At 43.5% G+C, this 288,358-nt stretch overlaps 8 protein-coding genes across 11 annotated transcripts; 4 read left to right on the top strand and 4 right to left on the bottom strand.

Annotated features, from left to right (window-relative positions):
- Positions 1-2,348: 2,348 nt before the first annotated feature.
- On the top strand, positions 2,349-19,230 carry LOC139211873 (matrilin-2-like). Its single transcript, XM_070842295.1, has 18 exons — positions 2,349-2,684; positions 3,611-3,766; positions 5,153-5,818; positions 7,755-7,874; positions 8,432-8,563; positions 9,393-9,525; positions 9,766-9,893; positions 11,370-11,489; positions 11,816-11,935; positions 12,498-12,617; positions 13,612-13,731; positions 14,063-14,193; positions 14,501-14,633; positions 14,930-15,049; positions 15,384-15,509; positions 15,755-15,874; positions 17,649-17,750; positions 18,038-19,230. Exons 1-18 carry the CDS (start codon positions 2,363-2,365, stop codon positions 18,088-18,090), a joined length of 2,922 nt encoding a protein of 973 aa, XP_070698396.1. The 5' UTR covers positions 2,349-2,362; the 3' UTR covers positions 18,091-19,230.
- A 500-nt stretch (positions 19,231-19,730) lies between these two features.
- wdr35 (WD repeat domain 35) lies at positions 19,731-33,943 on the top strand. 2 transcript variants are annotated; one of them, XM_070842666.1, is made up of 28 exons: positions 19,731-20,040; positions 20,149-20,266; positions 21,157-21,228; positions 21,345-21,437; positions 21,523-21,651; positions 21,825-21,958; positions 22,222-22,387; positions 22,498-22,643; positions 22,946-23,071; positions 23,780-23,965; positions 24,245-24,280; positions 24,387-24,447; positions 25,310-25,454; positions 25,892-25,961; positions 26,498-26,551; positions 26,655-26,764; positions 26,907-27,126; positions 27,223-27,303; positions 27,558-27,694; positions 28,446-28,649; positions 28,814-28,960; positions 29,464-29,596; positions 29,729-29,839; positions 30,595-30,759; positions 31,083-31,223; positions 31,367-31,523; positions 32,574-32,814; positions 33,441-33,943. In XM_070842666.1, exons 1-28 carry the CDS (start codon positions 20,017-20,019, stop codon positions 33,589-33,591), a joined length of 3,558 nt encoding a protein of 1,185 aa, XP_070698767.1. In that variant the 5' UTR covers positions 19,731-20,016; the 3' UTR covers positions 33,592-33,943. The 2 variants fall into 2 exon arrangements, with proteins under 2 accessions (XP_070698767.1, XP_070698768.1); XM_070842667.1 differs by lacking the exon at positions 24,245-24,280.
- A 2,410-nt stretch (positions 33,944-36,353) lies between these two features.
- LOC139211899 (delayed-rectifier potassium channel regulatory subunit KCNS3-like) lies at positions 36,354-37,655 on the top strand. The gene has a single exon (XM_070842320.1). It carries the CDS (start codon positions 36,354-36,356, stop codon positions 37,653-37,655), a length of 1,302 nt encoding a protein of 433 aa, XP_070698421.1.
- Positions 37,656-44,615: 6,960 nt separating this feature from the next.
- Positions 44,616-45,890, bottom strand: LOC139211907 (interferon alpha-inducible protein 27-like protein 2A). Its single transcript, XM_070842327.1, has 4 exons — positions 45,779-45,890; positions 45,584-45,613; positions 45,119-45,280; positions 44,616-44,807 (listed from the first exon to the last, which is right to left on the bottom strand). Exons 1-4 carry the CDS (start codon positions 45,786-45,788, stop codon positions 44,722-44,724), a joined length of 288 nt encoding a protein of 95 aa, XP_070698428.1. The 5' UTR covers positions 45,789-45,890; the 3' UTR covers positions 44,616-44,721.
- Positions 45,891-46,424: 534 nt separating this feature from the next.
- Positions 46,425-47,805, bottom strand: LOC139211905 (interferon alpha-inducible protein 27-like protein 2A). The gene is made up of 4 exons (XM_070842326.1): positions 47,712-47,805; positions 47,582-47,611; positions 47,206-47,367; positions 46,425-46,971 (listed from the first exon to the last, which is right to left on the bottom strand). The coding sequence occupies exons 1-4, from the start codon at positions 47,719-47,721 to the stop codon at positions 46,877-46,879; spliced, it is 297 nt and encodes a 98-aa protein (XP_070698427.1). The 5' UTR covers positions 47,722-47,805; the 3' UTR covers positions 46,425-46,876.
- Positions 47,806-47,969: 164 nt separating this feature from the next.
- LOC139211908 (galectin-8-like) lies at positions 47,970-52,409 on the top strand. Its single transcript, XM_070842328.1, has 8 exons — positions 47,970-48,068; positions 48,323-48,411; positions 49,142-49,387; positions 49,426-49,546; positions 49,815-49,841; positions 50,657-50,745; positions 50,827-50,992; positions 51,120-52,409. The coding sequence occupies exons 1-8, from the start codon at positions 48,003-48,005 to the stop codon at positions 51,267-51,269; spliced, it is 954 nt and encodes a 317-aa protein (XP_070698429.1). The 5' UTR covers positions 47,970-48,002; the 3' UTR covers positions 51,270-52,409.
- A 722-nt stretch (positions 52,410-53,131) lies between these two features.
- On the bottom strand, positions 53,132-99,140 carry LOC139211800 (palmitoyltransferase ZDHHC14-like). 3 transcript variants are annotated; one of them, XM_070842196.1, is made up of 11 exons: positions 98,677-99,140; positions 97,748-98,042; positions 84,568-84,728; positions 69,058-69,210; positions 65,865-66,002; positions 64,858-64,906; positions 62,592-62,694; positions 62,308-62,417; positions 60,240-60,345; positions 55,033-55,055; positions 54,059-54,257 (listed from the first exon to the last, which is right to left on the bottom strand). In XM_070842196.1, exons 2-11 carry the CDS (start codon positions 97,987-97,989, stop codon positions 54,206-54,208), a joined length of 1,137 nt encoding a protein of 378 aa, XP_070698297.1. In that variant the 5' UTR covers positions 97,990-98,042; positions 98,677-99,140; the 3' UTR covers positions 54,059-54,205. The 3 variants fall into 3 exon arrangements, with proteins under 3 accessions (XP_070698295.1, XP_070698296.1, XP_070698297.1); XM_070842194.1 differs by lacking the exon at positions 55,033-55,055 and having other exon boundaries at positions 53,132-54,302; XM_070842195.1 differs by lacking the exon at positions 55,033-55,055 and having other exon boundaries at positions 53,132-54,257.
- Positions 99,141-104,579: 5,439 nt separating this feature from the next.
- Positions 104,580-269,437, bottom strand: LOC139211642 (AT-rich interactive domain-containing protein 1B-like). Its single transcript, XM_070841957.1, has 22 exons — positions 268,184-269,437; positions 245,819-246,022; positions 226,731-226,922; positions 211,359-211,466; positions 154,539-154,839; positions 142,813-142,899; positions 139,694-139,873; positions 131,899-132,220; positions 130,689-130,871; positions 124,136-124,272; positions 122,304-122,407; positions 119,457-119,651; positions 118,511-118,726; positions 117,325-117,547; positions 112,700-112,841; positions 111,979-112,148; positions 110,997-111,129; positions 110,636-110,755; positions 110,414-110,489; positions 108,439-109,174; positions 107,995-108,125; positions 104,580-107,656 (listed from the first exon to the last, which is right to left on the bottom strand). The coding sequence occupies exons 1-22, from the start codon at positions 269,435-269,437 to the stop codon at positions 105,845-105,847; spliced, it is 7,026 nt and encodes a 2,341-aa protein (XP_070698058.1). The 3' UTR covers positions 104,580-105,844.
- Positions 269,438-288,358: the final 18,921 nt, after the last annotated feature.

Raw genomic sequence — 288,358 nt, 5'->3', positions numbered from 1 at the left:
TACAGCATCTTGTCCCAATACAGCAGTGTGACAGTAACGTTAGGCAATATTCGCAAATGAATGTAAAAAAGACAAATTAAACCTGAACATCAAACTTCATATACTCATTGATCACACATCAGAGACTTTACATTTTTAAACTTTTAGGATGTGAACTTTTTAAATGCATTATGTGATGATATAATCATGAATCAGCAGTTTCAAATTATAACTGTTTCAACATTTTAAGGGACTATTCCTTTATTGCTACTGTCTTGAAACACAGTGTAAACGACATAATTATTGTGCTTTATAACTTTAACAGTAGCAGAGTAGAAACACCCCCCCCCCCCCATCCTACTTAGGGACTGTGCAGTAATATGTCAGGGGTGGAGGTGGGCTCAGAAGAGTGGGACAGGCAAATGTATTTGTGTAGCACCCTTTCAACAGAAAGGGAATTCAGAGTGCTTTCCATAAAGACGTGCAACAAGATGTAAAAGAAAGTCAAGGCAATGCAAAAAGACTCTTAAATAGGATCATAAATGACTAAAACACAGTAAAATAGAAAATCAAAATAAGACTACGCACCTTTGTACTTTTTTTTGCAGAAAAGTTCAATATCATTATGATATAATCAGCAAAATAGTGTGTTTTTATCGTCATTATCATCAGCTATCTTTGTTACAATACTCTGTACGTACATGTGATGATATTCTCATATATCCTTATAGTTTTCATACAGGAGGGAAACAGTTAAGTTGCATGCAGACATAGTCAACTTGCGTTTTCTTTCCAGTGGAAAACTCTCCATCTGCACGTGGAACACAATCATGGCAGCGCTGCTTGCCTGCTTTTGTTAACTCCTGATCTGGTTTACATGTTTTAGAGCAGTCGCAATCAGTAACCAAACCAGAGTCAGCACAACGTGATATTCATTCCTTATTTATTGGAAATAAATATACGATGAAAGTTTGATCTTACTGCCTCATTGCACATTTTTAGAACATAATCTGGGATTTTTTTTTCATCTGGCCAGTCGACTGTCTTGATGTCCATCAGAAGCAGAACAGATGTATTTATGTTTTGTTTTATGCATTTGTTCCTCTCTCTACAGCATGAACTGGTTTTGGGACAACAGCTTCCCTGTAACTTCCCCTTGTGGGACATCAGACCGAATCATTTGCATTGTCTGATGTTCTGACTGGAACTCTGTGCAAAGCGCCCACCGTCACTCACACATCTTCAAAACATAGTTTGGCATAAGAACAACAAGGTCATTTGAATTATTTACATTACACACTATCGATTATCAGTCTTCATGATCTCCTGTCGTCAGACAAAGCAGGTGTCTGTATGTAACTCCTCCTTCATTCAGGTCAGTGACCCCAAAAACACAAACACTGTGACATACAGTCCATGAGAGGGCAGCATGCTACATATAGTCTATGATCACTGAGTATATTGTGCCTAGGGATATTTTATAGATTAATTTTTGCAAATTAATATATAAGTGGAACCTTAAGTTTGGATTTTTTTTTGTAACCAGGTCAAGAACTATGTGTTTTTGCTTATTATGCCAGCAGAGGTCAACCCTAATAAAGCTACTAAAACTGCTTTTTAATCCCTTCAGCTTCTGAAAAGGCCCTAAATGTCTTCTCAGGAATTTTTCTCAGGAAAAATGATTGTTGCCAAGAGTAGAAGTACAGAGATCTTGGACTTCTGTAACCTTTAAAACACGCCATTAAAATACTCCGTTATGAGTAGACGCCCTGTGTTCATCATTTTACGTATAAGTTTTAGCTGCAAAATGTTTTTTAAAGTATGAAAAGTAAAAGTTTCAATGAGGTCACAGATTGACCCCTGTCAGGATGTTGTGTCTTATTAATGGATCTTCATCAGTGATCTATTAAGACGTCAGCAGCTAATTAGAGCTACTTTGGTACTTTTTATTTAAACACAATTCACCATGTTTTATAGGTAATTACATTTTTTGAAAGAATAAATAATTGATAGCATAAAATGGAAATTCTCAAGTCAAATGCAACAGCTCCATGTTCCCACTGATCATAGCCTTCCATGGACTCCTGGCAGCCATAGAGTAGCAGTAACAGTGTTGTGTTGTTTGTCAGTTAACAGTAAATCAAACTCTCAGAATGACTGTGGTGGGGACTGTGATCGCTCCTGCACATTGTGGCTTAGTGATAAAGAAAAGTAAGTTGTGCTGCTCTGAGGCCAGCCTCAGTGTGCACTCCGTCCTCCACTTCCTCCACATGTCTCTGGATTGGCCCTCCCGCTCCCCACGCCTTGTGGGCCGTGGACTGGATCATATAAATGGGCCGCAGTCCGGTGGAAGTGGACCGAAGGCGGACTGTGCGCAGGCACCATGACCTCATCAGTGTGGGGACTGCTCTGTTTCACTGGCATCCTGGCATCGGGAACTCTGGGAACTTTCCCACGGTTTGGGTCACAGAACCGGCAGATTCACTCCATTAGTCCTTCAGTCCCGCGAGTCCCCCCGAGGCTCTCTGCGCGCTCTGACGACATCACATCCATGGAGCAAAGCTCTGACGAAGAGCCAAGCGCGGAGACTTTCCAAGAAGGCCGGCTGGGTGATCACACAGCCCGGGGCGTCCAGGAGCAGCAGGGTGCCCCCCCGGCTGCCAGGAACCACCTGAGGCAGCAGACACGGAGGGCGGACACTGCAGGTCAGCTGGTAGATGCTGGGTGTCCTTTGGCTATATCAATATTTATATCAGCAATATTCTACAAATTATTATCATTATCATTATCATTATCATTATCATTATTATTATTATCATGATTATCATTATCATTATCATTATCATTATCATTATCATTATTGTTATTATTATTATTATTATCATTATTATTATTATTATTATTATTAGTAGTAGTAGTAGTAGTAGACCTGTATGATTCACACCAATACATTCCTGTCAGCTAAGCATAAATAACCTCACTACTCTTCGAATCCTATTCTAATCATCAAAAAAGAGAAATAAAAAAAAGAGGGGGGGGGGAACTATGCCAAATTGCTAATTGGTAGCCAAAATGACATAATGTATGAAATATTAATGCTTTGTCATCATTTTGTATAAAAATATAAAATACTGCATAGACCTATGATGATGAAATGTTAGATTTGGTTCATGTCGTTCAAATTGAGCAAGGAGATCTGCCATTTCTGCCCATCATTTTTGTTTTTTTTTTTAAAGAAAAAGAGGTGCACTGTGGACTGTTTTTTCATACAACCTTCTCAGTATTTTGAAGATTGCTGGGTAGCTATTTTTCAGAAAATCAGATGCTTAGCTCTGTGACTGGAATGTAATGCGAATATGTGAGAGGCACAAGCTGGGGTGAAGTTAGAGAGACTGAAGTTATTCTTCAGTCATAAAGATAGAGATATCAACGTACCAATTTTATGTATCAGAAAAAAAGCTTGTGGTGTGCACTATTAATCGTTCTCTGCTATTCAAAAAGTGTTCAAAAGCTAGCTAATGATCATGTTCATGTTCTCCTGTGATGTTGCATCTTATTTTGCTTGAGATAAACCACGCTAACCGCTGCTCTAATGCTCTCCCCTCTGCTTTTTCCCTCCCCCTTGGCAAAGCTGGTGGCACTAATTCCAGGCTGTATGGGTATATGCCCTCCCATGACCAGCCGCCGAAGAAAAGCCAGCTGCTCTCACAGCTGCAACACGAAGCTGAACCATTTGGATCCTGGCAGCCTGCTCCGGGCTCTCCTGCATCCATCAGAACTGCTGCAGGTACTTAGCTTTGGGCATGACCAACATGTTCTTATTGAACTCCCAGAGGACAGATATGTGAAATGTCTTTTGTAGCAAATTAAAAGCCACAGTGGCCTCATAAATAATTGTCCCATCATTTCTTGATACGGCTCGAGACGAGGATGAAAGAACACTCACACAGAGGTTGAAAATTAAATCTTTTTGAACTTAAGGAGATCCCACAGCTAGCTTTAGTTCCTGGCCAAAGTTTGATTAATCTAAGTGTTCATCAGAATATTAAATCCTTAACGACACTTTAAACACAGAACTTGGTGATTTGGGAGCACTAATGGGAGCTATAATGAAATGAGAGTGTATCTTTTAACAGCACCTTTGAAGGGCCCATTAGGATCATAAAAGCTGAGTATTCATGTGTTTCCATATGAGCTGATGGAATACTCAAACCCCAGCACTCCCAGTGACTGGAGGCCCATCTCATTAATGTCATGCTTGGGAAGAATACAGGAAAGATTCATCATAAATAAGCTGAGGCCAACAGTGATGTCTGAATGTAAGAGGCAGCACGTCTACCTCCCTAGGTCTAGAACACATTCCTGGTTAATGATGTACAACAGCAAAGAATGGTGAAGGTGCTGCAGGCTCACATGTCCTGGGCCTTTGCTAGGGTAGATCATCCCCAGGCGCGGCCACGCTGGCCAACATGAAGCTGTGGGTGATGGCAAATAGCACTTACAGTTCTTGATCAGAGGTTACATGCGGGGCCTCCCAAGGAGGCGTGGTCTCACCGCACCTCTTCCTCCTACACATGTCCACTTGAAAGACAGGTCTTTGACACCTCAATGGACATTAGGTATGCTGACGACATAGGGTAATATTAATATTCACCACTACTTAAATGCCGATGGACGCCCAACAGCTGCATAAATGGGCTGCATCAAACAGCATGCTGCTCAATGGAGATCAATGGAGAATCAGTGGAACTGAGAATCTGCTTTTCCAGAAACCCATTACAAGCTGCTCCTCTGTGAGTGTGTGTGTAGAGATATGCATAGTTTTATCATTTTAATTTCTATGATACAATCAATGCAAATGAACTCAAACTCAATATTCAAGAATACGGTCTTTGAAAGTGAGATTATTGGCTGTTATGACATCCTAGTATTTATCTCCTAAAATCATATCACTTACACTGTTATTAGTAGTGTTTGCATCTGCCAAAGCTTCTTTGCTTCTCAACTAATTTATCTTTTTTATGAATCAGACAGTTAGACTATGTTTAAAGTGTGTGTGCGTTAGTGAGTGGTAGAATATGTGTGTGCAGTACATGAGTCCATTCTCAGAAGTTGTGAGAGTTGTATCTTCAGTTCAAAAATATTGGAAAATACTCTTTTAATTTATTCACAGCAACGAGGCCCAACTGCAGAAATCGGCCTATAGACTTGGTCTTCATCATAGACAGTTCCCGCAGCGTACGCCCGGCTGAGTTTGAAAAGGCCAAAGAGTTCCTACAAGACATGGTGGACAGCTTGGAGATCGGCTCAGACGCCACACGGGTCGGCCTTGTCAATTATGCCAGCACAGTGCAGATTGAGTTTCTGCTGAAGACGTATTTTGACAAGTCTGGCCTAAAGCAGGCTCTGGCCCGGGTGGAGCCCCTCGCGTCAGGCACCATGACAGGCATGGCCATCAAGACTGCCATGGAGAAAGCTTTCACCACGGAGGCGGGGGCCCGAGCTGGCTCCACGAGCATCGCCAAAGTAGCCATCATAGTGACGGACGGGAGGCCCCAGGACAAGGTAGAGGACGTATCAGCAGCAGCTCGGGCGTCTGGGATCGAGATCTACGCGGTGGGAGTAGACAGAGCTGATATGATGTCCCTCCGCCTCATGGCCAGCCATCCACATGATGAGCATGTCTTCTATGTGGAGACCTATGGTGTCATAGAGAAGCTCACTTCCAAATTTAGGGAAACCTTGTGTGGTAAGGATGATGATAATGGGAGTGGACTAGGCCTAGATGGCAGGAAAGACGGTTATGGAATAAATAATGAAAATGACGGTAAAAGAAACGGTATGTCAGATCCGTCCTTTAAATTTCCCCTGTGATCATATGGGCAGCACCATAGAGGGACTCGCCATTCTAAAGTCCCTGGTCCTCCTCCTCTTTGGTATTAAGAACAATGGCAAGGTAACCAGTGATTTACTGCCACTTGTTTGGATTTCCAACAAAAAGGTGTTCACTAAATGTTGCCATGAAGATGGAGATAGTAAGTGAAGTTAATGAAGTTACTTACCAACTCACTTGGTGACTGGTTGATCTGCCTATTCAGAGCAAATTCTACAACCGTGAACACTTTAAAATGGCTGAAACCTGTTATGATGCTGCCTTTACTTCTCACAGGGAGCGTGCTGCTCTCTGCGCTGCATCCATTGCCTGGTGCCGTGTGCCCTGCTCAGTTACCTGAAGACGTGCTACGCTGCTCAGGTTTACATGCTGGGCTTTTGAGGTCTCTGACTGAACATTAACGGCATCATCCTCATTCTGCACGGCTAAAACTAAATTAGCTTGCGCTGAATTAGACTAAAATATACTTGAGTGGAGACTTTTAAGTTTTTATAATTGCTTAAATCAGCCTCCAAATGTATATAATTAAGCAAAACCATCATGTTACCTTTAAATTTGTCTAAAAACACAATAGACCTTTAAATTAAAGTTTAAATTAATACCTGGTTAACTTCCCTTAGCATAAATAATGGAAAAAATGGATATTAAATATATATTTATATATATTTTCTAAAATAAGTTGTGGTTTCACGGGGGTTATGTGCAACAGTATTTCTTGGCTGGTTGCCGTGACTACATGGTGCCCCCGCCAGTTGCCTGGCATCCTCACAGTGACAGCACGATGTTGGGAAGAAAAAATGTCAAATTGTTCCTTTAACCAAAGACCTACATTTAATGGAACATTTATGTGCTCACAAATGTGGACGAACAACTCGTGATGTCAAGTGTTTACGTATTTACACCTGAATGTAATATTTCTATTCAATGTAGCACTTAATGCTTGTAGGCTACAGGAATGCTTGGTCCAGCCCAGTTGCTCATTGCCATGAAAAGTTTGGGTGATATCAAAACCTGGAAAGTAACAACTCAGAGCGTTTCAAAATAAAGTTTTAATTCTGAGATCATTTTGTACAGAGCTCCTGAAAAGCCACGGTGGGAAAATGCTTCTTAACTACTTTTGCATTCAAAACTCAGGCTACGTTTTGTGTTTTCATGCAACACATTCTGTGTTTCCTCACAGTTATTTTGCAAACTCCCCCAGTTCAGTCTTATCGAGAGTGTACGGCGCAGAAAGTTATTTCAAGTAATGTTTCTTTTTAAAGTATTTAATTTCCCACCCTGACCTTTCACCAGCTCAGTGCTTTTGAGTAACTGCCCTCAAGGGGAAAAAAATATTTTAATTTCTCCATTCTCCTTTTGGTACCACCCATGCAAGCAAGGTAGCTGCTACGGTTTCCCATGCTATTCATGCAAGTTTCTCCCTGGTGCACAAGCTGTTTTTTCAAATGACAGCTTGAGCCTGAGGAGTGACTTCAACCGCACTCTGTGTTTCACTGAGACTGATAACAGTGATGCCAGTATGGAAGACATGGTTATGACAGAGTGTTGCTTTAGCAGATCTTGAGATCTTTTGAAAAACTAAGATGGATAGTTATTCAAGTGACTTCAATTCAACAGCCAGTGCAACATTTGAAAGTGACAAATGACTGTGTGACGTCCCTCACAAATAACACAGGTTTTGAAGCAACAAAATGAACTCACCATAACATCATTATAATTGAAGCACAGAGATCAAGCAAACTAATCTGCATGTGGCTCTGTAGAATTACAAAATTGCACAATAACTCAGTGCATACTCACAACTTACTAACCCAAAGTATAACAGAAAATAACTGTTTTCACTAGGCTTAAGCCAATCAGACATCGGAGTGTTTCTTTTCAGGTCTGGATCCATGTGCTCAGGGACATAATTGCCAGCACATTTGTGTCAACAATGGTGACTCATACAACTGCAAGTGTCGCAGGGGATATGTCTTGAACCCGGACAAGAAAACCTGCTCACGTAAGAATCTTTATCTTTATTTCCTTGTTTTGTCTGTGTTCGTCTGTCTCAGTGACACAATATTCTATGTAAACTGTATTTTTGCATAATTCACTCACTATCTGAAAACTGCTACCGAAAAAAGTTTTAACATGGCTAAAAGTTATATTTTGATCTTGCATAAACATTGATTTGGGATTGGATCGGAAGAGCCTCATAAGAAAAATAAGAACTTTGACCGAAGCTTGGAATTCCAAGTTCATGAGCTCCCTTTGGATTATAGTAAGCTAGGCACTTTGTGCTGTAGACAAACTGCATACCATCTCTTGTGACAAGTGTTTTGGGTTGCCCTAAATAGATTAGCACAGACACCATTCAGCACAAATAGAGCAGGGAATCATGAAGGCCCGGTCTGATGAAGGGCACAACTTCTAAAAGTGATGATGGCCACTCAGAAGTCCCAGAAAAAAACAAATTATGACTTCAGAACTTGCCGGAGAATCAGTTGTTTTTGAAAGCCCCTGCTCTACATTTACCCCAAGACTATGTCAGCCAGATGTGGGACTGTCTCCTTTCAGTTTCAGATGCATGTGCCCAGGGACATGACTGCCAGCACATCTGTATCAACAATGGTGACTCGTACACCTGCAAGTGTCGAGTGGGATATATATTGAATGCAGACCAGAAAACATGCTCACGTAAGATCATACGTTTTCTCAACTGGTTTTTATTTTGAGCTTTTGAGAATAATCTATTGGTTGTCATAAATATGTTAGGGCATGTTGGCTGTCAGTGTAAAGAGTGCTGCGGACACCCTAAAAGATAAAATAAGTGACGACCCATGTCCTACCATCTCTATCTCCAACATACTTATTAAGTACATCTCCATGTGACACTGCAACACTTACTATGCATTTAGACTCTAATAGGACTTTAGGGGGAAGAGCCAGGTGACTTTACCAACCACCACATGGGTACGACAACTTAAGCCCCGACAAGAAACTGGTGCCACTGGCCCAGGAAGCTAGAGGGGTGGCCAATCAGATATTGATGACAGAGAGTCACAGAATGACTACAAAATGATACAAAAAGAGATTAGAAATAACCACAGACATGCAAAAAGACTACAAAGACATAGAAAATGACCACAAAGTGACCACAAACAGATTCAAAACAGCCAACTCAAGCGTTTCTAAACCCGCCCCTGCTCCAGGCTACCACATCTTAAGCAGAGGGGAAAGGACAAGTAGATCCTCTGTCACAGTGACAGACTTGACAATGATTGTTCATTAAGTCCGCTAGAATGATTGCTGCATCCCAACCTCCCCTTGGGTCTTTTGAACCTGGAATTAGGTTTTGCTTTCTGCCAACTGTCACTTGCTCACTTGTCACTTGCACTTGCTTGATTGCTTATCACAGATCTGCAAAGTTGTACCCTCGTATAACCCCAGTTTACAGGGTGATGTGCACATGAACTGACGCAGGGCTTCTTGGCTTAGTTGGATTTTGTTGGTTAGCCGTGGAAGTGTTTCTTTTCAGGTTCAGATACATGTGCCCAAGGACATGACTGCCAACATATTTGTGTCAGCAACAATGACTCATACATCTGCAAATGTCAAGAGGGATATGTGTTGAATGCAGACCAGAAAACATGCTCACGTAAGAAACAGAACATTTTTCACTGATTTGTTGTCTGTCTTTTGGTCAGATCCTCTGTGTTTAGCATGACTGAAAGTTAGTGCCCTCCCTATACTGTACATAGCATGAGCTGGTGAGGCATTTTCCACAGTGGGCACCTCTTAGCTTGGCTGAACAGGAGGTGCTTCATTTTATATGAACTGTAAAAGTAATAATTACCAAATTAGCAGATGTTCCACAATAAGGGGCTTCATATCACATCTGGGAGTTTTTTCTTTCCAGGTTTGGATTCATGTTCCCAGGGACATAACTGCCAGCATATTTGCGTCAGCACTGATGATTCGTACATCTGCGATTGTCGAATGGGATATGTTTTGAATACAGACCAGAAAACATGTTCACGTGAGAACCTGGAATTTTCAGGTAAACTATATGCTTGTATCTTGGCACAGATTTCCCACAAATTGAGTCCAAAATACAGCAGAGAAGTTTGGGTTCTCCCAGTCACTTGTGGTATTGTTGAAGTGTTGTTGGAGCCACAATAGCAGCCATTAAAGGAACTGCACATTAAAGCACTTCCACACTGCTTCATTTCTGGTGGCTACTGCTTGGATTTGGGTTATTCTGGAAAGTCGGAGGTGAATGCTCAGTTCAGCTTGAATTTGAACAGGATCAAGCACAAATTGGCTCATGAGGAGTGTACCTCAACTGGTTGCCTCAACTGGTTGCTGACTACGGTCAGTTACATGCTGAAATGTATCTTTTCGGATTTGGATAAATGTGTCCAGGGACATGACTGCCAGCATATTTGCATCAAACGTAATGATTCCGACCCCTGTATGTGCCAGGAGGGGTATGTGTTGAATGCAGACAAGAAAACATGCTCCCATAGATTTAATGTTTCTTCTTGTTTCTTGGTTTTTCTACTTCTTGGTTCTTTGCAGTTTTGTTTGCCAAAACAGCTTCAAAGCTTATCTTGAGAGCAAGAGCTGCACTTTTTTTGTTTTTGTGTCAATATTGAATTCATCCAAAAAAGCATAGAGCTAGAAAACTGTCTGATAAGTTTGTGCAAATAGTCATGATCAAATAGTTAATAGCCTAATGAAGTCTCAGCCATGATGTGCTTTCCCGATCAGATTGAGTGTGTTACATGTGGGAGTGTCTGACCAGAAAACATGCTCACGTAAGCACCTTTGTCCTTGTAGTAGATTTGGAGTGTATGTCTCTCTCAAATAACTACATCTGCAAGTGTGAATGGGTTGGAATTGCAGACTAGAAAACATGCTTCACGAGACTTGATGTGGCTTATAACAATCATTGCTTTAGTACTTGATTAAATACAGAATAATTATGAACGACTGTAGTTGTGAATGACCAAGAATTGTTGAGGTGTTTTGTACAGACAGGCCTTCTTTATGTCTGTTGTGACTAATTTTACACTTTGTCTTCTGTTGTTGAGTTGATGAGCTCAGCCCGAATAACTCTTGTAGGAGACTGATGGATACAGAAAGAGGAATGGAGCGTGTAACCACAGTAAACATCAGCAGGCAAAGGAACAACAGCTAGGCTCTCCTTGAGCAATGTCATGAGATGATAGTTACATGTGGACATCTTTTGAGGCTCTGATCCATGTACCCACCGACATGACTCGTACATCTGCAAGTGCCGAGTGGGATATAAGTTAAAGGCAGACCAAAAAACATGCTCACAGGAGAACTTGTAATGAGACTGCATGTCTCATTATATTTTTTTTAAATGTATGTGCTTGGTTGACGGCAGAAAAAGGCTTAAAGCTTTTTGCGAGGCCATCATATTTTTTTTTTTCAGTTAATGCCGGTCGATCCTGTAAGCGTTAGTTGTGGAGGTGTTTCTTTTCAGGTCTGGAGACATGTGACAACGGACATGACTGCCAGCATCTTTGCATCACAAATGGTGATTCATACCTTTGCAAGTGCCGTGAGGGATATGTGTTGAATGCAGACCAGAAAACATGCTCACGTAAGGACCTGATTTTACCTGTACGTTTTGTATCTTCATCAGGGTGCAGTGTCTTGGGTTTGGGTTGTCAGAATTTACTTGATTAACTTTTGGAGAACCTGCTCTCTGGAGCAATACACACGTTTGAAGTTTTGGTGTTTTTCCGATTAGGACTTAAGATTTTATTTTATTTTGAATAAGCAGGAAGCTGGGAGACTTGGGGCACATGCTCATGTCTTAAACTCTGATTGAATTAGTGGTGCTTTAAAGGCTTCTCAGCAGTCTGAGTGCTTCTTGATGCCAATAACTTAATTAAGTCAGTTACAAATGTGAATGTCTCTTTCCAGGTTCAGATGCATGTGCTCAGGGACACAACTGCCAACATATTTGTGTCAGCGATGATGGCTCGTACATCTGCAAGTGTCGAGTGGGATATAAGTTAAATGCAGACCAAAGAACTTGCTCACGTAAGAACTTGAGCTTTATTATTAGGTTTGATATGCACGTCTTAGTGTCTTGAATGCAGACCAGGAAACATGCTCATGTAAGAACCTGAATTTTAGCTGTATACTGTATTTGATGTGCACACATGCACTGATTTGCACAAAGTGTCCCACTGAATTCCAGTCTTAGATATATTGATGAAATGTTACAAAAGCATTTTTATGGAAAAAAAATCATTTTGTATTGGTGTTTGCCAAAAATATCAACTGAAATCGTTACAGCTAGAGCTGATGAGAAACTTTAATGCAATGAGTAGCAAGTTGGGCACATAGAGAAACACTTAAACTGTAAATTGGATGATTGAATGTAATGTGGTGATTGCTTACTGGAAAAAATGCTCACATAGAAATCTTGACCGTATGTTTTAGCAGGGTTTATGGATTATTACAAAAATGCATTCATTTAGGCGCTTGAATGAATTCAGAATAAGACTTCTATTATTCTTTTATTACTGTTGACTGGTTAACTGGTAGTGTTGGGCTATATTAGGTGTGGATTGTTAGCTGTGGAAGTGTCTCTTTTCAGGTCTGGATACATGTGCCCAGGGACATGACTGCCAACATATTTGTGTCAAAAATGGCGATTCTCACCTTTGCAGGTGTCATGACGGATATGTGTTGAACACAGACTTGAAAACATGTTCACGTAAGAACTTAAATTTTACACATTACATTTAATGTGCATGTTGTAGTGCTGTGCTTGAGGTTTGCCTCAAAATCCATCATTTTACGTGCATGATTAAATGCGGCAGAATGTGGGGTATGGGGGCCATTGAAGTTGGCTAAATGGTGCTTGTCAGGTGTAATTAGACTGAGTGAGTTAAGAGTCTCTCTCCAGGTTTGGCTGCATGTTCGCAGGGTCAGGACTGCTAGCACATTTATGTCAGAAATGGTGATTCGTACTTCAGCATGTGTCATGACGGATATAATGTTCAATGCACTGCTCACTTTAGACAATGTCTGATTGCATTGCAGCACAGGCCATGATATGAAGTGCCAGCTTAACACCAAATTAGTCACTTGGTCAGCAAGTGCTGTAGAAACCCATATCAGCCCTTGTCGATTGTCTGTAACCGTTTGGACGTTCAGTAGTGACTTTATTTTAAACAGGCAGCAAGGTGGGATACTGGGGCTGATACACCTAGATACCTACACCTGGTTTACATGGCAGTGCTTTAAATAAGTTGGAAAAGGATTGGTCACCCATTAATAGCTCCTAACCCAGGGGCTGCAGGGTTTGCTACAATTGTAAAAGAAACAATGGCCAGTCAGAGGCTCCAACAATCCAAGTCCTGCTTTGAATGATGTCATGAAATGTCATATCACATGTGGACACGTCTCTTTTCAGGTTCTGATCCATGTGCCCTTGGACATGATTGCCAGCACATTTGCATAAACAGTGATGACTCATACATCTGCAAGTGTCGGGCTGGATATATGTTGAATCCAGACAAGAAAACATGCTCCCGTAAGAACCTGGACATTGTTTTAGATTTGATGGAGTGTCTTAGGTTTACTTCAGGGTCCATTATTTGAAGTGCTAGACCATAATGGCCCATCATAGGTTCTCTTACTTCCTAAGGCCTCTTTGATTGCTGTAAATTGAGCCTTTCAGACATGGAAGTGTTTTTTTCTTCCAGGTTCGGATACATGTGCCCAGGGACATGACTGCCAGCACATCTGTGTCAGTACTAACGATTCATTTGTCTGCAAGTGTCGATTAGGATATGTGTTAAATGCAGATCAGAAAACATGCTCAAGTAAGAACCTTGTCCTTTCTACAAGATATGATCTCTGGTGCACTGTACTTGATTTCCTTAGAATTACTATTGCTTTTCTGTAAACTGTAAAAAAAAAAAAAAAAGGCACTTATTGCCACTTCATGCGAGGTCAGATGCATTTCATAATGTAAATTAGGTTATGGTTTGGGAATAACTGATTGTGAACAAGCTCAGACTGAAGGAACAGGGTACATGACCATAGATTTCATGAACTGTTCATAGGGAAGTTGGTCATCTGGAAGTTCTGAACAGGTCAAGACCTTCTTGCTTGGTGCTGTCAGATGTCAGATGTGGAAGTGTTTCTTTTCAGGATCGGATGCATGTGCCCAGGGACATAATTGCCAGCACATTTGTGTCAACAGCGATGACTTGTATATCTGCAAGTGTCGTGTGGGATATGTTTTGAATGCAGACCGGAAAACATGCTCACGTAAGAACCTTGTCCTTTCTACAAGATATGATCTCTGGTGCACTGTACTTGATTTCCTTAGAATTACTATTGCTTTTCTGTAAACTGTAAAAAAAAAAAAAAAAGGCACTTATTGCCACTTCATGCGAGGTCAGATGCATTTCATCATGTAAATTAGGTTATGGTTTGGGAATAACTGATTGTGAACAAGCTCAGACTGAAGGAACAGGGTACATGACCATAGATTTCATGAACTGTTCATAGGGAAGTTGGCCATCTGGAAGTTCTGAACAGGTCAAGACCTTCTTGCTTGGTGCTGTCAGATGTCAGATGTGGAAGTGTTTCTTTTCAGGATCGGATGCATGTGCCCAGGGACATAATTGCCAGCACATTTGTGTCAACAGCGATGACTTGTATATCTGCAAGTGTCGTGTGGGATATGTTTTGAATGCAGACCGGAAAACATGCTCAAGTAAGAACCTTGTCCTTTCTACAAGATATGATCTTGCTTTTCTGTAAACTGTAAAAAAAAAAAAAAAAAGGCACTCATTGCCACTTCATGCAAGGTCAGATGTATTTCATCATGTAAATTAGGTTATGGTTTGGGAATAACTGATTGTGAACAAGCTCAGACTGAAGGGACAGGGTACATGACCATAGATTTCATGAACTGTTCATAGGGAAGTTGGTCATCTGGAAGTTCTGAACAGGTCAAGACCTTCTTGCTTGGTGCTGTCAGATGTCAGATGTGGAAGTGTTTCTTTTCAGGATCGGATGCATGTGCCCAGGGACATAATTGCCAGCACATTTGTGTCAACAGTGATGACTTGTATATCTGCAAGTGTCGTGTGGGATATGTTTTGAATGCAGACCGGAAAACATGCTCACGTAAGCACCTGATTTGTTTCAATATGCACATTTGGTGTCTGTCGTGGGATTCAGCATCCCAGATATTCCGCAAAGCAGCACATTTGGAGCCACAGGGCATGGTTCATCAGAGCGCCAAAAGCTCTGATGGGGAGAAGGAGCTGGTGGGGAGTTTTTGGGGTCAGTGTGAATAAGCCGGCGATATATCAACTGGGAATGATGAAATGTATTGGTCACAGGGCTGAAGCATCCACTTCTATTAAAGGGAGCTGTGATCAAAGGCTCTGCAAAAAGCCAAGTGATTGTTTATGGTGTTGTTGGACTAAGTGACCAAGGTGTGAGCTTTTCTTTTCAGGTTCGAATTTGGATGCATGTGCCCAGGGACATGACTGCCAGCACATTTGCGTCAACAATGGGAACTCTTACATCTGCAAGTGTCGAGTGGGATACGCGTTGAACATGGATCAGAAAACATGCTCACGTAAGAAAGTTCTTCCTCTCAAGTAAGCACTGGTGCAGTGCCTCAAGATGTTCTGTGTTTGCTCCAAAGGTTTCTGCAACAAGAGTTGCTTAGGCACTTGTACTGTGCTAGACACATAAGGTATCCAGTATATTGTCATGTTTTGGAAAAGGATTCCATGAATATTGAGGTAGTGATAACTGAGACTGCCTAGACCTTGATTTGCATGGATCAAGACAGTAAGATGTTGGAGTGTCTCTTTCCAGGTTCAGATGCTTGTGCTCAGGGACATGACTGCCAGCATATTTGTATCAACAATGGTGTCTCATACAACTGCAAGTGCCGAGAGGGATATGTGTTGAATGCAGACCAGAAAACATGCTCACGTAAGGATATGGATTTTTTTCTCAACATGCATAATGGTGTCTGTGTATTCAAAAAGATTGTTCACATTCTAAATCAGTTCTAGTCTCAGGAATTTGGCAACCAACCTTGTTTTATTATTGCCTTGTGAGCTGTCTTGTATCGATTGCCGAGCTTGGCCAGACAGGCACTAACGTATGGAAAGGTGAGGCATGTATGGGACATGATCTTCATGAGTCCTCAGAGGAACTATGAGCAACCAAGTTTCAACAGATGGCCAGGGACTCCTTCAATACTGTCCCCCTATGTTACTTGAAGAGACTTTATCAGACTGTTTGGACCATGTGCTTGATTTGACAAAAGCTGTTCTCAAACCACCTTGAAGTATGCAGCACATTTTAAGGTGAGATTCTAGTTTTCCAGACACTTTCTGTTTTGGCTTACTAATATTCCACAATCCAATATACACTAGGTTTCCTAAATCATGTCATATTTCACCCAGGTTCTGCCTTCTTAAAGAATTCATAGGCTCGGCCATTTTCTGACGTACACGAGTACTGAAATTTCCATTTAAATGGTTTACGAATCAGGATGTGCCTAACCTTTTTATGGCTCAAAGGGTATTATCTAGTGAAATTAATTTGACTAGTATCTTACCAAATGGCTAAACCACCTTGCCTGAGATGGCTACAGCCATAGGTGGTGATATGGCTTCACCACCGGATGAACCAGGCTTGATGTAACATGACAACATACCAGAAGAGGAAGTCCTCCGTCCTTTGGAGTCTGCCAACATTGTGGCTGGAAAAATGACTGCCTTTTTCTATCTAGCTTTACTTAACTTAATTGTGATAGCCAGGTTAGTAGAGTGTGCCATGATTCACACAGTTCAATTGACTCAATACCTGACTGGGTTTGATCTTGATTTAACCCTTGATTGCAATAGCACTGCCTCAATATTTTGAGATAGATCAGAAAAACAAATTAGTTTGATGTTACTGAAAAGGTGAAGAAAAGCCATTTTCCAACTTATTCCATGTTTACACCGTTTTCTCACACATGTAACTTTCACTGTACTGTCAGTCAGAGTGTGGTCAAGCCTGTGGCACTGAGGCTTGTCTATAGATTTAAGGTTACAATGCATAAACTTTGCTTTTACTAGTTATGATACCTTTTACATCTGTCTTTTTGCATTCTTTAGTTGTGAAGATGTCTGCAGTTGACTGAAACCAAAGCTACCGTGTCCAAAGACAACCAGTACTTCTACTGATCCATCCATTCACAGCACTATTTATAGGCCATAAACGTGTCTTGTGTTGCCGGCCTAAGGAATGAGAGAGTTGTGTTGTGAACCCACCCAGAACTTTGGTCCAAGTAAAGGACCAAAAAAACTGGTTGTAGTTTATTTGCCTGTTGTCTGTTGTGATTGTATCTGTTTTACTGCTTTGATATTGAATGTATATGTCAGTATATTGCTGAAGCAATTATTAACATGTAATCTGAGCACTCCTAGGCTGTGATTAACGAGCTGAAGTGATTATTTAGTGAACATTTGTAACACAATTTCTAATCTCACAAAAGAAAAATCACAATTGTACCCAATCTCTGCTACATTCTTCAATCAATATCTATTATGCTCAACACCTAACCTATATCTGATTTCATCAACTCCAAAATATTCTCATATCATCACATCAATTTCAAGGTTGTTGTTTTTTTTTTTTCTTTTACAAAAGGGCTGCAATGAATGTGGTGAAGCTTGTTTTGACTTTCTCCATATTTCTCTCATTCTTTCAGAGGAAATGAGAAGTGAAATAACCCAAGATGCCTGCATGTGTGAAGCTCAGATTGTGTTCCAGAAAAAAGTACAGTCAACCATTCAGGAGCTGAGCAGAAAACATATCTTTTTTGCTTGGAGGGCTTAGAAGGAGTTTAAACTGTATATGAGAGAAGTATCTGCTTTACATTTTGTGCCTCTTAAATGTTAGAAATGTGCAGTAGTCTGGGCAGCCGCCCTAATCTTTTTGTCCTGTTTGTACTTCTAATGACAATAAGAAGAATCTGAATCTGAAGTTTAAGTCTGTGGATTTGCAGTGGTGCATTTGTCCAAATGCTCAGTACCACAATGAACTGTTAAACATTACAACTGCAGTTTTTTAAATCTGTTTCCTTGACTATGTGTTCACTAGATGAACTTTCAGACAAAGTGAACCTGATTGAGGCCCAGCCGCAGTATTAAGAAGACGATGCCAGAAGACATGTTGAGGACTAGCAGTGTATTCACTTTTTTTTGGCCAGCAGAATTAATCTGTAACCCTCAATTTTTTTTAATGTTTAAGTAAAAATATTTTTAAATGTCTGCATGGTATCGATTTCTCGTGCAGTATACTGTTAGCCTCGCTGTTTTGTATTGTAAACCCCCATTTCGCATTTGCAACACTGTCATTACTTCTTACAGCTAAGTCAGGCATAACTGGTGTAAATGTTTACATATACCTGTATATTTGTAAGAGAAGCTACATTTCCTCCTATCAGTGTAAGCCATTGAGTTGAAACACAAGCTATGTAAGATAATTAGGGAAGTTGTAGAGTAGATAGCGGTGCAAACTTCGAAACAAATATATGAAAACCTTTTAAACATGTTTACTTTCATGATGAATGTCTTTGGTGGACAAAGTGTTGAACCACATCCTTGTTGTGCATCCACATTTCTTGTTTTCTTGTGTTATTGTTAGAACACAAAGCCTCTATCCATAACCACACCACAACAACTAATCTCTTATACAACAAGAGCATTGTTGTTACCCCTCTGATTGCAGCACTATTACGCAGAGAAAAGACCAAAATAAAGTCTGATCCAACTGGCCCACAGCAGTGTTACATCACTGTGAAGTACTACAGTCCTTTTCTCTGATACCTGAAATATTTCAACTACTTCATTGCACAACATTAATTGGTAATTATTGTTTTGCTTGTAACGGACAGGTACATTTGTTTTGGGGAGAGAGGAAAAACAATTTAGGGAGTTTAAGGGCGATTGGACCGCTTCAGTACTTTGCACGCTTGGGAAGTCTTGGACCAAAGTTTCAGGTAGTCCTGACTGAAACCCTGAGATTTTGAGTTAAGGTCTACTTAGTTTATGTAACCAGTTAACAGTATTTCACCCCAAGGTATTTTCCTCATAAGATATATACACGTACTGTATTTTCTACTTTTTGTCATAGCCATGAGACTTGTGAAACCAAGTGAAATTAGTGTTTGTGGTCTTTGTATAAACTGAAAGTTATGTGCATGACATATTTTGGTGCTTCTGTGACAGTAAACAAATTGCCTGTATATTTTCTATTGGGACTATTGTTGCACATGGAAAATAAATATTCTGAAACAACGGAGCCTATACGTATCAAGTATCTGTGTACTTTTGCACTCCATTACAAAGCCACAAAATTATATATATATATATATATATATATATATATATATATATATATATATATACACACACACACACACACACACACACATACATATATTTATATATTAAACAGAGCTGATTTTTGTTTTATATTATTTTACATTGGCAAACATAATCAAATCCAAAAATGTGTTAAATTAGAGTGCTGGTTTATTCAGTTAGTCAGTTATGTAGTGGGTTAATACATAATTTTCAGAGTAGGGTAAAGTAATTGAGAGACAACGTTGCGCGCAAACAAAAAAAACTACAAATACCAGAAAGACTCCAAACCCAACTCTTCCGGTTTACTGTTACCACGGGAGACCGAGGGAAGCTACAGCCTAGAAGTACGGCAGTCTTTCCCTATCAGCAATGAAACGTCGAATTTGAGTTTTTCCAATACATTTGCCAACGTTATTCACCATAATGCTTGACGGCCTTTTACTTTTTGAGGCTACATTTACCGTTTACCGTCTTTGTTACCGTTGACTCTGTCGCGTTATGCAGGTAACGTTAACGTAACTAGCAAAGCTAACGGTTGAGGCTAACGCTACATGCACCAGATGGAGGCCGCATGACAGTTAAATTAGCCAGGTTCAACAAATGTAGCTCACTTTAACTTAGCCGTCTGCCGACTTACGCTAATCTAAGATCTTGTTATGTTAACTAATATAACTAATAAGCAATAGAGGTGAAGTTACCACCGCCGCCATGTTTATCTACCTCAGCAAGAAGGTGAGTGCGCAACACCCTCTTGTGCTTTAAATTAACCACATATCAGTAAGTCAGTTGAGCCAGAGAGCTTTGGTTAACAGTTTGGCTTCGATTTTCCGTGTTTTCTAGATTGCTATCCCAAACAATATCCATCTAAAATGTGTCTCCTGGAACAAAGATCAAGGCTTCATTGCCTGTGGTGGAGACGATGGTCTCCTCAGAGTCCTGAAGCTTGAAACCCAGACAGGTGAGTTTAAGGGATGGAGCCAGCAGTCAGCACAGTCCTGGGACACCCTCTCATGACTTCCAGGCTCTTTCTAGCTACCCCTGGTGATGGAGTCACAAGTGGACAACTTTCTGTATGAAAATGAAAACCTGGACAATGCAAAGTTGTATATATACAGTATATAATGTGGGATATACTGGATAAAAAAGTACTGTTGGGTGGTTAGAGTCCCTTTCTAGTTTCTAAGAAAGGTTAGACCTTAATGATGACAACACTTAAATCATAGAGTAATAACAATGCCACTGATGATGATAATATATAAATTCAGGCTAGCCCAAGCCCAAAAAGAACATGTGTAATTAAAAAGTCCACTTTTGATTACACCCATGTTTACTGGGCCAGTTCCAGGTGTTCTTGATCAGGTATTCTCCATACATTTCTTAAGGTATTACTGTTATTTTGCTTCATGGTATAATAAAAACAGTCATCTAAATGACATAGTAAAATTTGTTATTTTGTGTTGATGAATGAAGTTTCATGCATTCAGATTTGTGTTAAAGTTTATTTGTCACAGTCACAGCTGTTAGGTAATAGCCATGTGACTGAGATTTAAGGAGTTTTGAAATGACGCCTTGTACAGTGTGTAAACTTCCGTAAGCTTTTTGGCTCTGCTCCAGTACTTCAGTGTCCAGTTGCAGTAAGCAGAAATGGTACCACCTTGTCCACTCTGTCTGCTGGACAAACCCACTGCTATTATGTTATTATGTTGTGAGATAAACAGGGAAGACCACCAAGCAATAAAGTGAAAGAAACAATGAAAACTATGCTGGTGATTCATAATTGATTCTGGTTGTGCTTGAACAGAGGCTCTGACCCAGATCTCTTTGACTCTTTTACTGCTTTGTCAACAGATGACGCCAAACTTAAAGGTCTTGCTGCACCCAGTAATCTGTCAATGAACCAGTCTCTAGAGGGACACAGTGGTAAGTTATATGCAGTAGTTGATCATCATTAAACTATGTTAGTAACAGTGTCCACAAAGTGAAAGACATAGTCCAGAGGAAAATTATCTGACACCATATGATTACTACGCTTGCAGGTGCAGTACAAGTGGTCACATGGAACGAACAGTATGAAAAGCTGACAACCAGTGACCAGAATGGACTCATCATTGTATGGATGCTCTACAAAGGTGGTTACTGCTGCCAAACTGAAAATACAAGTTGTCTCGTAATAAATTTGGCTTTTATAGTTGATTGTCTTTGCCCCTTTCGAAGGTGCATGGTACGAGGAGATGATCAACAACCGGAATAAGTCGGTGGTGAGGAGCATGAGTTGGAACGCTGATGGTCAGAAGATCTGCATTGTCTATGAAGATGGAGCGGTCATTGTTGGATCTGTAGATGGTAAAAACAGAAAAAAACTATTTAAAAAAACTATTTTAATGAATTAAGACCACTCACAATATTTTTCCAACCAGATTTAGTATAAAATCACTAAGGCTCTCTTTACAAGGATTGCTTTGTACTGAGGGAATGAGTACAAGCACGTACAGTAGGATAAATGTTTTTTTTTGTAGGAAACCGGATTTGGGGAAAGGAGCTAAAGGGAAATCAGCTTGCTCATGTGGCATGGTCGCCAGACAGCAAGATCCTCCTCTTCGGCATGGCCAATGGGGAAGTACAAATCTACGACAATCAAGGAAACTTTATAGTGAGTGTGTAAGGTTTAGTAAAATCTTCCTCCTGACTCATAGGATGCTGATTTTATCAATAAAAATGCAGGTGCAATGCAGATTCAAGTGTGCAGTGAAAGTGGCATTGCACATTTAGTTAAAGATATTGCTGTCTTGAAGTCATGAAGAGGAATGGCTTTATATGTCTGAAATCTTTTCTTTCAAGCCTACCAGACCCTATCATATGCTCTCCTTTATATTAGCACATGTTGACCTTTTTATGATCTGTGTTATGTTTTAGATGAAAATGACCATCAGCTGTCTCACCAATTCAACTGGAGCTGTCAGTATAGCAGGTATCCACTGGTACGCAGGAAGTGGAGGTTACGTTGAACCAGACTGTCCATGTCTTGCAATCTGTTTTGACAATGGAAAATGTCAGGTCATGCGCTACGAGAACGATGAAAGTAAGAACAAAAAAGCATTCAAAGACTGCTGTTTATTCACCAGGTTACACTTCACTGAAATGTTTACCAAAGGTGATGAGCTATGCTGCTGCTGCTGCCCTTTTCCTCAGACCCAGTGGTTATTGACACTCTGATGAATGTGGTCAGTATCCAGTGGAATCATTGTGGCAGTGTCCTGGCGGTTGCAGGGTCTCTCAGAGCCTCAAATGTGGAGAAAGAATTCAATGTTGTGCAGTTCTACACACCGTTTGGAGAGGTGAGGGCGAAGATGTTGTTTCCTTACTTGCATGATGATTAGGCGTATAATGCAGTACACTACCACCATCAAACTACTATCAAACTGAAGAATGTACATAGAATGGACTAAGTTCATAAAGAATACAATGTCTTTTGTGTTTTTTTTATTTTATTTAAGAATGAAATATTTCACAATAACAGTTTCTGTTGTGCCATCATATATTGTTGGGTGGTTAGACTGGCAAAGTTCTTGAGTCATTTATATTGATTAAACACAGCCCCCCCCCCATTTCTTACAATGCTTTTTTGTTATTTAAACAGCATCTGAGAACTCTAAAAGTTCCTGGGAAGCAGATGACAGGAGTTGCCTGGGAGGGAGGGGGCCTGCGTATTGGCCTGGCTGTGGACTCCTACATCTACTTTGCTAACATAAGACCAGACTACAAGGTAAAGTCCAGGACTTGCTTTTGATTAAAGGTTTTGGTAAAGACACTGTTCTTGAAGACCCAAGTGTCCTTAAACCAGTAGAATGTTTTGGTTATATTGGGGCAGTGTTTACATGTTCCTTTCATTTGTAAATGTCTGAAGGGTCTTTTGACCATTGATTTTCTCTTGTACATGGAAAGTGTGCATCATGAAATACACACTGGACATCTTTTTAGTATTTCTCTGAGTTTTGTGAATCAGCTGTCTGTGTGCTGTGGAACTGGCCTACCTTGCTTGTAGGATCTGTCCAAAGATCGATGAACAGATGCTCCTGTCCATGTCATACACTGAAACTGACCATGTGAAGTATTCCTTTTCTCAATAAAGAGGGTGGAATTAGTCATAGTAAAGTAATACGATGCAGTCTGTTGGCTCATCAAGTGGTATAAAGATTATTGTCCTCTTCTCTATATACTGTTTAACATTGATAGTTTCACATGATGGTTCCAAATGTTCACAAAGCATTAAAGCGCATATAATTTATCTCCAATGGCTGCAATGAAAATAATTTCTATGAACCTACAGCAAAAATTTATACTTTGAGGAAGAAGTTAATGCCCTACACCTCCAAGTTATTCAATTCTGACATGGGAGTTTTTTGTAGGAATGTTTCTTTTAGAAACCCCACACAAAATGTGAATCTCACCAGTTCTTTTATGTCTCTAACAGTGGGGCTACTGTTGCAGCACAGTGGTGTATGCCTACACAAAGCCAGAGCGGCAAGAATACTGCGTAGTGTTCTGGGACACCAAAAACAATGAGAAGTTTGTCAAATATGTCAAGAGCTTGATGTCCATCACCACTTCGGGGGACTTCTGCATCCTAGCCAGCAAGGCAGATGACACCCAGCCTCAGGTATAAACACCTCCAGATTATAAATCCTAACATGGCACCAGTGAGAGGAACACAAGACAAATGGGACTTCTAATGATAAAACATAGCAAACTTATAAAACTCTGCAAGTTAAATTGTGTGACTCAGACAAGCTTATTCATTACATTTGACAGATCTAACTCTTACATGCAATAGGGATATACAGTATATACAGTAGGAAATGTAGTGAGATGTAACAGTAAGGATCACAAATGTTTCTCTGCTGTTTGCCACCTGTTTTCCTAATTCATTGCCATGCAGGAGGATGCTGAGTTAGAGTCTGGGAGTCATGCAGGGGTAATGTACAAATTAAAACCACATACTCCAAATGAGGACTCTTTGTTATGATGAAGAATCATAAATTGACCTGTGGAATAATTTTACATGACTGTGTGTTTTTCAGTATGTCCTGATTCTGTGTAACTCCATTGGGACTCCGCTGGATTCGAAATACATTAACATTGGTGAGTTCATACAGTAAAGATAGAAATATTCATCTTGGGGCCACTTAATTTGCATTTTATAGTCAAGGCACCGTTGAAGTAGATGTATTTACATCATACCATCTGCTAAACAAGCCATGTGCCCTGTAAGTGCATGCAGTGGGCATACAGAGGTGAATCTGGTTATAATCTTCTTGTGGGACCGCAGTGGGTTGATCAAAGTCCTAATTTGTCACAAGGTTGTTTTTTTTTCTTCAAGCCAATGTAAGACATCAGACCCTGCATATAGAGGAATGGTGGCTGGCATCGTGCCACCTGGTATCCATAGGTACATCTACATAGCAAATAGACAGTGACCACTGGGAATCACATATACTGCTTTGTGTCTCTGCTTGAAATGGCTGAATGTTTGCTGAGAAGCCCAGGCCAAGACAGTTCAAAGTCTGCAGATTTAAAGCCTCAGTGGTCTGACTGGGTTTCAGATATCCTACCTTGGTAAATAACAAGGGAGTGATTTCAAGTAAATGCATGTTCAAGGTGATGGCTTTGATGGCTGTCTAGTTCAAGCGTAACTTTTTAAGAACCAACTGTATTATTTTCTTGAATTTAGCCACACAGAAAGTTTTCACAGAATTGTTCCTTCACTGAATTTTATGTAACTTTTCTCCACCAAAATAAAATGTGAATGCTTTAGTAATGATTATGTATATCTACAGAGACTGTATGGTTAGAGATCAATGAGAACAAGTAAAAGTCACGCACACAATCCACCAAATTACATAAGTAAGAAGTGCATGCAACTGATTTGAGGTCGCTCCCAAATGACACAAAATTATCTACATTGATCGTTGTAATAAAGTTTGTCACTTGTCTGCTTGATCAGATCCACTGTTTGTCACCATGACGAAGACACATGTGATCGCTGCATCCAAAGAGGCCTTCTACTTGTGGCAGTACAGAGTGGCAAAGAAATTAACTGCCCTGGAAATCAATCAAGTGACCAGAACTAAGAAGGAGGGAAGAGAGAGGTGAGCTTTTTTTCTAGAAATTGGCATAACATTTACAATACAATAGAACTGTATCTCAGCAGGCTATCATAAGGATTTAACAAAGCCGGGAAGTGGATGGGGACAGAGTAGAACACCCACGTCAGAACTTACAGCACACATCAAGCTGATGATGGAAAATTACAGGGAGGCAAGATAACCACAGGGCTAGATTCTGTGAGTCAGTGGATGAACACTGTTTCAGTGTAGGGTGTTGGTACTGACAGTGCTATGAAAAGGATTCATTCATCTGAATCAAATGCCATTGAGGTTCCAGACAGGCTGGGCATGACCTAATGTTCTGCCAGGGCTATCCTAGCACCTGGACCACAGTTCACCTCAGTGGAAAGGGCAACTGTTTGTCTGGCCGACTGTCTCTGTGGCTCTTTCACATTTGTTCTCACTTCCTGCCTTCCTAGGGTTTATCACATTGACAGCAATCCATCTGGAGCCAGTGATGGTTGTCCAGATTTAGCAAAAACCTTCACAGTAAGAGATCTTTTTAACCTCTTAAATTGCACAGGTTTGGTGATAGCATGAAATATAAATATCTTCAAAGACATTTACATTTAATTTTATCTGTCCTTCACTGTACCTGTTCAATTCACTGGAACTGTAGCAAGCCTTACTTTTAAAATGTTAAAGTATCTGTTTAAAGTTCATTAATTAGACACATATATAAATTACTACCAATAGTATTTTGATTTAAGATATATTGTTAGCTCACAAAGGAATCAATCCTTTGAGAATTAAGTATGCTTTTACAACAAATCAGTTATTAAAATTGTAATGGTTTGTATCTATGCGAGGTTAGTATATATAACTAAAACTAAACTACAAATTAACTGAATGTGAAAAAACATTTAAGTTAACCGAAATAAAAACAGAAACTAGACTAAACAATATTATGCACTTACAAAGCTGAAATAAAATAAATATACAGAAACTGTCTTTAGTTTTTGTCTCTGTCAACACATAGAAAAAAACTATAATAACTCTGCTTGTATGTTTCTGTTCTGTTTCAGGCAACTCGAGATCCTATTTGTTGTATAACAGCAACAGATAAGACCCTGATTGTGGTATGTGCATCTCTGTTTTAATTATACAAGTTGAATTATGCAATAAAATGAAAAGTGGAATTAAGGTGAAACACCGAGGGGTTGGGTGTGTTTGTGCTGACAGGGCCGTGAGTCTGGCACCATCCACAGGTACAGCCTCCCAAATGTTGTTCTCATCCAGAAATACACTTTGAACAACAGAGCCTACTATCTGTCTATCAACTGCAACTCCAGGCAAGCACTGTTTAGTGTTACTACACAGATATGTGTTGTTAAACAACTCAAATACAGATTGACAAATGTGAAAGTTGTTTCATTTTTCTAAGTTGACATTTGCAGCACTGTCACGTAATAATGCAATTATTGTTTTCCTTAGCCGTCTGGCCATAATCGACATCACAGGCGTGCTGACTTTGTTGGACCTTGAAGTTCGTGCTTCCATGGAGGACAGTGCGGGAAACCAGGCATCAGCAGGAGATCCATCCAAGTTTGAGCGCAAGGATGTTTGGGACATGAAGTGGGCGAATGACAATCCTGATCTGTTTGCCATGATGGAGAAGACCAGGATGTATGTTTTCAGGAACCTGGACCCAGAGGTGAGTGCCCAGCTGTTCGTCAGCTACATTGTCTTACTTTAGCTGATTAAACATTTACCAATTGCTGCAATCATTTATTGTATCTTAAAAAAACAGGAACCAATCCAAACATCTGGGTACATTTGCAACTTTGAAGACCTGGAAATCAAATCTGTCCTGCTTGATGAAATCATGAAGGTAAAGCTTTCAAAGAGTTTCAAATGGAAGTTTTATTTTGCATCTAAAGTAGGTGAATTAACAGTAGTTTAGACTTGTTGTTGGCAAACGTGGTAAGAGAAAATGATAAGAATTCATTCCTTTGTAGTGTTAACGGGCATGAGGGGAGGATTTTCTCATAACAAGCACTGTGTTGTACCTTGAAAGAGCCTCAAAGTTGCAGTTTGTATTCATTGATTTAATTAAACTCTCAGTTGTGGAATCTTGCTTGACAGGATCCAGAGAGGCCGAACAAAGACAACCTCATCAACTTTGAAATCCGCTCCTTGAGAGACAGTCGTGCGCTGATTGAAAAAGTGGGGATTGAAGATGCCTCACAGTTCATTGAAGACAATCCACATCCGAGACTCTGGTAAGTGTAATGGAATATAGATGAGAGCATGTGGTGATTAATAGAGCACCTTCATCGCTCTAAAACAACTGAGCCAGTTAAAGGAACGCAACACAATGCGATTGTGTGAAATCCTAATTTCCACCAAAATGCCAACAATTCACTTTGCGCTACCTCGTGAAAGAAACTCCCACCTGAGCACCAAAATACCCCACAGACACAGCTGATGCACCTCCATAAAAATAAGGCCCTAAATCTGGTAACAATTTTTCAATGTACTGTTATTTTATTTTTATGTATTGATACAAAACAGCAATTCCTAAATTTTCTGTGTTGGACAGACAAAAAAGAAAAAGGACATTTGAAGTTTATTGACACATCAGCACCAGTTAATAGTCGCTACAATTTTCAGCTGAGTATGCGGGAGGATAATGACAGAGTATAGGAGATTTATAAGTATTTTGAAGCAGCTGTGTGATCGCTGTAGCTTATGTGTGTTCTCTGGCTGGTGTGTCAAATCTTGCAGCATCCCTCAAAATCTTGCAAGATCAAAAAATGGCCCATGCTGTTCTAGGAGTCATTTCCAGTCTGTGACAGAATTATTGAGTTTGACACAGATGGACTGAATGACTTCATTTAATAGCTCCATTCCAGTTTAAATCTAAATGAATCATATGAGAGTGGGTTAAGGATTTATGCATACACATCATGCCATGCAGCCCTGATAGTGATAGTAGCTAACTCACTCGTCTCTCTGTTATGAACCTGTCAGGCGCCTGCTGGCTGAGGCAGCCCTCCAGAAACTGGATCTGAAGATGGCTGAACAGGCCTTTGTTCGTTGCAAAGACTACCAGGGCATTGGGTTTGTGAAGCGCCTGGGCAACCTGCAGAGTGAGCCCATGAAACAGGCGGAGGTGGCAGCTTACTTCAGCAGCTTTGAGGAAGCTGAGCGGATGTACCTGGATATGGATCGCAGGTACATTTAGCTATATTTCCTGGGGCACATTTGACAGTGACATCACAACTTCCACTAGTTGACCCTGTTTTTACTTTTTTCACTTTGTCATCTCTTAATGTCAGTATTACCTTATGCCACCAGTTCCTTAGTCATGATGGCCAGGTGATTTTTATTTCTTGTAGGGACCTTGCCATCAGCCTCAGGATCAAGCTGGGAGACTGGTTCCGGGTGCTCCAGCTGCTCAAAACTGGCTCTGGGGACTGTGATGATACTCTGCTGGAACAGGCATACAATGCAATCGGAGACTACTTTGCTGACAGACAGAAGTGGTATTGAAATGTTGTTGACCTTTCTTTCTCTGGTCATTTATTGTGATAGAGTATTTATTATAGTAACAATATGTGTCTTGTCATTAAAGGGTAGTTGAACATCCTTTCAATTCGATTTTGCTTCAATATCCATATGTGCATACTTCTTACTAGTTGTGAAGTGATGCCCTCATAACAAAAACAGTAATTTTGTATCATAAGATTGATACAGAGAATTGTAAATGTAGAAACCTCATATTAGCTTCAGCTAAACTCAACTAAACTTTGCACAGAACAAGAACTGTAGCTTTTGTCCCCCACTGCTTACTTTAGAACAGCATTAGAAGGGGGCATCTTCACAGCCTTATGGACAGTAGGAATTAATAGAGCGACCAATATCTATGGGCATGTGAGTGTGGTTCTAAGACAGTCTTGAAAAAATGCGAACCTATCCTTTAAGACAAAGGACGCGCTGCCTCACTGTAGGTTTGAAATATAAATAATTATAATAATTCTGTTTCAAGGGTCAATGCAGTGCAGTACTACCTTCAGGGTCGTAACCAGGAGAGGCTGGCAGAGTGCTACTACATGTTAGAGGACTATGATGGCCTTGAACGGCTGACCACTGTGCTGCCTGAGAATCATAAGCTTTTACCGGTGAGAAACTTTGATGTTCTCTTTGGACTTTATGTTGAAGTTTCAAACCTCGGTGACTCTGAATCTGTATCTTTGAATAAAACCAACTGTCCAGTATCTCTTGTGTTACCATTCTCCATCCCTGTGTTGCAGGAGATTGGACAGATGTTTGCCACCGTGGGCATGTGTGAACAGGCTGTGAATGCCTACCTTAAGTGCAGCCAGCCCAAAGCCGCCGTGGACACCTGTGTCTGTCTGAACCAGGTGAGAGACAGACAGGAACCCTGTGGCGCCAGAGTTACAGTCTGAGGACATACAGCATTCCCTCAGCAATCTTTAGATTGAACACACACTCTGACAGCTTTGGACCACCGCAGTCACTCTGGCACCTGCTGTCCTCCCACTGCCATCCTCATCCTGAGTGGTATTTAGCCCCAGAGTGTGAATGCTGCTCTCAAAGTTTAACATTTGGCTGAAGAAAAAATGTCTGTTTAGCTGTTTTGGTCCTGAGAGAGAAAGAAGATTCTTTACATAAATAATGTAAGCTGCAGCTGTTGTACTTTGTAAAAATTGCTTAGCCCCAGCTGGCTTAAGCTTAAAGGACGTTACATTTGTTCTATAATTGACCCGGTCGTTAGCAGTCCCACTGCCCTGCCTTCTCGGCTGTTTCTCCTGCTGCGTGAATGCTGTGTTTTTGACAATGAAATGAGCAGGCTGTCACTTCTGTGACTGTTTCCTGTCTTTTTCACCTTCCTGTTGGCTCATTCCCAGACTTTGCATATTCCTGACATGTTATGTAGCTGTCATGCGGCATATTCTCATTAGGATTTGAGTGCTGGGAGCTAGATAATGGTTTTAATTAAAACAGATTTTAACTGAAAGCTTATTCAAGTAAATGTTTTTACGATTTTTACTTACTATGATTTATTTGACAAATACTGTATTTAAACAGCCACAGGCAAAAGCTATGATGTTATAATGCAATGGTGTTGTAATTTTGTTTTGTCGTTTTGTTCCAGTGGAACAAAGCAGTGGAACTTGCCAGGACCCACAACATGAAGGAGATTAAATCTCTTCTTTCCAAATATGCTTCACATCTACTTGAGAAGAATAAAACTTTAGAGGCGGTGGAATTGTACAGGAAAGCTCACCATTTTCTTGATGCAGCCAAACTAATGTTTAAGGTAAGTTCATGGTTTCATGCTTATTACTTAGTACTTTTCATTACTTATTAGTAATGAACAAAAATTGTTTTATGTGGCTTCTATATTCAAATAAAGGGGTCTGTTCCAAAATAATACAACTGGAATTTTATCTGAGATAAAATTCAATGGTGCTTGTTCATATTTTCACCTTCTGTTACCACCCCAAATTTTTACCAGGGTTATCATTTGAATAAGGGTGACCCACACCTGGGGTCTTTTTTTATGTTAGGAAAAAACACTTTTTTTCAACAAATATGTAAAAATATGTCCTATTTTCTAATAATTTAATTCTGAATGAACAGATAGCAGATGAAGAGGCGGAGAAAAGGACCCGACCACTGCGGGTGAAGAAGCTCTATGTGCTGGCAGCACGTCTTGTTGAAAATTACCACGAGCAGGTGAAGACGTCACAGCAGAGCAAAGCCAAAGGGAAGAAGTCTGAGGTAATTCACCACAGCATTCTTTATACACATAAATGTTATTTATGGCCCATTTAGGAACTGGACAAGATTAAGATTGTATTCTAAATGTATAGCTATGCATACTGCACTGTATACTGTGTTTATCCTTTATTTGCTGCACTCAGGCAACATTCGCACTTGCTGGGCTGCTTGAGGAAGATGCAACCTCTTCAGACAACCGAATTGTGGACAACGCATGGCGTGGAGCGGAGGCGTACCACTTCTTTCTACTTGCTCAGCGGCAGCTATATGAAGGCTACATGGAGAACGCCATGCGCACAGGTAACAAATCACATATACTGAATCTGAACCATATCACATAATGATTAACATGCAGGTAGGTCTCTTGTGTTTCACATTCAAACAAAGTCATTAATTATAGTATTGCCCAAGTTGTCTCATCACACAAGTAGACATTATTCTGATGTGTGTAGCATTATGAACTTCCATTAGACACCTTAGTGTAATAGATCAATGTTCTTACTAACTATACAAACTAGTAAAAGTAGAGAAAGCACCTGGACAAACCTGAGACTGAGCACTTTGTCACTGCTGTCACTGCCATCTGAATTAAAGCCTCATTACAAGAATCAAAGGCCTCATTTTAAAATCAAAGGTAATTCTACACATGGCACTGTGCAAAGCAAAGCTTTAACTATGCTTCCCTCTTATTGTCTGTAGTCATCAGACCAAAACCTACTAACTGTCTCTCAAAGTTAAATCTAAACAGACTGAGCTTATGCAGTTTACAGTATCACATCTAAATTGCTGATTCAGATTATGGTTTTACATTGCATTTAAATATCATTTGCATAACTTAGTTTCTTTGTTTCCTTGTTTGTGCATTACCTCCTCTGCTTATTGTGCCTTCTATGAGTTCCTCCTCACCGAGCCCCTTTGGAGAGAATGAGATGTGTCAAAAACAACAAACAAGATTATATATTTAATCCTAAATCACTTCCATTTCTGACTCACATAAATCATGTCCCTGGCCATTTGTGTTGATCTTTAGAGGCCATGACATGCAGCCGACCTGGGTGACTGGCTGCATTCCACATAGTGGCAGCAGTGTTTTCACTGTATTTCTACTGACCCATACCAGACTGGGGTCATCTTGCATGTGAGGGCAGTAAAACATATCTTTGTCATGGTTCACACTACATTAGAAAACATCAATCCAAACCATTCAGGCCAGACATGGAGGGGGATTAGCCCAGAACAACATTCATGTGCTTGCAAACAATTGGTTGGAAGTTGTCACAAATCCTTTTTCTGACTTGGACTTACAACAACATAACCAAACAAAGTCTAACTCTTCATATGTTTTTAAAGCCCTACACCTGCGCGAGTATGAGGACATCATCCCAGCGGTGGAGATCTACTCTCTGCTCGCCATTTGCGCCGCAGCCAACCGGGCCTTTGGCACATGCTCACAGGCCTTCATCAAGCTGGAGTCCTTAGAGAGTCTGGACCCGGAACAGAGACAACTTTACGAGGATCTGGCCCTGGAGATCTTCACCAAGCACACCCCAAAGGACAGCCGCATGGTGGAGCTGGACAGATCATCAGAGGGGTGAGCTCAGATCAAACTCTGGCTTCAAATGCTGTAGGGCTGCAAAATCACATTTATTAAATTATTTTTAAGGATTTGAAGGAAAAGTATTGGGAAAAATTTACAGGTTTTTTTCATGCATGCTATTTTTATTTCTTAATTTAAATTATTGTGTTTTAGAAGTGTTATAAAATAAACACTGGCCAGAGCAAGACGGTGCTTGAGGCAGCTGCAGTAAACAACATCCCATATTATTCTGTATTTGTGGGGGTTTTTTGGTAAAATACTGTACATGACCTGTAAAACTTGCTCTGGAAAGGATTTTGTTTGTAGGCTGATTTTTAAACTTTTTCACTTTACTATAGCCACAGAAAGTTTGGGCTCTGGGCAAAAAAACCCTCTTTACTCTATTCAGTGTCAAACCAGCAGTGCACTAAGTAGGTTCTGTATCTTGATGCTGTATTCTAATGCCAGCAGTAGGCGGTGGGGAACAAACAGACTCCTGTTGTATGTTTTCATCACTACAGAACAGACCACTCTCTAAAAACTCTTTGTCTTCCTTTTTACCCTTTTACTCTTTTACTGATGTCTCCTTACTACATGGCTTTATTCTCCGACTTCAACTGATTATATTTTTCCACTTTCAGGGCTGAAGGAAAATTACCCACATGCATCGTGACAGGTCTACCGATCCAGGAGTACCAGTTCTGGATGTGCAGCGTGTGTAAACACTGCGCTATAGAGCAGGAGATCAGCAAATACAACTGCTGCCCGCTGTGTCACAGTCCTGTAGCGTGAAGCTCAGCCTCGTACGTTAACTCCATTGTCGTGTGGGAAAACCACATTTCAAAGCGCCATATTGGCCTTCAGTTACCTTATACGTTTCTTTGAGTTTATGGAACAGAAGGACTGAAGTTACTTGCAGAAATAGCTGCATTGGGTTTAAGTTTGTGGTTGTTACTCAAGTTGGCAGCTGTGAAGATGCTAAGGAACAAGCACCTGAACTGAAACCAGGTGGGGTCAGTAGTGAAAACATAACTAAATACACATGTCTTGATTATTTTAGCTAAATGTATTTCTCTTACCTTAAATGCAGTCAAACACATGAACTTCTTTGTTACCTGTTTTTATATGGATGTAAACAGACTGAATAAAGTCACATTAATACAACAATTGACCTTTTAATGTCCTCTTGTTCGGCAAAAGACACGAGGCTTTCAGACCATTAGAGCCAACTGGTCCATGTAGAAACTAGCAGTCAAGCCCTCACCATCAGTGGTGTTTACTGCTTCTCTGGTGGCTTCGATTCTTCACACCTGATAAGACAGAATTTGACAGGATGCACATTTTTGGCCTTTTGTGTTGCTGTGTCATGGTAAGCATGGTGATTGCATGGCAAAACAATGCACACAACACTGATGGCTGCATAAAATAACATGAACAAATGTAGAGGAAAACCACGTCCTCACGGCTCCACCACTCTGTAACCATCGCTGTTCTGTTGTGATCCATGTTACAGTCTCCTCCTGCCATCTGCTGTCTATGAGCGGCATCAGTGGGCCGGCTGCAGCATCACAAACCGTTAAACAGTGTATAGATTGGTTTTAATCATCACTTACACGGACTAATAATTGCTTCATTTTGGCTAAATGGTTGACACTCAAATAAGGAGTTCCAGTTCTGTCAGCAGGTTTTCTCTATGGCGTCACACTGGGGCTCTTCAATTCATTTCAGTAATTAAGCCATATTACTCCTGTACTTGGTGTACTGTGTATTACCTCAATTGAATTATTCTCCACATGTAAAATACTGCACATGCTGGTTTTAACATGAATGTCTGTTTCCCCAAACAACCAGAGTCACTGGCAGATGAAGACTAATACTGGTGCTGTCACTGCCAGAGAGGGATGTTGGTATATAATATATATTAAGCACACAGTTTGATGCTGCCAGCCTTAGATGAAACACTGGATCTTGACTAGCCTTCTCACACACTTTCACACCTCCCTCTGCTGCCAGGTCATCAAAGTCTGCATCAGCAGGACGTGCATAATTTCACTGTGGGCAAATGATGTACCTGCAAAGAGCGACATACCGTGGAACAGGCTCTTCATTTAGAGTATGTACAGTAACCCATGTGTGATGTGATCTGCCCCTCTGCGGTTTTCTATTCGCTTTAGAGTTTTACTTTCCAAAAAGTTCAATATTATTAGTGACACAAATAGTCAGTGGCAAACCAGATGTCAGAGAACATCCACAGCAACATGAAAACACGTGAAAACACATGGGACACAGAAGGCAGCCCTTAAAGAATAAGAGGCATGAATTATTTACAGTGATAAGTTTGGCACACCTTAATGAAGAGGCGCGCCCTGGGCACCGGTAGCACATTACACATCAAAGTTTAAATGTATTGAGGAGGCTGCCTATCAGAGGGGTATGATGTGTGCCAGCCAGCCGGCCGTGAGATCAGCTGTCATGTCAGAGGCTGTTCCGCCTGCGCTGGACTCACAAACACACCAGGTCCGTGCGTGGAAACATCACACCACTGCAGCGCAGGTCCACCGTACCGAGCCCTGAGACCACAGGAGAGCACATGGCCAGGTATGCTGCTGAATCATTTCCTCCACTTTCTAAGGTTATGCAGAGATGCTTGATCAGTAACTATTATTCTCCTGCTGTGACCGCTGGCTTGATTTGCGTAATTTATATTTTGGGCACGCTTTTAGGATCATTTGGCGCAAGATCCCCAATGTCCTCGTAGCTGTCGCACAAAGTCTGTTTCATGTCACCTTAGTCGTCTACTTTTTAAGCCATCGATTTAAATTTTTGAGAATCTAAAACAGACAACTTTTATTGCTGCACAAACGTTTCAAATCTGACCTTCGTTTGCCATTTCACCGCAATTTGAGACGCGCTGTTACCGCGCGTAACACAATACAAGTAGTACAGTGCTGTTGAAGAGCCACGAGCAGCAGTGACAGCAGGGCTGATGACTAATGCCAATACCAAGTCAGTGTTTGCATGTCAAATGTTGGCCGCACTGCTCAGCACAGAGGTCTGTTATCCAAACATGAATGGTGCGCCCTTGTTATAATTCACCAGCACCAGTTTTATGCTCTGAGCTCTGAGTACATGAGCTGCTGTCCATCACATCAAAACTAATGAGTCACATGTTATTTGTCAGGGTTGTTTTAATGTTCATGTCTGATGCAACCTTACACATCTATCTTAAAAAAAAAAAATAGTTTGATATTGTTTATTGCATTCACGTCCGTTCTGTAAGTTGTGGGACAAATAGAAAGTAGAAAGATTGTATGCGTAGATTGTAAATAAAAACAGCACAGTGATGCTGTCATGTCTCCATTCCACTACAGGTGTCACAGAAACCAAGATGCAACGTGATACTTGGTGGCTCTGAGAATAATGTGCTTCACTGTGCTCAGATGACATACAAGAAAGTGTGTGGTGTAGTAATGTCAGTGTCTTTGTGTGCAGGCAGCGAAGCCTCTGAGATTTTCACCAAAGCTACCTGAACAGCTTCCAGGAGGTGCTCCATCATGCCGTACGGACAGATCCTTCATCGCCGCAGCCCTGATGACTGCTTTATTAACGTCAATGTTGGTGGTTTCAAGCAACGAATGGAGCACGACGTTCTGAAACAGTTCCCACAGACACGTCTGGGTCGCCTCCTGTGTTGTAGCTCCAAAGAAGCGATCCTGGAGCTCTGCGATGACTTCAGCCCCTCTGAAATGGAGTACTATTTTGACCGAAACCCACGTTTTTTCTGTTACGTTCTCAACTTTTACCTCACAGGCAAAATCCACCTGGTAGACGGGTTGTGCGTGTTCTCGTTTATTCAAGAGATTGAGTATTGGGGCATCAAGGAGCGCCACTTGGACTTCTGCTGCAGCAGCAAATTCCATGAACTGATGGAGCTTGCTGGGGATAAGCACTGGGATCAGGGGAGTGCTGAACTGCAGTTCCACAGCGCGGGCTCATCTATGGAGGAGCTGTCAGCTTCAGAGGAGGACATAGATGTGTTTGAAGGCTCCTGGTGCGCAGACCTCCGCAGGAAGATTTGGATTCGACTTGAGAATCCAGGTCACTCCACTTCAGCCAAAGTGCTGGCTGTAGCATCCCTAAGTCTGGTCATTATCTCAATCGTTGCCATGTGCATCCACAGCATGCCGGCCGTCCATGAAGTGGATCTCAGTGAGAAGGAGACTGAGGACCCAGTGCTGGCTTTCTTTGAGAGCCTCTGTGTTCTGTGCTTCTCTGTTGAGTTCCTTCTTCGCCTGGCTGTTGCACCATCGGTCAAGAAGTTCTTGTGCAGTCCTCTCAATATTATTGACTTACTGTCAATTATGCCTTTCTATGTCACCCTGGCCTGTGATATCATGGAAGAAGGGGAGAACACTGAGCTGGAGAATGTCGGCAAAGTGGTGCAGATTTTGAGGTTGATGCGAGTGTTTCGAATCCTAAAACTGGCTCGCCACTCAGCCGGCCTTCGCTCTCTTGGCGCCACGCTGCGACACAGCTCCCATGAAATAGGGCAGCTGGTGCTTTTCCTGTCTGTGGGCATTTCCATGTTTTCTGTCCTCATTTACTTTGTGGAGAAAGAATCTGAAGAGTCGGAGCTGCAGACTATCCCCATAGGCTGGTGGTGGGCCACCATTAGCATGACAACCGTGGGCTACGGGGACACCTTTCCCGTTACGCTCGCTGGGAAGCTGATAGGAACTGTGTGCATCGTCTGCGGGCTGCTGATCGTGGCTCTGCCCATTACTAACATCTTCAATAAATTCTCTAAATTCTATGAGAGGCAACAACACATAGATCTCAGGCGTAGCTATAAGTGAACGCAGCACATAACCCAGCAACGTGCACAGAGATTTTTAGGGGCTCTAACCTGAAGAAGGGGCAGCAGACCCCCACGCCCACCCCCACCCTGGAGCACAAAACTGGTCTTGCATAAAGGACATTTATGTAGTCTGAGGCCAAAGGGAAGGTGCTTGAGCCCTCCCTGGAGCCTACCTGTGTACATGCCTGGTAGAACCCCACACAGAGTAGTTCAGATTAGTAGAATTAGTTCAGATTAAACAAAGAAGATGTAATAAGTGGATTCATGTGCTATCGAGGTGCTGCTTCTTGGATTTTTTTTGCCTATAGACGGAGCCAGGTTAGCCGCTTTCCCCTGCCCAGTCTCTCTGCTATGCTGAGCTCACCGACTGCTGAATCTAGCTACAGAATTAGCAAATGTTTATGGGAGTGTTTCCAATTAACTTTTTGAAAAAATCAATTCCCAAAATGTCATACTACATGTGCAATACCCAGTGTTCGAGCCATTATATGCATTATGAAAGTTCAGTAGCGAAAGACTTCATTCTTTCATTTGCTGCAAAAAAAACCACCCACAATTTGTGCCCAGTGGGGAGATTTGACAAAGCACCATCTCCATTCCCACCGCTCTGTTGCTTCTGTCCTCATCTGCTATTGATCCACGCATTTTGTTCTCATGTCTCAGTTGTAATTTGTGTCAAAAGGCTTTTAGTTTCTGTGTGTTTGGTCATCAGCATAATGAGCTCTTAATCAATGTGCCCGCATGGTCAACAACAGCAAGAATTCATCCCATAAAAAACAGAGAAGAATAATCCTGGACAATGAAGTTATGTGTATTATTTGAATTTCTTCCACACAGCTGTACTTCACGTATGTGTTGGCTGTGTAAACAGACGTGGAGCCGCGCTGTGGTTAAAGCTCTCCTTCTTGCCGCAGTTACTTTTATCAACATCATCGACAACATTCATCTGTGTGTGTTTTATCTGTATTTCTCCCCACAGATAAGAATGTGCCGATCAATGAAAACCGAGCTGCCCTCCACAGGACGCCAATACTGTCGACAACAGAAACATCTGTCTCTATCCAATTGATTGTAATATAAATCATGGCATCTACAATACTGCCTGTGGAGAGGTGGTGATCTTTATTCAGATTATTTTCACTGGCAGCTGATGACTACAATATTTGTGGTACTTTGCAGGCATCAGCTGTCAGGGAATCGCTAAGTAGCCTGTGACTTCAGCCCTTAAATAAACGCTTACGTCAGCACTCAGGGGTATGGTCACCTTTTATGCTTGGGTCCCTCCTCTGGCATCCTGCCTTTATGCTCAAAGTCACACGGCACTGCACTCTGATTTAGTTCATCCCTTCAGTCTTTAGAAGTGAAACTGGGTGTCAGCAATATCTGTGGTCATCTCGATAGTGAAGGGCGACCAGGCGTCAGGAATGCAGAGATAGTGTCTGTGCTGATGGGGTACTGCGAGCGTTAAAAACAAAAGCCTAAACCTGCTAGTATGAAGTAATGAAGCTGTTGGCGTGCATGTTAACAACTACAGTGGCGTGCAAAAGGGACGACGTGCACCAAAAACCCAAGAACATGAGCCAACGCCTCCCTAAGTTAGAGCCTTTTCAGTATTCTGTCGATCCACTGCAGCTCAGCAAGGAAAGTGTGGTGAAATACAAAGAGGGGACTTTGCACCGAAAAGACTAACTTTGGAACACCCCCACCTTTTACTGTCCAGACAGCTGAGGCCTGATGTTAGCTTTAGCTGAATATTGGCTTTATAAATCTCTTCATGGTGAGTATGAACAGGAGGAACAGTCACAGCAACCATTAACTATTTCAGTTCAGAGTTGTTTTAAAACAGACTTAAAAATGTGAACCCATCCTCTACGGTCCAGCAGTAGTCTGCAAGTCAGCCAGTGATTCAGTGGTAACCTGGCTTCAGGTTTACAATGTCTGGTCCACTTTCCTGTTCAACCTCTTCGCTGCCGGGTCTTTTTCACCACCGACCTTCTGAATTGTCATAGCAGGAAAAGCACGGGTGTAATGCAATACTTAAATGACCGGTGGCTGCATTCCATTTCGGTGTTCTGTGGCACAAAGCAAAAGCTTGTTTAGTTGTAGATTATTTTTGACTGCACATGCAGGCAGCTTGCTCAAAGATTATTTACACATCACACATTATTTGTACATAATCGCTCAATATGGTCACATTGAATAATGCTGTATGAAAATATACTGACTTTAATCAAATTCAAATGGTACTTTTTTTATTAAATCCTATCTTCATTTACACCAGCTGCCTGAGAAGAACAACTTATCAGTGAGATCAGACGTCCAGCTGACCGCTAACACACTTGGTTGTGTTTAGTGCTCTTATTCTATTCACATATGTGTGTGGCTGAGTGGCTGAAATCTGCTGAGTGTAGACTACTCTTCTTCTGAAAGGCATTTTTATCAAACATGTAAATGAAAACCACTTACAAATGCTGTGCTTTCTAAACATAGGCTCTGAAATGGGATCTGAGAATCATTTTTGCGGCCTCATCAAGCAGCAGAACAGTGACTGCACAGCAGCTTCATGGCCAGCACGTCTCAACATCTCCATGTTTAAAGTTTATTAGCCCTTTGTTTGCCTATTACTGCTTTGTTTGTTTCAGAGCAGCTTCGCAAGACTAAAATCAATTTCCCTTTAATTACCCTTGCGGAGTTATCAGCGGTTCTGTGCTTACTCAGCACACACACATTCACTCACAGCGAGCATGCTGTGTTCAAATGATGGGCATGCTCTTCAAGTGTTACTTTTACGAAGGAGGGAAAAAAGCTGCACTCTGGCTGAAATCTACTGACAAAAAACGCCCAGAGAAGAATAAAAAGTCACAGATATGCTTGTGTGTCTCAGTCTGAGCTATAAACAGGCCTCAGGGTGGGAGTAGATTTAATCGCAGCTCATGTAAGAGACAGGATGTGTGCTCATGTACGCACAATACGGATCAGTGGAGTGTGTAGCATACTGTCCGGCTTGCTGCTGATTGCTGTAAAGTGTGTGTGTAAAGTGTGTCTTTACGAACGATGCAAAGACATTTGTAAGGATTAAATTACATGATGTCTCGGTAAAAGATCCCAGAAACTCAGCATTTGATTTCAGGGAAAGTGGCCGTGCTAGGATTTCAGCTATTGATGTGTGAAGGGCACTGGTCCACGAACACAGCCGTATTCCTCTCTTCTGACGTGTTGACATGATCGAACACTGTCACTATGCTGCTGGATGGGCAGGAGGACACAGTTACACTGTGGTGTCTCGGGGGGGGGGGAGGATCAGGATCAGATTTTCTGTACAGTACAAGAACAGATTTTTCTTGATCTGTCAGGAAAGACAAGATAAGAAAGTGTAGAGAAAAATAGGCAAATAAATGTAATAAGAAAACTGAAGCAGAGATAAAGTGTAAAAGTTAGTTTTAACAAGTGATTTAAAAGAAGCCTCAGGCTGTTTTTGTTTTTAGAGGATATTAACATTATGCTCACAAAGATACAGTTGGCCACAGCTAACGGTCTAGGTGCTTTGGCTCAACACTGGTGAAGCGGTGAGGTGTCAGTGTTAACCACAGCCAACACGCCACTGTTCATCACATTAAACGGGAAGCCCAGCAACAGGCCGATCTGTTCTCTTGGTGTGCTGATCCAGCAGCGCCAGTTCTACATAGTCAGCTATGCAGGTGCTAACAGGTCCCCTAACGAGAACAAAACCAATAGAGCTCCAGCAGCAAACAGTGCCCCAGACCCCTGTCACATAACGGCAGCAGGCACCAGAAGACCAGAGCAGCATTTCCTGTCAGAGTCTATTGCACCGGAAGAGTCAGTGTGCTGCTGGACTCCACAGGTGCCATGAGCCTGCAATCCTGAGTGTTCACTGACCTCCGGTGGTCACAAGGTGGAATTACATGTCTGGATGTTTTAGACTTAGACTTTTCTTTATTGATCCCCCATAGGGGGAAATTCACATGTTACAGCAGCAACAATAGAAAAAAGAAAGAGTAAAGAAAACAGCAGTAGAAAATAAGCAATAACAAATAAATATATGTTGTAATGATAAATAAATATTTACACTATGGACACAAAATGTACAAGTATGGACAGGAGTATGAAATGAATGGAATGATATGAATGAAAAACAGTGCCAGTTTGCAACTACGTAGTAACTATGGACTGTTCCTCAGTGTGTTAACATCAGCCAGTGATGCTGCTGTTAAAGAGTCTGATGGCTGATGGGAGGAATGACCTTCCTTCTTGCAGGGTGGGGGCCTCAGCCTGCTGCTGAAGGAGCTGCTGAAGGCCCCCACAGTCCCGTGCAGAGGGTGAGAGGGGTTGTCCATGATGGACTTGAGTTTTGTTAGTGTCCTCCTCTCACACACCTCCTCTATGGAGTCCAGGGAGCAGTCCAGGACAGAAGCGGCCCTCCTGACCAGTCTGTTCAGTCTTAAAGGGTTACAGGTCATCCCTTTAAGGTTTTCTGTGTTCAAATTCAATTGTGCTTTATTGTCTGACTATGATTGAGTACAGTACTGCATGAGGTCTTATAAAGTAAGTAATCCAGAATGAAACAAGACTAAAAAGTAATAATAAGCTAAGATATGCAGCACTTGCTGTAGGCAGTGCAGGTATAAAAGTATAACACATATAATAATGTGCCACCTGCACTATATACCTTAAGTACAAGTAGTGCTAATACACATTGTATACAGAATGAACAGCTAGAGGTAGATGTGAATATGGTCTACGTAGCTCAGATATGTGCCCGTACCCTGACACCCTCACAGCTATACGCATTTTACATTACAATTGACAGTGGTGGGCCGTCAGGGCCAGCAAGGCCTTCTCTGCTGGCCTAAACTCAGAATCACTGATTTACGTTTTAATATTTTCCCATTAATCTTTTTAGATTATTCCTAATAGTCTATGCTCTTCATCTCATAGTGTCTGTGTGTCTCTGGGCTGGGGGGCTTCCAGCAGTGTATGTCTATGTTAGAGCTTTTATCCAATCATATTTCAGCCATCATGTGTTGCCAGGGTCAAAGAAATCTGCCCTGAGGCCTTCAGGATCTAAAGTGCAGGCACCTGTAGCTTAAAATACATCACAATGAAACTGTTGCTTTAACCAATCAGATTTCGACCTGGTGACCCCAGGGTCTTTTAGCAGGTGTACGATGACGTCAGTATTTTCACATCCTCTGATTGGCTGGTCAGAGAGCTTAGCCAAAGCTAGCGATTCTTACCTGTAGCGACCTGCACGAGCTAAAACTTTATCATAATCTTAAGTATTAATAGCAGTTTTTTAACCCACAATGGCTGACGGAGGAGAAGATGTTCATTTGGTCGCAGATCTACTTAGAAATCCATTTTCAAGGCGGACTTTCCAAGAAAAGCTGGACATTTTGAGGAAATGCTGGCCAACATCGAAGCTAGCGAGCCTGTCCCAGCCGGGAAAAGGGTTAGTCCACCACTTTCAGGTCAGTAACTAGGAGCGGTACCCTCGGCTTACAGGCTCCGAGGAGCAGAGTGTGTTGCTGAGAATGTCTGGTGTTGACATCTGAACGACTGTGTGTGTGGAGCCGAGTCGGTGGTTCGAGTGTTTGGTGACTTGTTGAATTCTTTTAATTGGGTTTCTTGCTTTAGTGATGTCATTCATTCTCCAGCATTAGACACCTGTCTGCGATGCAGCGTCCTGTTATACTGCCTTTCTGTATGATACTGATGGTTTCTATAGCCGTGACGTCATAATGATGGTATTAAAAGGGGGTTTGATTCAGGTAGGACGCCACTGAAGGCCCAGGTGTAAAGTGAACGGCCCGCCACTGACTATTGATTTGTGAGCAGCACTGTTGCCTCACAGCAAGAAGGTCCTAACATATCTCAGCGTGTCACTTTTGAACTAAGTCCATATGTTTACGGTCTGAAAGCAGTATTCCAATCTATGGTGGCCTCTTTCAGATGTGTGTGTGTTTTCCTGCTGGTTCTCTTCTCTCATAAATAGAAAAGAACAGAGCTGCAGACACCAGCTGGCAGCCATGCAGAGGTGCTGATCCCTCTGTCACCAGGTGGCAAGTGTTCAGGAGGAACTGAGGACACTGGACTGTCGGCTTTCACAGCACCATGGTTGAAAACTGATGAATTGGCTCATTTTGAGTGTAAAAAAAAAAAAAAAAAAGTGGGAGCAATTCTTCGGGTTTGTTGAGGTAAGTCTGTGTGTGAGTGGAGAGAGTGGGCAGAGTTTAATTCTCGGCCTCACGGTGCCAACACACTGTGCACACGGTATGGAGTCCTCATCTGTTACTACAGTATGCTGCTCTCAGGTTTGGCACAGACAGACAATTAGAAAGTAGACACTGATTACAGAGTGAATGTGTCAAACAGGCTGCTGAGCTCTGTCAAACCATTCCTCGGGTGGCGTGAAGGCCTCAGCAGGTCTCATCAGATGACAGTTTGGCTCCTGGTCGTCCTGGACGGCTCTGCGGGCAGTGAGCTTTAGGTCATTGTGGCTGTGTTCCATTTCGGTGTTCTGTCTCTGAGTTCTGGTATTATAGAACAAAGCAAAAACTTGTTGATCGCTCACAGATTTGGAATATGTACGACCGATCTAATATACTCTTCTTCTTCTTCTTCTTCTTCGTCTTCACACTTTATTTGTGGATACTGAAATACATTGTGAATTTTATCAAATTTTGATTTAATCACAAATGACAGTATCAGTATCAGTGTTCTACATTTACAAAATGACCCCCACATAATCATTCTAATCTTATATACCTGAGAAATCAGCCTTTGCCCAGCTGACTGGCTGGTTACTGTACGGTGCTGCGCTGTGAAACTGTGTAAAAAAACTTTATAACTTTAATTATTACTACTTTAAGTAATTCACTCATTTCTGGGGGACGTTATGAAGGATGGAAATATTTACAGAAGACACACTGAACCAATATTGTTCACAACTGATTTATTGCCTTGTGAGATGATAACATGTTCAGTTGCTTCTATTTGGTAAAAGTAAAAAGATATTGCAAATCCATAGAGTTCCTTCATGATCTTCAGCCGAAGAAGCTGGTCAGCCACCCCACTGCTCCTCCTGCTCCGGCCACAACTACAGTGGCGGCTCCTGACAGACCAGCTGCACCTGCAGACACATTCCACGGGAGGTTATCGGGGCGTGGAGCTGCAGAGAGCCCCACCCTCAAGCCTGATGATTCAATGGAACAGCAGCACTATTGTACACAGCATTGCCATTCTGTTCTGCCTGAACACTGTACTGTAAATCCATAATTGCAAATCTCTGATATGACTGTCAAATTATAGTTATTTCAGGTTTGAGAGACAACTGTGTGGGATTTTGTATTATGAACGTTCCTGCGATTATTATTCCAGCAATGATAATCGGTCTCACAAAAAGATTAAAATTCATCTTAAAGATCAAGTAACAGATTTTACCTGCTCCCTGCAGAGCAGCCACCACTCCTCCTGCCGCCACCCCTCCTCCGTTGGCCACAGCAGCAACCGACATCATCTTCGCAGCAAGAGATCCTGCTACTATTCCAGCTGAGGTGAAACCTGCCGCCCCCAGAGCGACTGGAGCCGCCACCACAGCACCCACTGGACATGGATGTGAACACAGCGGAGGGAACTTTGTTGCCAATGACAGTTGGCTAACGTGGATTTACATGGATCTCCCACGATATAAGTTTATCATGTAAATGGCTTTTCTGCATTGAAGCGTTTTAAAGTCAGTCTGTATATTCTGTACATACCCTTTATATATTTCTGCACTTGCTACAAATTGCACTTCTGGTTAGATGCCAAACTGCATTTCATTGCCTTGTACTGTACAAGTGTAATGACAATAAAGTTGAATCTAATCTAATCTAAAAAGTGAGCACAGATGTACAGAAGTCCTACCTGCTCCTGCTCCAATTAACGCAGCCGTCCCTGAAACACAAGAGGAGAGCAGAAATCACCATTTACAGCTCATGTGGCCTAACCAAGGACATTTTCTGTGGTTACTAGTAGATCTTCTGAATTAAATGTGCAGGCAAAAACAGCAGTCATTTCAAAGAACTGTCCAATCACCATTAGAGGAACAGTGGTACTCACCAGGGTCCATGTGTTCTCTTCGGACAGCTCCTGACAGAACAACTGCACCAGCCAGATTACACAGATCTTTACTAAGGTGCAGGGCTACGGAGAGAGTCCTGCTCTAAAGCCATCAACTGGGCAGTTATATACTGGGCTTAAGTTTCATTTCCTGAGAAATGAAGCCAGAACACTAGAGGGTGGAACACAGTTCTGCTCTCCATTCATCCAAGTAAATAACATTTCTGAGGTCATGACAAAGAATAGAACAAAAACAAGACTTGTCAAAACCAGTGTAGTTCAGCTTCATCTGCATCCCTTGTTCAGGGTCTGAATATCGTTTTGATTTCACTCTCTGTCCGCAGGGACAACGCACATTAATCAACACTGTTAAATGCACCAAAGACAGTGAGCCAGGATCTCATTTTCACCAGTTTGGTTTTTAGAGAAATGTCTGAAGAATGTTTGGATTTAAAGGATTAAAAACTAAGATAAAACTTTTCAGGTCGCAATCTAATCGGTCTCTGGTTTACTCACATGATCAATCCTTAGTTCTGCAGACGGTCTGGAGATGCTTTATAGCAGGGAACATTTGACATGACACACTTGAGGGTTTTATACCATGAACAAATTCTTTACTTTCATAATAAAAGACAGAAAGATGGAGAAAGATTTATAATGCTGATTTTATTTTATTTTTTAAAATGATCCATTATTGGCTACATCCCCAACTCAGTGAGTATACTCCCACAAACTTGTTTTATGACATCACTACAGTGGCCTGGAGGGTCAAAACACTGCATCATTTCACAAAACACAATCAATTTATTCAATGAATGTCTAAACACATCTAATGAAGAAACTCTGTCCAATCACACATCTTACCCTGTCCCTTCAGGGCCACCGTACATATCAGATTAATCATTTCTAAATTTGGCTTTTCCTCCTCTTAGGCAATATATTCAGAATCAGGTGACCTGGTGAGTTTTTCCTCTTGCATCATTTACACGTGGACACCATGTGAAATGGAAACGGATCACACACACTGAACCAGATTATTTAAAACATTTCACAGAAGTGCTGTCTATTAAAATTGCTCTACAAATTCTTCTTGCTGCCTCAGGACCTCCTGGGGATGAAGCTGGTCAGCCACCCCACTGCTCCTCCTGCTCCGGCCACAGCTGCAGTGGCGGCTCCTGACAGACCTGCTGCACCTGCAGACACATTCCACAGGAGGTTATCGGGGTGTGGAGCTGCAGAGAGAACTGTTTCCAAACACACATAGATATGTGTTGATGCTGCAGTTGTTCACTTCAGATCCCTAATGTGACTTTGTGGTTTCAGTTCCACCCTCCACCCCACCCACACACACTCACTCCCCTTTCCTTACGTCACCACTAACACAGAATAATCAAACCCCCCCTGAATCACCTGGTTGTGGTGTTTACCTGCAGACTGCAGCACAGCCACCGTGCTCCCTGCCACCACCCCTCCTCCGTTGGCCACAGCAGCAGCCGACATCATCTTCGCAGCAAGAGATCCTGCTGCTATTCCAGCTGAGGTGAAACCTGCCGCCCCCAGAGCGACTGGCACCGCCACCACAGCACTCACTGCACGTGCACACATTCAGTTAACCCCCCATACACACCCACACACCCACAACATGTTCAGATCTTCTCATTTTCCCCTTATATAAACCTTTATTTGTGCCTTGCTCTCATTTTACTGACAAATACTTGTGAGTCACTACACCAGAGTACTAAAGTAAGGAAGTAAGGGGGGGGGTTAATGGCTTGTCTGCATGAACACGGTCCAAAGGCCTACCTGCTCCTGCTCCAATAGCGACCGCAGTCCCTGAAACACAGCATGAGAGCAGACATGAACACCTGCAGCTCATCCGATCACACAGAGAGGACACATGATGAGAAGCAGTCAGAGGAACAGCTGTACTCACACGGAACCATGTCTGCTCTCCTCCCGCTCCGCTCCGCTAAATTTTGCTTTACAGAGAAACGAAACTGACGTCGAGCCTGTGTGTGTATATGTACACACAGTCTGGACAGAGGAGGGCGCCAGAGAGCCACTTCCTCTGTTCCTACGTTCGGCTGAGCTGATCACGTGGTAGCGCTTTACGCATGCGTAATGTGTTTGGGGCTGATGGAGAGAAGATGCCCGGTGCCATCATCCCCGTGTAGAGCAGGAGAGCCACGAACCGGCGGAGCCTGTAGTCTGTGAGCACAGCTGCATGTGCCAGTGCGACACCAGCAGCCCGATGTCTGTGGCCAATGCGAAGCACACGGTCCTGGATCCGGTAAGAGGCTTCTTATCTCTGTTATTATGTAGAGCAGCCGTCTGAGGCGCTGATCGGCAGACCGTCCTGTGGCTGCTGCTACAGCTGGGGTGGGGAGGGATGTGGGGGGGGGGCAGCGGCAGCAGCAGCTGTGTGTCAGCTCTGAGCACAGCTGTCACACCGCCTGAACACTGAGCTGCCCCATGTCAGCCTGCGTGTGTTCAGCTGCTGCCAGCGCAGGTGTCCGCTGCTCTAACGTCAGCTCTCCACCTCAGGTGATCCCATACACAGGGCCCATTCCTGGAGGCCTGCACCCTGGGGAGATCATCATCATCCAGGGCACTGTGCCCCCCGATGCCGACAGGTGAGTGAGTGATTCACGAGGTGATTCATGCTCTGAGGAGGTGTCACCTTAGAGGATGTCTGCAGATCTAATCCTCCTTTAATAATCAGAAACTTTATGGTCCTGTTGTGGACTTCAGGCCAAACTGTGGCGCCATCCACTTTGGGAACACCTGGTCCAGTTCTGTAGGCAGTCCTAAATATTTCTGGCTTTTAAAGGAACCTCAGTATCGACTATAATATCAGCTTCTAGCTCAGCTTTGAATTGAATTCCTGCTCCTCCACCTCGAGGTCAGAGGTCAGAGGTCAGGTTTGGCTACAGAACAATGTGTTGCTCAGACCCTCAGACCGTCCAGGAGCACTGTGGCTGGAATAACGGCCTGTAATAATAATACAGGGTCCCTGTTAACAGCCCTAAGTTCTCCGTTGTGGCAGACTGATTAAACATGACCACATTTAAGAATGTGCACCATGAAGGAACAAACTAAGGAAAGTTCATTATTGACCTTGGAAAAAGTAGTTTTGCATAAAGTTTTGCAGAACTGTTAAGATCAAGATAAATAATGAGGTATTTATTCATTTGGTCAAACAGAATGATACATTTTTCAGAGCTGGATTGTGGCACAGGGCCTCTGAACCGTGACCGCCTCTGTGGGTCTGGTGCTTCAGGCGCAGACCAAGCCGGCCCTTTCACAGGAGCTCAGCACTTCGCCTGGTTGGTAATCTGTCCTCGCTGTGTCCTCTTCCTGCAGGTTTCAGATCGACCTGTCGAGCGGCTGCAGCACCAAGCCGCGCTCTGACGTCGCCCTCCACTTCAGCCCTCGCTTCAAAGGCTCGCCCTGCGTGGTGTGTAACTCTCTGCTGCAGGAGAGCTGGGGCAAAGAGGAAACGCTCCATCAGCTGCCCTACAAACGCGGAGCCCCCTTCGAGACCATCATCCTGGTGCACGAAGACGTCTTCAAGGTCAGGGAACCCATGCTGTTAAGGATGAAGGCATCGATAAACCTGCGTAGTAAAACTTGTGTCTTCACCCATAGGTGGCGGTAAATGGAGCTCACCTGCTGGAGTACAAGCATAAAGTCCCACTGAACAGGGTCGACACGTTTTCCATTTCTGGGAAAGTCAGGGTGCACGCTATTGGCTACATCCCCAACTCAGTGAGTATACTCCCACCCCGCGTTCGCTTCATCGTGTCCTCACAAACTTGTCAGATGTGTGTTTGTTTTATGACATCACTACAGTGGCCCTGAGGGTCAAAACACTGCATCATTTCACAAAACACAATCAATTTATTCAATGAATGTCTAAACACATCTAACATCCAATCACACATCTTACCCTGTCCATGTTTGGGATGTTTTGACCTTCAGGGCCACCGTACATATCTGATTAATCATTTCTAAATTTGGCTTTTCTTCCTCTTAGGCAATATATTCAGAATCAGGTGACCTGGTGAGTTTTTCCTCTTGCATCATTTACACCAAACCTCTCTGCCTAAATGTGCTCAGTATCTTGTGATGCCACTAAAAGTGGATCACAGTTCCTAAAAGATTCTTTTGTTTGTGTTTACTTCAGCACGCGGCAGGCTCTTAAAGGGCAATTCCGGTTTATAAGCAATTCCTGAGATATGGGAACACACCGACATCACTGCAGCAAAGTCCAGCAGTTTAGACTTTACCTCATATGGAGCGACAATCTGACCACTGATGACACCACATTCCCAGATCTCAGCAATTAACTGAAGTACAGTTTTGAATCAAAGTAGTAATAAATTGAAATTGTCCTTTAACTAATAATTCACTCCAATTATCATTCTAGTAAATGTCCCTTTTCTCTGTTATTGATGCCATATGCATAGAATGGCACTTAGATGTATGCCCATACAAGCTTTTATATTTATTACCTTCCTGTAAAGAGCCCTACTGATGCAACTAAACGTTTGGAATAAGCAGAAATGGGTTATAGATAGCATGTTGTCTATCTGTCATCTGACAGAAAATTAACCAACAACTATTTAGCTAATTGCTAGGTAATCATTTTTTAAGTATAAATGTCAAATATTTGCTGTTTCCAGCCTCTCAAATGTGAAGATTCACTGTCTCTCTGTGTGATTATTGTCATTATCTTTGGGTTTTGGACAAATAAGCCATCTGGAGGTGTCACCATGGATTGTAGGAAATTATATATTTTTTATTTTTAACTGTTCTTATAGACCAGATGATAACTAGAGAAAATAATGGTGTAAAACGGTTGTATTCTCATCTCAGAGCCTCCCTTACAAAGGCAGTATACTCAAAGGACTGAGCCCTGGACAGCACATCACCATCAAAGGACAGGTCAGCGTGTACCCCCACAGGTAAAAGGACATCACTGGCCCGTTTGAACTATTAATGTAAATTACACTTTGCTCTGCTAACAGCATACGTACCTCTTCCAGTTTTACAGTGAACCTTCGCAACAGCAGGACGGAGAACATCGCTCTCCATCTGAACCCCCGCATGAAGTCGGGTGTGTTCATCAGGAACTCGTACCTGGGAGAATCGTGGGGTCAGGAGGAGAGGGAGCTGCCCTTCTTCCCCTTCTCATCAGGGGAGTACTTTGAGGTAAGAGGCGCCTACAGCTGTTTATATCTTTGGGTGTGTGATACCTGATCACAATTTGGTCATTAATTATTCTGCAAGACGTCTGAATGATCGACTACTCCTCAGTGCCTTTTTTTTTTTGGGTCAGATTCTCGTCCTCTGTCAGCCCCATCAGTTCAAGCTGGCAGTGAACGGCTCACACTTGTTTGAGTTCAGACATCGGGTGCAGGACCTGAGCAGCATTGACCAGCTGGAGATCATGGGGGACCTGGAGCTCACTGATGTCAAACTGTGGTGACTCAGGACTCCAGACTTACACTGAAGCCAGCGTTACAGACACGGTTGTGTCCTGGTTATCGATGCTAAATTAGCTTAGCTGCAATGACCCAGATGATGGATGCTGAAAACAAAACCAACCCTGCCCTGACTTCAGGTCAGGTTCTCCTTGCAGCAACCACAGGTCACTGATTTTAAGCTAGTCCGGCATTTCTGGTGACCAACGACCACTGACTGGTCTCACCAGTAACGGTCCATGTTTCCAGCCCTGGCTAGACATGTGATGCATGAGAGTTAGCTGTGCTGGAGCATCAGGCTGTGAGCCACCATGACTGTTTACAGCTACAAGTTAGGTTTGCCTTGGTTCATTTCTTATACTGTCTTTAGTGCATCTCTGCTGTGATACACCCTTAGTGCACTGTATAATTAAAACAGGAAATATGTGTGAATGTGTGAACAAGCACCAACTACAGTACAGCTTTGTTTAAATGCCAAGACAGTCCGCAAATACAAACAATGAATTGGAGGGTTCCATTCTTTTGGAGTGAGGCCCAACAAATATTTAGTTACTGTACAGCTAATTGTAAAAGCTTTGAAACACTTCTCATGATTACTGAATAACTAATAGTGCTCGTACTTTTAATGTATGATCACAATCAATTTCATCAGCAATTTCTTTTCTTTTGTTCAAAAAAATGTAAATTAAATAGACCGTGCCCCAGTAGGGCATGCCCGTCTTTCTTTACTTCAATATTTATTTTTCAGTCAGTCTGCTATAAAAGTCGTAATCCTCAGGATTCTTTGACACATGATGGCGTCCCATGCACATTTTAACCATTCAACATGCAATGGTGCAGTGGAACTCAAGCACAGTGCAGTACAGGGTCAGTTTAAAACATACGTTTCAATAACCAAGTCTTTATGCAAGCTATTGAGCATAGTAGAATCCTGCATCTGTGGCCATCTCTTGTCTCACGGCCCCCCCCCCCCCCTCTGTCCCGCAGGAATCAGCCCTGCTCCAAAATATACAAAGAAATAAAAATAAAAAAAAACCTGGATATTTCTTTTCCAATGTCAATGTTTTTTTTTTGCATTGTCTGTTGTAATTGTTGTAAAATATGTATGAAAAATCTTCCCTATGTATTAAATGATTTAATAATAAATAAATGTTACTATTATCATTTTGTATCCACTGATATGTCTAGATGGATGGCTTTGCAGGGGACACAAACACAAAGTCACTGGGAGTCTGATGTTTGACTGGAAACAGCTGCCTGCTGCGTTGGGAGACCAGATTGATGAGAACAGACAGAACGAAGCAAAATGCTAAAGTTGTGGGCTGGAAAAACCAAAAGTGACTTCATAAATGTGCAGGTTCTTAACTAGGACAATCGTTTCATATTACATGTTGCACTCGTGCTGTAGAAGAGCCAGAGTGTAGCCGTCCGCAGCTGCTGACTGATTATTGTACTGCAGTACTTGTGCTCAACCACAAGGTGGAAGCAGAGGATCATCTCTGCGACTCCCATTTACAACCTACACCAACACTGCCAGTCAGAGATCATGATCTCTTATTGTTGGCTCACTGTGATTCTCTCTTTAAGGAACTCACAAAACACTGTCGTTTACCAGAAGCGGAGTCCTTGTTTTAGTCTGTACTCCTCAAAGGTTGGCGCTTGAGGCTTCACCAGAATTTCTGACGGGGTGAATGGGAGACTCGATGGCCCCAAGGCAGTCTTAGCCTCGTTTGATCATCCACAGACAGGCTTGTTTTTAAGTCTGTCTCATTTATGCCTAATGACCACAGGGATCAGTCACAAGACCAACTTTAAAGGAAATGTCATCGCCACATGACTCTCACATTAAACCTCAATCTTAACGCAATTGTGTCTGATAAAAAGTTGATGTTTTATTAATATCCACAGGAAATATAATAATTTGTAATAACCATGGTACAGTACAACAGTCTCTTATTTTTAACATAGAAAAAGCAGGATGATATGCAACATGATGACATCAACCATTGCACTGCTGAGAATGTCCAAGAAAAAAAGGCAGAAGACGCTGTCCAATCAGCAACAGGCAAATAGGCTAAAGTCTGTTTTTACAAAAAGACCTGTCAGACCTGTGATACACTGACAGAAATTCATCATGTTGACCAAAAAATATCATGTACTGTCAAAACATGTATTCTTTTTTTTTGCTTGACATGGCTCACAGACATACGCCACTTTGAGAAAGAAACTCCCCAGTCCAGTTTTCAGGAGCTAATGGATAATGAAAAAAATATATATATTTCTGAGTTGTCATACAGGCCACCACACCAGAGAACATCCCTCCCAGACCAGGAGGAGTGGTTTGGCAAGACACTGGCTGAGGACCACTGGTTTCGCTTCGGTTCACTTAAATTCTGTTCAGTTTCTAGCAGCTGAATTTAAACCACAGCTTTTTTCAGTCCGAGTCCTGCTGAGGAGAGAGAGGGACTCAGGGTGAGAGCGAGCTGGTACAAAAGTGGGACAGGGGAGGCTCGTGGGTTGGATGCATGTGTTTTGGGGGGGAGGGAGGAGGGGTTTATATCCCACTGTCAGACGGAGCTGAGCTTCACCAGTCCTCTGACCGAGTCCTCGTGTAGCGAGTCCTGGCTGGCTGGGTTGTAAAAGCCGGCCTGTATGGTGTGGCTGTGACCCAGGGGGCTGCCGCAGGGAAGCATGCCAGGCGGGGAGGGCACTTCCTCTGGGGTAAGAAAGTGGTGGTGGGCCACCTGCTCCTGGAGCGGGTGGCTGTGGTTGTGTGTGTGACTGTGTCCGTGGATCGGCAGCATGTCGGCGGCCTCGTGGCAGCTGAGGCTCGGGGTGGACGTCGGAGGGGTGGGCTGGCCGAGGGGGAGCGAGGTGCAAGGGCCGCCCAGGGTGAGGGCAGTGCGGCCGGGTAGAGAGGCTCCGTTTTCAGGGGAGGCCGTCAGGATGACTGGCTCACTGCTCTGCTGCTGGAGGAGAGGTGTGGCGGCGGCCTGCAAAACGAATTTGGTGCTCTGAATGCACTGGTCTTGGTCACACTGAGAGAAAGTAGCAGAGAGAGAATAATACAGGGGGGTGGGGGGGGTGGGAGTGAAAGTCCAAGAGATAGATAAGGTGCCGGAGGTGAAGGACAGAAATAGAAAACAAAGAAGAGCAAAGCGGTGTCGAAAAATTTAATGGAGGGGGGAAAGAAGCAATGACGCACAGGATCAGAGAAAGCAGAACATGTGGATAGACAGCAGAGGAGGGTGATGAGGTGATTGGATAAGGAAGAGAAAAAGAAAAGAAAAAAAAGATGTTAGTACCCTTGTTACAATTCATAACCACACGAAGAACTCGCACTAGCTCGTGCAGCCGCCCCGCTGAAAACAGAGCTGAGGTCAGTCGACAGAGTTGAAATCACAGAACTATTAAGTCACCACTCCACGGCCTATTGATCTCTAGTGCTTCAGAGTGGAAATCACATGTGGAAAACTAGAGCAGAGTAACTGGGTTAGGACACAGCGAGTCACCACTACCATCCATTAGCTATCAGGGAGATTAGCTTTAAGCCTATTAGCCCGTTATCACCACAGAGCATGTGCATTCGAGACCAGCTACAGGTGGAAGGCTAGTCGTGCAGAGGTGACAGGAATTAAAAAGCCATACAAACACACGAGAAAAAAAAAAAAAAGTGCCTTGATGCCTCCTCCCACCCCCACACCACTCCCAAAGCCTCACTGACAAGGAGTTTGAAGCACAAAGATTTGGCCTGGACGTCTGTCTCACCTTTCTGTCTCACTCTCATTGACCTAAAAAGAGCAGATTACAGATGTGATTCAAACAGAAGTTGTGCTACCTTTGACAGCAGGAGAGATGTGATTCTGAGTATTATCAGCTGCTCTTATCAGCTGCTCTCCACTTTATCACCTCTACGAGTCTGGCCTCTCTCCAGGTTGTTGGAAAGACTAATTTGAGTGATAGTTGTTGGACTGAAGTGACACAGGGACCCCACGCACAGCCACGTTAGCGCCGAGCTACATCACCAGCAGTGTTGGAAATGAAATAAAATGGGGGGGGGGGGGGGGGGGGGGGGGGTTAGGGGGTTAGGGGCGCGAAAAAACAGATACATTGCTTTGTCCTTTTCTTTCTACTGTCAGGCCCAATCATGTTTTATAAACAGTCATAGCTACACTGACTCAGCACTGTCCATCCCCCACGGCACACACACACACACACACACACACACACACACACACACACACACACACACACACACACACACACACACACACAGAACTACAAGGGACAATATGTACATAGACGGTTGATAGGCTAACCTTGGATAGCAGGATAGCAAGTGAGGCAGCACAGGCCATGTTTTGGTTGGTTTTCACACGCAGTGGTGACACAATTTGTTCTTCTGTTATCAAAAACGGAATCAAACATTTTTGCAGGATTCTGTTTTTCCATTACGATATAATACACAACATGGCAGCGGGATGGAGCTTTCCCGTAGAGCTGCTTGATTAATTTAATTGATTGCTAAAGAAAAATAAAGCGCTGACATTCCCCTCTTCCTGGGAAGGATTTGATGCTTCTCCGTATTGTGTGAACATCATTAGGTTTGAGTAAGACCGCTCACTTTGAGCTCTGGGAAACTGCAATAGAAATCTTCCTCCATTTTCCAGCATGTTACAGACCAAATCAAATGACAATGAAACCAATGATTAGGTGCAGTCCTACTGTCCAGTTATTCTGTGCAACGCAAGTCCGTTTGTGCACGAAAAAATGGGGATCCCTCAATTTACCAGTCAGCAACCAGTCTGAGCTGAAATCGCACCATTTGTGTCCCATGTTTAAACAAGGGCTAAGATGAGATCCAGCCACAAGTTGGGAGATTCCAGCAGTCTGTGTTATTGCTGACAACACACTCCTGTCCGCTGTGACTGTGCTGAGTTGTACATCTAAGCTGGCACTTGGGAGGTACATTTGGTACATCTGATCATATCCAGCTCTTTGGGGGAACAAAGAAACCCCGTCGGATGTTTTCAGTGACAGTAACACCATCATTGCAGAGGCTGAAACTGGTGAAACTGAAATCGAGGCTGTGGGTTGCCGGTCTGTCACCGCTCACTGTGCAATTGTCAACAAGGAAATGGTGGTTGATCAAGTTGCTCTCTGTGTTCGTATTGTATAAAAATAGCGCACAGTTCATAAAACAGTGACTGAGGAAGAAGAAAGGAAGATTAAGGTTTTGCCTTTCTGTCTTGAGGTTAAAAGACAGAGTCATGTTCATGTTCTCTCACTAGCTTACAGCATTATCCACCCGTGCAGGTAACTAATGCTCGCGGTGAACTATAATGTTAAAAAATAAGAAGTAAGCAAAAATCTCAAAAACATAAAAAGGGATACAACTATCATTATTATTGATTAATCAGTCAATTATATATTTTTGATTCATTGTTTTATTAGAGCTGATTGAAAATTTAATATTTTCCAGAACACAAAATTCAAAACTCCAAATACTCACTTAACCCTTTATAGGGCACTCATTGAAATACTTAGAAATTCAAATTTTCAACCCCAGACCATTACTGGTGGTCATTACACTACTTTTTTTTACTTTTGTGAGTTAAAAAAAAAAAAAAATCAATGTTGTGGTGAAAATCAAGGTCAGTGAAGTCACCATATGGTTTCTTGCCGGTCTGTCATGCAGCCTGATTGTCGCTGATTGTCGCTGATAAATCTGGTAGTTCTACTGCTCATGGTGAGGCAAGGGGGGGGGCATTCTGAACTCCCACTTAAGTTACCAAATATGGTCCCTTGCCCGATATAAAGGGTTAACAATGATATAAAACAGAGAAAAGCTACAAATTCTCACATTTCAAAAGCTCAAATCAGATATCTGCCATTTTATTATATTATTTTGTGCCATTTTTAAAAAAATTTGGGTGAACTGTCCCTTCAACTGGAGACTATTATGACTGCCGTCAATTAAAGTGTGGCCTCTCCTCCTCACGTTCCCCCTCCCCTTCCCCAAAATGGAGGTTTTGTTATCTAGGTGTAGTATGACATCGTCTCACAGACAGTTACCATGGCAACCAGTTACAAGGCTTCCACATACAGGGACGTCGTCTTAAGCTGCATCACAGGCAAAAGTACCTCACAAAGAAAGACGGCTTTCATCGCCTGACTGCACATGAAACCCACTAGGACCACAAAAACACAGCTTTAGTGTGTTAATAATAGATTTAGAATTAACTCATACATATACAGTACACACACCCACACACCCAGATAACCTCCCTGTACTCCGTACTACATGTCTACAAGTCCATTCTTTGTCTGTGGCCACAGCCGACAGTGATGTCACTGGGTCCTAGACTACACCTGTACATCACTGCAGTCAGGTGAGAAGTTAACCACTGGAGGTCAGTGAGAACAAGATTCTCAGGGGGTGTTAAGATACTCTTAAAGCGCTTTTCAATCTTTAGTTAAATAAAGGGAAAGGGAAAAAAAACTACATGTTTTCTTTGCTTTCATTTCTAGGCTTAAATGTTTACCCACGCACAACTTGTTACATGTTCCACGTCTGATTCACCGTCCAATGATGAGAGCGCTCACCTATTGTACAGTCAGTAATCGCACTGGTCAAATAAAAGTAATAACATATGAATCAAGGACATACATTTCTATTTTAGAATTTACTTTTCTGCCATTCTTTCCCACCTCTACGTCTCTCTCACACACACACACACACACACACACTTCATGTACATTTACACACTTTCTCCAAATAGCACCCACCCACAGACCTCTGTAGTAAACAGACAAAAGGGGCTTTTGCTCATCGTGGTTTGAGTGATTTCACGCAATCAAACCCAGCAGCCTCTCCAAAACCTACTTGATGACAAAAACATTCTCTGTATGAAATGAGTGGTCTAGCCCAATTTGGGTTTTTTTTTAAGGCAAACTAAACATTTTTGCAGAGAAGAAGAGAGTTGCATCAGTTGGTGTGGGAGGCTGATGAGAAAATTCGACGCGGTATGCAATATTGGAAGTGGTAAGTGAATAGCTGAGTGTATCAGTGTGCAGATAAATGGCCAGCAGCCGGCACAATGGGACAACTCTGGCTGCTAATCATGACGGCAACAGAAAACAGATGGCGGTTATTTCTGAATGTGCTAATGTAAGGGAATGTTCCTGTGGCTCTCAGCCCATTACAAGTTGTCCACACATTCAGGACCTGAGGACAGATGACATTCATGTTTGACATCTCAATGAGAAGTTACAGAGCGAGGTTGAGTTTGGACGAGAACAACGAGATTGACTGTGGCGCAGAGGGAGGGCACCAGTGAAAGATGTTTAGTAGCCGAGTGTGAATAGGCCTTAAATCTAGCATGCAGTGTGTGAGGTTAACAGCTAAACTGAACAACAGAAGACTTGTTGTTTCTGTTCAGGCACCAGAGGGAAAGTGGTCTGTGAGGTCAGAGCATTGTCCTCCTTAGGACACCAGCTATTCTCTCCAAGACCGTAGGAGACAATTTACACAAGATGTCTGTTTACAGACTCTTTCTGAATCCTGCTCATTGTTTTCCCCCCTCTGCAAAACTTGGAATTATCAGCACGATGAGGAAACCTTCACACAGGAGAAACCAGAGTTGAATCATACAGCACTGACTGAAATGCCACCTCAGCACAGACGGATACACACAGGACCCATCCTTGCTACTGTTGACCTAATTTACCGGCAACATGGAGCGATACATCCAAAATTTAAACATTACTGACTCACTCTTTGCAATCCAGAGGAACAGCATCAGTTTCAGTGTAGTGGGATGAGAACAGCTAACTGGATTTTCTTTTCCAGGTCTGTTTGAAGTAGTTTGACTTCATCTGGTTCTAGGCCAGTCCTTGAACCGACAGCTAATGCTCACCATTACGATCGCAAACAATCTGACACAAAGCAGTGCAAGACACGATGTCTGTAGTTTAAGTTCCTCAAACTGACATGGGCAGCAGTCCATCTGCCTCAGTTTGTGAGAGCTGATTTTCTGTTTCTGGCAAGTGGGCAAAAGACAACAGCTGGAGTTTCCCTCTGTCAGACAGGCTGCTGTGAAAGATGCTTTGTCTCTGTGTCACGCTGACCGAGGCCAGTAGGATCAGCGGTATGGCCTGGCTGAGACTGGGCCAAAAAGCAGTGCAGCCAAGAAGCTAAGGACCGGTGAATATGGGTGACTCTCAACATGTTGATAATCTGTAAGGTTTTCATGAAATAAAAACACCCTTTTTAATGATTTTTGTGGGCTGCATTTTTTCAGAAATAGTCATTTCAAACTATTACCCTTCTGCACTTATTTCTCCATTAAGTAGCTTTCACTGTTAGCGCTTCAGTAACAGCGTTACTGTTTGTAATTTTAGCTCATCGATACCAGCCTTCACATTCAAAGCGTTCAACTGGCAAAACACTGGGGAGGCTTTATTGCGAAATGGTTACAGGAAGCATGTTTTGTCAGCTGATCTGCTTTAGATATTGCGGGGACTAACAGAACAAGAAGGACCAGCCACAGTGAGCTGTTGGATGAAAAACCTCAAGCTCCTCAGCAAGGTAACCGACTGATTTACTGTGCCCTGCTTATAAGGCCAACTATCGACTGGCTTCTTTATTAAAAACTACACCACATGTTTGTTTGGCTGCACTGTGAATAGGTGCATCTGTTGCTCTTCTCTTGTATTGCTGACAAAGTAGCTGCTCAAAAAGTGTTTCTTCTACTATTAAACCAAATTAACTGGTGTTGGTAGTGACACTATAATGGTACATGTTTGAGAATAGAGCAGTAGTCTCTGGTCTGATGACCTGTCCATTTCTGGTCTCCAAACAGACTGAAAAACACTCAACATCCGCAGTAACAACTCAGCCTGCATTTTTACGTCTATTCATTTATCACCCTGATAAGAGTGTCTTGAAGAAACGAGACAGGTCAGTGTCTTACCATGTGGCTCTGCTGAGACTGGGTGGCACCGTACATAGTGATGCCATTGGTTGGTGGTGCCAGCTGCGGTGTGTCGGATTGGATAAAGCCCCGTCTGTCAATGAGACTAGTCAGAGAGAAACAAGAAGGGGAGAAAGGCGTTGTTTTGTGGGCATTCATTCACAAATATCACACAGTAAATGACATTATCCAATCACAGATTAAACACAGAGCAGTGTAACCAACAGATTCCTTGGGGCACTGAGAGCATTAAAGCCCAAATGTACACATGAAACAGTCAGACACTAGATTAATACCATCTACTACCAGGCTGAGTAAATGTTAGGTGGGAAGGATTAGCAAAGTGCAAAGGACCTTGTGTGTCACTGGTAACACACCATTTAAAGAGATAATAGTGTCTAAGCTGCTACATTTGAGTTTTTGCGCTCAAACCTTCCTCTCCCTCTCACACACACACACACACACACACACACACACACACAAACACACAGAATAACAACTTGGTCATAAATCACTGAGGTCCTGCAGTGGAGCACTGGAGTGAATCATTGTTTCAGTCCGTTTGTTAATGCTGCAGAACTGTGACACAGCTGGTTAGATGACGACCTCCTGAACTCTTGGTATGCATATGCACGTGTAGTCATGGGACAGATATATGTGATTACGCCTTTTTATTAGCCAGATAAAGGGTGATCTGACACAGAACGCTCTCTACTGCACACATACGTGCACGGGTTGGGTGTTAAACTGCACAAGCAGGGTAATCATTCAACAGAGAGTGTGTTGACAGTTTGCTCCGGAGGGACCAAGCTACATTCAGGTGGAAATGGTTTGCTAGAATCACGGAGACAAACTCCGGGAACCTACAGCATCGCCTTGTGTTGCTAATGATGAGTACCGGAACGTCTGCAAACACGGTTAAGAGGAAATGAGCATAAAAACATGTAGCCCGATGCGTTAGAAAATGTGAGTCAATGTCTCAGCAGGGAATGATGAAATGCTTTTGTCTGTGTGTATGTGCGTGAGAGAGAGAGGCAGTGTTGCTTGCATAGTCTGAGGCTGAGGTGAAACATTCCTTTCTTACTGGTGGACCCAGTTGTGCAATGCCTGTGGCCACAGACACAAACACACACACACACACTCCCAGATGGCAGCCACCTGTGCACTGACAACTTTCATTTGCCACCCACGGCACAGGACTTATGGTGAGTTACACTGACAGAATAACGGTAACGGCCTCCATCAATGGTCTTCTTATACTTGATGTCAGTGGATGTGCCTTCATGGGTGTATCTGGTAACTCGAGAGGGTCCAGTATGCATGTGCTACACTAACTTTCTGTTTGTACGTTACGCACAGTTAAAGGAGTGCAAATCAAAAGGCAGAGTTAAAGGCTCCAAGTTCCAAAGGCTCAAAGCTATTTGTGACGTCTTGACAGCGTCACTCAGAGCGCTGTATCTTCAAAGTGGGCAGACTGGCCCATAAAGATAAAAGCAGATAGTAGGTATCTCTGTCCAGTGGGTAAGCACGAACACATTTCTAACCATGATGAAAGAAAAGATAGAGCAGGTTAAGTTGGAGGAAGAACAACCATTTCACAGATGAGTAATGAGAATCGTCGGCACAAAATGCTGAAGTGAAAGAAGCTGTGAGGGAATGTGTAATGTGTACTGACATTTACAGTCACATGGGCATGAGAATGTAGCTGTGACAGTTGGACTGTATTTTTGTCAAATCACATGAACAGCAAAAGTGTGAAATCTAATATATCAAGCCAACTTTGATATTGGATTCGGTTAAAATGGGCTTGAAATCCTTTCCACTCTTGCAGTATCTTAGGCGCTATGTATAGAGAAAAGACTGCAGGCAGGTTCATTTCAAAGCAGCTCCTCACATCAAAAGGAGTCTTGACTAACGCCTCTATTTTAGCCTTTGGAAAAACTGAAAATTACAACAAGGGGGTGGGGAGGGCAGGTGCTGTGACCTATTACAGCGAAGGTGGAAAATTGAGGTATGATAGGGCTTACGTGTCGTTCACAGAGTAGGAGCACATTCACACATGTCATACCTCGGTGGCAGGGGTCCACACAGTGCTGCACAGCAGTTGGTGAATATATTGCCATGGCTGTAGGGGTTATAGTTGTCCTTCCCTCTTTTAGAAGACCAAGACCCCTTTATCTGGAGGAGTCAACACAACATCACAGAACAGTTACAGTTTCAGGGGGATAGATGAATACCCCCCACCCCCATTCATATGATTAACCATCCACAAATATAGTGTGTAGCAGAAACAGAAAGCTTACATAATGCTTCACGCTTTCTATTGCCTATTTCATGTTCATTCATACTCACATCTTCATTGGTGGTCTGGTTGGAGCTGATTAGGTAGGTATGGAAGCCTGAGAGGCCCACTATGGACCAGACAGAGAAGAAACACACCACCACCTCCAGCACAGTGGCACAATGAAGTCAAGAAATAACTTTCTGCCACAGTTTGTATTTAACACATCCTCAGATTTAGTGAAACGGACATACAGACAAGGACGACACACATCATAGAGCCATATGGAGCCCGCGTGGACAAAAAATAGCACAAGCTCTTACTGCTAGCATATTGACCTACAGCCTCAGGGCTGTCCTCCTCTTGCCAATAGTTCCTAGTTACCAGTTCATTTGGCTGGGACTGCAGAACACTGCTCATTTTCTCTGCTCCACATAAAACGCAAAGACACACAAAGGCACTGTCCAAGATGAATCGTTCTGCCTTTATGAAAATGAACTACAGTGAAGCCTAACCACATCTTAGATACAGACTCTAAAAGAATATATATGCAAAACAATAAGACCTACAAATGCCCAGACACTACAAACTCACCACTGGGCATTTTGGAAAAAATTAATTACCTGGGAGGTCTGTATAATATTACACACTCAAATACCATGAGTCAGTCTGTTAGACTGTACTGTAAGAGTCATCTCAACACCCTCACTCCACCTTTTCTCTCTCTCTTCTTTTTTTGTCTTCCAAATATCCTCCTCCTTAGCAAGGACAAAACATGTCATCATTCACCTAGTACAAAAGACTGCTACGATACTATCGACTGCAATTCTCCTTTATTAAAGTCCTGTAGGACACAGGCCGTTATCAGCTTGGCTTGGCACACATTTCTCTGCCAGAGAAACAGTTATCTCACTCAGCCATGGAGAGAAGGGCAGAGGGAGAGACAGTGTCATAGCCCTGTGCTCTCAACTTGATTTGTAGCTTAGAAATAGTGTGGGGTATCATTTAGATTTGATCAATTCTTATTCTGCAAAATTGCTTATTCGAGTTGCCACATCTTGGTTCAGATTCTTATATTATTTAAAAGGTCAAATATCATGCAAAATGCACTTCTTAATGTCTTTTCAACATAAATATGTATCCGGTGTGCCTTAAGACCGTCAAACTCTGAGTAAAGACCACAGACTGCATAAAAGAAGTGGATGTCGCTTCTGGGTCTGAAAAGTGAAGCAAACACTGAAGTGTCTCAGACCTGCATTCTTTCTAATGACCAGCAGGGGGCGACTCTGCTGATTGCAAAAAGAAGTCCGAACAAATGTAAGTCTATGAGAAAATGACCCTACTTCTCACTAGATTTAATACCTCAGTTAACACTTTCCCACTGAGGTAATGGTAGATACAGCATGATGTTTATCTAGCAGATTATTAAGCAGGATATGCTTTAGGGTGGGACTACATCGTGACTAACTTATCAGAGGCAGTCTGTGTGGAACGAACTTCACTTCTGGTTCCAAAAACACCAACGTGGCGACGTCCAGAAGCTAAAAACAGCTGCAACAACCATGACTGGCATAAGAAAATGAATCTGTTTTTTGAACATTAAACCATGTAAACCAGCTCTAGTAGGACCTCCAAATACAGATATGAACTTGAAAAAAAGCAAAATATGGGACCTTTATGCGAAAGGAATTCAAATTCTGATGTTAGGGGACTGCTCCTTACATTCACTATCTGGATTTACAGCTAAAAGCTACAGCTAAAGTCTTTACTGCAATGTCAAAGCAAAACTCTTGATTTGCTTGGATTTAACAAAGTCCACGTGATTATCACTGATGTGTTGGGGCAATAAGCAGACTTACAGAGTATCTTTAACAGCTGTAGCTTAACACATCTCGCACACACTCATCAATCAGACAGGCAGATCAAATCTCACTCACACAACGTCTCTGTAGAAGGAGTGTGGGCAAGCTAGAGCCAGATGAATTCAAAGACCGACTGACTCAATCGACAGAGACAGACTGAGGAGCTGCCCTGTGTGCCGGGTTACCCCGATGGAACAGGACTTATCAGGCGCATGAGTTACGCAAGTACTACAACTGTGCAGAAAACGGCCAGAGTGGTGGATGGAAGTGCTTTGAAAAGGCATGATGCAAATTAATTCTGACCTGCTAAATGACCTGTACGGGCCATTACTGGGCAAGTATATCTACGTCAGGTTGTAATACAATGGAATCCAGGGAATGTCGGGTGATTAAGAGAAATGTAGAGAGAAACAGATGGACAGACAGCTGCAAAAATGTGACTTAACAGACAAGTCTGATTTCAGTGAAAGGATATCTGGCAGGACTATCTTTAAGTGCGTTGAGGAACCCGTGTTGATGGGAGCCTGTGAACAAAGAGAGAGAGTTTCCATTATGCCACTATACACACTGCCTCACACAATAGTGCATATAAGCATTAAAGTACACCCATTGAATGTGTAGAGCTTGTATCAGATATTGAGTACTATACACTCTGGAGCCATTACTTGCTTGAGTTTAAGTGTCAGCAGGATGAACTGATCTAGGCAGTGTGTGCCCACTTAAAATGGCATTCCAATTGAACCTCAAAGTGTGAAGAGTAGGACAGAGCCAGACCACAAACCAAAAATGGTGTTACATACAACTGTATGTGGCTGTATCAGACATTTCTATAGTTCCAATCTGACAGACTGATCATTTCTTTCACTTTCTGATTGCATCTGTGCAAAATTCAACAAACAGGTTGATTTATTGCTGAACTATTGTTTACAGAAGAAATGAAATATTATGATGAAAAGGTGAGATTTTAGCCCCTGAAGCACTGCTGGACTGTGACTAGCTTTGACTTAAAGCAAGTCTGTACGTCCATAGTGAGATTACAACATGAACCGTTTAGTCAGTGATGTTCTCCAACTTGGTCTCAGCCACACCGGGGCAAAAAACACAACTACAATTCAAAGAATTCAAACTGCTGCGACGCCTTTTTGCCAAATCTGTCAACACCACAATAAAATGAAAAAACATAGCTCCAAATACTATTAATCAGCACTACAATTTTCTAGCAGTTAATCTTGGCCCACATTTCGTTCCCAGTGCTGACTGTCATTTATGCATACACATTAACACACACACACACACACACACACACACTGATAGGAAGCCCAACAGTCCACTGCCTGCTCCCAGCTGGAAAGATGGTAACAAGCCAGAATGCTGCAGCTTTTCACTACGCCCACTTACAACCTGCTGGCTAGAAACACACCAAGAGCACAGCCAGGATGAGTGCGTGTCTGAGCACATGTCCTTTCCCCCTCAGCTACTTACGTAAAATGATGTGTGTGATGACGAAGGCGAAGATGAAGATGGTGAGGAAGGAGAGCGAGAGGATGAACATGTAGAAGAAACGGTAGTTCCTCCTTCCCACGCAGTTCCCCACCCAGGGACAGTGGTGGTCAAAACGCTCTGTGTGGAGAGACAGTAACAGATGGAGGGCGAGTAAGAAAAGTTTATTTTGAATACAAGTATGCACACCTCCAACTCTTTCCTTTTATAACACCACACTGCTGCCACAGTGAGATTCCTCCTGTCTGAAGCCTTTCTCATGCACATGTACTCTTGTATAAAAGCCCCATTAGGAATCAGGTTTGTGTAAAAGTGGTCTAGGTTTTCTCTATCGGGGATCAGGTTCTAACAAAATGACCAGGTTGCATCAGTGCATGTAAACGCACACGGCGAGTATGGAGCTGTGAGACATTATAGGAAAAGGGAAGTATCCGTCTGGGTCTTTGCATAATAACATACACCTGTTTAGCATAGAACAAACCTGATGTTTGTCTGAATTAGCTCATGGAAGTCACAGGCTGGTCAATGTGACTGTCGATGGTTGAAAATCTGTCCCCTTCAAAGTGGGACAGTGCAAGGTTGAGAGGGTGAAAGAAGCACTTTGCTGGTTCAACAGACAAAAGTGCCCCCAGTAAGACCTCAATTTAACAATGTTTGCAGATGTTTGAGGAAGTGTAGATGAAGACAAAGGAGAGGAGAACGCTGCTGCTTTCCTTCCATAGAGATCTTGCAGTAAAGAACGACTGCATGCACTCTCAAAGTGTTCAACTACAAAACTGTGCTCCAGCATACTTACCTTTTCACTGATAATCCAAACAGCGGGGCACTTATTGTTGGTGAGGACATTTAAAGAGTCCTATCTCAGAGTGCGGCCGCTAGCAGTGCACGTGGTAGCTACTAAAATAATTAATCAGAGCTATTATTTGTTTATGATGTGAACTGACCTGCTTTTGTCTTTATTAACCAATGCCTGGGGACTGCAGCCTCTAGTCAAACAGAATGAAAGGGGACAGCTGCAACTCGTTGCATCTGAATATCACAGCCTGTCCTGATGGTCATTAATATTAAGTGAAAAACAATGGCAGGAGAGGAGAAGTGAGAATTTTGAAGTCCTTCTGTGAAGAATGTTTTGTGAGGATGTGTGAACCAGAAGCCAGTTCTACTAATATTCATTCATTCACTGTCAAAATGAATTCAGCAACTCTGTTTCATAGTGATCTATTGAATCCTTATTTATGTGCCAATATTCTTTTGATGCATTTTTTTTTTCTTACATAACTTCATTTCCCCAAGAGAGTCATCTAATGTCATTTAGTTAAGCACATGAGGAAAAACACTGGCAGCAAACACACCTCAAGTCAACCACAACATCCCAACCCACTGCCCACACATAAACATGCGCCAACACTTGAACACTACAACTGGAATTAAAAAGACACAAACAGTGAGACCGTCTTAGACATCTGTAAAGTATATACTGTGAAGAAAAAAACAGCAGGGCTGAAGGCAAAGGGAAACTGCCTCTGTGTGTGTGTGTGTGTGTGTGTGTGTGTGTGTACCATAATTCTGCGCTCTTATAAGCTTCTTCTATCACTCCGAGGGGAATAACCCTCTTAAAAAGGAAGTGACATCCTCCACGTCCACCAGGGAGGCCCTATCCATTCTGGCTGCTAACTTATTGAAGAGCTTGTTAGCCCCTTGGCGTTTACAACACCAGAGGTGGAGGTGGAGAAAGACAGCGAGACAAGTCCAGAGACGGGGGAAGCACTCATACCACTCTTTCCCCCTTTCCAGTTTAAGAGCAAGTCCCAATCCAGTTTGTTACCAACGCTGAATCCTGCAGACTTTTAAAAAAGGAAATGCTAGGGTTATTGAAACAAAAATAAGTTTCCCCTGCTCTCATTTCGCATCATTTTTCTCATCATATCAGTGAATGTTGGTCCTTTTCTCCTGCATATGACTTATTCCCTGTGCCATCATTCATACAGTTTATCTTTCAAGCCTCATGGTGAACCCTGAGCTGACCGACCCCAGATTTCACTTTGGGAATGTGGAGCCATGGAACTTTGAGGGCAGTTGGGAAAGTAGTTCTTATGAAAGAGAAACCGGTTAAGACAGACATTCATCACTGGAGCTCATCGCTCCCCCCCCCACCTGAAAGACGGGCAGTCCAACTATGTGTCTGTTTCTCATTCTTCATTTCCCTCCCATCTGTGGCTCACAACTATGATCTAAACATAGTTTTTAGACCTCATGCCCAAGGATTTGGATTCATAAGATCACACTGCTCTGAGTCCATGTTTGGTCTGGAAAAGCTTTTAAAGCTTCTTCTGTGATTGTAGTGGTTTAAATCTGTTGCTCATGCTCTATCTTATAGTACTTTATGTCACATTTTTATCCATTTTGGATTATAACAATCCATCTAAGATGTGCACGAATTCCACCTCTGTGTATCGACGCGTATAGCCTGTTTGTGAAAACGCCTGCCCTCCCATATTTTTGTTCAGCTGCCAGACTGCCTTCCTTCCTGCCAGAGTGCATCTGCCGCATCTGATTACCACCTCCTTGTCTTTTTTTCCTGTGTTTACTACTTCCTCATCTTTGTCTCCCAGGGTTTCAGTCAGCCCCACTTCTAACGGGGAAACAGACATTCAAAGAGGGAGTTGCATCTGATGAGGACACAAAAACGTGATGTCTGTGAAGAGAGGCCAGACTCAACCATTATGCCGCTGTTGTCTTTCTGTGGTTCTCCTGCTCGTCGTAACTATTCCCTCCCTCTCCTCTGTGTGGATGCCAATGCCTCTGAGCGCATGTACTGTATATTCCCAGATATGCATCATAAACTAAACATTTAGCTTGGCTTGTAAACTCACATACAAATACAATATTTGCCATTCTTACAAGAAATAAGATGATATGCATTTTTTTCAGATAAACCTAAAGATTAAAATGAGGCAGCAGTTTACTTGTTTATAAGATCTACACTGACCTACTACTACTACTTTCTTAAAACATAGACATATAAACAGGTGTGAGATGGTTAAAGCTAAACAAATCACAAACTAGAGGATTGGTGATGGTCTGGACCGTCTCCATTATACTAAGTGTCTGACAATGAATGTGAAAGGCAGAAAATATCAGCCAAACACGTCCAGAGAATAGCACTTTCACTCACCCACACAGTTGTCACAGAGGCTGCAGTGGGAGGCACGTGGTGGTCTGAAGATCTTGCAGGTGAAGCAATATTTCAGCTTGACTGTCTGTCCGTTGATGACCACCTCCTTGGTCCTGGGCGGAGGCCTGTAGCCTGTACTACCATTAGCCACATCTTTGGAAAATCAAAGAAAGAAAAACAAGAAGATATAAAAGAGAGAAGACAGATAAAATCTCATTACTGCACAGTGTTTTCTATGAGTTTCCCTCAGGGCCTAATGGACTCCCATATACAGTACTATAGTGTGTGTGGCACTATAGGGGTGGGTGTGTGTTATGAATATTCCTTTTGTGAGTAAAATGCAATAAAAGCCAGGAGGATAGCTACAATGGATAAATTTCACTGCTAGAACATGAAGCAAGGCATGATGTAATATATCACACGGTAAAGTTTTAGAAACTCACCACTATAAAATCAATACAAAAAGTTTTATCAAAAGTGCCTGAAAATATATTTTAAAATGACAGTGATGTTATAGGTCAGAATCTCTTTACAGCCTACTAAACTTTTTAGTCTTCATTAAGTGTAGCACTCCGTTCCTATAACAACCTCTTCTTAATATACTGCATGAGCAGCGCAGCCCAAACAGTGGAAAGCAGCACACTATACGAGGGCTACAGGTTACTTATGGCTAGCAAAATTCCAATTGTAATGCAGTCTCACCAGAATAATTGTCATACTACTTTAAAAACCTAAAATACAATAATCTATGCAGAATTTCATGTTTAAATCATTATTTCTTCAGCGCAATGAAATGGAATTTGTAAAATCCGCCACTTGAGACGCTCTAAAGGTCTCAGTTGAAAGTTAAGTTGAAAGGTGAGCCAGTGGTATCCACTAGGTTTCACTGTCTAAGGAGCAATGTGTCCCCAGGTTGCCTGCTATCATTTGTGTCAAGACAACTGAACCCCAATGAGTCTGTGGTGAAATTAAACTGATCTGCAATTATCTTTAGCTCTGATAAAAGGTAGCTATCAATTACTTTAAAATGCATTAATATGGACAAACCACACAGCTCTTTGTTTTTAATAAGCACCACCATTTTAGCTCTTTTCATGAGCCACACTGATTGTGCTGCAACTGTCTTATTAGCCAACCAGAACCACCATTTGTTCCAGTGACTGCAATGTAACCTAATTCAGGTAATATGAACAACACGCTGCAATTCAACATGCACTTAACACCACAATCCACAGACAGTAATACAAAGAAGAAAATGGTGGCAAACTGCTCTGAATAGTTTTTGGTGGAGTAAGACAGCGATGATGACAGGCTAAACGGTAAGCATGAGAGCAATCATAGTGATTTTCAAGCCATAAAAGGTAGAGCCTGTATACCATTATTGCTCAGCCGGCTTTGGGCACTCTCACGCACCCTGAGAGTAGGAGATATCGTGTGTAGGCAGATCATTTTGAGATCATTTACACAGAAACCCATAGCATTGCTAACAGGGTGCTTTGTGTGTCAATGGGGGAGGGGGAGGGGGGGTGTATAGAGGCTTATGTGGGTGTTTGACATTTCTAAAGGAGAGCAGAGGAAATGCAGCCAGTGAGTTCTGTTCTACTGAATTCATCTCTATTGTGATCAGTGCCTACAGAACTCTCTCCTCCATACTCCCTCTGCTCCTCTGCCCTCTCAGCAGACTCCACCGAGGAAGACAACAGATGAAGGGAGTGTGTGAAAAACTGAGAGCACAATTCTGCTACCAGTGTTGAACCACCAGGAGAAGTCCCATGGTTTATGTATTCATACCGTTTACAGTAATATCAGCTCCTCTCCGGTGAAATGAAGAGCTATAAGAACACACTGTGGAATCCTCCTGAAGCATTTCAGAAGACCTCTTATGAGATCACAATTGGAAATTTTTGATAGCTACAGTATTTCTGAATCAACTACTACAGTTGATGGTGAGACAATAAAACTATCTATCTATCTAACATATATTGCTTAATATCTATTTGTTTGGTTAACTACCAGGCTAGCAACAGGGACTAAGCATCTTGGAAGCGTTTTCCAATTTTTCCCCATTCTGCTGACATGGCATGAGTGCAGCGATAGGCAACACTATCAGTTCAAATGAAGACAGACGTCTGGTAGCAGTTCTACATTCCCACAGACTAGCAGACCAAAAGTACCAGTGTCCTGGTCAAACTACTGTAGCCTCAAATCATTCTCTACAACATGACTTTAATTCAGGACAATCACTCAAGCTTCTCTTACTGAAGGATAACATGCATTGGACAATATGAAGTGAAAACAATGCTAGTGACAACTGTTGCAAATAATGAAATCCAGTTTGGTTTGGTATATTATGTTTGTTCCTTTACAACCCTCAGGAAGACAGAAATACCAGACGAAATATCAATGAGTCACATCATTTAAATATGTATGTACTATCACCATTTCCCAGAAGGACAAAATCCTTACAAGTGAATGCCAAATCAACGCAGACACAAATCCTGACCATAACGTTTACTGCAGAATTATATTTTGACACCTTTCAGTCTCAACAACAAGGTACACAGTTATTGCAGGGCTGTTTCGTTGTGTTGCATTACATTGTTCAGATCCTGCTGATATTCACTAGATATTATCACCTATCACCTATTTACTTTGTCCACACACTAATATTCATGGCCAGACATCAAAACCAATGCAAACAACATCCTGTAGCTCAACCGTGGTCACACCTTAAGTACACTTCACCCAGCCAATCAACATTCACTACATTTGTAGTAGGGCACAGATGCCTGCAGTAAAGTAGTGGGTGAGCGGGGGTGTCAAAGTAGATTTTCTGCTACACAAAGCCATTTGTACACTTCTATCCTGGCAGCCAAAGTTTAACCGTACATCAGCGTCTAGTGGGAGATCCCTCAGAGAGAAAGGCCAGGCCGAAGAGCTTGAAGCTTCAAAATAAAGCCAGGTAGACTGGGAAGTACAGAACACACACACAGAGACTCACACACTCAGTACCCACTCACACCTTCATACACAAAGTTAAATAAGGGGCTCAATGTCAGCCAAGCTGTGGCGTTGCCTGGTGAGGTATAAAGGGAAACTAATTGCTATCCTGCTGTGTATGTGAAGGAGAGAAAACCGGGGCCTTTAGCTTCACAGATGGAATAGTGTACTGGAATATAATGATGACGGCTAACATACAGACGTGCTGACCTCAACCTGCCTGCAAGGATGTAGGACTAAAACCAGAAAGGCACAAGCCAATTCTGTTCAGACAGGCAGATATTTCAAGGTCTTGCACACAAAAGGAAACTACACAAAGACAGGCTCAGACACACCATCAAAGTATGAATATGAATCAACAAAATATAAATCAATAAAATACATGAAAGACCTATTTCAAATGATAGGATTTTCTCATTCAAGAACATCAAAAAGAAAGACTAGCTCTTTCTAAGCTCTCCAAGTTTAACAGCACAGATATGGCATCATATTTGATTATCTGATGCTGGTGTTCTAGCTGGGATTTTACAAACCATTTGGAACATAATCTTACATGATGTCTCATAAAAGTCATAGAATGCTGAAGGTGAGCTGTTTCTGTGCTGCTGGAGACTTTACAGTAACAGGCTATCAACCAGTGAAGCCTCATACTGCACTTTAAGGTATTCTGAGTGTTAGAAAAAGACATTTAGATGAATAAGTCAAAACATGTGGCAAAGGTTTACTGCCAAAGTTTCACATCTACTGCAGTGATAATCTATAATTCTCAACATGGTAGGTGACAAAGAGTTTTGCAAACTGGAAACCATGTAAAACTAAAAGACTTAATATAATCTGTCTGAATGCAAATGGTTTTTAAAAAGGTAAGAGACAGCTAAATCCATACATATTTATTTTCATTGCATTCCCTTAAAAAGGTTTTCATTATGTCTAAATATTTTCATGATGTTTGGATATCTGTTTGTTTTCAGGCTTCTCTTTTTTCTCATAAAAAGGGTAAATAAATACTATGACATTGAACAAGTCCACAAGTCTCTCAACAATTCCTCCAGAGCAACATGGCTACTGCAACCAATTTATCAAAAACTCAATTTTCAATGTTTTTGTTCAACAGAAGCAGCAGATAAACAGCCACCAAACATGCTCAGGTGTTATTTTCTTTTCAAAGTGCCACTATTTTCTTCTTTGAATAAATTAGAGCAAACACTTATTTCAGGGACAACTGAACTGGTGCTGTGTGCTGCCCCAGCAACCACCTGTTGGCTCCATGTCTTTACACCTGTGCTATTAACCTCTCTCTGGTCCAGTCTGCTTTGTGTGGTTCCAAACTTGTGATCCAGGCAGGGACTCTAAAATAATAGCATACTCCTCGTATTCATCCCCTTAAATAGCAAAACCTGTATATCACTCCAAATTATAATGATGTCACTCCAAATGTTCTAAACAGTGACAATGTAAGGATTACTTAATTGACTAAATCAAGGCTAAACACAGGTTTATTAACTAAATAAACTTTTTTGTGCTGATTTTTTAATTAACAATTTAACAGGTGCTATTGATCATCAATTCCATATGTAGGTTGAAACACAGTCATTAACTGAAACAGAAATAGCTGTAGGAGGCTCAAAACTGGGGGAGGAAGAGCCAAACTCTGATACCAAGGTGTCACAGGTCGGTCATCATGGCAAGACTGAGCAAGGTAGTTATACTGCATCAGCAAAGTCTCTCCCAGGCAAAGGTTTCAGAGCAGACTGGGGTTTCAACATGTGCTGTTCAAGCTCTTTGATGAAGCACAAAGAAACGGGCCATGTTGAGGACCATAGACACAGTGGTCAGAAAGGAAACTGCAAGTTTGCTTCCCTTCTAAATCTTAAGATGTCCAGCAGGGCCATCAGCCCAGAACCAGCAGAAACCAGTGGGACCCAGGTACACCATCTACTGTCTGGAGAAATCTGGCCACAAGCTGTCTTCATGGAAGAATTGCGACCAAAAAGCCAAACCTCTGACGTGGAAACATGGCCAAGCCACTAAACTATGCATGAAAACATTAGAACTGGGGTGCAGAAAAATGGCAGCAGGTGTTCTGGACTGGTGAGTCACATTTTGACATATTTGGCTGCAGCAGAAGGCAATTTGCTCCCTAAAGGGCTGGAGAGAGGTACAATGAGTGTCTGCAGGCAACAGTGAAGCTGTTGGAGGTTCCCTGCAAGTTTGGGGCTGCATTTCTGCAAATGGAGTTACAGACAGATACTTATCCATCATACAGTACCATCAGGGAGGCGTCTGATTGGCCCCAAATCTATTCTGCAGCAGGCCAACGACCCTAAACATACAGCCAATGTCATTAGGAACTATCTTCAGCGTAAAGAAGAACAGAGTCCTGGAAGTGATGGTGTGGCCCCCCCCACAGAGCTCTGATCTCAACATAGAGTCTGTCTGGTGTAACATGAAGAGACAGAAGGATCTGAGGCAGCCGACATCCACAGAAGCTCTGTGATTAGTTCTCCAACATGTTTGGAACAACCTTCCTGCTGAGTTCCTTCAAAAACTGTGTACCTGGAAGAACTGATGCTGTTTTGAAGCAACGGGTGGTCACACCAAATATTGATTTTTGATTAGATTTTTCTTCCGTTCACTCAGTTTGCATTTTGTACATTGATAAAAATAAACAATTCTATATTTTTGAAAGCATTCTTACTTTACAGCATTTCTTCACATCTGCCTGAAACTTTTGCACAGTACTGTATGTGTGCATTGTCCTGCTGTTGTTGGGAACCGGGAATGTGGGCGAAGGGTGCTTACAGCTAAATACAAGCATAAGGCATTTCTGCCATTGTTTTGATTACATGTACATTAAATAAAACTAGTTCTAAAAATGAATGCACCATGCCGCAGGTCAGGCTTGTTATTGACTTCTTCAAGTGAAAATACCAAAATTACATTTGAGGAGTGGAGTAACTTTCAGCTAGCGCCGCTGACGTGACTTCAACTTCGCAAAACACTTTGGTACTGGAAATTCACTGAAGAGGAATTTCTTGTCTGACCTCGCTCTGAAGCAAGCCAAGAAGAGTTGCACCTGCCATACACCTAAAACAGCAGAGAGAATGTTTTTCAATTTAAAGCTATTCAAATTCAAGACTACGTGTTTAAGCAGCATGGCACAGAAAAAAAAAACTGGCATGCTAAGAGGCCCAGACTTGAACCTGTACAGCTGAGGAGTTTGAACAATGCAAAGCTTGTTGAATGCAATCTAAATAGATGTGCTGGTGCTTCCTCAGAGGAATGTGGGACTTCTGGTTGACTGCTGTGCAAACCCATTTTTATTTTCCTTTAATTTCTGATGTGGCTACAACACAAAACAGCAGCATCAGTATGGGCTGGTAATGTGTGCGAAACACTACGTCGTTTCCAATTTTCTTCTACTGTTACTGTTGAGTGGGCTGCAGGTATTTAAATATCCCGGCATTCAAAAACATTTCAACCCGATGGTTTGATTTTGTGACCGAAATGTATAACCTGGCCTGTTAAGTCCAACTCTGGGGCGCCATACCCAGCAGCATCCATTGACTTTGATGCAAATAAAGCACCAAAACACAAAACAGAGAGGTAGTAGCCTATTACTGAATCACACACGGTGTATTTCATAATAAATAAGGGGAAGGAAACAAAGTGAATAGTGACAGTGATGATCAGCATGTCTTGACCAATGGCCTGTTCAGATATCGGACGAGGCTAGAATAATTTCAGCAACACTGCTGCTGGACATTTGACCTATTAAAAGAGCCGGATGAGATCCACAGGGAGACAAAGGCGGATAACCAGTTGTTACTGAACGTATTGTTGGTCATGTGGTACTGCCTTTACCAGAACCTAATCTGATCCACGTACAGCATACACCGTGGGCTGAAGCTGAAGTGCATGGAAGTAAAATGTGTGTGTGAGAGAGACAGAAAGGGCATAATGGATGGAACAAGAGAGTGCAAATGATCAGCATAAAGGGGCAATCAGTCCAGTCCGATTACTCAACATGTTTGTTTTCCATTGTCCTGTTTTTGTCTTTTCTCTCGTGTGCTAACACAAAACAGCTCTACAGTGACAGCTCTATTCCTGTAAATGCCTCTGCTCTTGTCCCCTGTAGCTCCATCATCTGCAGACTATCATTTCTGTATCTCGTGTCCGTGTAACTGTAAACCTAGAATACCAGCCAACAATGAAGCAACACTGTGAGGAAAGACAGGAAAGCTGTTTTGCCGAAGGGACTTTTAAGAGTGTAAAATCACTCTTTACAGCTTCTCCTACAATCTGTGTAATTTTGATCATGTGCGCTGTAAGTTGTACTGGGTTTGGATAAACCTGTGACGATGTTACTTAAAGCAGTCCTGGGTGTTTGGATGCAACACCCAGAAAGAACGCTTCACTTTGTTCCTGGTGAACACAAACAACAATTGACACCAAGACCTTTTAATTACCCATGGGGAATTACAAACAACTGTGAGGCTCTGCAAGGTTAAGATTCTCTGACATGCATTCATCATTCTGCTTGTTTTAATTCAGCCCATGTTAACTACTGCTACACCTGCTTCCAAACAGTTTGTCTCAGTCTCTGTGTCACATTGAACTCTATTAAACTCCATCTCCTTTGCCAACATGCCTGCTTTGTCAGTCACAATAAGAGAGGATAGGCTGAGGTCCATGCACAAGAAATCCACAAATGTAATAGTTAAGATGTCAAGTGGCTTAGAAATAGTCTTTTTCATCTGGCTCCACAGCTATTACTTATTATTCAGCCAATAACAATGAAGTCAAACATGAATGTGACCTAAGGCGGCTGGCTACACTCAGAGGGAAGAGGAGGGAGGAAGCGAGTCACAGTTGTGGTTTAAGTACCACCATGATTTATGATTGGACTGTCATTCAAAACAAGGGTTTAATTCATTATTTAGTGCAACCAGACACATATCTCTGCACTATGTCACAGACACTAAGTATATCGTCATGGCAAGGGCAACGACGTGAGTTAAACAGACTGTACCCGGTCACTGTGAGGGCATCTCTGGACCACATCTTAGAGTCAGCATTGCATGCTGGCAGATTTATTTCACTTTTTTAATTTCTTGAGTTGGAGGCCAACAGGATGGCAGAATCAATCCAACCTCGTGAACTCCACTATCTGTGGTGATTCATTTAAATTGGTGCCAGCTTTTTGATGTTTATTGGCATTTAACAGTGCAGTAGTCAGCATTTAAGGGATACAAATGCCAACATGGAAATAAAAAGCCACCACTAACATCTTGTGATGTTCAAGACACGGATCATAATCAAAAGGAGCTTTCGTTTACTTATGGTACAGTCTCACATTTTCCTCAAGCCAAAGCCAAGTCTACAAGCAGACCTACAAGGTGTTAAAATCCAACAAGCATGTTTGCAGGGTCTTATCGCTACAGGGAGAGGAAGCTGCATCTAATGTGATTAAGCTAGCTCTCATCTTGGAGAAAGGCTCGAGCTGGGTTCTCTCTCTGGTGATGGGCTGTGTATTTGAGTTTGGCATCTGAATTAAGTTTTTGGCAAGGACACTGACAAAAGCAGTCCCAGCTAAACAGAGATGATAGAGTACTTAAAACTGGATGTGTACGTTAGAGAAGGGAGAATCATGTGGGTTCTAAGAAGTATCTTTAATTGCCAAACATTAAAGAAAACAATTGCCAAAAATGAAAATAACCAAACATTAAATAAAATGAGATTACTATCATATGTGATCAGACGACCCCTGGTTAAGACCTAATACTTGGAAAACAAGCAATCCCTAACAACAATATGAAAATCGTATTGATTTTCAGTTCAAATGATCCATATATGAGCTTTTGCTAATTCATATATCATCAAACAACTATTTGGAGGATGTAGTTTGTGATGTTGTTGAACTGTACTCTGTTATGCTGGCAGGTTTTTCTATTAGAGGCGGTATGTTGAAGTGTCCTTGTGCAAGGTACTGAACCCCAAATTGCTTCTAAAGCAATCTAGTATGTGACTGATTAGAAACTCCTCTTGATGAGGAGACTGGCACTTTTCATGGCAGCTGCTGCATGAATGTATGTGAATGGGGTAAATGTTGACATGAAGTGTAAAGTGCTTTGAGTAGTCAGAAGAGAAGGACGGTTCACAAGTGCAATTCATTTATCCATTTTTTTTAGCATTTTGTCCACCTTTATATCAATGAGTGAGAGAAACAGCTCTCTGTATAATGCAATTCAATTCAACAGCGCCACAAGCTGCATCCTCCAAACTGATTGAACTGAGTTCAATCTACACCTCTCTAAAACACTTTCAACAAAAACTGAATATTAGAACTTTTGTGAAGGTTAGATTTTTGAAGAGTTGTTGTATTAGCCCACATTAGTGAGGATATAAGGACATTCCAAATATCCTCCCATGTCTCCTCATCAACAGTGCCTTCTCCCATAGACTGTCTCTGTATTAGTAGGAGACATGCCATGCATTACATCATTTTACTGAGGGACAGCTGCCATGATTGTTTGAAACAGCATTTTCTCAATAGCACATATCTTTGGATAATCTATAAAAGCCGTACTCTTAAACTGGGGTCACACTACAGGAGTTGTAAGAGGATTTATCCTCGATTCACACCAACCAATGATCGGAAGAGAAATCTTGTCTGATACCTTTGTTGGTACCGACGTCCCATGCAGATTATCTGGAAATGTGAGGGGTTTTACAGATCCAAGATCCAGACTCAACCGAGCCGCCCAAATAATCTCAAATGCTTTCGATATTTCGGATTCAAAATCGGGATAATTACCTCACCACTTTGAAGACCACAATAGATAATGAGAGAATTCTAGAAAGAGCAACCAAATAACGGTAACCATCTTATTCGTGAGGCTAATGCTAGCTAGCATGCTACTGTTGACAGGGATTAAAACTGACTTGTTTAGCATTGTGCTTTTGTTTTTTGAGTTGCTCCAGTCAGTCTCCGGTTTGCTTACATGTGCTACCCCATGAGAGGTGGTCCATTGCTCCTTCTGGGAACTCTGATTATAGCTTATAGTGTGTGATATGTCATTATTTTTCTAATCTTGTAGTGTGTGCATGTTTGAGATTAGAGAAAAGAACATGTGTGAAGACTCTCCTCATGTGTGATGTAACCCGATTTTCAAATCAGGATTTTAAAACTCGTGTAGTATCAAGTCCAGCATTAGTATAATTTGTATGAAATGAAAAACTAAATCTTGTTTTGGGAGATGATATTTTCTTTATCAATTGGTCACATGACATTAGACTATTATTTGAAAGTAAGTCTCCCAAATTAATTCTATCTTTTGTATGTCATTGCTAGAAGCCAGGATCAAATAGTCATGCAAAATAAGGACTGTTAATGACTGGGGTAAATGTGGAAGTTAATCGGTTGATTGCCATGCCTTCAGAGTATCGATTGTTATCAGATTGGTACAATTATCTCTTATGTTCTTAAAATTCTTTAAAAATTGATAACTTGTAATTTGCATTTCAAGGATCATGATCAGTTGTCCAGCCAAATAGAGGAAGTTTTGTTCTTTATCTAAATCTAAGCTACCTATTGAACCTAGAAGCTAAAGTACTGCCATTTTCTGTCTAGGTCCGTATGAAGGAGCTGAGCCAGCTATCAACATTTTTTAGAACCCTATCCAGAATGGGAATAATTTGAATCAGATAAAGCACTCTGGATATCACATTCATTTTTTATCAGGGCAATATAAATCCAACACTTTTAGCACTAGGTCTTTGTCAGGGCATAATACCCCATGAAGTGAATCATACTTGTACGATGCCTCTGTTTTCATCCCACACATACCAAATGGAGAGATTATTGGCTTTACTTAATATGCATGAAACATGCATGAGTTTCTATTCAAATATACCCACTTGGGGAACAAACCAAACACGTAGATACATGTAAAAAGGAAGAAAGAGAAAATTATGTGGTTCAGAGTACTGAAGTCCCCACCTTCAAACACCCATATTAATTGCTCCTGCAGTCATGAAAAGCCTAAATGTCATTGCATCCTCTTTTCTGATGTGCCCATCTTTTCTCCAGCAGCATGAGCTCTAAGCCCTCCAAAATCTATTTCCTCTGCTGGCCTTGAGTCTAGCTGGCAGCTTTGGAAAAACAGTGTGGCTGCCCTGACATTCACCGGCTAGCTTGGACCATATTAGGTGGAAGGAAGGAAACCGGCAGCTCTTGACCATCTCTCACTCTGATTAATGCTTCAGAGAGTCTTTTGGATTTGGCATGTGGTGGCTGAACTGATGCCAGCCTGTCTAGTCCTGACATATTGGGCAGGCAGGCAGACATGCATAGACATCAAAAGCAACACACTGAAGAGAAATCAACTTATGTCTCCATTTCAAGCAGGGATAAAAAACAAGCTGTGCTACCTTTCCTGACAGCCAGCCCCCCCCCCCAACCCTTTATAGGTGTGCACAGTATTTCTGCTTCATTAGAAATGCACTGTAGAGTGACAAGATACTGAGAAGGAAGATGACGACACATTCTTTTTTCATATATATGTATATATTTTAGCAGTGCAAACGTGCTATAATTGATCTTGTTTCACAAACTACAGGCAGAAACATTTGGCAGACAGCAGAGGTATCAGCTGACAGTGATACGGCTAGCTATCAGCTTTCTGTTCTAAACTACAGGGAGCAAGAGAGACCTCGATGTCTCGTGTTGTACCAACATCAGGTCCTGCTTTGTTTAGTCAACAAATCAATTGAAGTGGTGTCGAAGTTGAGCCTTGTAGCACTTTGACTTCAAAACATCATCATCTATTTATGAGGCTGCTGGTGAATTACAAAATGTTTTGGGCTACTGGTGGCTGGAGTATGGAGACTTTTGCTTCAATTAAAACAGCTACATGCATAGATAGAGCACAATGCACAATATGGATGCATAATAATATCATTGAGAGAGTAAAAAAATAGGTAGGTTGTCATTTGCAACAGAATGTTAGTTATACCTCCTAAGTGATTAGGGTCCTATAAGAAACATTTATTGGAGGTACACACATGATAGTTATAGAAATGGAGTAAGTGTTGTACATCAAATCAAGAAAGCAGCAACTGAACACATAAGAAACACAGGCTGAAGCCATTAAATTATGGCAGCACCGACACGCCTGCTAAGCCTGTCAGCTGCTTTCTTATTATTACAGCGTCTGCAGTTACATATGGAATGCTCAGAATGAGTCCTGTTGAGTAAGGTTAGGTAAGAGAGGAGGAGACAAGGAAGAGAAATGAGGATCACTTATAAGAAAACGCAGGTAGAAACACACGTACACAAAATAAATAAATAAAAGAGTTAATATGGGTGATGAAAGCAGATATTATGAAGCTGGAAGCGGAACAGAGACATGAAAAGAGACAGGCCTAAGTGTTTTCTCCTAGAGGACTGGCTGGTGTTGGAGCTTGGCATGGGCTCGGATGATCAGGCTAAGAGCTAACAGATGTGCCACTAATGTCTCGCATGTCAGGCTGCCACACCATTGGCAGAACTAAACAGCATGGCAAGCCACAGGTTAGGACAATGGAAGCAGAGACAGAAATGGGAGGATGAAAGGTGTCGGAATTAAAAGACATAGCAATAGGAGGTGCAGAGACAGTAGAGACACTACACCACAAAGACTAATGGAGACTGACAGAATTACAGGAAGAGAAAACTGAAACAAAGAGCAGCTATAAGCAACTCTATGAATAAAAAGAGTTTTAAGAAAGTGTTTCTACATTTCTACTAGTGGGAACGGGCAGCTGAATCTAACATTCCCAGCTTAAGTATTTGTGTGTATGTGTATAAAATGTCTGTGCTATTAGAAGCCAGGTTCTTTCAAACGGATGATAACGGGGCTCTAGTGGCACCAACAGTCTATTAGTCTACTGGAAGCCACGGCATTGGATGTTTCAGGGACACAGACCTGAGGGCATTGCAACTACAAGCTATTCTACAACTGAAACAAGCTCAACTTAATTCATCTAAACATTTGACTTAACATCCAAATGCACACCCAAGTGCTGTGGCCGTGAAATTACACTAAGTAGTTGGTCAAAGTGGGGCGACCCAAACCTTAATTGATGATTTCAAGGGTCAGTTTGTCCAATTACTCAATTTTTCACTTCAAAATAGTTCAGGTAGTGGTTCAGTTGTTTAACATCCATGTGAGTGCATGTGTTAGTGATGCCCTGGACTCCCTGCAAAGAACAAAACTCTGCAATGAAGGGGGGGGGAAGAAAAATGTTACCATAACTGAATATTACGGACTACAAAATAGGGCTGCACAATATTGGAGAAACTTTTTCCTGTGATATATATTACAATATGAAATAACACAGGAAATATCACCAATTATTCCTTTTCAACATTGAGCACTTTAAGAGTCTATCATATTCTAACAAAGGTCAAGTCCTCTTCCACCCCTCCAGAAATGAGCTCAGACAACTTTTGGGGGAAAAACTTTTTGGATTTCTGTGTTGCTGCTGTGTTATTTACATATAATCTGCAGTTTCTAACAATGTTCAATTGAATGGTTAATCTGTGCAGTGGAGGATTAACAGGACTCCCGGCACAGCTGAAGATCCTAAAAGTCTTTTCTGTGCGTTTTTTTTTTTTTTAACTTTTTAAAAAAGGGGCCACTGATTACAGCAATATATGCAATAAATATCTGACTTGCATGACTGAATGTCTGCTTCATGCATCCATCATATTTTAAAAGAAGCCACATTGCATGCCTGTTTTCAGCCATCAGTTTGCTGTGAGCTCTAGTGAAGGGGATGCAAATGTAATGTCAGATGGACTTTTCTTGGAAATTAGTCATGGAAAAAGATGAACAGTACCAGATTTCCTTTTGTATCGAACTACTGCGTTTGAGCACATCACAATGTCCATGCTCAAATAATGTATCGTGCAGCCCTACAACAAAAATAACAACCCAAACAGACTTTTCCTTTAGGCAAAGCCTAATCCGTATCATTTCACCACCTGTGCACACAGGGACTCAGCTACAGGCAACGACAACACCGTGACAACAACCATTTGTCTGTGAGCAAGAGATTCCAGTTTAGAAACAGCCCATTGCTATGCTGGAAAATGCACGGCACTAAAGCCAATTGGGATGAAATAATGATGGAGAGGGTGCAGCGTAGTATTTGGGTCAACAATACTGTTCATAAATTCTGCCTTTAATTTGTTTATCCTCAGAAAAAATGTTTGCCAATATGACATACTACTTTTGCACAGCGCTGTTTTGGCCCAGTGCTCCAAGCTCTCTGTACTTTACCTTTCCTCCAAAACTTTTAAGTCTCCTAATGAGATTAATTAAGCAAGCCCAGAGTCTGTTTAATGAGGCCCCAGTGTCCTGAAGCACGGAAAGGACCATTGCTGGGAAATGGAAGATTCACAACCCAAATAAAAAGGACCAAAACTTTAAAGCGGCTTTTAAAAAGAAGGTTTAAATAGATAAACCTTTGAGTAAAGTGGTGATAATCCATTTAGCTACAGGGCAGTGGGACACTTTTGGAGACAGCAGATTCAGTCCTGCAACTTATGGGCAAGTAACTAAACTGATACTAGTGTAAATGTCATGGAGCTGACGACACTCAGACTGACTGTAGAGACAGGAAGCCCTGAATGGCTATTGGCCAACTTCGCATTCTAAATTTAATATTAATATTTATGAAATTGCTTGGTAAAACAAACAAAAAAAACAATCAGTAACATCTGAACAGGGGCTGCATGCAGATACTGTGGTTCTTGCATTTCATTTTAAATGGATTCTTGATTTCACTCCATGTGATGTAATGTATTGTAAACAGTGAGGCAACTGTGAATCTCATGAACAGACTGAATCCACATCACAAAGTGTAGTCCCCACTGCCTCTGACTCACGGCGCTACCGTCAGTGCTGTGATGCTGGTAATTCACTTACACCATATCAAGTGGTTTCCTAATGCACCAACAGTTTTACCTTTCACATCACAAATTAGATTCAGAAGTTATCCAGATGAAATTTATGAGTCAGGTCATACATCAGACGGGGGCTCTTGGAGAAGTTAGAGTGAAATAAACAGATCAAAGGCCATTTGGTCAAAGCAGCACCAATACTTCACCCTCAGCTTGGATGCAAGGTGCCTTTTCAGTTGGTGGAAGCCTGATTCTCTGGCTGCAAAGACAATCTCCAAACACATCAGCCAGATACACTGTATAAGGCAGAAACTAGATCCCCTGGATCAGTACTACGCAGACTCAGAGACAAACAAAGTATCAGACAGGGAGGAAGAGCCTGGAGATACAAAATACAATAACTTGTTGGCAAAAAGATAAACAGGGGTGGTCACAGAAAAATTGTGTGAAGAAAAGAGAGGCATAAGCAGAAAAATGCAGATGCAGATAAACAAAACCTCAAGAAGAGGTTTTTGTGCCTGTTTTTCCTATCTAAGATAATTTAGAGAAAAGAGTCTTACCTATTTGCCTCTCCAGGTCAGCTGCTTCATCTGGGGTGGCCCTAGGCAGCACCCCTGGGTCGCTAAAGCTGGTTCTCAGGAGCGTCCCCAATACAAACAGAAACAGCACACCTCCTATCACTGGGATAACTGGGGTCAACTGCTCTGCCAGGAACGGACAACTGGTAGGACAAAAAGAGATGGGGGAGAAAGAAATAAGCAAATAGCAAACAAAGAGCACAGGGCTATGCTTAGCTAATTAGTAAAAACCTGAAAGTTCAAACATCCAGAGTCCTGGGGCATCACTGGACAAAAATAAGTTGATGGCCCAAGGGACAGGCGTCTCTCTGCCCAAACACAAACCGCTTTTCCTTGTGTAAACATTTGTAAACAAGACTAAGCCTGAGCAAAACACTGAACTAAACTAGAGCCGTGCGCAGGACTGCTTTTTAATCCCGCTCACGCCCACTCCTGCTGGATTTCTGTCCATTACCACGATGTGTGTTTTCCACTCCTGCGCTCTCCCGCAATGTGTGTGTTCCAGACCACCTGCTCCCGCTCGCAGCAAAGTTTCAAACTGCCCGCTCCTGTGAGATCCGCGTTGGGTCTCGTGGGACTTGCAGGATCTCATTCCCATCGCAGTCCTCTACTGCAGAGCTGTTGGTGATTACGTTCTCCTCTGCATGTAAACCAAAGTTCCTCTAATAACCGTTTCTGTTTGAACATAACACTTTGATTTGATATTTGTAGATCATGTGGCTAAATTGTTGTCCTGTTGTCATTATGAGCAACCGTACTTTGTATGTGTATCCATGGCAACGCCAGTGAACATGCTCAGGTTCAGTCAGTCACAATCACAGTCATGTCAGAGGTCTCGTTTAACCCGGTTACTTCAAGACAGTGTTGATCATTGACTCACATATTAAGTAACTGATTCTACAATTTGCATTCAGCGAAAAGTCCAACATCTTATTTTTTGACTGCCCACTCCTGCCGGTAGCAAAGTTCAAACGGACTGATATTGCAAGATTTGCGTTTGATCTCACTCCCAATGCAGCCGCCTAAACTAAACTCTACTTGTAGAGGAGACAGGCCATGAAGTTCAGAAAGTGTTAATACCTGTGATTGTTGTTTAATGACCTGTAAGTGGATATAACCCCCTAAACAGATAAACGGGCGCACACAGAGGGGTCAGTCCCCTGTGTTGTAATCTGTCCTAATGAATCAGTTTAGCATAATCCCATTAAACGTCCAACGGTGCAAGTGGTTATTACAGTAATCACATTTAGTCCCACAGGGGTGTGGCACAAGCTGCCCCATTCCATTTCATCTGTTTGACTGTCTCTGGTCTGTTCGAGTGGATGTGGTGACAGCAAAGAGGTGCCACTGAAAACTAAATGAACATGTGGTAACCGTATGTTTTTAGATATGCTGTTGGGAAATGCAAAATAGCACTGCGAGTTCAGCCAGGGTTCACTGTAATATTAGTGTTTGTATAAGACTTTTAAAAGATTTGAGAGCAAATTGTTGAAAAATATCTGAACTCCCAAGTGGCTCCCTTTTGAGCACATTGAGACGATTAGCAAGTTTATTCACTGACTCTTACAGGGGGAGCACTATTTGCTGAGAATTACCACCTTGCGGCTGTATGCCTCCGCCATCCAGTCAAGTTACGGTTTACATCTATGACCATGTTTCACCAACTCAGGATCCAAATGTGAAATGTGGGCTCAATCTCTCCTTCTGTTCCTGAGTTGTGTCTGTGCTTTTACAGAACTTTATGTCACAGTGAAGAGACCTCTGGGATATAAAATGTCGTTACTTCAACATTTTCTCCTATTAGACATTTGCGTAAAATCTCAGACTCAGTTGTGTAAGGTCTCAGTGACTTTGACCTTTGACTATCAAATTTCCCTCAAGGCGTACCTGAGAGTTCACGTAAATGAAACGGATGGACAATCTGAAAACATAATGCCTCCAGACACACACTCCGATCGACTGCAGAGAACCAATGACTGTAATCATAAAAGCGACACTGATCACCATAATAAATGGTCAACATTATTTTCAACTGCATTTCTGCTGCAAATACAACAAAAAATGTCAAAATGTACAGCTCTTCTTTATTTCACTACCATACGTGTTGCAGTGATACATTTAATGTCCACTGGCGACCTACCACACCATCTCACAAGCCTTCAGATGGCAACACCTCGGGAGGGCAGTTACATCCGCTGATCTATGCCAACACCAGTTATTCTGATAAAACAAGCCAACCTATATTCAGTCATGTTGGGTTCCAACAATGAAAGTGAATGGGCAGGATGTAAATATGTGGGCTAATTTGGGGTTCTAGTATTATCTGCACACACTAGCTGCTCTCACTTGATCTGCTGGAGATGAATGCCGTTCAGCCAGGGGAAAGGTCAGCCAACATACGACGCCCCAGCAAAGGACACAAAAAGCTTTATTTAAAAAAAAATGACCAAATCTGAACCCGACGCATACAATAATCCTGCTGCTTTGAACAGTGTTTGAGCTGTGACAAAGTGTCTACAACGCATGCCATTAGCCCATCTGAGTGGACACAAGCCAGTCCTGCTGCTCCTCTACATCTGGAGTGAGACTGATCTAAGCAAAAACACAGGGTAGTCTGGAACATCGGCAGGAGGCTGCAGGCAGGACAACACTGTGCCAAACAAACATTTCTACAGTTTAAGACTTGCCTGGAGTTCCCAAGGTCATTGTACTGGACATTGTGTCAACCTACAATATCCATGAATTATGTTAGACACTTGCTAAGAGGCAATCCATTTCACAGACCACAGCGTTTTGTAGTTCTTCCCAAGCTTCAGTCTTATGAACTGGCTCGGGTGGAGGCACATCATCCAACACTGTGTCCTATCACTTCACATAAGGCTTGCAATTATTATGCCTTTATGTGCATCATAGAGGGAAAACGGTTACCACTGAGATATATGTTGTGAGGACTGAGCAAAGTGTATCTTATTTACAAAACATGTTTTCAGAAAGAGACGTTTGCTTCGGCTTCCAAAGAGGAAACAAATAAGAAAAGAATTCCAGCAGATCTCTGACCAGTTAGGCAATGCTGAGAGGACAATTCTTTGAGAAATGCTGAAAAGAGATGACTACTCCTGTCACGCAGAGAGAGAGGCTAGTTCTTTGTCTCCTGTCTGGAGGCTAAGTGCATGAAAAATAGAACATCATCATCACATGGCAAACACAGCCCACCATTCTGTTAGCTATTAGTTAAACACAAAGATCCACATTAAGGCCTTTAGGATTTTCCTTCCATTCAAGAAAAAAAAAAAATCATTGTGATTGCGATGATTTTTAGTTGCGACAAGTAGCTTGTTCTGTCTGTTCGATCTGTTAGTCAGCTGGTTGATCGGTCCACAAAAATTTCCCCACCCTTTGAACGCCACAAGTTTCCCTTTATTTGCTGTGGAGGTCAGGTATATGTGAGTGAAGGTGTGCGTTTGCAAAAAGCTTGTTTTTAGTTATCATTTAGTGATTATTATTCTGATTTTCATGAATTTGTAAAAAGCAGAATCACATGACATATCACATATATTTTTAGTATTTCAAAACAAGTGAACATCAACGCAATGGAACTTGGCTGTCACAGATGTGTCTGTCTGCAGATTAAAACTGGTGTTTTCAAGAGCACTGGAAGGATCTGCTGTCTGTCAGCATCTGCCTCAAGTTGAGCAGAAAGTGTTTTCATTTACGCATTAAGTTTGTCCTCTATTTTGTCTGATTGGTCACACATCACATAATGAAACCACCAATTAAAGGTGCTAATAGGAAATCACTACAGGTATAAAAAGCTTGGCAGCCCTTGAGTGAGAGTACTACTATCTGTAACAATTAACCTGAAGCCAGGATTTAAATGGTTTTGAAGTAATCAATGACAAACTCGAGCTCCCCACTGAAATGTCAAATGTTCAAAGATCATTAAGAACTACACATCCACAGACCCGTTTGAACACAACGTATGGTCTCTCTTTCTGTAGGGAAAACTCTTACACGCAGATTTGTGCTTTCTTCCATGAAAACAATTGTATTTCAGAATTTGTCATCTGGCTAGTGGTGATGGAGATGGCTGAGAGCACAGGACAAACTGCTGCCTCTGTCCTCAGAAACGGTGTCTCAATGTGTTGGACATCAGGAACATAATGAAAAGCCGGTCATGTGTGATTGAAAGTGGCAGGTCGGTAGGAACAGACACAGACTAAAGACTGGAGCCATTAGAGAGGGAGGACAGATGCAACATCAAGCCTGCCTTTCCTATAATGGATCAATAGAGATAAGTGGACAAGCTGTAGGTAGGCAACATCTTGCCTGGTTTAAGATCCCCCTGAAGACAATGTCCCGGAAATCAGTTTTTATCGTTCACTGAACATGAGCAGTGAAGACGCCGAGCGATTTCAGCAAACCCCTCTTTTCTTCAAAGAGCAGATATTGACACAGAACTGGACATTTCCAAAGTTAAACCTTTATTTCCCTTTCAATTTGATATCAAATCTTATATTTAACTGGGACTTTAGGGGCTTTGTTGCCATGGAAACGGACAGTATCCAATGTCAGACATGGTAAATTTCGAAAGGGAATGTGGTTACCTTGGAAACAGCCACATGAGTGAGCTGAAGCCCGCAAGGAAGGAAAAGAGAAACAAAGACATTCAACAAGACAGAGGCAGCATGATGACATTCATTACAATCATTTTAAATGTCTCAACAAACCATTTGATTGAGGAGGAGGAAGACTGAATCACTGTTGGATTTGATCCAGAAATGCCGTCACTGGGGGGGAGCAGTCTTTATCTGTTCTATTAGGTCTTGGCATTGTTTTACGTTTCTTTTCTTTCTTTTTTTTTACCATATAATACAAGGAACTCTGGGCAGGCAGGCCTATCACTGGTTACCGTGGGATCATCTAAAATAAAGCTAACCAAACATTCAGACTATTAAATATCAAAAATAAACTCATCATCGAATCAAAACTTTTTCCAACTCACTGAAATCCCAGGAGGCTAACAAAAATAGCCTTTATGGTCAATCAAAGCTGAAGCTTTGTATGACTATAGCCTTTGTGGAATGACTCAAGTGTACTAACATTGCCCTGCAATTATTAGTACAAGCTGTCAGAGTAAGTTTTAACAGTCAAACACCATAATGATACACAGTTAATGCATCTGCAAGAGATATTAGTGCATGTCCCTGCAGAGCAAAGAGTCGCATAACGCACAGTGAGTAATGACTTTAGTCAGAGGACGGCACAAGCATGCAGATAGCAATAAACAGCAGCATGACACATTTCATTGACAAAAGAGAAACCTAACTTTGCTCTGTATTTAAATAAAGAAGCTACACACCCCAACTTGGTAATGAGCACTTGAGGGTGACGCACAGAAAAGTTAGCAGATCAGATTATGTGATACACTACAGGCCAAATGAAAGCTTTTGGGGGACCAGGGCTGGCACAGTGTCCGTGTTCTCACCAGGACGTAATCTGTTTAAACAGCTACCTTGAACTGTCTTTTGCCAGGCAGTCAAATGAAAACACAATTCATAGGTACCTTGTGGTGTTCTCATTCCATACTTACTCTTCTCAGGCATTATGAGTGAGGCCTTCAGGTAAACAATAAGTATAATACTCCAATCAAATTTGGTTTCTAAAACTCTACACAGAATAGTTAGTCAACGCCAGCAACCACTTAGTCCTCTTCATCTTCCAACCAGTGCATTCACGCCACCAAATTCAACCAGCCACTTCACTGCAAAAATGTGAAAGGCCCCCAGTTTGTCCATTCTGGGCTACTGTAGAAACACGGTGGTGCAACATGTTGGACTCTGAGGAAGAGGAGCCGCTCCATAGATAAAAAGGCTCCGACAAGACGGGCGAAAACACAGCGATTCTTAGTTTCTGGTGATTACACACTAACATAAAAACATAATTATGAATATTGTATTCCATTTCTGCCATTAGATCCTCCTGAATCCCAAGCACTGCACCTTTAACTTTTTAGTAACCCAATTTAGTAAACCGAAAGGCCGAGGATCACAGAGACAGTTTAGAGATGTTAATTAATAGCATTATAGCAAAACATATGGTTTAACTCGGAGCAGGAAGCACTGTAAATCTCAAAGAGAAGAGAGGAGGAAAAGTAAAAGTAAAATAGTATTCAGTAGGGAAACAATCACATAAAACCAATCATGTACGAGCTTCCGCTCAATTAAGTCTCTTGTTTAGGTCAAAAATATCAGTTATCATGTTTTCTACACTATAATTCCCATCCTTTTTCTGTCTTTTGCTGATTTTTTTTTTTTAAAATTACATTAATACGTCCCGCATTTCATGACACACCCCTCCATCACTTCCGATATCCTCACCAGAAAATATCATGGTTATCACAGTAAAGAATATAATATGAAGTGAACATAAAATCTGCCAGCACTGTCACCTTGGTACATTCTGGTTTTCTAGTTCTTTTCAGTAAATGTCTCCCTGTGCAATAGTGAGACATGTTCATTATTTCCACAGAATAACAAAGGTAATCTTTCTTCCTCAATGGGGTCTCCCAAGGTTTTCCCTTCTCATTTGCCTCCCAAAGGGTGCGCTAATCTCAACAATAATCCAATCCAGATTACCGTTATCACATTTCCCACTAAATCCTTTTATAATGCCAACCACTTTTTCAAAACTCAGCTGGGAGTTAAGCTTTGGGGCTTTCATCTCCGCTTGATGCAACCATGTGAAGCTCGCCTCACTCAGCACCGTTCACTGGCTGTCCTTTCAGTGTCACCTGAGATCAACTGCTCCCTCATTTGCTTTCTTCTTCAGTCATACAGCTTTGTAGGCAATCAATATCCTGTGATCTGCAAAAAAAAGCCTGTCAAACATAGATCATCCATCCTCCAACACACACACAGCCTTCTCTGCCTGCAGTAGTCTGCAGTAGTTGCTCCAGGAGAGACACAGTTTACCCAGAGATATTACTGAACAGTGATGCAGTACTAAATACATGAATGTGTTTAAAATGTGCTTAACAGTGTGATAAAAATGCAGCTGAAGCACTTGGCTTTGTGGCCTCTCACTCTAAAGTCTCATTACTCATCTGGGCTGCATGGATACAAGGCTTTGTCAGCTTTGCCTTTTATTACATTTTGATTGCTTTTGATGGCAGGCAAGGGCAGAACATGAACCTCCTCTTAGCTGTAGGCCCAGTCATTTGTCAATGAAACAACTGAACATGACATGATTTTGCAAATGGTTACATTTTTGCCCAGTCTACTTCATGGAGCCGCAATTTCCTGCCACCTTTCAGACAGATGTCGCTGGTGCACGGCATAGCCTCAGAGGTCTGCAGTGCGCATGTATGAATTTGAGAACCCTCCCAAGCTGTTAGGATAACCTTCCAACATGTGCCGTGGACTCAATTACCGCTGGCACAGGGAATGGATGTGCTAGTACAGGAGAGCTGTGTGACAAACAGGGTGCCCGGTCAATTGAGGCTTGGAACTGGTCGGGGAGAGGTATCGCACTAGAAAAAGCAAACAGCTGGACATGATTCCTGGTTTCACTGAGCCTTGGTGACAGATCTGTCTCTTGATTCTACAACAAAACAGACAGCGGCAATAAAGGGTCTGACAGAGTGACCTGTGAAGAACTAAAGTCACATCCAAAACATATTCACTTTTAAAATGACCTAGATCTGGCTAGCTGATATTTATACATGATTTAACAGTCTCATATGACGTGTCCATTGTCCTCGTTTACCATCCTGAGAAAGGAGTATACTGTAGCTAAAGCAGAGCATTTCATGCCCTTATATTGTGCTTATGTCTGAAATATTCTACTTGTTCTGTTCAAGTGCAAGACTGTGAGATTAAATTAGGAATGGCACAGTACTCTAAATTCATATTTGACAACTTGGCTTGAGTGGAATGCTCTTCTTTTCTTGGGAAACCACATCTTCCATGGGTGTGTTCAAATTATGTGGACAAAGACATTTTCGCAATAGTTTGCCTTGTGCCTGTGACTTATTATTTGGCCGCAGCATGCAGCAAACACATTTACTATTCTTCTGGAGTGCTGTGCAGAACTAACAGTGTTCAAAAAGAAACCATTTCACTGATTTCATTACATTTGTTACAACAGGACAGCCCAAAGATGGCATGCTTGCTGAGGGGATTTGAGAGCAATTGTATTCTCTGAGTGAAGCAGAAATACAATGCCTGGTGTATTCAGAGAATGTGGGTTTCTTTCCACTCACAGGAAGCAATAACCGAAGCCTACTTGTCCATTTCCAGTGTTCGTAAAAGATCGCTTTATTAAACCTGTGGACAAACATGATTATCGCCTTAAAGTGGCTTTGTACAATTAAAATATCTGATTCGTTTCTTTACAACAACCCCCAAAACATCTGAGCTACCAGGATTACCTGCTGGTGAAAAGAGCCTCATAAAACTCACACAATTTATCACAAGACTAGACAGCAGCTTGTGGGGTGATTTACACGACACTTGTTGAATGTACATAAAGGTGAAAAGGCACACCATTGTAGGTGTTAATAAAATGACCATCCTTTTCCTTGTCTCCCTTATTTCACTGCAAAGATTAACCACTCTATTTGGTGAACAGGCAAAATGGATGTAACCAGAGACTTGTAAAAACAACTACACAGTCATCAAAACACGTAATCCAGTGTTCACATTTTAAGTAGATTACTCATCAGGCTTTCTTAGAGATGTTAAGTGCTTACAAGTTTGCATGTTGTTCTATTCAAAGGAGGAACCTGTCTGTCTTGTTAATAAGCTAAACCCATCTCATGGCAGGATCACTGTAGCAAACCACCTGCCAAAGTGGCTCAAATAGTTTCTGAAGCAAAGCAGGACCTCTGTCAATCCATCTCTCCGACAGCCAAACAGCGGGTTACACAACTTCCTGCCAGTCATCTTTGTCGTAATTATTCTGGCCAAAAACTACTTTTCAGGGGAACGTTGTAATGCAACTTCCACCCATTTTCTTATTTTGCAATAAACTGCACTAATATTTTTTTAAGTAAAAGGTGACCATTTCAGGAACTTGATGGGAAGACCAGTTGTCTTAGAGCATAACATTTTATTTTTGTAGGTGTTTACTGGCGTACAACAAGAATGCTGAATTAAGCCTGTTAGGCGGTGTGCCGCTCCCAACAAACAGCAAACATAAAACGGCTTTACAGAGGGACATAAATTAGATGAGACTAAACGTGCGGGACACTTAAATCAGTCTAACCCACTGCTATGTCACTGAAAGGGGATGAGATCTACATGTGCTTATATCAAGTAGATGTGGAGCCAAGATCTCATACAACAACCTTGAGTTTTAGTGGTTTTTAATTGAAGGAAGTAAGCATTTCTACATGGGAACGGGGGAATTGTATGTGCAAGCTAATCACTTTAAGATAAACATTTTGCAGTTCAAAATGGTAAAAAGAGATTCTTCTTTTACCACATACAGAGCTGCAGGCAGCAATCATCCTTTACAGTGCAGCTCCTGTTGTATGAAAAACACTTGAGAGTTTACAGCTGCTTAGAGTACACAGGGCCCAGTTAACCCACATGTATGGAAATGAGACGTAAATCCAAACACCAACAACAGTGCAGCTAAACATGCCGTGATGCACAAGTACTGCTGTGCCACCATTGTGTGTTGTAAGTTAATATATTCTTGATCAATCAAACTCTTAACTCAGTTATCGATTATTACTAAATCATTAACATCCCGAGCGGAGCTGGTAGTCTCCAGTGGTTGGATTGCTGCTTTGATTACAGTTTGACTAACTGTCAAGTCCAGCACAAACTTTATTAGTATTCAGATAAAAAAAACAGCCTCTTGTTAAAAACAACACAGGGGGCTGTCATTTACCATGCAGGACGATCAATTTGAAAAAAGTTTACCATCATATATGACCAATTCTCATATTTAAGAGGCTTTTTGGCTTCATTGCTTAAAAAATATTATATATATATACATATGTAGTCAGTCATTTTTTGCTGACTGACTAATCTATTAAATAACAAATCAGGGGGCTAGTAGTGCTAGGGATAGTAGGTGGCTTAGCAGGTCATCTGGTCGTCTGCTAACCAGAGGGTCGGTAGCTTAATTCCCAGCTCCTCCAGTCCTCAAATCAAAGATCAAAGTCTCCTTGAGAAGACACCGAACCGATGGTCAGACCAGCGCCTTGCTGCCATCACTGTGTGTGTGAATTGGTCCAATGACAGCCAATTTGTAAAGTGCTTTGGATAAAGGCGCTACATCACTGCAGCTATGTCTCTTCAGCACTATAAAAAGGTCCTTCAATAATCAACACACACGTGGCCACTATTCACTGCTCTGTGTCTGTGACTAGTGCAGTACATCTCATAGTTTTGTCCCACTCAAATAATACAAAACCCAAAGTGTGATTTTTCCCTGAACGAAACTGTGGTTCTAGAGATCAGTTTTCACATCAAGCAAAACAACATTTCAGACCACCACTTCAAACAGCTGCCTGAGTGAACTTTTACAAGGCATAAGGGAGAGAAGGCAACATGTGCAACAACAGCACACATGGACGTCTGTGGGAAGCCAGCAACAGAATAATAAACAGACCGAAGTCTGCTGGTCACTAGCAAGGTTTATTGTGCATGGCTGAGCACCCCTCAGACAGACAAAGAAAACAAGCTAAAAGAAATATGGAAATGTAGAAAGATGTCGAGTAAATGCTCAGAGTGCGTGTCTCCATCCCGAAACGCTCACCATCTGTTGAGTCTTTCTGGACTCCACAATCAGAACATGATCTTTAAATAGATACGGACCAGGTGTCATCATACCACATCCTCATTTAACATACCATAATATGCCACAGAGGCCTTTCAAAAGACAGAAGAAGGCCTTGCAAAGTGAATGAGGAGCTGCTCTCCACTATGCTGACTACTGGGGTTAGAAAAACACATCTAATCGAAACGCATTACAGTTAATGACAACAGCAGGCAGCGTGCAGGTCTGCTGACTATCGTCCTGTCCGATAAATGTCTCCTTTCAGCTCAGGGGACTAGGGTGGGGGTAGGCAATGAGAGAGAGGAGAGCCAGGAGGACTTGGTCAGCCTGGGGGCATGGACAGTTGAGCAGGGAGGACAGCACTAAGCTGAAAAGTGGCTTTGTGGTTGTATAGTGTTCCTGAAAAATGTCCCCTGTAGTCACAACAAACAGAGCACAGTAACTGGGCCCAGCTCCACTGACTGGCCTCAGTGTAGGAAATGAAGCTATCTTTTTTTGGGGGGGGTATCATCAGGAAGCATCTGGCATCCTCCATGAGGGTGCTGGGGAACATCCAGGTTTAAATAGACATGGCAGTATGTTCCCTGTCATTTCAGTAAATTTATAAAATGTTCCATAATAAAGCGGGTTAGTGGTTTTCGCCTGCATTGCCCCCTCTCTAGCAGTCTGCCCTTTGGTCATGGGTTACGTCTGTATCTCTGCTGAGGTGACAATGTATTGAAAGATGAAGTGGTACAGAGGTCGCTGCTGATAGATGTGTAGCACTGCAGCTGAAGGACTTCGCACACAAAGCATAGAAAAAAGCAAAGTGGAGGTGGTTTGAGATAGGACATAAATGAAATACAGATGCTTTAACACTTTTTCACTGTAGTGATAGAGCTGCAACTAACAGTCATTTCCATTGTTGACTGATGTGCCAATTATTTTTCAATTAATCATTTGGTGAGAAAAATAAAATAAAGTGACATCTTTAACTGTGTCGTTTTACCTGGAGGATATTCAATACAAGGACATGAACAGAGAAAAGCAGCAAATCTTCATCTGGTAGAAAATTAAACAGGAAAATGCTTTTTTTCCCTCATTGTTAAATGACAACTTAGGTGATTAGTTAATCATCAAAGTTGTTGACAATTATTTTTCGGTTAATTGATCGATTAGTCAACGAATTGTGTTAGCTCTACCCAACATACAATTTTGGTTCTAATAGTAGCTGTGTGCCATACTGACTGATTCTCTCCCAGATGGACTGTCTTAACAGGCCAGATACTGAACAGCAGCCACATATTTTGCCTATTAAGCTTTCTGTGGCTCTGAAGCACTTTAGCCTGATAAAGACTGTCCGATTGAGCAACAAATCTCATGATGGAGCAGGATTCTTATCTGGTATAGATGGGCTTTCTGAGATGACAGACCACAGAGTGATTACTCTGGAATAATGAGGAGAGAGACAAGTACCTGGAGTGTACCACTATCTCTCCAGCACTCAGGTCACCATCTGTGTCTACATGCTGTATCACGCACTTCAGTCACAACGGGCCTATTTAGGACATCCGGGATGAGGTGAAGAGGCTGGATGAGACAGTGTGCCGAAGCGTGAGTCTGCCCGTTGATTACAGGTTGTTCTACCAGCGGGAGAAAGACAGGAGCACCTCAGGGATAGTTGGGCTGTGATTAAGGGGGTGCAAATGGCACACATAGGTGGACTAACACTGTAGTCTAGCAAGTCAGAGGGGACGCAAGCATTTGATAATTCATTTAGATAATTATGGAACATAAAAGTTAAACAGAAAATAGTTGAAAAATGTAAAAGTGTCACTCTAAAAGGTCACATTACCACACAGTGTCGATAAAATCCTATTCCTGCAACCCAACAACTGGTCAGGATTCAATATCTTGCGCAAGGACACTTAAGTTTACCATCAGGGGTCTGAAGTGAAGTCCTCTAGAGCAGAAGGCTCCTTGCCCCTTCATATACTTCATGTAAGGGCATGTGTAAGGCATAAACAAAGCAAAAGAGGAAATCCACACCCTTTCAATGCAACCACAAGGCAGTTTCCATCAGCAAAGGCCCGCAGCCAAACATGCTGCCTCCACTAAACATACTTTATGTATCATTACATCTTATGTTCTTCCTAAAAACAGAGAAGCCTCTGCCTAATCCCCAACCAGTCTGTGCTGACATCTCCCTGAGCCCCGAGGAGATCACAGGGAATACAGGCAGTGATGCCGGTGACATAACTGACCCATATCTTAACTTTTCCTCTGACAGCTGAGCCCATGAAATGAAATCCCGAATCCACAATGTCAGTGTGAACAAGCAAGCAGCAGATGGGAGCACAAGGACCCCGAGCATACTTCTGGCAATACTTACTCAAAGGTGAAGAAAAGTCCACAAGTCACTAGAATGAGGACAAGGGTGAGGTAGAAAACCCCCGTCTGCTTGGCCATCATAATCCTCCCATCGCAGTAAAATTTATTCCGCCCCGGGAAGGACTCCCACTTCTTCTTCTTTGGGGTCCTTTTCTTGTAAGGGGTCTCCATTGGTGTGGAGCTGCGAGTGCTTATCTGGCTGTACTCGCACTCTCTCATGGACTCAGACACCCCGAGATGCATCAATGTCTGATAAAAGTCCCCACAGCCGAGTGAATCCCGGGGCAGACGTGCCTCTGCGGAGAGAAGGAACCACTTCAGTTTAGCAGACAGGCTAAGATCACAACTTTCCACACCAATAACTCGCGTGACCGTGGATGAAAAAAAAGTTTGCGAATAGTACAAAACACACTTCCCTTTAGTCATAATGTCGTGCTAATGCTCACAATACATTTATGTAGCTGTTAATGTTCACATCTAGACTTCAGCTCAGCTACGGATTAGTCAGGAGAAGCAAGTTTAGCTAATCTAACGTTAGCTAACGTAAGCAAATAACTTGACTAGCAGCCCACACACAGGCTGCCGTAGCTTCACGTTATTAGCTACCTTTGTTAGCAAGCAACCTGGTTAGCATTTTATAGCGACCGAGCGTGAAGTGCCGCTAAAGCTAACGCGGCTAGCAAGTTGGTGAAATGGCTGGTAAGTTAATGTTAGCACGTTGGTCAACTTGAGCAGTTAGGAGGCTAGCTCGCGCCACTCACTTCGCCCACATAACCCCACGCTTTGACTGGGTAATTTCACTCCCACGCTGCCCCACTCAGGGGCAGATTAAATGAAGGTTTGAGTTGCGCTCCCCGGCTGCGCTGTCAGCCGCATAACATGACAGACGCCCGGGCTTCACATCCCGGCTGTTCTCCGGCGCTGCCTTACCGAGGGGAAGTACCGCCGCTCGTCGTGTCGGGGTGTTGTCACGTAGCTGCTCCTTTCGTTATCCAGGTTTGGTGCGAGCCGAAGACAAAGCGAAGAACACCATTTTCTAGAAGTTTGGGGGCGAAAAAAAGAGTTTGAAATTGGCACCGAAGAGGAACTTGGTTTTTTTTTTTAAAAAAAAGGGGGAATCCAGAGAAAGACCACACGACGGGGGGCTCTCAGACGAGCTCCAGCATCCTGACTGGCCGTCGCTCAGAGAGCCACTACGAGTCTTTGCGCACAACCCGGACCCAGCAGGACCCCGGCGGCCATATGTCCGATGTTCCGCGGCCACGCCAGCACAGACCGTCACCCTTCAGCCGCGCTGTCTGGACTAAAGTTGCTGCATTCCCCAGGAAGCGTTCAAGCAGGCCGGTCGGCAGCCCTCCGCTCACATTGTGTCCCTCTCCACTCACGGTGCTGCCTCCCTCGCAAACAACAAACATCAACATGGGGGCAGAGCGGAGCCTCCCCCCGCTCCTCCCCCTCCGACCGAGGCTGAGGTCTCTGCTGAGGAGGCGCAGAGGGGGGACGAGCTGGGGAAGGGGTCCCAAACCGGGGGGCCAGGGACACCCAGGGGTCCATCAGGGGTTCCCTGCCAGCAGGGGCGTGTCCCGGGGGGGCGCGGTGTGTGGAGGGGGGGTCACTGTAGTCAGAGCAGCAGCATCATACATGGAAGCTTCCTGCAGGACAATACAGCTTTTTATTATTAATCACCTTGTTCTTCTCTCCCACAGGCAGGGGGGGGGCTAAAGGGTCTGATGTATATTCTATAAATATTCAGTATTTTTATTTCTGCTATGAAAACACTAAAACGTAACAATGAGCTGACCTGACTTCCAAGTACTGGTGAAGTGTACACACATCAAAGTGCCTAAATGACCATGAATATGGGTTCTGTCAAAAGAACCCCCAATAAATACACTACTTACTCCTGCTTTTTTAAAATGACTATCATTATTAAGTATTATTTGAGGAATGTTCTGCCTTTAACATGAGAGAGCTGACTGGAGAGCGAGGTGGTGGAGCACATGGTCCAAGGTCAGCTCCTCGGTACTTAGAGATGAAGGTGCCCCCTCAAATAACGCCCGTCTGAGTAGAATTGGCTGAAACCCCTTTTTAAAAAATGAAATTATATACTGAGGTTTTCATTTTTATGATTTATGTGTTCAATTGGAGCAAATGGAAATCGGGCTGATGGGGGAGTCTTAAAGTACACGGGCACAGATTCAGAGATGGTTGTCCCAGTGGTCCTGCAGCTACAAACAACGCCTCTCAGCCAGAAAAAAGGATTTTCTGCATTGGCCGCAATAGGAATCGTCTGTAAAAGTGGTAACGGGAAACTGCAAACAAGCTCAATTAATATTCCTAGTATTGTGAAGTTTTTGAACCGTGCAGATTTACTGTTTGTCAAACTTTGAAGAAGTGAAGAAAAAGCTGTTTTTATGTGCAGTGAGCGATACAAGGAGGAGAATGTGCTGGGTGAGCAGTCCACAGTGTGTACAGCCTAGTGTGGAACTGCCCCTGATCCTGATCCAAGGGTGTCCCCAAAGACATGAAGGATGGGTCACGTTTCCGCTTTAAGTGTGAGTCAGGAAAGTGAAACCAGCATGTGTGGGGGTATTCAGAGGCATGATGCCCCCTCACCGACCTCAACAGGAAGCACAGGTATTTAATGAATCAACATGAGAAAATTATTATTATTGACAGTAAATAAACAGGGTGGGGGGGGCACTATCCATCACATTAACTGTGCTTCTACTGACAGCAGACATGCAGTGATGTGGCCACACAGCCCCTGCCTCCCCTGCCATGCCGAGTACACTCCCCCGATGATGTCATTTCCTGTTCAGCACGCATTAGTACAGATGATTGCATCGTCGGCCTACAGTTCCTCTGTCATCTGTCCTCCTCTTAACACCTACACACACACACAGGCACACACACACACACACACACACACACCTCCTGAAGTCACCCAAGCGCTACAGCTCATTCACTCCCACAGCCGTGCAATTATCCACTTTCTCTGAAAAGAAGTCTGGCTACATTTCATGTAATGTGAGAAGACCTAATTGTTCAGAATCAAACATCATGCGGAAAGGAGAACGTTCCTTCTCACTGCACTTTGCATGTTTTGCCAGTGCGTTTGTAGCATGAGAGTAGGATCTAGTGAGCTTACTTATCAGATCAGAAATGAAAACATCACCACCCATTTAACACACACACACACACACACACACACAAACTACGTTACTTCCCACTCAGCGCTGGCTGATGATGTAGCATTTCTAATGAAGTGCTAATGTCCAGTACTGTACGTTACAGCTTGTGTCATACATCCGCTGCTTGGCTGAGGGCATGACTGGCTGCCGGCGCCGGGCACGAGAGGCTATCAAGTGGCACATGTTTCACTTAAACTGTTGGAAAGCTGTGCGTGTTTTCAGTGGTTGTTAATGATCTGTGAGCCCTCCAGACTAATTCCTTAAGTGTGGGGCTCGTTAAGCAACGCGATGACATATGGCTGAAGCTGTGTTTGTGTTGGGAAATGGGTGGACATGATAGGGCCTTTGAGTCCCAATCCAAGAACAACACGGGCCTGAATCACATCCTGCCAAGGCTTCATCCAGGCAATATTGTTTCACTTAGAAAGCTGGACAGGATGAGAGAACAGAGCGCCATCAAAGCCTCATCAAGAGTCCAATGTGCTCTCTGTGGCCACAATAATTGGATGTGGCCTGATTTTGTAAATACACAAACAGTTCACACCACCGCTGCCACAAATATATTGTAACACATCCCCGGAAAGGTCAGAGCGGTCCCTTTTGTTTTCACCCAATCCTCACTCATCTGCCTACGTTAGCGGTGAGAGGCAGCAGAGCAGGGTACCCGGGCCAGTGGTAGCCAATGCCTTGCCTGGCTTCCTCTCAGCCACCACATCCATCCTGTCAGAGCTGGATGACTCAGCTTCTCAGAGGCACAGAAGTGTGGGAGGTTTTCTCCTGCGGTCGGCTGCCTACGTGAAACGCATCCTCCATCACCAAAAAAGTACAGCAACCCACTTTCCATCCAAACTCCAAATGACAGGCTGAAATTGAAAACACTCAGAGGTCTGCAGGGCTGAGTGTATTTATGATTTGCAGGTGCACGTTACAATACAGCTACAGCTGTATCACACATGAGTCATTTCTTTGTGCACAGAAACACGCCTCAGTCAGAATCCGTCCGTCTGTTATCCACCTCTCAGGCACGCTGCAATTAGTTTTCAGGTGTCAGTAAGGTTTTAATAAGATGAAGATGAGTGATTGTACCTCTTTGCAGCCAGGCAACCTGCAGCTAACTATTGTTCTTTGAAACCCAGCCTGTTTATTGCCTGGTGTCAAGCTCAGGAATGCTATTATTGAAGGCAGCTTAAAATAGGACTGAATATTATTATTACGCTCACATTTCCTCCGGCGAGGGAAAGGAGAGAGAAAGTAGTCAAATTCCTACTAAACAGGAAGTCATTCTGAGAAAAACAAACTTGGGACTCTGCTCAAACAGACAAAATAAACAGACAGTAGGAGAGTAATGAAGTAAATAAGGAGATATTGGTGCTGCCAGACCCAGTGAGTGATCCACAGTGAGTGAAAGCTCCGCAGCAGGAGATAATAAAATGGGCCAGTGCCAGTTGTGTCTTTATTCAACACATCTGCTTTCTTATGAATTGATGCTAGAAATTGTGACTAAGTTACAGGGAGTGTAGACAGCAGCATAGAGGGGGCAGGACTGTCCTGTGTTTGCTTTTAAATGGAATTCCTATCCTGTCTTTTGGCAACACACCCGTCTGCGTTTCCTACTAGACTCAAGATTGACGCAGATTGTAAAGTGAATCTTGAGGTGTGCTGCCATTGATCATAATAGCGCTATCTTCGACTTTCTTTGGCATTGGGAAAACTGGAACTAGGGATTAGCAGCATGGCCAGAATGTCTAAAAGAGAAGATAAATAGATAGATATGTGAGGAAGGTCCTGGTCTTGCATATAGAGCACGTCAGAGCATGGTTTAACATGCAGACATGTAACATGTAGAGTGCTCGGTGCAGAGGGGGAGCTGACAGGAGCTCATCGGGGTCACACTCTGTTGACCCTGCGTACAACAATGCAACACTGTGCACAGAGAGGTCATGTGATAAAATGTGGTCATTTATCATTACATACTGCAACCACAGACGAACGGAGAAGCAGAGCAGAGGTAAAGACCGGCGGTGTCCACGCTCTGGGACTAATGACCCTTGTGAGCAATGGGCCTTTTTCATGGAGCACATTTTGACATGTCACAGTAGGAAAAGCACAGATGTTATTAGTAAAATTAATGATGGCTGAGTTCCATTCAGCTGCTTCAGTTTCAGAGTCCTCGTATTGTTCAAGCTGGCTCATGGTTGACAAGAACAGAGCCATGTTAAGGTTATGAGTAACAACTGTGCTTTTCCTACTATGACAAGTCCAGGGCCTTTGATGACGAATGTGCTGCTTATCCTACTGGATGAGGGTTCATGGACCAGCCTGCACCTGCAGAAGGGTCTTCCTGTGGGGTCTGGTAACAAGCATTGATCACTTTTCCAAAGGAAAATTCATTTTACATTTCTTTTATCTTGGGTTCATGTGATTTTCTTTCCCAAATCCAGGAACACGAGAGCCTTGAGAGCCTGGTGGGATTGTGGTTGTGAGGAGGAAGGCTTCTTATCGCTGTCCATGCTGACAATGGTGGTAGAAAGGTCATGGACCTCTTCCTTAATGAGGAGATTATGAAGAGCGATGCTCTTAGGGGAGCTGTCAAATTGAGTTTGGGATCCCATAAGTAGAATAAACACTTTATTATTGGATCCCTACGGCAACATGAGCACATCAACAATACAGCAGTATTGTGTGACCAGCAAATGGGTTTTTTTTTTTTACATTTAAAAAAAAAATCTGTAGCAGCACTTTATGGTTCTCTCACTGAGAATTTAATGTCATTACTTTCAAGTATATTAGTGCACAGGGATTCAAAAGTAACCAAGGCGAGACTATTAATATCAGTAGGGGTGTCACGGAGATTAATCATAAAGTCAACAGAGTCTCCAGGGGGGAGGGGTGATGTGTGGCTGCAGAAAGTGATCAACAAGCTGAGTGAGTGGCTCTAAGAGAGTTGGCACTGGATGCAGTGCATGTCGTAAACCTCTGTATACATTCTTTTCTCATCAACTTGTGACTCATGAAACTTGTTTTTACTTAAACCAAATTCCCAAATGGCTCCAGCTCAGATGATAATGAAAAATGCTCTGTGGTAGGTTGGGAAAGAGCTTGTGACTCATCGTCAGATCGACTGTCTCTCCTCTTCCAGTGATTTTATTCAGTGGTTTGTGAGCTGGAACAGCAGCGTCTGTACATGGTTCACTGTTCAGGAGGGACTGACCTTTCCACTTAAGACTCACATCACCTCAGTCCTCTTTCTATTCCCAGACAGGCAGCAATGCTGAGAACGATAGATACGATACTCAGTGAAATATCCTTTTCAAAATTCATCATTTCCACCTTAAAAATGATGTTCCCGATATGAGGTGCTGAGTGAACAGCTGCCATCTTTACCTTTAAGCTGAGATATCTGAACTCAAGCAAACATTGTGATGGGACAGAAAACAACCAGGTCCTCTGATCTGGTGCTTTTCAGTCGTTTGATCATTTCACTGTACGGATGGAGGAGTCGGCTGTGACTCTGATCACATTATGTCACATAAAATCAATAAAGGGCAGTCCATGGAAGCAGTTGATGTTTGTTTTATTGGCCTAAGATTGTCTGGACATAATGCAACGTCTCCGGTGCTTAACGATGTTCATCGTACATTTATTTGTGACATGTGCAGCACAGAGTATAAATGTGTATACTGAATAAAAGAGAGACATGGAGTCATACGAAAAAAGGCAAATCTTACAATGAGCTTTCAGGACATTTGAAGGTTCTTTTCACACATTTCTTTTAGAGCATTATCTAGATTCAAAAATATGCCCATTTTCATGAATGGAGGACAGTAACGAACAGAAATGTGTTCAGTTTTCTTATGTCACCTCGCCTAGATATCCTCTCACCCTGGCACTTCCACGTTTGTTAACCAAAGCGATTGTTTTCTCAGCTATAATACAATGCATACAGGAATTTTTACATCGAAACATCAGTTACATCTGCCATGTTCAAATATTTGACCCCTTTTAACAAAATATGTATAATAACAATAACAAATTTTACCAACAATAAAAGCATTTGTTATAATAGTCAGAAAGTCCCATCTCTTGCTATGCTTGATTGAGACTGAAAGAATCGTGTGCGTCCATTGGACAACGGTTTATATACACAGTGATGAAAAAATACAGACAAAACACAAGTGCTTAGGAAACACAAAGTTCATCTGTGAAAGTCGTTGAGGCTATGATTGATAAATCAGACCTTCTTTTGACAGATGCTCTTCTCTCGTGTTGATTGGCTGGTGCAATGCTGCCTCCTCATGGCCTAAAGCACACACTGCAGGTGTCTTTAAAGATTTACATCTGGTTCTCAAAAAGGGACAACTTGCTCTAGTCCTATTGCACAATTTATCTTCCAGCGATGGAGACATATACATTTCAATTTAAAAAGTCAGTGTTTTTTTCCCCCACAAGTGTTGGCAAAAAAGTTCAAACTACTGTACAGTGTCACATCTTAAATAAATACTCTCCATTAACAAAACGTTGATGAGTGTATTAGCATTTATAAAACTGAAAAACATCTCAACGACTCATCGACTCAAATGGAACCACATAATTCAGCACCAAAATCTGGTGGCAGCTTTGGCTGAAAAAGTAAACAAACAAAAACAAATGCCAAACCAAATATCAAATGTAGCAATCCAACACCAGCAGGTATTAAATATTTGTATTAAAATGAGCTTTCAAATCCCAAAGCCACTTTTTTAACAAGGCCCAGAAGCTATACATATATAGAGATATTTTGTTTATGTGGATATTTCTTTTAAAAAAACAAACATTTTCTGTCATTTTGATAAATAAAAATAGAAAACCACAGAAATATCTTGTCCGCCTTAGCGTCTGCCGTGCGAGTCCTGCTTCTCCTCTTGTCATGATTTCCCTAAGTGAAAGAGAACTTGGCAAATGATAGAAACCACTCCCGAGTTGAGCACCGAGGAAATGGAGATGTCTAATAATCTGCTTTCATACAGCACGAACTCTGGCTTGTTTTCCACAACTTTAGCCATGGCCAACAGGCCTTTAGCTGCTCTGCACATCATGTTTATGCTAGGTGGGTCCATGGGGGGGTGCCCCATGTGCAGCAAGCTGTGAGGGTTCTGCTGGTACTGCGCCATGCTGACACCATCCTCCAAAAAGCCTACCAAATTACCCACGCTGCCCTTCTGCATGGCTATGGCACGTGCTGCCGTGGGGTCTCCTTGTGCCAGGTGGGCGAGAACAGCCACCGCCATCTCCCTGTACACCTGGGCCTTCCTCTGACCCACAAAGCGGACCAGCACAGTGAAAAGTTTCTCCTGCCGGCTGAAAGGCGGCGTCGCTAGCAGGAGGTCAACGTTGCCGTCCTGGATGCTGAGCTTGCAGAGGCACTCCAGCACCAGCCGCTGGGGGGTAAGCTGGGAGTGGGGTGTTGCTGATGGGAAGGGGTCCTGGGCCTCGGCCGAAGGGCACACCATCCAGTGGAGAAGGCCGTCCAAGACGGGGAGGCAGATAGTGTCTGTGTAGGTGGAGAGATCCAGCTGACCCGAGATGTTGGCCAGAGTGACCATGGCGTTCTCCCTGAGCAGGCTCAGACACTCCCACCACCACTCCTCTTTGCTACTCGACACCCCCTGCTCCTCCTGCTTGTCTCTCTGGTAGCCCGGGGCCGACCTGTTCCTCTCCGGGTGCTGGTGGTGCAGCAGGAGCAGCCTGCCCAGGAGGAGAACCAGAGCAGGGTGGCGCGACATATCCAAGTCGTTCCCCGGGATAAAGGACAGGCTCCGGATGATGTTGGAGATGCACAGGCACCGCTTGGCGAGTGAGTCCTGCCAGGCAGAGGTTGTGGAGAGCGGAGCCTCGTCCAGGCAGCGGGGCTCATCCTCCAGCAAGGTGATGTGGTCCTGCTCCCCATCCGAATGCACCCTGAACGGGTAGGACGGCAAGGAGCGCGCAGGGTGGGCGTAAGAAAGGGCGTCGACCCGAGCACACAGAACATCATCGATAGTAGCAGTGATATGTTTCAGCGGTTGTTTCTCCCCCTCGTCCACCTTGTTCTCCTCTTTGTTTTCCTGCCTTGTCTTTTCGTGTGGCCTCCGGGGTTCACTCCGGGGTTCAAACTGTGTTTGAATGTGTGCGGTGGAATCACCTCCACCAGCCTGCCAGTGTAGCAAGCCGCTGGTGAATTCAGTGACGTAGCCTAAGTGCTCTGTCATGTCCTCAATCAGGTCCTCTTTGTGGACAATCTTGATGGGGAGCTTATCATATTTACTGGCTTGTTTGGGTTTAGGTTCTAGCTCTGCAACAGGCTGATCATCCTTTTTGCTCTCTGCCTCCTTTTCACTCTCTTCTTCCTCTTTTCCCTCTTTCTCTCCGTCCTCCTCACTCTGCTCCTTCTTTATGCTCCCCTCAGACTCCACCTTTTCACCGTTCATCTCAGCTGGCTCTGCAGGGACTGATGGAGCTTCCTCCGCGGCACCTCCTGCTCGCTCCGGCTGTGTTTCTGCTGCCGGAGCCGACTCAGGCTCAGGTTGGAGGGTAAAGTCTGTTTCCTGCTCAGCGATGGTTTCTTCCCTCTGGTTAGCAGCAGCGTCCGAAAGGCTTTTGTCAGGCACGGCCCCCACCTCGAACTCTTCCAGGATGCCAAAGATCTCAATCAGGAAACGGCGGAAGTACTCCACAATAAGCTCGAGGAATCCAGGCAGCTGGAAAGAGGTTAAATTCAATCAGTCAGCAGTTTAAGTTATGTGTTGGCACACAACAAGCCAAGAGTTACTATCCGGGGAGACATGATGTCATTCCAATCACGTTTTTTCAGATAGTCATGATATCTTGAATCCTTTACTACATTAACAGTGGAATAAAGGTTCCTCAATATTTTCTGCTCATTTGAATTCTATAGATCCTTACTACAATAGAAAAGGTTCATCTGTAAGATCAGCTCTAAAGAAGCACGCTGCATGTCATCTTGTCCCTCCTGCTCTAGTGGGCTAAATGAATCAGTTCTGTCAGCAGTGAGGGTTTGTCATGAAATTGGTTTTACCTGGGAGAGGTTAAAGGAGGCCACGGTGCTGTCATCGTACAGCAGGATGTTGATGGTGTCTAGAGCCCATGTGCTCTCTGCCAGCAGGCCAGACTTCAGAGACATCATCACACGCCAGGCCTCAGGCGTTCCTGGGATTAAAACAGCACAATTTTTAGAACCAGGAAGAAAAGAAATACTGCTCAGACATCAGTCCAAATGATAAAAGGGGAACTGAACAGAGTAGATCAGTGCAATTCCTTTCATAAAATTTGCCTCATTGTGTCAGTTCTACCTGAAAATGAGGTCTAGCTGTAGAGGGCTAAAGATAAAATGTTTTTTAGAGCATGAAAATATTCTGAATCCACAGTTTTCAAGCTAACCACACAACTAGAATGAACCAATCAGCAGCGCATCTGTTCTCTATTTAAAGTAGCAACGATGAATCAGTGGGGCTCGTCTCACCAGTGTCTTTGGAGGTGAGCTTGCGTCGGGGCTTGAGCATCGGCATGGCGGCCTCCACTGATCCCGGTGGGTAGTTGAGGTCCCGCCTCAGGTTGGGAGGAAACTGACCAAAGGGTCCACTGCCCTGCGAGCCCATCATGGTCATCCCAGGCTTTGGCATCTTCATGGGTGACATGAAGGGTGCTTTGCTGGGTGACATCCTGGAGTCCATGGAGCGCTGGAAGGCCCCTGGGCTGGGGGCCCTGGGGAGGTGGTTGGCCATGGATGGAGAGTTGGAATAAGAAGATGGCTGGCGTGAAGACAGGGGTGGCATGCCACCTGATGAAGACATGTAGGGGGACTGCCGGTGCCACTGCTCCTGCCCGGGCCGCCCGTCCATGTCATCTCTGCCGATTGAGCCATAAGGCGGCATTTGCGACGGTGGCCCCTGTCTGTTGGGGTAGGGATAGCCCAGGTCTGTCCTGGATGGCCACATATTGGGGCCATCGTTAGCATGGTTAGGAGTGGGCCCCCCGCCCATCATACTGTGCTGGCTCTGACCTGAGGGGGCCATGCGGTCGCGGGGGTAGGGGAAGGGGAACTGTCCCTGGATGGGTCTGTGTTCGGGCCCTGAGTACCCTCCGCCGTAGTGGTTGTACATGTCCGGCTGCTGATTGGCGTACTGCATGGCATACATGTCGCTCTCATGTCTCTTAGGTGGGGGGCCATACATGCCGTCCATGGGTCGTTTGTAGCCCTGCTGAAGGAAGGGTGTTGATAGTTATTGACTATTTTTACTTAGTAAAAACACAGCCATGGTAGATTCATTCCACTGCTTTAGTAATGTTATGTATGATAGCAGTAATAATAAGAATAATATTATAATAGTAGTCATAACCTTATTTGTGTTGCACCTTTTATGCAAAGGTGCAGCCCAAAGTACTAAAAGAGCAGGAATGAAGAAACAAGATTAAGGCGAATGTTACAAATTTAATCACCAATAACAAATAAAGCAGAAAGAATATGAAACAAAGGATTCAAAACAACATGACTGGCTAGTTTTTGCCACAGTTCACATCGCGACACTTGAAATTCTCCCAATTACATTTGTTTGGGATTTCTGATGTGACATGTGACTCATAGTAGAGACTTAATAGAAGCAAGGAAGTGCAGTGAAGTGCTGGGACGAGGTAGTAGCATCACTGGATGTAAACGGCTGTCAGATATTCACTATGAGGCAGCATAGAATAGAAAAGCAATTTAAAAGGCTGCCAGTACCGTACCACACCTACACGACACAAAAAGGAAACCCTGAGAGGACAGGAGTCCTTTGTTGTTTCGTTTTTTATCCCCGTCTTTACTATATTTTCTATGTTTTTGAGTTTTCACGTGCATTTTTGTTGTGATCTGTCTTTTGATGCTGGTTCCTACATTTCCCAGCAGTTGTAGACACTGCTGAGCTGAATTTGGCTGAACTGAGGTGAGCTACTCCAGCATGAACAGATCAGTAGGAGGGGTCACTGTGTGAGGCCCAATAATGTGAGTAACCTCCACTGTGCACTGAGAGGCAGAGAAATCAGTTTAGAATGTTTCTAATATGGCCTTAGTTAGTTAGTTAGTTAGTTGGTTAGTTGGTTAGTTAGTTAGCTATACTGCCCCATCAGTGGCACACATTCAGTATTGATGAAGATTACTGTACATTGATGAAGACTGTTCATGGACATGGTGGCTGCTTAAACTAAGCAAATTCAGGTTTATTGTACTTTATGGAGTGTTTAGCATTTCTGTTGTGGTGTAATGAAAAACAAAAGTAATACTACTACACAGCATTGCCTTTTCAATGAATTGGGCTAAAATGAAATATATATGTGAAATGTGTTACTCAGTATTTTACATGATCATTTATTTATTTATGTCCAGTTTAAACTGAAGTCCCAGTGAATAATGTAAAACTACTGTATGTCTGTCTTACATTCAGAAATGAGCTCTCTCTCACCTGTTGCTGCGGGTACATCCCAGGAGGATGCATCCCATATGGCATGCTGGGATACTGCTGACCGTAGCCATCGTGTCTGCAACACAACAGAAGTGAGTGAGAGGAGCAATGTATCACTCCCTGACTGAAGAAAATGATTAGCCAGTTCACATGAAGACGTGTAATTCAGCTGTTGTTGTGACTTTCTACAGACGTGCTGCAGACACACAGGTAGGCGCTGACCTTTGCTGTGAAGGGTATCTGCTGGGAGAGTACAAGCTGCCCTCACTGTTAGAAGGTCCCATGTTGTTCTGACTCCCAGGGGGACCCATGCTCCCCTCCATCCCCATGACATGGTCCGGTCTGAGGATCAAACAACAGCAGAGTCTTCATGTTCCAGACAACATATCACTGACATAAAGCTTCTATTGGAAACATAGTATTTAATTAGTACACTACTGGTGAATATTCTCTGTGCGGCCCACGGTAGGCAGGCACACACAATGTAAGGGCAACACTATCACTATAGTCGGCCTGCAGGCTCATGTTAGGGGGCATATCAAATGAGACACTACAGGGTCATCACCCTCCTCTGGGTGCTTACCTCCTGTCATAGCCTGACCCGTATGGATACTGTGACCGCTGGCTCATGCTCAAGGCTGACGGGGGTCGGCCATACATGTCCTGCATACCGCCGCCGGGCATCTGGCCGGGCATGTAGGGATCAGCTCCTGCCACTGTGGAGGAGGAAAGCACATGATGACATCTTATTTGACAGTAACTGAATCTAGACTACATGAAGAAAATGGAAAAGAAAACAGAGATTTGAACAACATGAACCATATATCCTGCTAACCACCAGGTGGCAGCCTTCCTCTATGAATATTCACCACTTTCCATGATTAAACCTTTTGTTCGGAGGCTGCAACTGTTGTCATGCAGCTAACATCCACCATATTATACATTCAGACTCCATTCTCTGCAGCCTTCAGAGGAGCCGCTATCCTTTACAAAACTACTGTTTGTTCTGAAAACTAAACCGCATGAGTTGGTCAAAACAGGTGCTTCTCAGCAGGATGGAAAGGATGAAAGGTTGAAACAAGGAGGATGAAAAGGATGAACAAAGTTAGGATGAGACGAAGGCTAAGCTACAAGAAGATCAGACGAGCTGGTGTGTTTTCGATAAAGGGATGTGTGGTGTGACAAACAGTTCTCATCTCCTTTCATAGTTTTAGTGGTAACACACACACATCTGTCCTGATCTGAGACGACATGGTGACTAGACAATGAATTAGACCGACGAGACAGACAAAAGAACAGTGGCTTTGGGATACATGAAGAGCCATTTAAGTTTATAGAAAGTTTTAAGACGAAGTCTTAAATTCAAAGAACTTTGTTTAAATGTAGTGTATGGAGTTCACAGGAAAACAGAAATCTAAAGAAACTGTGGAACAATATAAAAATAGCTGATTCAAATGGTTTTACTGGTTTATACGAGTAAGTCAAAATATCCTGTGAAATTCTTGGAAACAGGTCTAAGGCTTCGTGTTTGGGTGAGAGCGTGTCACAGCGTGTGCCTCACTCACTCTTCCTCATCCCAGCGAAGGGGTCCTTGGTGTCGTACTGCATCCTCATCATCATGTCAGGCATGCTGAGGCCCTGCTGGTAAGGAGCTGAGGGGGGCAGGGAGGTAGCACGCTTCTGGAAGGCCGGGTCGCTCACCTCTGAGAAGGGGTCCTGCACGCTCACGCTGCTCCTGGACAAGGCGAGGGAGGGGACGGGGCGGGGGGGGAAGAGGGGAGGAGGTGGAAGCTGAGTGAGGGAGGTGGAGACTGGATAGATTGCACACACTGAAAATGTGGATCGGATGTGTGCTGTGAGGGAGTTCTATTAAAATGGAACGCTTTTATTTATATATGAAGTACTACAGATACGAATGTGGTCTAATAGTTATAAAAATATAATAATGCTAGTGGTGGTAGCAGAGGTAGTAGCAGATGTACTGGTAGTTGTTGTTGGTTAATTTGTTGTCAGTGATTTGACTTAATATGGATTCCTTTTCAATTTCAAAACCACAGGGTATCTGAACATAACTGTCCACATGGACATCTTTCTAGGAACTGTTTGTGCTGACTGACACAGATACCACACTGCAAGTCGCTCTGAAAAATGAAGTCAGTTATCCAGAAAATAAAGAAACACTGCTCCTACTGTAGCACGGAGTAATAGCAGTACAAGTAATCTTCAGAGCAGTACCAGTACTGCAGTAATAGTGTCAGCTGTGCAGCATGTGTGTGTGTGTGGTACCTGTTGGGGGGCAGTGGTGTGACCAGTCCCAGAGGGGTGGTGGCAGGTGTGGGGGGTTTCAGATCCCCTGCTGCCTCTGCTGTAGAGCTGCTGCCAGAGGACTGGGGCGTCTGTGGGCCTTGGAGGGAGCCACCTGAATTAGCTGGAGGACAGAAGTAGTCTTATCATTATTACTGTGGCTATATGACTCAAGAAATTCACAGTAAAAACTGTAACCCACCCCCCCCAACATCTTCAGATATGATCTTAAAGCTGGTTTGAGTTAGTGGGCTTTTCACTGCAGCAAGGTGCTGTATTAGAGAGATAACTTTGGACTTAAGGCCAAAGCACTAACAGTGATGCCCTACATGAGTAGTGAGCTTGAGAAAACAGACTACATGAGGGCAGAGAAGAGAAGAGAAGAGAAGAGAAGAGGAGGGAGTGCTTATGAGAGAGAGGAGAAGGGAAAGGAGGCAGGAGGAGAGGACACAGTGGAGAGAAGGGAAGGATTTCTCAGAGGGATTTGCCCACATGGGCGGTTGTAGCACAGCTATTTATATGGAAGCCATTTGAAGATGGTTTAGTTGTTTTTTTTTTAGGTGTGCCATGGACTTGATGAGGGGTTCACGTAGCGGGCTAAGCTGGGGGGCACAGATGTATTTGAATAAAACATATTGTATATATCTACTGTTGGTTTACTGGGTAAAATCAAATTATGTGCAAGCTAATACTGCAGCAAATATCCCCTGAATATGAGTGAGAAGAGAAAGCACGTGTGTGACCTCCAAAAAAAAATGCATCCCAGACAGACACTCCAGCTGGGGTTAAAACGGGGTTAGTGTGCTCTCTTGTTATGACACCATATTTCTGTGAATTTCTCATTTCACATGACTAGGAAATTATAAGAGTGCCAAGCTTCAAGAACCCACCACACAAAGAACTCCCAACCAGATAAAACCAAGGGATACAAATTCCCAGAAGCAGGTTTAATGGAAAATGTGGACCGTTCCGGCTAAAAGATGACAAAGAGGGAGAAAGAGAGAATATGAAAGTATCCTAATGAGCATTTAGCGTAAGAAGACTTTCTCTGGAGCAGCCTCAGTGGCCTTTCTCTGCACCGCACGTTTCCACAGAAAAAAAAGAAAGACTTAAGCTTTAAAAATTCATGCTAATTCTGAATTATTCAATGATACCCCCTTGCTCTACATCATAGGAGATGGAGAGAAGGAGAGAGGGAGGGAGAGGGAGAGATGGTTATCCCATGGTGATGAGCAGAGAGGTAGGAGAGGGCAAAGAAGGGGCAGTAAGCATTAATGATTCTTCACTTCCTGGGATATCCCTGCTTCAGATAAACACTAACACACACACACACACACACACACACACACACACACACACACACACACATGTACATGTGCTAGAAGAAGTGCAAACAGTGGTGGGGTTAGCTGAGGTTAAGAGGTTCGCCATTCCTCAAGAGCAGGCGGGCAGACAGACAGATATGTAATTCCAAGCGGTGGGGGTACCAAGATGGGGGGGGGGTGAACTCAAGTGCCCTCTGCTCCATATTTAGAAGGAGAAAAGAATGACAGAAGGGGCGGTGAGGGAAGAAAAGTGTGTGTGTGTGGCTGAAGTTTGATGTGTGTGCTCACGAGGGTGAGTGTGTGTGTCAGTGGGTGACATAATCCAGAGGGGGTGGTAGTGGTTAAGGGGGGGGAGGGAAAAAAAAAGTCTGTCAGCCGAGCCAGTTTTGTGAATGAAAGGTGACGGCGAGGTCGAGTTTGTTTACATTCTACATTCCAGTCCTCATTAATCACTCCCCACACCCCACAGACAACGCCACTGCTACACACACACACCCTCTCCACCCCCAACCACCCCCCCAGCCTGGACAGGCTCCCTCAGTGACATCATCGGGCTGTCAGTCTATATATAGGCTGGCAGGGGGTCAGTGGGGCAGTTTGCTCTGTGGAGCAGGAGAGCACAGACAGTAGATCAAGAAGAGGTGTAAAAAGGAAAGTATTCTGCACTTTCCATCACAGAATTTACGCCAAACAGCCACATATTTAGAATTGGATTGTGTAAATAATAAAAATATATCCATACCTAGACGACAGTAAGAGTCCACCTTTTAAGACATTCTGTCTATGAAGTCTTAAAAGCCTATTTGCTGCAGATGGTCTTATGTATTATTACATCATGTATTCACTTCACTTCACTGTAATCATCAAGAAAATGATGAACTGCAACATGCAAACCAGTGCACCTCAACTGGAAGTAAACATATCTCACCCTATTGGCAGGTTTGTGGTAATTAATCATTTTTAGCTTTGGCCATTGTTTCTATTGGTTGTCATGATATTGTGCTGATCAAAGTAACTGCTAATATCTGGGAACAACACTGAGGTCAGACGGAGCAAGAAACGAGCATTCAGACAACCATACAGGTTGTACGTGAGCCAAGAGCGGCCGGATCATCTTTACCGCTTTATGTGGAGGTAAAACCAAAAGTGAGTGCGTCCGAAATGTCAGTAATAATTAGGGTTGATTATGTTCCTGTGATTTAAAGGTTATTACTTCACAGGAATGTGTCCCTCGTTCCCCTGATTTCCCAGGATATCTCACCATAAATGAGACTGGATTTTAAAAACAGCACACAGACGATTCGTAAAACAAAGTTTAGGCAGTTTTTTGATCTAATTCTTTCATATTCATTAAATGATGTGGTAATACTTTTTATAGAACAACATGTCTCCTTAAAATTGAATCTAAAATGAAACCTTTGAGGTAGAAAAATCACAATGCCGACGATACCAAATCATTTGATTGATTCGCCCATTGTAATAATTCCTCGTTGCACTAGTCATGGTCTGATTCTTTCACTGCTACAGTAAGTGTGTTTGTTACCTCAAAGCTGAAACTAGAATTACACTTCAGGTAAGCAGGTTTGTCTGCTTGTTTGAACACATTGTAGGGGAAGCTTTTTGGGGTGTTGTCTGACACAGTGTCAGTATTTCAGCACTAGCTGTAGTGGGTTAACCCTCATGAGGACAACCTCTTCTTGCATATTCACGTGATACAAAATGTTTGATGGAGACACCACATCACTCAGGTAACCATCACAAGCACTGACCTTTTCATATTTCACAATACAGACACTATCTCTGGTTGTGTGTACCTCGGTTCCATCAGCTGATGTGGCCAAAAGGAGATTATGTGTCACTGACATGGTCAGATCCTCTTGAACAGATGAGAGCAGGCTGGATTATGAATGTGTGTGTGTGTGTGTGTATGTGGCCCATGTGTACTGTATGTACGTGTGCATGTGTGTGTGTGTGTATGCAAATGAAGGCAGGTGCTCTTTTTCCACCCACCAGGAAAAGCAATCTGCAGTGTCTCAGGCAGGTGAAGTGCTCTGATGTTCTATTTAAAAGCCAGGGTCACTTTTCTCATCTCCGCTGCAAATTAGAGACGTGATCTTACCGCTCTATATCCTTCCAACTCTTTCTCTGTCCTCCACTGAGCCTCATGTCATAATTGTGCACAGAGACACACTGTGTGAACAGGTAATATACAGAAACAGAGAGCACCCTTTGTGTTCCGGTGCTGCACCAAAACAGTATTACTTAACCTCTACAGCTCTGTAATCAAATAAGGGTGAGCTATAGCAGCTCACCTCCATTACACTACGAGCACCTCATCAGGACAGTGTTAATGTTCACTTCTCTTTCTTGGGTTTTCAGGGGTGTTCATGTATTCATGTCGCCTTCTTGTGGGCTATTTTTAATAATACTATAGCACTTACGGGCTGCTAAATTGTTAAAGGGCCAGTTCAGTGGAATCTGCCGGGTAGATTTTGTTGAGGTTTGTCATTTTAATCCCATTTACCTCAAGTGTTTTTGGGTGAAAATCTCAAGTCAGGTAAAACTGACCACTGGAGGTAAAATGTTGTCATTTGGGTAAAGTGACCCTTGAACTGTCAGCACCAAAGCATGTTTCTTACGCTTAGAGGGTTTATGAACTTGGATTTTTTTGAAATAAATTTGATAGATTTTCTCTCTCTGTTCTTTGTACAGTATGTAATTTTAACCATCTGTTGTTGCTGCTCTAATGAACCGTCTGCTGGCCGTACTGGAGGTCTATGAACTGTGTTTATGGTGTTGGATAGACATTGCGTGGAACCCTGTTGACACTGGCTAGTTTGGTTAATTCATTTAATGTGCACAGCAGCTAACATAACACAGCTCGGACTAATAACATTACCTTTTACTTATTTGCTAAATTAACCTCATGGCTAATTAGCTATAAAATCTAATGTGACTGTTTGTTTAGGCAAAATGATTTGACTCTGGGGAAAAAATGCACACAACCTGCCAATTAATCCTTTTTATGAATCTCTGCACATGCCAGTTCCCAGTCCACCAATATGCTAGCGTGGCAGCTACCTTCACATGGAGGTTTCTGACTCAGCTGCAAAGCTTTTATTGCAGTGATGTTGTGCGCCACTTTGTCATGAATACAGATCACTGTTTCTCTGATGATTCCTGACACCTGTAGTCTGATCAGCAGCACCTGTTGTTAGGCTACCGACAGATGGGAGAGTGGAGTAGTGAAAAACAGCGAACTGGTCTGTTATCAGGCCTTACCAGGTGAGGGTGGCTGGATCTTGACCTGCTTCCTGCTGTCCCCTCCGGCCACGCTGCCGCTGCTGCTGCTGCTGTCTGCTGGCGGCTCTTCTCCCCTCTCCATCTTGCACTCGTAGGCAAACAGATACTGGATGTACTGCTTCTTGAGCGAGCTGGCGGAGCTGCTGGATGTACCCACGTTGAGGTTGGTGGACAGCTCACGCCACTTCTTGTTCTTGTTTACCTGAGTGGTAGAGAGTTGGAGGGGATGACAAGACAATGATAAGCTGCATGAGAATTAGGAATCAGTGAGATTGTGGGGTAAATAACTCTTTCTTTGTACTCATGTCTTCTCTATATAGTAGTGTGTCCCATTAGTATCAGGCTACACTTATTTTGCCTGGAGTATGGTAGACCACAGTGTGAATTTAATCAGAATAATCAATGCGGGCCACTTAATGTTTCTGTGCTTACTGCAGTAGGTCTCTAATAATAATATAACTGCAAAAAAGTACTACATTATATGGCCAAAAGTATGTGGACACCTGACCCCACACACTTCCTCAGTTCCAGTTAGTGGGAAGCTTAATGCTACAATATACAACAACATTTTAGACACGGCTTTTCCCCAACAGTTTGTGGAATTTCCACATACGATAATGTCTCTGAGCACATGAAGAAATGGCATTTCAGTGTGGAAGAACTTGACTTGACTGCAAAGAGCCAAGACCTCAATCCCACTCATCCAACTGAAGTGAAACACCGACTGCCGGCCGGGCCTTTTTGACCTTCCTGACACTTTTGTGGCGGAATGGGAGCAAATTCCCACTGTGCCGTGTCCACATACTTTCGGCTGCGTGGTGTACGCCTTTTCCTGATTTCTACAGGTTTTTCTGTAAATCTTACTACCCTCAGTATGCAAAGCTTTTCATATCTTAACTCAAGTATTGTGACATTTTCAGGAATATGGGTTTTCTGAGATTTATACAATGTATCTCAGTCTCTCAACATTTACAAGCACACCATATGCCACGCTGCTTCAGTGCACATTGCTGGAGAATATTAAATAGCCACTGCACTTGGGCAGAATGATATGAGCTTTCTGTATGTGAGGTTATTCTCTGCTCGGAGCACTTTATTGAACTATGTCTGTTATCTCTAACATTATCCCAACGTATCAACAGCGAGTGTGTTCTTTATGTATTACCATGGCGAGGCCTCCTATCTCCCGAACAGCTATGTAAAGCTTCCACAGATCCAGCGGCTTCTTGCCCACAGCGGGAAGCTGGGCAACAGGCGTGCCCCTCTCCTCCATGAAAGTCAGGTATCGCTCCACCCAGCCCCGCCTCTCCGGCTCCACGCCCAGCTCAAACAGCCGCGTGATTCGCTCTCCACTGAGGGTGGAGGAGTTAGGGTTGGCTTTCTGCTGGGTGAAAAAAAAACAGAGGGAAAGTTGCCTCATGGTAATAGTAATGTAGGACACAAGAGATTATATTTATCATATTACAGATTATATTACATATATACTATATGTGGTAGACAATAATACAATAATAACAAAGTTCTATTTCTACACTTTTGATTCATATCCTAGTCTTAACATTAGTTACATAAGTTTATAAATGCGAATTTGGTGAATTCATGCAGATACATTCTGTATATTCTATAATATATATGGACTGTTCATCAGTTTATTTTTCTTTGCTGTTTTCTCACTCTTCACATGAGGATCTTTAAAGTTTCATTCCATATTTACACATTCTGAAGTAGGCCTTTGGTTAAATGACCAAGCAAAAATAAACACTTCTTTAGAGCATTTAGTTCAGTGTGCTGTCTGTATTTACTTCAAAGTTCATTCACAGCACTTTCATGCCCCTCCAAGTCCAAATTGGTGGACAAAGTTTAACCACACAGTCTGGCTTCAGTCCAGGTTTAGAAAGACTTTTGTGGATCAGGAAATTACACAACCTCTCACTCATGCATAAATCAGACTAACAGTGTCTACTGGCATTCTTGCCCATAAAGGGAACTTCACAATGTTTCCTAAGTAGCTTGGTTTGGTATCTGTGTCTATGAATTCATATAACTCCTGTATTTATTCAGTAAGTGCACAAATCCATTCATCCAATAATGTTTGGGTTTTTAGTTCTTACAGGACTGGAGGGGGTCTTTAGGGGCCAGGGGGGGCTGCTGATGCTGTCGCTGTCGTCTCCATGGTAGGAGGACAGGCTGGCTGGGCTGGGTGAGAGGGGGGAGGGCACGGGCAGGGCACCGCCTGGCGTGGCTGGCTGGGACACACACTGCTGGGAGCCAGCGCTGCTGTTATTGTTGCTGTAGCCGTCCTGTAGCTGGCGAGGAGAGAGAGAGAGAGAGAGAGGGAGGAAGAGGGACTTTAATTTTCTTTGGATACAAGCATCCATCACTGTTGGGGACTTAGCCCCACCTCCCCAGTATCAGTATCAGAACGATGTATTCCATAATGTCCACACTGTGGACAACAGTGAGGCCAGAGCTCAGGTTTGCAGAAGTATACAACACAAAATGAGTCATTACGTGTGTGTGTGTGTGCGTGTGTGTGTGCGTGTGTGTGTGTGTGTGTGTGTGTGTGTGTGTGTGTGTGTGTGTGTGTGTGTGTGTGTGTGTGTGTGTGTGTGTGTGTGTGTGTGTGTGTGTGTGTGCGTGTTTGTGTGTCTCATAATGCATACATCTGGATCCAGAGGTAGAGAGTGCATAAGTAATTCAAGTACATTACTTAGGTACAGTTTTAAGGTACTTCCACTCCACTTGATTATTTGAATTTTAAGTTCTACTTGTTCTTCACCACATTTTAGAGGAACATTTTAGTATATTAAGTATTACATTTAGCTCCAATTAGCTCTAATTTCAGAATTCTGCTTACATCTTATAGCATCAGTAATAATACACATGAAGTAACGCTTTAGAAGGGGCAACTCTGCATAATGAGCACTTTTAATTTTGATACATAAGCACATTTTACAGATACTTCTGATACATTTTTAAGTTATGTCAGAATTGAAGTCTGTCACTGTAGATATAATGTGTTTTTTTTACGTTGTGGTATTGTTACTTACTACTCCAGTAAAGTGACTGAATAATACTTCCAGCACCGTTTGAGTCTGGAATTTCTTTGTAAAGGGTGTGTAGCCACCTGTTGTGGAAGAAGTCCTAGAGATCTTTCACTTCAGTAAAAGTGGCAATATTGTAGTGTAGTGAAGTTACAAAGCCTGCATTCAAAAGTGTATTATTAAAAAGTATTAGAGTATTATATTATCACAATATACTTGACAGTGCCAAAAATAATATATATATTCTATTATACATTATATATGTTGGATTATAATTATTGATGCATTAATATGTACATGAGTTAAATGTGGCTGGTAAAGGTGAGGTTAATCTTAAGTACATGTGATGCTGCTGCTGGGTAGCTTCATATATAATACTATAATCAGGGATCATTAGTTGATCATAGTTTGGATTAATAATCACAATCTGTAAAGTAACTATAGCTGTCACATAAATGTAGAAGTAAAACATAAATGTACAATATTTCCCAGTGAAATGGAGTGATGTTTAATTCACGTAAAACACCTACAATTGTACCAAAAGTACAGAACTTGAGTGAACGTACTCAGTTGCTTTCCAACCCTGATGTAGCCCTATAGCCAAAGTGTAGTCGGGTGTGTGTGTGGTGAGATTTTGCATGTCTGACCGTTATTGTGTCTCTTGAGTCAACATACATAAATGCATTTCTTTGCAGGGGAGATCAGTATGTATTAGTTTGTGTCCATATATAGTGTGTGTGTGTGTGTGTGTGTGTGTGTGTGAATCTGGACACAAGCTCCACTTTGTGTAAATCATTCCATATTTGCTCACATCAGTGTGCATGTGAGAATCTGTGTCTAGTGTGTGTGTGTATGCATGTGTGTGTGCGTGTGTTTGTGTGTGTGCGTGTGTGAAAGAGACTGCGAAAGAGGGAACAACAGCTTGACAAGTGCTTCTGGTCTGTGTACAGAATGCTCATGTCAGCAAAACCTTATCTTTCTCCCTCTCTCTTCTCCTGTCTCTTTCTCTCTATCTCTCTCTCCTTCTCTCTCTCTCGGCAGACAGATCATCTCTTTTGGGAGCACTGGGGGTCTTTCTGGCTGCTCTGACTGCCTTAAATAATTCAAAAGGCCCTACTACCGTAATCAGCAAAAGAAAAGACAGGGATTTGGAGGGAAAAGACGTGTAGTGGATGTGATGGAGGCGTGTGGGTGTGTGTGTTTGTGCACGTTTGTGTGTGTGTGTGTGTATGTGTGTGCGTGTGTGTAGAAGAGAGAGGTTGTTAAGCAAAAACAAGGGGAGGGGGTGGAAAAGAGCAAAGAGCAGAGTTCTGTTGTTGCTGAGCTGAGCCAAGCCGAGCAGCAATTGTAGGGCAAAATGAGAAGTCAGCATTGTGTATTGGGACGTGTGTGTGTGTGTGTGTGTACTGAGAGGAGGCACTGAGGAAACAGTGTTCAAGAGAAGGATGGTGTATATGTGTGTCTGTGTGTGAATGATTGGAAAGGCCAGCATGTGGCCTCTTGTCATGTTAAATGAAATAAATAAATAAATGTGCACTTGTGTGTGTGTGTGTTTGTGTGTGTGTGCACTGTACTTCTGTGTTGTGTTTGCATGTGTGTACTGCAGATGTCGAGCCCTCTCTTTCTCTCTGTGTCTCCCTCTGTTTTGCAGCTCGGGCTGCCAAAACATCAGCAAGAAGAGAGAGCTGGGGGCAAAAACAAAGCGAGGAAAACATTAGGAATGGTAAATGTTAAACTAATCATTAAATATGGCGAGAAAACAACAGAGAAACAGCCCACTGTGCTGAGGCAGCATATGCTGATCAGATTTGGTTTGCTAGAGGAGCGAGATCAAAAAACAAAACACAAAACAAAAAAGAGGATGAGAGGGAACTGCAAAGAAAGATGGGAAGAAGGAAAAGGTCAAAGAGATACCTTAGGTTTGGGCGGCTCGTTGGCAGGGCTGGTGTCCTCTTTTATGTCCATTTTTGGTTTCCCATCTGGGCTGGACATCCCGTCTCCCGACATCCCCATGGCTCCTTCACCAAGAATCAGGAAAATATATCAGGAAATAATATTTACTAAAACATATTTGCACTGAATTTTTCACATATAAAAAAAGCTGCAAGACTGAATAAAGAACATTTAATGAGCAATATCTGTGGGCATGTAAGCTTTGGCCATTAAAATTAACATTGTCTCATGAACTGATGGCGGACTTTTCACAAGTTTAAGATTTTTTTCAATTAAAAAGCTTAGTCCCAATAGATAAACCCTCAGCGCAGTAGAATGAAGGGGCATGCTTGTATGTTTTTGTATTACGGTCGATTCAATGTCCTTAAACTCTCTGAAATGAACAGTGCCTTTTTGCGTGTGCTGAAAGCAGCTGGATAGTGGTTTGCATAATGGCGCACACAAAGTTAGACAATGTAAAATGGTTTAATGCCTTTCTGCAGTTTACATATTAAGGTCTTTCTTTTGGTGTTCTCAAGGCCTCTCTAAAGCCTTTCCTGCTATTCATCTCAAAGGGATGATTGTGAGAGAAAGACACAGAAAGAGAAAAAGATAAGGCTCCACTAAAAGCAAACCAGTGCACTCTTTCAGCCTTGGTAGCTGCACATCCTCAGTTTGGGAGAAATCCTCCATATTCTCACATAGCCAAAGTGGTGACAGAATGAGAAGGTTAACATTCAAGGGATGTTTCCTGACAAGGAGACTTATTTCTGTTTTCAAAGACATTTGTGTACCCTCATGAGGTTTCTGTTTGAAGAAGAGTTAAGATCCTTAAAGACTACTTTTCATAGTGCCAACTGCATATTTCTTATTAACAGAGAGAAGGGTCCTTGGATACAAGGCTCCTCTCTTTATTTTTCCCTTGTGTGCTGCAGCACGGTGGGAAAACTAATGGCTTTTTACCGGGGCCCAGGGGCAAACCAGATGAGTTTTGAGGAACCTTGGCGCTCTAATTCGTTTGAAGTTTTCCAAATGTCACGCATTCTGATATTTGGTTGAGAATAAAAGGTGCCTTTCATTTTGGGAGCCACAGTGCTCTCCGAGGTGCATTTAGCAACAATGCAGCGGGGTGAAGGGCTGAAAGAAAAAGGGATGCACCCCATTAATCTTTGCTCACTGGAGGGCCAGCTCTACAGGAAAAGTAAGAGCTCTGAGAAAGTAGACCGGTGTCTCTGAGAACTCTCTTGATTTCTTAGCCTTTTACTATCTTGTGCCCTTTCTAGTCACTTGGAGCACTTTGTAACCTTGCTAAGAAAAGTGCTATTTAAATAAAGTTTATTATCATTATCATGGTGCCTTCTCCCTCTCTGCCTCTGAATGGGAACAATTGTGAGTTGGTTCTGCAGCACAGACAACATAAACACACAGGTCGATCTGTGAGTGGTTCAGTGGAGTGTCTGACAGTGTCTCAACCTGGACGGCTGTGGTTTCCCATTCAACAGGTTCTTCTCTATATTATCAACATGCATTCTGCACATTGCAGTACAAGATAAGGCAGTGGAGATGGGGTCGCAACTTCATTTTAAACCTTTGGGGGCTGACAGCTTGTATGAATGGGCTTGGCTATGAGGGGAGACTGAGATAATTTACACAAGTTATCTCCCTTGTCAGATATGCTCTCTAAGGTCCTGGGTGGTATAAATGCAGATATCTATTTTGCTAATGTCAGCGCCTGCCCTCCCTGCATGCTTCAAACTGTAAAACAACAGAGACCATAAGAATAACTTGTGCTAATTGGCATGTAGCTAGTATACCTGAAGGTGGCATACTGTAGGCTGGACCTTGTGCATTGCTCATGCCTGAACTGTTGTTTCCCGTTGGCTGGCTGTAGGGGACGGTGGTAGCCATGGTGCTCGCCTGGCTGATGCCAGGGCCTTGATAGCTGCCCTGCCTACCACACAAAGAGGAAGAAAGAGGAGAAAGATGTTAGCAGAATTGGTAGAGATGAATCCAGTTTAGATTCACAATGTAATGACAGGCTGTGGATAAGAGATAAGTGGGTCACAGTGAAAGCTGCAGGAGAACAGAAGTCACAAATTCGTACAACGATGATATTTGGCAGTTTGTCGCTGCCATATTTGTTTATTGTTGTAGTAAAAAAAAAAAAAAACGAGTTGCATGTAGATCTGAAAGTCACAATAAAAAGCACAGTACACAACATATCCCTTATCAAACAAACAGCTCTGCCAAAAGACTGAGGATGAGCAAGCAGCATCAGACAAGAAAAAGTCTTCTATCCTCTCTTCTCTGCTCTGCTCTTCTACAAATCTCCCATCCCCTCTCCCCCCCTCCTCCCCTCTCTCTCTCCCACAAGTCATAATTTAACTAATTAAGGTGTGCTTTTGGAGAGGATCATGTTATTTGTTGCCATGGTGACAGCAGAAATCAATCCTGCTCAATCTCCCTCCCTCAGCCTCCCCGCTCTCTCTCTCTCTCAGGCGGCTCATCACATGGTGTTGCAAGTGACATCAGAAGGGCTTATCTGCAACCTGCTGAACGCTAGCGTGCGTGTGTGCGTGTGTGTGTGCGTGATTGAAGACAGCGTCTATCATTGCGTGCCAGGCAGGCCAAAGCCAGTGACATGGGGGCTGAAAGGGAACACCATGTTTGGAACAATTTGGTCTATCTCCTGCTGACTCAAGATTATCTCCTGGACAACCATATGAAAAAAGAGTGGGAGAAAAGGGGAGACAGACAGATAGAAAAAACATGTTAGGTGACGGGAGAGAAAGGGCTAAAAGATTGAAAGAAAAAGAGATGAAAGAAGGAGACTGACAATGCAGGATGAAACTAAATTAGAAGACAGGGAGGGGAGAGGTGGGAAAGGTGCAGACGGCTGAGGAAGTCAACTGGTGGTGAGGGTGGATGTAACGCTAGGAAGGACTGAAGGAAAGCAGGAAGGAAGGAACTGTCAGCGAAAGGAAGACATCAGAGGTACAATGTTGGGCAATGACAGACCACAAGGAGGAGTATTTGGCCCAAAATGCAACACTGTTCTATGTGGACGAAAAGAAAAATGCTAACCGGATTTATGTCAGTCAATTCCCTCCTAACTGGCATCTTTCACACACTCACACAGACACATAGTGTAATACCTCATGTTGGAACCGATACACATAGCCTAAGAGGAGGGATTGGCTTGGTAAACCTCCCCATAATCTCATCTCACAGATGTAATTAGTCATAGAGCACGGCTGATGATACATATGTAATCCCTCTACGGGGGCCGAGGTGCACAGGGGAGCTCCATGGCAAAGAAACAAGCTCACACCAAATCCACGCTTATCTGGCCCCATTTCCCTATAATGGGGGAAATATAGACTCCTTCGTTGCTGCCTACGTGTTCCCTAAAAAGCTTTGTGTGAGTCAAGACACAGAAATAAATTTACCTTTTGATCGTTGCACCTTCTCTCACAAGCAAAAATGTATTCTGTGTGCAAACTCCGACAAAAGAGAGCACTGAAAGGCCAGCAAGGAAAAATAAGTTTTAGAGATGCCAAATGCCCGCGAACCTCATTAATCCATACGGTAAAAACGCCCCTCACCCACCTTAAGCAATATAAGCAGAAGCTCTCATGTGTATGGTGAATATCCAAATCAACAACAACAACAACAGTGGTTGGAGGTTTTCGGCTGTGGCGCTCTCCCATTATGACTAATTCATGTCATAAAAAAGCCCATTAGAAAGCACTTGATGGAGGCATTGCACAGCGTTTAATCACACTTAATATATGCATGTGCTGCTATCGGGGAAAAAAAAAAAAAAAACGGCACAGCGCATTCATCTTGCTCTCGGGCACCTTTGTGCCTGGGAAAAAAACATCCTGTTGCGGCAGAGAAAAAAAGAGTGAGTGAGGGAGGAGAGAAAAAAAAGGGAAGAGAGGAGGGATGGAGAGATAGAAATAGGGGGAGAGAAAGAAAAGAAGGGGAATGTAGAGGGAAGAAAGAAGGAGAGGGAGAGGGGGGGGATTAAGGCAAGAAGAAGAAGCCTGAATAGTATGCGTATGGGTCCCTGGTGGACCAATGGGGGGCGTATTTTCAGTTCAGGGCCCCAGAGCTGGAGGTAATCGCTGTTCCATGAGACTGAGCCGAGGGAACACACACTCACAACACACACACACACACTCAGAAACATAGAGACATCCTAACACCATCAGCCCAGTGCGCTCTCAGTTTGTTGTCTAGGAGTGGCCTGAGGAGAGAAACGGCACAGGGAAACTCTGCCGTCTCTCAGAGTTTTCTGGGGGGTTTTGAGAAAAGTTAGTTGTGGAGTTTTGACATCGCATTACAGTGACGATAAATGAAAATTCAGCTTTGGTGTTCAATCTTTTGTTCAGCCTGTCCAGACACCATTAGGGCAGAAATGCCATTATGTCACACAGCTGAAATAAAAGCCTTTGAAATGCCTCAATAGGAGCACACATTGTTGTTACTGCCATTCTGTTCGTTCTATCTAAATGCTCTACCCTTGCCGTCCTTCACTCTCCCCCTTGTTTTTCCTTAATTCTACACACAAACACACTGAGCCATCTCTCTTCTTTTGCTATTCAGTCCACAAGTGTGAAGGGCACCGGAGAAGGCCACTTTCACACCATGGGCAGAATGTGTGTGTGTGTGTGTGTGTGTGTGTGTGTGTGTCAGTGTGTGTTTGAGCGTGTCCTTGTGTTCATGTGCGGGGTGGGCGCTGTTGCCAAGGGGATGCCATGGTTACGAGGTGCCAGCCAACCAGCTGACGGTGTCTCTCTAGAAGTGGCAGTGCCTTTGTCCTTCATTCGTGGTGACAGGCCGCGCTGATGCCTCCCAGCGCTGCTAACTGGACGAGACAGCAGAAGCGCTGGGACTGCAGGAGAGTGTGATGGCTGAGCGTCCCTCCCTATCGATCCCTCTGCTTTGTGTGTGTGTGTGTGTGTGTGTGTGTGTGTGTGTGAGTGTGTAGAAGAAAGTGAGAGAAAAAGAGCCAGAGAGAGGCTGCTGGATGGAAGGATGGAGTGGATCGGCTGGAGGCCATGAATTATATATGGACCCAATCTGTTCTCAGGGCAGCTTGGGCTCATAGCTCCTCCAAACTCCTGACTCAACTCACCACACACACACACACACACACACACACACACACACACACACACACACACACACAAACACGTACACAAAGGGGAGGCCAGAATAAACCCCCCGCAAAAAATAAAAGGACAGCTTTTAACATATTAAATCCAGAGAAAAGCTACTCTTCTCGTCTCCCTCCCCTCCTTCCCAAACATCAAACAGCTCAGGATGGATGGAGGAGAAGCCATTTATTTTGCCCGTCTAATGAAAGCTGAGCGCTCCGCAGCACTGCCAACACTGCGAGCGACAAAGCGCCACAGGCAGCATCCCCCGTTCTTGACATTCAAGCGCTGCTCTTATTTATTTAGCAAATTTACTTACTAAGGAGGTCAGAAATGAATTATTTGGCGAGGATTTGCCTGGGAGCACTCTCCTCTCCTCTCTTCTTCCCTCTTCCAACATTTTTCTCCCTTCAATTTCCCTTTGATTTACGGCTCTTTTTTTCCCAAGCTTTGCTCTTCTTCTACTAAATGCTTATTTTTTCGACAGAGCCCATTCCTATAGCTCCGGGAACTTTTGGTAGAGTGTCGCCGGCAGCGCTGGAAAGTCATTTGAAAAGCCAATTCTGTCCTCAGAAGCTGCTGCCAAGAAAAGCTTATACCTTTTAATACTTTCTGTTCTCTTCTCTCTTCCAAAAAATCCCTAACATCAATCCGCAGACCCAAAAAAATGTTGTACAGCACCTTTCTTCCAAACAAATTTGTACCTCCTCCACACTGTCAGGCCTGACACCGTCCGTGTTATTTGAACATAACATGTCAGACTTTTTACACTGTAATTCATCATACTGACAACTGGAAGCCTGGTACGCACAAAAAGCCAACTTTTCTTGAAACTGATGCTATTTTAGAGAAAAATAATGTCATTCCAAGATTGACCACCATCAATTTTTGACATTAGGTAGCCGTGGGGGGAAAACAAGGGACATTTACATTTTACTTTTTGAAAGTGAGTCGCGCTAACTGCATCAACAGAATAAACTTCCACGGGATAAACAATTTGTAGATTACTGACATTGAACTTTTAGTAAAGCAACGTGATTCTTTTCATGTTCCCTAAAGTCTTTTGACCAACACTGTTTTCCCTTAACCACCAATCAAAACTGATTAACTGATTAAAGCTGAACATTTGTTTCTGATTCCAGTCGGCCGGTGGAGAAAAAAAAACCGAAGAGATCTTGAGGGAAAAAAACACACTCACGTCACACTTTATGAAGATTTAATCACGACCCACGCCTGCAGCCATGGGATACCAGAAGTGGCCCTCCTCTGTTCATTTGGCATTCTTCTCACTCAGGGTAATGAAGCTGGAGTGTGTCTACTAGCGTGTGAGGGTGTGTGTGTGTGTGTGTGTGTGTGAGTGTGTGTGTGTGAGTCAGGGGAGGATGGAGATGGGGGAAGAGAGGTGGAGATGCAGAGGGATTATTAGTGGGAATGTAGTGAAGGGACGTGTAGGAAAAAGAGGAAAAGAGGAATAGACCAGCCAGTGATATCACTGCTAACTAGCCCCTGATTTGGACGGTCGGGAGCATGTGGCTGTGGCAGTTCACTCAGGGTTGATGCATCAAAGAGTGAAACTAGACATGTGCTACGACTAACAGCTTGTTTCTCAGACTGAGAGGAACTAGGTCTGAATGTTTCAGAATGTTGCGCTGAGATCTGGAGAGCAAACGGGGTACTGGAGCCTTTAACTGCAGGTTTTCGGAGGGCAATTTTCTCCTGATCTCCCTCAGATGTTCTAAAGTGGGATCTGAGGAAGAAAAACATAACAAGGCTGTGCTGGAGACAGCGGAGAACAAAAAGCAAATTGGGAGGAAGAAAGACTGAGGGAGATAAAACAGTCTGGGTAGGATAACAGAGCTGCACAGAGACAGAGAGGGCGATACAGTTGAGAGAGTTGGTAAAAAGAGTGAAACAGGTGGGAGGAGAGAGAACAGAAGCAGATGGGGATGGATGAAAGAGGTAGAATGAGTGATAGCAGACAAGAACAACAGGCAGCACAGAAACTAGAGTATTCTGCAAAAATGTCCATCATAGCCATCTTTTTTGTCTATTTTGTATTAAAAATGTGTTATTATCAATCAAAAAATGTACATTTTGAATAAAGAAGAAAGCAGATCTGCAAATATGAGAAACGATTCAAATTTGTGAACACAGATCTGCTTTGAAAACAAGTAGTTTCACCTAAACAAGTTGTTTTTTACACCAGCTAGTTTAAACAAGTCTTGCTGTACTGAACATTTAGTGTCTGTTTGGTTTTTCCACCAGTGCAATAGAAGCGATGCTTTGTTTTGAATAAATGCAGTGGCAATTTGGCAAGTTAGTATGCAAAGCAACAGCCACTGTAGCTGAACAGAGAAAGGTAAATAGATTTCTGAAAGAAAATCAAAAGCAAAAGCTGTCATTGAACTGGACTTTTGGCTTCAAATGTGATTTGTGCAATGCAGCAAAGAACAACAACACGTTAAGGACCGCTTCATGCCAAAGACAGAGATAAAACACCGAACAAGGAACCCAGGAAAGCTTTCACAGACGATAGAAAATGGATCGCTGTAAAGATGGAGAAACAGTTGTAGATGAAAACACACTTTTCAGACAGATATGTAAACAAACAGAGCGGGAGAGAGCGAGCCTCCGCCTCCAGCTGCACCACAGTGAGAGACACCTCTCTGGTGTCTTGGTGAATGTGAGGAGAGACTGACAGGCAGTCTGATTGGTCTGATTGGTCCCAGCAGTGGGGATCATGTCATGCCACTTCTTATTGACAGCCCAGCCATCGCTTAATGGCTCGGCCGGCATTTGCATTGCTGCGTGTGTGAACAGCACTGGGCCCCCCGATGCACGTAATTAATCACACATACTGTCAACCACGCCACATCTCCCCTAAAATGTGAAACTGACTGAGAGTATCTGTGTGTGTCCATGCATCAAACTGCATGTGCTTACTTGTCGTTGCCGTTAGAGTGACTAAGACGGTGATGATATTGATGATGATGAAGGTGATGATGGCAATTATAATGCTAACAATGATGACTCCTCTTGTTTTGATCACAGAGGGACTTTGTGAGAAATATCATGATCACTTTCAGTTCTGTTTAGCTTGACAAAGTTCCATTCAGCTACATGACTCACAAACACATTCACATGGACAGTATATATTCAAAGACACACACACACACACATGTTATGAGGGTGCTGGACCTACCTATGGTGCTGTGAATGTGAGGGTGGCAGGATGGATGGGTGGTGAGGTCTGAGTGGAGGTGAAGGTAGTGGACAGGTAGAGGTGGGGTGTGGGGCGGGCCAGTGGGTGGAGGTGGGTTGGGGTGGCTGCATCTGGGCGGGGGACCTTGCATATGGAGGCCGCCTGCAGATCGGCATCAACGGACTCCCGGCAAAAAGAGAAACTTCATCTGAAATATCATCACTGGCTCACAGTCTTCAGTCTGAGTCATGCATCATCAGAAATGGGAATGAACATCGACAAATGTTAATCTGCCACTTCAGCCTGCAGAATCCTGGCGAGACCGCTCCCATGATGCATTGTTAGGCAAAGCCTGCGCCGATTGGAGGAAGCACAGAAATCCACCCTTCCTCTCAGAAGACGTCCATGTTTTCACAAGTTCCCCCGGCAGAGTTCAGCAAAAGTTTACTGCCCACACAATCCCGCAACAGCCCTGGTCTCCAACCCCACAAACACTATTCAAAGCTCCAACCCTGATGGAAAAATAATATCCCTTAACTCATATACTGCTATAGCATCAAAGTGCTTTGTATTTGTGTTAAGGTGCTTAGTGTCACCTTTGTCTCTGGTGTTTTCACAGTTAAACCCGTGGTTTGCTTTTTCTCCTTTTATGTTTCGACAGTGCAGCATTCAACCCATACAGGCCTCTCGCAAAGCCAATATCTCTCTTTCTGTAACAAATGGCACTCGGTGTATAGTGCCAGCTATCAAAATGTCAGGCACTTTATGAGATGTGGGAAAATAGGGATAGTCCCGCAAATGGCTCATAGAAGCGTGGAACCCCTGAGAACGAACTCTTGCCTGCACATCTGAAAAGATGGCACAGAAACTCTCTATGGTGCTTTTCAGCACACATCCCCATAGACGACCCTGCAGAGAGAGTGATGCAAGATAGAGATGCCTGCTGGCCCCCAATTTTAGTGCAAGTAAAATAGTCTCAACAAAAGAGTTTGGGCACTGTAATACCATCCTTCTTTCTTTTGATAATATCCCTTTGAGGGCCACTATGACATACGTGTTGCCCATATACACACATATTCCCAAATATACTGTATGCATACAAACTTAGATGAGGAGACACACAAACCAAATGAGAGAAATGTGTTAATCTCTAGAAAATACAAGATTTCCTAGAGAAACTAGAGCTCATGTGTCCTTGTTGTGCTCTTACCTGTTGTGTGTTGAGTTGGCAGATCCCTGTATGGCAGCTGCTGCTGCCTCCTGGGCCTTGCGGCTGGAGCTGCCCAAGGAAGGAGGGCCCATCCCTGGCCCAGCTGGCTGGGGCATGCTGGGGGAGCTGGGAGCCATGGGCGGGTACACTCTGTTCTGGCTGCCGGGGCCGTGGCTGCGTCCTACAGGTATGGGCTGGCCGGGCCCCTGGCCATGCATGGGGCTGCTAGCGTTCATTCCCAGGCTGTTGGTCATGCCAGGGCTGGGGCCACTGTAGCTCGTACTGGCAGTCCCACTGTAGCTGGAGGGCCGGGGGTAGTTACCTAAGAGAGGATGGCACAGGTGAATGAACCTACAATTATTGAAAATTAAGTATTACACAGACAATGCCACTCAAATGGTAAAACATGTGTTGTTGTCACTTGAGTCACTTAAATTCCTACTTGAATTTGATCGATTGCTTGCAAGAGTGACACAAAATGGCTGCTGTGAAATACTGTGGTCACAGATGGGTGCTATGAATCATTTCATTTGAGAGAAATGGAGTGTTTATCAAGTACCCTTATACCTAGAACAGTGACACATACCACTATTTCATCCATCAAGAAAATAATCCAGTGACAGATGAGGAATGTGGAATGTAAATTGCAAAAAGGAATTCTGATTCATGTAACCTCTATAACCTCCAGTGGAGGCCAGAAAAGCTACACTAGGTGTGGTATGGGGGCATTTTTCACAGCTGCAGGTTCCTGGATGGCCCCAGGAACAATTGCCAAGCTTAAGGCTGACTTTGTGAAACACTTGAGAGGAGCTCTAATCTGCAGTAAATGCTTTGTTGCTGCCCTGGAGTGCCACACGGACACGATGCCAGAAGCTTTCCTAAGGCACACTTAAACCCCTCCATTTTGGCTCTAAAAGCTCAGCTCGACTCCAACACCAGCTGCAATAAGAGCTGAAAGAGAAGCACCATGCTGTCAAAAACAACATGTGCATACATTTAGGGACACTAAAAGACACCTACTGTACATGTAAATGCAGTGCACTCCCACACACACACATATAGAGCACATCACATTGTGTTTTCTCTGCAGGCGCTGGGCCTTTTCCACTGTGATATTCCCTCCCTGGGACAAATCCCCTGCAAAATAGAAACGGAAAATGTGGCATCCTCTATTGTGAAGGGGGCTATTTATTTTGATTTGATTAAGGGTGCTTTAGTTGGGCCTCACTGCTTAATCTTCTGAGAATATGTCTGGAAAAGGGGATCAAGTCCCTTTAAAACCTGAAGGCTTTTCCGCACACTCAAACTAGGGAAAGTTGAATGACAATATTCCACACAGGAGGAAAAAAATGTCTCCGAAAATGGAAATGGCTTCTCAGTGTCCTCGAGCTGCTTCAGTGAAGACACTTTCCACATGACATAAGCCTGCAAGTCCAACAGAGGGAGAGAGCAGGAGGAAGCAGCAGAGGGTGGGAGCGGAAAGAGAGGGAGACAGACAGAAAGGTACGAGGGAAAAACTCCTGCCCCCCAACCCCCGAGATAGGATTTATATTGAATCAACATAAAAGTCTTTCCCATAAAAGTCAGCAGCTCCGGTTGAATTTGTCCAGAAATTGTGATGAAATCTACTGTGGGAGATGGGAAAAGAGGAAGCGGATTATTTCTGGGGAGGCTTTGGTGAGTCGGTGAGCTGAGTACGGCTGACACCTGTCAAGGGTTTTGGGGCTATAATAGGGAAGCGTTCAGGAAGAAAGGATGTCTGCTAACGAACACAGGAGGATACGTATGGTGCACAGTTCATGTGTGAATGTGTGTGTGTGTCCATCTGCTTGTCAGTGTGAATGCATATATAATACTTCTGAGACCTTGCAACCAGTGAAAGACACATTTCCATGTTTCTTCCACTCATAAGCGACTGCCTACAACGCTGTGGAAAATCCTGGGAACAGTGCCCTGCAGCTTCCTTCCTCTCAGCTCGGGCGGACCGTGTGCTGCTGATGAACAAGGCCTCAGTCAGCGACCTCTCTCAGCCCTCTTTGGACAGCTGTTGAGCCCCATGTCATGGCTGCCTGCCATACATTCTCAATAGCCTGGGCGGACACTTTGTGGTTTTTGGCTCATGTGACAGACCGAGGCTCTAGCGCACCTCCCGGGGAGTTGTTTATATCACACAGTCCCATTTGGACAATCTGCATTTTTTTTCCATTCTGGCAAACGGGCCAAAAGCCCCAAAAGTGGGAGTGAGTGTCTGGAAGTTTCTGTTAGATTGTATTCAACTTTACTGAGGGGGTGAGATGCTAAGCCAAATCTAACTGAAGAGGTTTATGTTGAAAAAAATGTGTCATTAAGTCGACACACGGCATGGAGAGAACTTATCAGTCTTGATGTACTACCATTCAAAATGTTCTAGTTGTGGGCTATGTTTGCCTCGGCTGACAAAGGAAAGACAGAGTAGCTGTGGGACTGGGTTAATGCTAAGCTTTCCTATGAGAGTCTTGCTCCGTCCTGACAAGAATGATTCACTTCCTAAAGGATTGGTGCTGCGCCAGAGCGGTTCTTCAAGGACAGATAGCGTACTAACCCACTTTTTAAAATGACTGAGAGCTCAACCCTGAAATTCTAAGTGTTTTTGTAAGAGTCATTCATGTTTTGTAAGGCTTTGGAAGTGCTTCTAGGATTACATTATATGAGGAAGTTAGATCATTGCAGGAGAAAAGGCAAAATACAGGTAACTATAGAATACATGTATTTCAAAAAAATATAACAACTTAAATGGACATAATAATAATAAAGTATTGTTTGCAAATTTTGTCTAATTTAGCAAGAAAAACAAAAACCCAACGATGACTCCATGTGGTGTTATAGAACTTAGTATCATATAAGGTATTGTGAGTTGTGAGCAGCAGTTGGCTTTTTAGTGCAAAACACAACCAAATTGCTCAGAAATTCCACTTCCTGTTGCTCAAACAAACCAGGAGAAAGACAATTTGCAATCCTAGTTAGGTTATGTTATGCACATGTTATATATGTTATGTTAGCATTTACATATATGCGCTAAAGTGTTCTAGTCTACTTCACCTATTTTGCACCCAATTCATTCTACTCTGCAAACCAATCAAGGAGGGACACGAGGAAAAGAGGACAAGGAGGATGTAATTTCTTATTTGTCCCTTCCCGTGTCCTTGTGGCTGAGTCTTGGTTTCCTGCCTGCTTCTCGGGCACTTGGTGCCTTTGGGGAGTCTTGGTGGTATTTATAGCGCGATGGATGGGAGGAGAAGGAGAAGGAGCACTCATGGTGCTTCGTTCACAATTACATGGAAATTCCCGGCACGGTCACGCATTCGGCGGACGCTATATCCTGCGCTGGGTTTAATCCCTGCAGTCCCGCGGGAGAGCTGGAGTGTGACTGAGCAGATTAACGTCTACTGCTTCCTCAGCAGACTGGACCGTCCAATGCTAACAGCCGAGGCAGTCATTCTCCTGGCTATGGTGGAGTATGGTATGATGGTGTACCAACGCACCCTCTGGATCTGTGAGCTCCATCAATAAGGAGTGGAACGTAGATTACATGCCTGCATGCTTGAGCTGCCAAGGACAGAGGCAGGGCACGCTGTCCATGTCCACATGTGGCTGAACACAAATAAAAGAAATGAATAACAGCATTTTTCTCTTTTACTTTTTTGTGGATGTGGTGGTGGTTCAAGGAAGACAGTTTCAGTTGGGGGATTCACAAGAACAAGCCACTTTCTAAACCTCAACATGGGTGTACAATACACCAACTCCTCTATTTTTCCCGTCTGATCTTACCTAACATAATGCGTCATTCAGTAGTGCTACATATAACTTCTCTTACTGAAAACCTACAGCAATTATCTATCTATATATATATATATATGTCAACAGAGACAGTTTACATACATAGAAAAACAATGGGCTGACTACTTCATTTGGTTTATACTGTCTTAAGACTCAGTATTAGACTGCAGTATACATGTATGACTTGCTGGGATGGATCGTTTTATTGCAGCGTCTTCTCTTGCCAGAGGCCCCCACATCCTCTCCAAACCACCTCAGCACCTTCCCCGGCAGGGTGTCTCAGCCCAAGCAGGGCTGGGGTGCGCCTTGGGGCTGCCGGGCTCCACACACTGTCAATTTCCTCAGAAAAACTCCACTCCCTCCCCCAGGCGCTGGCTTTTTTGGCTGAATTACACCGCGGCTCCAGCAAGGCACCAAGGCTTAAAAGTGCTGTCTGAAGCATGGTCATTACCAGCGGAGTGCTTAACCCCTCGAGGGGGGGACTGTGGTGGAGGGAGCTATGCAATGGGTGGGAGAGAGAGCAAGGCTGAGACAGACTCCAAATCTCTTTCCTGTAATAGCCTGATATCCTCCTCCCCCGTCTGTCTGTGTGTCCACTGCTCTCAACATGCTGGCTCTGCTTCCATGTCCAAATGCATGTCTCGAAAACAGCTGTTGGAGTCATTTGAGTCCTGAGGAGAGCGTGATATCAACCCTCAGTATGAGATCAGTTTAACTTTGGATAAAGAGGGCTTTCAAAGGACAGCTATAAACATTTAGCAGCTTAAGTATTTTTTGGAGTCCAATCAGTGTAGAGCTCAGTGAGAAAACAGCAGTGGGGGGAGAGCTTTGGCGGCGTTCGACTGTACATCAATCTGGAAGAATACCTTTGGTTACAGTCTAGCAAGCACACTTATCTAATCAAAAATCTCTGGAAATAACTCCTAAATATTTTAGTATTGTTTGTAGTAAGGCCACATCTTGCAGTGTCACGCATCACCCTAACGCTATGTTGGACGGAGTTTATGTAGTCAATTAAACAGTCTGCACTACGATTGTTTGCCCCTGATAAAAGAGCAGTGCTGCAGCCTTTTATGTTACACAACACCAGATAGTTTTGGGGTTCTTTGGTGAGCTGCAAACTGGTAGTGCTGGCGTGTGTGGCAGGTATGATTAGCGAACACTTTGCATCACACACAGAACCACAACCTAAAGGCCCAAGAGTTGGGTTCTTCCAGCAAAGGAAGACATGCCAAGAAAAACAGCAGTGCAGAGTTCAGAAACCTGGAGTGAGTTTCTGTGTTGGCTAATGGCTTGCTAATTTGTTCATGCGCTAGGGAGAGGGAAGGGAAGCAGATGGAGTTGTCATTTACAACAATGACCAGCAGCTGTCTGCCCTGTTCACTCTACACAGGTCCCTGACAGGCCCTCTAAGAACTGGGGCCCTGGCTATGTCCAACAAAAAGTGATTATATAAAAGTAGAATTTAATACAGGGCTATTGTATTAGACAGCATAGTCTTTTTAGCTGGGTATACAAATGTAGCCACACAGAAGCAACACTTTTTAGGTGCTCACTGCGCTGCTGTCTGAAAATATCCAAGAGTACAAGTGCAGGACAGCTGCAGGTCACTTGCCAGTGTATTAAGTTTGAATGAGAGTATGCATACATATATATATATATATATATATATATATATACTGAATATGTATGTGATGAGAAGACAGCAGGCCTGAGCTGTTCTTTCTGTTTCTGATGGGAACATCTCTCCTGTCATCCCAGTGAGATTTCACGCTCATCTGCCTCCAGAGCTTCTTCAAGGCTAGTCTGCCTCGCTGTCGCTCTCTGCTTACTTTATTTCTCTTTTCTGTCTGCTTACTGGGCTGTCAGCCCAGCCAAAGTCACATTAAGAGATAAGAGTGGGTGGAGAAGGGAGACCAAATACCAAATGCATTAGGGCTATTAATCAACATTAACAAATGAGAAGGATAGGCCGCAGTTTTGGAAAAACACACGCACGGATGGGCGCATTTATCAAGGTGACACATTAAAACACACATTTACCAGAAAATACCATAATGTTTCGTCTGGTGTGTCGCCAAAGGCAGAAAACGAAGTACAACAGCAGATGTCAACGCTTGTTGGATGGCCGGGAGTTGTACATTGGAGAAAATAAGCGCATTGAGGATGCTTAATTATAGAATGTGATCCAAACTTTTTTACTAAATTCTTTGGAAGGAGTGATTTGTTTTTTTCAAGTTTTTTTCCCAGGGGTATCAGAAAAAGCTTGGATTGATGGTTAACGTGACTGATTTCCCCAACAGCTCATCGAAGAGGCCTCTAAACTGTGGTAAACCGAAACACTATTGCCTTTAACCTGAAAGTTTGAAGTAGTTTTGGTTAACAATATCTGGAACAACTGCAGTGACAGCTTGAATATGGGCTTGGGCTTAAAATCTAGTGGATCTATTTACTTAACTATGAAATTACTAATATTTAGAGCCTCATGTTCGTATGCTGTGCATCTTACAAAAAGCTTCCTCCTTGTGTGTGAGATTAAAGTGAATCTGTGCAGCAATCCTGCTGTACCCACAAAACAGAAAATATTTGTGGATGACAGGTGAAGTTCAGCATTTGAAACACAATGAATGTCTCATTAGAAAAGACAGAATAGACAAAACAGGTGCCATACTGTGTATTCCAGAAGTAAATGACCACACTTATACCATTTTTGAATGGAAAGATGAAAGATGAACTATGAAAAACCTCTGTATTTCCTTCTAAAACATTCGCCCCTTTTCTGTGAGCCTGGGGACAGGCTTCAGGATTCTTCATTCAGTGGATAAAACTCACGAGTCAGTCAGCCTTGTCAGTCTGGAGCTACCTCATAATCTTATCATGAGCAAGGCCAAGAGGTTCGTCTAGGGTTCAAGTGTCTCATGAATATTCTCAGAGTCACACCCTCAGAAAGCACTTTTTTTTTTAAAGCCCACAGTGGGATCCACCCCACCAGACAAGAGAAGCCAAGAGAATCTGTGTGTGTGTGTGTGTGTGTGTGTGAATGGGAAAGTTGTAAAAAGAAATTGATAGAATTAGAGACGGAAACAGTAGATGTCTTTTAAAATGAATCTTTTTGTATTACTCATTAGCAAACTCTCTTTGGAACCAGTCACACTGATGTCAAGGCCCAAGTGTGACTGAGAAATGGGGGCCAACAGTCATCAAAAGAGACAAATGTGGCTTTTCCATCTGAAGCCACGCTGCTCTATAACCTCTGTGAATGAATGATACAAGCGGTATTCATCGCTCCAGTAAGACTAGTCAGAAAGCACGGGATGTTCAACAAATGTAATGTCAGGTAAAGGTCAACACAGTAAGTCAACACAGGGCCTGTTAGTGGTTTTCATAACCGAAACTTCATCGCCAAGTTTGAAAGAGTCACAGGTTATGGGAAATCAAATTTTCTCACTTTTGGTTTTCAATAGTCTTAAACTGTGGCCTGTGTTTCTACAAAAGGTGGCAGGTGGCTGCTTTTTTATGTTGACTCAATGAGCCTGGTTCCAAGGATTCAATTTCTCAATGGAGCCATGAGATAATGACACAATCTTGCTTTAAGGAATACACTGAAATTTGGGTTGGCCTGACTTTTTTGGTGAAATTACAAACCCAGATTCCTATATCAGCCTTTGTGTCTTTAATAGATCAGGTGATCTCAAGGTAATATGCCGCTAAAATAAGACTTATAAATTAGTGCCATTGACCAATACTAAGTCGTCTTGACAGTGCCGACCCTTATTGAAACAGACAGATATGGAGTCCCAACTAGAGGAGCCCAGCTTATTAGCCGTGTTGCACATTCTGTGCCTTTCTGGGCCTCTAATATAATACCATCAGTTGATGGTTAATTAATGTCATGTACAAGTGTTTGTGATTGCACAAATGAAAACATGATTTGTATTAAGTAATGTTGTGATTCTCATTTAGGTAAACAGGCTCTAACCTTGGTGTCCATACTGTGATCCTTGTGGTCCATAAGGGCCTGAGGGCCCGCTCTGGGAGTACGGGCCCATCCCAGCATACAATGGTCCCCCAGGTGAGGGGTGGGGGGACATAGGAGGTCCGGACTGAGGAGAGGCAAACTGAGAACTAGCCTGGTTCCTCTGCATGTTGGACATAAAGCCTGAAACAAGCAAACAGACATCAAAAGCAATGTCAGCTTATGAAATGCCTAAAACCCAAAGAACTTTTCAATAGTGAATCACCTGCTCAGTAAATCAAATGTTGACTGAGGGATTGAGCTAGGATGGGTGCGACTGGGTAAAGAGACCCATCCTTTTGATCAAGGCCCTAATCTTTTACCCTGGCACTGGCTTCTGTTACTCGTAGATACCCATCAGTGAGTAACACGGCATGGAGAGGGTGTATTACAAAACATGCCCAAAAAGGACAGGCTGACACATAAACCGAACTCTGAGCACAAATACACACACACACACACACACACACACACACACACGTCTTTCTGGCCTTAAAGATGTATGTACACCAGCAAAAGCTGAGTCTGTGTCTATGTATATAGATGAAAGAAAGTGCACAATTGAGTTGAAAAAAAAACCCAACGTGTGCTCCAGTCTCCACAGAGTCAGCCGGTGATTTTGAGCATGGCTACTATGTTATTCTAAGCCGTTCTGTCAATAGATGTGTCAAAGCCTCTCAGGCCCAAACTCGCTTCCACCATTCAAATTGACATTTGGAGCGATCCTTGCCTGAGCTTCGCTCTTTCAAGCCGCCCTGTTCGTTTTTTAAAACCCACAGAAAGGTCTCCCAATCCACCACGAATGGGGAAAGGTCGCTGGATGGCCATTGAGGGAAACAGAGAGGGTGTGTGGGCCTGCGTGTGTGTGTGTGGGGGGGGCTGTGTGTCGGTGTATGTGTGTGTGTGTGTGTGTGTGTGTGTGTGTGTGTGTGTGTTACGGGGGGATTCAGTATTGCAGATTAGGTGTAAATGGATTGGGCCCGGTCGACTGTAAACTTTGATAGCTATCCCCTTTGTTGAGTGAGCATGCACAGGCCGACTCTTTGGTGAGTTCGGGGTTTAGGGAAACGATAGAGTTGCAAAGTGCAAGTTGACACTTGTATAATTCCTTGTTTCTGCTAAGAGAGCAAGAGAAAATGTGAGAGAGAGGGGAGGGAGATAAAAGTTTAAAAATGCTATGTGTGTGTATTCATTATAGGCTCGTGTGCACATACATGCGTGTACATATTTGTGTTTCTGAGTGTGTGGGGGGGAGATAGCAGAAAAAAGAGAGCAATAAACGCCGTGTGTGCGCGTGAGTGTCTGTGTGTGGTTGTGTATGCGGGAGAGAGACGGAGGCCAAGACAGAGAGAGGCAATGAGAGAGAAAGTGTGTGTGGGAGGGAAAGACAGTGCAACGAAGGGAAAGAGCGATTGGGGCCCGAAAGTGCTTAGGCTGCGAGTGCTGGGTTTAAGGAGCGAGGACATTATTGTAATGTTTTGCTTCCATTAGGGTAAGGGGATTCTGGAGAGGAGGAGAAAAAAATTACAGTGTGTAATATCGCACTTTAAATTGCCTGGAAAATGGATGAGGAGAGGAACATTGTGCAGACAGTGCTAAAAGCAAATAACACATTCAAGAATTTCTCTCTCTCTGCTTCGTTCCCCCTCCCTCTACACACACACACACACACACACACACACACACACACACACACACACACACACACACACACACACACACACACACACACACACAAACCTTTTTCTTTTTCCAGCAAAGCGAATGAAGCTCTCAGCCGGACAACAACAACAGGCAGGCAGCGAAGCACGCGAGAGACAGTGTGGGGGAAAAAGGGACATTCAGCGGATTTATGGAAATGAAGAGTGGAGAGAGGCTCTTAGGGAAGCAGCCACTTGAGCAAAGTGGGGCGTGTGTGTGTGTGTGTTGGGGGGGTTAATCCTAGCTAGGAAAACAGCAAAAACAACAGCCAGCCCTGTAAACCGGCGCAGTGTTTTCCTGGACTGGGCCGGGGAGGGCTCAAGGTTTACAGGCATTAGAGAGCAGCATTAAAGCTCCAGCTTGATTTCATCATGTGGGGAAATAACCTTTTACAGTGCCTCTCTCTCTCTTTCTCCCCCTCTCTGTCTGTCTTCATCAATCCATTCCCTCTGTCTCTCTGTGATGTTAACTGCTCTTCAGTGGGTGATAGAGAGGGAGCAACACAGTCGTTCCATTAAGGTTGCCTCCAAGTCTTTCAGGTTTTTTGCAATATTGTGTGGATGCAGATTTCCTTTTAAATGAGCAATTCTGTTGTTTTTAGTAATACTCGAGAAGTGGCCATAATTGCTGGAAACAATTCCCCGTTTCGTGGGCACATGTGGCCTGTGGGTTTGCATTCATGTTATAAGCATTTGGCAACAAGTTGTGGCCAAAACTGAAGTGGCTCTATCAAAAGCACACTCTCTCTGACTTGAACAAAGCCCGGGATGAGCTGACTGAATGTTTACTGTTATATATTTAATAAACCATGACTTAAAAGCTTGGTTTGTATGTGTTTGTGTGAGACCGGTATGTGATTAAAAAAAGTTTGCTAGCACTGTCAAGAATGTGGAGAAATATGAAAGGTGTAAAGTGGGTGGTGTACTTGTTGAAGGGGCTCATTTTGGAACAACAGAGGAAAGAAGAACAAAGTCCTGCATTGAGCCAAACTGGTCATATTGGTTGTTTACATTTCTATGCTAACATCTTGTGCTCCAGGCCCTTCATTGGTGATGGTGTCATAGTATTCTCTGAGCTTTGCTAACATTTCTTTGGTTTTTCTCTGTACTCTTCATGCACCCCTCACTAGTGCGGACTGTAGTGAAGCTATTTCTCTTTTGGACAAGTTTGACTTTGTATGTATTAGGCCTCTTTTAATCTGAGTGTGATGTATAATCTGTTTTTTTTTTTTTTATGGAAGGACACATGTGCTGACTGCTAAGTTTCACTAACATAAAAATCATTACAAATATGAACCTCTGTATTCTCTTTGTAGACTTGCAACTTTCACTATTCTCCCAACACCAACTGCAGGCCAGTGGCTAATGCACACACACGCATACCTCTCTCCTGAGCCATGGGTGAGCGGGGGATTGGCGGGTGGGCTCCATCTGGTCCATTCCCAGAGTTCTGTGGCGCCATAGTCGGACCTGCACAATGACATGAAGTCAGCACGTGAAGATTTAGACATCCGCTTGATAATGCACTGGCTTGACAGATTTCAGGGTTTGCAGAGGTTCAATCCGGTCTTTGTAGAAGCTGTCACATTACATGAAAATGTTTTGCATGAATTAAATCCCCTTCTTTGCATGAAAGCAAGGTTGAAAGATAATGAATTTATATTTGCTTCCTATGTGCCTTGCTTGAAAATGTAAGAAAATTGAAAAAACTGAACAGCCGAAGGACGATTTTTGTCTCTCTCTCTACATTTCTTTCAATGGCACAGAAGTTCAAAAAGTTGTCTGCCTCTTAACTGCTGAGAAATCAGAATCAAGATGAAGATTTTATTGCGACAGAGGGTGTCCTAGATTGGTTTAGCCAAATTCAGTGTTTACAGACGCGTGACAGCTAAGCACAATCACTATTCATGAAGTTGTTTGTGATTCACTATTAGCTAAATGACAAATGCACTTCCAGAGGACATATCAAGTCATTGGACCCTGAGCCACTTCCTTGTGTAAGCATTAAAACCAGAGCGATCCCCTATAGAAAACCAGAGCCATTTGAGGTTCATTGATTAGGTGGTTGTGCAGGTCTTTGGGCTGCGCCTGTTCCATTGAAATCCAATAGTGAGTTGAGAGTCTGATTAGGACAATGGCAGACAGTGACCGTGGTGGATTGATTTGGCCCAGAGGAAGGAGAGAGATGGTAAATTAACCTTTTAGCTTTGGATTTAGACCTGAGACAACGAGGAGAGGCAAAAGACGAAAAGTGGTTTTGTTTCTTTGCGTTGGTCGTACTTTGCTGTGAATGAGAAAAAATTCAGCGCTCACATGTACAATGTGCTGCATCCCCAAACATACGAGAAGTACTGACACTTTTCAACTGTACATGTTGAGTGACGATGCCAGCGCATATTTTTTCAATTACATTATATAATTGAACATGGCTCTATAGAGAGAGGACTACGTGCAAACAGCAATAGTTAACTCAGGATGATATATAATAAAGTACAGTTTGAGTGCTGCATAAACACAGTGTTGCTGCTACAGTGTCCTTAAAACTCACAGTGAATATAAATCCCTTATTATAAGGGAAACACTTCATATTATTCAATCACAAAGTAGAACGGGTGCTGTAGTAAAAGTGTGTGTGCATGTGTGTATGATGTGTTTGTCCACGGCAGCAGTAATACATGACTGGAGGTGGCACACTCTCCACATAAACAAACCCAATTAAGTCAACATAATTGCTTTGCATAAAACTGCATAAACAACATTTCCATACACCCAGCCGCCTACACACACACACACACACACACACACACACACACACACACACACACACACACACAGACGTAAAAGTAATTGGACAAACAAGTGTAAATACACACACTCAAACACACAAGGAAACATGCGTAAGAGCACATAGGATATGTGCTGAAAAATTCACTCACACACACACACACACACACACACAGACCCCCTGCCTCACACATAAATAGATCCAGTGGCGCTGCTTCAAAGAGGGAATATTCGATTAGTTAGTCTGTCACCATGTGGTGGGAGGGAAGGGGAGACGTCACTATGCAGACGTATGAACTCTGAGATAACACTAGGAACACTAGCTACATGCTAATATGTGTGTGTATGCACATGTGGTGATAGAAGTACTCCTTTACCCGAAAAGTAGCAAAACCACAATGTGAAAACACTCCAGCAAGAGTTGAACTGCACAAGGAGTAAAAGGAGAAAAGTACTCATCGTGCACAAAGGTGCATTTCAGAATTTCTACTATCATATATCTGTACTATAACTGGATTACTTATGATGAATTAACGTGCATTTGTAAATGTTTAGTGTTGGCAGTTTAATCTATGTAATGCACAGATTTTTACTGAAATCTAAACCTGCAAAATAACAAGCAACTGCTGTAGTAATATTTCACTCACACAAATGTAGCACAGTACAATTATGAAATAGTTATTAATGACTGAAATACAAATACCTCAAATAATACCTGTGTATAGTACTTCAATAAGTGTGCTTAGTTTCTTTCCACCACTATATGATGTATGTGAGGTCCAGCTATGTGTAGGAAATTGCTTCCTCTGTTCTGCATTTGCATTCTGGTGTGTGCACTTGTTTCTGTGTCAGTATGTATATGAGCACTTCATTGTACCGTTTATATGATATGTGTTTCTGTGTCTGACTGGGACAGCCTAAAGCCTCTCGCAGAGGGTCATGGCCACTTGTTGCCAGGGGGACAGATTTAGCTGCAGCATGAGATTAGACAGGAGGATGTGGAGTGAGGATGAAGTATGCTACCAGGAGTTTAGTGAACCCTTAAACTATGGAAGTCAACCCTGCGATAAAGGCTAGCCTTTGTGTGCGTATGGGAGTGTGAGTGTGAGTGTGTGTGTGTGTGTGTGCGTGTGTGCTTGTGTGTGTGCAGAGACGCATGCCAGACACCAGCTATGCTGTCAGACCCTGTTTGTTTGGATGGCAGAGTTGTGGTGGCAGCAGCTTGTACTGTGTGTGTGTGTGTGTGTGTGTGTGTGTGTGTGTGTGTGTGTGTGTGTGTGTAGGCCTATGTGTGAGTGTGTGCCACTATGAAGATACAAATAGGGAACAGTGCCCTCCATGCTCCACTACCCTCTCTACATACCCATGTAAATTGTCACCAGAGATGAGATTAATGCAAAGACTCACAAGTGAAGCGTGTGTGTGTGTGTGTGTGTGTGTGAGACAGAGGGGGGGGGGGGGGGGGGGGGGGTTACGGCGACGGCAAGAAACAGACATCCTTGTTGCGAAAGAGGAAATTGAAAAACAGACAAGAGAGGAGAGTGGAAGTATAGCTGAGTTTGACAAGACCTCACCCCTCCTTCCCTTCTTTCTCTGCAATGAACGAGTGAAGCTGGGAGCAGTTCGTAATTATTTCACTACCAATTACTGTCCAAACAAAGCCTCTTTTCACATTTTCTCACTTCCTCCCTTGTTTTCCCCTCTTCTCTCCTCCTCTCCTCACCTCTCCTCACTATCATTTTTAACAAGGTGCCATTAAATAATTACGTCCAAATAAAACAAACAGGCTCCACAGTGAGTCCTGGCACGTTTAATCCTCACCATTAATAATTCATACGCTGAATCTTTGACGTGCAGTTCTTCTCCACGTGCTGCTGAGAGAGGCGGGGGTGGGGGGCTAAATGTCAGCAGGAGCTGACTGTATATCTTTCCATGTCCACAGACGAAAGGCGCTTTTGGTGGCTATGAATGACAATGTAAAACAAATAAATGCCTCCAACATCCAGGTCACCATCTCCTTCTGACTGCTGTGTCTGAGAGTGTGTGATTTACTATTTGAGAGATTCCATAAGATTTCATGAATTTACATCTGTGGTCATTTGAGTGCTTTTAAGAGTAGCAGGGACTTTTCTTACACATTGTTCTACCTTTTTGCCAGCTTTTTTTGTGCATTTTATTCTTTAACTGTGTATCTTTTCATGTCTGTGCTTAAAAGTGTTGTTGTTTCAATGTTCAGATTGATTAGTGTGTGTTACTTATAGTGCTAGCATTCCCATAGGTGCTCTATAACACAATTAGCACATGTGCAATCAGTGGCACGGCAATATCTTGCTGTCCCTCAGCCTCCATCTTAATCCAGTCTGCAATTTACACCTCCACAAGCACCCAGCTGAGCACACCCCTATAAACACACACAAATACACCCAAATGAGAAAAATCCCTGTCACTCCCATCCACACACATTCAGTTTGACTGTGAACAGTGGTTGAGGACTTTTATTTTTAATTCATTGTAATCAAAATACTTTCTAACTAGATTTTTTTTCCTGGCAGAATTAGATTCAGTACACTTATAGTCTGTGATTTTCTGTGGCAGGTCTTCAAACACGACCCCTTCATGTGAGCGTACCTGTGCAAATGTTCGTCCACCGGGCTTTATGGATGAACAGATCTGACTTTTTGATGGTGCTGATGGAGTTTTAGAAAGACGGGGCCAGGCTGCGCGAAAGCAAACAGGAAAATATCCAGAACAGGGATGCTCTTCAGAATGGTGCTGAAGAGTCAAATAGCTGTAATTTCCTATTTGTAAAAAGGCTCTTAGCGAGCACATCCATTTTTTACTCTTTACTCATGATACAAGGCAGCAGGGCTGAAAGTAATGGGAGTTCATTGAGTTTTTGGAGATAATGCTCCTTGCTAAAAACCCAATACACATTTTAAATTTCTCTTCCGCAAGGACTGTCGAGGCAACCCTGAGTCTCCTTTGAAGAGAGGGAGTGTGGTCTTTGAAGCTTTTTTTCATCAGGGTTTCAAACGCAAATGCCGGGGAAGTTCAAAGCCGAGGGAGAGTACTTGTGGCCATATTTCTGTTTTGTTTCAGGGCCCTCGTAATATTAAGCTTAGAAGCTACTGTGTATGTGTGTGTGTGTGTGTGTGTAATGCCAATTGAAGAAAAGTCAACCGGAAAGTCAATGAAAAGACTTTTATTAATTGCAGATGAAAGGAAGGTGTGGACATGTGTGTACATGCTTGCAAGGGTGTGCAGATGTGCGTGTACACCAAGATGCAGCGATGCCTACACGCATGCGCGCACACACACACACACACATACACTCACACACACGCAGACACACTCCCTGTTTCTCAAAAATACAGATCCTCTGGAGCAGTGGGGGCCATTTTTTGCTAAAGTGAGGTAACGGCTGTGAGCACTAATAGACCTGTGTAGAATACAGAGAAAGGGCTGCTTCAGCACCATCTCTTAATACAACCCTTAGGCTGTGAATGCACACACACCTGCACCACCCTACACACACACACACACACACACACACACAACCAAGGTATTATCCCCTACTTGCCGTGTCTTTAGGGGAAAGAGGCAGATAAACAGCGGGCTCCAATAATAGTGGTTTAGATCTCAATGGGTGCAAGTCAATGCCTCTCCAAGCCGGGGGCTAATGCCAGTTAACTCTCCCTGTAGGGGACGAGCACAGGCCTGCAGTGGCTCGCAAAACAAGCGCTCTCCCAAGATCCTCATTACTTCCAATGCTGAGTAGCAAGTGTAAGTAAAGCAAAACTGCAGCTTAAGCTAAAAAACAGTGAACAAGATGCGGGCTGAGAGAGCGTTGGAGTGAGAGAATGCAAGAGAATAGGTGTTGGGGAGGGAAAATAATTGCGCACTGTTAGAGTTTGGTTCAGGTTTTTCCAGTCGGATGAAGTTAGAATGGGATTTCTCTAAACGGCTAACACAGCAAGCCAGCGCCATTTTTTTCTTTCCTGTTTTGGCCGACGGTGTGCTTTGTGAATATAGAGTCTGCGGGGAGGGCATTTTGCTGTTTCACTTCGAACACAAGCAGCCATCAGGAGGAGGATAGACAGAGGCATGTGGGAGTGGGGGATAGATGGGTAGATGAGGGTGGGGGGTGGGGGGGGGAGTTGATGTGTGGATGGGGATGAAGCAGAAAAAAAAAAAAAGGACAGAAGTGGAGAAAGTGAGCTGGAGGAGAGATGTGGAGAAATAAGAGGGAGGGAACAGAGGCAGAAATGTGGATGGAAAATTCAGGCTTGTTCCTCGGTGGGAGGCCTGTACCGCAGCAACGCTCTGAGCGAGGAAAGCAGCAGAGACAAACAGAGATGGGGAGGAAAGGGTGGGGACGGGGGAACGTGAGACACAAGAGGAAAGAACATAAGAGAAAGCGAGCATGATAAAAATAATGAGAGAAAGAGAGGGACAGGGACAGCCAGAGGCAGTGTTCCCACCATGCAGCCTCTTAGGGAGTGATGTGACTAGAAAACTCGCCTGGCTCTCTGCAAAACACACTCGCAGAAAAACTCAACCCCCAGCACCACCCTCTTCCACTGCTTTCCTGAAATAGTACTGACAGAGGAAAAATGTAAGTTTTGGTCGAACGTCCCTGCAGCATCTTTTGTGGACTGACATTTTGCAGCTTGTAAATTAATTTTTCTCTCTCGTCGGACATTGTTTTTAAATATGACCGCTTTTATGCATTCAACCCTGATCTGAGGTCATCACGCTGATTCCTTCCAGGCGTCTGTGTTTGACCTTTGACCTAAAAGTGGAAAAACCAACCAACACCGCTGCAAAACTGTTTCTTCTGTCTGTGGTTCTCATTAGCATAATTAGAGATAGAAATATATTTTCTAAAATGAAAAACTGAATTCAAACCACGGGCTAGGCTGGGGGACGACGTAAAGGACAAGAGCGGATGTAAAGAGCGTTGGAAGAGATTCATTGGGAAGGACCCGTAAGCTAACTAACTGGACAGACCTGGCCTTCTCACCCTCTCTGTCTCCCAACTTCTATCTATCCCTCCTTCGCCTCCCCCTCCTCCATTCGCCCTGACCTCTCTGTCCTTTTCTAGGCCCTGGAAGCACTTGAAGCGAAGCGCTGATACACAGCCTAAACTCTCCCAAGCGCCTGCCCGCGAGCTCCAATCACCTCTTTAAAAGAAAATAAAAACTTGGAGCGGTGAGGAGAGATGGAAGAGGGAGGAGAGGAGTTGGGCCCGAGGAGCGGGAGAAAGGAAGGAGGGAGGGTAGGCAGGCAGGCCCTGTTAACTGGACCTCAGAGGACCTTGGTGGAGAGAAAAGAAGAAGACAGAGAAAAACAGAAGAGGGAGAGATGAGTATTTGTGATTTTCTGCAGCAGACGGAGCGAGCTGGGCCATAGAGGAGTGTGGATGTGCTCTGTGTCAATTAGTAGCTGCACAATGTGGAAAAATGCTGCAGTTTGACCCTCTAAGTAAGACAGGCGCTCAGACACAAATGTGTAAACACAGACACACACAGAAAAAAGAAAATACCACCGGGCCTGAGCTGAAAACAGGCATATATATATATAGTCAGACAGTCACGTTACTTTGCTACTTTACTTTGCCTTGTTGCCACTTTTCAGCTTAAAGCAAACACACACACACACACACACACACACACACACGAAAGCTTCATTGGGGAAAATGATCCTTATGAATACTATCCATTTAGTGATAACAGTAAGTAAGAGTCTTTGCTAGCTGTGAATATATTCACCTCTCTGTACAATAATATACACTAATACGTACTGTATGTACAGATGTGTGACAAAAGGACAAAGTCAAGGGTCAATGAATGGCTAAGGCCTGTGTAAATTCAAGATCTCATCACACGTGAACATCTAAAGGTGATTACGGAGCAACAGCCTGCTTGCTGGAGTTCTTCCACCATGTCAGAGTCAGAGGAGTGGAGCGTTTTCTTGTAGCATATTTTGTTGACACTGAAATTTGTTGTGGGATTTTACCTCACACAGCAGCATCCCTCCTCCTTATCAGCTCCATCCTCTCAGCAACAGTGATCCCAGCTGATGACAACTGAGTTTCTGTGCTCTCTGTTTGTGTGAAGTTTGATTTAGTATGTATCAGGTACAGCCTGGTAATGGATATGTCATCTGCTCATTTCTGGGGACAGCCATACTAAGGCTGACAGGAGGTGACGCCACACTGACAGGTTATCAACCTGGAGACAACTCGTCAAACCAGCCCATGTGCACACTCCCAACCACACAGCAAGCACTATGCTATCTACATCTAGAAATAGTTTTAGGCTACTGCAGCTGGAATGACACTAACTTAGGGACTGAAGGCTGAACTTTATCAGGACATGTGCACACTGCTTTGACGGGATGACTTCAACTCTCTCTCCCACAGCTTGCAGTCTCTCCACAGCGCTGGCGGCCCCATTCAGCCCCACATCCATCCGGATGAGAGACAAATGTCTGCTTGCCTAGTCCCCAATGTCTCATGGAAGGGGTAAAATATTCTGAGGACGCTCTGAATTGCTTCAGAGACACTGGGAGGAAGGAGGTGTGTGTGAATGAGAGTCTGTTTTTGAGTGTGTGTGTGTGTGTGTGTGTGTGTGTGTGTGCATATGAGGTGGAGGAAGAGGAGGGGGAGGTTGGCGGTTGAGCAATGTGATTTCTGCTCGACTGTCACAAATCTAGCGCAACAGGAAAATCAATTTGGCCCTGTGTGTGCCTTTTTGGCTCCGGGAGAGAATCCAAATAGCAAGGCGAGGCCCGGATAATGTTACAGTGTATTGGATTTGCTTCATGGAGAGACGGAGAGAGAGGGAGAGAGAGAGAAAGGGAGTGAGAGAGGAAAGAGAGAGAGGAGGGAAAAAGAAGAGGAGAAGTGAGGAGACGAGGGAATCACAGGCGTGCCGCAGAGCTCCGACAAGATAGATTTGTGAAAGTGTATGGGTGTATGATAGGCTGGCAATCTGTCAGTCTCCCCCTCTCTTTCATTCTCCCTCTGCCTGGCCCTTTCTGACACACACACACACACACACACACACAGACACACACAGAGACAACTATCAATCCATGCAAGCATATATTGGTTATTTATATGTGCAACCATATACTGTATGTTTCTCATTAAACCATGAAATAGCTGTTCTTAGGTGTGTGCGCCCATGTGCTGTAATGTATGCTTTACCTGCCATCTGTGTTATTTTCTAGTGTGTGTGTGTGTGTGTGTGTGTGTGTGTGAGTATGTGTGTTTGACAGCCAGGTGAAAGGATGACATGATGAAATTGCTCTCCTCCGACCGCTGTCAAGGGTAACGTGTGTCCCGTGAGTGCTCAGCTGTGTGACACGTCGCATCACTCCACCGGGGGAGGCTGACCGGTGACAGACTGACACACAAACACACACGCATATACAAAGTGACTGGTTCTTCAAAGCTTGGGATGACGTTCCTTTACTTACAGCCATTTCTTAACCACCCCAGTACCTGTGAACCACTTTTTGCATAATTAAACAAAAAGACGTTTGTGCAAAGTCTGCAAATATACGCCGGCAGGTAGACACACACTTTGCCACACTGTGTTTTGTTTTTTATTTAAAAGTAAACTCCACGCTAACACAATGAAAGGCTTTAGCAGCTACATATGTTCTTTGGATTTCCTTTGGATTTAGAGCTATGTGGATAATTGCCCACCTCACAATATGATATTATATGGTGACATTTACAGCGCAGCTATAGTGAAGTTTACCGGGAGAAAAATTACCTAAAAAACATCCGTGTAAACAACAGATTTTCAGTCAGTCGAGGGGCAGAATCAATTAAAGAGGAGCCTGCAATTTCAGTTCCTGCTCTGACAGTAGCCTTAATGGACCAGAATGCAATGCAACCACAAGATATGTTATGTTTTGACTTCTTCTTGTCTGGAGCTCAAACTACTGAAGATAAAAACAGTAATTTTGTCACACTAGTTAATTAGCCTATTTTTGTTAGTCCTATTTTGTTTATTTAGAGGACACTGTTGTGTTCACACGAGCAGTTTGACTAATGAATAAAAAGGTTTATTTATGGCTGCAAAAGTAACAGAAGTGGGAGTATTGAAGATACAAACCTCAGACAACAGCACACACATGAATAAATACACAGTGTTGCTTGCTAGCTCTCTCCTCCCTCCTCACTGACTTGTACCAAACTAAAACGACAACATTAACCAAAGTGTCGTAACTTGTGATGAAGTGTTAGAGAGCGGCGCATTAGTAATCTGATGTGTGCTAACCACATTAGTTCTCCTGTGTTTCTCTTAGGCTGGCTGCTCCTTGATCTAATTCAAACTGATTGTAGTACAGCCGCTAAAACATGCCAGATGTTACTCACTGCGCCACGCTTTATCACCATTTATTTGGCACAGGGAATATTTTAAAATATTCTCTTATTAATCACGTCCCAGCGATCGGTTTCGCTTCTCGTCTTTGCCGCCTCATTCCGGATTCTCGTCATGATTCTTGGCACAAGCGCCTGGAAAACCACTGTCCCAGTTTTTCATTAGCGTCAATCACTTTGGTAAGCGGCTGCAAGGAGGAGGAGGAGGAGGAGGAGGAGGAGCTGGCATCAGGATCTCACTCAAGACATTTTGCCCCGCCTCGTCAGAGTGACTGACAGGTCTGAGACATGGTGATGGGTCAGCCACACAGTCGGGCAGAGAGGTGGAGGCATGACGGGGGAAGAATGGGTGGGAACAGCGCGTGCACACACACACATTCACACGCCTGTCTGAAGCAAATCAAATCCACACTCACTTATAATGCTCAGTTTTTATCTAAATGGTTCTGCGCTCTGCTGTGGCCTCAGGAGACAGACAGACACACCGTGCATTGTCTGATAATCCTGTTGGTGTCTTGTTTGGCCTGCCATATCTTAGATAAGGCTGCTAATCAGATGGGAGGTCCTCTACTACCAGTCAGTCTCAATTTATTAAGACTCAGAGTGGAGAGGAAATATTGTCTAGCCATAAATGTTGGAAATACTTGATTGATCCACAGGTAGTAAGGAGATGGACCTCATTCCAATTCCACTGCAATGTAAGGACATGTTTCTACAACACCATGATCAAAGGCTTAACAAATCCCAACTATGCAAAGGACAAAAACTGTCTGAAGAAAATGAAAGAGACAAATTCCACGAAGTGCTCTGTACTAAGCTATAATATTCTTCAGCGGTCTGAATTAGGATTTCAAATGGACCAGAGATATCAAAGTCTAGACACGCTGGATTGATATTATTTGGTCTTCTGCTGCAGTGTGCACTCAGCTTCATCCTCCAAACTGGCAGAATGAAAATTGATCAGGATGGATTATATGGTGAGTTGGAGATGAGATGAAAAGAGATGCTATTAAACCAGGATGTTTATGTTACAGGTTAGCTGCACTGCTATAAAAGGAGGTCAAACCCTGCTCACCTAACACTCAAGCAAAGACTCAGTGGTTACACTTATATGGAGAACAATAATATGGGCCATTGTATTAGATTAAGACACTGATTAAGGTGAAAAAGCCCAGGTTCCCCTCCTTCTTTTTTTGCTGGTCTGATTCATTTTTGGGTATAGGCAGTGTGATGCACAAGCTTTATTCATGCAATTTACTCCTGCAAAGCAAAACACAATACATTTAAATGTTGTTATTTGTGGAGACATGTATACCTATTTGGCATCAGGGTTAGTTTTCTACATGACCTTTTTAAAATCCTCTTTAAATGCACATATTTAAAAACAAATGAAATCAGGCTTTAGGTCTTTAAATAGCTAAATAAATGGAAAGGTCAAGCAGAAATGTAGGTGTGATAACTGTGGTGTGCCTGCAGCAGCAACAAGTTTACTAATGGTGATGCCTTAAAGATGCTCCGAATATCCTTTTCAGAGAGCACATCAAAACCCAATCACAGACTGGAAACTGAGACTTCTGCCCACGTCCCAATCAGTGATGTCACTGCAGCTATTTTTCATCTGTCAAACGCAATACACCTCATTTGATATCACTGACTGGGTTACGTTTGTGATTGTTTTATCATTTGTTTTCAAACTGCAGCCTCTTGTTTGGTGGCACAAAGCAATTTCCCTTTAAGATGTTAAGCAATTTCGCGAATTTCCCAGGGAATCTAACACTGTGGTACATGATGTCAGACGGCAAATCTTGTCAGTAGTAGTCTTGTTCGCTTGTGGTGGTTAAACTAATAGAGTTATCATGCTACAAGGTGCACATTTCATCAGATTACCGAGATGCATGTGGACATACTTTTGGGGCAGCCTTACCTGCTGCAGTGGTGTTGGCAGAGGGTCCGCTGGCAGGAGAGATGGGTCCAGAGCCGGATCGCGACTGCTGGGATTGAGTAGAGCCTGCAGGCGAGCCCACGGGGGACGGAGAGGGCCCGCTCCTGTGGCTGGGGAGGTGGGGGGAGGCGTGAGGAGAGAAGGGGGACTGTCCCTGGTTGCTGGCCCCCCCCTGCTCTCCTTGGCTACTGCTGCTGCTGCTGGAGGAGCCACCGGCGCTGACGGCTGAGCCAAGACCAGCCTCCGTCCCAGTGGGGAGGTCATCAATCGAGCCGGACAGATCCTGGAACAGAAGGAAGGACTTACAGTGAGTATTCATGAAGCTCACCCAAGCGTTTCATGAGAAGTGACATGCAGCAGGAATCAGATTTAACCATGAGCTCCAGCAAAGACAAAATCTTCCTGGTAAATATGATGCCATGATAGAATAGTACAATTGTAACTATGTCAGCATCGGTGAAATATGACTGTTTGGCTTAAAAGCCAGAGGGTATAATCTAAAAAAAAAAAAAAGGAGTGAAACATTTAATGCAAAGATGCACCATATTTCTAATAGTTTCATAAGGTACTACAGGTTAATAGGTTAAGATGTTCACTAAGATAAAGTCTCTGCAGTCATGGTGACAGTGGTTAATATATAAACACAAGCCACAGAGGAAGCCACTACTGTTCACTGGCTGCTGTGGTGAAAATGAATTGTAATGGGCTTTCATTCAGACCAAGGGTGAGTTCATATTACACTTTTTATTCCCTGTGGTGAGCAGTGAACTGTGTGTCTGTGTGTGTGCGCTTAGTAGGTACTCCCCCTCCTGAACTGATTCCAGGGAATCCCCACCAATACTGCTGAGAGAATACTGACTGTATAGAAGTGTGGCGCGCGGCAGGAAGCAACACGATGATGAAAGATGCAAGAGAGATAGTGGCAGAGGTAAAGAGAAGGCCAAATGTGACGTGATGTGATGCAATGTGATGGCTGCCCCCTGACTACACATCAAACACATTTGGACACACAGACACAGACACACACACACACACACACACACACACACACACACACACACACAGAGTAACGGCTGTGCCCCAGCTGTAGCTGAATATGGGGGAAGTCACCTGTAAGTGACCCTGGTTTCCTGGCTGGTGCCTGCTTGGGGAAGAAGGGGAGTAGTTGCGGGTGTATGCCAGCTGATCCTACCTGCTATATAACAGGTCTGTTGACCCTCCAATCCTGCCCCACCTGAGTCCTGTGCAACCATTACTGTCCCCACAGCATAATGTCTGTAGTCTGTAGTCTGTGTGCCACCAAGAGCTTATATAGGGCCTCAGAATCCAAACAGCCCAACTATACAGCTACATACATTTACATTTTGTAGGCACACACGGATAGAAAAAAAACACATGAGTACTTTTCACTTTTATCACGCTTGTTGCAGGATTATCACAATGTAATTCTACTTGTAACTACAGGGAAAATCTCAATTAACAGGTGCACAACAATTCACTTGAATCAGACTTAACACTGGTACGTCTGAGCAGAAGTCAGGATGCCAGTATAAAATGGTAATATGTTACTGGACAACAGCAGACAGACAGACCGGTGCGAAAAGTCTCTATATGGCATACTAGAACACTAGAATCAACATTAGAAATGTCTGCCAACCTCCTTATGTCTTCAATGCACTGGCAATGGCATTTGTTTTGAACTCATGCAGCTCTGTCTGCAGTCAATTCTGTGTCAATATTGGCAAACAGTGTTCTCTTCTGATTACGCTAGCATCATGTTATTTCATATATAAAGTGAGGCAGGCGTCCCCCATCTCTTTCTATCCATGCACGGCTTAGCTTGTGGAACAGACAACCAAGTTAGTGTGGCAGTCGGTCCATGGCTGCTTGTTTTGGTTAATGCGATCTCGGCGGTGACACACAAAGCCTTTGTTTTCCATCATGCTGCTGTGAGTGCCCACCCGCTCTGCCAGCCTGCCAGTCTGTCGCCTGGCATTATCTACCCTCGCTCCACTGAGCACATGGGGCACTCGCTTCCCTCTCTCTCTCTCCCTCTCTCTCTCTCTCTCTCTCTCACTCCTGGTACCACTCCCTGTCTCAGCCAATCAAGTCATCCAGCGTTCTGAGCTGAGTGATGTAATGCGGTGCCTCCACCAATAGGGCTGAATATTATTTTCAACCGGCTGGCAGCCCCGGGTGCATGCCATTTGACATAGCGAGGTTACCATGAGGTGTAACCATGGCAATGGCTTTTCCAGAATACCGAGAGCTAGCCCCAATGTACAGCTAGTTTGTTAACCTACGGGCTAATTGTGTGAATGGATGGGAATAATTGCATTTCACCTAATTGGGTGCTGTTGCCAGCTTTTCCAGTGGCAGTTTAGGGGTGGGAAAATGCATACCAGTAATTCGTTTAGAGGCTGTTAGGCTCATTTGGATTATACACACACTTGAGCACAGCTGTGTGGCCCAAGACCAAAAAAGTAGCAGCAGTATATAACATGAAAGGGTGGGAAAGCTTAACAACCACAGACCATAAAAATGTCAATTGTAAATACCCAATAAACCCATAATTATAACTTATGGTTACTGAAACACTACTGTAAAAAAAAGTCATTTTACAAGGCAGCCTCAGTATAATGCATTTATCAACACACACACCCTTCCTACACATGTACACTTAATCCTTGTCAAGGGCCTGGGAGCACTGTGTTACCTGGCTAACTGTCTGCTACATAGTCATGTGTGAAGAATCGAAGCCAGTCAGCCAGCTAACCAGCCAGGCAGGCATGCGGTCGGAGGATCCAAACGCCCAACAATCTGGGGCCCCAATCCAAAGTGGCCCAAATCCAATTTGTTTGGCTCTGGGCTGCAAATTGCTCTGTGCATTGAGTCTCCAAATAGCTGTCAACCACTCCCGCTTGGCGTCCTGTATCGCTTAATTCGCTCCTAGAGCATGTAATTGTCATAATAAGAAAAATATTGAGGTGATAATAACCAGTTACTTTGAGATGCCCCCCGCCTGTGTTAAGACACACACACACACACACACACACACATACACACACACAGCTGCATATAAGCACATAATGGGTCGAGACTGCCATCTACACATTTCACACAACATTGGAGAGGCAGTCGCTCATGACCCTTCACCTCGCTGGTGTTAGCGCCTGCTTGCACTCTCTCGTTCAGTGTGTCTCTGTTTGTGTGTGTGTGTGTGTGTGTGTGACTGATACACAGGCTGCTGGGCTGTCACAGTAAGACATGCTTGAGCACTGATGCAGCCGAGGGGACAGATGAAGCTACAGTGTAGCTTCAGCTGTAGCACATCTGTAGCTGCTACACACACACGCCCCTTTCTATCCCTCACTCATACTACGGACCTGCTCTCACTCCAAAACACCCTCACACATTTAAACACACATACACAGACACACACACAGACACACACACACACACACACACACACACACACACACACACAAACCCACCCCAGCAGGGCACAAGGCATCAGTATGAGGCAGCGAGCTGTCACATCCAGCAGACTGTGGGCCTTTTTTCCCTGACCATGGTGCTGATGTTGTCTCCTCTCACCCCATACAGGGAATTAATCAAAGTTGCTATGGTAGAGGGCACCAAGCGTGTGTGTGAGTGTGTGTGTATGCATGTGTGTACGCAAAAGTGGTTCTCTGTCTAGACGGGGAGGAGCCAATGGCTGCAGCTTCCTGTGGGCTACAGGAAAGGAGAGCAACTGGAGAAACTACTTACTTCACCCTCTCTCTCTCAGACACACACACACATAGACACGGATGCAGACACACACACACACACACACACACACACACAGAGTATCTATTTTTCTGTCTCTCCCTGTCTGCCCCAGTCAGAGGGATAGTATGGCTGAGGGCTCTGCACCAGATGGCTAGCCAGCTAACTAGAGCCTGAAACACAAACTCAAATACAGCAACTGAGCACTGTGAGCGGTAACACTCAAAAACAACCCCCTTATGGCTCAAACCAAAAGAACTTTGCATTACAGATTTTAAAACCTTACAACAATAATTTAAAATTTGATTGATATTTATTTGAGTACCATTTTAAAAAAGGAAAACAGCACTGGTAATAGCTTCCTTATAGAGTGACACTACTGTGTTCAAACTAGTGCATGGAAAATGGCACCTTATTCAATTGTTACTATACGATGAGAATATGCATGCAATAATAGAAAATAGTTCCATCACCTGGGTATATCTTTTCACTGGCTTAAAGGGTCAGGTCTTCCAAATGATCTATTCATGCAGATAGTTTTGGTTTTATTTGCCAAAGGTATGAGGCATCAGTCCCTGAGATTTCTGCCTTGGATGAAAGGAATTTGTTTGTGGTGCTCACAAAATTGAAAAGTGACATTTAAGAAATTAAGCAGCAACATCTTTTAAAGCAGTGAATAATATAATCACATAACTGCTGTTAACAGTATCAGGACAATGCATGTTACTGTAGAATTTTTTTTAAATGTCATTTCTTTGACGTTGTGGGCACCACAGATGAAATGCAATTTATTTCCACTGCACTAACCCTTTAAAAGGAACAACCTACCGTACGCCACTAGGTTATAAATACATACTGTGTCTATATGCAACATTAGACTTGTAAATGTGGATTCCATGCTGCTCATCGTACAGGCTGACCTACTCTAAGATAACACAAGAAAATATCTGAAACTTGAACATCCTGCAGGCTCCTTACAAAATAAATGGAATAAGGAAGGCTGAATGTCTCCTGCCATGATGTCCTCTTGTCTTATCTGAGGCCTCAGATCTGCTCTGTCTCTGTAGGAGGTTGGGATTTTAGTTGCTACTCCCCTGGTGCCATCATGCCCCTTCCCCCTTCCATACCTCCTGCTGGACACCAGACCCCACTTAAGCACACAGTAGTAGGCACAACAGCAGGGGAGATCAGGGGTTTGTGTAGGCGGCCTGTGGTCCCAACATTTACAAAATGCATGTGCTGTATGAATATTTACACATATTGAAGGATAAGTTCACATTTTTCCAAGTCTGTCTTAAAACAATACTGCCCATAACCATATACACACCGAAATAGTTGTGGTTTTCTGTAATCGTTCCTACTCTCCATACTGGCCATGAAAAGATCCCTTCTAATGGTGATTCCAATGTTGGCCTGTCTTAGACAATTCAAGTGGTTATTTTCAAAAGTCAGCCATAAAGAGAATGTACTTATGAAAGATTTGCATTTGATACAACTAAATACGACTGCTGAAGCCTGATATTAGCTTTAGCTGAACTTAAGAAGTCATACAGACTGAGGGCTGTGGATTTGCTCCCCAACTTTTACATTGGAATTGCATTAGGAAAGGATTTCTTGACAGCCAGTATGTAGAGACAGAACATCATATATGGTCAGTATTGTTTTAAGACAGACAACCTATCCGTTAATGCTATTTTTCTATGCACACTTCAGTCCAGTATTGATACTTTTACCAATGTGTATATGCATCCATATAGAACCTGTGTTTTCACAGGTCAAAAGTAAAATCCATTTTAATGTTACACATAGCGACGATTGTACTCCACTTCGCTGTGGTACAGTATATACAGAAATAACACCTCAGTGGGCTCAGAGGCGAGTTTTAATCTGTGTTTCTCTTCTCTGGGTAAATATGATGATGTAAACTGTAATTAACTCCAACAGCTATCGTTTGTAGGCCTGAGGGACAGGTCTGCTCGTGGCAGCAGTGCACTCATTTATCGGCTCCGGCCGCTGTGCTTTCTATCTTTATGGCGCACTGGAGACTGAGAGGAAATGCTATTACACAAAGATGTTTTTTCCTCCTCCCCCCAAATCGTAGATTGAGGCAAAATCCAAATGAAATGCCATGCAAATGAATCCAAATGGACTGCTGAACGTGTGTGTGTGTGTGTGTGTGTATGTGTGAAAGAGTTTTAATGTGATGCCCCATGTAGAGCACCAACTGTAATACCCTTCACTAAGTGCTATTAAGTACAGAAAGAAGAAGAGAAATGAGAAGGAGAGAGAGACTTAGTGGAGAGAGATTTAGCACAACACCCACACCATAATTTCTTTTTTTGATGTCAATCAGCCAGAATGTCTACCAGTGCTGGAATGATGATGATAATTGGTGATGATGATGAGAACTGATAGAAATTATGAGGATTCAAGTTCTACACTACAAAATGAGCACACAGTGCTGTAAATCCACACAACTGCTTTAATTGCGTATTGTATGTTGTGAATGTGCAAACATGCCTTGATGGGGTATGTCTTTGCTATATAGCGTGTGTGCACAAACTGGGATATGTAAATTCGCGATCCAATGTGTGTCGTGATAAGAGTTCTCGAGCAGAGTCTCTACCACCTCCTGAGGGCCTTTGAGTGAAATCCTCAGTGAGGAGAGGAGGCACAAGGCAGAGAGATTCTAAATACAAGCAAGGGCACTCTTTGCAAACCAATGGGAGATGTTTGGCATGCCTCAGGCTCGCCAAAGCCCCATGTGGGCTTTAGGCTAGCACCCAGCAGGCACCAAAATGTGCTACCATGCCAACCCATGGATGTCTGTGTTGTGCCATGAGCTTGGAGGCTGAATGTTCCCATCTCAAGTGCCTAAAGTTTACAGTTGTCTCTCACTTGAATTTGCCAAAGACTGCCACAGGTGGCACACTACCTCCTTTTCCTAGCAACAACTCAGAGATGTAGCATAGTGACCTTGCAATGGCAGTAGAAAGTAAGTATGCTTAAAGCAAATTAGGTTGTCCTCCAACCACGTCTTAAGTGCATCATAGTGTCTGCCTGATCTCTCTCCAAGAACTCTGTCTTTTTCATGTCTTTAAGGTCTCAAAGCAGTGCATAGCGCTGCTCTTGCTGCATACCAAGAGAGATGGAAGTAGCTGTGCTACACAAGACCACAGTTGCGCCAATGTTTTGTGTGTGAGTGTCGAGTAATTTTCTTCCGCTTCACGTGCAAAATACAGTTCAGTATTTGTGTATTGGGCTATGTACAAAAAACAGGTGAACAACAGTTCAATACTGTGCCATCCCGTGTAGACACACAAGGAGAACTGAGGCTGCTGCTGCTGCTCTGCTAACTCATGCCACACCTCCTGTAGAGACACACTATGAGCATAAAAGTGAACCGTTGTTGTAGATAGTTCATAGAAAAATGATTGCATGTAAAGAGTGTATATTAGAACAGCACTATATTAGAGACCAAAGTGCCGGCTCGAATAAACAACAGTTCATGATTACAGAGTAACTATTTTGTAATTTGAACACTCTGCACTGTTTGGAAGGCACTGAAGACAGTCTTCTTGCTCTCCCCCTGGAACAAAAGCAGCCTAAGAACAAACTGTTCAGGGCTTCCCAAAGTTGTACGGAGGAGAACCACAGCAGCACTGAAAAGCAATTGTGCTTTTCTTTTCAATTCGGCTTCTGCACACTTCACAAAGCCCAGACAATCTCTAGATAATACCACAGCATCTCGATAAGAGGAAAAGAAAGCTCGCTCTGTTTTTCACCACCAGCATGGAGCTGAAAAAACACAGAGCAGTCCTGGAGTCAGGCGTGTGGGTCAAACAGTTGTGTGGACACCTGAGTCAGGATTCCAGTAGATTCACTAAATCTGGTGATAATGCTAACAGTAACTCCACCGCATTAGCAATTATTGCTTGTTGTAAGATAGGGGGCTCACAGTGATAACTGCCCCAGCTCTTAAGCCTCTCATAATGTGGAGATATGGGGCGGGCCACATTGAAAGGGACATTTGAGGCCCTATTACCCCTAAGCTGTTAAAGACGCCCAAATCTGGTGCTGCTTGTCTCCAAACTGGAGGGATTAGTGTTGAGTTTCACTCCGATTCCACCTGATAATATGCCAAGCTGTAGCAGCTAGGAGTACTTAGCCTGTGGGCCCTATTCACTTCATGCACCCCCACTGTTTTCTGCACCAACAACGACTGTAAAGTGTCTCAAACAACCAACGTTATCCTTTAAGTGGCTGAATACACACGGAGGTTGGTGTGCACAGATACTGAAGTAAAAGATGCCACAAACTGCACGGACCCACAAGTCCGACCTTTCACACGGTGAGTCAGGTCATTGGTATTCTGCCTAGAGGTGTGTATTTAAATTTGCCTTCATTTCAAATGGCAGTTTTACAGAGGCAGACGGGACAGGCCGAGCCTACTTATTGTCTGAGCTGTTGAAACTTTTTTTTTCCTCAGTCTGCAAAGCTTCCTTAGTCTTTTAATGCACAAGCCGACCACTCACTGCCTCCCCTTACAGCAACACACCAACACATCAACACACACACTCACCCCATTTGTTCTGCACGTATTGGTTCCACTAATGTTTTCATTTATGGCATTCCAGCATGACATCCTGCCATCCACACACCCCCTCCTCACCTCTCCACTCACCCAAGAGAGAACTGAAAAAACGACGCATGACATAAAGTGTGTGAGAGTGTGTGTATATACGTGTGTGTGTGTGTAAGGGAGAGAGAGCGAGAGAAATGGAGGGAGAGAAGCAAAATAAAGAAATAAATAAATGGCCCAAAATTCCTCATTTCTAATTCAGCTGCTCGTTCAGCTTAACCTCTCTCTCCTCAGCAATTAAAGCGCACGCCACATCCTTCACGCTGTGTACAGCCGAGGCTAAATAATGCAGGGGGCATCCAGCACCCGCATCCTTTATCATCCCAAATGACAGCCATTTGCATATCTCCCCAGTCAATTAGAGCGCGGCAGAATAATCAGCCCATAATTGGGGGAGAGCGTCGGTAATCACCCACCCTGGCACACCGACAGGGCCATTGGAGGAACGAGGGGGGGAGAGGTTGTGCGTGGGGTTGGATGTATGCGTGTGTATGTGTGTGTCAGGGAGACAGTCCACCCGACTGCAGCCTCTTCACTTCAAACTAACACGTCCAAACAACCAGTCTAACTTCTCTTTGGCTCTCTAATGCTCCCTGTCCTCCTCCTCTCTGCTGCCCCTTCTCCTCACTAATTTGCACGTACCAGCGTCCTCAGTCTATTTGCCAACACATTATTTCTCTGCGATATCTTTCATCAAAATGGGTCAGTAAGGGACTTTTAATAGCATAAAAAGGGTGACATGAATGACGGGCTTCATTCCAGCATGCCATTCATTCTCAAATGTTATCAAATGTTAATTGCTCGCCATTTAAAAACAAGAATAATGACATCCTCTTCAGTGTCGCTGCTTTTATAAGCCTGATTCAAGGGTTCAAGTTCACTAATGTCAATAATGAAATTGATTTTCATGCCAGAAATTCTGTCTGGTATCAGATTTTTTGGTAAATGTAAGATCTTCACACACAATGCAATGCTCTAATTTCCTATCAATAGCTGTGATTGTGGAGCAGCATGTATTTCGCCTGCCTGCAAGTCTTCTGTGAGAGCGAATGAATTCATACTCCGTTCCTGTTATATGGCAAGAAAGCACAACGTTAAGAACAGCCAAGAACAACGTGAGAAAGAAAGACTGTGTTGAGACACCAGGGGGAAAATCCCCTGCTTGTGCCCTTTAGATGCAGAAAATCAAAGTCGTTTCATGGGAAGTTTTCTGGGCAGCTTTGAAGTGCTGGAGCTGCACAGCCTCTGTATTTCCTGCTGAAAGGGGGAATGACCATTTTTGTGAAACAACATTTCCTTTAATACACTGTAACCTCCCATTCCTCAGATGCTTTGGTGCTGTCCTCTGAACATAACAAATAAAAGAATGACTTGAGAGAGACAGAGAGGGAGAGAATGAGGTGATGACAGTAATGGGTGTGGTGGAGGTGTATATGTGTGTGTGTGTGTGTGTGTGTGTAAAGGAACATCAGAGAAACCCAGGCAAGGTTAGTTCCCATCTGCGGCTCCATCCTTTTGTGTTTCCCCAGCTGCTTTCTTTTCCCTCTTGCCTTTGTATTTATTCTACCCAATCCAGTTCAATGTTAGCCAGTGCTGCCTCTGTGGTGTTTCAGGCCCGCCGTCGCTTTGGAGAGATGAAACGTGTGCCATTCACTTCTCCTTGATAGAAGTGGCAAGAAATAAAGAAAGGAAGTTAGAGCTTGGAAAGAGAGGGTAGGGAGGGAGGCAAGGACAGCACAGGGGATGATAGTGATGATTTGTTTCGATTTAACCTCCACACAGGACTTCAGTCTATTGCAGGCTAGGGGCAGACCAGGCTAACCTGAAACAAAACAGTTTAAAGACAAACAAAAAAGCTTCTTTTGAAGAGAAAAGACTACAGAAAACACAAGAGTGGCAGCATCCTTAAACAGCTCTCCCTGTCCGCAGAGGGAGGAAACATTGATTTCCTTTTTACTCCCTTTTTAAGGGGGTGTCTTTCTCTGTTTAATCCCCCATTCCTCTACTCTCAGGGGATCTGTGGCATTTCCTGCCAGCCAGCCAGCCCTCTGCTGCAGAGACTTATGCATCACTGTCAAAACGACTCTGATCAAAAGAGGGGAGAGGGGAAGGGAGGGGCGGGGGGGGTTCTGGTTTGAGGGTTTGGTTTGATCGGTGAGACGCAAAAACTCTTTCCCCATTGGACGTTCCTCCTGTCATTGCTTCCACCTCGGTAATCCATCAGCCTCGGCCGCTGATCAATAATGTGATTGGTGAAATTCAGGGAGATATCTGGTTGAGATCCGTGTATCCTGAGAGTTACTGCATTGTAACATTAACACCTGACTCTGAATCTGTCTTTCCGCTGAAGGAAGCATGAAATCAGAAGGCCTGACCACCGATCCCCCTTTTTTTTTAGCCTTTGTGTCAAACTTGAAATTCTGTCAAACTGTTTTTGAATCCTGGGGTTTATGGAATTTACTCCCCATGTCGAGGATTAACAAAATCTGTGTTCGAGTAAATTTCTCCTGAAACATCTGAAATGAATGTCCTTCTTGGTAAGTAATTAGATGGTCACAATGGAGACCCAAATTACAGAGAAGATGGCCTATCAGATAACAAATAAAATAACACACATGGCAAATTCATGCAAGATTAAAGACAGAGAAAACTTCTGAAATGATTGTAAACGGCAGCAGAAGAGCTACTTACTAATTCTGTTTCCCTCATTTTACAGTAGTGTGACACTAATGATTCCTATCTGCGTCCTCTTAATCTGGAAAGATTAAACACAGTCTGTACAATACAAACCTCATTTAGAAACAATAGATACATATATTCATGTATACAGCAAGCTACAGTAGGAACTGTACTGTATTCTATTCTGTTATTTTTTACCATCCTTTGTAAAACACGTTTTAAAATGCAAATACTTCTGATGAGTGATTATGAGAAATAACTTTTTAGTTTCTAGATAATGTTTGTGCCTGTGTTACCTACTATCCACATAACATTTGGCAGTGCCATGTGGAACCTCTGACATTACAGCAGAGACGTGTGACAGAAAAAAGAATTTCCCTTCATATAAATATACAAATCTTTCTGATTAAACATGGCATCAGTCCACACATTTGAGGGTAATTGAATGGATTTATATTAGACAACTAGACAGACAAAGTAGGATGAAAAGATAATAAAGAGATAACATGATTCAAATACTACAGGCTGGGTTACAGACCACACTCATGCTCACACACTGAAAGGGTCACACAGGGAGGCAGCAGCCCTCTCAGGATAGACCCCGCCGTCCACGTCAGCCCACATTTCAGAGCGTTCGAACAAACTTTTTAGTGGTGAAAACAAATTGGGCTCACCATCAAAGAGACTTTTCAAAAAGCCATTTCTCTATGCCAGTTCAAAAGAACCCCGGTTGGTAAACAGGCATGGAGAATTCACAGCGCAAGATATTGTAGGAGGTACAAACGGCTGGAGCTTCACCACAACAAAGGCAGAAGAGAAGGAGTGGAGGGGTGTAATTCATCACACACTCAACAAAAGCAAGTGTGACTGACTGTCCATGACCAAAGAAACAAAACAAAACAAAAAAACTTCTCCTTAATTGGAGAAGCTGTTGGTTTCATTTCAAACCCACTCCGTCTATTGTTTTTTTTTCCATCTCTCCAATTTCTTGCTGCTCAGTCTGCCTGGATGCCCTTGCCCTCTCCTCCTCCCCAGTCTCCCTCTTTCCTCCCCTTTCCTTTTTTCTTCATTAGAACAATTCACTGCGAGTTATTATTGCTCCATCATAAACAAGAAGACAAACAGGGCTGCGGGAATAGGGTGACAGAGTGAAGGGAGAGGAGGCTAAAGAACGGGGCAACAAACCAAGAACGGGGAGGTTAGGTGGAGAAAAACATCAGGGTCCTTTCTGGCATGTGAGATTTCTTAACAAACAGACAGACAGGCGGACAGAGGCCTTGCACCGCATACCGCTCTTCATCCACCTCAGGCAAAATCTCATTTGTCGGAGATTCAGCTGAAGACCAGCGGATAGAGACAGAGAGATCAAACAAGAGCAGCAGCAGAAGACTCAAGCCCACCCCTCCGTCGAGCCGTCATTAGCTATGCACAAGACAAACTGCTGACACAAAGTCACACAGCGTGCTGAGCAGGGACTTGTGGGTAAGCAGGAGGGATCCATCCCTCCGTCCCTCCACCTGTCTATCGACATCCCTGGCTCTCCCTCGTCCGCCTCCGGTTTTTGCAATTACAATCAAACGGCAGCATCCAGGCCCCGAAGCACTGTCTGACGGCTTGGATTAACAGAGATGTGCAGAGGCCTTGGGATTCTGTGTGTGTGTGTGTGTGTGTGTGTGTGTGTGTGTCTGTCAGGCAGTTGTCTGTTCATCTACGTGTGCATACTGCATTACTTTGTATGTCCAGCATGTTTCAGCAGCAGGATTGATGTGTGAGTTTCTGTGTCCGTGTCTCTCCTTGTTGATTTTGTCGGAGTATGTGTGCGTGTGCGGTATAAATGTGTAGCGTGGGTGTGTCTGCATAAGTGACAGGGAGGGCGTATGTATGGAGTGGTGCATTAGCATGAAAGTGAGTGTGAATAACAATGCAATTATGCATTTCAATTATATCCCACTGTGTGGATCATTTGTTTCTGTTGGCTGGATTTGGAAAATGTATCATCAACTGATTGTTTTGGGGAACTTGGGGAACTCACGTGACTTAAAAGACTGATAGATATTCATGTGTGATTTCGGCAGCATCTTAACAGTTACAGACAATTAAAGAGTGCCCTTGCATACGACTTTCCAAAAAATGCTTTTCCATTGCCATTTTCTTGCAAGTGCTGTACAGTAATTTGCAGTACAATCCAGATTCTACATTTTATAGAAATAATAAAGTGAGACATGGAGAAATGTCATGAAAAGTGACAACACAAGCAAATCTAAAATTTGAGGATATGCAAAGGAATCACAAAGCTGTCAGCAAAAAAGAAAGGAACACAGACATACACCCTTTGAATTAACTTCACTGCCGCGCTGCCGCAATCGAGCAAGTCACGTCAAACATGCAACCCAACATGAAGCTGCCCTCAGAAGGCAGCGAATAAAGTGCGAGGAACAAAAACACGTCAATCTGCTTTGTCCAAAAGAATTTGTGCTGCTATGAGTCTGCTGTGGGATCGGATCTTTAACTCTTCCTTGCTAGACACCGACGTCATCCATCAGAGATGACAGATGTGACATGACAGCTCTGCTCGGGATGCTGCGGTGACTACAGACAGAAAACTACTTACAGCACAGTGTGTGACAAGGGGAGGTATGTCAAGACTAAACCAGTTATTCAAATCTACCGTTCTTATGTCCTGTAAGTCCCCAAAAATGCTGAAACATGTGCTTCACTGGCTTCGGTGGCATTCGATTGGGCTCAATTTTGGCACGTATCCACCCGTAAAGGTTATTTCAATCTTAGAAATGTGCCGCAGTCGAAATTTGTAATTTAGTATTGTCATATTAACTCATTTAACAAAGTCGTCCTATGCCAGGCCCTTAGGACATCTGAAAACAAGCTGTCTTTTTAGGAATGCAAAACTTTTTTTGCACTGTTTCAACAATGTTTTTTTTCTGCAGAGTTGTTTCTGACGTTTCATTTTCTCTCTTAGAAAGACGGAAACCTGTTGACACACTGCAACTGGTCAGTAAATCAGCCCGCATGTTTGGTCAAAAGGCGACATTATGTCATCTGGGAGTTTTTTCTTGTGAAACATTTTGCATCTCCAAGTGAACCAGTCCCTGTGATGGATGAAGCAGACAGCATTGTGGCACATGACAGATGAAACATGATATAAAATCTTAAGAAGGCATCTTAATAGCGTCCATGAATAGTCCAACAACAAACACCCATTCAGATTCGCCATTCATATCAGTCAGCCATCCAGTTTGCATATTCACACTGTGATTTGAGATGGAAAGTTGTCCTGGATGCCCTCTCCCTACCCGGCCTGATGGAACAGAGCCCAGCTAACCAACCAGAACGTCCTCGCGGAGCTCGTGAGCCAATGGCTGCCTGGCTGTGTGTGCACGAGGGCGTGTGCGCGCGTGTGATGTAAGCACAGGGAAAGGAGAGGTGACAGCGGCGCGAGGCTGATCTAATAAAAGGAGAAGATGAAACGCTGTCAGATGCCGTGGCGAGCAGCTCAAACGCCAGCAACGTTTGGTAAAACACACACGCGTCTCCTCCCAGACAGTCTCCTTCGTGCACACACTATCTCTGCCTCACACACACACATTCAGAAACGCACATTTCTGTGTGATAGACAGTTTCATAGTGTTGTAGCTGAGGTGTTGGCCTATAAAAAGCAGTGCTGATATGATTTAATGGGCGAGTCTTATTATAAGACTGTCTCTGGGCCAGTGTAATCTGGCTAACGCTCCAGGGCACAGCGCTGAGACACATGCACTACAATACTCCACAGCAGATAATATTGCTATGTGCTACATTGCTATTATAAGATAGAGCCATTTGCCACACTGATATGCTGTGTATAAGGCTGTCATTTGGGAAAGAGTGATTTATGACTGTGAGGCATGAGAATAAAGACAGATTATTTTTATTCATGTGTCTTTAGAGGCCAACTTCATTTCTTTTTTGTTTGTACTGCAGTTATTTTTACACAGAATCAAAGGGGAATCGTCTTCCGTGCAAAACACACATAACACCATATGTGCTTTGTGGTATTTATATAAGCCCTACAGAGTTTGGACCACCCACTCAAAAACTGCACAATGTCACTTTGACATTGATTTTGAATCTGCACTTAATAGAACAAGATCCCTATGTTAGCTGTCTTCCAATTTTTGCTAGGACTAAATTGCTATTAATTATAAATAGCGGAGCAGCTGTCTTAAAATATATGACATATCTACTAGCGTATTAGACACTGAGGTGATATTGCCTCTCCTGCCACTTTTAATATCAGTACCCTGACTCCAATCACGGCCTAATAATGGCTTCTCATTATGAGGTGTATGTGTGAGTATGAAGGGGAGGGGTGGGGGGGGTGGGGGGGGTTCAATTTCACCACTTAAAAGCCACAGATGACACCTTGTAAAAAGTTAATTTCATTTTAGACATTTATGGAACAGGGCTGTAAATTTAAGCTTTCGAGGTGTGCCATGAGGCTTGCAGCTCTGATTATCGAGATACTGCGTAATTAGATGCAAGCAATTCATTATGTGTGTAAATGCAAAGCAGGTGTAAAAATATGAGTTAGTTGGTCTCTGTTTTCACATGTGGTGAAGTGCAGAGATCCAGTAGTTTTTAGTGGCTGGAGGGAGCCATTGTTCCCTGGATGTAATAGCGGAGTTGGACAGGAGATGGCGCTGTGCTTGCTGTGAGCACAGAAGAGCATGTGATCAAACTCTAAACAACAGAGGAGGGGTGCGTTCAAGATCAGCCGACATTGCTGATTGTTTCCTAATGTTATTCACACTGCTGACATGAACAGTTGCTACCTCACATCACGTGAAAAAAAGAAACTGTTGGGAAGTCACTGTAATATTCCTATTATATCCCTATATGGTAATCTATGTTATCTGTGTTTAGAGATATTTCAAGCTTGATAATAAATAAAATATTCTTAGAGAGATGTTTTGCTGTCAATTTTGTTTAGCAGGCATCCAAAATTGTATGTATTTGACAGGGGATTATATGACGCTTGTAGTAAATCACTTAACACGATGTGTTTCAATTCAAGCATTTGGTGTAAACACAACCCCGCACATCACAGGAAAAAGGCATTTTCACACAGCGCGAGTCCACGGTCATTAAAAGACAAGAGCAAATCTCTTTTTTAGGAGTCTCCCATCTCCCTCTCTCCTTGTTCCCCAGGCCTTTCATTTCCCGGATCGGCCCTTTTTTTCCAACATGTGAAAAGACGACAAAGAGACTTGCTGCCAGATCTATCTTTAAACTGCTTTAATTTTTTTTTCCCGTCAGATGAGATTGAGCTTGGTAAAAGAGGAGAGGAGAGGAGAGGAGAGGAGAGGAGAGGAGCTTCAATCTGACTTTATAACCCCCTCACACACAAACCCTCCCAGCTCTTTCTTTTACTCCTCATCCTCAGCCTCCTGCATCCAGCCCTCCCCCTCTCGCTCCCCCTCCTCCTCTTCCTTAAAACCCCCTCTCTCCTCTCTCATGGCCTCTGTCTTAATTTCACAGGGGAATCATTTGACAGATATTGCCCTTGAAGAGGCAGCCTGTGCCTCGCCACTGAGAGCAATGGGGGAGTTGAGGGGTGTGGGGGTGGGAAGAGGAGAATTGGGGGAGTGATGGAGGAGAGGAAACGACAGAGAGTGAGAGTGATGGGGAGAATGAAAGAGGGGGAGAGGAGTAGTGGGGGAGTGGAGGGTAAAAAGTTATTAAGTGGATGTGAAAATGCAGCGCAGCCAAAAAGGTTAAGTCTGGAATAGGAAATTAAAACTTGCATCGCTTTTGGCTTTAAATAGATTTGGTTTCATTACGGGCGCCAAGGCCAGTTAGAGTCAAATCCCTCTGGAATGAGAGAGAAGGAAGGGAGGAAAGAGAGAGGAGGAAGAGAGATGGTGACATGGGAAGGGAGGCAGGAGAAAGAATAAGGAACAATAGCAGAGAGGAAGGAGGCAGACTATCATGCAGTCCACATTCATTTTCAATTTCCGCCTGTTTTTCCCCAAACCCCTTTCCACAGTCAAGCGAATACCAATTCTACATACCATTACTGATTTAATACTGAGACTCTAACTGGAATCCAAGGCTGCCGCGAAGCATTAATACAAAGAACGCGACCGGCATTGACTAACAGGTGTGTGACAACCCTGTGACTATTTTTCTCAATATTTCTGTTTTTATTTGCAATGGCGTTTTACGAGTCTTCGGTGACTCAAGCTAATTTTTTGACCGTGGAACTTATAAAGCCTGATGGGACCTGCCTTCGGTTATTTTAGCAGATTGCTTTTGTCAACTGAAAAAATAAGGAAGCATTGGCATTTTGCAGCTACGGCCTTGTGCTCCATGCATTTTATAAATGCCTCATATACATGAAATATACGTGAAGGACAAAGGCATTTTCTCATTGTTACACTTGAAGCCTTGGTGTTAGTGGTTTGGTGGGAGGACACATTTCATACCAACAGTCAGTTACATTGCGCGCGCACACACACACACACACACACACACACACCTGCACAGGTTACACAGACTGACCCTCTTGCAGCTCTGGTTATTGCCTCCGTGGTCTCCCAGGGAGGGACAGAATAGAGAGGCGGTAGATAGATTGCAATGAAAATGTGAGAAAGGTGGATGAAACGGTGTGGGGGTGGGTGGGGGTGTGTGTGTGGGGGGGGAAGCATGATAAAGAAATAGACACAGAAAGAGGAGGAGACCATTGGGGGAATGAAAGAATTAGAGATGGACAGATACATCAAGAGATAAAATGGGGGGAAAGGAAAAAAGGGACGTGAGCGTGTGTGCAGAGAGGTTGCACTCCCTTTAGAGATCTTTATCATTAGCCACCTCTGGCCATCCAAGTAAACAACAGCTGTAATGAAACACAAGCTCGTGCATACATGAATAAATAAGACGGTTGAAGCATTTCAATACAATTAAAGTTGGTAATTGTCATGACCATTAAAGGTTAGACGTCTAACTGTGGCCTACTCATTACTATCTCAGTGAATCCGAACAGATCACATGGTACCTGGAGAAAAGGGAGTTGAGGAAAGTTTAACTGTGAATTATCACTACTGCATTTAATGATGCACTTGTCTTGATTTGAAGCAGCTTATAAAATAATGAAACGTCGTCTGATATTTCCAGTAACATTTCCAGACACCATGCGATATATAGTTGGATATCTCATCTGGATAGAGAGGAACACATGCTGATTCAAGATGTACATGCGTGCAGAAGACACATGATGTTTTCGGATCGTACAGACGACACGTAGAAGTGCTTTAACATAGCTGTGCCGGGTGTGAATGGATTCTACGCGGGCCAAATTCTTACTGCAGCTACAATCAATACTTTTATATTAACAACGGATCAAATGAAGCGGTGTAATGTGAAAGGCCGGCTTGTAGTGACGAACCGACGGACATTATCACACAACTCTGCAGTTCCCCTCAGCTCTACGGAGCTTTTTGGTGCCAGTCACTGTTTTGGTTTTATGGCCCAAGTTCAGTGTTTTGTTTCACATATTGTAAATAAAAAGGCCCATGATCACATATCATTATTAGGTTCATATAGAGTCAGTTATGCAGTCCAGTTATACTCCCTTTCATTTGCAGTAACGGAGGGGGAAAAGATAACTTGTACTAAAAATCTGCATGAACAATGATACAGCTATTAGAGACTTGAGTCAGTGTTAGCGTTTCAAAACGCATGAGCCAAGCCTTCATTTTAAATGTATAAAAAGACAGAGAGGGAGGAACAGGGGGGAGAGAAAGTGAGAAGAAAGCAGACGATATGCTTCGGCTCCAATGTGAAGGGAAGCCATTTTCTTTTCTCCCACCGCCCTCCTCCGTGGCAGGGACAGCCGACGACTGCATCTTCGCTGAGAGAAAAAGAAGAGGAGAAACTCTCCTCTCCTCTCTGGCCTTCTCCCTCTGTCCCTCCCTCTCCCTCTCTGTCTCTGTACACCAGATTATGAAAATGAGAAGGAACCAGTGACCCCACAGCTTTCATTGCATATTCAGGGGGGGCCGGGACGACACACACGGGATACTAATAAATAAAAAAGAGAATGTGTGTGTGTGTGTGTGTGTGTGTGTGTGCATAGAGGGACAATATACGACACAACACATTCTGGCAGATTCTGGTACCCCACCCTCACTGTTACCCCCACGTTTGTCTGCTGAGAGGAAAAAAAAAAGCTAAGCAGAGGAGAGAGAGAGAGAATAGTACTCCAAAGCTAAAACAGAGACACTGTTGCCTTAATACCAGAAGCAATTTACTATTCATCCTCTCCAAAGAATAGGCAGTAAATACTTGATGAGAGCGATGCATGCAAATCTAGCAGCAGCAGTGCAGCGCAACACACATACACCTTGTTGTGAAATGAATGGCTCGCTGACATACAGTACATCGGTGAATGCAGTGATTGCTGTCGTGCAAATTGAAGACGCTGTTGTGTGCATGTTTTCACAAGAGCCCATTTTTGACTGCATACTAGCTGGTGAGAGTGGATGTGTAAGTGAGAGCTCTGTCTCTCTCTCTCTCTCTCTCTCGCTCTCTCTCTCCGCCCGTCTCCTCCGTGTGTTGTGTTGTGAGGAGTCTCTGTGGCGTACGGCTGGGTAGCGAGCTACGGTGGCTCATTGGCAAACATGAGCCGAGCCGCGCTGCCGTGAAAACGTCCTCTCCCCACAGGGGGGAGAGGAGAGGGTATTGCCTTGTTGCACGAGGGGTCGAGCGGACAGTTTCTGTGTCAGCGAGTGTCAGAGAGAGAGAGAGAGAGAGAGAGAGAGAGAGAGAGAGAGAGAGAGAGAGAGAAAGGTGCAGAGACAGACAGAGAGTGAAAAAGAAGACTGATAGCAGGAGCCTTCACGGTGAACACCGTGAATGACAGTAACACATCATTTCTGAAGACATTTCCTTTCAAACTTCACCCCGGCTGACTGACCGACCGACTGACTTTACGCAGCTCCTATGAAGCCAAACTTTTCCTGAATGCTCTGCTATTCATGAAGTCGGCCAGATATCAGTGTGGGACGGCTTGCTGAGGGAAGGCTAGTTTGCTAGCCGGGTGGCAGCTGTGCTACATGTGTGGTGTGCACTGAAGCGTGTCATACCAAGACCCTGGAAGTAGAGATTTGAGCTATCATTATTTGGAGTATTTATGGTTGTGTTTTTATCTTCTGTGACATGTCAAAATGTCTGTCAGTGAAAAAAGGCCTATTAAGATAAAACATTTGCAAATCTAAAAGGCTCGTTAATCCAAATGAAGGGCCCAACATAATACACCTACACAGGTGTTTTCACTCACTGTGCCTGATTAGAGCTCTTCTCTTGAGTGTGTAGGAGCTTGACTGACATTCCCCTCACACTCTGTTAGCTTTGTTGCGCCTGTTGGGACGGGGACACCTTTAGCGCTCTTTTTGCTACCTGTAGTTTGATGATGTCACATGATTGGGAGCATCGCCGCGTCCACCTTCAGCCTGAGCAGAGGACTAATCAGACAGAACGGATGAAAACACACATTTTCTCACTTACATGTATGTGTATCTAGACATGAAGACTTCCAGCGTTTGTATTTGCACAGGTTTAGGATCTCTGTCCTCTGCCCTGAGATTTCTGCCTCCATCCCAACACAATGGAAGTAAATGGAATTTGCTTTGTGCAGTTACAGCATTTAAACATTAACAAATGTCAACAGTTACACTTTGTTCCAGAATCAATGTTACCGTCCGTCTGAATAACCAATAATGTGCTGTCAACACAGGGACTACTTTTTAGTAGAAACAGTGTGTGGCTGCATACAGATAAAATAGTATATTTTTTATTGTAACTTGGGTGAACTGACCCTTTAAGAATGGCACTCATTGCTGCCTAACTCAACAGACAAACAGGCCTTTAATCCATCACTAGACTTTGCTGTACACATGTGACGTATATGTTTATCTCAGTTAGCTTGGACTTGAGCTTTGATTTCATTCTTGTCTTCTTCAATCATCTCTATCATATTGGATATTTGTGTATCTTAGCATGTCATAATGTGAGATGGGCAGATACTATAAAGAGAGCTTGCTCCCTGACACTGCTTGTTAAAAGAAAGAAAGCTTTATTCATTCATTTTCCCTACAGATTTTCCAGGATTCAAATTTGTGACCTTCCTGTTGCACCTAGGGGACACTGCTGCCTCTCAATGGCCATCAGGCAAAAAGTGTGATTTGAATTTGGTGAAAAATGAATCATCTTATCATGCAGAAAGGTAACATCAGATGCTTCAAGACGTAAAAAGGTCTTTTGATGTTGCAAATATGTACAAACTGTGTTATTTACAGTGAACCACAAATGCTTCCTTTCAGCATTACAGCAACATTTAGACCCCTCAGCATTATCTGGACACACACACACACACACACACACACAGAAGCACACAGTCAACTCTCCTCACTTAGTGAGTGCTCCTCTCGTCTCTTGGCATCAAAATGAAGGCCAAAGCCAAACTCTAAGTGCACAGCTTTCCATTTAGGCCTAAAATACGACTGTTATTCCCCCCGTGAGGGAGGACAGCGCTGTAGCAACGATAGTGCACTAAGAAAAAAATTGTGTGTGCATGTGCGTGTGCACGCAAGAGAGCAAGTAAAGACTGTAAGATGTGATGGGCTTGCTGGCTTTCAAGGCCCACTTTGTAGCCAGAGAGCTGAGGTTGGGATCTGTGCTAATGTGTATGTGTGTTTCTGTACAAACCATACATTTATGTGTGTGTTTGTCTGTGTGTGCGCGCCTGACTATATACACAAACCTCACAGCCGAATGGAGAGAGTGAGCACTTCAGCAATGACAAGTAGGTAAACAAAATCATCCATGCAGAAAAGAAAAAGACGGAGATGGGCGACAACGGGGGGAAGATAAGGAAACAAGGATGAAGGACGGACATTTGAGAGAAGGAAGAAAGGAAAGGATGTATGATGGACAGGCAGTAATGATTAAAAAAAGGGGGGAAAAAAACTCTGGGAGGGAAGGTGTGAAGAAAAGGGAAGAAGATAGGAACAAAAGAGAGATGCAAGATATTAGAAAATTAGAAATAGGGAATAAATGAAATAATTATGAGGGGAAGCTTATGAGACAAGAGAGAGAAGAAGTGGCAGGGGAAATTTTACCTCTATGCAAATACTGCAGAGGGTCTAATTTGTGAAAAGTCTTTAACTGCTATGGATCATGGTTTGAAATGAGGTGCATTTAAACTGGGAAAAGGGGCAGACAAAAACAAGAGAGAAAAAGCATCTACATTAAAATAAAGGCTAGTAAAAATTCAATATCACACTGTATAAATTATACAGTAGGATGCTCCATTATGCATATGCAATCAAATGTAACAAGACCGCAATCACTACTTGTCAGTGTGTGAGAATGGGAAAGGTGGGAAATCACCTTGTGTCTCTAGGTGACCAGGGGCCTCTATGTATGGATGGCATTGTTTTCTAGCCACTCCAACTAAATCACACCGGAGTAAGTAGTTCGTGTTCATGAATACTGACACAGAAGTGTTCATGTGCTATTATGTTTGAGCATGTTTATTTTATGTGTGTGTAGCATGTGTTGTGTGTGAGTGGGTCTTTGAACATCTGTATGCACCTCTACCTCCCTGCTCCTATTCCTCCTGCCTGTGTTTCCTCTCCATACAGCTCTGCCATGATGAAGTCCGTCGCAGGGTCCCCGACCCAATATCCAACGCCTAATAAACTAATACATCATTAATGAGAGGGAGGGAGGGAGGGAGGGAGGGAGGGAGCGAGGGATGCAGAGAAAGAGAGATGCACTGCCAGGCTATAGCGAGCTATTGCTCCACAGCTCAATAGGCTTTCTAACAAGGCTCTGTCCTTGAGAGAGGCTGCATACTAAAAACTTCTCCAACGGCTGCTGTGCCAAGCAAGGGGAATTCATAAACAGAGGACAGAGAGAGGGAGGGACTGTGGGGGAGGTAAAGGAGGGCAGATGAGAGAGAGGTTCTTAGAAATGGGAAGGAGGGAGTCAGAGGGACAGAGAGAGGAAGGAAGATGAATTATGTTCTGCTTTAATTGTCCTTCTCTTATCTGACTGTTGGGTTTGGGTCAGACTGACTCACAGTAATGACACATGATCAATAACCAGCGTATTAGTTTGTTTGTCTGACTATTTCAGCCTGTGGTTGGACTCTTTCTACCAGGCTGTGTGTGTGTGTGTGTGTGAGACAAACCCCATGGGTATAAGTGGGTAGTAAAAAGAGGGCGCCACTTAGCTTTACAGCATCTCCATAAAAGCAAGGGATACCCTGAATGCATCCTCTCACAGGTGTTTACATATCCGCGAGAAATAAAAGCGGTGGACACGCACGCCTACATAGACACAAATAGCCCAGATAAGTCATTTAGAAAGGGAGAGAGAGAGCTGAGAACCACTTCTGTCAGTTGGATGTATGCTTGCACTCATAAGTACACATGCACACACTCAGACATGCGCGCACGCACACAAACAACTCAAATTGGACGTCTCTAAGCAAATACTGCCACAGGCCTCATTTGAATAGAGATAATTGAAAATCAGACTTGTTTATCAGGCTTAATAGAATGACAGACACTCACAAAAGGAGGCAGAGAGAGCGAGCTTAGCGAGTATTAGCATAATGTTCATGGCTGAATGATTTCTAGGTCCATTAGGCCAGGGAAGGACATTCGAGAAGTTCACTTCTCATAGCTGGGGCTAAATGCTGAAATATGACTTCATTTTGAGGTGTTACTTTAAAATGATGTATTGGCATTTCAATGCTGATGTGACGGTGGCAGAGGAGGGGGAAAATGCTAGATGAAATTAAAAGAAAAGTAGGAGCGGAAAAGAAAAGAGCGGCGAGCGGAGGAAGGGGAGGTGGAGGGTTGTTACAAATGCTCGGGAGAGATTTGGGAGACTGTCCAAGACTTTCATTATCTTTGATGCAAATGATCAGACCCCATAATTAGGTCTCTCATATCGTCTCTCTCATTTCTTCTTCTTCTTTTTCTCTGTATCTCTGCGTGATCACTGCAGCACAGTATGGGGTAGAGAGAGGGGTGTCGTACTCCTCTTATGCTGTTTGTTTCTCTCGGGGACCCTGGCATGGCTCAATGCCTGGGTGTCCCCTTCAGAGTAAATCCATCTCTGACGAGAGCCCGTTCAATTAGTCTCCAAGACACATGAAACACACATGACACACACTCTCAATACAGAGCCACAGCAGCTAGAAATGAAAAGTGATATTGATCAAAAGACGGACACATCGCATTGAACTATGTAGGAAAAAATCCTATTGAGTTTAGCTGGACTGAGGGGAGCAAAATAACAACATGCTGACGTCTGTGAGAGTATTATCAAAACACAAATATCTCTGGTAATGTGTGCAGAGTGGGATTAGGCCAGTGTTCCTTTCTAATTCACATCCAAATAGAGAACCACCAAATTCCATTAGCAGCTGAAATGCAGTGCTCACCCCCGTCGATCCTATCGCTACAAAGCTTTGAGGCGGCAAGAGGAATATACAGCAAACAGGAGAAATCCTCAGGCCAAAGTCCAAATTGCCTCAGGACAGCCCTCAGACGATACAACACTGCCCTTGGCCTAACAAATTAGAACTACACAAAGAAGGAAAAGCACATTACCTGGAAGGAAAAGCACAACAAAAGTCTCCTTCGATGCATTCCGCGGCTTAACTGGATATGATACTGTATCAGATAACATGACAACTGCGGAAAATCGAAAACTTAGCGATACAATATACAGAAACACAGTATATAGAAGAACAGAGACACACAGAGAGACCTGGCGTGCACACGTTGGAACTAACGCATCTGATGTTCTCATAAAGTGAGTGCTGCATGTTCTCCTGCACCGTGGCAAACACTCACAAGTACTTTACACAAATACTTTACATATTTAACAGATGGCAAAAATATAATATTTACCAAATAAAATCTTATTTCTTGTAGCTTCTTATTTTTTCCAAGTTGGCTGAGTTGCCATATAAGACCACATGCTGTTGGAAATTCTGCATATTACATCGTTTGTACGTGCCACGTGGGAATGGATTTCCTTTTACGAGTGGTTTTTGCATGAGACCCTCTGTGTCTGGGTCAGATCACGATTTAAATTTAAACAGGGCCGGTGGCCTTAAGCCTCCGAGACAGGCAAAACATGCAGACTGTGAATGCAAGAATTAGCGCCAAAGGTGAATGTGTGACTGACTGACGGCTAATAGCTATGGTTAGGGTTAATGATACACAGTGTTCAGTTCAACAGCATGACACATATACTTTGACCATTCTGCTTAAACAAATTAGTGTGTGTGGTTGAATGTGCAGTGTAGAAGATTAGAGAAGTGAAAGGCAACACAGAGGTTGTGTTATGTATGTGGTCGGGGGGGGATCCCCCTCTCTTCCCCACGATAGGTTAATGATGAGATTAGTTAGTAGTCTTTGTGGAGGAAGACGAAGCGTTTGGAGTCATCTAGAGGACGTGTCATTCCCCTTCTCTTTCTACTCATCCTCTCTGCTGATATTTATAGTTTATTAGGTAAAAATATGGCTTTAATCAAAACAAAATTTCAAAGGAAGTGCACTGAATGTGACAGATTCACAACACAAAACTGAGCCAGATAAAATATACGCTTAGGCAATAGATCAAAGGAAAAAGCACATTTATCCAAGTTAATATCCTGGCTCAGTGCCCTTGTGTCAAGTACAGCCATCCAAAGGTAAAAGTCAAAGTCAAGCTTCCCATTGCTCTGGTGAGATGGGGTGATTAGCAAAAGGAAGAAAAATGGCAGAATGGAGGATGGAATGACCGAGGCCTCCATCAAAAGTAGGATTCTTATGTAACACAACAGTCGTATAGTAATTGAAGACATTTTGATTATAAACTTGAAGCGGAATTTTAAGCCAACTCAGAAAACAAAATAAAACGCAAAGCTGGCAAAATCATCCAATTTCTGATTGGAGTCAGCTCATTAACATTCTGTTAAATTGGCAGTACACGGTAAAGCCAACCGGGGAATTAACTGTTAATGAAACAGGCAAGAAAAAGTTTGTTTTAAGATAACATGATTAAAAAACCGTCCCATTTTTGCTATTACTTGCACATTTAAAGGGTATTTTAAAATCTGTGATTAGCTAAGGACAGGCAAGCCTAGAAAACAAAGACGCTGTTGACTTCTTGACCTCAAAATGCCTCGAACGACAGCAAGCTTTCCTTCCGTTAATGTGTCCGTCCCTGAAACCCCAACGCATGACGATAAGGCAGAGGACACAGGCGGGTGGAGAAATATAGACTGGAATAAAAAAAAAGAAAAGTAGAGGACAATGACACTCTACCTCCTATGGGAATAGGAGGATGTGGGGGAGCAGAGGAGAGGAAGATGAGGAGAGGTGGATGGGAAGGAGAGGAGAGGAGGAGGAGGAGGAGGAGGAGGAGAGGGCAATTTGGTTTCCACTCTTCTCTAATCTAATATGTGTAACTGTGACTGATTCTCTGTCCTAAACCAGGACCCCAGACGCAGGGAAAGGGCACCAAACTTCTCCGCTAGCCTGAGGGAGATGAACCAAGGAGGGAGAGGAGCTGGAGAGGGGGAGAGGGAGACGGGGAGAGAGAGAGTGCAAGAAGGGCAAAATAATGTGTCAGCTCTGGTGAAAAAGAGCGATAGAACCAATTCCAGAAATGGGAGAGAGATATTCCCAAAGCTTGTGTATTATTGCCAGGATGTTGGACAAAGCAAATATCTAATACAGCGCAGTAAATCCTCTGAAGGTGTGTGTGTGTCCGTGTGTGTGTGTGTGTGTGTGTGTGTGTATATATGTGAGAGAGAGAGAGAGAGAGAGAGAGGACAAGGTCTCCACAGAGAAGCACCAAATCACAAATTTTTTACAACACCACAGGAACATGCTGACTCTATAGCAAAGAATATGTGTTTCCATCAGTGTGTGTGTGAGTGTGTGTGTGTGGGGGGGTCTTTGAGAGTCTGACTGAGCTTCGGCTGTGGTCCTGTTTGGTGACTCCCACTGCGGCAAAGCTAAGGTTAGCTATTTGGTCTTTTCACACCCCACAGGGTAAAAAACTTGGCAATGGGGAAATTCAGCTTCCCAAATCCCCCTTTTCACCGCGGGGCAATATCCAGTATGACCATTGAGACACAAATACCTACCAAACTGACACTCACTCACTCACACACACACTCTCACTCTCACACACACACATTGTACACTCGCACAGCCATGGTCCAGCATTCTCCATTAGCTTATTGATTTTTGGGTGGGGGGGGGGAGGGTTTAGGGCAAGATCACGCTACGGTGGATGGCTCAAAAGGCAAGGTCAGCAATGCAATGCAGTGTAAAAAAACATACACATGATTTCCCATACTTCTGGACTCAAAAAACTATAAAGTTCATGTAACTTAATTGAGCTGGAAATTGAGTGTATGCACTGGCAGGTGTGAGGGAGGCTACAGGCTTCTGTTAAAGAAAGAGCAGCCTTGAATTGTCCAAATTTTAAAGGTAATTTTTCACAAGTGCTTGTTTTTAAAAGCTGCTTCGTCATTTAATATGAATGGCAGAGTGTGTCTCCTACAAAACACAGGCAGCTTCAACGACAACAGAACAAAACAACATAAAAGAAAGGTCTCCCCACGTTTTTTTGGAAAAGTGGTTGTACCAAATCCTCAAATTTCCAGAGATATAAACAAACAAACAGCTTCTCACGTTGCCGACTTCAAACAGGAGCACAGCATCCTGCGCTGGAGTCGCCCGTCAAATGAAAACTCAGCAAGCAGCAGGGACGGAACAAAACAGCAAAACAAACTATTACATGTCCAAATATTTTCAGTGTTTTACCAGCTCGGTGAGCCTACTTGCTTTTATTTATGTAGATTTAACAGCAGAATGTGATGAGAGTCAATAAATGAATAAGTGAATGCAGGACTCACAGGGGCCCCGGGGCCCTTGTACAGTTTGTAGTAATTCGACCTGACATTGTTTAGAAATATGCACAATATAAAATCATAAAAGGATAAAAACTAGATTTTGACACTTACATCATTTCATCAATGTATGGCCAAAAACTTTCATAATAATGCAGGACCCGGTTGATATTGTACTCTACTGATGCAAAGTACCCAACATAATGTGCAAATTACCCAAAACTGACTCATTTGCAGTGAACCTGAGGCTTCTGAGGCCACTAGGGCTCTGGAGCCCCGGAGCCATGGCCATGGCTACCATTAAGTACATGTACTCAGTATTGTTACATGTGATTATTCTTAAAGGCAAAGAAACACATTGAAATAAAGGGTTTTTGTTTCTCCCTGCCTGAGTTATATGTTGGCATTGTAGAGAGGGTTCCTGAAACATCCCTGGGATGATTGCATGGGAGATTCATGACCTCAGTATGTGTACATTTTGGGCATTTAGTTTACAGGAGAAGATATGCCACTGTCCTTCTCACGATATATCAGAATACTGACTGACAGTCATTTCAGCAAAACTGATCAAATCCAGACATAGCTACTGCTACTGTGACACATGACCACATCTCACTCATCCACAAGTGGCCAAAATCCAAGACATTCTTAATCCACAATGGCACATGACAGCCCTATCTCCAATGCAGCTCCCGCAAATGTCCCTTACAGCGACTCATACATTCTCACAATGTATTCTCAATGTCAAACTGCAGCGGCATTCAACCATACGCCTCTGAAGAGCACAGGCACGAAAGCGTTTTGGCATTTAGTGTGAATAATGTGGAGACACACACTCTTTAGTGTGTGTGTGTGTGTGTGTGTGTGTGTGTGTGTGTGTGTGTGTTTGTGTGTGCCAGTGCGTGGTGCATATTCAGTGTGTCAGAGATGAGTAGCCATGCACGGCTCTTAGATAAGGCCTGTTACGGGGCCCTTAGAGGGACAAGCAGAGCAGGGGAAAGAACATCTGAAAAGGCACATTCTTCTGTGGTGATCAGAGGAACCCTCATTCACACAGGCAGCTCTCGTCTGGATCACTCCCTATTTATCCTCCTCTGACTTTTTTTTTTCTTCGTACCTTCTTTTTAACCCAAAAAAGACACTTTATTCCTACACCTAAGTGTCCTTTAGTTCACCGTATGATCTCTTTCCCGCTGTGTGTGAATTTCTATTAAGTGACTTAAACTTTCTGTGATTTATGTTCTTTTGTGTTTGCTGTTTGTACCGCTAATATGAGAAAAATGTTAATTAAAGTGTAGCGTACTGAATTAATGTTGAGCCTCGATGTAATTAGGATGGACTATTTGTCTGTGCTTTTGAGCCGAGTGGAAACAAGGCTCTCACTTTTTCCACTGTTCTTAATCATTTCTGAAATATATGTGAGGTTTTAAAATGATAAAAGATGCTAAACTGACCCCCTTGGTTATTTAATATATTTAACAGGCTATAGAGATGGAAAAAACGGCGATGAACTTTATAAAAAAAATCACTTACCTACGTGATGAAGGCGCAGCACAACCAACAGCGACAAAGACATAGAGGAAGAGAGAAAGGCCATAATTATAATGCGATCAGTACTATAATATCACTGTAATTACTCATACATTCCATAGCATTTACATATAATTATTTCCGTGCAAAAACATGCAATTCATTAATTTTACATACTGCATTACAACAGGCATTTGGCATATAATTACATATATTCCCAGGAATGTTTCCCAACATTGGTGACACTTCGCTGTGTGAGCCTGTGTGTGTGTGTGTGTGTGTGTGTGTGTGTGTGTGTGTGTGTGTGTGAGATGTGCTCTATTTAAGTGGTTGTTGGATCATTAGTGCTTTTGAGATTCACAGTAGATTTCACAGCCTTATAATGACTGTGTTTGCACATGACAGAGCGAGAAAGAGAGGGAGAGCATTAGCGTTATTACCATGGAAAAGGAGGGATGAAGGCAGTAATAGAGTATAAAACAGAGAGATATACAAATACATACCAGGAACTTAAACTGTATAATGAGTCCTCAAACATGAGAGAGGGGGAAGGAAAGGAGATGAAGGAAAAGAGGTTTGCTGATTGGCTGTGGTCAGAGCAGTCACTGATCTTGGCCAATAGTGCGACAGAGGCCCTTCACTTCACCACTGAGGACACATGTGTGCACTTTTTCTCTCCCACCCCTGTGCCACAGCCGCTCAAACTCTCCCTCTCCCTCTCTCTCCTCTCCTCACCTCCCTCCTTCCTCCCTCGTCTAACCCCCCCTTTCTCTTCCTCCTATTTTCAATCTCCCTGCTCTCATTTTAATTACCCAGAACGCCGGCGAGGAGCCTGCGCGAGAAATTAAAAAGGAAAATGGAGAGCAGCGCGAGAAAGGGAGGGATGGAGTGAAAGGTAAAGAATGGAAGGAAGGGGGAGGTTTTGTAGCTTCAGATGGGATGATAAACAATCTCTCCCTTTAAGTGAATTAGAATCGGAGCACGGGTTGGGGGGGGGGTTTAAAATGGATGAGGAGGGAGGGGTGATTTCTATCATGATGGCAGCAAGAAAAAAACACCACGAGGTCAATGAGGTGGAAAGAGAGTGAAGTGGGATGCAGTCAATGCAAGTGTCAATTTTGCCTCTATCTTCCCTATACGCACACACACTCTCCCTCTCACTCATTTTCCTCTGAATTCTATTTCTGTACAGTGTGTGTGTGTGTGTGTGTGTGTAGCATGGGAGTGTATGTCCCTCCGCTGTGTCTCAAAGTGGTGCAGTAGCATGTCGTCCTTCAGTCTCCCAGGGTGAATGTGTCCCTGTTGTCACACTGTATGTGTGTGTGTGTGTCAGAGCTTTGCTGCTAGCCTCTGGATTTCTATCAGCACATCTGTGTTGCTGCCACTGTTAGCCAGGCGTGTAACACACGTGCACGCACACTCACACATGCACACACACGCACTCAGAGCGACAGGAAGGAAGGAAAGCAGAGGAGAGGGGGGAATGGGGACATGATTTCAAAAGCGCTAAAATGAAATCCTCCAGAGTTGAGATCACAGAAACACTAAAAAAAGAAAGAGATGAAAGCGCAGCCGCTCTCTTTTGGAGCTTTTTTAACACAAAAAACATCGCCTGCGCGCTCCTTTTTTGGAAGGTAAAAACTCCGCCATCAGTTGTGCATCTTTCCGTTTGAAAACTCTGTTCGGCTAATACTTTTTTCAGCTGGTCGTCTTCGTCTTGTGTCGGAACAGGATTCGCTGCTCTCATCCCCCTAAAGACATTTTAATAATTCTCTCACTTGGCATTCCCTCTCTTTGCCTGTCTCTTCAGTCTTGTCCTTCATTCCCCCTATTTTACACAATCAATCCATTATTTCTTCCACTGTGCTGCCTGCTTCCCTCCATCATTGGTTTGTAATTTAAACATTTAGCCTTTTTTAAGTGCAAGGACAAAGTTATTATGGCTGAATTCTCTATCCTCGCTTCCTCTCATTTTCCTCCGTCCTGCCTTGTTCTCGTCTTTTGGAGAGTGAGCGAGAGACAAAGAGTGTGACAGGCAAAGACAGACGGAGATAATGAGTGGTAGAGGGAAAAGAGAAAAGGGGTGGGCTGGGCAAGACGAAAAGTTGCTGGATAGATAAATTGGATCCAGAGCAAGGGATGGGTGGAAAATGAAAAAGAAGTGCGCACAGAAATGGAAAGGAGAAAGTGAGAGAGGAAAGAGAAAAAAAAAAGAGAGAGAGAGAGAGAGAGAGAGGTTCAAAAACAAAGAGAAGCAGAGAGCAGGACAATAGAGGCAGGAAGAGACAGACATGATGATGAGTGAGATGTATCTGGTGTTGTGCTCATTGACGGCTGTTTCCTCTCAAATGAGCCAATCAGAGCTTTGTAGGCGGGATTAAAGTTGGAGACGCCATCTTCCCGTGCTAGAACTGGACGGCCGGCGACAGAAAAGTGGCACGATATGAGTTGTTGCGCGTCAACTCACACAAATAACAAACATTTCAGATTCCTTCAGAACGAGCCATGACTGCTAACCACTTCTGGAAACTGCTACCGCGAACCAACTCTGTGGTGACTGAGAGTGACATCAGTGGGGCAGATTTGTCAATCATGTTTGACTGGTTAGGAAAACTTGCCCCTCACCCCCTTCCCAAACAGAAAACTGTTGAGCAGTATTGTTCTGACCTCTCTGAGCGCTGATGTGTCAACAGTGTCAGACGGAATAATAATGAGCAGGTGAAATGGCACTTCAGTCTGATAATCAGGCCAGAGAGACACAGAAAGGAGTTTAGCGCATCAAAAGGTGACGAGAGAGGGAAAAAAAAGACTCAAAGATGGAGAGAAAGTGAAGAGAAGAGACAGCCAGAAAGACAAATAAGAAGACAGACATAGAGGAAGAGAGAGAGAGAGAGAGAGAGGTAGAGGTTGCGTATGCATTTGCAGACTGCAGTGTGTTGGTTGCTCTGTCTGAACGCAGCAGGAAACTCAATGGACTGGGGTCCTTCATTATGCAGCCCAGGCACGGCTGACTGAGGAGCTGCCTGTTTAAACAGCTAAACCAAAACGCATAGATTGCCGACTTGTGTCACACCGTCTGACACGCACACACACAAAGATAGAAGCACTAAATGCTTTCATATACAAATTAACGCCTCCGCAATCTCTCACACTCGCACGCGAAATAAGAGATCGCACACTGAACTCACCGTTGTCACACATGCGCACATTTTTTTGGACATACACACATTCCTGTCGGAGGTAAATGTACACATAAACACTTCCCCTCGCTTACATCTGCATGTGAGCAAGCGCACACACTCAGACGTGAATGCAAACACACGCACGCACACACGCACACACACAGCCAAGCAGTATTTAATCTCACAGTAAAGACAGCTGCGACATCACTGATACATTTTCTTTCATTCTTTGTTTCTTTAATTAGAGGAACAAAAAGAGGCAGAATGAGCAAGTGAAGGAATGAGACAATAGAACAGAATAAAAGCCAGAGAGCGAGAGAGAGGGAGGGAAGGAGGGAGGGAGGGAGGGAGGGAGAGGAGAAGATTGCATGTTGGGACCCAGACGTAAAGCTCATATAGCAAAAGAGGGGTCAGACTTCATTAGGAAATGCAAATGGTCCACTAACGCTAAACCCTGCCTGTTTGTGTGTTTATCTAATTCTGGTTAGGTGTAGATACAGCAAAATACAACATGTCTTCATTTACAGTAGTCTGAGTTTGAGTGAGCAAACAGGTGGTGAGGTTTGATGTGAGAGGCCACTGAACACATTTTGTGTCAAAGCAGTGAAAAGTGATCACAGATGAGCCCACCCTGACCTCTGCTGTACTTTGGGAAGAGTTCTGAAGTGAACTCAGTATTGAGAAATGCATGTTACCAAATGTAAAAAAAACCAAAAACTGTCAGTTGACCTCTGGCAGAACTCCTAAAATAAAATCTACTATTCAGGTTTGGAGTAAAGAGCTGTCCTTGTTGCTGGGAGAAACCCCTCTGATATCCTGAGGACTGTGTCGACAGCCATGCTACTCCTCTGATACACCGTCAGCTCCTTCTTTTCACCTGTCAGCTAAGACCTTCAGCTTGTAACAACTTCCTGGGGGCTTCCCTCATTCCCTCACCCCCTCCATACAGACAGCCTAGCCAAACAGTTGGGAATCACTTTAGTGTGTACACAAGGATGTGATCCCTCACCCGTTCCCCACTGTTTAACAATGCAAAATACCGTGTTCAACTGAGGACGTGAACGAGCTGGATTCACTACGGATACGGACTAAAATGCAGCTGAGAATGTCAATAATTAAATAAAGGCATGATTCTCAGCCTGCTTATACTGTCCATTAAAAAAGCTGCGTTGCAGACTTTCATTTCCTCGATCCAGAGATATGTGTCAAGTATATCCTCTACTGTAAACATAACACAGCAGTATGGTTTACAAAAAGAGAAAATAGTAGTCTAAATATATATGAACCTACACATATTGATACTGCATATACTTGATAATATAAGTAATATTTCTATAGAATGTTCTAAAACAACATTTACGGTGTATTCCACAACTAATTTACAAACACAAGACATTAGCTGGAGACAAATTTATTCTAAAAGGAATATAAAAAAAAAAAAAACGTTGTCTTGTTTACATATCCTAATCCCTTAGATATAGCGGGCTGCACGGCTGTGGTTTGGTGTGTCTCCGTGCTGGTGGATGTGTCTAATGAGCGATCCTTCCCTTCCAGCGCTCCCAGTATCAAACGTCTCCTTCCACTTTAGTCGTTTACCCACGGACTGATCTCTATGAAGTCGATGCTACTGCTTGTTCCAGCGCCGCGGCTTCAAACGCCGACGTGCCTTTTGGGGCTGCGCGCATATCTGCTCTCTTCCTCTTCCTCCCCTCCTCTTCCTCTCTTTCTCTCCTTTATGTTCCCCCTTTTCAAGTCTTCCCAGGCGTCTGCAGGTCTTTGTCTTCTCCCTCTTTCTTCTTTCAACTCAAGACAGGTGGGAGCAAACAGCCTGGCAGTTTTTCCTCTCCTTCTTATCCACTTTCTTCTCTTCTTTCTGTGGCTGCTCTCTCTCTATCCCTCTCCCTCTCTATCTCTCTCTTTCTCCAAATTGAGTTGAGAGAAATCCTTGATCTACCGTTCCGAATGAGGGAAGTCAGCTTTGGTGCATTTATGTATGTGTACGTATGTACAAAGATATCCTACTATACAAACACCGTGATTAAAACATACATGCTTCATGCCGCAACACACACACACACACTGATTTGCACACATTCACACAGGTGAAACACACAACGGATACAAATCTGAGCCACAGCTGCCAGGGAGGAGAGCAAAGTTATGACCTTGGTATGTTTTTATAGGACTTTTGGGATATTAGCAAAGTGAAATGTAGTTCAAATCTACAATAAAAAATTATTCACGGTGAGTTTAATTTGTAGGAGCGTGGTGTTATTGTGCATAATATAACCAGAGTGGATCATCGTGTGTAAAGGTGCTGTACTTTACAATGGCCCTTTTCTGTTACCTTTAATTTGATTATTTATTCATTTAATATCTGTCCTGCTGCCTTCAGTAGGGAGTTTATTAGCGGATAGGGAAGTCTTTCATACGTGGAGTCTAAAGGCAATTGTGGATGAGACATATAAGTGAGAATGGCGTAGTAATTTTAAGCTCACTATGGGATGCTTTATTCGCACTATAATCACATTAAAGGGAAATTCTATTTATTTAGCCTACATTTCTATCGGTCCTACTAAAATACGTTCACTGTTAGGCGGTCTGGATAACTTTGGGGTTTGTTCACCTACATGATCATCAGTCTTCACCTGTTTCTCAACCTGACTGACTTCTTTTTTTGTAATGCCGCCACGTCACAGCAATAAACATGGTGAGTTCAAAGTCTTAGCTTTAAATCTGGTTTTATTGTGCTGATCTAAATGTATCTCCTAATTGCAGAGTGTTTTTTTATAAATGTTTATTTTACAAGACTCCTACTCTGAACTGGGGCGACTGGTTTCCACTACGATTAACTTAAACTTTCTACTGAAATGATCTGAAAAACAAATCAAAGTCAGAAACACACAATTCACCGAGATATTTTAAAAGTCCTACTTACTGATACTTTAATCATGCTTGTGAATATTGTAATAACTCTGTGTGTGTGTGTGTGTGTGTGTGTGTAATGACCGCTTTGTGTGACCAACTTGTCTCACTGCGGTGTTGTATAGATGTTATTTGTTCTCAGGCCTTTCTTGTAAAACAGCTGCAGAATAAATGAAGCTGAACTAACTAACAGTCTCCTGTAGCTGCAGTGACACAGAAGTCATGGGTTATTATTATCTGAGTGAGATTACGTTTAAACAGACTTGTTCACACTAAACTACCAACGCTGTGCCTTGCATAGCCTCATTTGCATTAAAGCCCACTGCATACACACTGCAGTTTGTATGAAAATAGCAAACCAAAAAGCAAAGCACATTTCAAGGTCAGTAAAACAGAATTATGTCATTGCACTGCTTGTGCTGGTCTTTGCAATACTACAAAAATATAGTGGCTGCTTTTACACTTCACTCTCTGAAACTCTCTGAAAATACAATAGTGGCAGTATGGAGTTAGATTAATAAATAGATAAATACAATGATTCAGTGCTTCCTCTTTAGAATTGTATTACCATAGAAGCCTTTTAGAAAACTGCATTTCTACCGTGCAGGGAAACTCTGGGACATTGTGCATTTAATAATAAAACAAACCCAAAAAAAAATGGAACAATGAGTGGTCAAAGAGCAGAATCGGCCCTACAGGAGGAGAGAGCCAAGTTAATTTATGAGCAAAAATCCTATTAGCATGTGTCTAGTGGCATAAAGCCATCAGAAATAAACAGAAGAAGAGAAGGAAGCTCAATTTAAAATGAAATGCGGTGTTTGAGGGGTAAAAAGGGCCCCTCTCTCTCTCTCTCTTTCTCTCTCTTTCATTGCTTCCACTGAATCTCTTTATTACTCTCCTCCAAAAATCATCCCAATTACTGTGCTAATTTTAGCCTCCAGTTGGTTTGTGTGTTTTTACCTTTCCAATAGATTGGAAAAGAGGCTTAATACAGCAGGCAGAGGTCGAACTAACTAACCTTTGTTGGCTTCACACAGCTCATAACACACAACGCTGAGCCGAGCACTGTGCGCGCTTGTGTATGAGACAGAGAGGGAGAAAAAGAGCAAGAGATGTAGCAGCGTGCTCTCCCAAAAGTGTGACTATGTGAGAGAGGAGACGACAGCTTGCATGAAAATCCCTACATTTGCGATTGTGCGCGTGTATGTGTGTGTTTGAGCTTAGTGCATTATGTTGCGGTGTGCTTTTCAGTGTACACAACTGCCAAAATGTCATTCCAGTAACACAACGATCATCAAAGCCTGCGCCATCTATCCTAAAGACCATCTAGTGATATTCATAAAGAGCATAGCAGATAACAGCCTTGTCATGTTAGCTCCTCTATAATCCAGACGTCTAGCCTTTCATCTACACCAGTGTGTGTGCGCAAGTGTGTGTGTGTGTGTGTGTGTGTGTGTGAGGGAGAGAGTCAAAGAGAGGATGATCATATATGCTCCTGTTGTTCAGGCTTATCACCGAGATCAGAGTGATGTCAAAACAACTGTGTGCTGGCAGGTGATGACACAAACACGCAAGCGCCAATACTGTACACACACACACACACACACACACACACACACACACACACACACACACACACTCTCACACACACAAGCATATCATCACTAAAAGGATTCAGACATCATGAGGACACACACACACACACACACACATTCATAGACATGTACTGCACATTTTTAAGAAGGCGTGGCGCACACACACATACACACATGTACGCACACACACACACAGAGTTTTTCCCTCCAGACAGGTGTAGTAGAGTCCGTCCAGTTATTTGAGCTGCTGTAGCACAGCCAGCAACAGCCTGAGTCTAATTACCTCTGGGACGCCAAGATCACGCCAGTAGCAGAGAAGGTGTGTGTGTTTGTGTGTGTACGTGTGTTTGTGTGTGTACGTGTGTGTGTGTGTGCGCGTGCGTGTATACGCAGGAAGAAAGTGAGAGTCATGACTGTGTATTTGTCTCTGTAGGCACTCCAAATTGAAATGTGTTTTGAGAGAGAAACGTTAATAAAAAACCTTGATCAATATTTCACAAACCACAGCTGATTTTCTTGTTAACAGCTTCTCTAGTTTGTACCCAGAGGTAAAAATGCAGGGAATATTTTTGACAGTAGCTTCCCGATGTGACATTTTATTATAAATAAATGTCCACTGCGGTGCTGTTTTATAACTCATCACTGATACTGAGCTGATCAAAGGTTTTACTTTTGCTGTTGTAAAAACGTGGAGATGCTGATGGGTATGCACTTCTTGTTAGGTGTCCTCCGCAGCAGGGAGGTGACTGTTTTAAAAGTGGGGACATAGCAGGTCAATGATAGCCAACATGGCTGAACAGTCAAAGAAAAGGGAACTTTATCAACAGAAAAGGAAAACAAGCATCAACACCAAACAGTTTGATTTCCCAGGAGATCTCTGAGAAGTGCAGCGCAGGAACATCAATACAAGGAAGATGTCCAAAGAAAAAAAAAAAACCTTCACAGGTTACTGTTTTGCTGTGTTGGTTCATCTTGTTATTAATACATTTTGTATGTAGTGCTTCATGTCTGTGTGTCTTGCTCCCTGTTTCAGCATTTCCATGAGAGATCAGCAGAGGCCTCCCACCCAGTCCAATCAATAGCTTGTTACTGCAGCCTAATGTCTTCCACCGAGAGAGCTCACACACACACACACACACACACACACACACACACACACACACACACACACACACACACACACACACACACGGCAGATGAGCACCAGTACATAATGTTAACATGCACACAGGACAAACACACGCCCACACGTGACAGGAAAAGCACATCCACGGGAACAGAGGAATGGACACGCATGCATTTAACTGTTTCAAACGTAAAAACAAAATCTTTGACAAAGATGCTAATTTCCAAGGTCTCAGTAAACAAATAGCTCTCAAGGGGCAGCATTTCATCTTCACGGCCTAAACTCTGTGAGCCTGGAGGAGAAGAAGAGCAGGTTTGAAATATACGAATAAGCTGAGATGAGATGGAAGAGGAGGAGGAGGAGGAGGAGGAGGAGGAGGAGGAGGAGGAGGCGCCATTAATATATAGAGAGGAACTATGCAGGAAATGAAAGTTTACTCCCTCCTTCATCTGCTGAGATGGGCTTTATGGCTAAAACCTCTTTTAGCAATTGGATCTGGCATTTTATTTTTATGGAGCAGGAGAAATTGGGCTAAAGTGTTTCAGTGATTACTTTTTATATTTCATAATGATAGGCAGTTGATGCACTTACAAATGGTGCAAGGGCAGAAAAAATCTTCAACTCCTTGACTAGAGTAAAGAGGTGAAAGGGCAGGCCATCGTGATTTTACAGTATGGCTGTAATCAGTTAATAATGGAGTCAGACAGCAGCACTGAGACAAGACACACAAACTTTGGACTGCCAGACAGAGTAGTTATATTTTTGAGCGAAGTTAAAGTGAGTTTTCAGTCCATAACAGCAGATGCTGAGCGACTCTGCTCCTCTGACTGGACTTTTGGAGTTTATTTCTTCACAGTAAACAAGGTAAAGTGAGTCTGTGCCTGCAGCAGCTGCCAACCACTCACTGCAAGATGAAGACTTAGAGCAGAAAAGACAAATTTGAGTAGGTTTTTGAAAGACTAGTGATTGCCACAGATATGTCTCCACGAGCAATCAACACATATAGGATCAAAGGGAAGGGGCTCACTAAAGACAGCTTTAAGAGAGCAACCTCTGCAGCAGAGTGAAATGCAGGCTGGGAAACATGATGACAGACAAGGAAGCAAGAATGGATAGTTTGGACACCTTTTATATTATCATGTATAATCGCTTGTACTACATGTTATACACAGAGATGCTGTTCTGCTCTATTAGAACATTTAACATGAACATCTCATCAGCTGAATCCAGAGACCTCTGACCTCCCCCTGCAGCCAGGCGATGTGGTTGGCAGCGTACGAGGTACAAACTGGAACACACAAACAAGCCCACCTCAAACACACATCCACTTCTGCACACACTCACAACAGACACACACACACACACACACACACACACACACACACACACAAAACAGCAAAGCATCCTTTTGTTCCAGCCTTTGTTTTGCCGTTTCTACTTTTTCCCTGGCTGAGGGTTTGAAAGTGATTACCGATGCGGTCCACTTCATTAGCATGAGAACAAAAACAGCGTGGGGAACACATTATCACTTCACAGAGAAAGACAGAGAGCTGTCTGCCCGTTTGTTTACGCTGTAGCGTTCGGACATTTTCTACCAGCGCCAGCACTGCTGTCTCACGAGGACGGCGTTTTCTGCAGGAGGCAGCAGCAGAGCCGGGAGGGGCAGAGGGAAGAAAACACCAACGGATATAGAGGCAGACGGAGATGGAGGCATAATACTGTGATATGTGTTATGCAAAAACAAAGTGCATGAATCAGTCAGGGTGTACATAAGAAGTGAATATTCAGATGCACAGAGCCAAAAGATATTCTCATCTGCTGCCCCTGTCACTTTCTGTACAGTCGAAACTTGTTTATCATGTCATCAAGTACGACGCAGAAACTGGCTTGATGTACAGTAGAGGAACGGGAAGTGAAATGTGTTGAAATGTTCATCTGCAGATGTACATCTCCACAGTCTCTTAACCGTGCGCTAAAGCATCTTCTGTCTATCACTCTGCTCACAGTTTAGTGTGTAGAGTGATAGTTGTGGTGGCTTCTCATAGTACCATCGTAACACTAGACGTACGTTACCTGATCAGATCCCTATTGGCATGTTACATTTCCAGCAGTTACTATATCATTGTGTTTCTTTACTGAAAAAGAGAACACTACTGATGACTTGTGAATAATCAGCACCAGAAACTAGCACGAGATGACCAGTCACAGTTCTTGCGGCCCACATGCAGCATCTCTGTGGCCGCCTTAGCCCAGATGTGTAGTTGCATCTTTTTAGGATACACACTCCAGCGATGGCAAAGCTACAGTGGCTAAGTGCACGGATTCTGTCGCTACGCTGTAATTCTGAAATGAGGAACTATAAATCCAGGGTCACTTTTAACTGGAGAGCAGGGGCAAAGCCCCATGCCCCCGCATGGTGGGTAAAAACACCCAACAACAACGGAAAACAACAAAACATCGATACAAAAGCAAGAATCAAACAGGGACGTCACTCATGTAAGGACTGTACGCATAACTTGAAGGATTTTTTGTTACAGAACGGTATCATGGTCAGCATAATCCTTTTTTTTCCCCCCACACATCTTCCTTCCATTCAAATAAAGTCATAAATACAGGTGCAACAGGTACAGAGTAAAATATTATTTTGACCTAAAACCCAAAGGGGGATTTATGACATTTCTTTTAGAAGAGCCTGGCTGCCTGTACTGTATTAAGAGACACAATATAATAGCAGAGAGTAAAACCTATACGGTAGAATGTCATTCTAACAAAATATGGATTTTCTGGTGAAATACAGTAAAAGGAAATAATTCCTTGTTTTGCCAGGGGCCCTCTGGAGCCATATCAAGGCCCCATGGGAGAATCTGTACCACGGTATGAGAACCATTGGCCTTGTAAACTTACATTTTAAGCCTTAATCCTTCTCCTTCATCCATCCCTCTCTCTGCTCCCTCAGCCTGCAGCCTACAGGGAGGTGTGCAGGCAAAAAGGAGAGAAATATAGAGCAAACACGAGTGTAGCGCTCCAGAAAAAGCTATTTGGAGCTGGTTGACCCCAGGGTCATCTGGCTGGCTGGCTTCCTGGTTAAAGGGGATTGGTGGGAAATGGAGGCAGCTTCGGTTAGCCAATCACAGTGCGCGGAGCGGAAATCAATGAGGTTCCACAGAAAATGTCAGCCGGGACTGACCTTTTGGAGATTACAGCCTCCTGAGTCAGAGAGGAGATGAGGAGGAGGACAGGAAATAAGAGGGGATGAGGTCGAAAGGAAAGAAGAGATCAGGATGAAAAAGATGGTGAGGAATAGAAAGGAGAGATGGGAGGGATGAGGAGAAATTAGAAAGGGACAGAGGTGAGAGGGAGAGAGAAAAGAGGGAGGTGGGACAGAAACAGTAGAAATGGAAGAAAATGGAGGTATAGAGGACACATTACGTGCTTGGCTGGCAGTTGGTCTGTCTTGACGATATTTCATATTTTCTAATGTTTAATACATGTCTAATATTCTACTGTCACCACCATTTTCTTATTTTCTCTATTTTATTTGGTTTACTATTATAAAGACCTGTTTTATCGTATTTTGAGGGCACTCTGTGGAGATAAAGTAAGTAGGTCTCAGAAATGCTTAGGGAAGCTTCTCTAAACACAACCTGCGTTTTGATTTCAGACAGAAGTTGAGTACATAACTAATAGATTCGGGACTTTTTCTTGTCTGTCTCTGGCAATAATTCTATATTCTGATGCCAACCTGCAACACTTCTCCCCATAACAGAGGCAGAAATTGGCCAAGGATTTTGAGTGGAAATCATTTCAGAGATGGAAAGAAGGAGGAAGCATGAAGGAAGAGACAGACGAGGTGACCTTTACTGTCTCCTGCCCTACCGCTTCATCGTCTTAAAGCAGGCTCTGTGGGACCCAGGAGGAGCGAGTGAGGAAGAGAGGGAGAGAAAAGGGAACTCACATTCTCCATCTGGCCAAGTGAGGATGTGGAATATTTCTTTTCTTGCAGTCCAAATGTCTCCTGACTCCATAGTCAGGCATTTCTGTCTTTATTTCCCAGGACCCTTAAAACCCAGCGTATCTTACATCATTTCCTTTCTGATTTCATTCCATCCCTCCAACCTTCCTTGATATCTATTTTCCTTCCTTCCTTTCATGGTCCCTTCCTTTGATGCCCTCGAAAATATATGTTTATCTTATTTATCCATCATTTCTCTCTTTCCTTCCTTTTTTTTTCTCCCTTTGTCCTTTCATTTTCTTAAGTCTGATCTGAAACCCGAGAGTCCAATACAAAGCGGAGGAGACATTAATCATGTTTGATTATTCTGTGCAAAAGTCAACTGTGAATATCAGATATTGAGCGCTAATCTGAAGCTGTCAACTGCTACCAGTGGGTGACCTTTAGGTCAAATGCTTCAATAGGATCCTCAGAGTTTGTGTGTGTGTGTGTGTGTGTGTGTGTGTGTGTGTGTCATATGCCTGCACTTGCAGGAATATAACGCACTGATGAGCATACGCTCATACACATACCCTTCCTAGTATTGATAACAATCTAATAATAAAGATCAAACACACAGAGACATGTGTGCTCATGATGCTGTGTAGGCACATAAACACACATACATGCTTCACAATGATAAAAAAAGATATGAAATAGACGGCTTCCTAAAATCACACTAGTCACAAGATGATCCACTTTAGCTTAGTGAGAGGCAATGAGTGTCCCTTGATTAAAAATCCCCCTGTGGGAAATGGAGCACTGTTCAAAGGTTCCCACCTCTGCAGGGCCACCGCCTGCCCTGCCACTCTCCTCAACAGGAAAAAGAAGGTGAAAGGTCACCGAGGCCCAAATGACAACTAACACATCTGTGGGGACGCCTCTCTCTGTCCCTTCTCCTTCTGTCACCTCCTTCCCTCTGTCGACCTTGTCTCACCCGCTCCCTCCCTGCTCCTTCCCCTCTGTCCCAGGTTGTTTTTAATTGGGGAGGGAGGGGTTGATGGGAGAAGGACGAGTGCTCCTCTAAGCCTCGCTGCTCTTTGATGGGGAAGGATGGGGGGGTTGGTTGCGAAGTTAGAAGAGTGCATTGTTGGGTCTTTCTCCCTCTTTCCATCTCAAACCCTGCTGTCATTCCTAACAAACACACACCAGCACGCACACACACACAAACGCACACACACGCTCTCACACACACATGCGCTCACACACACATGCACAAGCAGGCGTTTCTCTTTGAACTGAGTGCTGCAGTGCGTTCAAAGCAAAGACGAAGGCAAAAATATGGGGGTGGCGAGGGGAGAGAGAAGGACACTTCAAGGTGAATTTGATTTCCACATCATTTTAACTCGCACACACACACACACACACACACACACACACACACACACACATACACACACACGTTAGCCAGGCCAAGCCAGCAAGTGAGCACATGTTTGCTGAGTTACCTCAGCAGCCACTGATACACATGCATAAAGTGAGTGACACACACACCTGATGGTTCAGTTGAATGTGTATGTGTGTGTGTGTATGCGTGTGTGTGTGCGCGTGTGTGTGTGCACACGCATTAAAATCTGTGTCTTATACATATTTATGAATTTTGCTCATAACAGAGGATCACCTTTAAACTTACTCCCTACTCCAAACTCTCTGTTTGTATATGTATGTGTGAGTGTGTGAGTGTGTGAGTGTGTGTGTTTACAGAATATGCATATGAGTGTGTAGGAGCAGAATGACTCATGCAAAGTTGAACTAAACGGTGCAGAGTCTCACATTCGCTGGACAAAACACCACAACAACAATACATTTGAGGTAACCATTGGATGGCAGAAACTGCAATAATCCTGACTGAGTGTGTGTGGTTGTGTGTGTGTGTGTGTGTGTGTGTGTTGCAAATGTGCCCAACCAATTAAAGCAATCAAGTCAAGTGCAAACCGCCCACCGTGCTGCATATTGATAAGGCTGGGAGTACAACATGGCAACCTGGGCCACCATGCCAAACTACTCTGACCCCTCCGTGCACTCCTACCACCAACGCCAACCAAAACCACGGTGTAAACACTTTACACCACTTAGCTCCGCTGCAGTCCACACACACATACACTAGATGCAAACACCGGCTTGACAGTATGACAAATATTGCCTTCCATCCAGAACGAATGAGGTAAGGACCAAAAAAAAAAAAAAAAAGAAGAATCAACGGCTCATTAGAAAGATAAAAACCTCCAAAAGCCCTGAGGGTGAGAAGGAAGGGGGCGGAAACAAGAAATGAAAAAGAAGAGAGAGAAAAAGACTTGAGAGACGACAAATCATAACAGCTGTAACTCAATTCGGTGGCCCTGCTAGAGACAGCTTTCTTCATCTCTTTCGCTCTCTCTCTCTCTTCATCTTTTTATCTCTCTGTCTTCCTCTCTCTCTCTCTCTCTTCTCCCGGCTCATTGGTAATTTTTTCCCACCAACCAATAAGCCATTATGTGGCAGTAATATGGCTGCTAATGGATGCACCGACCTGGGAGGAAGCACGCGGTACGCCATTAGCCCAAATGCTATGCAAAGCTACCACAAGACTCTTTCAGAATGACTCCGACTGAGTGTGTGGATGTATGTGTGTGTGAGGCCTGCACTGTCTAAACAGCACTGACATTTTGGTGATTCTTCTGATGGGTTTGGTGACTGGTTGCATAAATGAACATTTGTCTTTTTGGTCAGTAGTGAAGGAAGTACTCAGATCCTTTTTCTGACCCTTGAGGAAGGAAGTTTCATACAGTTTGGACCAAAGCGTCTGCCAAAAGGAATATGATGTCACATGTAAATATACTCCGTAACAAGCAAAAACACTGCATTCAAAAAAAAAAAAGTACAAGTACAGCAGTGTTATCAGTAAAAGCACAGTTTGTGTCGAATGGTTGCCTTTAGAGTGTTAGTACACACAGCATATCATTGCATTAGAAAGAGAGGAGGGAGGGGATGTTGCTCTGCATCTGCTGGATGTTTAACGAGCAGGTAACAGTTTGCCATATCAATTTAAAATGTGTAATAGTCAGTCTTGTTTCAGTTATTGCAAGTATAATTGATGGAAAACATACTAACTATATTTGGTGAGCAAGCTCACACATGTCAGGGAAGATGGTTAACAGAACTATGTCTAAAAGAATAAAGAATCATGGTGGTATGTACAAACACATGACATTTGCTTTTCTCCTCTCTATCTTTTCATTTTCTATTGTCTGCTCATCTTTGCTCTACTTGTGCTTCCTGTGACACTTGTACAAGAAATCCTTTTTCACACACCTTCTAAAAAAGGCCAATATTTGTTGGCTTAAGATGGACTGCTGCATGTTTTTCAAACATTTCCACTGGGTTTTTATGGCTGACTTGGAATCAGCAGGTCATAATAAATTGTGAAATAATTAAAACTATTAAAATGTACTCAGGCCATTGAGAAACAACGATGACAATTTAATAAGAATCAATTATTAGCAGCCAAACCATGCTCAAAACATGCAGAAACATTTCCAAGAATTAGAACCCATGAAGAATCCATTAAAAACAATTTCTAGAATGATGACTCTGTCTAGAGAGTCTTATTTTAGCAGAACCAAAGAATAAGCATACACACTTGTATAGCCACAAACACCACTGGGGATGGCTTTTTCATGTCTTGGAGGTCACGGGTTGCTGATATGTGAGGAGACACTGTCGGTGCAAAACAAATAAACACACTCAAACTGTGCACAGAGAACGAGAGACGGGGAGAAAAAAGAGAGAGGATTTGTTTAATCGTTTGGCCAACTCTGACAGATGGTCGCACACTTCCAAAAGAGCAGTGCGACTGGGAAAATGGGCCATCAGTGACCCTCGCAGTGTGTGTCTTTGTGTGTGTGCTTATGCATGTATGACAGTGTTACAAAAGCAAATGTTACACAAGTATTGTTTCTGTCCCATTGTAACCCAATGCCAAGCCCTGATAGTAATCAGGCTGGCAGGAGAGTAAACAGTGGAAGTGGACTGAACAACAGGCATCAGTCAGGGCTGAATGCCATGAGGAGAAAACCCCTCCACACCTCAATGCCTCCCTCCATCCCAGCCAAAACCCCTCTCCCCGCCTCCCTCTATCTCCCTCATTCTGTCTCTTTCTTCTTCTATTCCCTTTTTGACTCTCCTGCAACACCTTCCAGACACTAAAGCCTTTTCCTCTATTCCAACGCTGTTTTATCTTTTTTCCCTCCACTTCTTTTTCCCTTCTTCTATCCATCAACAGAGAAGCGAGCGGGCCTTTAACACAGTAGACGTGGCCAGGCAAAGATGGTGCCCACACACGTTCACTGACATACATACACATGCATGTGGGAATAAAGTGAACGCTGTCATGCACACAATGCCGGGACAAACACTTTGTAACATGAGCAATTAACACACTGTTGAACTGGTCTTTACATGGGAGGAGAGCTCAATTACATACGCACAGAGCACAGGATCATGCACACACATGTGAACACACAAGGGTGCAAACAAAAATAAAGCACTTTGGCACACACACACACACACACACACACACACACACACACACACACACTCTGGCGAGCGTCCAGACTGAGGCTTGTTGCTTGTGTCTATAAAGCCCTGAGCACCATATCGACAACTGTAATAACTGTGGCTGGCAGGAGAGAGCAGATTACAGCAGCAATCATAGGCCCTGCACACACACACACACACACATTTTCTTTCTCTGTCAAAGGACTGTTTTCTTTTCATCACCGATACAGTCGCACACACATTTCTGGGTCCATCCTATAGCCGACATAAAGCAGTAATTGTACTGTTGTTGAATTGTAGCAGTGGGCAGCCAAATGGTGATAACATGTTCTCGGTCTACTGTGAGGGGAATAACAACAAATACTGGACATGAAGCACACGGTCAGTCAGGGCCCGGACAGGGACACTCCAGTGTGGATGTAAAACACACTCTGGAAGTAGTGTGCATTAAAATATTTAACATTGAATAATGTAAATGATTCACCATAATATTTTATTAGAAAATGAATTATTTACAGAACTGCAAGTGCAAATTTGACTTAAGGAATATTGAATATGAAGGTTTCTCATAGAAATTACAGACTGCTAAATTAACTTTGAGTGGACTGATTGGAGACTCATGATGTGATTCCAGTGCCTTCAAACACCTACAATTACTCTGTGATCTCAGAAAGCCAAACCCAGACTAGAGAATCATTCTTTAGAGAGACAGAGGGCAGGTGAACAACCAGTCAGGACACCAGTCAGCATATGAGTAAACCAGTCAGTCAGTCAGTCAGTCAGCCAGGCGGTTAGCAATGTTCTGTAATGGCAGGGCAAGGCCACTGGTGGAAAGTGAAAGTGGGCAATAGCAGTGAGGAGAGAGAACGCTAAGATTGAGGTCAGACCTGTATGGTACACAGGCCAAGGAGAGGAGAGGAGAGGAGAGGAGAGGAGAGGAGAGGAGAGGAGAGGAGAGGAGAGGAGAGGAGAGGAGAGGAGAGGAGAGGAGAGGAGAGGAGCACCCTGAACTATGTACAGTATACCAGAAAGGCAGTGCTACAAACTACGGGCATGGGGTTTGAAAAATGTGGGAATTTATCAGGCTTGGAAGGTTTAATGAATTGCTGCTTTTTGTTGCATTATGGGAAATGTAGTATCAAGTTTTTAAAAGTCAGGATATTTCTGCCTCTTTTTCAAAGATACAGGGCTACATTCGACACGATGCCATAACTGCATTGTCACTACATATACTGTATAGGGACAGTGAGCGTGACTTGGTAACTTACATGCTGGTAATAATAGCAGTTGGTGTCCTGCAAGGACAACACGTCTGAAAATACTATACCATACTTTTCTCTCCTTTATTCCCAACATCCGTTTCAATCATCATGTTCTGTTCTCCTCTATTTCACCTCTCCTCATTTCTGTAGCGTTCCCTCAATCTTTCACTCTCACCCTCTCTCTTTCTTTCTCTCTCCATCGGCCCCCGACCGAGGCGAAGCGATTTGCAGCAGCAATCCGTCGCTAATTCTCGCTCAGCGTTCATGAAAAATGTATAGCAGGCAGACTGTAGGGAGATGCAGATTGGCGCTGGGCCCTCAGCAAGCGCCTGCCTCTGCATTAATGGAACATTATTTTCACCCTCTCCACCCCACCGTCCGTCCCCTCCCTATATATCCCTATACATTATTATATACAATATTAATTGATTGACAAGAAAAATGGGGAGTAGAGGTGCAATATGGTGATATTAGATCATAACCTATGAAAGACTCTTCACTGCCTTTATAGAGAGATCATTAGTGCTGTGATACAGTGCACATTCTATCAGCTGCAGCCAGTCTTAGCCCTTCCTGCTCAGCTTCCAGACCATAGTTGGGAAGCACAGGGGAGATGTTTGTTTTCCTCCAGGGCCAAAGCCAATTCCCACTTCAGGGCTAACTTTTCCAGCAGTTGCCAGTAAAATAACACACAGGTGTTTTACGTTGTTCTTGGGAAGCTGCAGCCTTTATTCTTGACAAACTGTATATTTACTGCTAAACTTTCCCTCCACTCCACTCGCATTCATCTTCACTTCCCTGCCACTCGCTCCTCCACACACTGTCTACGCACACCTTACACTGACCAGCCTTTTAAAGGAGCTACGCTAATCTTAGCCCACTCTGGATTAGCCTGGGAGATGTGTGTCGTCCCCTCCCATTCAGACAGCTTTCCTGCCGACCTGGTCCGTTGACGAACAGCGTTGAAGAATTTTCGTGAACAACCAAGATGGCTGCCACTGATGTGCAACGCTCATTGAATCTGTTATTATGTCAATATCTAACAAACTGGAAGGTGTATTTCATCTCAAATGAGAACAACCATCTATCCATCTATCCATCTATCATCTCTACATTACCTTTCAAAGTGCTTTTCTCCTCGCTCTGAGTTTGATGAAACAAAAGCCATAAATATTCGAGGACTCAGTGGAATATTAGCAGCTCCAACAACCCAAACACAGCTATCTGCAATCTGAACAACTCTGCGTGTGAGTGTGAGTGTATGCATATGTGTGTGTGTTTTTGCACTCGCTTGTGCATTTGCCTGTGAGCGCAGTGTGCAGCCAGCTAAACCTTCTCAAAGATAATAAGAGGAAAAACTTTATCTTAATCTTTAAAAGGCACGACATGAAGTTTGAATCCAGCTGTGAAATGGGTCGTGTGTGTGTGTGTGTGTGTGTGTGTGTGCATGCATGAGAGCATCTTAGCATGAATGTTCATGTGCATGTGTGTACGTGTGTGTGTGGATGTGTTTAAAGCACAGGTATCTTATGAGAGTAGATTAATAACAGCACTGTAATGCCATCAGGACTAGTCACAGTGTGGATCATGCATAATAAACCTCCCAAGGAGTTTATGCACACACACACACACACACACACACACACACACACACACACACACACATACACAACACACACACTTCCTGTCACTATAGCAACACTGGTGGTGTTGCTGCCCCCAACTTCAAAGTCAGATGTAATTTCAGCCTCCGAGCAGCCAGAGGGAGCCATGGTGATGACAGAATATTCCCTCGATCCCTCCTTCATCTCCCTCACTTTTCCCTCCTCCATTCCTCAGCTGCTCTCCTTCCTTCCTTCCTTCCTTCCTTTCTCCGCTGCCTAGCCAGCCTGCTGGGAGGCAAGGCAACCAGGACCAGACACAAAAATAAACCTACTTAGAAGTGGATGACTGAAGCTAGGGGAAGAGGCAGTGAAAGGCAAAGGGGGGGCGGGGGGCTAAAGAAGGGAGGAGTGAAGGAAAGTGGGAGGGAGATAGTTGTCTTACTTTTGCTTTTCTTCTACAGCTACTCTTACTATATGTTCTCTGTGTAGCTCTGCTACAATCAAGTGATAAAAAATGAGCAGAAGAAAAAACTAAAAAAATCCATCAGCAGCAAATGACACTTTAACTTCAAATATTTGTTACTTCACTCACTGTCCAAGCAGGAGGAGATATTCTCCCAGTGTCATATGCTGAAAAAAGATTTGACAAGAGAACGTTCCAACGTCCAAGCTACTAATGAATATAAAATAGATGTTTCCAATCTTCAGTTCGGATAGGCTCAATAACATTTGAAGCCATTTTAACAGTTAATTTAAATATTAATGTGGTAACAGAAAATCACCATGTATAATGGGGGGCTTAGTGCCTGAAGGGCATATCTGGCATTAATGGTTGGTGAAAATGATATCTATCAACTAAGGAGATCTATTTGGTGTTCTGAAATCAATATGAAGGAGTATTTTATCAAAAGCAAATCAAACACAAATTGAACTGAGTGAACTGAGATGACGTCATGTGGGGAAGTTCATTGCATTTTTAAAACAACACCAGAGGTATCACCTCGAAAGGACATGCCAAACTGGTAAAGCACGCAGTGTGTCATGTTCATTTACTGTGTAAATCACGATATAGCAGCCTCAGCTTTCACACAATGTCACACTGTTGACTGTCCTGTGGTGGAACAGGGAGGACAGTTAGGAAGGTGTTGATGTGCGTTTTGAGTCCCTAGAAAAAAAACAGTGATGCACACTGCTGCTCCATACATAGAAAGAGACGCACACAGATGCATATGAATGCACACACACATGCACGCACTTACTCACACAGTCATCCACTTTCCATGTACTGCAGAGCAGTGTGTGTGTGTGTGTGCGTGTGCCTGCTTCGTCCTCCTCTGTCCTCTTCTGTCCTGAATTTGAACTAGTCTTCCTAATCTGCTGGAAGAACTAAGCTTTGGCAAAAGACACCAGCCAGAGGAGGAGAACTGATGGGCAAAAGATAAAAAAAGATGCAAAGGGGAAACATTTCTCTCCTTCTAGGGTCAGTCCTCGCTCCCTCTCCTCCTCCTCCTCCTCCTCGCTTATCTAGCCCCTCTGTCTCTCTCCCTCTGTAGGAGAGGTTGGTGGAGAGGCGCCAGTGGAGCCGGACTGGTGTTTTCTTAACCAAGTTCATCCCTCTCCATTTCCCCCTCAGTCTCAAATTATAAAGCCTGTCACACACTGGGGGTGTACGCATGTGTAAGCATAGGGGTAGGTAAGTGTGTAAGAGTAGCGCTCAGACAGAGTGCCTGTACACACACACACACACACACACACACACACGCAAACACACAGTTTTACTATCTGCCCTTCACTCTGATGCCTTGGTTTCAGTCAGCCGGCCTGTCAGGGATGCTTGGGTATAAACATGGCCTCCTCCGCAGCTCAGCAGCTTCTCCCTCTGTGTTCCACTGCTGCTCAGCCTTGTGTTACCAGTTTGCTTTAACAACCTACACTGGCCAGCATACTGCCCAGTAGGTATAACAGTGTGTAGCCATCATATTTTGCCATAAGATACAACTAAAAGCCTTCAGGCAAGAAATATTTTATTGATCCCCGTAGGGAAAGTGTCTTTTGGTGTGTCTCTCCTCCACAGGGGATGAGAGTGCAGTGTCAGCTGCAGAGGAGTGCTGGTAGGGATTCAGTGTCCTGCTAAAGGACACTTGAGCACTCCAGATGCTTGACAACATGGAGGTTCAAACTTGGATCTTCCAACTACCGGCTGGCTTCTTTTAAGATGACTCCATCATTTCAAACTTGTAGAGCTGCTATGTACAGTGTGATATTAATTTCAAATTGAATTCCTGTGTGGTTCTTACACTTCAAGGAGCTGCAGACGTTTAAGCTGATGAAATCATAAAAATGAATTTGGAAACTGCCAAACAGTGGCTGTGAATACGGTTTCAGACATGATCACAGGTGAATTCTCCAGGTTAAAAAACGATGCTGATGGTGTGTACACATGAAAGACCCAAAGAAATGTTCACCGCACATCAATACCACTTCCTGTACGTCTGTGTTTTCAAGCCGTGGGGGAACAAACGGTACGGCCCCCGCAAAAACACGTGTTCCCGGCTCTTGAGGATCAAAAAACTATGCGTGTACATGAAACTGTGTGTGCGCGCTAAATGATTCATGAGGAGCAAATGAAAACAGGCTGGCATACAAGCGGAAAAATAGCCCGTCTGCATTTTAGATGAAGCCAGGGTCCTCTGACTCGCTGTGTCATGATATCTGGGTCTGTGGTGAAACGGGGCAGGGGTGAAAACACAGATCGTGTCATGTGTGAGCAAGGTAGCGCATTTGAGGAGAGTGTGAGAAATAGTGCAGGTTTGATAGAAAAACCTCAAATCATATGGTAAATTCTCAAGTCCTGTGAGGCACATATGGACTGAATGGATCAATCATCCATTCGCATATCATATTTTGAGCAAATGGGTCTACAGGTTGTTCAAGGCTGCTGTGACCATGAACATTCCTCTTTACCTCAGAGTGTGAGACTGGCTTCAGATTAGCTGTCCTATTCTCAGAGCTGCTATGTGTTCATGGCAGTGGCAGGGAGCTGCTGTGGCCTTCAGTGCTGCTGTCTGTTCTAAGAATAGGCAGCAGGGTCCACAGAACATCTCGTCTCTGAGTCTCCCTGCCTCCCTCTCTGTCTCTCTCTCCCCCAGCTACCCTCCTTTTTCTCTCTCCACATAATGTGGAAATACATCCCAAGTATATATCACTGCAATACATACAGAAATATGAGCAGAAATTGTGTTCCTACATGGAAAATCCACTTGGTATGATTCCTAATGCATTATGTCAGTGTTACTTGAACGCTCTCTTTAGATATATGTTGAATAATTTGCATATACAGTATGTAATCTGTGTATATTTTAAACCATGTCCAAACCAATATTACAGACACATTTTTCTTTCCACATGAGTCCCTCCCTCCTCTTCGTCCTGTCCTTTGCCTCCTTCCCTCTCTCCCTTATCACTTCCCTCTTCATCTGCCTTGCATTTCTTTGCTTTCTTGACTCCCTCTGCCTCCTTTTCTCCTCTTCTCTCCTCCCCCCGTGTGCACTAATGTGGAGGCTGAATCTAACCCTGCTGGATGACATTACTCTGCGCTGCCTGCTGGCCTGTCTGCCTGCCTGGGGACTCTAAAAAAAAACACACAGCAGCGGGGAGAGCCAGAGTGAAAGCACATACTGTATAGGCAGCATGACTGACATGTTCTGATAGAGCACACACAGTTGGTGTGTGAAAACAGCTCGGAGAGAATGTGTATCAAAGTGTGTGATGTATGTGTGTTTTTTGAGCAAAGAGTGTGAGTGTGGTTGAAGCGAGAGAGATGAATAGAGAGAGAGAGTGAGAGAGAGAGAGAGACAGAGAGAGAGAGAGAGAGAGAGAGAGAGAGGAGCATGCCTCTCCAGCTGCGTCCTGTCAATCACTCATGACCTAACACTCGGAAAAACAGAGGACGGCAAGGTGGACAGGAGTGAGAGGGAAGAGACAGCGAGGGAGAGATAGTGCCTCTGAATTTTGCCTTTTGTCTGATGGAAAATAAGTCAAGGAGGGGCAAATGAGCACTGAAAGACATACAAAAATATTTTTGTCTGTGTGTGTGTGTGTGTGTGTGTGTGTGTGTGCTAGTGTGAATAACATGCTGCTGCCGGAACCCCATAGCCTGAATTCAACATCCCTCACCCTGAACAAGTGACAAAAAGATAACCACGTTTCACTTCACCGCTTCACGCCCTCTCTCTCTCTTACTCATTCTCTTTCTCATCCTGCTCTTCACCCCTCCTCCCCTCCCCTCACCTCACCCTCCCACCCCTAGCTCTCTCTGCCTTTCCACATGGCTGGCCATCCTCTCCCATGTCCCAGAGGATGGGAGGCTGTGCGGCAGCTTGGCAGGCTGTCAGGGGAGCGCCGGAGAGCAGGGAACATGTAGTGACTGGAACGGGGGTGGCAGTGGGGTTGGGGTGGAGGGGGGGCAGTGGGTATGAAAGCCCCGGCTCCTCACCTCGCTGTGGCACTGGAAGAACTGGCTCTGCTTAGAGACCTTAGGCAAAGGATGGAAACGGCTGAGGGGGGTAAAGAGAGGAAGAAAACACAGAGCTCTCACTCTTCCTCTGTTTTCATGATACCAGAAACATCACCACTACACACAGCTGGGAAATAACAAGGCAGCAGTCAGCATATTGCTGTCACCTTTAGCTAATATTTACATTTCAGTATTTTTAGAGATGTGCAACCACAAGAGGGAGAAAACATACGGGGGCTACTGCCAACTTTTTGCTGATAAGTTTCACTACTGAGTGGCTCATCTTCTCAATAGATGATATTTGCTCTGGCTCCTGACTTCACTATTGTGTAGAACTGGAGGAACAGGCTCGGCTACATCAGAGCAAATCTGAAGAGGCAGAAATTACTGAAAGAGGAATACTGCGGTGTTGATGAAAATCATTTCTTGAAAATGTGATGATGAATGCCAGGTCAGTTTAAACTGATGCACTGAAAAAGCTGTTTGTAAAGATTAAAGTAAATGCTGACACCAAGAGGCAAAGCTTCTTTAGCTATTAAAACTGAGACGTATGCAGTGAAAACACCAATCATTTATTCATTAATACTGAGAACCTCGGTGGCTGTGAGAATTCAGTGTTAATGCCACGCTCAGAAGTGTCACATGAACATTGACATCAATGCTAATGCTAGAATAACAAGCTAATGCTGAGCACTTTGCGTTTTTTCTAGTTGGAGCAATTAAGTGATCAGTGATATGGAATACAAGAAATGCGATATCTCCAATACAGTGCATTTTAAGAGACCCAGGGGGCACTGTGACTTGCATTTGTGATAAGTTACTAAAGCACTTTTTCCCTTTGGTTTCCCTTCAAAAATCCCGCCACATCACACAGCAGACTCGTCCCAAAACAACAACATGACACTTTGCCGACCCGCGCTCCCTCCCTCCTGACGGAGAGAATGGGAAAAAAAAGATGACAGCAGCTTTAGATCTGACATCAAACGCCAGCGAGAGAGTGAGAAAGAGAGAGGGGGGAGAGTGAAAAAAAAAAAAAAAACGGTTACATCTCTGCCGTGACAGCTTGCTGGAAGAGCCTGGCAAACGCCGAGCAATTTTTCTCTCCTCTCTCTCCCTTTCTATCTATCCATCTCGCCCTCTCTGTGTGTCTCTCTCTCATCAAAACTTGCCGCCGATTAGGATCTCAGTGAGCCATGCGCTTTGGATGGGATGTGAAAACACACGGAGAACCCAAGGGGTAAAACGCCAGGATTAAAGTGGTGGGGGAATATGGGGTGATAGTGGTGGTGGTTCAAATAGATCGGCCCCCGTAACTGCAGTGGCTCCTCGCCTCGCCTTGCTCTCTCGCTCCGGATTCACACACTGATACATCAAGGCCATTTCTCATTATAGCACAAGAGGGAAAAAAGCTTTTATGATGCTACTTTAGAGGGAAAGACAGAGAGGAAAAGGGGAATGGGGGGGCTGAAGAGTGTGGGAGAATGAAAATGAAAGAAAAAAAAAAAAGGAGAAATGCCAAGATAAAGCAGATGACATAGTACTAGTATGTTATGGAAGAAAAAACAGTGAAAGAGATAGAAAGAGAGTGGGACTGTGTGTGTGCACGTGACAAAGGGGAGCAGGACTCTCTTGGAAAACTGACTGAATATATTGGCGGCTGATTTGAAAAAAGTCAACCATCAGTGTGTGGTGAAAGCCAGAGGACGACAAATGAAAACAGACGTTAACCATATCAGAATATGGAAAATATTATGGCTTAATTTGAGTTCACACACTTCATTTAGCTTTCCTTGCAGTTTGTTCCTCCACTCCTGAGGCTCTTCCAAAGTATCTGGTAAATTAAACGGCACACACCTCAAGCAGTGCCAATATTTGCCACCATTTGCAAATGCCTATTTATTCTATTCTTGAAAGTGCTGAGGAGCTGTGAGGGGAGAAATGATAGAGAGTAATAACCGATTAGTTTAGCCAAAAAAGCTGGAGCAGCCCACATCTCTCCCCCCTCACAGATCAGCCTGGCCTCACCATTTCTCAATTACTCCTCCAGTCAACCTGCTTAACGATTTTTAGCTCGCCTAAATGCCAAATGCGTGTGGGTTTGCATGTGTGCGTGCATTAGTAAGAATGTCTGTGTCCGTGCATATGCTTTCCTGTGCGTGTGGGTGTAAGTGTGAGTGAGTGCATGATGCTTATGATGACCACAGGCTGACGCACGTGGCCTTTTTGCCTTTGGCATGGATGCCAGTCAAAACACAGACAGGAGCTCTGACATGAGCAGTCAAACCCGTGTCATCAATGAAACAAAGAGGGTGAGGGAAGGCGTCTAATTGGACAGGGAATCTCGCAGCCGAATGTTCGGCAGTAAGCTGAGAATGCAGGAAGTGGAGTAAGACAAGGACACAAATGTTTCCTTGAGGCTTGATGTCTGCTACAACAAAGGACCTTCAGTCACTCACCGGCAGACTGGACGGGCGGTCATGGGAGACGCCATCTTCATTGTTGTTGACCTTCCCAGAGTTCCCTGATGCAGGACCCCTGGTGCTGTAGGTCTCCTGTTGGGCCTCCTAGAAAGAAACGCACAGTCTTCTAGCTCTATGATCGATAAATCATAAATTATAATTATTTTACAATAAATTGCCAGTATCATCAAGATTTTAAACCAGGATATCACAAGTACCGTATATCAAGTGTTTGGGCCGTTATTGGAACTAACATATTGGTACTAGACTATAGCATATAATGCAGTAAAAATTTAATTTTCCTGCACATTTGTGCACACCTGTAACTCTACATATCCACTATAACTATTTATTTTAAATTATATTTTAATACATATCATTATTGCCAAATATAAATCTGGCATGCTGTATATACTGTGTACATTCCTGTACTGTCGTATCCATTGAACTGATGTATATAAAGTAAGATGTTTTCATTAATCATTCCATTATATATTATTATAATATCCATGTGTTTATAGTAATTAAATGTTTATATCTACTTTTGTTTGGCCTTGTTGTCCTTGTTTTTTGCTGCGTGTATTTCTGTGAAAGTACATTTAGAGCAATGGAAGAGTCCAATTCCTTTTGTGAGTACACATAGATGATTGATTGAGTCCTGTTTAAAAAAAACACTGCATTTCTGTATATGTACATGAGAGAAACAAATAGCAATATATTAGAGAACTGTTCTCTTCGACATGTTGGTAATGCCACTGATTCAAATGTGCAGTTGAAATCATTTTTCTGCTAAACAAACAAATCTTTCTGTTATGATGAAAATTGTCTAAATGTGTGGGGCACAGATTGAGGAAATGAGTTGAGTGTGTCTCAGTTTTAAAGGTCTGCAATAAAGACTCAGATCCCCAGTTAGCTCAAGTCACAACACAAAGAGGCCCTTTGCTCAAGGAATACACACACACACACACACACACACACACACATACAGTAGACTGAAAAACATCCAAACACGCACCCATCAGCACACCATACCCGCCAATTCATTTCGACCAAATCCCAGCCTAACCACCCACTAATCCTCGTAACATACACACACACAAACACACACCAATACACACACTCAGTGTTATTGTTCAATCTAAGTCATTTTCTTTCCCTCTGTAATCACAAGCCTATCTAGTGTAAACCAATTTTCTCCCCATTGTCGGAGGTGTTGCCCTCTCCCTCTCCCTCCCCCTGTATCTCTCCCTCCTTCCCTCTCCCTCTTCTTTTCATTCAGCACGGAGGTCGTTCCTCCATCATGTTAAGCGTCGGCAGCACAATGGCAACTTGTTAAAGAGCTCTGAGTGGAAGGATTAGTGATAACTGATCGGCGAGACGCGGAGAGAGATCACACGCGAGTGCTCACACACACAACCAGACACAACATTCATGTTACAACCGCACACACACACACACACACACACACACACACACACACGTGTGTGTTCAGGTTTTTACTCTCAAAATCCATTTTTTCCCCACAGTTTGATTTCTTATCTGTTGTGTGATTATACTGTAGTAGGTGGGCAATATCCCTGTCAGCCAGGTGATATAATTTTATAGCAGAAGATTATCCTTCACAGCAAGAGATGTATCATGTGAAATGGATCTATTATTAGAGCATTAAATGGGTCGTAATTTGTGCATCCAGGGTGAATGATACCACTTCTGTATTTCTGTATAGTCTTCATGAAATCTGATATAAGGTTTTATACTCTCTATACATTACCTGTCAAGTTACTCTACGCACACAGTTTGCATGCTGCATTAGCAGCTGTGCACATTTAATGTTAATGTATTCTTTCATCCATTATTAAGAAAAGGTAATGTAATGACCTTAAATGCCCTAGAGTAGTTGCTTCAAATCTGTGTTGCAATTATTACCCAATTAAACCGGTGAAGAACTAAAAATAAAGAAAACTCTAAATACCCTGATGTTTCCTGAAATGTCTATTATTCTGTGTGGGCATTTGTTGGACACACACTCAAAATACCAGTCTTAGCATGAAGTGAACCCCCAGCTCCCTTGTGCAGTGCTCCTAAATCTGGTCTTGCAGTTTGTTTAGCTTAAGGTCTCTGAATATGTTCCAAAGGTTTATCTGTTTCATATGTTTCAATACGGATTATCAGATTTTTTCCACTCAGCCATCTCCTCAAGGGCTGCTCAATTAATTTACGATAAACCATTAACATGATTTTAGCTTTCTCAGCTAATAGCCTGGATGGAGAATAAGAGGCATGTCAGCAGCGTTCTAGATGACGGGGAAATTGGCAATTGGTGTCCTGCTTCCACAATTTGTCATATTTCTGATTAACACACAGAGCAAAACATGATGCAGGGAGAGAGAACATTTTAGAGATTATCTTCTTATGCAAAAACTCTGCTGGTGCACAATGAAGCAGCTGCTAAATGTACACAGGTTTCCAGGGAGTCAAAGTCTAGATATAAATGGCACACATTTATTCATGTGTTGATCTTTTTATTTTTCTTCAGCTGAATGTTATTATGAAAAAAATCTGAATCAGGTGATATATGTCTTCATTCATTTTATTAAATTTAAAGTCAAACGTGTGGTATATGTAAGATGTGAATAAGGTTACTTGCACATATTCTTAATATTTGCGATTGTTCAGAGTAGTGTGTCCCTGTTTGTGATGACTGCTGTATGTGACTGCATTGTCTTGTTGTAATGTTGCACATTTGTAACTTATTACTTAAGACGTCTTTATTAGAGCTCCTGACTAAATAAATAAAGCTTAACTCCTATTTGTTATTCAAATAAAAATAAAAATGATAATACTCCGCCAAACAAAAAGAACCTCAAGATGTTATCTTGCCACAATAGTTCCCTTATTTCAATCAAAACGTAAAACCCAAAAACCAGCAACACCCCCCGAAACCACGTGTATAAGCCAGAGGGGAAACCCTGCTCACCAAGATGAGGTTCAATCACTGCATCACATATCATGCCTTAAGTGGGTGGGTGCAGAGAGACACTTAACAACAGGATCGCAGCAAAGAACGGAGGTGCTATTTTAAAAACAAAGCCATGCTAGTTTCCACGTCAGGGCCCTGGGCAAGCCCTGTGTTTGTGTGCACAGCCCCCGTGTTTATCAATGAGAGCCTGGATGCACGCCAAACGTCAGGCTTTTATTACATGGTCGGAAGTGCTTCGTTTGAAGCAGAATCCAGGCTTAGACACAAACACACCTCCACAGGTAAATAGAGGGCCCGGGAAGGAGGGGTGAGGGGAGGGGAGGGGAGGGGAGGGAGGAGGGGAAGAAACAGAAACAGTGTGGTGGCTCTCTGATAGGTTTCTGATAGGTGGACACACACACACACACACACACACACGATCACACGTGCACAGTTCAGTTCACGGACAAAAATGCACACATGGACAGACAGTTGCTCACGCAGTGAAATGAGAATAGAAGAGGCTGCTGACCCAAGTCCAATATTTACTCAGGCATATGAGTCTGTAGTGTGTGTGTGTGTGCGTGTGTGTGTGTACTCGAGGGGATTGCCGTTTTAAGTGGGTCAAAGTGAGGTTAGCCTCATACTACTGTTTACACTCACGTTCTTACATCATCACTGTCAACTGTAATATGGACAGAGAGGGTGAGGGATAGAAAAAGAGACTGGGAGGAGGGAGGGCAGAAAGGACAGATGCTGCCACGGGAATGCAGAAGGTGAGACGCAAAGGGGAAGAAGAGAAGAGAAGAGAAGACGGGAAGACGGCGAGAGAGAGGGAAGATGAGGAGAAACGACTATGAAAAACGACTAGAAAAAGAGAGAGCCAGAGAACATCAGAGGCAAATGAAGGAGTGCTGCGAGTGCATCCTTTCATTTGAGTTTTTTCCAGTCCATTGTCTCAAAATCCCATTTCCCAGCTAATTTAGAAGCTTCTAAAATACACTCCACTCCATACCTTAAGCCTTAGGCCACAGCTAATCCTGTCTTCACACACACACACACACACACACACACACATACACACACACACACACACACAGACACGCTCATTCATTCTCCGTGCTTTTCAAAAGACTTCATCTTGGCATAGTAGAAACGAATGAAGGATATTGAAGGCAAGCGTTTGAAGTACATGAGGGAATGCAGGAATCAAACTGTGAGTTAAATGCTATTAGACAGCTGTGTGGAGAGGCAGTGTAATATTAGATTTGATTGAATAGATGACTGCTGAATGTGGTGTAATATATAGAGCCGGAACGGCTTTATGCGGACGTAAATCAATATTGCAGCACCATGTTAATCCCAGCCACTCAGGAACGGGAGCCAGTCGGTAAGAGTGAAATGTTGGGAGAGCAGAAACGTGTTGATGTTGCACACTGACGATGGTTTGGAATAAGACACTTGCACGGTGCTGCTTTCGCATGTAGTCAGCCCGGCTTGTAATTTAATCTTTTGGACTGTGTCAGTATGATGTTAGACATTTTCTTTCCCTCAAAGAAGAGGTCAAAGGTCAACAGTGCTATGGCACAGCACCTCCAAGCGGTGGCATCTTAGTCCTTTAGGCCACAACGCTGCTCCAAACTGTAATTCAAACCATGACACACAACCAGTCTGACAATCTCTCTCTGTTTTGGACTCAGACACCTAATTTCAGAATGTTGTACTGGCTCTTTTTGGTTGGTTACCCTGCACAGTTTCTAACTCTACACGCGAGCAGGGAGTGAGGTTGAAACGTTGTATGAGTTTGATTGCCTCGGAAAAACAAGAAGTGAAACTGGCATGACAGCAAGCGAGCACATCTGATTTTGCTGCCACCAGTTGACACGACAGAAAGCAGCAAGAGCGAAATTCACAGCCATTGCGTTAAGCTGATTTTGGCTGACATCTGTCTCGATCTCGATTTCTTAAAACTCTACTTCAGCATTATTTTTCAAAATTTCAATGTGCTTTTTTTTTTTTTTAATGCTTTTTCCACCGCCGTTGTTGTCTGGGCGATCTGGGCTTTCATAAAGTTTGTGTACAGATCACACATTGGCCCTGACTGTATTGTAGGAGTCAGATTAATTTTTCAGAACTGTCTACTCACATCCTCTCTGTCCTTCTCTGAGTTAGCTGTGCTTTTTCCTACCTTTTATCCTGATTATATTTCTTTTTATTTTCTGCTCCAACCTTCCATCAACATCCACTCTCTCCTCTCAGCCTCCTCTCTCCTCTTCCTTCTCTCCCTCTGTCCAGCCCCTCTCTCTCTCTTCCCATTAATCTCTTGCTTTCTCTACACCGCTCACATCCCTTTCATCACTCTTTCTCTTTTCCCATCACCCTCTCTATCTCCATCCCTTTCTCCACCCTGCTCCCCTTGATCAAAACCACCTCTTCCCCTCTGTCCCCCCGTCCCTCCCCGTCTCCAGCCGCTCTCCTCATGACTACCAAATGAATTAGTCATCCCCCCTTTTCCCTTGCACCTTGGCAGATGCACATCTCCACAAAATCTGACGCTAATGCCATTAATATTCATTAAAAATTAAGCTTAATTGCGTGTCTTTAGGAGAGAAGCACATAACTCCCTCCTCACCCCCCAAACACGCTGCCTAATCATACACACACACACCATGAACCCCAGTGCATTTGGCCCTGCCACATTACCCCAAGGACAGGGAGTCTCCGATGTCCATCAGGCAAGACCCTGAGAAGCACATACACACTCTGTGTCTAATACACACCCACTCAGACACACTGGGTCAGTCACCGGGAAAAGATACTGTGATGGTACAAAGTGAGGTTCTACGGCACTGTTTTCTATCCAAATGTCTATTTCTTTATGGGAGTTTGTGTGTGTGTGTGTGTGTGTGTGTGTGTGTGTGTGTGTGCGTCCTGCATAACTGGACGTGTAAGAAGCAGCTTCCATATATCACAGAGAGGCAGTGGTGGTGGTGATGAGGAAAAGGTGGGGGGAGACATCCATATTCAACATCCCACTTTCACACACACACACACACACACACACACACACAATGGTTCAGACTCGCAGACACGCACACATGTTCACACCAATCAGACTGACTGAACCATAATTGAAGCAACAATCAGCAGTGAGAGCGAGCTCCACGGCGTCGTGAAAAATGTGACTAATCAACATTTGGTTAGGATATGCTTGTCTTTCATGTTTTCTTGACACTTACATCTTTTGATCCATTTCAGAATATTTGGAAAACATTGCAGTTACATTCTGATTATGTCAGATATGCTGTAAATATATAATAGGGCAGTCCTACTTTCCTCTCTTGCAACTGCCTTTTAAAACAGTGTCTTGGTTAGACTCCATGTAAATGATGGGCATTTATTCCAGGGTGCAGCCTATTATTATCATCACAGGAAAGGTGACCATTAGAATGGAGGCAGCTGTTGTATGTGTATATATGTATGCGTAGATGCTTGTGTGTGTGTGTGTGTGCCCAAACATCTGAGAGCTTTGTGAGTGTGTGTGCGTGTGCGTGTGTGGGTGTGTGTGTTTTCAGCCTATCTTAATAGGTCCATTTGTAGCGGGGCCTGTTCTAGTGCTGTGTCCTTCAGATTGGATTCTATCTCAGCAATCCCCCTGACCTTTAGCACAAAGAGACTACAAGAGAGGACCAGAGCTCTGACACAGGACACACACACACACACACACATTCACACACAGCTTGTGCACACACACAGCCACAAGCAAGCATTCATTCTTGCCCTATAAACAGAAACAAACATACATGCAGGCCCAGAGAGAAATACACATGCACACATCCACACACATTAGTATGTGTGCAGGCCGTCCCTTAGGGATGATGTCAGATGTAGCTAACAGTGTTGGCTGCAGATGCCGTTGCCAGGGCTTTCATTCCCATTCCTCTACGCAGGCTAATCAAATAAGAGCCAGTCTTTGTACCATCTTCACTTCACACACTCTTCGCAAGTCCCCGTCACCACCACCCCCATCCGCCCATTCACTTCAATTGCTTTGGCTCACAGTTAAAGAGGACATCCACCCAAACTGGTGTACACCCACATGACTTTTGCTTAAGCATGGAGGAACAATAGCGACGTGTTGGCGAACTCGACTTTGACATTTTTTTTTTCTTTTTTTTGGTGTTTTCTCTTTCTCTTTCTGTCTGTGAAGTCTGTATCCAGGAACAAATGTAGCGGCATTTCCTAACAAATGGCAGCTAAATGAGGCCCCTAGGGTGCTGTGCAGCTAACTACCGGCCCCCTTTTTTTCTGAGCCATTATGATTGTCCTAACCGTTCCAAAAACACCTCTCCTGTTCTCGTTCATTTGCATTTGAATTGCAGCTCGGCTGTACAAAAACAAACATAAATCAAAAAAGGGAAAAAAAGAAGAAAAAAAAAAACCAGTGGCGGATTCTAGTCGAGCAATTAGCAAGTGTCAGTCAATGTGGAGGTAAAAAACACACACGAAATTAAAAACATTGTCTCAAACACACGCAGACACGCTATCACACGCACACACTCGTACACACAGAACCTGGCTGGCAGATACAGCACACACACACACACACACACACACACACATATATATATATATATATATATATATTTCAATTTTATCATTTAGTTTTTGCCTGAAAACTCATCAAGCTTAAGTGCTCGTCAGCGGCGGCCAATCGGAGTGCGGCCCAGGGTTGCCGTGGTGATACGCAGGGACATTTAGAGGACTCCGATAAACTCTGCCATTTAAAAGGTTATGACAATTAACGCGGCTCTCCGCAAATTACCACTGCCAGACCTTTACCCACGGACGTCTCTCTCCCTCTTATCACCCCGCACCCAGCCTCACTCTCTCTCTACCTCTACCTCCTCATCTCCTCCTCTCTCTCACCATATGCCCTCCATTTCCACATCCTGTCCTCCCTCCATCCCTCGCTTCCTCCCTCTTTCTATCCACCCCCTTCCAGCCAGCAGCACTTTTATTATCCTGTTAATTAACAGAGTTCTTCACTTAATATTCAAATGGTGACCAATTAATGACATTGAACTTTGGGCGCCCCACCCACCCTCATGCAGTGCCCCCTTCACACGCGCGCGCGCACACACACACACGCACGCGCGCGCGCACACACACACACACACACACACACACACACACACACACACACACACACACACACACACACACACACACACACACACACACACACACACACACACACACACACACACACACACACACCTTTCCCTCCAATATCATGACATCCTATTCCCTCTTCACACAAACTCCTTCCTGCCTCTCATTTCCTCTGTCTTGTCCCTTTAACTTCCCCTCCATTCCTCCACCTCGTTGCCAAGGTGAGCTCCCATTTCCGTGTGAAAGAGTGTGTGAGTGTGTGTGTCGATAGGGGTGCGGGCACGGTGATTGAGGCTGCAGAGCAAGTATACAGTGAGGGGGTAATAAAGCCAGGGGTGCAGGCCCTAGAAAGGCTCTACGGCCTTTTAATTAACCTGGTGTGATTAAAAGCGGGGGTGGTGGAGGGCGGGGGAAAGGGCCTGCTGCTGCAGCCAGTTGGGGGTGGAGGGGTGACAGACAGGAAATAGTAATGACACACTGTAAATAGTGAAATGGTAAAGGACCCAGATGATGTGCCTGTGTGATGTATGTGAGCACCCTGTGGTTTGAAATGAGTTTTCCACTGAAGACCTCTACACAGAATAGACACAGAATACAAAAGAATGGAATGCATTTTCAAATTAAAAGTTCAATCTTGACTTTGGAAACAGTGGTTTACAAAACAATCTAAACACAAGTTCCATTTAGTAGTTTTTTTTTCTGGGGCTTTCAATTGCATCATCCAAGAAGGACAAGGAGGAAGTCACAGAAGAAGTCTTTCAATTGCTCATGAAAATGAAAATTCTGAACATTCTACAATCTAAAATTCCCCAACAACTGCAAAGAAAGATACCGTGATATGAAAAGAATGTCACTAAAAGGAGGATGTTGTGTTGAGATTTTCTAGTCAAAATTAATTTCCTTTACAGGGCTCCAGACTAACTTAGTAGCACTGGTGCTCCATACTGACAAATATTAAGGGCACCTGCACAAAATTACCACTTAAATTGACATGCAATGCAACACATTCAGAGCATTACTCATAAACATTCTGGTAATAAACAGACCATTAACAGAAATAACAAGGGGCTATTTTATTTTGTGTTTTTAACAAGTTTCCAGTGTTTTAATGTATTTCCCTGAGATCAGCTCATAACATTTGTGCTGTTTTATTTTATCCTTCTAGCACCGTGAAAACTAAAAATAAACACACAAATTGCTGCTTATGATGCCTTTCACCAAACACAAAGCTGTAAACAAATGCTCTGCTTTTTACAGTGTAAGATTAAGCAACTCAAAATATCATCATCTATATTGGCAATAATGAACGACGCTGCTCAATCAGCAAATGTGAGTGTTTCTCATTCCAGAGGATATAACACACAGTAACCGTCAATAACACGGTAAGGAAGCATTTTGCAGCCGCTGAATGAATTTACGGTTTATGCATAGAGCCGACTATTACTCGCTCTGCTTACCAAGGGTGCTACACCTGGGAAACTACAGATTTGGCTGCTTTCGTGTGTTGTGCTGCCGTTGTGCTTGATGGACTCTGAGCTAAAAACGCTGAGCATACGACAAAGGAAGTTCACAAACAGTGTGTATAAATGTTGATACATAACCAGGCAGTGTTGAAGAATGAACTACACTAAGCTCTACAACACGATATCCTCACTTACATGTATTACAGAGGTTTTGTGAGGCGGCTGCCATTCACATATACAGGTTCCTGGGCTTACTTCTTTAAACCTTTATTTTTTTTCACCCAGAAATGACATTAAAACATTCAGAAACATGGCATTAAAAAAGGGAGGGGGGCACAGTAGCCATATCACTGGTGCAGTTGCTGGTTGCAGTCTGGAGCTCTGCTTTACGAGCAACATTTGATGCACAAACATGCACACTGTGTATAATGTTTGCACATCATTGCTGTCCACTGAAAACCATGTATCTCCAATTTATTGATGATTCTTAATTTATCATATTAACTGAAGGAATAAATGTCCCTCATGCTGGTGCTTCTTACAAAAAACATGAAAAACCCTATGTCTGAGAAAGGCATTACCACAGAGATGAAAGCAGGACTGTTTTGCTTAGTTTTGGAAAAGCTCGTTCTTTTGGAGATGCATGTTTTTCAGAGGAGAGCAACACCACGGTTACGTTTCAGCAAAATCTTAAAACCTCCCAGAGGTCTAAACGGCAAGTCAGTGGAGGACACACCTGCAGTAGTTACTGTCTTTTCAAAATAAAAGTAAAACAGTATTAAAAGCTTGGCCTGCTGGCCTAAAAGCAATCATGGCGGACATGTCATGTCGTGCTCATGAGCAACACTCCCTGTAAAGTGAGCTTGTCTCCTCCAATCAGCTGAGAGCTCCTCTATGCCAAAGCACAGCTCCCCAGAGCCTACTCCCAGGCAGGAAGAGGAAATAGTTAAGGCCAATAGAGGAAACGAGCGGTGAGATCAGTTTCACATAAGAGAGTGGATAGGAGGGTTTTACTACGGGAAGTAAATGTCACAGGGAATGACTTCCTTTTTTAAAGAGTAGCAGTCAGAGCCCTCTACATCTGTACTATACACCCAAACATTTATATTATACTTAAACACTGCAAGGATGTATTCTGTTACATGTAATTACTCTCTGAACATGAATGTAACGCAGTTTCTTGGTGAAAATTTAAATAGTGATATTCCTCCAGGGAGTCGCTGATCAAAGCCAGTACCATGTTCTCACAACATTATGAGTTTAAGTCTGGCAGCTGGCCAATGTTGCCTTTCACCTCCTTTCTCTCTGCCCCCTCAGTCTATCCTGTCACACTCCACTGTACACTACCCAATAAAGCAAACATGCCATAAAAAATAATCTCCAAATTCTTGGAATTACAGCGCTCTCATTTCCGCTTTTATGAGGTAGAAAGTATTAAACAGTAACAAAATAGTATGCACTTCATCTTTTGTACGTCAAGTGTAATATGGCTAGGAAGAGGAAGAAAGGGCACCGATTTTCTCCTTTTAAGCAATCTGTCTCACGATGTAATTGAAGCCAACAATCAGACCAAAAATATTAGGGCTATGATATTTATAGGGTCTGTTAAAAATATATTTCCAGAAAATGGGCCCATATTCTGTGGCTTTGAAATATAGTTTCTTCTCTAGAAATCTTTTTTTATTGCAATTTCAACAGTAGCGAGCCTTGTTTCAACAGCATTTGGTGGGAAGTGACATGTTAACATACTCATAATAAACTGACTAGTGTTTGAGGTCAAAAAGCCTTCTCAATCAATGAAGTCAAATTATATGTCACAATGTTTCTGAGAGTTATAACTCCCAGTTATCTATTTAAAAAATTCTGGTGTTTTCAGACACCCACAGTACTCAAAAACCACCAGCAATCCACCCACATTTAGTTTTTTTTCAAAGCCTACTCCTTCGCTGATGCCATATTATATATTTTTTATTTTTCGTATCAGCCCTGATGTCTTAGAAATGTCTTTTTAGCCTGTTCTGCTCCTTGCAATCAGATGAGGTCACAGCAGTGCAATAGACTCAAAGAAAGATGGCATTTTCACTTCGATTTGTTACAAAACTAGCTAATAGCGGTCGGTTGCAGGGCAAATTCTGTGTCAAAGGCAGCTGGAACGGTTCCATCAACTGGAGGATGTCCTCTGGCTAGGGTTAATGGGAGTGGAGTGGGGGAAAGGAACTGCGGAGAGCTCCGGAAGAACAAAATAAAGAACTTTTCAGCTTGGATTTCTCCGAGTAATGCAGGGTCAAAACACTGGGGTCAAAAGCACAATGACATCATAATCTGGCGTGCGCTCGCAATTGTGTGTATGTGTGTGCGTGTAATCCGCTCCGTGTGACTCACATCATGTCTCATTTCAGCCCAAAATCACAGACAAAGGTCACCATTTGACCTTTTCACAGCTCAGAATTGCCGCAGCACACTCGGCTGATTAGTGTACACACAGGCACACACAGACACAAAAATGGATACAAAGACGCACACTCACTCAGAACAGAAAAATGAAAGTAATACAGCTCTGAGCTGAAAGCACACCAAATCGTCTATTTGTAATCTTGGCCAGCTGCACTGTGTAAGTTCAGTTTCCAAACATGTTTACTCTTGGATCCAAAATCAAAGACAAGGACCTAGTTTCTTTGTTATTTAAATGCATTCTGGTATTTTCTGGTATTCTTTCCTTCTCTAAATTCCTCTCTCACTCAATCGATGGATAATTAACTTTGTCTTAATGCCACTGCACAGGCTTGTTTTTGTTATGTGTAAAATGTCACGTTTTTTAGTGATCAATATTGTGTATTGTTAGTAATTACTTGAACTGTTGAAATAAAACGAGTGCTTGGACCTGGGTTTTGTATTTGTTACACAACATGGACCAGGTGTGGCTGAGTGCAACAAAACAACTGCACCTCTGTCCCACAGAATCTAGTGAATTATCAACTGTGCATTCTCATTTATATATTGTGTCCATCTGTGCCCCGGTAAATTTGGCTTGGACTGCTAGTTGGGAAGATTGTTCTTTAACTGCACTTGTCCATTAATAGCTGGGTTTCTTGTTAAAGCACAGTTCCCATACTGAACCAAAAAATAAGACTGTAATGTAAATGTGAACGTGTGGGAGCTCGGGGCTTATTAGGTGGTGGAAAGAGTGGGTTCAGTTGGATCTATGGTTTGATGGCGAGCAGGCGAGAACCAGGAGGTGTCGACATATTGCCTGCTGTGTTGCCGGGACACAAAATGCTATATAGCTCTAACAGAAAGGAGAGATTCCTTAATTAAAGGTAAAGACAGCGGGATGCGATTTGGATGCAATGCCTGAGGAAGGTTTCGCGCCTTTTATGTAGCGTTATCCCTTATAGTCGCATGCATTCATAACAAGGAAAAACAAAAAAGAAATCAGCTCCCTGGTCACCACAGCAGTTGGCATGGCAACCAATATGGGACCTCTCAGCACAGGTGAAGCAGGTCTTTGGCCAATCAGAGTGGTTGGGCAGAACTACCTGGTGTATAAATGTCAGCGAGGGTCAATTGCCGCCACATCATCAGCGATGATGAAAACACACCATAACTGTCACAAAATGTCAACGTGGCCATAGATCTCAGTCGCTCCTAGTTAGAGTGAATAATGTTTGCTCAGTAGACTGAACTGGCTGTGTGTGTCAGCATGTTAAGTGAGGAAACAAGAGTAAGTGCTTTTTTCAGCGTGAGACAAAAGCCATGCTGGCTGAAATGTTCACTCAGTATGAAAATTATTATGCTAAGACCAACAATTTCCTTTTTTGACAACATGCTTTTGTGCTCACAATGGCTTTTTGCTTGGCTATTTCTCTTCTTGTGCTCACTATTCAGGGCTGTCTAAAGAAAGGTTTAACTACATCTCAGTAAATCACAGTATAACTACGCAGACAGACACAACTACACCACTGCCAAATGGCATCAACTAGTGCAGATGCTAAATAAGCCTATTCACATTAGTGGGCTAGTAATGGTTAATACAGTGTGCGAACCAAAGAAACTGGGATGCTTTTTAAGTGCTGTGATGTTCTTTGCATGAATGTGCATTTAAAAAAATACTTGGTACAATGGTTGGACGTGGAACACTTTTCTTTGACTGTCCTAATCTGTGCTGTGTTTCATGCATTTTAAAGTCACTGTGTTTTTTTGACACGTGGAGTACCCAGAACACAATGAACTAAAACAAAACAGGCAAACAAACGACTGAATCTGCTCTGATGTAGCCAACATTGTTGAATTAAAACATGCCTTTATCAGCCCTGATACTGCAGATACTGCATCTTGTCGAATGGCTCGAGGCATCCCCACTTCACTTGTCTGTCTTTTCCTGTTCTGCTTCATCCTGTCTTCTCCTTTCCCTCCCTGTTCTGTCTGATCTTGCCTTTCCTGTCCAGTTCTGTTGTAATCTCTCCCGCCTTGTACTGTTCTTTCTCCTGCTACGTTTTGTTCTGCTCTGTTCTGATCCAGGGCAGGGCTGTTAGCCAGAGTCACTCCATGCAGGCTGATAGATCCCTCTGGCTGCATAGTGGATGGGAAACACATGGGCAGCCTTCACTCAACTCAAAAACAACTGCTTGAACCCAGCATCCCAGTGGAAAACTTCTACAGAGCATCATGCAGAAACTTGGCAGGACAAGTCTGGATCCATAACTGTGGAACAGACCCTTTGTTGTACTGAGGATTGGGTTTGCACAGATGGGTTTGTGTGCATAGAAAATGTACAATATATGTTTCTGCATTATGACTGTCCAATCTGTCAACTTGTATTGCATTCAAATGTACTGGTTCTGGAGCGTGTGTGTGTGTGTGTGTGTGTGTGTGTGTGTTTGCTGAGAGAGGGAGAGAATATGAAGCTATATAGAAACACAGAGAGTGAGATTTACCAAAAATACCTCTCATGAATAATGGAATAGGGGAATAAAACCAGCATGGCCAGGCATGTTGGACCACCAACACACCACACTATCATTTACGCATAAACACACACACACACACACACACACACATATATACATACATACAATTTATCCCTAAAGATGATCTCTCCAATCTCAGCACTACTAAAATATTAAAATACAAACCATGGAAAAAGATTTGTTTGAAATCCCTTTCCTGCTGATATTTCAAATTTTATTCTCGATGTTACATGTGATAAGTGACATCTGCGTATCTGCAGATCTACGTGGAACTGATATTTATTTATTGGGTTATGTTAATCATTTCCAGGGGAGCACAGTGTTGCGGTGGTTAGAACTGTTGCCTCACAGCAAGAGGGTCCCAGGTTCAAATCCACTGGTTTGAACCTTGAATATTTCTATGTGAAGTTTGCGTGTTTTTCTCCATGTACTTCCTCCCGCCCTCCAAAGATACGCAGGTTAGGTTAACTGGTGACTCTAAATTGCCTGTCGGTGTGAGCGGTCGTCTGTCTATGTGTCAGACCTGCGACTGACTGGCAACCAGACCAAGGTGTACCCCGTCTCTCACCCAAAGTCAGCCGGGACCGGCTCCAGCCCAACCGCGACCCTTAAGGATAAGCGGTACAGACAATGGATGGATGGATGGATGGTAATCATTTCCAGTTTTGCTCACAGCACATGAAGGGGACTTTAGGTTTGGTTCAGACTGAACGTCTTGACCAAAGCTTCCACAAAGGAACCAGCCCTGTGTGTCTTGGCTTGAGCATCATGTGTTGTGTGTGAGTGTGTGTGTGTGCGTTGGTACCTGTTGTGGCAGTGGTCGAGGCTGCAGGTAGGGGCTCTGGGTCGGGCCTGGAGGGGTCTGCTGAGGGGGGCTGAAGTACGGAGGGGTTCCCTGCTGCCCCGACTGCTGCTGCTGCTGCTGCTGCTGCTGCTGCTGCTGCTGCTGCTGCTGGCTGTAACCCCCAATTCCCTGCTGGCCATATGGCGCCACATGCTGAAACGACCAATCACGCAAAGAGGGGAGATATTAAGGTCAGGGCTGAGGATGCAGCAAAACTTTCGCTTTGAATTTAAAGTAATGCAGAGAGGCTGTCAGGTGCAATTGGTAAGCTATAACCGATGCACTATTATAGTCGCATACTGTCAGAGCAGGAGAATCTTCTAACCTACAATCCCCTTGGAATGATTGGAAAACGATAACAAAAACATAGCGAGAGGGCCTACATAATCCAGCCTCTACCCTATTCCCACCTCATCTGGCTGTCCCTCAGCTAAAGTTCCTAATTTAGCTCAGACCAGGCTGATACCCGTCTCCCAGCAGTTGTCTGACTAATGAACTCACACTTCAGAACCCTTTAACATTATATCCTCTGACTTGCCAAATGCATCCTCCTCTCTACATTATCTCTGTCTCGGTCAGCTCACAGATGGGATGAGGTGTGTTGGATATTACTGCTGGCCCATCCCAGGCCGTAACCCTAATGAGGGACACATGGATGAGTCGGGGCATTCCAGAGCAGTGCAGTTAAAAAACTAACTCGCGAGGGTGAAGCCAAGCCAAGTGTCGATGCTGCATTACATGGTGGTTATGAGAGAGAATGTGAACAGGGAGTGCGTGTAACAAGCTGGCACCAATACAAATGTAGTCTAAATCCCTCCTTGTCGTTTGTTATGACTACAGACAGCGCCAGGTGCTCCTCACTCCTCTAAGAATTTCCTTTTCTCATTCACACGGACAAGAACGCACACACAAAAGCCAAGCACAGACTATTAAACAACATTTTACGACCGCTGGTGAAGCTATTTGACAGCACTTTTCATGTCATATTTTTTCCCCATCATGTCATGTTGCTTTTTTTATTCAGTGACAACCAAAAGTGCTGCCACAAGCTCATTAAACAAGCACACAGGCTGTAATTTGGGGCGCAAGCAAAACTCATAGTCCTCCCCCTGCTTTTGCCGTGAGTCCTAAACTTTGAAATGTCCCTTTAAATCTTCCCTGGCAGGCTTGGAAAAATAAAACTCTCTCTCCCCCTCAGAGTGATTTATATCTTAAATGATGGTATTATAGGGGACTCCGACGTGACGTTACTACTATACTACAGTCTTGTCAGATCAAAAGCAAGGAGCGCACATCAAGAGTGGTAGTTTTACAGTGTCTGTTATGAGTGAGAAAACCCAGTCATAAAAGCCCTGTTGAAACTGATGGCTGGCGTAAAATATAGTGAAATCTGATCTGGCTGCAGAGGGTGAGTGGAGATTAATACGTTTGAGATAGTTTTGGAGAGTAACTTCCTCTGAGTGGGTGTTAAAAAAGAAATCTTCTCTCGAAGCTGGCAGAAGCTTTTTGACTCTCTGAATAGAGATGATTGGACAATGTAGAATGCTTTTCTACTTCAATGGAAATTTGATTAGAAAGGACAGGTCTGTGTGTGTGTGGTGTGTGTGGTGTGCTCAGAGTGTGAGAGTGTCATTAGGCCGATGAGACAGACAGACAGGGTGAGATCAGTCTAGCTGGCAGAGAGGTTAATAGCATGGCCTTGCTCATGCCAACAGCACCACTGGATTCATTACTGCCAGCCAGGGCAAAACACACACACACACCCCTACACATACACACATCCCTACACACACTCACACACCTGTGCTTACAGACAGTACTCGCATACCGATGTTCGTTAAAGAAAGACAAAAAAATGCCTCTTTCTCTCACTTTCACATGCACACAAACACACACTAAAACACACACACACACACACTAAAACACACACACACCGATGTCATTAGATGTGGATCAAAGCCACTCTGATAAAACAGCAGCAACTCTATCCAGTGATCAGCGATGACAGGCTGGTGTAACACAGTGGGTCTCAACTGGAACACTACTGTTCTGGGATTGACGAGGATTAGGTCGCCATGGAGATCGAGACCAGACAACCGTGGGTGGGTTCCTTTCTTAGACAAATACAATGACGGGCAGACAGGCAGATATGGGCAGACAGTGACAGATAGACACAGGAATAGACAGATAGATGTAGACATGATGGCAAAAATGGTTTCTTCAGGTTTGTGCCTCCAAAAAACCCTCTTGGTGCTATAAGTAACTGAGTTACAAGGCATGAAAAGCTAATGAATAAATAATAAACTACGCTAGTCTCAGTTGTCTTTAAAATTGCCAGTTTGAGTTGCTGCAATTCTATATGTAAAAATACACCTGGGACACATCCTGCAAGTGTGCTGGAACAAGAAAGCGTGAGTACACCAATGTTACGCCTGCTGTCTCTCTATTCGTATATGAGGATAAAGTGTCCCGTGGCCGAGTACTGAGTGGATGAGTAAAAATAACTGGATAGAGCTTATTGTATGATGTTATTCTTATTTCCTGTATTGATGCAACATTCAAGAATTCTTGCATAAATTTTTTACTGCTGACATTGCAAAAGTACAGCCGTCATTAATAACATTAATGATGGCTGCATCTCGTTTAGTTTTGCCAGTTTCAGGGCCCTTACATTGTGCATGCTGGCTCACTAGCATGGCCGACTAGGACCTTAAATGGAACAGGGCCATTAATGTAATTAGTAATGTACCGCTTCTCCTGCTAAGACATAAAAAAAGGTCTTGTAGAACTGTCGAACAAGGTAGTGACCTGGCGACTTTTTCCAGCAATGAGCAACAATGTTTAATTCGTTCAATCCCGAACTGTGTGGTGACAGATCAGCGTGGTTGATAATGGTTTTTAAATGAACTTTTGTCTGATGATCACTTGTCTCTTGATTAGTTCTCCCCATTCATAGATAGCTCCCCTTTCTCCACTGCTATCCAGACGGCTGTGCGATACGGGCAAAATCTCACACCCCAATATGGGTCATTTCATATCCAGATAACGCTACATATCACGATATAGCACATTTTCTGTAAAGTCCATGTAAAGTCCAGGTTTTGAATAGTCCAGTTTGGAATTAGCCCTTTCTGTGGCACGTTCATTCTCCTCCTGTTTTTGTTGCATTCATGCAAAGGTCCTATCTGCATCTGTACAAAGCATGCAAAGGGACGAAGGTGATTTGAAATAAAAAAGCACAATAAGCTGTTATTTTTTTGTATCGCCACACGATATATGTCATCATACAGCAGAGCCCTCGCATTAAATACATGTGTAAATGTCCAGAAACACAGAAACCCTGTCTGAGCAGAAGAAGTGAGTCGTTCATGTGCCACAACATAAACCAGAGAATGCAACAGCAACTCCACTGGCACACGCTACATGAACAGGTTTTTTGGAACACATGGTGTGTAACAACACACAACACAGGGTAAAAAACATCACACAGACGCACAGAGATCCCACTGCCCATTGCAAACCTCAAACCTTAGTAAAGCTAAAGAAAATCTACACTGGACTCATAGACAGAAAACGTAACAGGCCATAATTGTGATATGTGGGTGAATCAGAGTGGGCTCATTCATTTGTTGAGACAAGTACTTTCAACAACATTATTCTTCCTGCAAGAACTATGGTGGAAGGTTTGAGGGGCAATGGTTTGTTGATTACCCATTCTCCATCAGCAGATGCATGCAGTAGTTCTGTCTGCATGGCAGGTCTCCTATGACATACCTATAACATTAGGAAGTAGTTGTCATGGCCTAAGGTGCTTACTGTGAACGCAGTCCTGAACTTTGCCCATTGTTGACATCTACCTTTCTCCTCATTTTCCTCTCTAGCTTTGCTCCACCTCTGGTTTAAGATGCCTCTTACTACTTCATAAAGGAAAACTTTTACAGGGGACCTTTAAAGAGCGTCCGTTCTCAGTGTATTCAAGAAGAGAGACTGACAAATATGCAAGCAGGTAGACAGGTAATCAGGTAAGCAAGCAGAAGAGACGGACATGGAGAAAAACAAAAGAAGAAACAGAAATACCGCCAGTCAGTCAGTCAAACAGGCATAGAGACAGTAAGCAGACTGGAGGTCTAACAAGTAGCAACCTGTCACAGTGGCTTTGGGAGGGAAGAAAGACTCATTCAAATGCAGCTTCTGTTTGATCGCTGGGGGCAACTGTATGAATGTACTGTACCTACTGAGTACACACCAGCGCACTGAAACCTGATCCTCTTTGACTGAGAATATGCTTAGTGATAAACAGACTTGCTGTGCAGTTGCTTACACCAATAAGAAAAACTGCTGGAAGTAGAAAATAAGACCATTTCCTGCCTTTTCCCTCCACTCAGGTGTGTGGAAGCAGACAAAATAACAGTGTGATTTATCCAGAGTGTCTTGGCAGGCACACGGTGTCAAATAAATGTCTGTAATGAAATGACAACAGATGTGAAGTGCTGTGGGGAGAAATGACGCAGAATAGACGTCCTGCGAAGCAAATAATTCACCATAAACTGCAGAAACAGTGTGATGAAAACAAAAGCCTTGGCAGCATATTAAGATACAAAGACACAAACACTCACACAAAAACTGAGAAGAATTCAATCAAAAATGATCAAAACAAGAGTCATATGAAAAGGCAGACAATATCTTCCTTCTTGACGAATGGAGGGAATAAAAAGCCATGCTAACCGTCATCCATCGCAGTGTTGTGTGTGCGAATATGCACGCGTATGTTCCTTAAATCAGCCATTTAAAAACCTTCCACGGAACAAGGCACTGCTTGTAATTCAATTGGGCCAATGAGCAATAGACAGGAATTTTCATAATTCTGTCGAAGTGCCGATACGGCTGGCTGGCAGCCGGGACCACAGGTCGCCCGTTTTGAGTGACAGATGGGCTCAGCCAACCAGAGTGCTAAGCAGAGCCACCACCCTGACTCCTAAAAACACACACACACACAGACACACTGAGAGGCATGACAGGCATCAACATTAGGACGCTGTCATGCTAGTTGGCCACCACACGCCACAGCAGTGCCAGCTTGAAATCCCAAAAAAAAAGAAAGGGAGAAAGGGTTACAAGTAATAAAGAGGCTGAGCTGACAAAGAGTATAAGGGAAGGAGCAACATAAAGCCTGATACAGTCATGTGAGGAGACACAGAGGCGGTGGCAAAGGAAGATGCTTACTGAGACAGAGATGGAGAGATAGGCAGAGGGGAGATAGAGGAAGGGTGTTACAGCCTGGGATACTTAAAGGGATGGATAAAGCGATGTTTCACATGATAAAGACAGAGAGAGACAGATAAAGACGGCGATGCAGACAGAGAGATATGTGGAGAGAGAGGGGCGACACAGACAAGTGTAAAAGAGAAGGAAGAGGAGGGAAAGAAGAAGAGCCTTAGAGGAGGGATGGGGATAATGATAAATAATGATAAAGATGAATGGAGAGAGGAAGAACACAGTAAAAAGCTTCAGTGGAGTTTCATATATCATTTGTCATATCTATTATTTGTCATATAGAAGACAAATAATAGACAGGGAGATACTAAAGATCCCACTGGCACCAGGAGCACCGGGTGAATGTAATCAATTAATTACCATTAACAAGCTGGGACAGAAGAGCAGCAGCAGTCCTGATGGCTGGTGAGGAGAAATGCTGCTCATGTTCCACAGAACACTGATTCTAAACAGATTTCAGCAGAGATGTGGCAAAAGTACACAAAGTGAGTATGCATGCTCAACATGTGGGACATGTCTATGTCTTTCTTGGACTCTTGTTCTAATCTCTTATTTCACTTGTGTGTTTTTCCTTTGCACACTCTGTATTAGCATTGCCGAGGGAACCTGAGAACAATAATTTCATCGCCAACGACTGCTTCACTGTAACTGTTGCGCATATGACAATAAAGAACTTGAGCACACAAAACATTTTTAGTTTTTCTTTCATTTTAGAGTGCGCTGGTGATGCACACTATTGTCTTGCAGTGCAGTACCAAAAGGAAAGGGAGGTCAAAGTTACAAAAACTGGAAACAGATCACAGAAGGCGGTGAGACAGCTCAAGAAAGATGTCAAGAAAACAGAAAAACTAAATATGAAACATTTGAAAGGCATTTGCTTTCATTTAGTCAAAGTCTGACTGATGTCCAACAATGCACATATTGTATTTTTTTTGTTGGTAAGAAACAGTGAAGTATATTGATTTAACCACTGCATCAAACAGTATACTATTAAGGATATAGTACACGTGGCTTTGGGACACAACAATTGTCTTACACTAGTCAGGTGTTACTGCACCCAGTGATTTCACTGACTGGCAAGTCTCCACCTAGAGAGAACGAGCTAATCAGTTGTGTTCTGTCTGTTCTGTGTCCTAATTTCATACTGCATACCAAAGGTATACAGTACAGGACCTCATGTGCTTTACACTCATTTTCATGTGTTAAGTGCTGTCCCTCCATGGCCCATGGCTTGACACCTCTGTTCTAAACAGATGGAAATCACCAAGCAGGCGGTTAATAATGATGCTAAAAAAATCCAACATGCAATGTTAGTAAAGCACACAGATGAAAAGAAATGATAAAATACACAGTTTGCACTATATTATATTTATATCAACAGAAGAAAGTGATGGATGCTGTTTTGCTACATTAGCATGCATTACACTAAAACCCCAACGTCATCGATTCAACTTGACATTTTTATATATGATCCCATCCAAGTTTCATTAGGTAACTTGCCACCAAGCTAAACATATCCTTTATTACTTGGACTTAATAATACAAGGATAGATATTAATCAAGAACTTGTTGTAGCACGTTAGGTGTGTTTGCCCCGATGGCAACCATTTTTCTTTGGTATTTTATTATGCAAATGGTAAATAACTCATCTTCAACAGCCCTCTCCCCATTTTTAAGTGCCACTAGATAACTTATACATGTAAGGTGCTATATAGGGGCACGAAGAGGCCGAGGTGTTTTTAATACACATCACGGCCTGCATATACAAACATAGAGCTGTGCCTACTGATAGACATCTGCTCTCTTAAAACAACATTCTTCTCACATGGGTTATTTGCAGAATCACTAGAAGGGTGGATGTGAATAGGCTAACTGAGACTACATTAGAATAATTACATTACAGAGTGCAATATGAAGCAGGTTTCTTTCACATTCAGACTCTCCAGCAGTTCAGTAGAAATCTAAAAGCTAACTTAAGGGCAGGTAATCAAAGGAAACTTCAGCAAGGGAGCGCAGCAGGGAAACAGTAAAGAGGAAATGGCAGTGTTGACAGATCTGTCAGTCAAAAGAATGAAAAAGTATACCAGCATCAAAATAACTCTGACAACAGTGACAGTCGCCTCATCTATTTTTCTGAAGCTTATTTGCAATATGTAGCCGAAGCATTTAAATTATCCGAATGCAACTTTTATCAGGTAACCTGCATCTTTCCTGTTCCTCGTTCTTTAAAGTTTTTTAGTGATTGTGAAAAAAACATGAATATTTTCCTTCATTCATCACTGAGTTCATTCATCAGCAACATAAAATGAATTCTTTTTTTCCTTAACCTTAATTATGAAAGGTAGACAAAGAAGCACATTTCTGACTGTGGTGATGTGTTTAGATAAAAATAAAGAACTGATCTACTTAAAAAGAATAGTGATAGTACATGCACCTTTAAAAAAAGTCATATTTGTCCTTTTTCCAATGATCTTAGATTCATCTTTTTATAAAAGATTAGTTAGTAAAAAACAAACTAGGAAAAAAATATAAAAATCCTTTTCTTTCTTGCTGTTTTCTCTTTAAAATGTTCATTAGTATTCTATGGATTGGGATACATACTCTGTCTCAATTCGTGTCAGGTGTTCCTCCCCTTTGACTGATTGTTGCAGCCTGTGGCTTTATTAGAAAGATGCTTTTGTTTCATATTGTGAATTTGATGCCAGGCGATAATCCATGACAAAACATCGCATCTCTTGTACGCTCAGGGCTGACACTGTGTGGGAATTCAACTTTTTCCTTTGTTTGACTTTGTGTCCCTGCACACCTGTCTACTTGGTGTGCATTAGACAACACTCAGTTTGTCACCGAATGAAGGAAAATTTGTCATAACACTACAAAAAGCTTTCTAATTTAGTGCATGTCAACATGTGCGAACCATTGGATCATTGCTAAGATCCCCGCACAGCGAGACAGCGAGTGTGTTGGTTCAGTCTGAAATCACAGGGTGCATGTGCTGTTGCTTAAGTCTGTCACTGGCAATATGAGTATCCACTCTTCCCCTTTTTTTTGTGACATACAAAGCTGACATCTAAAGAAACACATTAGTCCCTTCACATCTGAGCTGGCACAGCCAACGTGAGGTTATCATTACACTCAGGACCAAAACAAATCAACCAGCTTCTTCAGCTCCGTGTGGTGATAAGATCAGCCACTCATAGCCAATACCACGAGCACTCATCTCTTGTATACAGAATGAGATGGGGACACCGTCACTGGTTTGTGAATAGCAGGCGAAGGTGAGTTCCTTGATGAAATGTGAGATGAGGGAACGATCAGCACCAACAGGCTCATGATTAAACATGGGGGAAAGAAGAGGGGACGCATCACCGTACTCGTCATCGTCCTCGTATCTCTCTCTGCCAAGGTGATGGCGATCTCCGTCGCTCTATAGCTCTCTTTGATCTCTCTTTCTCTCGCTCCTCCCCCTCCTCATGCATCGGGAGGCCCTTGACACCTCAAGGAATGAGTTGCCCTTGGAGGAGTGAGAGAAAAGAGGAACCTGAATCTAGACGCTAGGCATCAAGCCGCCGCTAAATATAAAAAATACAGTGACACAGTCACACTCAAGCAACAAAGAAGAATTAGGCTGCAGAGCAATTAACTACGATTTCTTAGTGTGACTTTTTTGTTATAATATCAAAAATACTGATACTTTTTTCATGGTGAAGCAGGTTTTTTATTCCCAAATGAAAACATAGGCCTGTCTATTCAAAGATTGTGACTTATCGACCTGGAGATAATATCAACATCACACTGACGGCGAGTGAAAGCGAGCAGATAGTGTAGCTTTCAACAGACAGACACGCAGGCATGTTTTTCTATATTTTCATCTTGGATCCCTTTCTGAAAACTGCCAAATGTTGCTCTCTGCCCCCTGTCTGTCTTTCTTTATTTTTCCCTCTCTCTAATTCTCTGTTTCTGCTCACATCAATTGATGGCTGGCTGCGACTAGTGATGCCTGTGTTGTTCCAGGCAGAGCCGTAATGGAGACATTTGGAGAGGCAGAGCAGGGCAGGTTAATGCTCTCTGTAATGTGTGTGTGAACAGCGATTTATTTTTTTTTTTTTTTTTGTAAGAGCCTCTGGGCCCTGTGCCACCGGCTCCAAATGTTTTCCCCTACTAAACTCCTGACCCCAATCTGTGGCCAAGAAAGACAGAAGAGAGAGGGGAAATTGAGAAAGAGGGAGAGGGAGAAAAAAAGCAAATGTAATTCATGGGGAGGGAGGGGGGGGTGCTGGGTGTGTGTGTGTGTGTGTGTGTGTGTTTGGAGGGGGGGGGGCAAATATGGATGTGAATGAACGAGGTAGAGGGGAGGAAGGGAAAAGTCATAGCAGGTTTTCCCAAAGACGGAGTGTGAGAGAGACTCATAAACACATCGCTGATCACCTGAAATGTTTCTTAACACACTATTTCTCAATGTTTCGGCAACCTAATACTAGCTCTAACTCAAATTAAATTCCGTCTCGACAGATAGAAAAATAATCATCCTTAAATTACAAAGAGGAGAAGAAAGGAACGAGGGCCCGTGACAATGTAAACAACGCGATTCAGCAGAAAATAGCCCTAAAACGTCTTTCAGATCAATCATTTCGGCGCACAGTGGCTCGGCTCATTTTTCACCGCTCGCTGTGATGACAGGCTCGAACTTGTGTAGGAGTCATGTCAATTACATCTGAACAGGGAAGGGGGGTGGGGGGCGGGGGGCGTATTCTCGTTGAAACATGCTTGTTTGCCATTAGCAGTCGTCATCAGCACAGGAGATTGTAGTTGAATTTTAAACCTCCTGCTGCGAGGCTGTGTTTTGGGAATGCTGGCGCTCTGAGGTGCCGCTGCGTTCAGTGACAGTGACACAATGGGCTGTCGAGTTCCTTCGGGTCAGTGTGGACACTACGCGGTGCAAAAAGAGATGAATCAGCTGTGGCTGATGTGGGGATGACGAGGTCAAAGGGTTACGTGCTGGCAACCCAGTATGTTGCCCCTGACACCTTTGGACGTATCGGCACCTCGAGCACGACCACTTAACTTTGCCCTCTTTGCGTCAACACCTTGCTGAAATGAACCCGTGCTGAAATGATCGTGAGCAAACCTCTGTAACCTGCCAGCTGGTTCGCTGCTGTTTCGTGACCCCGAAGGCAGGAGGAAAACTAAAGAGCTTCCATATGAAAATCTGACAATTACATGTTAATGTTTGTTCAGTTGCCAGTTTATTATGTCCACCTGACTAAAACTAATACAACAGTAATAAATCCTACCTTCATGCAGCTTGTAATGTTCAGTTTTTGTTTTTCCAACTTTACCTTCCAGGAGTTTTTGGTTAAAACTAATCTACAAGTTACTGATTATTCTCTGTACCTGGCGTCATGGAATTTAAAACACTTTATTCAAATAACTACATTTTATTAAGAGACAGTGTTTAGCACTTATTTTAACATGTGTTGCAAAAGGGTGGGGGTCATCTTAAAATTCAGATTCACTTACTTTCAAGTTAACACAGTACGCTAGTCTTTCTTTGAGGTCCGATTCTATAGTCTATACAGCAGTCTTCATCTTCTCTTCTCATAACAATCTAACACCAAATGAATTGATGTGAGCAATACACAGAGGCTGAATCTAGGTAACACCTTGATCATGCCAATCTATACTTTCTCAGATCAGTTTTCAAATGTTGATGGCGTGTCACATCTCTTCACTTCTCATTCTACAAATGAAGCCCAAAACCCAGAGCAGACTTGACCTGCGTAAAAAATCTATCTCTAATCTGGAAGAAAACTGAGATGAATTCTCGGTGAGCCAATTAGAGCAGCGACTAATCCCCTCGTAACTCGTCAAAGACGTAAAGCATCCTTTTCTTTCCTCCCTCTTCCTCGCACCCTCCGTTTCGCTCCGCTTTCATCTCTCTGCTCTTTTATCTTATCAATAGGCACATATAGAGCACTGCAGACACAGAGCGCCGAGCCTGGATATTTCAAAAACACTCCGTTTGTGACGTTTTACACTGCTTGTCTGCATTCAACACTAAATTATATTAAATTCCAACACCACTTCACCTGCCTGAGTGAGAATGATGGAGTTCGCAGCTCATACAACTAATGCAACAGCAAGAAAAAAAACTGACAGCTGGGTTTGCAATGTAACTAATTGCTCGTATGAAAAGCCAAATCCACTGGTTCATCATACATATCACAGTTACTTTTCTATATCATGTCTATGCCCTGCTTGTTCTGAGTGGACAAAGAATGTGCTCATTCATGTCCGTTCTGTGTATTGCTGTCTCCCTTTGTGTTTGATGTAGCATTTACACACTTTACATTGATATAATTGATAGCATCACTTCAACTGGTCTGTGAAATGGGAGGGGTTTTTCCCACCCTTTCCAGTTAATGGCCACGTAGCATCATCTCCACGTGGCGTCCGATTGGCTGAGAGCCACTCCACAGCAGCGGGGTAATAAAAGTTACAAATGAGAGCAGGCTATTAGGGCCATTGACGTGCGTAGGCTAGCTTGCTAATTAATTGATCCTGAAACTTCATCTATTTTGTAGCCAGAGAGGAACCCTTAATTAATCAGCCTTTCCATATCGTTGTCCTCCCTTCTTTCTATCCTCCTCTCTCTCCTCTTCTAAACCCTCTCCTTGCCTCTCTCTCCTAATGTCTTTTTTAATTGTGAGGTGAAAATGCCCAGGGTCCCATGGGCTGGCCTGGAGTGCAGGTCTGGAGTTGTGGAGGAGATAGAAGAAAGAAAGTGTGTGTTGTGTGGGTGTGTATCTGCATGGCTGAGATGAGTACTTTGAACAAGAGCCTCCAATGTTTCAAGAGCCTTTCAAAAAGGGAGGGGCACGACGAGGCTGGAGTGGTCCCCTTTGTACCCCCACCCCTCCTCTCCCTTCATCTTTCCTGGCAGAGGGGCTGATTTATTGGGGCTTCCCAGCCATCCGTCAGAGCCAGCAGCGCTGGCTGCATTAACCCCAGAGACAACCCCAGCACCCGGGGCCCCTAAGTGCTTCCAAGTGGCCCTCACTCTCCCTACTGGTGAGGAACCCCCCTGCCCAGGCTCAATCGATGCCGTAAATTACCCATCTAATTCCCCTAAAGTCGATAGCCCACAAGATGATGTTTGGACAGACAAGGACTTTTACAGCTTTTTGTTTCAATGGAAACTTAAAAGCCTAATCACTATTTTCTGGCCATGAAAAGTATACTCACACTTTTTGTTTTAATTATCAGCATCTTGTGTGTTTCTCTACTGGTAATAATAAAAAGTGGACACACGGTTAGTCAAAGGTTGCAAACATTGCAGATGTAACCTAACTTTTTTTCCACAGTCTGAAAACACTTACTTGTTGTCTTTTGCTAGTTTTGCTAGCTGTGAAGAAAACTGTCAGTCAATAAGTCAGTTTCGTGAAAGGCATTTTGCCACAGTAGAAGAAGCACAGGTGGAAATAATATCAACAACGGCTGAATGGTATTCCACAGCCTCTGTTTCAGGCTCCAGCTACTGTGCATGCTGGCTCCTGGTCACACTGTCATGGCTGACTGGGACACGAGAATAGAACAAAGCCATTGTTAACGTTATTACTAACACCTGTGTGTTTCCTACTATGACAAAGTCAAAATGTCTGAGAAACTGTTTACATTTCGATCATGAACAGTAACTTTTCATTTAAAGGGGGGTTCTACAGTAGCTTCATGGTAGGTGATGAGAATATAGCAAAGGACCAGGGGTCAAGGTTGGAAAATGGGTAGAGGGTGAATTATGGCGATGCTGGTGGTCGTGAATACCACGGTACCTCACAGGCCCTATGGACGTGCCCCCCCCCCATCCTCACATCCCCTCTCTTCCTTTACTCTGACTGTCTTTTTGCTGTCAACATATTGACGAGAGAGCCTGAAGCGTACTTAATAATCCAAAAAGATTAAGATATTACATGATGACACAAGATGTTTACCATCAAAACTACTACAACAGAGGGCAGAATGTATAGTATAGTATAGTATAGTATAGTAGGAGTATACATTTAATTCAAATAAAAGCTTTATTAAGCATCTACACCTTCTTTAAAAAAATCAAAAAGAATGCATCACTGACAGTTGCTTGAAACTGGTTTTAGTTCAGTGGTTTTCCCTGTTTTGAAAGCCACAGTGAAGCATGCTGTTGTATAGCATTAATTAAACACATGAATTGAGTCAAATTAAAGGAGAAGAGCCATCTTGAAATGTTGCTTATTATTTACACACAGCTGTTGCCCAGTTGAAAGGAACACAGGCTTTTTAGACAGGCTTTTTAAAGAATACAGATGTAATGTTTTTTTTCACCTTTTTTCTGTGCACACTGATCGTCACTGAACAAATATGATGAAAAAAAATAATCCTTTATAAAAAGATGATAAAAGGTTTACAAAGCCACTAAGGTAAGCTGGCTTGTGAAAGGGTGTTGTGGTTTATATGAACTGAACAGGCGGTGGGTCAGCCACATTTCCACTTGACTTTAAATGCTTCACTTCTATTAAGTTGGCCCAGTGTGTAAGGAACAAACAGCCAACACTGGTAATGGTTTCTGCCTGACTCGTTGACACGATCACCCCTTTACACACACACACACACACACACACACACACCTTCCTTTTTCTCTTTCTCTCTCTCTTTCATTTCCCAGGATATCTTTTTTTTCCTCCTGCTCTTTCTCCCACTCCATCACTCCTCCCCTCTTTTCACATCAAACACTAATGTTTCCTTCAAATTCCTTTTCCTCTCCGTCTGCCAACTTTGAAATCACAGGAAATTACGCTAAGAATTGGCAGGGCTGGTTTTTTTTCTTCTTCTTTTTTTTCCGCTTTCAACCTCATTCCACTTCCCAAACAGGCGCTTCTCTCGTGTGGCCTGTCATCCCCAAGACACCCACCTCCTTCTTCTACTTCCTTTTCTTCCTCTTCTTCTTTTTTTTTTTTTTTTCTTCTGCTGATATGTTTGTTCTGGCTCCCATCACTCCTCACAAAGTCACTTTGTGACACACTCAAACTGTCTCTCACATATATGCATGCAGACGCAGCATGATGCTAACTACACCTAATGCAAGTAATACGCTTATTTGCCGGAGGCTGGTTTTTTCTTTCTCGGAGACATCAACATTGAGATCGGTGTCTGTGCTTGCCTCCTATGGCTGGCTTAAGGAAAGGAGACTATGAGCAGAGTACCTAATTGGTAGTGAACTGCACTGTGAAGAATGTGTCAGAGCGTGTGCGAGAGTGCATGTACCATCGCATCAACACACATGGCTATACTGTCTGTGCAGGCATGTGTGTTATTGTGTGTGTGCAGAAGAGGGAGAGGGAGCCACAGACCGTAAGCTTGAGGGCCTCAACAGGTAAACAAGGTCCCCCAGAAACCGTGACTCAACCTGGACTGAAGGGTCACATATAGCCTCTGGGTTACACACACACAGTGAGCACGTTTACATGTTCACCAATAACTCTACCACTGTAAACAACCACATGAAGGCAACAGTTCAGTGAAGGTGTTTACATGAACTACAGGAGAGGTCTTTGCATAAGCTCTTATATGTATACATTTCTTCCCACCTCTCCTCGGCACAAGCCTTTCAGTGGATATATGAATGTGTCTATACAGCTTGGATATGATACTGTGTTTATGTATGTAAATGTTTAGATGATTTACACAGCAGTATATTTTAAGGTGCAGACGAATATGCAGAAATAATGATTAAATAGTTGATTTGACAAGACTTGTGGGTTTAAAAAGAAATTGCAAAAAACGTCTAGCTCTGACAAGTCTAACTCTGGTTATGCTTATGTCTGTTCACTAAAATCACACACATACAAAAGGAAAAACACATTTCCTAACTTTGAGATGATACCTCAGAAATTCTGCAGAACCTGTACGGTTCAATATCCAGAGGTTTGTGACTTCAGCCCAATACAATGGAGGTAAAAAGAATTTTGTTTGTGGTGCTCAAAGCATCAAACAGTGACATTATCCCTGTAACTGGATAATCCACAGACCTTTTTCAACAGCATTCATGGGGACTATTTTTTTCAGCAGAAAGTAATTCCAATAAAAACTGTTAGAATGATGTCTGTAGATTTCTTGAGTAACACTGCCTCAAATCCTAAATATAGACGGTGCTCTTGGATTTTTTTTATTTTATGTTTTTTTTGTATTTTGGGGGAGTTTTATTCTCTCAGTAGATAACCCAAATAGCAATAGCAAAGAGGTGAGGGAGAGAGAAATGCAACGAGGGTCCCTGGTCAGTTCATGGTTGGCATCTTAACTCCCAAGCCATGGGGGGGGGCAATGTAATTTCTCAACACTGTGAACCAGAGTCACCTTCACTGTACTGGTGTGGCTTCAGAGTCATATATGTCAAAACCAAACCAAAGACAACAAAAAAGAGAGTATGCTAGATATTGCTAAGCTTAAGTGACTAACCTTTTAATTCAAAAATATAATATCTATCATCAGTAACTGGGGTGCTGCTCTTACTAGGTGTGATCACAGTGATCAAAATCACATCTGCAATACACAGTATATCTAAGGTGTTACAAAGATTAATTTTGACACTAATGTTGGAGCTGAGCCCCTACACATATTCAACACCTCCACTGGATGAAGTGTATGTATGTAAATGTATAGCTGTGGAGTTATTATTAAGTGCGTGTGTGGCTTCATTCTAACAGGATCTAATGGTAATAATGAAAGGCAGTCAAAGAGAATCATCCCATCTAAAACCCCCTGCACACACACTCACTCTCTCACTCACACACGCAGTCGATCATTCCCGGGAAATCACAAAGACAGACATACACGCATATCTTTGTTGACGTCACGTTGCCTGGCAACATCCCAGCATGCTTGGCTGTGACAAGCTGAGGTCTCAGCCCTGAAGCACGATGCATCATGGGGGATTGTGTGTGCGCGGCGTCTTACATCACCCACAATCTCCCTTGCTGATGCAGCCATAGTCAAGATGGAGAGAGTGTTTTTTTTTTCGCAGCTGATCCTGGGACAGTTTTGCAACATTAGAGGTTAAGAAAGAAGGGAGGGGTGTCTGATTTCTCCTCCTCCAGACATGGCTGCAATCATGTCCATTTTAACTGCATACATCTCTTTTGATATGTAATTAACAGTCACTTTAAAACCTGATATGCAGTATATTTTGCAGTACACATCTGGGGTATTCATTTTTAGCCCTCCCTGATCAGACCCCTGACCGCTTTTCTGTAGGTGAGGCTCATTACGCTCATCTGAGAGTGTGGAATTAAACCTCCTCCTCCAAACTCATTACTGTGAGCTAGATTTCACCGGCTGCAGATAGGCAATGCAGTGGTGCTGCTTTTAAAGCCAGAGCCAGATAATTAGAAACTTTAGAAGCGCATTTCCCATGGCTATAGCCAGAGTGAACAAGTAATTCTATTTGAACTAATTACGTTCCATAGCGCTACGCTCGGGCTATGCAATACGCCGGAGGATTTCATCACAAATCAGTGCCAGGGATGTATTTTTGTGTGTCGTACTGACTGTACGTCATTATGCACTGGCATTACTCTCTATGCACAGCCGGTCTTCACATATACACCCCCGCTCGCCCCCCAATTGTGTGTATTTCATATTGCAAAACCCGTGAGCAGACTCAATAATGCTCATTTTGGGAGTGTGTTGACATCATCAAAATGCGTCAGAGGAGCTTTAGACGTGTAGCTTGGGTAATGAAGTCTAAGATGAAGTCTCCCTGGTAGGGCTGCAGAGCACAGTGTGACCAGTGAGACAAAATGGACGGTATTTGAGTACGGAGTAGTTTAGCATGATACTGTGAACTTCTTTCATTTTGTAATCCTGTAATCATTATTAGCTTAACTACGGTCAGCCTTGTTAAAGGGGTGCTTCCATATATTTGGAAGACTTACATGACACAGATTTAAATGTTTAAACACACACACACACACACACACACATACGCACACACTGGTCCACGAGGCAATGAAGAGAGAGGGCAGTGCTTTTATGTTTCTGAATTTAAAAGTGTTACAATTGGTACGGCAGAAGCCATGACACCCTGGCTTTTAGCACATAGTATGGGTCACTGCCATACACTTAATGTAACTCTTGGTGGCTAATTGACAACCACGTCTCTCAACATCAAACCAAATTTGTAATGGTAGCTTTGGGTTGGCAAATTTGTCTGCAACCCCACTAAGAATGAAGTTTTTCTCAGTTATTCTCACAGACCCAATAAAGCTGCACAAAAGCCACAAAAGAAAGTGAACAACCTTTTCATTCCTTATGCACCTCTCAGTATATCTACTTGTAAATGTCCTCTCTATCTTTGCATGATGCTTGCTTTAAAACAATGTGTGTCACCTGCTAGCTAGTTCGGTAGCTGCGCTCTTAAATACACGCGTGACATGCCTCATCTCCATATCATCTACCAAACAATGAGTGATTAGGTTGGAGGCTTGACACAAAACTCTAACTATGTTCTGCTGTTGAGATAAACATGTTAAACATGTGAGCATGTGACTGAAATACGACACGTATCCTCACTGCACAATGTGAAAATTGTGGGTGAGAGTCTGCATATAAATACAAGCATTATACAACACATTTCCGTGCTACTGCAAGTAAACACATTTGTACAATATTTAAAGACAATAGAGGAAGTCTGTCAGTCCATCTGTGATTTCCTCATTCTCTCTCTCTCTCTCTCTGTCTGTGGTCCCGTTATGTGTGGAAGCCGCCGTGGCCCAGTAAGAGGTGTCCATGTCCAGACCAACAGACCAGGCTGACTAAATATAGCAGGCAGTGACAGCAGGAGACACCCCCTTCTCTCTTGTTGTGGTGCTCAGTACCGCTGTTTCACTACAAACTATAGTTATTGAACTACACTGTCATACCCACACACACACACACACACAGAGAAGTTCACTTCCTGCCAGACATGTGGGACACACATCATCAGCATGAACACATACATTTAGTGCATCCAGATTAATACACATGCATACTTTCTCTGTATCTCTCCTTTTAAGACACACACACACACACACACACACACACATCCCTTCCAGTCCAAATGGGATTTACTTAAGACTCAATAAAGCAGACAGAAGCACTATTGTCTCCAACACAGGCCTATTGTGTTGCACAGAGAGACTGTGACGTGGGTCGCCTGTGCTGTGTCTATGTTTACTAAGCAGAAAGCATTCCACTACACACACACACACACACACACACACTATCAAAGAGACATGCATACAAAAATCAAACCAGCGTGCACAAATACAAACAGACTTCCACAAGCATATAGAAATACATACTCAAGCATATAAGCGCTCCAACAAACAAGCATAAAGAATGAACATGCTTACACACATACCACACAAAGCCACCCCCCACCCCCCACCCCCACAACATCAAACCCATCTTGCAGCGGTGGGAGTCTGAGGGGAACTGAGTGATGAACAGGAGTGACACCACCACATGCCAGGGTGTGAGATGTGCTGCCTGGTATTTTAGGCTGCGTCTCAAATTGAACATGCCAAGCCTTCAGGGTAAAATCGCTAGAGAATGTTCACGACGAGGAGCAAATGTCCCACAGCAATATCGCTTATGATACCAGCTACAATGTCTGGATCGGCACTGCAGAGGGGGGCTGACTCATTCATGAATCACACCGAGACGCGCACATAGAAAGATGCAGCGTTTTGGGTTTGTTGACATACCTGCTGCTGAGGATACTGCATCCCGCCCATGCCCATTTGGGCCCTTCCCTGCATGTTCATTGGATATCTGTGTGGAGGAGGCGACGTGTATGTCTGGCTGGCAGGGTAAGGCCCGCCCCCAGGCTGCTGTGGAGTGGAGTAGGGGTTGTTGGCCATGCTGTACAGCTGCGAGCGCTTCATAGCCATGAAGTCCATGGAGGACACCTGTAGAGGCAAAAGGAGGGATTAATGATATATCATGAGCATTTCTTTCTTGGCGAATACTTCGCGCACTGTGATTGGCTGAGAGGCATCCAAATCAATCAATCTACCGTCTGCCAAGTTTAAACGCCTTACAGAAGTCCACTTAGCGCAAACACGGCAAACCACAGCCACCATTGATTTATTTTTAGCGAGTGGAAGCCTTAAATTAATGTCTACAGGTCATAAATGAACTACAAATGGAATTAAGTAAGCAAAGATGTTTATTGCATAGCTATCAGGAGCAAACTTCGCTGGAGGAGAGCCAAAATAAAATGATTTAATTAAAACCTAAAGCTTGTATCTTTGTTTTAATGCCTGAAAGGGTTTTAAAAAAACGCTGTAAATGTTGTTTAAAGCGATGGGAAGCAATAGCAATAAAAAACTCTATGGCCTTGTTCCCACAACCACAGACCAGCGGCGCCAATAATCGCCGTACAGCGCTCCCTCTCACTTGCTATGTTGTTGCTTGCAGCAAACTGGCAGAAATACTGATTACTACATTTGAGTTTGTGCTCATCTGAATTTAAATAAGAGAACAGGTACGTGTTGAGAGTCTGGCAAGGATCCAAACGTTGCATTATGATTTTGACAAGACATTTCAAGTTTGAATCCCAGGGTGGAATTCAGGGCAGTCAACCAGTCAAAGTACCTGCACTCCAATGCCAAGCGTCAGGAGCTAGATTCTTATAGGAACACAAAACAAAATCAAAGAGAAGAAAGAGAGGGTGTCAAGGGCGCTTTATTCCATTGTAAGTAGCCTATTTCAGAGCCTTTTTAGAGGCTGTTTGGGGTCTCAGTGAGCCATTGGAAAATTCCGGTACAGTGCGCCGGGCTAATGCTAATCCGTCACCCGTAGCGGTGTGTTTGTCTGTCTGCCGGGCAGATAATGTGGACTTCTTCTATCTCCCCTCTCTCCTCTCATGCTTCCTCCCTTTTGTCTCCGCCGTGTAGGATCATGTGTGATTTATGACATTTTGTTCCTACTGTTTCTTACACACACTTTCACTTCTCCTCTCTCATCTCCAACTAACAACCCCCCCCCCTCCCCTCCCCTCCCCTCCCCTCCCCTCCCTCCACCACCCTCCTCAGTCTCCTCTCCTCTCCCCAACTCAATATCACCTTGTCTAGGGTGGAGGAGAAATTGCCATTGCCTCATATTGCCAGGCTAATATCAAGAAGACATGTCAGGGGATGGGAGCACTTTATTCAGCAGGTTACGTGCGGACGGTTACGGCGCTCCAGCTTTAAAGTGGTTTTGTCTACTGAGGCATGTGCGCAGAGTAGTTTGGACTATTTCACAGAGTGCGGAGGAGAAAGAGTGAGAGAGGGATAAAAAAAAAAAAAAAGCGTGTTTGGGTAGTGAGAGAAATGCAGAACGAAAGCCAGAGAGAGAGGAACGAGTACTCTTGGGTGTCTAAAAGTTATTTCACAGCATGGGGGCGTATGTGGGTGTGTGTGAGGAGAGGGGGTTATCCTACAAAAGGTCTGCAGCACCAGGATTTCAAGAGTCTAATCCTAAGAAAGAGAAAAAATGCCTTTTTTTGCTGTATGTGTGTGTGTGTTAATGCACTTTCTAGTCCTGTTCATGTGCTGTCTGTACTCTTTAATTTGCCCTCCTTCACATATGAAACTGCTAATAAGTGACTCATTCACTATGTTGCAGAGGCTGAAGTCACAAAGTGTACCAGCAATACTGATCTAAAAAGAAATATTTAACTGCTGGACAAAGCTGACAACTCATCTGACAAAATAACTGTATTAGAGTTAAGCATATTAGGGAATAACCAGTTATGGCCCGCTGTGGAGTAAAAGCTGTTTTAAATGTTCTGGATAGAATAATCATTTGTATTTTTCTAATAATCATGGATGAACTTAACACTTGACTCATCGTATCATTTGCGCCTGCTTCTTATTGCTCAGCACGGCGATGAGGAGCTTGACTGAACAGGTATGAGAGTGATCTAATAACTCCAATGCTGCCAAACAACCTACAGAGTTAAACCAACTATCAAAGGAGAGACTTGTGGAGTGTTTTTTGATGTTCTAAAACTGACCCTGGTCATATGTTTCTAATGTGACACATGACCTGCCTAATGTTTGTACTCTCGGAGCACATCACAAGCCAGATGCACACACGCAGGCCCACTGAGCAATATCTGCAGCGAGAGGACGACGCTCTCCAGTTTCTGCAAATCCAGGGCACTGTGCCACCCGTGATATGGGACACGCACCCCCTCCCAGGCTCCATCCAGTTCACCAATCCATCTCAAGAGGTCCTCCGTTTGCCAAAAATGCTGAGCGCAACACAAGTGAATCCCCTTCACACGGCTGCCAAGCGTACACATGCTCTCAAACAAAACAAAAAACATTAGCTGCTGCACTTGGGAAGGCAGTGGACACAGAAAACAACTTCAGAGTTTTGGGAACAGAGAGGTGGACACTCCATTAAACACACGAACACACACACACACACACACGTGCATAGAAATGTGTATTAGCAGAATCTTGCACTGGCTCTCACTGTTGATCTCTCTCCTACTCTCTCATACACTTGTGGGGGATTCTTGAAAAAAAGACAGCCACAATAAAATTATATAGAGCTATCTGATACATTGGTCCATCTTCCACACATGGCATTATCCTCACCTGTCCATAGAGGCAGAAAAATGAGTATTCTCCGCCTCCCTAAACGGAGCCTCATATCTGCTCTCACGACAAGTTCCACTAAATGAGATTTCAGCCCACTGCAGCCTTTTCCTAGAGATATGTCCACCATTTCCCTCACACCACCAGGCACAAAAAACTGACAACAATTCTTGACAAATTGAAACATTATTTTTTTTCTCCCCTCAGAGAAATGGCTCTACTTAGGAAAAAAATTATGAATATGACACGAAGTGAATCGTGTTTGTGCCAGGAGGGACAGCAGATAAAAAACTAGAGGGAATACATAGAAATTGTTTTTTATTTTCTTCAAATGTGTTTTTCACTTTTGTTCATCTGGGCATGCCATTCAGTGGAGGAGGGGGAGGAGGCATGGGAGACAATAGTAATTCAACTGCTAAATTTAAAATTCAATTTATGAACTCCTCTCCAGCGTTCTGACTCTCGTGAGCTTTTTTTTTTTTTTTTTTTTTTGAAAAACAAAGCCATTAAAACAGAACATGGGTGAAATTACTGTGGGGTGAAACCTGCTAAATTGCTTTTCTGAGCTCAACATTTTTATGTTGCAAAAATGATTTTACTCCTCGCTTTAATGTGCTAAGTTGTTAATCAGAAAGAGACAAAATGCTCGACACAAAAGACTCGGATATGTGGATTATGAGACACACACTGGGATCAAACAAACATAAAACAATATTGGTAAATGGTTATTATTCCAATTTCATTTTGAATGCAGGAATTATTTAAAAAAAAAAAAATCTTCTGATTTATCAGCTGTGGTGAATGAAAGTGTTTAAACACGGCTGTCACACACACACACACACACTGTGTCCCTCCGGCTATTGCTACCCTTGTCCTTCACACTAGATGACCAAATCATCACCTGTCTGCATCAACCCTTCATTTCAGTTATTTACTATCCACGCACTCACACACAGCCCAGGTTCACCAGCAGGTGTTGTAACAATACAGTGAGATTAGTGCTGGTACTCTACAGATACCAGCTTTCAGAGCTGTAACGCTTCCACTGAAACTGAAGCCAAAATAAAGCTATAATACTATAAAATAATACTATACATATAATACACCCAAAGCTGTAATAAAAGATGTTCCTTAGTGCGTTCTTTATGGGCTAACAGCTGCTTTATTGAGCAATGGCTACTTCAGAGATTGTCTGAACATCTAAAGAACAGTTCAGTAACTATTTATTTCTACTACTTATATCACCTGGCAGCTTAATGCCGTCAAGAATAACAGATTTGTCCTGCTGGATAAGTAACAGCTCCTAAAGAATCATTTCAGGCCCAGTGAACTAGCTGCTACAACGAGTGTTAGTGCTCTTCAGCTCAATATACTTAAATACTCCCGAGTCTTCAGTGTGATGTACAAAAATAGCAGGAATCATATTTTCCAACTATTAGGTGTAAAGGCCTATTTGGCACTCACATGGTGCAAATTAGTGCCATGTGAAAATGGCTCTGAATATCACCTTAAGACGCATCAAACTTCATTGTGTATGAAAAATAGCCCCAAGATGTCTTTTTGGTATTGATTATCTTCTCTTTTTCTGGAGAGGAGTAGTGCAGAATGCCGGCTTTTATACCTGTGTAATGAAACCATTTTAGCCTGTGTGTGTTTGTGAGGAGAAACAAATAAGGATAATTATTGTCAACGGATCCTCTTTATCCTCTGTGCCGCGTCCGTCTCTGGAGAATCGCCACGCTGCAGCCAGAGCCGGCTGGTCTGCTGGGACAATCAGCCTTGTCTTTTATGTTATTTATTTATACCATACAGCAGAGCATTCTCCAATTCCTGTTACACTGCGGAGCCTGACGGTGCCTCAGCCTCCAGAACAAAGCTCTGCATTTCAGGCTAGAAACAATGTGCATTTGGGCCTACTGTTTCAAACAGAAAAAAAAAAATAGAAAGGGTGGAAAGAGAAATGATGGGAGAGGAGGAGAGGGGGGAGAGAAAGAGGAGAAGAGAGACTGCAGCAGTGGGTGAGTACAGATCGAGTTCCATATTAATGTGTGCAAATTCCCCCGCTCCTGCTGACTAAGATTAGAAAAATTAATTTCATGGATGCAGAGACAATACTGATGTCATCAAGCGGAGAGGAGAGGAGCAGCACGCTGTTAACTCCTCCCTGCCTGGCCTTCCATGAGGAATAGATCGCTCTTTAGTTTCGGTTCATCACCTCATTTCACTGCCAGGATTCAAGCAAGTTAACTACATACTAAATGCTGACAACAAAACACAACACTTAGCAATGTTGTGGCAGATCTCTCCAATCAAGTTACCCCACCCTACAAACACAACTTATTGTGCAAGTGTGTGGTGAAGTAGCTGAGCTGTGTGCATGGCGGTGGCACCCATGTGACTGCTGCATCACTAAGAGGACCCGATTCGGTGAATTATGTCTTGAAACGCGATCTCATCCTGCATCTCAGCACACGCGCCTTGTTAGTAAAAAGTCTCATAACGAACGACAGTGTGAAGAGTAGCACTGGTCCGCGGGGATCTGGGTAGAGCCAAATTGCCTTTCCTCAGCCCAATATGCCTGGACGGCACAGGCAGCTAGGCATGAAGGCTGGTGAGCAAAGAGAAGCATGAAATTATCTGAGGAGAGAGAGGTGCGGGGAGTGACAGCCATAGAGGACGCGGCGAGCAACATATATACATACACAGTGCATGTTTAGCAATGATGCTGTGAGTTGAGAAAGAAAGGCAGACAGAGAGAAGCCAGATAAGAGGCTGTTGTTATGCGGCCAGCCGGCGTGCTTTTGTGTTTGGCGCAATGCACATAATTTGCTCTCTCTCTGGCATCGTCCTCGGAGCTGGTGATCGGTGTGCCCTCTGCGTTTGACACCAATATTTACACCACACACAAACACAGCCTCACACACACGCATCGGGGTGCTCAGAAACACACCCACCCCACCCAACCCCCCTCCCCTGAGCATGAGGAAAAGTTGTCGAGCGTTCGGTTCGTCACGGCGGCAACAAAGACGTCATTAATAAAGGGGAGGGGGGCGGGGGGTGGCGGAGAAGAACGGAGAGGGGAGGGATGAGGGAGGAGGAGAGGGAGAGAGGCTGCTTCATCTGTCTCAAGTGAGATTGGGGTCGCAGGGTTGACGGAGCCCTTTTCCTTCGCCAAGACTGAGAGCTGAAGAAGCGTCAGGGACGAAAAAAAAAAAAAGAGAGAAAACCTCAATGACAAAACAAGATGTGGCTGACTTGTCTGCGACATGCCATTAGAGAATGAAAACAAATAAAATGCAATCGCCTGCAAACAGTAGAGGAAACACGTGTGGAAGAACAAAGGCCACAAATTTGACAGTCAAATCCTCTGCAGTTTTCCAACACGTAGGAGTTCTAGTCAGAGCAAAAATCTGTTTCGGGGGACATTTTGTCGGTCATAGATGGGAATTCCTCGTTGTCTTCTTTTCTAACATGCTGGCGCTTTCTTCATGTGCGGAGCATGTGTTTTTACACCATCTGACAAACTTTGCTACAAATCGGCAGTGTTTCTCATTGAAAAAGTTTCTCACTAGGTAGGACGTCCATTGACAAGCCTCTAGGTAAGACTGTGCGCCGTTACAAGTATTGCTTTGAAACCGATGCAAATGAAATGCTTTCAGGAAATAGAGAATGGGCCTCTTGCAGCACTGCTTGCCTGTTTTCATAGAATCTGTTACTGATGTAGAGGACTGAGAGCCACGCTGCATTCCAAGTCTTTTCTTGTCTCTCAGTCCTGTGTGCTGCCACGACCCTGAGACAGCGGAGGGCCGCTGAAAAACCCCATGTCATCTAAGGGCCGCGGTGGAACGAGAGGAATGCGCTCCTCTCCAACTTCCCCAGCCCGCAGAACCCCATGGAGAGATGCTATTACACAACCAAATGAAGGAGAGGAAAAAGGGGACGGAGGGAGCGAAAATAACAATAACTCTATCCGTCCCAAAGAGAGAGAACCGGCTATTTGAGTAAATATTCTGCCCTTTTGCTTCCCTCGTCTACAGCAGCCGAGCCGAAATGCTGGTATTAAATATGCAGGCTAGATTCCCCCCTTATTCAAGGGAATCACCACCTTTGCTAATGGAATGGTATTGGAGAGGAACTGCCTTTCTATAGCTTGGATAATTATGAACAAGGTCCCGTATCGCCATGTGTGTTTATGAATTAGCAATGGTTATTCATGATATTGTTCTCAGAGTAGGGTGAAAATACATAAGTGAATACTAAGCGAGCAGACCAACAGAAACGATGCTAAAGGGTCCTAAGGGGGCTTTCTCTGCCATCCATTAGTCTTTCCTGTAAGGCAAAGCTTAACGAGCTCCTCGGGCTGGGAGGCTGGCCATTGAAGGAGAGGGAGCAGAGTAAATTATGAATGCGAGAGCTCCATTTAAAGCAAGACCACAATGAGCCCCCCCTCCCCATTATTAAGCTCTTTTCCACCTTTCCTCCTCTTCTGTTTGGCACTCCTGAAACACAGGTGGAGTACGCCAAAACAAAAAATGTCTTTCACCAAGGAATTAATAAATTAGTAAATACACTGTATCTATAAAAAGCAAGTTGTCAAAGTAGGTCACACCCATGGTGCAGTTAAAGAGGCTCCCCACTAAAAACAAGGATTTACATTCAGGCTGTTTGTTTTGGAGCACTGCCCAGTCCTCCAGGGTGGAACCATCCATATTTCTCCTGCGGGTGATCCATCACTAAAAAAAAAAAACACAAATAACAAACAGATATCCTGACCTTCCTTCCTCAGGCGGATATTAGATACTCATTAAAAGTCACCTGAAACAATTTGAACCAAATTGATTTCATTATAGGACTCGGCATGACACACAAGGCCCGCACGTCTGATAGCTCAGCGGGAAATTTACGAAGTTAATTAGGAAAAAATTGATTTTCATATAATTTTCCCCCTCCACTTTACTTTATGTCACTTTACCGTCATAAAGTGACATGGAGAGGGGCGTGCTCGTGTGCAGCAGTGGTGATATTCTGTGTGGATGGGAACACAGCGGGTTAGAGGCTTGAACATTTTAAGTGGAATCAGAAAATTTATTCAAGCTTTACTGGTAATAGAGTGTGTGTGTGTGTGTGTACATGGCTATGACAGATTGTGTAATAGCATGTTAAGGTAGGGTTGTCTCCCCCACGCACAAATATCTCTTAACCTCTTCACCTTTTGCATGCACACAGTCAAACACACACTCCAACACCACCACACTTTGTTTTCCCCCCCATACCTCAATATGGTGGTCACAGCAGCAGCAGCAGCAGCAGACGTGGCCTTAATTTTCCCCAGTAATGAATGTGAGCCTCCACTGTTCCACCCTGCTGTGAAGGCTTCCACAGAAATGGGCTCCTCGACCTGGTTTAGAGGCCCTGGAAATTGGCTTCCCTCCCCCAAAAGCCCCTCCAGGTCAGCCTCTGAGAGGCCTCAGGCTCTGTGAGCCCGGGCCCAGGCCTCCCATCTCCAGACTGGGAATCAATCACCGAAGCTGGCTGGGAACATAAGGTGGGGGAGCTGGGTCGATCAATGAGAGGCTCCAGGCCTGTGGGAGCCCTGATGCATGGCCTGACTGTATATACACACCTCTGACTCACACTTAACTCCACCATTCACTTGCATTATTGCGAAGCTCCGGGGCAGCTACGTTCATGGCAGACTGGCTGTCAAAGACCATATGAACAGCATATGACTGAGAAAATTGAGTGATATTTGCAATTAAAGGGCCGTAATTAGATTGGGACATGATCATGCTGAAAATGACTATGGCGATGTACATTCTGTCTATAGTATCAAACCCTTCTTAATTATTTGTTCATTTTCATCTTCGAGTTTTCATCAGCCTCGTATGTTTTCACTGTATGAAAAAGAAAATTAAATGGCAGCTAAAACTCATTAAATTCAGCATTTGGTAACAGCGCTATCACACACTGTATCTACATCAGAGCGAGCCAATGGACGGCCGGAATGAGTACCATGATCATGAACATGGAACCATAACCGACCTTTTATGTTCAGGTTTGTATTAAAAGCCAGAGATATTAAAGGGATGCACATATTTCCCAGGAGATGAAACAGATCCTTTGGCTGCAACACACAGATTTCACCATGTGTCTGATTCAGTGAAACAAGGTATATGTGTGTGTGTGTGTGTGTGTGTGTGTGTGTGTGTGTGTGTGTGTGTGTGTTGTGTGTATTCACCCACATGGCAATTTTCATGTGACCCAGTGTATTCACTGTATATGACTTTACACAGTACAGGTGCGAGTAAAAATTATTTTGAAAACAATATGTCTGTGGTGCACACACACACACATCACTATATTAACCAACTGTAAATGCGCAGCATGTTTGTGAATGTCTGCCAGTATCAGTAAAACCTGTGTATAAGTATTTTGTGTATGTGTGTGTCTGTGAGAGAGAGAGAGAGAGAGAGAGAGAGAGAGAGAGAGAGAGAGAGATTGTGTGATCACTGCGTGCCATCTGTGTCCAGATGTTGCGTAGAGAGCAGGCTGCGTGGACAGCCAGACAGTTGGCAGGCCTTCTGACAGGCCTGTGTTCCTTATTGATAGAGGGATCACAGAGACAGAAGAGTCAGCCGCGCTCAGCTAGACCACAATATTGTCCTCTCTGCTGTTATTCATCCCAGTCAGCCAGGAGAAAATGGGATGTTCTGAGCCAAGTTTATAGCTGTCAGAACTGGGCCAAATAGGAGTTGAATAGGTTTCAAACATTTGGAAAACAGCATGAGGAACGTTTGATTTGTCATACACATGCAGCCAGATTCTTGTGCCAGAGCAGAAGAATTTCATTGTATTTCAATCCTAACAAGGATTTTAATATAGATGACAATTAAGTTGAACCCAAAATGTGCAGCCCAGTGCGCCGAGGTGAACGGCAGCACTGGCCAACATGTTGATGGGAGTGAATGAATGAAACAATTTTCCCTTAAAAATATACAATACGACTATGACAATGAGAGCTTATATATCTTGAGGTAAGAACTCAGACTATCCTGTACTTTACCAGTTTCTCTACTTTTCAGCTTTTACAAAAAGCATCTGTTGACTTCTAAGTTTCCATTATTGCCTTGCAGGATTGTCTCGCTGACCTCGCACCCTGTGCCATCTTTCTTCCTTGGCTCCTGCCAGAGTTATGGAGCAGGACCGACGTTTATGGAGGGCAGACCCTTTTCCAGGAGCTTTGATCCAGAAAGTTCTATGGCCTATAGTTTTGCAGGGGTCATCCAAGAGGAACCATGTGGGTAGCAGTGTGTGTAAGTGAAAGCACATTGAGCTGCTCATTTTAAGCAGGTCCTCAGTGCAGAGGTTAGTACAAATGGGCCTTGGAGGAGTTGAGGGGTTATAAGGTGCATGTTGGGCGTGACCATGTGTCTGCGAAGGTTATGCTCTACCTGCTTGTGCTGCTTTGGGAACGAAAGAGAGACACAGCACTAATCCACGAGAAACAAATCACACAAAAATGAAAACAGGTGTCAGAAAATAGTGAATTGCAGGCCAACCCAAAATTTCATCAGGCAATATCACGGCTCTCATATCTGTCATCTCTCTTTCATCAAACCCCTCCATCCCCTATACAAATTATTCATGCCAGTAGCTAAATGTATTCATACCATTCTGTTTACTTTATTACTCCACTTTTATTCTGCTCTTTTCCCCACATTTGTTTACAAGAATAAAAGCCTACTCTGACAGAATTATCCCCCTGCACAACAAAAATAAATCACAGCGCTTGCACACACATCATTCACATTCAAAGAGCACAGCTAAATTATAGATGGCCCCTTTCTCCCCAAATATGCATTTCATTAGCATTTCCTTCGCCTGTTGTCTTTTTTTCCCTTTTGCCCGCCTGCGTGCATGACCCAGTGGTGTGTGCGTGAGTGTGTGGGTGCGTGTGTGTGGGTGTGTGTGCGTATGATTGGAGAGAATGGGAACAGACTTGCAGCAAAGCAGGACGCGTCCCCTTTCCCAAGCCTAATTTAGGATTCAATTACAATACTCTTTAAAAAGCGTCGACTTCGCAATTAATTATTTTAAGATTAGCCTGACAGTAATGGGCCTCCCACCGACGCCAGCCAGCACAAGACTAGCCGCCTGCACCCCAGGACCACTCTGTCTCTCTACATATATATATATATATATATATATATATATATACACCTTTCTCTCTCTCTGCCGCTCCCCTTCACACTCTTCGCCTGCCTTCTCTCCATCTTCCTCTCCTGAGAAAAAAGGAGATAAATCTCTCTCCTCCTCACCTTCATTCCCTCCCTCTGTCCTTTCTTTTTTCAACCGCCTCTCATTACTGCGTCACACTTTGTTTCCTTTCTTGTTGTTGTTTTTTTCCCTTTGTTACTTTGCGTCGTGCTCTGATCTCCTTGGCGGTTGCCGCGCAATTGATATTGCTTCAGTACGGCGGGCTGCTTTTTACGAGCCACAAGGGCCTTCTCCCACGTCCTGCCGCGTCCCCAGGAAATGCTGACGGATGAGCCCCGTGACAACGTGCACACACACATAAACACTCGCACCCGCTCACACATGCGCATGCACAACCGTCTGTCACCGCTGCTGCCAGGCGTAAGCGAAAAAACACGCCGTCCTCCTCCGCCTGCTTTGATTGGAGCCAAGCGAAGCATTTTTTTCTCCCCCTTCCTCTCCGCCGCTGCCACTTTTCCTCCCACCGTTCACCACTACCACCCCTCCACCCAACCCTGTTTTTTTTTTTTTCCCTTTCCTTGTTTCGGAAATGAATGTCATCATCCATCCCCTTTCTCCCTTCGCCACAACTCCCCCCTGTCACCCCCGGGCAAACCTCAACCGAAACCCCCGATTCTGTTTATTTAAATATTTGATATGTAAGCAGTCATAAAATAAATGTCAGAAGAGGGAAAGGGAATGGATATGAGGGGTGTGGGGAAAGAGGCCATTATGGGTAATGGTTTCTGATGCACGTCGCGGCCTCCACTATGTGACCCACCCCCAACCCCTCCATACAGACAGGCCTGCACATGATGGAGCCCAGAGACGCTGAAGCAACAGGGGAATAAATGGAGTGGGGGCATGTACAGTCTGAACGTGCATGTGTGTGCCACAGAGAAAGAGATGCAACAGCTACACACACACACACACACACACACACACACACACACACAGTGACACACTTGTTCGACTAGCGATATGGAAAATAGGCCCTCCCATGCACAATTGACTTCTAATACATTGTATACTCCTCAAACCATCCATTTACCAGGCATTGCAATTTCAAGGTCCCTGAAAGAAGCACTTTGCCAGCACTTTACAAAATACCTTAAAAAAAAATCTCGAGCCTCTACAAATGCTCTCTCTCACTAACTGCCAATTCTAACATGTCTGTTAAAGTGACAACACAGCCCTGTTCCCTGGTATATTGAACATCGCTTTATTGACTTGCCAGCATTTCCATGTTGGACACAAGACCCGGTGCTACCCACTGTTAAGACACTCCGCCACCAATACCATTACAAACACACACCCATCTCTCTGAGTGTGTGCTCATGTGTGAGTCTCCCAGCTAGTGGCACCCAAAGGATTACATGGCTGTGACAATTTCACCCAAGAACTGATAAAAAAACGGGAGGTAGGCGGGGTGAATAAATCAAGTGCAGCCGCTGAGAAAGACAAAGAGAGACGGAGGGAGAGTAAGCAGAGTCTCTCGGTGAACAACCTTGAAATTCTCCTTGATGCTGAGATGCTAAAATACTGCTAATCAGCACAAAAAAAATCCCCAATTAAGGATAAAAATCATCACAAAATGTTCATTAGTGCTGATGGTATATTGGCTTGGCATTTCACGGCCTTTTATTCTCAGACCTCAGCCTAACGAGCTCCTTGGCCACACCAAAGGGCTGCAGGAGGGGGAGTGACATCACATCAGGGGTCAAAAGTCGGAGAGAGGTGTTGCCGGCTGTTGACCTCCGTCACCTCTAAAAGCTCCATCCTGCTGGATCCCCCTGTGATTTTCCCATCTGTCAGCACACAGGAATGCCCGCAAGGATACACACCTACAGCTTTGCCTTATAATGTATAAGTAACACACACGCACGCCTTAAATATCCCATTAACACCTCCAAACCCCACTTGTAACCTTAATACTCATATTCACACGTACATAAACACATCCCCATGATAGTGATTAGACTTCCCCTGTTTACATACTGTACACATTGCTGATACGTTGACGACACACTGATGTACACACACTATACTCAGCTCCCTCGCACACACACACACACACATTCATCCATACATTGATAATGCAACTATAGCTGCTTCATTCCCACACAAGTCACCCCTTTCTGTTACCACATAACACGTCCATAACTAAAATCATCTCTCTCACATGTGGGTTCATGTACTGATGCACGCCTTCCCTAATGCACACTTTTCTGCACATATATGCCTACATTTCCTCCACACACACACACCCCTTGCTCCCCTCTGCCCCATCCAGAGTCTGGGTCAGGGTGCCCTCCAGAGCGCCTCGCCCTCTCCGCTGTTAATTACCACTAATTGGCCCCGCTCATTTTTTCCCCCTGCTATAATGGAACCATTCATCTTTACTACTTAATGAGTAGGCACTGTAGTCACCAGCCAAGGTCACCCGCAACTAGCATCCAAAAGACAGAAAGACAGAGACTTGGAAAGAACTGGGAAAAAAGAGGAGATAGACAACAGTAGGGAGAGATGGAGAGGTTGTTTATGCTTTAAAATACAGAGGAGAAAATGTGAATTTGCAGAAGTTTCCACACATGACTCGGCTTTTTGGAATGTGGCCAATGTGTAAAAAGAAGTTGAGAAATGTCTGGGAGCTGTGAGAGTCTGCTGTGTCCAAGGCAAACCACAACACACACGGGGAATTTCCAAAGACAGACTAATTAAAATACCCGTTACGCGAGTGAAAACAATGGATCTCTCAAAACAACACTGAGAGCGCAGACTTGTGCAGTCAAAACGAGCTGTAAATACAAAAATGTACTTTTCAAAATGCAGTAAGAGCCTCTTCTCTGGCTTATGCACACAAAACAGTCACTCCGACAGTCAGCACGGGCTCCGGCCCCAGACGGTGAGAGGGCAGCATGTTAGCCGCCTCAACTGCCATAAAACATCTAATTAAAACTGAATGCTTGCAATATAAGTCCAGTGGTTGCTTTTGTATCCAATTCTGCCGTGAGTCCAAAAAGATGGCAAGTTATTGGTAGAAAAATTGCCCTCATTGCTTAAGCGAATAGTAAATACAGCTACGTGTCCTGCTACACCGTGGATACTTTGATCACAAAAGGCCCAGGAAAGCAATTCTCAAATACACATGCTAATACAGGAGTGAGTCTGGCTTAGAAGAACGTTTAACCCTTGCCCCTAGTCTCATCAGGAAAAACAACACTAAAAACACATGAGGGTCTTTTTTGTCAGTCTGACTCCAATAAATTGTTCCTAAATTCAGTCTCTACACACTGAATTATTAAAAAATGTTCACAGTACACACCAAACTGTTGATGCACGCACCCAAGGGCCAGCTTGTTAGACAAGACAGCAATATCTTCATATTTTGTAACTGTGTGAGCAATGCAAGCAGTCTGTCTTGGCCTAAAGGAGAGCGCAGGAATGTTACAGGTTCAAGTATCATAATTTGTCCCAGCGAGTTATGCCAAAATCTGACAACCAGCCATTTTCAGAGAAGTGCCATTGTGTTTGTAGTTCCTCCATTCAGCCTCATGCAGCGCAGCGGAAGCGAGCAGTCATGTACTCCTGCAGTGCTGTGGCGATCAGCCCGGCACAGCAGTGTTTGTAAATGGGACAGTTGTCTATGGATTATGTTAATGTGGTATTCCACACTCCCTTCTGGCATGTGTCTGACATTACAGTAACCTTTGCATGTTTAGCCAACAGTAACTATGGATGTTCATTGAGCAGGGACAAACACACGCGTGCATGCACTTAGAAACACGCACACACACACACACACACACACACACACAGGCACAGTTGCACAGAGAGATTAACTGTGCACGGCAAACATCTGCTCTTGTGAACCTTATTGATATCCTTTGGAGGAATTAACATCCTAAAGAAATAAGACATTTAAACTTCAAAATAACTTCACTTGCGTTGTCGATATCTAATCCAGTTCATCCGGTTTGCGTCAAAGGAGTGGCTGGAATGTAGAGCACAAGTCTGGCCATATCAGAAAGGTGCGTAATGCAAGGAGAGAGGTAGAAGAGAGGAGAAATACCAAGACTAAATATCTGTACTCCACATCCACTGCAGCATATAACAAGATTTCTAACATAACATTTTCTCCCACATACAGTGTTTTGCCCATCCAGTGAGCGGTTTCAAAAATTGTGTGTGTGTGTGTGTGTGTGTGTGTGTAGGTGTGAACTGTACATATATCTGTGGAAGAGGATGTGGTGTGAAGTTGCTTCCTAAATTGCTAGGATAAAATTGATCTAAATTGGGTAGCGTTCAGCCAGGAGTGACCACAAGTGTCCTGTTGTGACCAGTGTCTATAAATCACCAATATGTCCACATTAACTCCGTTCACACGCGCTCATGCACACACACACATATAGAGTATGCTGCAAGGGACACATTTAGGTTTGCTAGAAAAGGGAGAGGGTGAAAAGAGTGAGTGAGTGAGTGAGTGTGTGTGTGTGTGTGTGTGTGTGTGTGTGTGTGTGTGTGTGTGTGTATAAGAGACAGAAAAGGACAAAAAAAAGAAAAGAAAAAAGCTTGGAGAGAAAAAGAAACAACCCAAAGAAACAGACAAAACTCATCAACAGACACTCTGTGCGCCATCCGTGTCCCATCGTTTTTCTATTTTTGTCTCTCTGTGCTTCACAAACGACAGACAGCGCCTTGCTGGTACTGTTTGGTTGTATTTTTTTTTTTTCTTTTTTAGCTGAGCAAATGGTCCCACCGTGCCAGCGCTGATTAGGATCAACTCAAACCAAACAGCGAGACGTGTGACTGGAGTGCACAGTTTACAGTGTGGAAACAGAGAGGAGTGCAGGGGCTTTGATGTGTAAAGTGATGGATGATAGCAATGATGATGATGATGATGATGATGATGATGATGACGACGATGATGATGACTTTCACTCAGGCTGGTGAGAGGAGGAGAGGATGGTGGCACACAATTTGGATTACACGTGATCGTCTATGTAAACAGGCATTTATATTTTATTATAAACAAGAAGATGGTGGGCTTGGAATTGGCTCTAACGCTCAAGATTTATTTCTAATGTGCTCTTTTTGTCACGAAAAGATTATTCAGTCAGTAGACTAAACCAAAATCACAAGGTAAAGGAAATTGCAATAATGCACATGTTCAATGAAAAATAATGTGCAGCAAAAATCTTAAAAATAACCAACTCTGAGGACAACCTGCCAATTATGCTCCTCTCGTTTCTTTCTGTTCAGCTGAACTATCAGACCATTAGCTCTGGTATAGAAAGAGGAAGGAGATGCAGAGTTTGGTTCGAGCTTAAAAAGGTCACGCTGACTCTTTGGATTTAAGTTAATTGCTCCGATCACAAAATTGCTAATTTCTAGAGAGGCCGACCCCATTTGTTTCCCCATTTTCTCTCCTGTTGGCAAGGAAGGAGGAAGGGAAGTGGAGGCAGCAGCTGGAAGCAGGACAGTGTTTCAGTAGTGGCCCACAGATCTGCTCAGTATAGTGTATAAATATTCGATAGGATATGCTGGCTGTTTAAATACCTCTGAACTGACTGCTGGTCCCCTGGGAGGCCTAGCTAGCTACTGAGAGCCGGGGACATGAGGCAGATAAAAGAGGAGAGACCATATTTAGAGAGAAAACACAGAGAGAACAAAAAGAGACGGCTGTGAGAGTGAAAGCAAACTGTATAGCATAGATGTCTATATACTTAGTAAGTATATAGTTAAGCGCCATTCTCTTATTTTGCAAATACACAGAAATAAAAGAAGAAAATGGAAGAAAGAGAATGAAAGAAAAAAAGAAAACTCACCCCTCCTCTGGGATAGAGGGGGAGGAGGGGGGGGTCCTTCCACTCAGCAGCTCCACGTGGCTAATTACCATATGTGAAGGTCAGGGTGGTGGTGGTGGTGGGCGGGGGGTAGGGGGACACCACAGCACCCACTGCATGAGACCTGGCACCCTGCCAGCCACACACATATACACACTCACACTACTGAAGGGAGGAAACCCAATATATTTGTGTGTGTGTGTGTGTGTGTGTGTGTGTGTGTGTGTGTGTGTGTGCGTTCGTGTGTGTGGGTAACAACTCATAAATACTTCTTTTTCCTCACATCGTTCACAAGGCTAAAGCAGGGTGAGATCCAGAGGGAGAGGATTTTAACTATGCTGACATTTGCCAGAGTTCAGATACTGATTCTCTCTCTCTCCCTCTCTCTCCCTCTCTCTCTCTCCCTCTCTCTCTGTCTGTCTGTAAACTCAGCCAGGCCCATTCCTCAGAAGTCAGCAGCCCTCCATGTGACTCACTTCAAATATCGCCTACATTTCTATATCTGTGGCCTGCCTAAACTGTCTGTTTTCACACATGAGACAGCAGCTAAGTCTCAATACAAGCAGGTTTATGCAAATAATAAAGTTCAATAAGTTATCAGAAAAAGTGATGAAATTACACTTGCATGTGATTTATTGTTTTCCTTCTTTTTTGGGATAAAAAAAGGCAAAAAAGCAACATTTTGCTGCCATAAATGTGCCCATACAGAAGTTGTGATTATATGATTATTGTAATTTTCCTTTGTTTCAGTGTTGAAGTTGCATAGCTTTTGCTGGTGTTTTTAATGCATTACAAAATAAAAGAATCCTGCGTATTCACTTTAACGCCACTGATAGAAAGAGATGTGACAGTAATTTGAAATTTGTTTGCTGTGACATTCCTTAAATTTTCTTTACTTTTAATGGAATCATCTCTAAGGCTGTAGGACTCATCAGGCTATTTGAGACAAATACAACCAAATACAAGACCTGTGATAGAGCCAACAAATCCAAGAATGCCAGAGGATGGCTACAGTTTTCACACACGGTCATCGTGAGCAGATTCCACCGCTGCTGACACAGACTAAATAAGGCTGAGAAATGAAATTAAAATGACTATCAAACCCAAAAAGACTTGGACTACTTCATCCACGCAAAAAAGCCAAATTCTCCCACATGCACAATTAACTTTCTTCCCTAAAATTGCTTTGGTTTTGATTTTCCTGCTCCCTCCTGACACCAGTAGTTTGGATAAGACAGAGCTTAGAAACAGCTGACACCAAATCAACAGCCGCTCGCAGTAATTAAATCCTTTCTTCAGGGCGTTTACACATCAACCTTTGACTTCAGGGGATATTTACAGTGCATAGTGGGGCCAGATGGAAAAATATTATTATATGAATTATCTTATTAGCTAGCTAATAATACACGTGCTTAAGCCCAGTGATGCAACAGGGTCGTTGTTTTTTTTTTTTTTAAATTTGTATTATTTTTAAAAATCAGATTTAATTGGCATTTTGTGGAAACCGCATGCAGACCAGGGATAACCCCGGCCTGCCAATTACCTAAGCAGGCTCTGTGTTTCATCCAAGGAAGATGAAAAACGCTGCGCGGGGCCCTTATCGGACGCAACAGAGCAAATTAAAATTTCATTCTGGTGTTGCTAATCAGCACTGCGCTGGCTGGCCAAGTCTGGGATGTAAACAAAACAACATAAACAAACGAGTGACGGGAGGGGGCACAGAGCGAGAGATGGAGGGAGAGAGAGAGACACTGTGAGAGGGGCGGGGTTGACGTTGGACTGCTTAGTGCTGACGAAGGAGCTTTAGCCCTCTCCTGCCTGCACACACACACACACACACACAGAGCCAGCGAGAAGAGACACACTCAAGGACACACACACAAACAGAAAATCTAAACGGAATAGAATCAAAAAGAAGCACCCAAACACACACACACCCACACACACACACACCTGCGTGCCCATTTCCTGACCAGACCCCATGGGCTGTCCGTCCGATGCAGAACATGTACCATAAATTAAATTCCAGCAGCCACAGTCAGGCCCATCACTATGCACAAGGCTCCCTGAGATAGCCGCATAATACAATGTGACATTGATGCATTGCTCCTATTATAAAGTCTTTGTTCGTATCACACTAATAATTCATAAGAGAGAAATGTAAACAGTATGCACTGGAGAGCACTGCGAGCAGGAATCATTTCAAGGTAAGCACATTACCAAGGATGGGATTGGGTCTAGTCTTTGATGTGTAGAACTACTGAGCTTTGATTCCAATTCTAAAAAAACAAAGGAAAAACACAGCGCATAATGGTGAAATTAGTGGAACTGTAGATATCCATTCATTTTTGTTTTATTAGGTCAGATTTTAAATGAGTTGCTGCTGCAATTATCTAAGCAACAACACTATTTCCAACTTGCTAGGCCCTCATTATTATCTACTAATTACTTTTATTGTTCTCTGTGCGTGTTGTGTGTGTTCTGATTAGTGGATAACAGACAGATTTTTTCTACACATGAAGGTTGAGAGAGAAAATTCTGTTTTATATATGATGTAAACCTTAAGTTATTGGGATTGCACATATGCCGTTATGTTAGTGTGATAGGTGCATGCTGTACATAAGCAAGGAAAAACACACACTGAGCAGGTGCGATCTGGATTTAAAGCAGCTGACATGCAGACACACGTTGAGACAGAGGGTCACAGAGTGAGCACTGAATATTGTTCTGTTTGTCCCCAATCAAATAGGCCAGTCATTTGAAAAACTAGGGCAATGTCATTTTGATGAGAGCAGGTTCAACACACACCTCTAAATAAAATATCTCACGTGTCTCTGATGTGTGTGTACAAACACAACACACACACACACACACACACACACCCTGGTGGGGCTCTGTCTTCATTTTAGTGAGTGGCCAGACAAGTGAGTGTAAGGGGGGGAGACAGCAGTGTAAATGAGGTGCACTCGTTTCGCTCACAGTTTGCTCCTGAAGAGAGGCAGTGGGGAGGGAAATTGAATTTGAAAGAGGGGAAACTGTGCCAACAGGTGACAGAGGCGTGCTCCGACCAAACGCACTCTGAAGTGAAGCGCAGTCATATCACGGGGCCAATTTGGAGGCAGTATTATGCACTACACTGCTCGCCTTTCTCACACAGCCTGTCAGCGCACAGGAGAACAGTGCTGCCGCTCCAAATATGAATTAAACATAGGGCTTTTGTAGCGTGAATATACTGCTGCTGAAATGTTGATAGAGTCAAGAAAAAAACACAGCTGCACATGCACTTACTCCTAAAGTGGAAAACCGAAAAAAAAAAAAACATTTGCAGTATAAAATGTTAAATGTAAGATTTGTTTCGGGGGCTGGTTTGTTGGAATTATCTGCATTAAAAACTGAATAGAATAGATGCATACGGCTCATACAACTGTGTGTGCATGTATATTTATATGTATATACATATATACTGTACACACACACACACATATTCATATATATATATTCTTAACACCTCCACCCTAAGCCTGAGATTACAGTAGGTTTTCAGTGACCATCTTATCAATGCATAATTTGATACAATCAATACCACTGCAAGCTCTCTCACACTAAAACACTCACTTAATTTCCCCAGCATCCAACGCAAATTGCCTTTGATTGAAACAATGTCGTCTAATGAACTGCTTTTGTTTTGCGAGAGGCAGACAGTATAAGCTATGCTCAACCACCTTGCCCTCGAGTCGTCCAGATGTGCCATCCAGCAGTGCGAATAATTTAGTGCATCAAAAACAGGCACCGAATATTGGCTCTTCTGGAGAAACACTGTGTTGTTTCAGGGCAGAATTCTGAACTAGCAGCTTCTCCCTCCCCTGGCGGCAGTTCTGACACATAAGTGTTTGAGCACAGGGTCCGGGGACACCTAGGGATCCTTGGTTGCAGCCCTCCAAAACAGATGAGGGAACACTTTAACAATTGGTAGCACGCTCCTCCCTCCCTCAGCTGTTGCCACTGAGGTGCCCTCGAGCAAGGCGTTCAACTCCCAGCTGCAGCGGTGGCCAGCAGAAGTCAGCTTGCAGGGGTAGTTGACACACAGTTTTGTAATACATACACAGGATAAATGTGTCGGACAATTTCTCCAAATTCTGCAGGAGATGATACATTTCAAACAGTAGAAACAAACCTGGACAACCTTTGGCATATAGCAAGTAATTCAAGATTATATGTCACTCGGTTTTCTTTTAGCCCTTTTGGTCTGACAATACAGTGTTTTTCTATGTCTGTTCAATGTGGAAAATTATGACAATAATTTTCAGGAGCAGCCTAAACCTTCATAAAACTTCAATTACCGCGTTGGACGGCCTCCAAGTCTGGAGTATTCCCATAAGACGTGAATGCAGCATCACAGCGCCATGGCCAAGGATTCCTGCAAGAAACCTCTTTTTTTTTTTTTTTTTTCTGAGTGCGGTCTGCCCAGCGGGGCCACGGGGAGCCAATCAGATGGCAGACTGGGTGTCAACTGTGAGCCCAGAGTGGGAGAGCTTTTAGCCAGTTTACCTCCACTATTCAAATTGTGCATAGAGCTACACGGGAATAAACGAGGCGCACAGGAGCGCTCCGGCTGAACGCGGGGCGCGCGGAGAGGGACAGGCGGTCTGCACGGCCGAGGCGTCACTCAGGGTTTTCAAATCAGATAAACACGAAGACACCAAAGCAACTACAGAAGGTTTGAGCCCACAACGATCAGTTATGTGCATTTTCTATAGGAGTATTTTACTTTGTTCGACGAGCGCCTCGAACACAACACGTCCTCTAAACAGGGCGTTTCGCAACGTGTCTGACACCACGTCGGCAGAGAGGTGAATGTGCCGAGCACTTCACAGGCTTTATAGTCCACCGGATCAAACAAAAAAATGAAGAAACGTGGAGAGCACACAAGTGGAATGTGAACTGATGAAATGTGAGGATAGAAACACGGCATCTTATCTACAATACTGTTATAGTGTAGCGTCATTAAAAGCCTCATCAGTTGAGCTCATTTCTAGAATTTATTATTTGATTCCATTTTTCTGTCATTTTAAAGTTCACATGGGTCTAATATTTAACACGTCTGCTTCAGAAATGTGCACATGTGATGGCCTCTCTTCCGCGTAAAATCCCTTTGATCATAATATGAACCCATTTATTTATTTTTCCCCCCATAAAATTCAATTAAACACTTCAACACGCTGTGTACCACACACACACACACACACACACACACACGGACACACTCTCTCACACACACAGATCACCAGGTAATTATGAGTGACACACCAGCATTAGAAACCCAAGGCCACTGATGCACACCGGAGCAGCTGACTGAGAAGTTTCCAAAACTTACCTGCGTCCTGCCGAGGCCTTGCCCTCCGTTGCCTGGACTCATTGAATGGGGGTGGTTTCTCTGCTGCCCTCCCCAGCCGTGGGCCGTGGTGGCTCCATATTGGGGCCCCACGTCTTTACCTAGGCCCATTCCGGCTTGCTGTTGCGCCGTAGAGCCGCTGTAGTCTTGATATGCACCGCTGTAACCCCGCATCATGGGGCTGGGGGACGTCAGCAGTTGGTTGAGGGTCGGGGTGGCCCCTGAGGGATGCTGCTGCTGCTGCTGAGTTTGTCCTGGGAACCTCTGAAAGCCCCCCGAAGCAGCTCCCAGGGGAGACTTGCTATGGCTTGCCGAGGAGTTGCTGCCCATCATCATGTTCCCAGGTTGCCGGCATCCAGAGGGGCCCATCATCCCGTAGGCCCCGCCGCCGTAGCCCGCCCGGTACGCAGGGTACTGATTGTACTGGCTGTTGTGGTACCCCGCTTCGTGGGAGTTCTCCATGCTGTTATGTGCCGAGGAGTGTGTTATCCCCATCCCACTGCTTTGTTGCTGTTGTCCGCCATGTTGCTCATAACAGGGCCTCGGAGTGTAATAGTTGTTATTAAACTCAGAGTTGTTACTAGTTGGCCCCAAGTTAGAGTGTTCGTATCTGCTACCCATCATCCTCTCCGCGGGTTTACAGGTGAGGTCCCCCTCACCCTTACCTGGCATGTGCTGGTGCTGAGGCTCCCCCTGGCCCCCCAACAGGTTCTCTTTACCACCGTGGTGCTGGTGATCCATACCTCTGTCCCCACGGGGTCCCTGGCCGTTGTTATTGGCGGTGTTGTTACTTTGGATCTGTCGCTGCTGATGTGGCGCAAATTGGCCGAACTGCGGCGGCGGCTGCTGCTGCGGCGGCGGTTGAGACTGAGGGGGATCTCCGCTCCCCACACATTTCAGCTTGTGGTTCGCGATCAGACCAGTTTCCATCGAGGAAGTGGTTGAATTAGTCGAAGCCGGGGCGGACGTGAGGTTATTCCCATCCTTGTCGTGGCCGTCCGGAGCGTTGTGACTCGTAGAAGTTGAATGAACCATGTTGAGCTCGTTTCGGCGGTGATGGTCTACATTATTCAGAGTCCCATCTCCGGCGCCCAGCATCGGTCCAGTCCGCTGTACGCTCCCTCCTCCTCCCCCTCCTCCGGATTTCCCCGAATTGAGCTCCGGACCCAAACCGCTGGATAATTTCTTATTTTTGCTATTAGTTCTGGTCGGAGCCGATACAACTTGCGCAGCCATGGTCACTCCAACATCTCAGCGCGCAGTGACAGCAAGCCCCGACCAGCCTTGCACACAGAAAATAACACAAGAGGGGGAAAAACACAAGCTGGGAGGTGAAAAATATATTCAGTGGAAAAGCAAGCTCTGTTGTAGTGCTGCTGGTGCTGTGGCGGTGCTCAAATGGTGCGTCAGTGAGGCTTCATGTTGAAAGTTTCTCTGCCAGGTTAAAACGAAACTTTTTTTCTTCCCCCCTCCGCCTCTCCTCCATCCCGGTTCTCGGTAATATGTAGCAGCGTCTCCCGGAGCCCTTGTGGCCCAGCATGGCATGAGAGAGAGCGGGCTCTACCAGCTTATCCACCTCCAGGGCTCCGGAGCGCCTCACATGGAAAATCCGGACTGGAGTAGCGAGCGATTGCGCGCATTTTCTGCGTTTTACGACGCTTTGGATCAGGCTTTACGATGAGAAAGACAAACTGCTGTGGCCGTATTCAGACATGATTTACATATTCTTATTGCCACTGTAATAGCAAGATTGTTTTTTCCAGAATTGCACCTCTAGCAGCCAAGGAATGAGCCAATCCCTGGAGTTTAAAGTGCATATTAGTTATAAACAAACAAACACCGTGATAGACGCGACCGTTTCCAAATTACGCACGAACACTGTTTCTCCGGGGCACACGGATCCTTCAAATAAAGACACCGGCAGCCAAGAAGTTTGCCTGAGCGAGTTTCTATGCAGTTATCCAGATCGGATTTTCCCGCTTCCCACCCTCTCTGTCCCTCGGCTCAAGCCAGTTCTCTGCAGCTCTGACAGGAGTCGGACACGCAACCACAAGCTGTGCGCAATAATGTTGCCATCGGAATAAGAATGTAATCACACTTTATAGCAGCTATAATGTAGTAATATCTGTACCACAGAGTTCATCCCCTACGCGCTCCAACCACTTCTGTTCAGCCTGAACAGGAGTAATGTCCCCCCTTCAACAAAGAACCATAGCAACACTGTAATAAGAGTGAAACCGTGGAAATATCACAAACTATAAACTGTATAATATTCTACAAGACTATTCGCTGTGATAGCAGATTAAAATTGCCATTAGGAACGATCGGGTCACTATAAACTCACTGCAAGTCTCCATAGGAATGTAATAAGAATATTATGAATATTAATGCCATTCTTCATTAGAATCTTATTTGAATAAAAGGCTACATTCTTTAATTTCCCTCATTCGATTTACTTTGTCAGACACGAACCTGTCTGAAATGATAATGAAATAAAAAAAGGAAAGAAAAATCAACCTCAGGCTGCAGTGTAAGACCACACGAAACCAAAGTCTACAAGATATGCTATCCCATCAGTGGTATTCAAACATGAATGTAAAATAGTGCTTAGTAAAGAAGCTGGGGTGTCTGTTGGGACTTGAATGAGCAGAGGGTCCGCTTTGATGAGATCAGATGCATTTGATCAACAGAGGGAGCTGCGGATGAAAGAGGGGTGGAGGGGAGAGGAGAGAGAGGAGGGGGGTGGGGGGGGTGGGAAGAGAAGGATTTGGGGATGAGAGTTGTGCTGAGGATGGCCATGATAATGATGATGATGACTGGTGATGGTGGGAACAAATGTGATGATGGTGATGATGATGGTAACAAAGATGCCAGTGGTTGAGGTAATGATGAACATGATAATGGGGATAACTGTAGGTGTAGCGATGACCATATTTTAACCACACCTATGGCTATTTCTTACTTGAAGGCCACATAATGGAGAGACAAGGAGGCACAATTCACTCTGCCTTATACTCTGTGTATAGTGTAAGATAATTCATGGTGAAGTCCTGTCCATGACAATGGGAAGACCCCTGCTGGCAATACAATGTTAGTACAAGTTAGAGCTTACAAATGTACCAAAATACATGCAGAAACTCACCTAGCATTCCAGTAAGATACAACGGAGTGTGGAGGGGTGACCTTAGGTAAAAATACTTAATGTACATAATACATAATGTATGTGAAAATATGTTTTGTCAAACTACATGTGTAACATGAAAAAAAAAATCACAATTCCATGTTATCACATGACAGCAAGAAGCTTAATCCCACTTTTCCAAATGAAAGCTCGCTCATTGGAGGCAAATAAAAGCGAGTGACAGTCCCTAGAAATCTTTCCTGGCCATGTACCTTAATGAGCCCACATGGCAGAGAATAAAAGCTGTAGCGTTATCATAGTCAAACTACAACGTGTCCATGGTGTTCCACATTCAGTATACTGGGGACCAGCCTATAGCACCGACAGGACCAGATGGCTATTTATCTATAGGACACACCGTGAGAACACATCATCACGTTAACGTCCTCTGTGTATGTGAGAGTGGGAGAGAGGAATACGTGTAGGTGACAGAAAGTGTCTACTGTTGGTCTGTGTGTGTGTAAGAAAACTACATCTCCTTAAATGATCAAGAAATTCTTCATGTTAGGGATTCATCATCGGTTGTGTGCACCTTTTCTGATTAGCGCGAGCCTCATCCACACCCTTCCTGCTCTCTGTACTTTGTGCACATGATGATTCTGGCTCCCATCAGTGTCCCAGATCAAAGCCTCAGCTCTGATCTCATCTAGAGCAACACTAAGGCTGACAGTGAGGGGACCTGGAGCATTAGCATATTCTATGATGGCGCCAGGCTTTTCAAGCCGTTGCCTCGGCTGCAGCTCTGGGTGTGCGCACTGTGGCTTTGCAACTCTAATTTCCCTCTCTCGCTCATTAAAAAAAGCCCACTGTTCTCCTATTAATTCGCAGACACACTGATCTGTTTGAATGGCGAGGATGGGTGTGTGTGTGTGTGTGTGCGGGAGGAGGGAGGTGGAGGAGGGCAATGGCTCAGCGCATTTGCATTTATGTTTAATTTATAACCTTCAGGGGCCCCCTGATGCAGCAAGATTGAAACAATAACTCCAGACAAACACGGGGAAGAGAGGAGGAGGAGCTGGAGGTGGGTGGATAGAATTAAAAATATACAGATCTGGGATGGTATGTGCTTTGCATATGTGTGTGTGTGTGTGTGCGTGCGTGCATTCGTAAGGATGCTGTTACTGCATGTGCACCCATGTGCATGCATTTTTGTAAGTATTCATTTGTGCATTTCCATCAAGGTGTATCTGACACTCACGCACACACACACTGCCAGAGAGGCAGAGGTCTCCAATCCGCGGGGGGATAACATGCCACGGCGAGTGTCTGTCAGGAAGAGAGCTGGAGTCTGTTCCGAGGGAGTCTGCAGGGATCTCCCCCTAGCAGCACAGCACAGAACAGCAGACAGCAGCAGCAGCACAAGCCTGGCCAAGCACAGAAAGTGGGTCAGCTCAAAACACACACAAACACACACACGCATGCAGAGATACACACACATACACACACACACACACACACAGCTCAGACGGATGCAGCCCCAGTGTCACACTGTGGGTGTATTTGAAAGAAAAAGAGAAAGAGCGTGCAGAGACAGAATGCACAGATGATGGGTTGTGTACGTGAGAGAGAGCATGGTAGTATATTTTGCATTAGTGATGCTGAAGGGGTGGGGGGTGGTCTTGTTTAAGGTAAGAGGTGGCTGGCTGGCTGGCTAAAGAGGAGGAGAAGGGGATTGTAGCTGAGAGAAAACGCCAGCCAACCATTGTGAGCACACCCTATGGAAGTGCATCAAATTGATCCATAGTCTTTTCATTTCAGGCTTGGGTAAATAACAGCATTTGCATTGATCAGTCTGCAAAACCAGGCAACGATGGGCTTGGGAGCGCATGGCATGTGTGTGTCTGGGTGTGTGTGTCTCTGTGTGTGTGTGTGTGTGTGTGTTCGTGTGGCTGCTAACAAAACACATCTCTTATTCTTTTCTGCTCCTTGCGGAGTCGAGGGCCTCACCAGAGCCCTACAAACGGCTATGATGGATAAAATGTTTTCAACAACACTTGAGAGGAGTGGATGCTATTGTGTCCGCCTGTATACTGAAACACAGAATCACAGAATTCCCAGGATGCCGCATGCTCTATTTATGTGTTATGAAAAACATGACTCAAAAGAAAACGGAAAACAGCTATGCTCTACTTTTACTGTCAGCTATCATGTGAAGTGTGAAGAGGAAGAAGAGGATGAGAGTGAGATACAGGGAGAGGAGAGTAGAGGAGAGTGATTTTCTTCATCCACAGATCCTATCCTGATGGTGACAGGGGACTGGGCTCTCAGAAACCACCCCCCCTATACCTCCATTCCCACCTCCCCCTCTGATGCCTGTCACTGCTCCTCTCCTTCCCTCCCTCCCTTCTCCTGACTGGAGGAGTGTGTGAAGTGTCCCCCGAGAGGCACAGACTCAAAGACGGTATTTACAAGATCCACACTGAGCCCACTTTTAACTGCCTGTGAAGAACTTCTCCCACCGCCTTTGATGTGCAAACCTAATGGGGAAGAGCTCGCCGGCAGTCATTGCATATGTTAGCGAGGCAACGTGAGCTAATCCGCTAGCACTGCAAGGTAGACTTCATGCTGCTTGTAGTAAGTGAACACTTCAAATGCTGTATGGCTTTGGTGCATTGCTGCCCTTGGAAAAGTCCCCGTTGGAAAATAGACGCTGACGCGACGCACCAACTTTTACAACAAATTAGTGCCACTAGCAGCTAAAGACGAGCATTTTGCTCATTTCATGGTGGACTTAGCATATTCATGAGTTGATATAGAAGCCTGTTGTTGTGATCATCAAGAGTAAAGATGTGCCCATGATGTGCAAGATGCAATACTAATGACATGATAACTTATCCAGTTTACAGTAAGTAAATCAGTAGATCCAATTGTCGTTCTTTACTGAGATTTTTTTTTAAGTGCCGCAATAAATCAGAAAGAACTTTGATGATCCTTCCACTTGACATTTCCGCCCAGATGGGATGACTGACACCAAAAAAGGAGTCAGAAGAGCGAGTGTGCGTCTCCTACATCGTAAAGCCCACTACAGCCTGTGAGTGTGGTTAACGCTGGTTTTCTTTGTCTTGAGGAAAGAGGACTGATGTATTAGAGCAACTGGTGCTACCTGCCTTCTGCCAATTGAAAGGTCAAAGGTCAGATGACACATTAAAGGACTCATTTGCTCAGTTATCCACAAACTCACACGCACACACACAGAGATGCACACTGACACACAACATACAATACGCAGCGGAAACACACTGATGCCCGTCCAACTTAGCTTTATCTGTAACAACGGCACAGAGAAGGAAAGCTTTCATAAAAAACAGAGGCATTTGGAACGATTTTGAATTAGGCTAATTAGGTTTGTGTTTTGTTTGTTGTTCAGGAGGCATGATCAAAGTGATATTTCACCAATTTGTGTCAGCTCCGGAGGAGAGGAGGAAGAGTTTGGAGAATGCTGCCTATTAATCTCCTCAGGTTCAGCGCACTGTGCGTTAGGGACGGTAATCAAAACAAGAAAATTATGAATAATGAAAAGTGTTGATCAGAAATGAAACAAAACAGTAGATTTGTGTTGTATTAGTTGCTTATTAGTAACAGAATTGGACTCTGTGTTTTTTCCCCCCCTATTTTCCTGTTTTCTAGGTCTTTAAAGGAGGGGGGGTGGCTTCAATTTCAATGCATGCTCAATCCTCTGTGCTCAGCCTGAGTGGAAGAGGAAAAATCAAAGGGATGCGGATGGCTTGACCCAGGAGCTCAGAGTCTGAGAGCAACTGGCTGTTTTGATCTTATCTAATATTTATGAATAACTTCCTTGATATTTCCTCCGCTCCATGAAGCCGTCCGCTTTTACAGTGTTACACAATGATGTCTTAGAGGGGCGATGACGGAGATCAAACGGGGCCCGGGCTCAGAATACAGAGCGTGCTCTCTCTCTCGGTAGCCTGGGAGGAAACGCAGCAGCAAGCTATCTAACGCTGTATGATTGAAATACAAGCTCCACTAGGCTGCAGTGTGCAGTGTGATGATATTTGTATTTGTGTCTCTGTCAAAGGAATATGGGCACAGAAAGGGGAAACACTGTCATCGTTTCAGCATGAAGACGTGTGTGTCTTGGTTCCTGCTTGTGACTGCATCCTGTGCATCTTTCCCAGCGTATATATGTGTGCTTTCTGTCATGGAGATAATTCCACAGTCTACCAATCCTTGGCTTTCACGGAGCCACCTGCCACCGAAACAGTCGAGGCTGTTTGGATCAGTAATGGCTTCAGATGCTTTTCACTATCTCTTCACAAAAGTCAAGTGTTCTCAACATGTTATTTGCCCAAAGTGGCCTTGTTCCAAGGCTCTATTGTTAGCCTAATGGAGGCTAGACGACACTAAGACTCTAATTATGGACACCAACGATCAGCCCTGATAATATTGCAAGCAAAGTGGGTAATTTGTGGCTGTTGTGTTGAAGGGTTGAGGGGAGGCAAAGAAAGGGGAGGGGGTGGCGAGAGGAAGGGAGGTGGGGAAGTTGTTTTCTTGTGTCATCGCCCCGTCGTCCGTCACCCTAATCATTCCCCCAGAGCGGAGAGCCAAGATATGGGCACAGCAGGAGAATATTAATGGACTGTGTGACATTATGGTTCCCGCCCATTCAAAAGGAATGTTCTATTACATTATGGGCCATCAACAGGTGATTTCTCACCACTCACTGGGCTTCATGGAAGTATACTCCTATTTCATAAAGTGCCTGCGCAGCACAGCTCAAGTGCCCATTTGTCTTATTTAATACACATATTACACATACAGTTGACCCGTGCTTATAGATTAATGGTTTGTTTGCCGCTAAGCGTTCTGCATGGCTTTCCTCTTATCTACCTGAAAGATTATGCAATAAAAATTGATTGATAGTCAAAATTTGATTGAAATGGTTTTTTGGGTACAAATCCAAAAGGGTAGAGCAATAACAAGTCACCTCTGCGTAACAGCACTTTCCAGTAACCTAATTCCTCCAACAATAGCTACTGTGAAAGGTTGGACAATGCTTGGCCTTTAGCTTTAGAGCGGCCCGAGGTAAACAGCCTATCACGATCGATACCGTGCAATACCACAATTGGCAAGACAGACACCAAAGCAACCCAGCAAGCCTGTGCCTATTCTGTCAACACCGAAAATCAAAACCCCTCTCCCTTGAGTGATCTGTCCAAACAATTAAAATTGAACCTCTTTGTACCATCACACTTAACATGTCAGCCAGAAAAATGAAAGGAGCCTCGTGTATTGGAGCTGCATGCCGTGACGCCTCCTGTGACAAGCCCCACGGAGAGAGCAGCACGCTACAGGAGTGACGGCACTGTTCAAATTTTAAATATGTTTTGACACAAAATCAAAAGTTGCTCACCATTTTGGGGGAGAGATTCCCCGTTTTTTGTGTGATCACTTATTAGACCCCTAGGTGAACGAGGCAGAAATACTGACACCTGAATATTCTCTTTGCACTTTCTTTGACATTTTTTTTTAGCAGATCTGGGAATCATTTCACATTGAGAGATATCATTTCATAGTAAGATTGAAGCTCTGATCTCTCCACATCTGAGGCTCATGAAAAGCCACCAATGATCAATGAGGATTTCTACGTGAGTTGCTGGGTTTTATCTGCCTCACAGTCTCCCTTCTGCTGTCCAAAGCTAGGTTTGCTGCTGTTCCATTTCTGATTATAGTGCTATAGAAGATTTGACAGCTTTTCTGTTGCAGCTCTGACAGTGAATGCTAGGCTATTTCTAACAATCCTGATAAAATACACTGAGATAGAATTACCAGGATTTTTCTGTCTGTTTGAAAGCTGATTGTCTTGATGAATTTGATCCCCAAAGCATACTCATTGGACAAAAACTAAGCAGCCGACCAATTCCATCAATCAAAATAGCTGCCATCTGACATCTTTTTGTCATATGACAATGGCGTTGTGTGGGAAATAATACATTTTCTTTTCACATTAATAAGCTTGAGTGGCTTTAAATATAATGGAAAGCAAGACTATTTCATGGGCTATCACTACACTCTATACATAATCCTGAAGATGAAATTCCTAATCTTCTACCAAACAGGGGAGAGGTTTTTAAAGCAAGACCCCAATTATGCCGAGCCACAAATTAGCATGTTTAATGCAGCAAAATGTTTTAATAAAGAATAAAAGCAAGGCAGCAGAAAACAAAAGCCAACTGGGTAATAAGATTATCTCTGCCAGGCGCCCAGTGCACATCATTGTAGTTCACACAAATGGAAGAGATTATAAGTCACATTCAAAACAGCCTAATCCGTGAAAGACTCCCGATATGATTACTTTCTATTACGTTTGGTGACTGAGTGCAATGGATTTATCTACAATCCTGAGGAGTCTTTAAAGTACAGTTGGACATAAAGGCAACGAGCCAGTTGTAGATTAGTTGAATCCATCTGTGATAAGCTTCAGCAGTTTGGCCACAAACAGAGATAAACACAAATCTGAAGACCAGATGATGTAATACACGTCCGACAGCTATAGATTATCCCCGAAGATCTGAAATTTGCATAATGTATCAAAGGCGTTATCACTCTCTAAAATACACAAATAGATGACTTATGACTAATTTCAGTCAAGAAACTGTTGGACTTTAAAGTTTTTAGTAGCTGCAGATCTGACTAAATTCCTCCTTAACTGCTGTTTAGAGGGTTGCAGTGTTCTTGTTATAGGTGTTCCTCCACTGCGTCCCATCTCTCTGGGGCTGATTACAGCCTCCTTCATCCCTGACCTCCCCTTAGTTCCTGACAAGGTCAAACATCTCCCATTAGGGGAAACCAGGCCTTGCCTTTTGCCAGGAAAGTATCCAAGTCATACATTGTGAAGGTCAGGGGCTGCATAATGAACTGGAAAATGTCAGTTATATTACTCTCCATTTAAATAGCGGATTTTCCGGCACCAGGAACAAGGGTGATATTTACCCTTTTTCCTGCGCAGGCCTGGAGTGAAGAGCCCTCTTAATCCAGCTTGGGGTGTGAAATTGAGTCGTATGTGTGAGGGAATGTGATTTCCTGGTTCCAGAGATGAGTGTATCTGCTATGTTATACTACACTACAACCCAGTCTTCTTCACCAGGGGAAAACAGGAGGAGAAAAACTGCAATACCTTCCTCCTTGTGTATTAGTGGTGTCCACAGTTTTCAACATTGGCAGAAAATTTCAAGCACCACCGACTGGATGATAAAGAACAGAAACGATGGCACTGAAGATACATCGGGTAAAACAACAGCTAAATAATATAATAAATGCATGATTGATATTCTTCTAATGCCAAAATATATGCCCACTGAAGTGATGGAGCAATTACTAATTATTAGTGTGATTATTCACATTTCTCAGCACATTCGCACACCGACAGGAATGTCAACGGCTGCATAAATTAGCGTGAGAATAAAACAGGCGAGGCGACAGGGCTGCGATGACAAAAGGGCATCCAAAGGAGAATGTTAATAATGATTCCTCTAAAACAATTTCCATTAATTTTCAGCCATCTCGCCGGGGAGTAATATCTACATGCCCGAGGCAGGTTTAAATTGCATAGTCTGCCTGAGAAAGGAGACAAAGACTCCCCAGTGTCCATCTGCTCTCATCAGAACAGGAAGACTTGAGGAACACCCAGGAGACAGCGCCACAATAGTGGAAGCTAAGCTATTAGCACAGCATCAGACCAGGAGAGAGACACACTGGACGCTCATTGTTTTGAACGATGCTGTGAAACAACACGAGAGACATGTGCAAGCCACTGCTGGATTTCCCGGGTTTTTGATATTTAGACCCCTTTAGGCTACTTCAGGTGGACGGCAATGCCAGATAGCAGCTCTGTCTGTGCTGCATGCTGCACAGCTAACAGACAATGTCAAAGGTAGGACGTGAATAATACGATCATTTCATATTCTGACTCCCTGCCAGGGAATATGTCAGTTGGACACCGGGTCACATACCCAGTCAGCATGAGCAGCAGAGCTGGGGCCACGAGCTTTGCCGAGAGGAGAGGGAAGGCAGCCAGCTAATGTCACACATACCAACATCAGGGATCTTCTCTGTCCGTCCCTCCCTAAAGTTATTCTGTGGCCGAGCTGGCATTCAGCCACTGTTCACGGCCAATGTGAGCCCCGCTTTGCTCGGTGACACCGGGCATGTCTCCTGGGTATGGGCACACCTGGCAGACTGTCAGCGGGCACAGGTTTTAAGAGAGGGCAAAGAGGGTACGACAGGGAGGCGATGGCGTCCTGGGATATCTTTAGGCAAAAGACGACAGTGTGTAATAAACACAGTACAGCGCTTTGGAGAGCAAGTCAGGTGTCTCCACTAGCCCTCTGACTTAGATTTAAGACTACTGCAAATATTGACAGCAGCTGTAAATAGACTTCCTTTATTAAGCTGTCACTGCCTCTAAAATCAAATATTACAAGAAAAAAGGAAAAGCTCGCCACTTAGTGAGGGATTTAGGGCTGTTTCTATTAATTGTTTCATAACTAATTTGTCTTTGCATGGGAAAAATCTCTGAGAGAGGATGTTTCCTACATTCATTCTATTCTTAAATCTTGTTTTTGTGGCTGACATACAGGAGAAAAACCTTCACAAAAGGTGTGTGATCGGAAAGGGTCGTAAGGTCCTCACTGCATGCTGATGAGCAAAGGGGTTACTCGGCTTTAATACAGACCAGAAATTATGGAAAAGACGTTGCTGAACTGAGTGCACTAGCAGGATGCGCGCTTCAGTAGCCAACACTACACGGACCAGTCGGCGACCTGACACCAAAGCCACGCATAATAATTACACACAGGCCTAGAAAACAACACATGAAAGCCGCGATAAATAATAAACCCCTGCACGTGTCCGCACCAATCATGTTACACACATTATTGACAGAACAGAAAGTAAGCCACACTGTCCAGCGCTGAGTTGTGCACACACACGACAGGACGTTCCATTTTGACTTGATTTGATTTTGTTTAGTTTAGTTATCATTCATTGCAGCATGAGATGCTAATGGTGACATATCAGTTTTTCAAGACCCTGCCAAACTTGAATTTTTTTTTTTGCTTCTTCTGGGGAAACTCTGGTCTCTTTTGTGGGAGCTAAGCCCTCCTGGCTCTCCCGTAATTAAAACGCACATTTTTATGCCAAAGGATATGATAAAATTTCAGTATGTCCTCCGACAGCCTATGAAACTGTATGTAATCCAACCCTTACGAGTATTGTTGGCTTATAGTGCAGAGATATCAGTATCAGCACATACAGTAATTGTTTAGAGACCAAATTAAAGAATCATTATCATAAATGTATATGTTTATGCCTTTATGTGAAAGATGTCGATGCATCATTATCAAATTCTTAAACCCTTAAATATCAATATTGTTTCAGCCTCAGGAATGCAGTGTGGTTTGGGCTCACATTATGAGATACAATAAATTATGGACAACAACAACAACAACAACAAGAATAAAGCACATTCATCCTCAGTCAATTACACATTATAGTGGTCCACCCTATTGGGAATGATTAAAAAAATATGGTTCAGTTCTCTAGTTCTACAGTGGACATTAATCGTAGTGATAAGTTGGATTTAGTGTTGTGTTAGTCCATGAATTGAAAAAGGTTGTCAATCAATTTGAGTGACAGCAGATTCCATTCGTGTATTTAGCTTTTTTTTTTATGGTAGTGTCCCTTTTCTTTACAAAAAAGCCGTCATAGGTCAAAGGTAGTGGTAGTGACTCTTCAAAGTGTACAATATTTATCAGATATTCAGAGTTTTACTTTTAGAATTTTAAAAAAATATGCAGGGGAAATACAAAACCACCCAGCAGCACTAAGAACATTTAGCATCTCCTCTCACAGTCACAAGAATATAATAGAAACAAAGTTTCTTCCCAATAAAACTTTTCTAATATCCTGCCCCTTGTCTGCTTCTCTGAGGGGTTGGATGTCTCATTTGCAAGTGAGGGCCAGCAGAAGAGACGGCTGCCCACCAGCCTGTCCGTCAGAGGAGCTCGCTGGGGAGAGTGTGTGCGCGATCTTAAACGAGTGTGTATGTGTGTTGATTAATATCAGGAGGGCAGGGCAGTGCTCAGGCAGCGGCTGTCGGTGAAAGCGAGAGAGGACAGTTCTTTTCACTGCCGCCCAGGGAGAAGTCTGCTGGTGGAGGGGGTAATGAGCCAGAAACAGGCTGAGAGGAGAGAGGAGAGGGCTGAGGGGAGAGGAGAGGAGGAGGCACAAGGACAGGCCGCCACATTCTACCCCCCCCCCACCTCACACACACCCTTCAATCAATCTCTCTCCTTCCCTTGCGCTGCCATCCCTCAACCACCCACAGCAAGCCAAGCACCATCAAGATTCCTCTGGTTTTTTTTTCTCTTCTCGTCTTTACCATTTGACACACATTCCCTACTTCCTTATGTCTGGCTCTGTCTGTTCTGCTCTACATCACAACGTGAAAAATACATTTGTATGTGCTTGCATGCACACATTCACAGGTTAGGTGCGCACACACACATCCTTACATTTCTACTCATATGGGGCCTGCACACTATGCACACTACACTACACCCAATTACTGTGAATAAGGTAGTAGCTCATGAAGGTTATATGGTTTAAAATAACATGATTTCACTAATGACAACACTATTCCTATAAAAGATGTTCTGAAAATTTGCTTATTTGCCATCTTACCAAGAGTTAAAAAATAAGGTATCAATATCACCTCATTCAATACGATAGTTTCAATGTGTTTAGACATCATGAAAACAGGACCACAAAATAAGACGAGAAAAGTAGACAGAGACAATAGTAGTGTCTACAATAGAGTTAATAATTCCATTACTAAGAGTTAACTAAACTTGCTCAATTAGTACTTTTACATTACCAATGGATCAAATGACCACGTGTTATGTGAAAGGGGTCTGTTTTAGAGAGAAATCCACATAGTACACCAGAGTCAGCAGTTCCCCTCAGCCCTGTGGAGTGTTTAACCAACTTTCAGCTCAATGTTTTGGTTTTATGGTCTGGAACTTTTCCAGTAGCAGCAAGCCGCTATTCATAGTGAAAAAAGCTCTGATATATCTATTGTATGCTTACTGCACAGCAGACAGAAAGTTAGCAGCTAGCTGGTGAGCACAGTGGAGCAATAAGCAGCCAAACAACCCAATATTTCCCCCAGGATTTGGTGAAGACCAAAGCAGAGCTGAAAGGAGAGTGATTGTTGGTCTTATATTTGCAATATTGCCTTAAACTCCTCTTTTAATGAATACTAATGTTTCTCAATTTGCTAACTTTATAATGTGATAATTTGTCAGTGTTGTCTACAGCTTGTTCTGCTGCCCTGAAGCTGCAAAAAAAAAAATCAATTAATACAGGTCTGACTTCAGAATTTCCTCATTCCTTTGATCAAAGAAAAGTGAGTGCTCTGTCATTCAAAACTGTGTCCTCTTCTTACAGACATAATTCCATACTGCTACTACCCCTCTCCCCCAAAGCCCTGAAACAGGTGCAGGTGCTGTACCATAACGCAAAATGAAAGTTTAGCGGCCCTGTAAATCTCTCTGACTATACTTGTGCTCGGACAATGCTAATAACAGCAAGGGCCTCAGAGCAAAAAGCCATAAAAAAAAGACACAGCCACGGGAAAAACGGGCAGCATGTGCCTTTTCACAGTGGCCAGAGGGCAATGAGGTAAACAAGAGGCCATGGGTGGGGATTAAGATTGGATGCTCAGTGGTATGTCCAGGTCGTGGTGTCAGGAGCTAGTCTGCTGTCTGAGAATATTACCCTGCGGATGAATTTTTGTATTTGGTATTGGCCACTGAGCTGTGCGCTTTCTGGATGGAGGATGGGGCCATTCGAGGACTATCTGTGGAGAGAGGATGCATCCACTAAGACTTATGAGGGAGAGCTGGGCACGCTGAGGGTGGGGGGTGGGCGGGGGGCAGGAAATAACATGAGCAATTTCATAAATGGAAGGGAGAGGCTGTGACTTCCTAAATCGTCTGTGAAAGACAGAGGGAGGGAGCGGTGATGTGGGGGAGATGTGAGCGGAGGGGACGACAGGGAGAGGGATGGAGGGAGGCAAGAGGGAGCGAGATGCAGAGTGTGAAAGAGAAAGAAGAGAAAGGAGAGGAAAGGCAGGGCTTGGTGGTAAATGGATATAACTGGGTGAGGGAGGCAGGGGCAAAGTGAGAAAGAGAGGCTGGAGAGATGAAAAGATGAAGAGGGCAGATTTCCCACCAGCTGAGTGAGCACCTCTATTACCCTTTCTCTCTCCCTCTATGCTTCCCTCTGCCATGCCCTCCCCTCCTCTATCTCTGTGTCCTATCAGCCTCAGAGTGGCATCCTCTCACATCAGATTAGCTCCAGCCCAGAGAGACGGTTCAAACTCCTCTGTCAAAGTTATTTAAAACACATCTGACGCTGAGGCCACGCTCCGTTCTGCTCCCTCCCACCATCTGTCTTTCTCCCTGTACGTCCTTGTCGCGGCCCAAACTTAGGCTGAGGATGGAGTTCCAGCCTCAGCAGCTCAGCTGGGATGCACATCTCCCCATGGCGTCGAAAGTCACTATCAATCAAACATGAGGGTGCGGGGGAGGACCTAGGTGTGGCAGGAGGCAGGAAGGAAAGGAGACTGCAGGAGACTTGCATAAATCACCAGCCAGTGGAAAGATGTCAGAGATAAACATGACCTGGATATTTAGATTCATATTTCCTCCTTGAGCACAGAGTAAAAAATGGCCGTACAAAGGAAGCGCCATATACAACCTGATTGTTTCCTTGTCAATGAAACAAGTTACTTTTACCAAAGAACAGCTTGCTTGCTATACTTTGTTTTTTTTTGTTTTTTTTTTATTTCCTGAAAATCAATAAAAACATGTTAGGTGAAAGTAGAGCAGTACAATCCAATAGAGCAGTTAAGGGATGCTTGGCTTTATAGAGGCATGACTGTGCATTGACCAGCACGCTATGGATGACTTCTGTGTGTGAGAGGAGCAGATCACGCCATGAGCCACTGTGTCAAGGCTTCATCCCTCCTGATGAGAGAAGCCAGTTTGGTGTGGCATGGCACAGCCCGCCGCAGCCTATTTTCTGACAGAGACGGCTGTTTGAGCTCCCCAGTCATGGCCTCGGTGATGAATGGCCTCCACTGCCAGGGAAAGAAAGGAAAAGGGGGCCTGGGAGCCCTCTGAGGATCAATACGTACGCACAGGAGGACCTGCTTCGCATGTTAAGAACCCTGATCCAGCCCCGGCCCCCCTGCCCGCTAGTTCCGCTGTCTCCTGCATCACTGACGGACAAGCCTCTGGGAGCCAGTGGGCGGGGGAACTGAGGCTTCAGTGTGTGTATGTGTGGGTGCATGTGTATCTACACGAAGTGTGTCAGCAGGTTTCTAGAGGGCCTGGCATGTCAGCAAACTCAAGGTCGACATGGCACACACAAGCGCGAGACGCACACACCCAGTGTTGATGCTCTGAAAGGGGCCACACTGTGACATGGTAATTCAGAGGTGTCTAAGGCGATGGATATCCTATTAATGAGCCCAAAACAATGACTAGACTAATGAGCTTATAATGGGAATATTGAATGCATGGGAATGGGATTGGGCCTTGTGCGAGCCAAGAAGGAGGACCATTGAATGAGAGCCAATGCACAAGGGCTAGAGGGCTAAAAGCTTGAGACGAATACAAACTGCAAGGGGCGTAGCAGGGGCTGTAGGGGTAGGGCTGTGTGGAGGGCTGCACAGTCAACCCAAATCAATACACCCCTACCCGCTTTGCCTCGTTGGGTTTGTGATATACGAGAACAGGCAGCTTCTCAGAGCATAAATAAAACATGAAAATGCAACAAATTATCAGGCAGAATGGACAGAGATCTATTTACTCAGTAATGCTGTATTTTTTTATTTGTCAGATCAGTCTGGAGTGGGAGGGACTGATTGTTACCCTGCATCCAATTTGAGTCAAGCGAGTGCTGAGATGTGATTCAGCTTCTGTTTGTGAATTAATGAATTAATCAAAGACCGGTTGTTTGGGGAGGGGGGGCGAGAAGCGAACCGAGCAAGCGAGTGAACGGCAAGCTGTGACGGGCTAATAGCTGGAAAAGGAATTACAGTCCAATTGCTCTGTCTTATTCTGCCCCTAATGCTGCAGAGGCCTTTTGCTTCGAGCCGGGCAGGCCCTCCGTGTGATTTGATTCCATTTGGAGAGCCTTATTTTCCTCTTGATCTCACACATTAAGGACCTTGCTATTCACCAGAGCAGGAAAAAGGGGGAGGACAGTCAGAGCAATGGAATGGATTAGCACACAGCTGTTGAGACCGGGCAGGTCAATGTTTTAAATCTCTGGCCCTGTCCGGTTAAATCTGCTGGCCTGTGTTTCACAGACACTCATGGATCTAAAAGGGATGAACAGCTCTGAGCAAGATGGTTGACGATAAAAAATTCACAGATTTCCTAAAGGCTGAGGTGGTGCCCTGGTAAAAATGGGTCCAGTACATTAATCCTTAGAGGTGGCTTAAAAACAACAGAGGACACATGGAAAGCTCATGTGGGATAGCTGACTGGCCACTCAACTTGGGCTATCAAAGATCCCAAACAATAATCTAGCTCTTGCTGTCGTCTTCAAGAGAAAATACTTTAAATACCTGAGAAGGTTTCCTTTACCATAAAACATATATTTCCAAACATTTTGAAAATCCATTTGGCTCACTAAGAGAATGTTGCTAAAAGCTTTCCATCTTAAACTCCATTCTGTCACATTAGATATGTTGACCTTAGTGGACAGATGTCTGGTCTGGTCTGTGTGTGTGTGTGTGTGTGTGTGTGTGTGTGTGTGTGTGTGTGCGCATAAAATAGAGTGTGTGTCCAATGCTGAGGTAAGGGATGGAACTTTACCAGCAGTGCTTGTCTGCCCAGAGCGCAGCCAGCCAATTATCCCTCTTAATTATCTATTGACGAGATGGAATTGATGTTTTTGGAGCGCTGATTGGATAATCAGGAATGTTGGCCACAGTTATTCTCCTTGGCTGGTCTCACTCATCTGTCCAATCTGGTCTCCTTGTTTGAGTAATCTGCTCAGTTGCACAACATATTCCCACTGAACAATAATTCATGGACACCGTGAAAGGCATGGGAGACGTTTCATTCTGCTTCTGGGGTTAGCATGAGAGTATTCGGCACTGTGCATGGGTTTAGTCAAAGGCATCACAAGGCTTTTCTCACAATGGATCAATGTTTTCAGGAGTACGAATGGCGACCTTTTCCATTCTGCTCCATTCATTAACCTCCACCTTTATCTGCAGACAGGCCAATGTTTCTTATGGGGCTCCATTTCCAAAACGGCCCAGTTCTGAACAAAGGAACTTAGTCACATTAATTTCTAGCCCCCCCACCCCTTCACATCAGCAGCCCATTTTCTTTAGACTCTCTTGGAGAGGAAGCTGGCACAGGACCAGGCAAGCACAGAGAACAGGAGAGCGCAAGAGTGGCGTGACACTGATTGTGCCTTCTCTAATTAAACCCTACCTGACCCCGGTGTTGGGACATCATTAGTTCTCCCTCGTAATCATCACACAGCAGCAATTACATTCTGTTTGGCCCCATTTGCATTTCACAAGATTTCCCTGAACAATCAAAGACGAATTGGGAAAAGAGGAAGAAGCCAAATAAAGCATGGAAGCCCTAAAAAACAGCTAGATTCAATTTCAAAACAGTATGCTGCAATAGGCTGCTCCAGAGAAAGAATGCCTTTTTGCGAAATATCAGGAGAGTATTGAGGTTAAAGGTTAAACATATTGAGCCTCAGTGGCCAAGATTGTAGTCTGAGAGCACTTTCCCATCCAGCATTAATGCTATCCTGATGTTCTCTGTAGGGACAAGAAAGTATACCCTTCTAAACTGAAAAAAAAACACACCACAATAATTCCAACCAGCCCACAACCACATCTCAGACCCTCTTAGTAGTGAGAGCCTTACATTCTGTTAGGAACCAGAAATGGGTTTATTTGAGAGATACCTGCCTCAATTTGGTAACAGAGAAAGACGGGGACAGTGAGAAACTCAGACACTAAAAATAATCCCACTCCAGAATACTCTATTGCAGCAAACGTACGTCTCTCCACTTTGCAGAAAGTACACTACACGGAAACACACACAGCAGCATAGAATAGAGCCATCTATGTAAGTATGTACTTCAGGGAAAGTGCACGAGGGCAGATCCTCCATCTGTATTCTGGGTGACAGCAGCGTTGTGCTGGGGTAGCGTTTCTCTCCCCGAGATGCCGTCTACACAGAAACAGTCATACGTCACGGAAATAAAAGAGGGCCCTTTGAAAGCTCATATACACATTTGGCATTCGAACAAGCAGAAAGAGACTTTTTCCTACCAGCTCCTCTCATGTGTCTGCTGTTACTAAATCTGACAACAACAGCAAAGTAAGGTCGTTGTGTTAAGAAGAGAATTACGCCGGCAAATACCCCATGGGCCTCACGCTTTCTAGACAGTAGAAGATGGGATGTGCATCCTCATCTCCATACTGCAGTAAATAGAAATGTTGTCATTAGAGTTGAGTCAAATACACACAGACACAGTACAGTAAATAGAAAATATACACGTAGTATCAGCATCAAACTAAACACTTGACACTCTGAACTAGAACTTCTGCAGATTTCTATTTTGCCATAGATTAGTACGTATGTCCAAGTTTATCTTTAAATGACTGTGTGGTCTGTTCAAGAAAAAAAAACCTCATGGTGATGACGAAGCCAAAATAGTGATGTTCACATTTGCATTATCAACATCTCAGATTATCGTCAGGCCGTTGATACTCCCAACTTTTTATCCCATCCTGTGTAATTGCCCTAAACTGGCTTTTCTGTCCCAAACCAATCTCCACTCAAGTGTTTCTAATCTCAGCGAAGTCTGTTGAGAGACACTGCTGTGAGATGCACTCTTAACTGTGA

This window comes from Pempheris klunzingeri, chromosome 13 (genome assembly GCF_042242105.1).
Source record: "Pempheris klunzingeri isolate RE-2024b chromosome 13, fPemKlu1.hap1, whole genome shotgun sequence".
Taxonomy (NCBI): domain Eukaryota; kingdom Metazoa; phylum Chordata; class Actinopteri; order Acropomatiformes; family Pempheridae; genus Pempheris; species Pempheris klunzingeri.
Note: the sequence above shows the minus strand (reverse complement) of the source record. Positions and strands in the feature narration are given on the sequence as shown.

Coding starts and splice junctions, on each gene's coding strand:
- LOC139211905 (XM_070842326.1), bottom strand. Junction 47,368..47,581: donor CGCTATTGGAGCAGGAGCAG/GTAGGCCTTTGG, acceptor GTGCACGTGCAG/TGAGTGCTGTGGTGGCGGTG. Junction 46,972..47,205: donor GGCTGTGCTGCAGTCTGCAG/GTAAACACCACA, acceptor ATGTGTCTGCAG/GTGCAGCAGGTCTGTCAGGA.
- LOC139211899 (XM_070842320.1), top strand. CDS start 36,354: ATGCCGTACGGACAGATCCTTCATCGCCGCAGCCCTGATGACTGCTTT.
- LOC139211800 (XM_070842194.1), bottom strand. CDS start 97,989: ATGCATCTCGGGGTGTCTGAGTCCATGAGAGAGTGCGAGTACAGCCAG. Junction 84,729..97,747: donor GGACTTTTCTTCACCTTTGA/GTAAGTATTGCC, acceptor TTGTCCTACCAG/TTGTCCGTTCCTGGCAGAGC. Junction 60,346..62,307: donor TGTGGACCCCTGCCACCGAG/GTATGACATGTG, acceptor CTCTCTGACTAG/TCTCATTGACAGACGGGGCT.
- LOC139211642 (XM_070841957.1), bottom strand. CDS start 269,437: ATGGCTGCGCAAGTTGTATCGGCTCCGACCAGAACTAATAGCAAAAAT. Junction 124,273..130,688: donor TCACATTCACAGCACCATAG/GTAGGTCCAGCA, acceptor TTTGTGTGGTAG/GCAGGGCAGCTATCAAGGCC. Junction 111,130..111,978: donor CTTCGCTGGGATGAGGAAGA/GTGAGTGAGGCA, acceptor CCTCCTCCACAG/TGGCAGGAGCTGATCCCTAC.
- LOC139211908 (XM_070842328.1), top strand. CDS start 48,003: ATGTGCCAGTGCGACACCAGCAGCCCGATGTCTGTGGCCAATGCGAAG. Junction 49,547..49,814: donor TTGGCTACATCCCCAACTCA/GTGAGTATACTC, acceptor TCTTCCTCTTAG/GCAATATATTCAGAATCAGG. Junction 49,842..50,656: donor ATTCAGAATCAGGTGACCTG/GTGAGTTTTTCC, acceptor TTCTCATCTCAG/AGCCTCCCTTACAAAGGCAG.
- wdr35 (XM_070842666.1), top strand. CDS start 20,017: ATGTTTATCTACCTCAGCAAGAAG. Junction 22,388..22,497: donor GCGCTACGAGAACGATGAAA/GTAAGAACAAAA, acceptor CCTTTTCCTCAG/ACCCAGTGGTTATTGACACT. Junction 30,760..31,082: donor CAGCCAAACTAATGTTTAAG/GTAAGTTCATGG, acceptor CTGAATGAACAG/ATAGCAGATGAAGAGGCGGA.
- LOC139211907 (XM_070842327.1), bottom strand. Junction 45,281..45,583: donor GTTAATTGGAGCAGGAGCAG/GTAGGACTTCTG, acceptor ATCCATGTCCAG/TGGGTGCTGTGGTGGCGGCT. Junction 44,808..45,118: donor GGCTGCTCTGCAGGGAGCAG/GTAAAATCTGTT, acceptor ATGTGTCTGCAG/GTGCAGCTGGTCTGTCAGGA.
- LOC139211873 (XM_070842295.1), top strand. CDS start 2,363: ATGACCTCATCAGTGTGGGGACTGCTCTGTTTCACTGGCATCCTGGCA. Junction 2,685..3,610: donor ACGGAGGGCGGACACTGCAG/GTCAGCTGGTAG, acceptor CCCTTGGCAAAG/CTGGTGGCACTAATTCCAGG. Junction 17,751..18,037: donor TCAGGAGCTGAGCAGAAAAC/ATATCTTTTTTG, acceptor CTATGTGTTCAC/TAGATGAACTTTCAGACAAA.